Below are 288,358 nucleotides of genomic sequence, written 5' to 3' on the forward strand. Positions count from 1 at the left end.
CTTTTAGAATTTTGAATGCTTGAATTAGGTCGCCACGTAGTCTTCTTTGTTCAAGACTGAACAGATTCAATTCTTTTAGCCTGTCTGCATATGACATGCCTTTTAAGCCCGGAATAATTCTGGTCGCTCTTCTTTGCACTCTTTCTAGAGCAGCAATATCTTTTTTATAGCGAGGTGACCAGAACTGAACACAATATTCAAGATGAGGTCTTACAAGTGCATTGTACAGTTTTAACATTACTTCCCTTGATTTAAATTCAACACTTTTCACAATGTATCCGAGCATCTTGTTAGCCTTTTTTATAGCTTCCCCACATTGCCTAGATGAAGACATTTCTGAGTCAACAAAAACTCCTAGGTCTTTTTCATAGATTCCTTCTCCAATTTCAGTATCTCCCATATGATATTTATAATGTACATTTTTATTTCCTGCGTGCAGTACCTTACACTTTTCTCTATTAAATGTCATTTGCCATGTATCTGCCCAGTTCTGAATCTTGTCTAGATCATTTTGAATGACCTTTGCTGCTGCAACAGTGTTTGCCACTCCTCCTACTTTTGTGTCGTCTGCAAATTTAACAAGTTTGCTTACTATACCAGAATCTAAATCATTAATGTAGATTAGGAATAGCAGAGGACCTAATACTGATCCCTGTGGTACACCGCTGGTTACCACACTCCATTCTGAGGTTTTTCCTCTAATCAGTACTTTCTGTTTTCTACATGTTAACCACTCCCTAATCCATGTACATGTGTTTCCTTGAATCCCAACTGCGTTCAGTTTGAGAATTAATCTTTTGTGCGGGACTTTGTCAAAAGCTTTCTGGAAATCTAAATAAACCATATCATATGCTTTGCAATTATCCATTATCGATGTTGCATCCTCAAAAAAATCAAGCAAGTTAGTTAGGCACGATCTCCCTTTCCTAAAACCATGTTGACTGTCTCCCAGTACCCTGTTACCATATAGGTAATTTTCCATTTTGGATCTTATTATAGTTTCCATAAGTTTGCATATAATAGAAGTCAGGCTTACTGGTCTGTAGTTACCTGGTTCAGTTTTGTTTCCCTTTTTGTGGATCGGTATTACGTTTGCAATTTTCCAGTCTGTCGGTACCACCCCTGTGTCAAGAGACTGCTGCATGATCTTGGTTAGCGGTTTGTAAATTACTTCTTTCATTTCTTTGAGTACTACTGGGAGGATCTCATCCGGCCCAGGGGATTTGTTTATTTTAAGAGCTCCTAGTCCCTTTAACACTTCTGCCTCAGTTATGCTAAAGTTATTTAAAACTGGATAGGAACTGGATGACATGTGGGGCATGTTGTCAGTATCTTCCTTTGTAAAAACTTGTGAAAAGTAATCATTTAACATATTTGCTATTTTTTTTTCTTCCTCTACGATTTTGCCATTTGTATCTCTTAAACATTTAATCTCCTCTTTGAATGTTCTCTTGCTGTTGTAATATTGGAAAAACATTTTGGAATTGGTTTTAGCTCCCTTAGCAATGTTCATTTCTATTTCTCTCTTGGCCTTTCTAACTTCCTTTTTGACTTGCATTTGCAGTTCTGTGTACTCTTTCTGTGTACTTTCTTTTTGGTCCTTTTTTAATGCTCTGTAAAGTGCCTTTTTTCGCTGAATATTTTTTTTAATTGATCTATTAAACCATTTTGGCAATTTAGTTTTACATTTAGATTTGTCTACTTTAGGGATATAATTGTTTTGCGCCTCTAGTACTACGTTTTTGAAGAACAACCATCCTTCTTCTGTGGGTGTTTTCTCTATTTTACTCCAATCTACTTCTGTTAGTCTCTGTTTCATGCCTTCATAGTTTGCTTTTCTAAAATTGTAAACCTTAGCTTTAGTCTTTACTTTTGAGGATTTAAAAAACACTTCAAATGAGACCATGTTGTGGTCTGAGTTTGCCAGTGGTTCTCTGACCTCTGTTTTAGTTATTCTATCTTCGTTATTTGAAAAGACTAAATCAAGGCATGCCTCCCCTCTAGTGGGTGCCTTCACAAATTGTGTTAGGAAGCAGTCATTTGTCATTTCCACCATTTCTATTTCATCCTTCGCGCTACCCACCGGGTTTTCCCATTTTATATGGGGGAAGTTGAAATCCCCCATTAGTATGGCTTCTCCTTTGCTACACACATTTCTAATGTCATTGTATAACAGATTATTGTGCTCACCGTCTGAATCTGGCGGTCTATAGCATGCTCCTATTATTATGCCCTTTGAATTTTTGTCTGTTATTCTGACCCATATTGATTCGGTTTTATTTTCTTTGTCCAGGTTTAACACCTGGGCTTCAAGACTGTTTCTTATGTATAGCGCTACCCCTCCTCCTCTTCTGTCCTGCCTGTCTTTCCTATACAGTGTATACCCACAAATATTATATTCGTCCCCATCACTCTCAGATAACCACGTTTCTGTAACACCTATCACATCATAGTTACCTGTTAGTGCAGTAGCTTCAAGTTCTAGAATTTTGTTTCTGATACTTCTAGCATTTAGATAAACACATTTAATGGTTGTCTTACCTGAGTTGTTGTTCTTGTTTTGATGCGGTCTCCCTTCTGTTTTTTTGTTGATTTCTCCCCCCTTCCTTTCTAGTTTAAATGCTTCCGAACCTGCTCGAGGATCTTTTCTCCAAGTAGACTGGTTCCCTTGTTATTTAAATGCAGTCCATCCCGTCTATACAGATAGTCCTCGTTGTAGAAAGTGGTCCAATGATCAAGATAGGTGAAGCCTTCCCGTGTGCACCACGTCTTCAGCCATTGGTTTTGATTAATTATTTCCAGCTGTCCATATGGTCCTTTGCAAGGTGCGGGTAGTATACCAGAAAATACCACAGTTTTGGTTTTCTCTTTTAATTTCCTTCCTAGCTCTCTGAATTTGTTTTGCAGGGATTTTGGTCTGTCTCTTCCAATGTTGTTTGTACCGATGTGGACGACTACTACCGGGTCGTCTCCTGTTCGTTCTAGGAGCCTGTCCACGTTTTCAGTGATGTGCTTGACCGAGGCTCCCGGAAGGCAGCACACTGTTGTAGTAAGGGGGTCCAAACTGCGAACTGAACTTGCTGTGTTTCTCAATATGGAGTCCCCAACAATCATGACCTCCCTTCTTTTTACTGTCTTGTCACCACTGTCAATAGGGTCCTGGATGTTGTTCCTTTCATTCTCTTGTTGTTGGTTCTGCTCATCACAATTCTGAAGTGACTCAAATCTGTTGGTTGTTTTGATTTCTGTGTTGGAACATGCTGTACACTTAGGGTTAATATCAGTTTTCAAAATTAAATTCAGTTTCAGTGTGTTTAAATGTATTAATAAATCTAATTTACAGTATAAAAAACAAAACAAAACAAAAAAACACATTAAACAAACGCATACATAAATAACGGGATAGATGCACTTGAAGTAAATTTGTATTTCTCACCAGAAGGTGGCCCCTTAGGCTACCCAAGACGAGTGAGATCATGTTTGGCTTTCTATTGCTCAGTTTTGCTTCCTGCATTCAGGTGAAGCTTTGCCATTTTGGTCCCTCCCTCGGTTAGTAACCTGTTTTGCTGAGACAGGAAGCCCACTTTCATCAAGTAGTGTTTAGGTTAGCTGGACCTTGACAGCCATGGAAACAAACTTATGGGAAACCCGGTTAATAAAATACGGAAAACGTGTGCAGGTTAAGTAAATATTAAGAATAAACTACTTGTTGGAATACAAACTTTCAGAATCGTAAATACAACTGCAGCGAAAACTAATAGCTTCCCGGATTATAATTTAGTACTGAACAGGTACAACTATTGGGAAGACTAGAGGATAAAAAAAAAAAAAAAAAAGATATACATTTGTAAAAAAAATACACGTTCTATCTCCGTTGCTGATATTTGAGGTCGGTTTAAATTTCCCTCCTTTTTAGCAAGGCGGTGAAAGAGGGGGACTTGGAGTAGAATTCTGCCCGGCAGCCTGAGCTCAGGCCTCGGGGGGTCACAGTCGAGAATTCTCCCCCTAAAAGGAAGATACGGATAGACGCTGGCTATACACATTTATGTGGTTTAAAGGGGAATAAGGAGTCGCCGAGGTTGGTTGTGTGTATTGTATTCATATTTTAACAAAATGGATCAGCATTGTGCTAGCTCCGCGTCTGCTGGGGTACCTTCTTCCAAAAGCACCAAAGACAAGAAATCAAAGAAAAACCTGGATGACGCAGATGGGAAAAAGAAATTTGTAAGTAATTCAATTATTAATTTCTATTGTTCAGTATCGGAATATGGTGTATGCATTGGAATGTAGCCGTATGTGCCATCTAAATTAAACCGATTCCCTCTTAACGAAAAAACACATTTAGAGTGAACAAAAATAATAATATATGTTTATTTTCCAGAGAGTTTTTTTTTTTTTGTTTGTTTTGTTGTTTAAGTTATGGTGCTTTTCAATATGGGAACGTGTTGTACCAGTGTGCTAGATATACAGGGGAGGGAGTTTCTAAAAGTAAGCATGAGTTTACAATGTCAATTGCATTTTTCATATAGCTGTTTTACTTTGATATCTGATTTTATTTCAGTAAGTGTTGCAGTCGGTTCCTTTAGCGTGTTAAATTTCATTTAATTAAAGAAACATCTTCAGATCCCAACGCAACATTGCAAGAATTGTATTATTATTATTATTATTATTATTATTATTATTATTATTATTATTATTATTATTGTTGTTTTTAAACCGAACATTCAGTATGGGACGTAGCACTGTATGTTGTGTAAGACAAAATGACCGAAACATGCTGTCCAGCTCAGACTTTCTGAACACTCAAGCCAAACATCAACAGCTGTCATTTAATGTCAATGCAAGGTGATTAACATCATTCATCTCATCACACAGCACCTCTAAATGCAGGAGGCTGTTTGGTTTTGATTGTCGAGAATGTTATGTTTTTGAGCTACATCAGTACTGTATTGTAATTTAGTGGGCAGTTGGTCTTGTGTATTACATTCTGGGCTGTTCAAAACAAAACATACAGCACAGACGTTTTTGTAAATGACTGCAACATCTTTCAGCACAGGTAGATCATTGTTATTATTACTTGTTTATTTAGCAGATGCCTTTATCCAAGGCGACTTACAGAGACTAGGGTGTGTGAACTATGCATCAGCTGCAGTCACTTACAACATCTCAACCGAAAGACAGATCACAAAGAGGTTAAGTGACTTGCACAAGGTCACACAGTGAGTCAGTGAGTGAGCTGGGATTTGAACCGGGGACCCTTGGTTAAACCATTTTCTTTAACCACTGGACCACACTGCCTCCTCATCATGGAGTGAGCCATTAGTTGCTATGACACATTTTGTTCAGTATAGTTCTGGATTGACCAGGATTAATGAGAGACAATTTCTGTTGTGTATATTTTAATATGGCATTTACTCTACCTGCCTGGAAAGACACTATATCTGGACAGCTGTACAGTAAATACATACACATTCTTCTGACCACGTGGAGTTTAGGAAGCTATCAACTTTCTTAAACGTTGATATAGAGTGGCCATTTAAAGAAAGCAAGGCAGTTTATTAGTTAGATTTATTGTTTGTTTTAACCTGTTATGTTAAGTATGACTGTGGAGCGATTTTTTTTTTTGTGTACTATTTTCAATCTCAGTGTACACCTGAGTTTATTCTGATAATACACCTTTTCGATTTAGTGTAAAATGAAACAACAATTTTCTGATGAACCAATCAACAGACCATTTTAAAAAATGTAGTCTTGTGATCCCATTCAAGTACAGGATTATATCTATTAAGTATTATCCAGGATCATCAGCAAATATCTCTAAATGGGCTGTTGCTTAGCTAGAGGCACATTATGACAGATTTAATTTGCAAGCCAGCATACAGCACAAGACCATTTGGATAGGACCTGATCACATCCTTCCAAATGGATCATGAAGAAACCAGCAAAATATTAGTTTAGCGGGAGAAAGCTTGCTGAAGCCTGACCTAAAGCAACAGGTCAATATGGAAGGAATGTTGGTAAAATGACAATTCAGAACAGTCAAAAGATGTGTCCAACCTGAAACAAGTTTAAATATAACCTGTCAACCTGTTGCTTTATTGTATGCCACTATGCTGTCTTGAGTTTCTTTCCTTCTTTCTTTGTCATAGCCTTTTTAGTTATTTTTTTTATATTGAAACATTCCCAGGTGTTACAAATGCTCTGTCATTTTTGTGTCCCTAAAGAAATACCAAGATAACCATGAGGGTCTCAATAATTTACATGTCAATAATTAATCCGTTTTACTTTTTTAAGACTTGTTTCCGGGAGGCCATGCCTGAGCAGAAGCGAAGTCCCTGCTTTCTCAGCAGAATTAGGACAGAGACAACACTAGGAAAAGCTTTAGATTTTTACTGATTTATAAACAGCCAGTTCACATAAAGATATGCACAAAATATTAATAGTTGCTAGCCACCATAGAACTGTGTTTGAGTTGCCGTGATGACTGCAAAGATCTACTTCTCTTTTTATCACAGAGTTTGAAAGTCGTTTCCTTTTACTATACAGAGCTGCTTGACTGCTTTTCCGACCCAGAAGTCTGTCAAAGATAACGGCAGACATTAAAAGCAAAATGCATTTTGTGTAACTTTGAAGATAATGCACAGGAAAAGACACATTAACAGCTATGCAGTTGGCTAATCTATGTTGCATGGGCCAAATGATAAAGCATCTTCTAAGACTAAGTAGTTGAGACCTGTAACCACCAGAAACCATTGACAGAAAAGAAATTAAAAAAAAAAAAAAAAAAAATCACAGGCCAGCAATTAATAGGAGGCTGTGTGGTTAAAGAAACGGGCTTGTAACCAGGAGGTCCCCTGCTGAAATCCCAGCTCAGCCACTGACTCATTGTGTTACCCTGAGAAAGTCATAACCTCCTTGTGTTCTGTCTTTTGGGTGAGACGTTGTTATAAGTGACTCTGCAGCTGATGCATAATTTGTGTCTTGTAAAGCACTTTGTGGTGGTGGTCCACTATGAAAGACGCTATATAAAGAGTTATTATTATTATTATTATTACAGTGTGTGACTAGGTACAGTAGTAGCACTGAAACGATCTTGTTCATTATACAGTAGTCTCTCACTTATCCAAACCGGACTGGGTCCTGTGATTTGTTCTTGTCTTTTTTTCGATACTAACTCAGTTTGCATTACATCACAAATCAGTACTTATCCAGTAATAAAACACAGAGACCTCTGTATAGAAATCCATTATAGGACTGTGGATACTGACGTTTGGTCTGTACTGCTGCAGTATGTTGTTATAGTGCGGTTCAGATTATACACTAGGTCAATTCGTAATACTGGGCTCCAGATTAGAGTCTGCTGTAGTGTATTTAAGGTAGACCATCTGCTCATTTAATGCTTGGGTGAATACCATTCCCCTACCACAACAACATTTACAAATCCTTGCAGTTTAGGAAGGAAAATAGGGATGTTTGTGGAGGTGGTAGTATGCTCAGCTGGTCGCTGACATGGCATTCACAGCTGACCATGTTTTGTTTCTAAAAATAAAAGCACAAAGGGGTGCTGCCCAGCTAGCCAGCCAGTTTCCTGCAAAGGTCATTTAAAATGATCTTTTTGGGTATTGTTCATGTGACTTAAAGTAGTTAAGCATGAGTTGTGGACATCTGGTGCTTATTTCAGTATACTATTGTATGAGACTACTTTACCAAAATAAAATTTGTCAAATAAGCTCCAAAATGTGTGCCTAAGTCAACCTATTATTATTATTTATTAAAAATTATCTATATGACTATTATACGTACTAGACATTTTTTTTTGTTGTTCTTTTGTCCATTGCAATTCCCCATAAACCAGGTGGGGTTTTGATCCAGCAATGTGATCGTTCATCTGCAGAAGCGAAACATCCAGTTTCTCCTCAGAATTCTCATCCAGGTGTAAAGGATGTCTTCCAAGTCATGCTTGTATAGAGTATTCGTACTCAGGCTGGGGCTGTGTTATTCTGTGCTTTGACCTGGCTCAGGAATGTTGTGGTTTCCAAACAGCCCCCTAACAATATAAGACTTGCCCAGTAAAACCCCTGTCCAGATACAGCATTAGGCCCAGATGTTAACCCTTTGCAGTCCATTTATTCAGCGCTTGTCAGGCATGTCCGGTCCAATTTATTTTCACATGCACTGTTTATTTTACACGCGCTGTTTAATTTTTTTTTTTTTCAGAGTAAAATGGGTTTAAAAGGCACTGAATCGCAAAAGTACACTCAGTACTGCATCTCCAGCCAAGCCCCACCCCTTGTTGGATATATTTTTCACATACCTCTTTATAGACGTACATACTGATAAATTCAATCCTGATCACTCGTTTTATCATCAAACTCCTCAATAATGCAATCCAAGTCATTATTTTATTACTGTAACATCTCAAAAAGCTCTGCAAATGTCAGTGATATTCTTTGAGTACTGGTTGCAGAAGCAGCTGTCTCCTTTGTTTATGTCAGTGTTATCCCTGTGGAGCATGGGGCTATCAGATATGCCCCCATTTTTATTTATTTATTTATTTATTTATTTTTTTTACTTCATTTGGCCATTGAAAGGTTTTTCCTGAGAAAAAACGACTAGAGACCTGTGCTTTATGTCTTTTTTATGATGTCGGACAGGGTCCGACATAGGACCGCAAAGGGTTAAAGCCGGTATCTGAATTCTGTAAAGTGTTACGAACCTACTGGTGACATCGTTCCCATTCCAGTCTTCAACACCAGCAGTGATTTCCTATATGGTTGTGGGGTCTCTGGTGAACTTCACAGTACAACCAGGATCAGCAGAATCATGCAGCCTGGAAAGTAGCCTTTTTGCAAACTCTGTAAGCAGTTAGTGCAATTAGTATAATCTCTCTGAAGTGACCATGTTGGTTTTTTAAACAGGTAAAGAATCTGATCAGTGTGTATCCTAGAGGTTGTCTTCAGAGTAAATAAATGGTTATTGGATCTTCGTTTACCTCAAGTATCCTAAATGCAAATACCGTACATGAGGATTTCCACAACAACTCAGTTGTATGTTCCAAGGTCTTGCCATCTCAATCATCAATAGGTTTCATTTGCAGTGACATAAATGTCTGCGATTCCAATAGGGATCTAGTTTTACAGTTTCCTTAAACCAGAAAATGCTACTGTTGCTAGAACACAAGTTGTTGACACAGGGTCTTCTCCCTGCCCCCATACCACCCTGCCTCTTTAACAAGCTTCCTGTCTTTATTATTAGACAATAAATGCACAACTGTTATTAGCTTAAAAAAAAGATTAAACTAAGTGGGGCTAAACACGAACATGTGCTGTACCAAGGGACCTGCACGTGTAAACTGGAAGAATGAATGCTGCATATCTGCCTAAAAGAACTTGTACAGTACAGTACAGTCTTGGCCTGATACAACCCCCCCCCCCCCAAGGAAAAAGAAAATAAACAAACATTGAACGATTATGTTTATTTTTGGCGTTGTTTTTGCTGTTCAACTTATTGGTAAGCTTGTGAATCAAGTCTGGCTAAATTTAGTATGGAGCTAATTGGATAAAGAAAGGCGGCCCTAAATAATCACTCATCATGCTGTTGTGAAAATGTTGAAGGTTCTTCCCCAGTCAGTAGTGAATGCCAGTGATAAACCACTGGAACTTTCTTCGAAGAGAAATTTCTTCTGCATGTTAACGTGGTTTTGCTGTGCACTGTTTAACGACCTGTCCTAACCAAGTTGTTTTCTGTTTTAAAAATTGAATGGTTTATTGAATTACAAAATTCAGGCAGGAAATGTGGCATTTCCAGAGACTGAAATTACTGTAGTAGCAATTCCCAAGTGTATTGACGACCTTTAAAATTTCCCTCTGTTGTGCTTCCATGCACTACATACAATGCCGGATCATGATTATTTTTAAAATAAGATTAGATTAAAAAAAAGAAGTTTGTCATCTTGTACTGTACTATTTTGGGTATGTTCATTATTGTACTGTACAATCCAAAGCAGACCGTGCAGGTAATAAACACATAGCCTTTTTAATCCTTCAGTAGCTTACTTTATTCTACTAAACATTTCCCTGAAAAATCAGTATAGTTAAATATCAAGGGGTACATACTCAGAAATGATCAAGTAGGCCAACCTTTTGACTACTGTAGTGTCTCCATAGTAATGGGTGTTATTTAAGCTTATACCTAATTATCATTGGAAAGGGTCAGCCCTTCCTTCAATCCAACACATACAATATGAATCATTACATTTATGAAGTTACTAGCTATTTGGTGTATTTGATTTGCATTTAACTTTTAAATACTTACAGTGCAATTATATGACTGGTGTGAAGTTAAACCAGACAATGGTATGCTGTGCAGTACACAGTAACCTTTGCCATGCACCACAGGAGCACGTCAGCTTAGCGAAGGTCAGACAGCTAGTGGCTCTTAGTGTTAATCATCTATTTCAGAATATTGGTCAATGTTAATACATTCAACAACACTTGTACTGGTATACTGTAGTGCATGGTTTAGAACTTGGCCCAGAAGTTCTATACGTCTTAATGTGGCAGGATGTTGTTTTAACCAGGTCTTTCTCTCTCTGTCTTTTAATTTGTACTGTTTTTTTTTTTTTTTTCTCCTCCACTGTAGCTACACACTGTTTAGGTTGTTTATAGCAATGAATGCTTTAAAACAAACAAAAAAAGGGGTTTGTGGATGAAAGAAAAACCTCGACTGTTGGGAAGACTTTGTACCTTTACACAATCCATCTTTGCACACTCCACTGTAAATGGGTGTTTTTGTATTTAAGAGCTGTTTTTATTTAGTGGGTTCTAGGCATTTTGTTAAGCATAACATGCATTTATTTTACACAGCAACAATGGTAACAGGTGTGCTGCATACTTTTTAGTTCATGTGACCCACAGTAGTTAAGCATGAGTTATGGACAGCTGGTGTTTTATGGTTTGTTATAGTATACTGCTGTATGAGACTACTTTGCCACAAGAACACTAGAGAATATATTATTTTACAATTGGTTGTCAGTAAGCTAAAGCCAGTATAGTCAGCACTGACAGTTTTATGATTGACAACTAATGATAGAGTATACACAGGCTTTAGTGTACAAGTAACACGTAATACAATGGTTTCAGGTCACATGTGAGTAATGGTTTGTTTATTCTTTTTTTTCTGAAACCCTGCAATTGAATTACTGATGTGTGATATGTATTTCAATTGTTAATGTATATTGTCTTCAAATCCAAATAGAAAACACAAATATTTCATTAAATAATGGATTATGCAGGGATAATGATGAACTACAACATTTTGCTGACAACATTCTGTGAGCTAATTCTTATGTTTCCTCTGGTTTGATGCAAATTTCCATTACCAAAATAAAGTTTGCTCTCCCTAAAACTGATACGTTCTGAATGTTGATGCCTTTAATTGGGTGCTGCGATGTGAAATTGGAGGTCTTTCAGTTGGGCTTTCTGTAAACTAGTTTTGCTTCAGTTTATTCCTAATTTGTGATATACAATTTAATTTACTTGGTTTCCATTTATTTAGCACACATTACTTGTTAAAGAGCTTTTTTTGTATGAGAGAATGCACATCGATCAATGGTTTTTCATTACTTTTACTATAGTTTTTCAGTGCATTCAATGTGTAGAACTTATAGTATCTTGGGAACTGGTCACATGAATTTAACACAACTTTGCAAGAACATTAGTTAGAAGAATTTTCAGTATTCAACACTGAAACTCTGTCCAGCAGTGCAGTTCATACACTGTCAGTGTAACAATAAGCAAACAGTATGCCGGCAGTCTCTGCCGTCTAGCAGATGCTATGAAACTAGAACTGTTGCATTAATTACCCAATGCAGTATTTATAGATTTTATGAATATTTATTACATGCACACTTAAGTAAGGATAACGACAAGGTGAGTGAGTTTTGTGAAAATAATCGAGGATCTAATGATCCTTTGGACTGCATTGTTTCAATACTGTATTCCTGGTTACTCTGTCATCTTGACTTGAATGTGTATCTTTTACCGGATGAAAGACATTCTACATCTGGCATGTAGTTTGTCATGAAATCAATAAAGAAATGCTCAGTCCCTCTGTCTCCCTAGCTTGTGCCATAGTTTATTCATTTCCAGTTGGTTTTGATTAGCACAGAGTAACAAAAACAGATGAATTCGATTGTTATTGCATTCTCTGCATGACTGCTTAGGGAGACCTGCAGTAACCCAATTTATAAAATGGTTTCTTTGTGAAACCGTTTGAAACAACAGGATTAAAGTACATGCACATATTAAACCTGCTGTCAGGACTTGGTTAAATTACAAGAAACATTGCATGTGTTTCAGGCACAAGGATTACATTATTAACTCATCACAGAGCAGAATGGTTTGAAATATTAACTGCCTGGTTCTGTAATGAATTGTATTTGATCTTATGTACCTGTACGAATATTGTGCTCCTGAAAGGCGAGGGTCAAAGGCACTCGTTTTGCTTGTGACTGGATCCAAAAGCCAGGCTTCCAGAGTTGAGACTAATGCTTCAGCTTGCTGTGCCACTCAATAAGCAGTTATACCTCATAGGTATTTCACTACTTGCAGTAAGTGCCCTATTGAATAATACAAGTTGTGCTTACAGTTACATGCATCCTAAGACAGTGAATTTGCTTGAGCACAACTGCTCAATATCTATTAGCCAGGCTCCAGGGATACACATGTATTATTTGGTATGTGTATTTACAGTAAACAACTAGGCCTAAGTTGTGTGTTTCATAGATCTCCATCACCTGATGTTTTTTTTGTGAGAGCTCTTTGTTTGAGGAAACTGGCTATTACTGTAGTCTTGCTTGAGCCTATTACAGTAGCTTTGCTTCCCAAGGATTCCCTCTCCTACCCTGTGCCCAGGGTACTGTACTTGACATGTGGATTTAAAAGTCCACTGTCAAACAGGCTTATTTAAGATGAGGCTGAACACACATACATTAACAAGGATAACTGGGTGTTCTAAATGTGTGAATCCAAGTGTAATGTTATTCATTAATCTTTAGAAACAGGGCCAGACACAATCCCTCTCATCAAAGATCTAACTTTAGATTGTAAGTAGTTTAAAAAACGAAATGTAGAAACACAAAAGCCCACTTTTCTCATGACTCTGGTGTTCCTGCAGTGACTCTTGGACGGGGTTGCACAAACTTCCAGCCACGCAAGGTGCTGACAGTGTTCTGCCCTCCCACACATTGCAGATTTACTGTGAAATCCTGGCTGATTGTTTTGTAAATGGGAGTTCTTTTTCTATGTGCTATTGTTTCCAACACAAAACAACTGCAAGCAGCATTCCAGGTCAAGCTTGTAGTACAAGGTGATTAATTAATCTCACAGTAAAACACTATAAAGCAACTGCTACCATCCCAATGCAGGCTTTTATCCTGCTAGTATTTTGAGCGCTCCATACTACAGTAGCTACACTACAGTATAGTGCTAGTTTGTAGTTTCCTCAGTTGATACAGTGTGTGTCAATGCTAATTACGACCCTCAATGCACACCTAAAACATATCTATGTGCATGCTTTTTTGGGTTAAACCCATTTTAATTCACAGTCCAGGTGGAACAAAGCAGGTACCGTAGCAGTAACATGCTTTTAAATTTATTTAATACTGTACATTTAAATTGTTGTAATTGGCTGCCCCATTAAAGAGCAAGTAGCTTTTTACATGCTGCTTAATAATGTATAAAGTTTGCACTTCAGTGTACAATACATGTAAAGCACAGTAGCTGGGGCTGGATTAGTTGAAAGGTCATATGATTAAGATTAAAATGACAAAGACCTGGCATTTAAGATTCTCCGGGCAAGTGCAAAGCTAGGTTTAGGCAGACTGAAGAAAAAAAATAAAAATAATAATAACCTAATATTGGAACAACAGAACCTAGGAATAAACTGGTCGGGGAATATAATAAAGCCATTTGTGCTGATCGAAGTCTGTGATGCCAGCCGTGAAGGTTTAACCCCAATACAGAGCAGCGGGAAAGCAGCAACTGGACCAACAGGGAACAGAAGTCAGGAAGATGTGGGAGGAAATGAGCAATTCAATTAGTGATGAAAGATGGCATTGCTGTTTTATATCGCATCTATTCTCTGCATTTTCCATCCTGGTGGAAAGGGTTGCACTGCCAACCTAAACTGACTTTGCTGGCAGACAATGGCACCAGTTCATGGATAGTGAAGGACAAAAAAAACCCCTAAAAACAAACATTTCCAGTGTTTCAAGGTTGTGATTATGGACCATTGTGTTGAGGGGATTTGAAAATATAGTAGGCCATAACCACTGGTGGGTGTGTGTGTCTGTCTGTCTGTCTGTGTGTCTGTCTGTGTGCAAGGGTTGAACATATTGTAAGCCGTTACCACTGTTGTGTGTGGAAGGTTTCTTTAGAAAAGTTGCTACTGTTTGTTACTTTTAGGTCTCTACGTTCTGAGGCCAGACTTTTGTTGGGAGGGAAACTTACTGTACAGTACTGTCATTATCTGATGTACTGTGGTATTTTAAAAGTACTATTGTTATAGTATAATGACTTGATGAGGCTAGCCACTTGGGATATGAGTTTCTCTCAGCCCATCCATTATTAGAGATAAAGTAGATAACTGAGAAGCTACAATAAGTGCATACAACTTTACCTCTACTTCTATTGGCTTTGGTTAATGTATTAATATATATTTTTTTTAAATTCTGAAATGGTGGCTATTTCAATCTATCGTATACAGTAAAAACTGTAGTAACTGTCACACTGACCATGACCTTGCAGTAAACCTTGTTTGTTTGCTGGTTTTCCCCCATCTTCAAAGGACCTGCATCCCACATTGTAACGTCACTTTGATGTCTGCTATCTCTCCCTGTTTAAGAGGAGATGGGCATCGAAAATAAGGTGATGGTAATACCGACTGGTAATCAGTGGTACACCCTTGATCAAGAACTGTATCAGTCAGTGTTCCATATCTCTCTTTCTTTCTATTTGTCTGTCTATCTAGTTATCTGGTTTTGTATGGATTCATAATTTGACCCACTGTATCTGAAGCTAGTGTTGGTGTCATTGTTTTATGTTATGATTGGCCAGCAAACAACAACAGTTGTGGATTTTGTATTTTTCTGCTTGTGGAAATGAGTTGCTTTAAGCAATGGATAATCTGCTTTGTCCTATAGTGTGCTGTGTATTGAAATCAGGATTTGTGTTTGTCATTTAACAAATTGCATTTTCCTGCAGATTATATTTGACATTATATTCCTACACATTTGTGGTTTCCTTGTTTTAGCTTATCAGTGTATTAGCGTATACTGTAGCATTATAACTGACTGTGAAGCACAAAAGAAAAAAGAAAATGTAGGTCTATAGCAGTCAAGGTAGAGTAGTAAGCTACAGTGATTTTCCACTAATGTTTATCCTGAAGCAGGACAAACATGCTAATTGGTTTAGACTGAAGCTACATCTGTACTGTAACTCACTTGTGTATATAAACCTAACACAAATGATTCAATAACTGTCCTTGAGCACATTGCACACTTTTATATTATACAGGTTCTAAAGGCAGGTCACAGCATGAAAATAGGGCACCACCTAACTGCTGTCACTCTGTCTCGTCATTCAAAACTCAGACCATGGAGGGTCAAAAGAAATAAACAAAGACGTAGCTACAGTACCTCTGTGTCAAGGCAATTCTAGTGATCCCCCTAGACCGCACTGCCCCCAATTAACTTCATGCAGGGAAAACGTATTCTGCAATTAGAACTTTGTGCATTCCACCTCAGCCTCACTTTCATTGTTAAACTGGGAATTCTCTAGAATGCAATGGGAAAAAACCTTACCCTAACTTTAAAGAGAACAAGACCAATCATCTCACTCCCTCTTGGTTATGCACAACTCAGTGAGTGGGTTCTTTCTTAGTGACCTGAGTGGAATTGTCCTTGAGCTCCTGTTTTATAATGAATCATTCTCCACCATAGCAGACATTTGCCATAATTTCCTGTTTGAGTTGAGGTTGCAAAAGTATCTGTTTTGTATGTGCATGCTCGGTTCTAGCTGCTGCCTGATCAGTTACACAGAATTGGCAACAACTGTTGCTTCCTGTCTTCAACCACAAGGAGATGTGGTGTGCCTGCCCTGTTGTGTCTGTGCAGTTTGTGCTGTCTTGTATATCATTTTGTGGTGTTGGCGAAGCTTCATCACAGTATGTCCATTATCACGTGGTTAAGACACCAGCAGCAACAGCTTATTGGGTAGTGCTGTTGCAGTACAGTATATGATAAGCTAGACAGCCACATGAGGGGGAAGCCAGAACATGCTTTGCACTGTAGCCTTACTGTAGTTACAGTAATTATTATGGGTCCTGTGAAAGACTGTAATAAAAATAAATGCTACAAAAACTTTGTTTCTGTCAAGCTTCAATGGTCATTTTAAAGACCTACAGTATGTGTTTATACAGTACACAATACACACAGAGTTCAATTGCTGTTGTGTTATGGTGTGGGTCCAAGGGCTGACAGACAGAGAGAGCCTGCTGTGTACAACTTTGGTAACCCCCAATTCTGTAACCGGTGCCACACTTGTTAATGTTTTGATGGTAATAGGTAGTCCCACTGAGAGTGCTTTTCAGAGTGCCCAGTGTGTTTGCAACTGCCTGTGCAGTTTCCTTTTAATAAGAGGCTACTGCTATCAAATGACAGGAAATGTTAAGACAGGTAGGGCATTCATTTGGAAAGCAGCAGTCTTTAGAAATCAGAGCATCGGCGCTCTAGATCTGGCTCTAAGTTAACCACTCCTGCTGAGTAATGTCTGGTTTTAGTGACTGTGATTTAGATACCGTCTGACGTGTGGTTCCAGTAGCGTCACAGGACTATGTGATATTGGTGATTTATTGGAGTGATTAATCAGTGGTCAGGGTACGGTTTCCTCAGTCTGCTTTCCTCCTGTTGCTTTAAATTGTATGCTTCCTTCACTCTTCCGATGCTATGATCCATTAACTGCATGCTACTCGTGAAAGAGTTACTGTATAAGTTCCTTCAGCATAGTGAATGACAGTGCTGATATCAGTGCATTTCTGTCAGGGCAGATGTTAAACTCTGTGAGAACCTTTACCACTATAGTACTGGTACAGTGAGGGGAAAAAAAAATTCTATATATCTGAACTTAAAGCATAAATCCTCTAGCAGCTTTTTCCAGACATGAAATTGGAAAGCGGAAACGTGGCCGCTTTTTTAAAAAACGAAAAAAAAGAAAAAATTTACATGCCACAGAAGGCTTGATTCACCATGGCAAAATCTTTAAAAAATGTTAATTTATTACAAATAAACACTAAACAAAATATAAATCAGTAACAGTTGATTAGTTTAACTGTGTGTGAGAAATATATAATTTTTGACTTAAGTAACATATTATAAGGTATTGAAAAAATTTATGGGGGAGGTGCATTAACGAGCGAGGGCCCTTATTAAGGATGGGCAGTCGGGACAGGGCTCTATTTGGAGAGTATACGGTAACTAATTTAGGATCTGGATGGGGGACGAATTGATTCAAATAAACAATTTAGAGCAGAGTTGCAACAATGACCAGGACTAGTCTACTTTGGCCACCTCTGATATACTGAGAGTATACGTAAAGTTTATAAGTAAAAAAAAAAAAAAAAAAAAAAAAATCAAGAACACAACACAACCTTTTTTAGTACATGTTAATAAATACCATTTCACATAATTGTGATTACCTTGTTTGAAGGCACCAGCAGCAAGCCAAAGTATAAAGTGAGAGTGAAATAATGTTGAACAACAGTAGCTCTTGGAGATAGAGTAAAAGAAAACAAACATTAAATAAAAGATTGTATCATTGAGTAAAGGAGAGGAAGGAGTCTGCTTTCTCCCTCCTTTCCTGATCTGCAGGGGATTCTAATATAAATAAATCCATGTGTCTTTTTTCCTGTTTTAAGTATTGCAGTAATGACTCCCCCATGTGAGTACATCTCAATGATTTCCTGTTGAAATGCTGCAGCAGGAGGCGTGGTGCTGGTCTTAGGGTGTGTTGTGTGATTTGGAAGAATTAAGTAATGGCTTGCCAACTTGCTGCATACTTCATCAGTATCAAGCATACTAAAGCATTCCGTTTATCTGGCTGTCATGGCAACCAGTCAACAGTGTCATTTCTGAACACTGAATCTTAATCATTTGTTGAATGTATTTCTATATATACCCGAGTGATTTATTTTCTAGGAATGCAGCAGATCATGGGTTACAAGGGCACATAGTACACATCTGAAATATAATTTAGTCATTTTAACCAGATAAGAACATAAGAAAGTTTACAAACGAGAGGAGGCCATTCGGCCCATCTTGCTCCTTTGGTTGTTAGTAGCTTATTGATCCCAAAATCTCATCAAGCAGCTTCTTGAAGGATCCCAGGGTGTCAGCTTCAACAACATTACTGGGGAGTTGATTCCAGACCCTCACAATTCTCTGTGTAAAAAAGTGTCTCCTATTTTCTGTTCTGAATGCCCCTTTTTCTAAACTCCATTTGTGACCCCTGGTCCTTGTTTCTCTTTTCAGGCTGAAAAAGTCCCTTGGGTCGACACTGTCAATACCTTTTAGAATTTTGAATGCTTGAATTAGGTCGCCACGTAGTCTTCTTTGTTCAAGACTGAACAGATTCAATTCTTTTAGCCTGTCTGCATATGACATGCCTTTTAAGCCCGGAATAATTCTGGTCGCTCTTCTTTGCACTCTTTCTAGAGCAGCAATATCTTTTTTATAGCGAGGTGACCAGAACTGCACATTGCATTTACAACTGCAGATACATTTACATTAATTAACTGTGCAGTGTTCCCTCGCTATATGGTAGCTCTTTATAACACAGAACTGGTGATAAGGCAGGCTGGATATGGTTCCCATTTTCGAGTATATAATGAGTGTCCACCAGCACTTGCATTCTCATTATAAAGCAAAACACAAGTAACACTGCCCCTTAACTGACATTTTGTTATTGGACTAATGGGTCATGTAGACAAAGACAAGTGCAGTATTTGGTTTGCACTTTTCTGAAATGATTGAGTACACCTCTGAAGAAGGAGGCCTCCCTGTTTTCTTATGTTTTTTTTTTTATATTAAAGGCTTATTCAAAGGCAGTACTAGGCATGTACAGTACTAGTAATTGTTTAAAATGTTTTTGATTAAGCTGGCATGGCCTAGTGGCTGTACTGTACTGTTGTGCTTGGTAACTTGAGACTGCCTTTGAGCTTACAGTAATTCAATTATTGTCTGTAAAAGGTTTTAGGGGTAACTAGGTTCTTCCGCTGTATCACACTTCTCCCAGCTATAGTATACTGTAACTGTTATTTAAATATCATGTGGTGATAACAATATTTTGACCAATACATTATTCAAAGTCCTTGAATCATTTCAAAGTAATTTCAGTTCTGTTTCCAGGGATCTTTTTTTATGGGGTTAAAGCAGACTCTTGTTCTTGGCAGCAATTTATCTTAATATTAATGTAAACTGTAAGTTTTCCTTCAGCCCCTTGTAAGATGTGAGAATTTCTTGTGAAATTAAATAGTATATCTTGATTTTCCTTTTGTTACTGAAGCAACAATCCCAGTTTCCACTTTCAGTTTATATAAGGCGGTGTCAGGTTAAGATAATTGCACTTTTAAAATGTGATTTATCATATAGCTGTCAGAGGCATGTTTACACATGAGGGATCAAATCACTGAAAAGGAATCCAAATCAGTCTCTCATCTGGTGAAATATCTCAGATGTGCATAGAAATCAAATATTTATAGCTACAAATACTCTATGGTTATGAAATCCAGCATTGCAATATGCACTAAGGGAGTGGCAAAAATGCCTCCAGCACTGTTTGCAAATTTCTGATTGTGTTTTGAGGCTGTGTTTGGTTTGAGAGAGGTCTTTCCTTGTCTTCTCTTTTTTATGACATTTGTAACACGTACCATACTGTAGCTCCTGTTTGTACTATGCATTGTGTTTTTGTACAACCATTTAATCTTAGCGACTAAGGAATTGTGTAGTAGTTTTTGTGTTGGAACTGATTATTCTTTTATAATGTTATTTTCTGTTACAAATTGAACAAAGAAGCTGGAAGTGGTATGTTGGGTTTTTGAGTTCAGGAATGTAAGGAGAGAAGGGTCCTCTGCTCTGTTTGGTTGCATGGGGGATGGGAGAATCTCAGAGATAACAGATGCAAAGGAATGAGGGGGGCCTTGCTTGCCTGTCTGTGGTGTTGGTGGAGTAAAATAATGTTTTTGAGGTTTGGAAACTTGCCACATATACAGAATATAGTGAGGAAGGGTCATAAATGACATAAAGGGTGTGTTTTTGGAATCTACAGAACTGTGAATGCATTGTCTGGTGCTCAGTTCTGTCAATCTCACTGTAGCCCAGAGTGATGCAACTCTGTTCAATACAGTTGTTCTATTCTGCGCTATACCAATAAACATATATATTTGATTCCACTAGTATTGTTTCAGTTTCATTATTTCTTACACTACAATAACTACTGTACCAACAAAATATGCCTGTACTGTACTGATGTTTAATATGGTCTGTCATTTTGTTCTTTTAAGGTGGTTTATATGTTCTGTTTAGAGCAAACAGCGTTGATAGATTGATGTACTGTGTAAATTTGGCACAGCTGAAGAATAAAATCAAAATGCTGTTTTTTTTTTTTTTTTTTTTTTTTTTTTTTCTTTCTTTTTTCTGTCTGTCTGATTTGCATCTTATTTGTTGTAGTATGCAGAACCCCTCCATCAACCCTGAATGCTTGGCATTCCAGTATGTTGAAGTAACTCCCAAAGATCCAACATTGATCATGTACTGGCATCTGGGAAACATACAAAATTAAATGTAGATTATGATAGACTGAAAATTGAGTAATTTTCCAGATGATTGTATTTCTCTTTGTGCCTCCCTTATGAATGACAATGAGTGGGTCTCTTTCACAAGAGAAAAAGATTCAGTAATTGCTGCTGGTATGCCTGTCTTACAAACACACAAACACACTGCTGTAGTTTATTCTTCCCCTTTAAGTGTTGTCTGTTATGGCTCCTTCACTGTTTCAATCCAACATTTATTTATTTTCTGACACACGAAGCCACTTGAAGATGTTTTGAATCTTGGCCATTGAAGAGTTAAGCTTGTAAAAGGCAGTTTTGTTTATTTCCTTTTTCCATTGTAACGGTTAACTCCTAACCCCATGGAAGCACTTGAATTTCTGGGGGCTTTGGGGATGTTTTGAGCTGAAAGAAGACAGTTGTTTATTTTAGGAAACTTATTTTTGGAATTTTGGAATTTTTTGTGTTTTAAAGTCTTCGAGAGACCTTGTACTGTAGTAGCGTTCTTTTAGGTTTACTTCCTCACAGCCACCACTGCAACTGCTAGTAGACCACACTGACTCTGTTAGTTCAAAGCAAAACAGAGCATTGCTTGATTAGAAGTGTTTTTGATTTGCTGTACAGTAGTATGTTTCCTTGAGGTGAACAGCTGTTCCTTTGTACTCTTGCAGAACTATTTAAGGAATGCTGCTCTGTAACATGATTCTAAACCAGAATGGTCTTTTCCACAGGGACAGTATGTTGATACTTTTACATATTTTGTTTGGCACGTGGCTTAGTGTACTCTGTATCTTTACTGTGAAACCTGCCAGGGATTACTGGGTTACATTTCTAAGAGTTATTTGGGAGTCTTTTGAACAACATCCTCCTGCTATTTCATCATCACATGACATCCCTCATCTATCCATAGTGTTGATTCGCAAAGGAAGATTACTGTTTAGGAACTGTTATCATTACTGTACATTGCCTAATTTATTTGACCACCCCTCATCTGTAGCATATACAGTACACGACGGCACCCCTGCTCACAGTCATTTTCCATTATGTTCTACGTTATGATTTCTTTGCAGTTGTACATGCATTCTTCCATTATGTACTTTTCAGTGTACTCTGCATCTTCAGAAACCAGACTGTGTTGACTTCATAGTTTGTTTGCTGTGAATTCCATTCTGCCCTCCTTGAGGTGGTATTGCTGTTCTGTCGCTCTGAACTAAACAGACATGTGCTGTTTATTTGTAAAATAAATAACAAAAAAGGGACCTACCTTTTCATGGGTATGTTTTTGTTACATTGCTTAACATTCTTAAACATCAGTCAACTACTTTCTGAAATGTGTAAACCTTTTTTAAGATGCATTGTCCAGCATACTGTAAAATTAGACCTCTTTTATTCTTGTTTCAATTTAATTTCTTGGAATTGGTTTCTCTGCATTTCAATTCATGGTGAAACAGCCAATCTCAATTGTAGGAATGACTGAAATGCTTTGAGGAAAGGTGAGAAAGGAAGTGTCCTATTGCAACTCTCATTCTGAAGCATGGGGCTTCAAATGGTCTGAGCGTGTCACTTAATTTAAATTAAATACTGTACAGAGATAGGCCGCTAATATAGATTAGCTAATAACACACACATTATGTGAAATGGAATTCATTTCTTACAAAACTGTACTTCCCTGTAACCAGCTATTATTATTTTTTTTTTTTTTTTGGTCTTAATGTTCTAGGGTAGTGTCAGGTAAACTGTATCTTGCCCTAGTAACGGCATGATATAAGGAACCACTGCATGCACCAACAGAACTGTTTAGGTTACACAGTACATAGTACTGTCCCTTTATGCTGGGAGACTATATTATTGTAATAAATCTGCCTTTGATGAAAGAGTTGGGCATGTGAGACAATGTTCATAGCAAATACACAGTACCAGACCTGTGTACTGTAAGTTAGGTCAGCATGTACCTTGATCCACAATCAAACTCTTTTATGATCTCCACAGGGAGTGGTCTCTGCATGTCTTTGTAGTTGTGAATCAATGTTTGTGTTTATATTTACTAGAAAAGATTATAATATTTATTTGAAATATTATTCTGAATGGCAATTTATGACTAACTATTCTTGAATAACTATTTAGCTACTGAGACCTGTCCCTTCCATATTAAAACACACTCTTGGCAGAAAGTACAGTATGATTGACTTTAAGGGAGTTGACATCCTACTAGTTAGACATGAGACAGCCAGCAAATATGCATGCTGTTTGCCTTGTCCTGTACAGGTACAGTAACTTTTAGCTTTTATTCTGTAAAGACCAAAGATATTGAGACTGTGATAAGCACAAATATTAGAAACTACATGTGGTTAATGACTGTGCTTTAAATTTACTATACAGAAGTGCCAGGTGCTAGTGGGATGCATATTTGACTCATGATCATGTGGCATAGAGAAGTGCAAGCATTGAAATGTTATTTTGCCCATGCTTTTATGCATGTAGTAGGTAGTTTGTTTACAGTAGCTGTTGCCTGATCAAAGATTATTTCAATGTGAAATTTCTAATTTCCTGCCCCACTCCCCCTCCTACTGAAACAAACAAATATCTTTTAAGTTATCCGACAGCTGGAAAAGTGATCATTGGCTTTCCTTGCTGCTGTTCAGACAACTTTCGGTGCATGACGTTGGTCCTTGCAAATGCACAGCAGGCATGTTGATTCTACACTTGGCAGTTAAAGAACCATACAGTTTACATAGACACAATAGACACATTGTAAAAGACACATTAGGTTTGGGGTGTGGCTGACATAAGCAATTTGCTAATAAATACTGCATTACTTATTTTTAGAGATGTGCCACACCCGATCTCAGAAATGACTAAATACTAGCTGGAGGGGGTTTTCAGAGTAGTTTTCAAGTATTAACCTACAGTAGCCAATACTATATTCTGTAGGTCGTGCTTGCATTCAGATTATATTACAATTGATGCATATATGAAAAAGGAAAATACAATGTTTAAAATGCTACAGTTCTGCAGACCAGAGAGATACAAAAGCACTGTAGTTAACTTTACAAGATCACCTGTTTACTGCCTGGGAGAAAGCTTTACTGTAAATACAGTTTGTTATGCCAACACTACAATGCTGCTCTCTTACAATTACACAATATCACAATCTTACAAGATCCTCTAATAAAGGCAGATTAAACAGACAGATCTGTCTTTCCACAATTCAAAGTGCGCACAAACAGTATAGAAAAGAAGAAAAGGTTGACTTTAGTAATACCATGATTGCGGTAGTTACGCAGACCTACCAGATATAGGCAGCTTATGAGAGAATAGTAACAGCACGTGGATATTATAGCAGCAACTCTGATCTATTCCCATACTGTAATAATATAGTTAAGGTCTGTTTTGTTTTTAAAACCCTTTTGAGTTTGTCATTTTGAAATAGGATTATGTTTACTATATTTTAAAAGGCCTCATCTTTGATTTATGAAACAGGCTGTCCTTTATATATACAGTAGGTGGTGTACAGTAGAGCTAATGAAATGCTCCAGTTATAATTGCAGACTTCATGGTGTACTTTAGGTGGTGATTATTGTTTTGTTTTTTTCTAGTGTACAGGGTGTCTCAGTGTGTCACGATGTCAGTAACTTAATGTTGTTTTGCATAGAATGTAGCTGCATTTGTGCCTGTACTGTACATGTACAAGACTTTGGGAAAATTTCTGTCTGAGTAACTTTTTTTTCATGAATTGAAAGGTTTGTTCTTTGTGCTAGTTGTACTATACAGCTATATTTTACATTAAACAGCACCCCCTGGCAGTGCCAAAAAAGTACTGAATGTACTTGAGCAGTAGCCTAATAAGTGTAGCTATGATGTCATCTGCTGGTTTCAAAATGAATTTGCAGGCTGAGACTGAAGTTGCTGTCTGTCTTATAAACTTTTTTACAGTACAGTAGTCTTCGTGTATAGGAATACCTCCTAAGAGAACACTTCGGCTTAGGGAACAACTTTGTGGTGGAACAGAATGTTCCCAAATAAATGCTCAGCCTAAAGGAACAGAAACTTTGCTTAAAAGAACACCTTTTTGGCACTGATAGTGATTTGTTGCTAACCAATTGAAAACTGATACAGTACTTTAACATGATAACTCATCATCCTCAAAATCTAAACATTTTCAAAACAGGCTTGTTATTGTGAGAGTAATCTGGAGCTGCTGATACATTTTTAAATGTGTGTCGAGGTGCTGTGTTAATAACCATTGTGTTAAAATTAATTCTCCTATTCATAATTACTGTTAGAACCGCTGCTACATTTTTACCGTATGTTGAGGTACTTTAATTGAATTTGTCAGTTAGTTTTTTATTATAATATATTAGCATATGCTTGCCTATTGCTTTTCTCTTACTTATTTTGTTCATTTCATATGCTGATGGAAATGCGTATCACAGATGTAGTAAATATATTTGATTGGCCTTGGCATATTGTGTATGGTGGTCAACTCTGTCTCGGAGAACACTACGGAGAACATGTCACTTGCTTCCCGAGGGGTGTTCTCTTAGCCAGAGACTACTGTACTTGTTTATGAATTGGGGAAATAAACTACAGTAGGTTGCTGGTATTTTTTTAGCTTTGCAGTTCAGTGGAGTAGCGCTTTTTGTTAGTTCTGTTTAGGTGTGTTTTATTTTGTCTTGTAAAAATGATGTTTGACTAAACATTTTAGATTGCAGGTGATTTGACAATATGGTGATTGTTCTATTCCTTTACCTTTTTTTCTCCTGGGAACCAGATTTCTTTGGTTTCCTCTGGGAGGGTTCTGGGTGCCTCACTGACTGTCTCCTGTTCTCTCTTTCTCTTTCTCTTCCACAATCCACACAGACTCTGAAGCGACTGTTTCCTGATGAGGTAGGAGGGTTTTCTCTTAGCTGCCTATACCTGTCTTGGTACTTGCATGAAGCCCTGGTGCACCACCTTTTCTTTACTAACTTGATTTCCATCAATCGTATAACATGAAGTGAGCCGCCTGTTGTTGCAACCGCGTGACTCTTGTTAACAAATGCTTGCTTAAAAAATGGTTATGTCTGCATCCTTAACTGACGTGCTGAAGGCTGGAAGCATTGTGCTGGACATTATTGTACACTTACCGCCTGCTTGCAGCTTGCAGGCGCAGTCGTCCATTACGATGCGTGTTACTGTGGTTACACCAGTGGCTAACATTGGAAGTAAGACAGCTGACCATCCGAGTGTACTCAGTCATCCGGTATCTACATGAATGAGCACCCAGTCACTGTCTACTTAATGCTCTTTACTGTGTTCTACAGTGTATGTTACTACAGTATCTGTATAGTCTCCAGGGGCCGGTTGTACTAAACGGATCCGATCCTGGATCCAAGCTCCGATCTTGATCCTATGACATACTGGATTGTGCTAAAAGGATCAGAGCTGATCTTGAGCTCAGTGTCAGCTCAAAATCTGATCCTATTTCAATCTTGCTTCAGACCAAGGTCAGAGTGGGATCAGAGCTTATTGGATGTTTTATAAATGGAGAAATTAAATGTGTTTAGTTTTGAATAAAGGAATAAACAAAATAATGTAATTGCTCCATTTAAAACTCAGGTCTGATCCCAATCTGATCCTGCTCTACGGTTGATGGTTGCAAATTATACAAATGTTTTACAAATTCAATTATACAAAAGATGTTTGACATACACCATCGTAATATATAAAGGAGACTCTTTTTACAGTTGCTAAAGTAATCTTTAAGTAAGCATGCTATATTTAGATAATTTATTGACATAACGGTAACTTTAAAAACTTTTCAAATATTTGCAGGGTTTCATAAAAATATTTCCCTCAGATGATTATATGAAATCTGAGATACTTTAACATTGTAGAAAACATTAACGTTATCTAAGTAACAGTGCATTTAAAAATAGCCATGAGTACTGTATTAAGCAAATATCGCTATATAGAAAACACTCAGTCAGGTCTATAATATACCATGGCCTAATACAGTAAACCTGACGGAGTGACGAAGTCTCATAACTAAATATTATTGCACACGTTTTGTGTGTTGATAAACTCATACTGCCGTTATCGTTTTATCGATTACAGTTAAATTATTGGTTTAATCAGATTGAACACTATCGTGTTTTTTACTGTTCTGGGCAATTCCCTTTTTTTTTCTTAATGAGTTTACCTTCTCTGACAGCCTCAATCACCCCCTGTCCGGGACATTTTTCTAATGGCAGGTATCATCAACCCTTGCTTCAATTTGCTCAAAATACGTTGATAATTTGCTCTGAACTGATGCTGCATTTTGCATGTATCCGTCAGAAAATACACACGACCGTGAACGGTAGCATGTATTATAAACTTTAGAAGTAAAAAAAAAAATGTACTGTATTAATATTAATGTACTCAGTCTGTTAATAGAAGCGTAGGATGTTTTAATTGTAAATGTAATAGTTGCTTCTAATAGGTTCCAGTATGGACGAGTTTAAAAAATAAATGAATAAATAAAAAGACAGGATTTATGTTATTTTAAATTAAATGTACTTGATATTCTGACATTGAGAATATTCGCTTCTAATTGGTCAGTTTCCCTAGTTAAAGCATGCACAATGCCAGAATCAGATCAAAAAATCGTTTCAGTGGAGCCTGCTTATGATCCGTTTAGTACAACGCCTTCTCAAGATCCGGCTCTAGTGAGCACGGATCCAGCCTGTTTTTTATCTCGTTAGTACAACCGGCCCATGAACACTAGTGTGCAATAGAACACCATTCCTTTTTTTATATATAAATGTATTCATTTTCAGCAGATATTAACACATCTACTGCAACTGATAGATTTAAAGAGATATGAATAATCAAACCTTACCCACCCTTGCATATTTTTGTGTTATATCATGTACAATTATTATTGAAGCTGCTGTTTAATGTTAGAAAAAAAAAAAAAAAGTGCAGAATAGTACTGGAGAGGTGAAGTGAAGTTAGGCTATTTTGAAGCGTCCAATCTGAAGGTGTACATAGAATCATTTCTTGTTGCATGTCTCTGATTGTTCTTGGCATCTCCATACAGCTGGAACGCTTCACCAGCATGAGAACGAAGAAGGAAAAAGAGAAGCCATATGTCCCTCAGCGGCACCCCTCTGCCTCGCATTATGAGGTCCCAGCTCCGTCTGCTATGCTTAACGACCTGCCTGACGCTTCTGTGCTGGAACTCTTTGAACAGATGCTGGTAGGTTCGGAGCCAATTGTCTTAGAGTCTCCTCCCACTGAAATAGGAGTACAGACATTTCATGCAAATGTAATGTAAGTTATGCTGGTCTTTTTACATATTTCTGTGACAGATGACTGTAAAAATCTTGGGCTAGTCTGGTATGGGTGACTTATCAATGTAACCAGCCCACCATTTTCATGGAACAGCCCTTTTAATGTGTCCAACTGATCTTTTTGTAAAGTAGAAAAGAACAGCATGTGTGCTACTTTCAAGTGTGAATGTTAAGAAAAACAAACTGTTAGGCTTTGACTTTCATGACCTTGTTTTTCACCTGTGAACTCTGAGTATGACTTTCCCTTCAGTGAGTGAGAGAAAAGTAGTACTTGTGTAGTGTCTATAGGCTTAAACATGTTCTTTCTCTTGTCCAGGTGGATATGAATCTGAATGGTGAAAAACAGCAGCCTTTGCGAGCAAAGGACATCTCCATTAAAAGGGAAATGGTCTCCCAGTATCTACATACCTCTAAAGCTGTGAGTGGAGGCACCTGATCTATATGCCCCTCCCCCCCCCCAATCCATTTAATTTTTTACATGTTTTTGTTTTTGCTGAATCAAAGAAAGACGAATTGGTTTCTCCTCACATTAAATCTGTTTTGTTGAGAACAATGAAATAACATTATTCCTGCTCTGTATTTACTATTTTGTGTTTCTTACAGTTCTCCCTGGTTATTTTGTGATGTTTTTTTCTTTTTTTTTTTTTTTTTTTTTAAATCACAATTTCGGTTATTCCTCTATTAGACTTATTTCTCTCATTTTGCTTTGCTAAGGGCCAAAGTCAGAAGGAGAGTTCTAAATCAGCGTTGATGTATATCCACGAGCTGAAGTGTGGGTTAAGAGAGGGTCAGCTGCTAAGCTGCCTGGAGTCCTTGCGAGTTTCGCTCAGTAACAATCCGGTTAGGTAAGAAATGCTGAATATTTAAAGATGACGGGCAGGGTTAAAGGAGAGGTCATTATTAAAATTGCATTTATTTTTCAATTCGGGACTGCCAGTTCTTTCAAGCGGAACACTATATAAAACAATAAATAGCTGCATTCTGGTACCTTTGCTCCAGGTCACATGGTCTGATTGCAGCTATACCATTGGAGCGAACTACAGTACACATGATTAGGCATGTATACTTTTCACGTATAATACTGTCTTTGAAATGCCTAATGAAAGGAAGTGTCCCTAATTGAAAAAGAATAGCATTTAGCTTGCTGGGTTTACTTCTGAAATCGCACGAACAGCAACATTACAAGCTGTCTGGGTATCTCACTGCAAATCTACAGATGGATTTGTTTGAGTCTTCCTCTGTTTTGCCATGTTGTAAGGATTATGGCAAAGTATATAGGTGTCAGGATCTGTCATTTATGTTAATGTACTTGGAATAAATGGCTTTTGTATCTTTTCTTGTAGCTGGGTCCAGAGTTTCGGGGCTGAAGGTATGGCACTGCTGCTGGATATTTTGAAGAAGTTACAGGATGATAAAGACGATCCATACAGGTAAATTGGTCATTTCATTAAATGTTTTTATTTAGTTTATTTTCTTAGTCCAACCCATTGTTAACACAGTAGAATTTTTACCATGTGACGCTTCAGTAGTATACAGCAATTACTCCTGTTCATTGATTAATTTTAGGATATTTAACTAAGTCAAGCAACCTACTTGTATAGCATCACCACTATTAAGAATTAGTTTGTAATATTCTATTAGCCAGGATATTATTGTCTAGCAGTCTTCTTATCTTTTCGAAATTAAAATGTAAACTATTTTATATTTATTAACTTATTCATTTGACCTTTTTATAGTGCATTTGGTGTTAAGTGTCAACATGAGGTCATCAGGTGCCTAAAAGCCTTCATGAACAACATGGTAGGTGATCTTAATAAAAAATATATATATATATACCGATCAGTGATAAACTAGTATATCATGTAATTGTATTTTAGAAACGTGTTCTACCTTCCAACAAGTATTTAAGACACTGCTACAGGTTACAATTTCAGTTTGTCATTATAGATCAGTTTGCAAAACCCATAGAAACACTGGCTCAATTAGATGCAGTCTATCTCTCTCTCTCTCTCTCTGTCTCATATTTTATAAATCTGAATATACACCATACACACATGTACATGCCCATCTCATCTTGTTATTTTATTGTTAAACAGTTACTGCTTTGTGAACTATTTTTCAACATTTGGACACTTGTAGTGAATTACTTATTTTTCATCCTTAAGTATCAATGTATATTTGTTTTCTCTTTGATAGTATGGTTTAACAGCCATGCTGATGTCGGATGATGGGATTCCACTGCTTGTCCGAGCTATTAATCCCAGAGTACCTCACATGATGGTAGATGCTGTGAAACTGGTATCTGCAATCTGCATCTTGGATCACTCTGACAATCTGTAAGTAATCTTGCTCTAGATACCTATTTGATGGCTACACCTCACATTTGCCTTTATGGTCCTAAACGCAGATAATGGCCCCAAATGGATAAACAGTAGGGTCCACACCTTGCTATGAGATCGATTGATCGTGTATAGAAGATCTGTTCAAGTAGAAATTGCGATTTGCTCAGAAGTCTTTATGCGTTTAAAAATTTCAAAACCTCTTCCTTTTTATTCAGTGGGAATTATTGTTAATTCAGTGTTGCACGCAGGTTCTAACATTTGAACACTAGACTATGTGCTTATAGATTAGAATGCAAGTCATGAAATATTTATCCTGTGTACATTCTAACTAAAATGAGAATATGTCTAATCTGTTTGATACATTTGTCTGCTACAACTTCTGTCCATTCCAAGAGGAATTACTAGCACATTTTTTAAAAGCTGTCTATCCTAGTGTATTCAGAGCGAGGTAGCATCAAGTGTTCAGTTTGTTCATTGCAGATCGTTAGAAGGTTCTTCATTCTTGAGAATGTTAATCTTAATTGTGCTAGGACTGCTTGAGCTTGTATTTTAGTGTTAAAACACATTCCACATACAGTTTCAGGGTGCATGAGTTTACTAATTCTGTATTGTTTTAAAATGCATCAAGGCATGTCAGTGAGCGTGTACTGGAAGCCATTACAGAGCATGCTGAGAATGAAGATATTGAGAGGTTTCAGCCACTGCTTTCTGGAATGAGAAAATCAGGAGTAACTTTGAAGGTAAATTGTTTATTTTAAGAACTTCAGAAACATGTCCATTTTGATACGTTTCGGAAGCATTCCTTTCTCTGAAGACTGACCAATCTAATTCATATTCAATTACATGTCCCTGTAAATCTTTACATTTTTTTAGTACAGATGTACATGACTGATCAATTGAGAATTTAATTTAATAATCGTAACCTTTTGGTTCTGGCAATGAAAATCAATATTTTCCACCTAAAACAAGATGATGTTGAATGTACAATACATAGAATCTCTTGAATTAACAGCATGTTTGCATTTAGGCATGTTGCATGCAGCTGATCAACGCCCTCATCACTCAAGGTGATGAACTGGACTTCAGAATTCACATACGGAGCGAGCTGATGAGACAGGGGCTGAAAGATATCCTTACGGTACTTTTTATTAAGCATTTTCCCGTTAACCATACCTATCTTTGGAGCGGGTACCCTTTTTAAAATGTCAGACACTACTGTAAAATAAAATAAGTACATTATGCACTAAGAGTTATAGCATTATAAAGTTAATCTTTGATTTAAGTCTAGCAAGGTTCTTGGTCATTCTACAAAGTTACTTGTCATAGAATAGTATTTGGGATTCCAGAGTCAACTCTCAAACATGGCTGTTGACTTGATAGTGAAAAAATAACCTTTGCTGGTAACAATAAAACTTTCTGAAACATTATTAAGTAGCTACAGTATATTTGACACAGATGAATAGGACATGATCTGACATTAACACACTGGGTTTGTTTTTGGGTAAATGTAGGAACTGCGTCAGGTTGAGAATGAAGAGCTGAAAGTGCAGCTCTCTGTGTTTGATGAGCATTCAGAAGATGACTCTGAAGAGCTGAGAGCCCGGTTGGAAGATGTCCGCATAGAGATGGAATATCCTTTGCACTGGTATCTGATTTGTCAGGGATACACATACTGTGAATTGGAGTAAACGGGTACAGTAAGTGAAGGTGTTTCAATCATTTACCATCAAACCTATTTTCACTGCCCAGCTTATATTCAATTTGCAGGTACAAAACATTGTTGCTTTCAGAGGACAAATATAACTCATTCACTTGTCCCACACTTTCAGTAGAGAGGAATGCTACATGTGTGGTGTGAGCCTTCATGAGCATGTATTGTTTCTTAAAAACAACTTGATCTGGGTACTGAAAGGTAGATAAATGGATTTTGAGTGTCCCTTTAAGTGTTCATGTTACTTTGCATCTTTGCTCTCATTTATCTTATAAGTTAAGCACAATTACTGTGTTTGAAAATACAAGTCACTAAACAAAGCTTGCTCTTACTACTTAGGGTAGACTATGCAGCTAAAAAATCAACAGATGACCTATTTTACTTTCCAGAATATCAATTTGGAGCAACTCCAAACATGTTTCTTTAGTTAGTTTTAAAAGCCTGCCATTATCAGAATTACCACCAGATGGCTCCAAGAACATACAGAATTGAAATACTTCATCGTGTTACACACAATTTAAAAGCAAATTATTAAGATAAGTTGAAATTGAATTGTTAAACCTCACAGTAGAAAATGTTTGTAATTCATAATTGCTTTATTGCGTTATTTTTTTGTGTATATTTTTTATACCCTATTAACAATAACTTGTCGTATTCAATTATGGCATACAATTGAGGAATAAGACACTAAGAAGAATCAGTTCAAGTTTTTATTTTATTATGATTCTGTTGAGCAAGATTACAATGGAGGTACAACCTTTTTAATTTGTTAAATACATGTACGGTCGGTTAATGTCACATTAAAGGGACTGAGCAAAATCGGTGACAATGAGCGGAGTTGACATTATCAGAAGTTAGCCAATAACTTAGTAAAATTAAATACGCTATACTTTCACAATTGGAAGAAAACCCCAAACAGTTTTAATAACACTCTCTTTCACTTTACCATGTGCAAAATACTAGAAACTACCACATGCGCTTTTTTGGCATTAATGCTGTACAGTTATTTTATTTAGTTCCAATCCATGTACTGTTTTAAATCAAAATCACAAAATGCTGTTAATATATAAATGCACCTGACTTGTCAGTATAAACAATATGAACATGTTTGAACAGGAAAGCATGCATAAAAGTTGCAGGTATTTTATCACTGCACTGTTCAATTCATTTAATGCATTTGAAAAAAAAAAAAAAAGGTAAGGACATACTTACAAACAGCATGCACAATCCAGACCAGTCCAACTTTTGATATTGCCGTAGTATTTAAATTAAACAAAGAAAAAAAAGAAAAAAAAAGTTTTTTAACTGTTGTCATCCTTGAAGTTACAGGAACAAACTGGTTCTGGAGAAAGCTCGGAATTGAGACAGCTATTTGTCCAGTAGTCAGACAGAATCATGTGTGTACTTGTCCAGCAAATCCATGGGAAGAACTTTACTCTTTTTAAACAAACTCACTGCTTCTTTCCCAAAGAGTAACAGTTACGCGATGTAGCCGCATCATGTGACCGACGGAAGGCTTTTGAGAATAAGGTAGACTGAATGTGCCAAAATACAGTTGGTCACAGTTGAAAGTGGTATTAAGTGGGGGTGAAATTAATTCTATGCATGTTAAATTTGATTAACATTAACCAGAGTGTGACAATAACAGAAATGATATAATCAGGAGTTTGTTTCCTTTGACTCGCATTATATTTGGGTCAGGACATTTCAATTTGATGATGATAAGCGAAGTGTGACATTAACATAAGTGACATGTAACTTCAAGGATGTAGGATTCGACTGTATATTAAATTATTTAAATTCAACGAGCAAGTAGGATGTATGAACATAGTACACGGTGTTAGAGTCCGCTAGAGGGCACTGTATTGCTAGTTTAATTTAAAGGGGAATTCCTTATTTTTTTTATTCTTTTCCTCATTGATTACGAGTCACTTGATGGGTGTTATCTGGTCACAAGATGTGCAGTTATCCTTCTCGGATTAATGTATGTATAATTTAGTCAAACTCTTTTAATATCACTTCAAGGACACTGAGACTTTATCCAGTAACCTGGCAAAAAGAAACCTAAAAAATACAATGTGTTGCCTGTTTTGCTTTGCAACTTGAAATATACACTAGGCATTGCATTCGTTATTAAAATGTATACGTGTATATTAAAAAAAATGACAACATAACAAAGTGCCCCCACCGTTATATATACACACGCGTGCGCACACACACACATACACACTCAGTTTACTAAAATTACCTGTATAATTAAAAAGATTGTTAAAGGGAAAAAAAAAGTTCTTGTGATGACATAGTTTTACCTTCTTTCTATGGAGATCGTTGCTGCACACTTATTTCATGACAAGCAGGTATTCATCAGCACAAAGGAGCTCTGATTGGGTGATTACTCCTGCGTGGGTCTTTTTCCAGCTGCAGTTAATGTGCTGAATGGCGTCACCTCGGCAGTCTGTCATACAGACAATTATCCGCAGCATTAACACAACAATGGCAGAGAATGCGTAGGGTGATTTGCAATTACCATGTTTAAATATTCATGCAGAAAGTTTGCAGAGAATATTAAAAAAAAAAAAAAAAAAGTAGGAACATTATTAAATATCAGCATGACATTTGCCTAATGCTCTCTGCTGTATCACCTTTGATATCTTGGGTTACTGTGGGAGGTACTATACATGCATATTTCTGCATCTAATTCAGATACACTGCATATGCTGGCTTAACAGATATACAGTGTAGTATGTTACCAATTCAGACAGCCTGTACCTGAAATTATGGATAGTTTTGAAACTTTGGCCAACTCACAAAAGCGCCTCATTTATTCAGGTGGCTTTGGTTTACTCCAGTGTGTTAAGAACATCCACAAGGACAGGATGCCCATCTTTGTACTGTAATTAAAATGAAGAATTGTTTGCTTAATTTTGGCTTACCACCTCAAATAAAATACACACAAGCAAATAAGATTGTCAATATAAAATGCACATATTTTCAATCTCCACACTATTTACTCCAAATTGTCCTTTGCATTTTACTTTGACTTCAGTACATGTGGAATGAAATTTCAGGTGTGGGGTGTGGATGACTGGCTCCTGTAGTTTATACAGATTCACTGTGAACTATGTGTTGTTTTTGTATTGCGTCTGTAACTGTCCTTAACCCATCTGGCCACTGATGTGACTGAAGTTTTCCAGGTCCTTCAAAACACTGTGAAAGACACAAAAGCGGAGCCTCATTTCCTGTCGGTTTTGCAGCACTTCCTTCTCATTCGCAATGACTACTTAGCAAGGTAAGGAATGGGTTACACATTCTGTTTACCAGTTCATTGATAATCCTGTACTTGATCTGTATTGTGATATAGAAATTATGTATAGGGTACGATATACTGACTTGCCTGGCCACCTGAAGTTTTTTGCATAAAATCAGAGAGCCCTCCCCTTACATCAAATTTCAGGTCTGACGCAAAAGTAACTTAACAAACATTGGATAGGCCATCTTAACCAACATACATGACAAAATGCATTATACAGCTATTGGCAGTCTGACAGATGGCTATTTCTTGAATATGATTAAATGTGATTCATGGTTGGTGTGAATCAACCTCCATCTAAATTAATTAACTGATATATTTATTTTTGCTGCAAATCTACATGAGATTCTGTCAGAGGATTTTAATGTCAGCTTGGATTTGTTTACCCCATCCATGCCCGTACCTAAACTTATTCACTGATTTTTATTACAGATTTCTATTTATTTATTTATTTATTTTTATTGAACACCGTAACCCTATATCAATAACAAGCTATGACACTTCTGACAACTTGTAGTTGGAAGTGTCAAACATAAAAACACTGTTTTATTTTGACACCAAATTCATCATGTGGAATTACACAATATATTTTCTTTGTATTTCTATATATGATTGATGTGACATAAAGCTGGCTATTGCCTCAGGCCCCCTGCTAGAAATGAGAACTCAGCCTTGATTAAATATTCTTGTTTAAATTAATTATAATGAATACAAAAAAAAAAAAAAAACAACATAGCTAATTCATCCCTCAGATGCTATAAAATGTAGAAAGGAAAACAGAAGCTAATAGATAGGTTTTCTTATTTGTGGAGTTCTATTCTGTGCATCTGTATTGCATTCAGGTGCTGGACTGTGGGTTAAGTCACCAGCCTGTAGTGCCACCAGTCTCACACAAACACACATTATTAAAACATCAGTTGCCTGGCTACAAGGTAGTTGCAGAGGTCCTGAGACAGCTCTGGGATTAGACCTGTTCATTTTAATTTAGGAAGGAAGATTGCTGTGTAGCACTGAGCGATTAATGGGTTAAAAGTTAGTGCCACATTGTGCACTTTTCATTTAGAGACCTTATTGAAGCTTTCCAGAGAGACTGAATTGCAGGCCTGTTTAATGGGTTTGCTGTGAATGGAGATTGAGAAAAGAGTGAGAGATTTTTACCATAGCAATTCTATTACCCCCAAGGTAATACTCTATCACACAATAGAACCGGCTCTAATAGAGTGCAGAGAAACTAAACATCTAAGAAATTAGGAATAAGGGAAATACAGCAGAGAGGGAGATTGCTTTAACCCTGATATTAACAGTTAATATCTCAAACAACCTGAGGGCACTTTGATTCTGTAAATAGATAGAAAAAGCAAATGATCAAATCCCTCAAAATAAAACTGCAGCATGAAATTCAGCTTGCTTAAGGATACTTGTTTTCTGACAGTTAACTGGATAAGCTTAATACATTTTAGGTTTAAGAAATTATAATAATTTAAAAAGGGTAATCAGTTTCAAAATCCACTGGATGTCACTCTTACTCCCATCATAATAAAAAAAAAAAAAAAAAAAAAAACTAAAAAAAAAAACCCAATTAATAAAAAAAATACCCCTCTTTTAAATTATATATTATATATATAATATTATATATTATTATATATATATATATATATATATATACATACATACACATACATACATACATACATACACACACACACTGAAGGTCTGGTAATGAATAGGCCTTTCATTGCTTTAATAGGGTTACTTAGCAACAGACAACCAGATTTTAAACCACTTGTGTTTCTAATTGTATTTACTGTATCTTCTTGGACCACTAAAAAATCTATTAATTCAGGAAGATGTTATTGCATATTTAAACTAAAGTAAGTGTTTTAACTGCAGACTGCATACTAAACACACTTGCACTACTTTTATATATGTAGACTATTTTTCCCTTTGGTAAATCTAAGAAAAAATATAACAACTAGCTCAAAAGTCAAAAGACTTTCTTCTTTGTTTTATTTGAATGTTTTTCTTTTCCAGACCACAATACTTCAAACTTATAGATGAATGCATTTCCCAGATAGTCTTGCATAAGAATGGTGCAGATCCTGACTTCAGATGTAAAAGGTTTAACCTTGATGTAGAAGGTTTAATTGGTAAGGTCCATTCTTTTTTATTTCTTTTTTACCCATTTTTCAGATTATGTTGTGGAAGGTAATGGGGTTACCGGGGTGCAGCACAAGAAGTCGTAATAATTAACTGTTTATTTAAAAGGTTGTTAGGAGTAAGCTAACATTTGTTAGTTCTGTTTCTGTGTAAATTCAAACATAATCATAAATGCAGTGGCAAAACTATGTGATTTAGACAAATGTTTTGGACTTGGGTCGGAATTAAAACAATGTTGATGCCATCGTTATATGTTATAATGTGGTGGTGCCACAACGTTGATTTAGACCAGGCCTTAGTTTCTTATATATTAAAAAAAAAAAATAATAAGTAATTAATAATAATAATAAATAATAATAATATAATAATATAATAATTTGAGAGGAGAAGAATGAGCAAAGGTGTCTAACATAACAAAGATTCAAGAAGAAGCAGAGTATGTTATTGTAAGAAATTACACCATGGAACATAATTGTAACCAGTATTACTATTGGAACAAAACTGAACATATTAGTCTCCCAGCATCACTGGGAGTAATCAACTGATTGTTAATAATTTAAAATTATATTATGTATTGCAACATTTTTATCTCATGTGGATAAAGGATGCAAATGCATAGCTATAGGGAAGCAAGCATATAGACCTTTTTACACTGGCATGCTCTGCCCTGTTTGGACCCTTCCCGGGTCGGCTATGTGATTTCACACCGCTTTTGAAGAAGCAGGATTGACCTGGGTGACAGAAGCAAATACGCAATGCGTGGATCAATGCCCCAGAAGCAGCTTGTTACGAACGTTTCCACCCAAGTTTATCTGAATTGAACCGTAGGCCCAAATGTTGGTTTAGAGCAAATATTTCTTCATCCCTGCTGCAATCTAGCTAATGGTTTGTCTCAATCAACACAAATATGCCTAAACAGAAATGTTCATTGTGGAAGTGAAACCTTCTCGCAGGCATCAAGGTTTGTTACTATGTCGTCGGCTTCCAAACTGCTGTCATGCATTTTCTCTCGCTCGACCTGGGCTAAAACGTGTCGACCCACATCTTGAGGTGGATCGCCGCAACTCGGGTCAACTCAGGTACGACACAGGTACATGATTTCACACTACGTGGGATTGTGACCCGGGTAGGCAGAACCAGGTCGGGACCTGGGTAGGAGTGCCAGTGTGAAAGGGGCTTCTTGTACTGCTCTGACGGTCATAAATTAAAGCCGACTCGGAGCAAGGTCATTTTTCTGTCTCTGCTGCCTTCAGTTTTCTTCCTTCACTTTGCACTGATTAAACTTGATCACGTCTGACCTTTTAACTTTTAATGTGCATAAAAAGCTGAAGTAATTCATCCACAGTGGGTAAAAAGACCATTATTTCAGCCATTTCTTGCCTACAAAAATTATATTTGATAGTCAATGTTCAAATAAGATTGTCCCTTTTTTCTTTAAGTACTTTTATTTAATCTTTATTTCTACAGATAACATGGTAGACCAGATCAAAGTAGAGAAGAGTGAAGCTAAAGCTGTTGACCTGGAGAAGAAGGTACAATAATCCACATGAATTGAATACACATTGGACTGCTAGGGAATTTACACTCAACAACTATGCCTTTAAAATCCAGTACTTCATATTAGCACGAGCAATTTTGACCCCCTCTACTTTTTGCTCAAAACCTTTGGCGTTTATTTTTTCAGGGTCTAAAGCTTTTTCAAATACAGCATTAAGAAGCAGCAACTTTCAATGTACTCAATGATGTTCTTTTTCTTTCAAAATTATAATTTAGCTGCATTAAAGCAAGATAGAGAAGCATGGAACCTATTCAGAACCACAAACGGGAGGCCAGTGATGATGCTGCTAAGCATCATCTCTGGTATTAGCAACTGACCTAATGTTCATTCTGTTCTGGGGAAGATGCATTAGTACATCAACTCAGCTGATTTAATAGCCTATAGATCCTTTTGCATTATTATTTTAGGAGAGCAGGTGTTTTACACCCACTGTCCGGACCCATTTAACACAAGCTTCAAATTGCTTGCTCCAGAAACTTTTTTTTGTAACTGAGTTTGATGGCTATAAAGTCTAGCCTATCTGATTGTCATGAAAAAAAGACACCCTTTTATATTTGCTGCACTGAAACAATTCATTTCTGCCTTTGAGCGACAGCCCCCGCTCTCTACCCCCTCACTGCGGTGTCAGCAGTTCGTGCCTCCTGGCAGCATCGCGATGGTTTCCTTTATTCTGAAAATCACACACCTGTAATAGCTCCCCAGGAAAGAAAGAAGTCAACCCTTATCTAGAGATTGCAAGACCTTTTTTTTTTTTTTCCTTTTTAATTTAAAAAAAATAATTTGGCTGTCAGCGTTTGCGGAGATGTGCAAGTGCAGTGACGTGCGGGCAGGCCCCCTGAAATTTCATTACCAAGCAGCATTTCTTACACTGATTATAGTGATAATCTGACCTTCTGTCGGTCCTGCCTGATAGGGGATAATTACATTTGTGACTTGGAATACAATTAGATTGCTGTCAGAGTCACTGAAACATCTTGTCTGTCTGTCTATGTATACAAATTATTTGACACAAACATACCTCGTTTATAAGAGGAGTCTTTTATGTTACATTTATCGAGTGAATAAGGGCAGTTAAAATTATTAACAGAAAAGCTTTAATTATAAATAATTGATGGTGGTGTTGGAGAAGCTGTGGTGTAAATGAAGGTCCTGGCATCTCAGCTGACAGTTCCTTCTGTTTCAATGGCTAGATTCCCAACAGCAAATGTCCCCTCTGCCAACACAGCATTGTGAGTCTAGAATATTACACAACAATAGTGCTAACTTAGTAAAGGCTTTGGAAATATGGCCTCATACAAACTAATAATTCTGTAGTGTACAATGCATTGTGTAATTAGCGGCCTTTAAGTTAGCAATTTGCATGACAATTTGCAGTACAGATCTGACCTGTACTGATTTGTACCTTTTCCTAATCTTTTATCCTATTTTCCTCACCAGCTTGATACTGAGCTCACTGCCCGACATGAGCTCCATGCAGAGCTGAAGAAGAAGGAGAGTGATTTTGAACAGCATTTGAAAGACCTGAATTCAGAGAAAGAAGCAGTGGTCTTGGAGAAGCAAAATAAAGAAACTGAGAACAAACAACTGCAGAGCAAGATTGACAGCCTTCAAGAAGAGGTGTATATCTTTCTATATCTATATCTACAGAAAAAAAAAATGGATACATAGACTCAATACCATGATGCCTGAAGGTTTACATAGAAAAGAATAGTACATTGTTACATCATTAACTGTAGAAAATGAATTCACAGACACATTAATAGATTTAAGTAGAAATATGTGAGTGTAGTTCAATGGCATCAGAAGCCTATAAGTACCTCCACTGTTTTTTATCAAACATAATTTCCCTTGATAAAGGTATGTTAAACATACTGAACTCTACTTGATACTCTTGACTGACCTCTGACTGGAAATGGATCGTTCATTCATTCATTTGCAACTACCAAGCGCAGCTGGTTACAGTATCAGTTCACAGTGAGTGAGAAGCGAAAAATTTATTCTTGTTCAATTGGCTTTAAAGCTCAGGTTATTAATACATCTAATAATGTACATTTTGTTAACTTTTGTTATTTAAGTGGTCAAATTATACAGTACAAACCAATAACTAAAAGTATAGTCAACAGTTTGTGGTTGGATTGTTTTCGTAAAAATAACGCTGTAGTTATTAATTATTTCAATCGAACTATGAGTTGTACCAAGTTTGTACAGTACTGTATACTGTAATTGATTTATTCACTGCAGTTCTTTCAACCATTTTCATGAGGACATTTAACAAAATAAACTTGTAAATACTGTAAACATGTGAGTTTTGTTACTTGTATGCATGTTAAAACCATAGTTAGCACACACCTTGGATAAGTCAACTTAAATGGCATCTCCTTGGGATGTCGAGTTAACCGAGGCCGATTGTATGTGTGTGTGTGTGTATGTATATATATATATATATATATATATATATATATATATATATATATATATATATATATATATTTATATTTATGTCAGTATATATATATATATATATATATATATATATTTATTTTAGGGCTGTCAGTTAATCGCAGTTAACTTCTGCAATTTAATACGTTATTGTTTAGGGAGATTTTTTTAATGCATGTTAATCGCACTCCTGTCTTGTCCCTCTTAGCATACCGTAATTCATGTGTAATTTTAATGCATGCCAGGATTGAATGAGTGTAGTCATTGTTTGAATATAAAATGAGTCATGGAACCACATTATGTAGCAAAGCTCTCAAAGTGAAGGACTTGTGAATGGGACGTTTATTTTTTAACTTTCTGATGGTTCATTGGATAGAAAGAGGGTTACTTGTATCTACTGTCAAAGTGAGTTAAATTGTCACAGAAGTGCGTCTAGTCTGCTCAACCACCTGTGTGCTAAACATGCTTTCACTTCTTAAAATACACTCTCTAGTAGTTTTTCTGCTACAGACAACAACAAATGAAGCCAGTCAGTTTGACAGAGTACTGTTTTAGAACCTCAGGATCACTGCAAACCCATGGATCAAGCTAAGTACGATAGTGTAAGTATAACCAGTGCTGTTGGATAGCTACTGATTGCAGCCCCGTTCACATTGTAGCTTTGTTTTATTTCAATAACCACATTTATTTTTAAATTGTTATTTACATGAGGATATAGCCCTTACTCAGTGAATGTTTTGTTTTATTTAGGCAATTTCAAGTTATTAATAAGAGAATTAAAAATTATTATTATTATTATTATTTCAACTGCATTATTTTTTTATTGTATTTTTTCTATGGTATTTATATATTTTATCGGGCCAATACCACTGTTTACAAAGTGGTCCTGACAAGACAACAGAAACAAAACCCTCTAAAGAAAAAAAACAAAACATCTAAGCTCAGACATCACTGCTTCCTTGTAAGATGGCTCTTTTTTTATTGCACAACCCATTAAGAGTGTGGTCACAATTCCAATTTCGCCCAAACTGTTATTTCACTAGCATTATCATTATAAACCGGAACACAAATGGCATCCCTTCTGACTCCAAACGATATAGGGGTAGCATTGTAATTCAGTTAAATTGAACACAATTTACATAATGTCATAAAGGAAGGTTTTGCAGTGCTTTCCAAAATGAACGAATTACAATTGTATGTTGTTTGTAGTGCAGTCCTCTACGTGTTCTCTTTAAATCCCAGTGGAAAACATCATCACAATATTACGCCGTTAGAGAGTACTGTATTCTGAATTAAGTCTGCATTGGAATTAAATATAAATCCTTGATAGACAAAGAGAAGGAGAAGTGATACCTCTTATTGGACTAACTAAATAATAATTATTCACAAGCTTTCAAGACCTCAAAGGTCTCTTCAGGTGAAAGTAGGAAAGAGAGATTGGTGTTTACATTCAAAGGTTGCATCAGAACTTTAACAAAAATAACCCATTTTGAATCACTACAATTCTAATGTAAAGAAAAAAGCTGCATGTCATACACACACAACACACACACACACACACACACTAAAAAATCACAAATATATATATATATATATATATATATATATATATATATATATGCGCACATATACATATACACACACACATGTGCATACAATAATAAAAACAAAAGTATCACAAAAAATATACATATAAACTCGCACACATATGTATATTTGTACACGTGTGTATGCAATGTATATAAACTGTAATATACTAAATACATATATCTATATATATATATATATATATATATATATATATATATATATATATATATATATATATATATATATATATATATATATATATACTATAGATTGTAATGAGGTAGAAAACCAGTATCCTGCTTGAGTCCTTTGTTTTTTGAGTCCAGGAATTTTATAAATTTAAGTTCCCAAGTTCTCCTGTCTTGTGTGTTTTTGAAATTGCCCTTTAAAACAAGAAGCGTCAGATCATGCAGAGAATGGTTAGGCATTGTAAAATGGTTACCAATAGGAGTGCTGGTCATTTTGTTGCTGATTGTGTGCTGAAGATGTTGTTTGGTTTCTCCTATGCAAGTACCATCGGAGCATTTGCTACATTTAATCATGTAGGTTACATTTTTGGATCTGCAGGTAAATGATCCTTTTATCTCCAGTTTCCCTTGTGCTGTGAGGATGGTATTGTGCGTAGAGATATGGGGACAGGTTTTGCATCTGTTGGTATTGCAGGGTTTAGTTCCATTGTGTGCATTATTTAGGTCAGTTGGTAGTTTGCTCCGGATGATAAGCTGGGACAGGTTAGGTGGTTGTCTGTAGGATAGGAGAGGTGTTTCCAAGAAAATATTGGAGAGGGTGAAATCTTCAGCTAAAACTGGGTGTAATTCTCGGATGATTTTGCGCAGGGGTTGTAGGGATGGATTGTATGTAACAGCTAAGGGTACTCCTATTAGACACAGGTTTTACTTTGTATTCCAACAATTCTTCTCTTGGTATTCTGATAGCACATTCCATTTCTATCAGTCTGTTTTGGAGAATATCCTTGTTGGATGAAAGCATCACGAAGATTGCAAAGATGTTTGTTTCTGTTAGTAGTTTCAGAGCAATTTCGGTGGTAATGAATAGCTTGACTGTAAATGATAGATTTATGTGTCTGATGTGGATGAAGACTAGAGATGTGTAAGTATTTTTGGCTGTCGGTGGGTTTTCTGTAGATGGATGAAGTAATATTGCCTTTTTTGATGGTTATTGTAGTGTATTAAGAATTGTATCATTTCTTTTGAATAATTCATTGTCAGTTCAATGGTGGGTGGTAATTATTGAGAAAGCATGGTGGAATTGGTGTAATGAGGCTTCACTTTCTATCCAGATAATAAAGATGTCATCTATGTATCTTAAGTAAAATTGTGGTTTGTAAGGATATTGTTCTAGAAATTTGTTTTCCAGATTGGCCATGAAAAGGTTAGCGTATTAACGATGCCATTTTGGTCCCCATAGCTGTTCCCATGATCTTTGACAATATTTGTTGTTAAAGGTGAAATAGTTGTGCGTAAGAATAAATTCAATTAGTTTTCCAATTATGTGAGGGGGAACTTTAAGATCGTTGGTCTCATTTTCTAAGAATTTTAAACAGACTGATATACCATCATGATGAAAGATGTTGGTATACAGGGCCTTTACATCCATCGGGACTAGTATAGAATTTTGGGGTGGTTGGCCAAATTACTTAAGTTTTTTTTAGGAAGTGTGTAGTGTCCTGGATAAAACTATCTGTTTTTGTCACCAATGGCTTAAGTAAGGATTCTATAAATTCAGAGATTCCTTCTGTGAGTGTTCCTATGCCAGACACAATGGGTCGCCCAGGATTACAGGGTTTGTTGATTTTGGGAAGCAAGTAAAAAGTACCTGCCATAGTTGTTTCAGGTATGACATTTTGCAAAATAGCTTGAATCAGTCTCTGTCAATGATTTTATGATGGTGTTTAGTTTTTGTATGTATTCTTTAGTAGGATCTTCTAAAAGTTTTTCATAATAGAGTACTTCAGAGAGTTGACGGTCTGCTTCAGCAATGTAATCTGTGGTGTTTAGTATGACTACAGCACCTCCTTTATCTGCTTGTTTAATTACTATATCTTGATTATTCTTTAATGATAATGTAGCATTTCTTTCAATATTTGAAACGTTAGGCATATCTAGTTGTTTTTGGATAATCTGAGAATTTACTTTCTGACGGAAGGTGGTGATGTAAGCTTCTAGGCTGGCATTACGTCCACTTGGTGGTGTCCAGTCAGAGGTTTTAGTGTTGTTACTTCGGTTGTATGGAGTTTGTATAGCAATGTTGTTGTCAGGTTGGTGAAAAAACTCCTTTAGTCTGAGGCATCTGAAAAATGCTTCTAAGTCTCCACAGAATTTTATTTTGTCCAGGTTTTGTGACGGGCAAATGTCTTCCCTTTTGATAAAACTGAGGTTTCTGCTTCAGTTGTGTTTAGAAAGGTTTACAATGCTGAGTTGGTTAATAGAAGTGTCTCTTGTTAGTTTTGATTTCTGTAATTTATCCAGTTTAATTTTCAGTTGCATGTCTGCCTGTAGATGTTTCTTGTAATGTTCCATAGTTTTAGTATAGAAGTCTGCTGCTGTGCTGGTTTTTGTTTACAGGTTATATACAGTGTTCAATCTGTTTCTTTTAAAGAGGTTTTCTTTGCATATATTAGGTACAACATTTTTGAAACTTTTAAATTAGCATTTTGTTATAATTATTTGTTTGAGAACTTTATAGAAATTATAAATTTCCATTGGGCCATGAATCTATCTGTAACAATCTCTTATCCAGTCTGAGAATTAAATACTGGTCTGTAATCTGGATAGCTCTTCAGTGTCCACAGGATTCCAGTCTGAAAGTCTAATGACAGTTGAAAAAATACCTCATGCAGTTTCAATTGAGGCAAAGATGTGTGTCTTGCTGTAGTCTTTTTAAAACGATGTATCTGGTTTTAGGATGTGTGAGACATTTTCAAAATCTGGCATGTGTATTTTATCTGACAGGATAGTGTGGTAACAAGTGTACTTTATGTATTGCTTCTGACCTTTCATGAACACTGTAGGTGTGAGCATTAAAATCAGTCATGTCTAAGCTTCTTTAACCAATAGAAGTGCCTTAGATGTTAGGGCAGTTCATACAGAAAAAGAACATTATGGTCTCGTTACCACTGAAGCCATTCTGTTGTACCTCCTGACATTCTGTTGTACCTCCTGACCTCCTCGTGAGGTGTAGAAAACTAAAAATAATTAAATGGTGATTAGAGGCAAGACTGCATAAAATAGTCACTTTAACATGTGGGCTGATTGTTAATAGGTTAGACAGTACCAGTGCAGTTGATTTTATTTTAATACATACGTTTGTACATGTTTGTTGAACGTTGGCATCATCTTTATGGGTTGCATTGTGTTAACTGCTTCTCAGTACTCAGATTGTCAGGAGTAACCACTATGGGAAATTATGTTTGCAAGGCCAACCGACACAGCTGAAACTATAGTTACACCCCGGGGAATTATGCCCCAGTGTAATTTTACACATAAAACGTAGCATCACGCATAGTATTAAATAATATTGCCGTTAACAGAGCAGAATACAGAAAAATGTTGGATCACACTGTGGATAAAGAGAACATTGATCACTTTTGCCAGAAAATGCCATGACAAAGGTCCCACATTGCAACTATATCAGCAAAAGAGAGTAAAACTTGCTTTGTACACTGTGAAGGTGGCACCCGATGCGATCCAGAGCACTGTACCACCAGGGGAAACTAATATCGCCTTGTTTTGGTCATCAACAGCTGATTGCCTTCCTAATTTGATAACATTAGCTTTCAGATACACAAGTGCAGTAACAAATACAGCTGACGCTGAGCGCAGCATCTCGCTGTATAATCTTGTCCTGTCCGATCAGAGGTGTTCTCTTTTGGAAGACAAACTGAAAGAGCTGGTGTTCCTTTATTTCAATCTTGGACTATATTTTACTTACTTACCTCTGCTAGTATTTTGATATTCAGTAGAGAGAAGAACGCAATACAACTGCACAATACTTTTGTTGCTTTGTACATATTGTGCAGAGATACTGCATAATTCTGCTTTTTCTGTGCATAATTCCCTGGGGTTTATGTAGTAGATCGGTTTCAGTAACAATCTGTATTCTTCTTTCTTCAGATTAACAAGCTGTCTCTAGAACTGCAAGATGCAAAAACCAAGATCATCACAGTGCCAGTTTCAGTGGCAGGGCCACCAACAGCTCCCCCACTACCAGGACATGTGGGAATGCCCTTGCCTCCTCCTCCACCTCCCCTTCCTGGGCAAATGGGAATGCCACCGCCACCGCCCCCTTTACCAGGGCAAACAGGCATGATGCTACCCCCTCCACCTCCTCTGTTACCAGGGCAAACAGGAATGCCCCCTCCACCCCCTCCATTACCAGGACAAGTAGGAATGCCGCCTCCACCCCCACCATTGCCAGGGCAAGCAAGAATGCCTCCTCCGCCCCCACCATTGCCAGGGCAAGCAGGAATGCCCCCTCCACCCCCACCATTGCCAGGGCAAGCAGGGATTCCCCCTCCACCCCCACCATTGCCAGGACAAGCAGGGATGCCCCCTCCACCCCCACCATTGCCAGGGCAAGCAGGAATGCCCCCTCCACCCCCACCATTGCCAGGGCAAGCCGGGATGCCCCCTCCACCCCCACCATTGCCAGGTGGACCTGGGATGCCACCCCCTCCTCCCCCTCCCCTAGGCGGGCCAGGGGCACCCCCACCTCCTCCCCCTGGCTGGGGGTTTTCTGTCCCAGTTCTTCCATTTGGGTTGATGCCCAAGAAGGACTACAAACCAGAGGTGCAACTAAAAAGGGCTAACTGGTCAAAGGTAAGCAATGTAATGTATGCAATAAGGGGAATAGAACTGTTTATATAACTCTCCCAAATACATATCTTCTCATATTGGTTTTTTGGTAATTCCAGGATCCAGGATAAATAATAATTGCAAAAATAAATGAAATATGCAGTTTAATACATATTAACTAAAATTATGAAAAGCAAAAACCTTTTTCTAAATTTGTTTTCCCTTCAAGTTCAACCCTCTTAAAATTCATGGATTAAAATACCAAGTCGTTCCTGGGATTTAAACCTGAGAACTGAGATACTGTATGGAGTATGCTTGCTAGCCTGAAATAGTTTAAAAAAAAAAAAAAAAAAAAAAAAAAAAATCAAAACTGACTGTATCCCTTTAGCCTAAAGCTACAGTTTTAATAGCTTCTCTGGAGTTCATGAATGTTATACTTTTCCTTTTTTCATTGAGCTCTTTTCATTTTCTGAGTGGTGAAAGGCCTTTGACGAGGGTGTCACAGAAACTGCTTTTTAATAATCCCATTTCTTTTAACTGGCGAATGAAAGGTAATTAGATTGCAGCTAGAAAGAACAGCATTCTTTTGTAATTTAAATAAAAAAAAAAAAAAAAAAAAAACCTGCTGCACACTTTTTCTCCCCCCTTCCTGTATTTGGGCACAAGATAATGAAAGGCTGGTATCCATGGAAGTCTGTGCCTTTCAGACACACTTTCTGTGTTGAAAAGAAAAAGAAAAAATACAAACCTTAATTGTAATGTAGGACTTATGAAAACTGAACAAGAATATATGTTAATTACCATTCCTTTCTGACAGGGATTTATATAGACCAATTGTGAAAATTGAGCTCTTGATTACAGCAGGATTCTATTGCTAAAAGTGCAGTAGTTAGGATTTAAAAGTGTAAGTCAGTTTCTTAGACAAACTTCCACAAATCATGTATTTTCATGTTTTAATTAAATGATTATGTAAATGTTTTGAGAATTATCTCAGTGTTGTAGATTAAGCCTTGGGATTATTGAACAAGAGCAGTCAGTTATGAGAGCTAACCAGCAGTTTGTTCAGCCACATACCTCCAAAGTTGAAGGCACATTGTAATCAAGGACTGACAACTGCTTTATCAAATTTTAATTACTGAAGTTTATGGGGTGTGGATGAGAAACTACGCACCCACTCTGGAACACTGACATGAATTGTAATGCAAATGCACACACACTTGCAAAGCTTTGTCTGGGGTAAGGTTTTGAAGACAGGATACTAGACTTAAAAATGGTAATGTTTTGGTTCTATAACTGTCAGTTAGGAACCCACCTCAGTGAAAAAGAGTGTCTGCCATGTTTGACTAAGTGATTAATAGAGCTACACAACTTGGCATGTGGAGTCTAATGCTTTTTGGGATTTCAAACCCAGGACACTCAATGAAAGTAAATGACCTATGAAGTAGCTTCACTATGGAGTGGATAATTCACCCTCAGTGAAACAAAACACTGTATAGGCCCCTATGTGTTTTGGTCCCCATCCAATTTGTATTCTTGTCTATAATTTAGATTGCTCCAGAGGAACTGTCTGAGAAGAGTTTCTGGACAAAGGTGAAAGAAGATAAATTTGAAAGCAATGAACTCTTTGCTAAACTCACCCTGGCCTTCTCCGCACAGACCAAGTGTAAGTAGCTTTGATTCACTGAAGAAAGGCAGGGTTGGGATCAATACCTGCCTCACTTTCATCCAATTCCTTCAAAGGAATTGGAATTGGTATTTTTAGAGACATAACTTTTGTGATTGTTCAACTGCTTTAATTTGAAACCAATGTAATTGCCTAACCGTGACTTAAATTTAAATAACTTGTTGCCACTGTGAGAAGCTCATTTGAACAGAATACTGCTAATTGCAATTTTGACCAATGATGTGTTGGAACTGATTAAAAGAGAATTGTAATTGGGAATTGATTTTATAAAGGAATTGGAATTGAAAAACAGGAATTGACCTCAATTGCACTACCTTATCTAAGATAGTAAAGTAGTCCAGTATTAGTGCAATTCTGCATCCGTGAAACCTAAACTAAAATTAGGGTAATATTAATGATAGAATTGCTTTGTTACGTATGACTTTGCTAATTTTTTTTATTTTTTTTTTCCCCCTCCCAACTTTCAGCATCTAAAGGTAAGAGTGATTTTCTTAAATTCTGTTTTATATTAATACACTGAAACACTGCCGAAATAAGTTTTGATTATAAGCACCTGTGGGATTCTGTGACAGAGCATTGGTCATTTGCCCTGAAAGATGTATGGGCTTTACCTGAACTTGCAACCAACGAAAAAAAAAAAAAGACGCTTGCTAATCTAGTGCATTTTTACTGTAAAAGGGCTTTCTGGATGAATGTGTGGGCGACAATGTGCAGAGAAGAATTTGCTAAGAATTGCCTGCAGAACTCAATTCTGCCTTGAGGGGGGACCTGTTGTTTTACACGGCTGCTATAAAACTTTTAATGCAAGTGCACTTTATAGTTTAGGATAACAAAAAGGATATACAGTAGTGGATATCTAGAGAAATGTATGATATCCAATAACAGGAACCTTGTCTAGTTGGCGGTATAAATACTGTAATTCTTTGTGGTGAGCTATTCTTGCACAAGAGATGTCTTGGATGGGATGGTGTTGAATGCTGATCCCTCCAGTAAAGGGCAGGATATAAGTTAATATCAAAACTTTTTAGCTGTCTGTCTTTAAAGTTTATAGAGCTGTAAATGGTGTATAAGTAGCAACATTATATGCAAGTCACAGACCCTTTTTGTGCTTGTAATTTAACTTTAAATATAATTTCAATATCAGTGTAGTTGCACATGATTTGAAGCTGCAATGCTAACTTTAACAGTCCTATAAAGCAGCTTTCGAAGCAAAAGGGATGTCACGTTGCTGTAGAAGGTCTTTATTTCTTAGGGGAAAATCTCTTCTATTTGCAAAGTTTCTAATGGGGAAAATGGTTGATGTTGGCAGATGAGACATTCAGTTAAAAAAAAAAGCTTTGCTAATGGGGTCAGCTCCCTTGGGTAGTAATAGCTATAACTGCGAAATGAGTTGGGCAGAACAGTGTGAAAGGTGCATGTAAACACCAGAGAGGATAGCAAAGGTAGTTCTTCTGTTTCATTATATTCAGTTAAAGGCCACAGCTTGGTACATAAAAAGCAGAAATGTGCTTTAATGGGCTCACTGGCTGTGGTCATTAATTGAATAAAATGCTTTTTTTTTTTTTTTTTTTTTTTTTCCTTCAAGCAGGTACATTTTTTCAGAAGCTACATCTGTTGCATGTCTGTTCCAGAAAAAAAAGGGTTAATTCCATGTGTTTGTTTGTTAATCTGCATCCTAAAATCTCCCAGTTTCAAAACATAGATTATATGTTTTGTAATTTGATTTATTAATGTATATATTTTCATTGACACTTTAGTACAGAAAGCCGGTATTTCAGGTTTCCCAGGATGCTTACAGCACAACAGTCTTTTCTGGCAGCAAATTCAAACCGCTAAAAAGGAGAGGAAGGAACAGCATGTGACATTCCTGGATTTAGCTATTGCAATGCTATTGCATTCTTTGGGCAGCGTTTGATTTTTTTCAGTGTGTCAAGGACATTATCAAACTTAGTGAAAGCCTACTACGGAGATTTGCAATTTTGTTTTTCAACTTCAGAAGTCACCACTACATGGCAATGTCTAGAAATTGGAATAATGGCAGGATGCACCATTTCTCAACTGGCTTTTACCATGGCAATGGAAGTAATTTTTTGGGTGTCAAAATGTGTAGTGGGATGTGAACGCTTGGTTTCTGGACTGCAACTGCCACCAATTAGTGCATACATGGATGACATGAAAATCATGACTACAACAGTAGCCTGCACTAATCGGTTATTGGGCAAATTAACCAGTAACATTGAATGGGCACGAATGCAATTCAAGCCTACTAAATCAAGGAACATCTCGATAATTAAATGTAAAGTAGTGGATAAGAGGTTCTACATTAACGGTAAGGCGATGGGAGAGTGTGGAACAACGCAAGATTGACTGGTGAGATTTGTGGACACTGGAATAGAGCAGGATTGCTTTTTTTTGTTTTTTTTCTCCCATCACCACAGAACCTTAATCTGTGGGTGGGAGAGGATCCGTGGTGTTCTTTTGTGTTCATCGGCAGCTACATTTAAGACACATTTTGACGGGATGTAAGGGGGGTCTTTACTTGGCATCATGATCAGGTTTTGCGATATTTGGCCTTCGCATTGGAAGACAAGCGTAGCATGACCAACAGGTTACCACCAATTCCAGCAATATATAACACACAAACATTCCTCCGTCCAGGGGAGCAACCATCAAAAAAAGGTATTAAAACCAAAACTCGTCTAGGACAACTGGAAGCTGATGGCAGATGTTGGACAACGGCTTATTTTCCCACCAAAGATTGCCACCACTAACCTTCGACCTGATAATGTCTTGACAGCGAGGATGGAGAGTCCAGGTTTACCCAATGGAGATGGGTTGTCGAGTATTTGTGGCACTCTACACAAACTGATTTCTCAAAGACATTGGATTCAGTAGTCAAGAGTTGCGACTTATAGTGAAGAGCTTATCTGAAGCAGATTCTGGTTGGGGTCCTCAAGCATAGTAGAAAGAAAGCAATGTCGATGGAAAGGAAGGTAAGATAGCTGGGCTTAGCTGGGTGGGGAATGGAGGGGGGTGATGCTGGGACACCAAAATCACTGTCAAGCCCTCTTATGGTGTTTTGGACAAGTCGATGAAACACCAAGGATGGAAGGTGCTCACTTGAAGACCCCAGAGAACTACCTTACTCAGCTCAGACCAGACGGTTGTCATGCTGATGTGCTAGGGAGGCTGCACTGTGGTTGATCCCCAGAGTTAGCATTGGAGCTGTTTTGTGTGCTGATGCACCAGGGAGGCAACGCAGGCTGATCCCTGGAGCCAGCATTATGCTCCAGCCATTAGCACCAGGCAGAAGGATATCTACATAATCAGATGGAAGGAAACGCAGATGGATCACATTAGTTTACAGTAAAAGAAGCTATGGCTTAGTTGGTGCTTATCTTGGCAAGAGCCAAGTCAAACACTAAACACTAGCATGAAGTTTTAACACCTACTCTTATGTAATGGAAATCATCATTAACATCACTGTGTGGGAAGATTGTAGAAAATTGCAATTCTGTCGCACCTACAACTGTCAATATCTCTCAAACCATTTCAGCTTGCAACTGTTCGCTGTTTTGGAAACTCTTCTTCACTTTGGAGTCCTTTTCTTGCTAGTTATTTTACAAAAAATCCACAACCGTATTGTCAAAGCGTCATATCTCACAATCCATTCAGGTACAGTAAGGACTTCAGAAATACTGGTGAAAAGATAAGCAAATTTCACTGCCATTGTTTTAACCTCAGGTCATATCAATGATACAGATCTTTTTCGCATATTGTACTTCATATTTACAAACCATTTTTTTATTCTTTAGATTAGGCCCCCTCTTTTTTTTGTATCCATCTAAGTATATTGTTCATGCATTTACTGTAACACAATGCACCATGTTAATATATTTAGTTTGTTCATCCATAACTTGAAATACTCGGCCATTATATTATTTCTGTGTTACCTACTTGTATACTGTATTTATATTTGTCTCTTGCAGCGAATCACTGTCAGACTGTTGCCTTCAGAGGTTAGAGTAGCCATTAGAACCTGCTTTCCCTAAGGGCAGCACTAGGTTTAGCTAGCATCTGTCTGCAAACACTTGTTTCTGTCAACTGTTTAATAACACTCACACTGATATATGCCAAATTGTGTAAAGTATGCTAGCCATGGAAAGGGAATTGCTGCTAACTCAGATAGTTTACATGCTGTTCCCCCATAAAGGGATTTGAGAGCTAAGCCAGGGTTTAAAATTCACCGAAACCATGCCAGCCACTAATTCAGATTCGTTTATAAAGCTGCATTTCAGTGTAAAATAAGTTGGGACATTAGGGCATAAAGTATCACAAAAATACGGCATGCAAAGATGAGATAAACATTGAGTTAATTTCAGTTAATTTTGGAACCACATTTAGCTCTCAATGTATAATGTGTTACTGAATCTGTGAAAATTGCAGATTTTCCATGGGCACAGGCTAATGTGGAAGATATATGGCAGTGTGCATGGTATTAAGTAATTTGTCTTTAATGTTTTAGTCTGCTGTGTATTTATCATGAAAGTCAGTCAAAAATCTGTGTGTTCATGTGGCTATAGACCATTGCACAGAACTGTGGTTGAATCAGAGGTGGGGGAGAGGAGGGGGGAGAGCAGAAAAGAAAAACACACAAACAAAGGACAATCACTGGCTCCAAGAACAATTGCAATGCCAATGGGTTTTATGATTTGTCTGTCACAGATCATCACTAATAAACTGTATCCGTATATCAGGATTGTCATCGGCTACTAATTACTGTCCTTAGGCATTTGAAACCTTTAGGCTTTAATCAATTTTTAACATCAAAGTAGAAAATGTCTGACTTTTTTTTTAAATGATTTTTATTTATTTATTTATTTATTTATTTATTTTACCACAACCTGAACTGATGCAATATAAAATGTTATTACATCTGACACATAAAAACATAGTGCCCTTTTTAGTGTTCTCCATCTCTATTTTTATACCTGTCTGTTTAGCTCTTTTTCCTGTCATAGACATATAAGCATATGGAGAGAGGGAAGGGTTGGAGAAGAATATTTGAAAGATCCATGGATTGTGTAAAAAGTAGATGTGAAATATAGTAGTGGTTCCTCGTTACTAATCCCTACTGGGAGAAGCTGGCCTTTATCTGTAGCTACCTACAGTAACCTTGAAGTTATCAGATATGTGCCATGGATCGGAGTTAAATACTAAATACCCCCAAAGAAACTAGTGGACCATCAATGGCCGCATGGGGGGAAAAAAGGACATTCGAAAGGAAACCAAATGTAAACTTAATTAACCCTGTCATATTTCAGAAATGGCTATAAATATCTACTAAAATAAAAAAATAAAAAAAACTCTATAAAGAGACCAACAAAACGTGGCCTTACTCCTGAAGGTACATTTCTAGTAACAAATGAATATAGGATTTACATATTCTCGCCAATTCAACTGACAATTTATTGAACAGTTTTATATGTTTTATTTTTTTTTTTTTAAACATTATTTATTTACTGTTTTATGTAAATCAAATGGGCAAATGAGTCATGTTGCATCCAAGTTTTCAGTTTAACAACAACAACAAAAAAAGATAACTTGATATGTTTGGGACTTACTGTTTTAGTTTCTTAATGTTGCATTTGTTTTCAGAAAAATAAGTTGGTAGTTTATAGCATGTTGGTCTTAAATAGGTCATTTAATAGAGACTTAATATGTTTGGGACTGCAGATGGCAGTCTTAATATTGAAGGTGAATTTACATTGCCACCAGTAGGAGCAATTCGGGACTCTAAAAACCGGGCATGATTGCATGACATTTTATTGAAGTGGCCTTAAAGGTTTTTCTGTACATTGATTTATAGAAATTATCCTTAAGTGCATGCCATAGTTTAGATTCCAGGAAGGACTTTCTGTTTTACAAAACCTGAGGTGTGTCCATTTGAGCACACAATATTATCCAGAGAGGTTCAAAGTTCTATCAAAGTTAGGATACTTATTTTATCACTTTTATGAATTGTTTTCTGAAAGATCGCAATATTAAAACAAAACCATTTTACTAGGTTTAAACATTCCCTTTGATCTGTAATGGTGGTTGTAATTAGTTTCTTTGAGAGTCCACACTCATTCTACTGGAATTAAAAATCAAAATAGTTGAATATGCTAGCCTCCTGATTGATCCAATTGTGTTTGAAGTGCAGATATGCAAGCTGGGCCAATTAGTTCAAAGACAGTGCAATGGTTCCTCCAATTATTAAAACATATACTTATACATGCTTATTATAATGTGTTCAACCATCCTGCAGGAGTCCTTTTTATATAAAGAATGTGTAAGATTTATTCATCAACCTTGGAGATTTTACCCTTTCAGAACACAACAGTCATCATGCCACCGTGCCATCTGGCAGTGAAACCTGTTTCACCTAGGCTGACTAATACATTCAGTGACCTACCTAATTAACACAGGGTGGATGCTGAAATTTGCAACTTAAGTATTTAATGATCTATTAGATCAAAAGCGTTATTAAAAGCATTGCCAGAATTGACAGGACAACTGACATTTCAGAGCTTTCAGTATGTTTTTATTTATTTATTTATTTTTGTATTTGATTTAAATCAAAGTGACCAATTTGATCTGCTGTGGTTACCTACCACATAGATGTCCATCCAGTGTCTTCCCCCTTTATTAACAGAGTACTAGCCTTTATTTTACTACCCAGATCCACTTGAGGGGTTTTACTTGGTGTGTTTTGGCAACACGCATAAAATTATTTTCCATATTCTGTCATTAGTATCTGCTTATAGTTTACCATTTCCAAAGGAGATGCATGGAGAGAGAGAGACTTGCCATGCTAAAGCAACATGTATATAAAAAATATAAGATCCTAGCTGCTTAAGAATTTCCTTTATGGGTATCCTGCATATAGTATGATCAGATGCAGGGTTTTCATAATTATAATTAACATCTCTTTCTTATAAGGAAAAAAAAAAAAATCCTTTTGTATTTTTTTCTTTGTTTTCTGCCTTTAGTGTAATCTGACATTAATTTGCACTGACTCACTTCACTGCAGTTTTAATAATGTGCTCTGCTTCTGTATGTGTGGGTAGCATTTGTTCTGTTCTCTCTTTGTTCTGAAACCTAATCATATCTGATTTTATAGATGGGCAATCCAACTGCTAATTTTGTGAATACAGTGAGTGTATGCCTTACTTTTTCTCAATACAATATACAAATATGTATTTTATTTGATGTAGTGCTCATCAGATATTTGTTTATCTGCTACCCAGAGTTTATTCAATATTTATTATTATGACCCCTGGGATTTATTAACGCCTTTGTGTGTTTTTTGCATGTGTCGGAACCATGGGTTCACATGAGCCATGGCATTAACATGCATGTAAATAACAGAACTCACACGCATACAGTATTACAGTATTTACAAGTCTATTTTTTAGTTAAATGTCCTTATGAAAATGGTTGAAAGAACCACAGTGAATAAATCAATTACACTATACAGTACTGTATAAACAACTCGTATAGTTCGAATGAAATAAGAATTAATAAAATAACTACTGCGTTATTTTTTTAAAAAAAAACAGATCAACTACAAACTGCACAAATTGTTAACTCTACTTTTAGGTATTGGCTTGTACTGTCTAATTTGACCAATTAAATAGCAAAAGTTTACAAATATACATTATACAGAATTAGCTTGGTGTATAAACAATATACAATGTACAGTTTCACACAGAAATCAAACATTTTCAATTGTTTCGCATGCAAAAAGACCTGCTTTGAAAATTCTGCAGACAAGCTTGTTATCCCGAATAACCTGAGCTTTAAAGCCAATTGAACGAGAACACATTTTTCAATTCTCACTCATTACAAACTGACACTGTAACCAGCTACACTTGGTAGTTGCGAATGAATGAACAATCAGGTTCGAGTCAGAGGTCAGTCGTGTGTTGAGATATCCACTAGTCGTCTTAATAGTTTTTTTCCCTTCGGTACCTGCAATGAGTGTTGAGTTATAAGTAAAGCGTGGTGTCGAATAAAAAAAATTTAAAAAATGAAGAGGCAGGATGCATATATTTTATATGGAGAAATTCAAGACCAAGACTGTCCGTCAAATTAAGCAAAGGTATCGCGTTATCCACTCTGAGTTAACCGAGGTTGACTGTATATATATATATATATATATATATATATATATATATATATATATATATATATATATATATATTTATATTTTTTTATTTACATTGGAATTCCGCTTAACCGTATTAAACCATGAAATTAAAACAGTTTGAATACAGCACTGTAACTTGGCATTCTAAAGCCATAAAGCTCTTGTGGCAACTTGGAAAGTCAGACAAAGCAAGCCTTAACTATGTTTTTCTACTAGTTCAGCATTACCAGAGCAAATATATTCAGCAGAAACATTTTAGATCTATAGTGGTCAACTTCATACAAACTGCCGTTACATATTTATTTATTTATTTTGTTTATTTATGTTTGTTTCTGGGTTCCTTGAGATTTACATTAAAGCTTTCCAGGCTGCTGGTTTCATCATTCTCTTCATTGCCTCCACTGTGCCATACTTCAGCTTCATGGATAGTTGGGGTTGTGCACATTTGGCATCCAACTTGTGGCAATTATGACAAAAGATGCAGTTGAGTGTGTCAAAAAAGCATGCCAGCATAAGAAAGACACTTTATTAATTAAGATGGTCAGTCTCCAGTGGACAATACTTTGAAGTGGAGATTGATGTTTTTAATAGTTGCATGGCGCTATTATAATTGTACTTGTTAATTTGGTACTGTATCCATGGTACAACAGTTTTGTATTTGTGATTGCCCCCCCCCCCCCCCCCCCCCCCAATAAACCCCCCCCCCAATGCGGACCCCCCCCCCCCCCCCCCCCCCCCCCCCTCCCCCCCCCCCCCCCACCCCCCCCCCCCCCCCCCCCCCACCCCCCCCCCCCCCCCCCCCCCCCCCCCCCCCCCCCCAGACCCCCACCCCCCCCCCAGTAAATTCGAAAATTATTAAAAACATACTGCCAGTTATTCAGTATGGCCAATTAAAAACCTTTCTTCTGACATATTTGCATTGCTTAATTATTAGTATTAAATATACGGCATTTGCACATGTCCAATTTTTTCTTTTCATTGCTTTTGTTACAATTAATGAGCACAATTGACCAAATCTAAACTACATTTTCCATGTTATGAAGTTATTACCAGCTATACCATCATTTAATAACAGCCTTAGGAACCTTGTACCGGCTGCCATTTTATGTACTGAACATTACCTACCATTTTCCAGTTTTGCTTTTTATCAGTGGGATCAGGTTCTTGGGATTTGTTTAATAACATTAACATGTATCAGTCTTTTTCTGTCTTAATGATAATATAACATGAAATGGCACCCGTGACTGTTTAAAATCTAGATTCTGGTTAGCTTTGCTATAAAAATTAATGCTTCTAATATGATTTTTTTAATGGTAAATCCGTTTTGCATTGGTGGTAAATACAATGAAAATGTGTGCTGCTGCTTTCAAATGGATTTGGAAATTAATTGTGTGTGTGTGTGTGTGTGTAATTCTGCTGAATTTCTATTTTATTCATCTCTTTGAAAAGAAAATAAGTCCTGTAGAGTGCCCATTGATTATCTCAGCATTGTCATCATGCCTCCTCCTCTCACATTAAGGGTTACATTGCAGCAAGCTTATTTTGTACTTTTGATGCTACTGATCACAAAAAAGTAACTTCAAAGAGCCAGATGACAAGATTGCTACAGTAACACCCTGTGCTTATCATTTAAATATGCAGGGCTTTCAAGAAGATTGATGCACACACAATTAATTCCTGCATAGAAGAAAAAAAAAATAACGTCATTAACATAAATGGGAACAGGATCGTGCATAAGATGACTTCTTTCTGAAGTTGTTATTATGATGCCATGTATAAAATGAAAAATACTACCCTCATAATGACAGCTTTTTTTTTCTTTTTTTTGAGTAGTACTGCTTTCCAAACCCCCCGCTGTGTGTAAATAAGATTTCTGCAGGAAAATGCTCCCACACCCCCCATACACACACACACACACACACACACTCCCTTTCTTGAAAATTTGCATAGTTATAGAAATCAGAATCAGGTGCCTTGAACTGATCTGATAACTGTGGGCCTGCATTTCATTTTTTATGATTATCATTTTTAAATTTAATAAATTACAAGGCTGAGCTGGAGTGTTTTCTAAAATAATTAGAAAGTAGAGTTTTAATTAATATTGTGCCTTTGCAGGATGTTGGTGCAAGCACATTGAAATGGAGAAATAGAAACTAAAAAAACATGGCAGAAATAATTTTATATTTTCCGCTGTGGCAGATAATAGAAGTTGGCAGTTTTGTTGGAAACCATAAGATGGATCAAAGATGAATAAGTGAGATTAAACAAACATTTACCTTAATTTGTACAAGCTTGCTCTGTAATCCCCCCCCCCCCCCTTCTAATCTTGAATAAAAGTACAGTACCTCTCCACCAGCAAGTATGAACTAGGCTACTACTGTATATGCAGTGTTACCCACTTCATAACACATCCCTTACAGTATAAGGTGGTATGGCTATATCTCCCAATATATCCTAAAATACACATTTTTAGCATTGTTTTTATAAGGATGAACTTAAATAACACAGTATCCAGACTACAGCGTTATAAAGGGGGAAGTTCTACAGTATATTTCTGCAGTATATTTTTAACGCAGGTGGTGATGTGTGAATTGGGACTTCTCCGCTTTAGATACTGTTACTGACAAGTTCAAAACATTCTAGTGCTGATATGAGCTACAACATTACACAGGCATCACTAGCTGGTTCACAGGAATCTATGGGGTGCACTATTTTGTCAAGCTTTAGAATAGTGAGTTGTACTGTAACATTTGATCTAATAACAGAATATTTAAGAAGAAACTTTTACACTTTACAAAATGTTACCTCTGAGTAAAAGCATGGCCTGTTTTTACTCCAGATGCTTTTACAAAGCAATAGATATGAATATGTAAACCCCCTTTTCCTCTGCCGTTGTTGCTAATCAAGGTTAGCATCTGTTCAGATGGCGGTGTTAAATTAGTACATTAAAAAGTCCCCGGAGACATTAATTTTGTCCATTTACAGGTACATTCAATTTATATTCCCCAGCCTGCAGGTTTTAATTTTTAACTCAATTTAAGTTAAAATTACAAGACTGCCCCTAGTAAAAGCTAATCTGTGTAAATGTACAGGGGCACTCTTCCTGTGCCCATAGAAGCTCTTAAAATACTCCTACTACAGTTTTGCATTTATTTCTAATGTTTAATTCAGATTCATTTTAAATTATTTATTTTGAAATATTTTAAATATTCAATTTCTATTTTTAGTTTTAGTTTTATTTGGTCTTACTTTTACCTGAAGTACATTTCAAATGTGTTTCTAAAAGGACCAGGCTATCCATTCGTAGAATTATTTTTTTTAAAAGACTGCATATAAGGATCTCCTTTTTCTGACTTGTAATCTGTACTGATTCCACAAGTTTACTTCCCTCCCAGGTAAGAATCAATATCCACCCACAGGAAATGTTACATTTTCGTATGTTTTCCTCAGGAGAGATATATGGTAAAGCTACCACTGTACAATGTGTATGCAGCAAGAGATATGCAACTGTTGGTTCAAGCTGTGAGTAACACCAGTGAAAGTTGAAGTATGTTACAACACTATTGTCATGTATTGATTGTAGAGGTTATCCTGTACAAGCCTCATACCACTGATGTACTGTAGGTTTACTGCATATCTGTAACCATGCACCTATAGATTTACACAAAAATATATCAATATCAATTTACAAGAAGCATACCCTGAACACATTACCCCTTAAGTTCAGAGCATTTTCATTAAGCGATTATACATGCACAGGGAAATGTTCCTATTTTGGAGTTAAATCATTCAACTGGCATACATAAGAAAAGCAAGGTGGTTTGTATTTTAGCACTGAATCCCCATAACACCCTCTGCCGATTCTTATCTCTCCCCCACCCCCCCACAGTGGACACTGGAGGCTGGTTGCTCTCTGCAATTATCGGAAAGGGCAGCTCTTCTCCTTGCAGACAAATTGAAATTGTACCCCTTAGTGCCCGAATGAGCCCATCTTTCAAAAGAGAACACATTAATAATTCATGGCACTTAGAGCAAGAAGATAATGGTAAAAAAGAAAGAAGTAGCAAAATAATAAACTCATTTCTGTGTCCAGTTAGCCCTGAGAGATTGCATCTCCTCTTCTGAAAATTGCAGGAGATGGAGCAGGAGGCTGTCAATGGTTCATTGGGTTTTTATTTGGATTTCTCCATCACATCATATGAGCATGTGCTTTGCAAGTCTATTTTAGAGATTTTTTTTTGTCATTCGAAAGGCCTGATTTGGGTTGAACTAATACATTTTATATATCAGTCTGCAGATTGGTCTTGGGCCTGGGATTGTTCAGTTTCACTGGGTGTTTAACATAAGGAGCTTAGCACCTTCCAATAATTCATAAAACTGTTAAAAATGGCCCATATGGGAATTCCTTTTATGATGATTAGTTGGGTTCCAGAATGAGTGGCGTGGGGTTGTTTTCAGGCTGTGTAATAAATCCTGCTGCCATTTTAGAGCTTTAAATAGGTTATAAAAAAACTACTTTGCAAAAGACCACAGTGGATTTGAAAACTCTCTTTATTCACCAGCTTTCAATTCAAATAAATAGCCTGATTTTTTGAGTACACGAAAAACATGCATCTGAAACTGTATTAATTTACTATACAAGATGTGTTTGTAATCGCACCAATGTAGGAACAAGTTTAATTGTCGGGCAGAATGCAAAGCATGTTAAATGTGCCACAATCTTCTTGTTTATATCTCAGCAGAAATGCTGCTTGACATTTCCATTTTTTTTTACTTGTTGGGGATTTCTCCAAGAAGACCATTTTACTCTTGGTGGTCTAAAAGTGAGGGCTTAACTACTCTGTATAAAAAAGGGTCCATAACTACAATATTTTAAAAATCTATTTTCCCAGAACTATGATGAAACCTCCTCTCTCTATTTCAACAGCATTTAAATTCCCTAGCAGGGAATAGCACCAGGCATTATTTGAAATGTCAGACACCCTGCTGGTAATGATTCGCTTTGCCAGTAAACTCATTTGTTTTGATGAAGGGATGTTTGCATCGCTTCCAGCTTTTACTTTTTTGTATTCAAGACTGGAGTGCAAAAAAAAAAAATTCCATTAAGTTACTTTTGTTGTTTGTTTATTTTAATTTCCTTGAGCATTTCAAGTGGAGTGTGTTCTTGATCAGTTAACTATTTCTGCTTTTGTTAGAATTTAATTACTTGGAGTTGAAAGTGTGAATACCAGGGTGACACACTTACCGATCAGAATGTATAAGTGATTAGCAGTCATGCCGTGTATATTCTCTCTCTTTCTTGCTGTTACTTGCTATGTTGTAGGTTTTGCCAATGAGTAATAGTTCAAAACATCTTCCTACATCTTATATTTCAGTAAAACATTTTTTTAACAAACTTACTTCCTTTTTATCAGCATCTGTTGACAATGTTTTTTTTTTTTTGTTTTTGTTTTTGTTTTTTTTAATATCCTTGCACAGTACCTATTTACACATGAGTGCTCTGTTTCCAGAAATAATTGTTTTCTTGTAGAAAATGTCATTGAATTTCATCAGAGTGAAAATATTAAATACAGTTGCACAGCTGGCTTATTTTCTGTTAGAAGTACACATTTAAGTGGTAAAGATCAGACAAAAAGGAGTGCAGTTTGTTTCCACAGTTATTAAATGTATTCGCCTTTTTGAATAATTCCAATGAGACAGGCTGTAAATACATGTTATTTCCCTTTCCTTTTTAAAATAGTTGTTTTGGAAAATAATTTTAGCCTGGAGAAATCATTGTTACAGTTTTAATATTACCCAGTTATCAATTTAAAAGTTGAATAATGAGGCTTTCTGAAGTGAAGTGCTTTCAAGTTCTTAATTGCCTTTATAAAAAGAAAAAAAGTTACAAATGGTTGTGGGATCACCTAGGGGGCAGTCCCAGTTTTAAACCAGATTCACAGAAAGTGAACTCTGTAATGCCATCCTGTGAATACTCATACTGAAGACTTTCTGCTGTTTTACATTGAAACAGCTCCTTGACACCTATACTTTATTAAACTAAATGAAATTCATTGTGTTCTATTTTAAAATTCAAATGATCACTTCTGCTTTGAAATTATTAATAATTTCACTTCTTGGACAACCTAAAGCCTACCAAAGGTAATGAGGATTATATTGTGATTGGCCTCACGTTGGACAATGAGCAGTATTCTGCAAGCTAACTTTTTTTGTTTGTTTGTTTTTTTGTTTGCTATCTCTTTTATAAAATGTATAATGTGTGGGTGCCAAGTACCCTTCTCTCTAGTATTAAGTACATATAATGCTGTTTAACTGAAAGCGTTGCGTTGAAGACAAGTTGGAAGTCTAGGACAAATGACTGTCTGCAGAAGTAGGACAAACGATAGCATTAAGCACAGAAAGACTGATGGAGGAGGAATGAACCCTCTTTCTCAGAGGAGCCAGCAAGTTGGAGCTGAGACAATGCTACAGATGCCCAATACCCTGACCCACATGCAAACCTTTCATGGGCTTTGTCAGGTATACAGATATTTTTAAACACTAATGAATGACTATTGAATTGGACTTGATGTAGGACAACACTTAATTTTAACTTTTTTTTTTTTTTGTTGTAGTATTTTTCTTTTCCGTTGCAGCAGAGGATGTATTTCTAATTAACATGCATCAACCCAACAAGTAAAAATGTATTGCATTGCTAAGATAAACAAAAGATAAACAAAATGATGACCCTGTCAGGCCTGCTTTATGCAATAATTTCTGTGTTAAAGGCTAATTTTGAGACTCCTCTTTCATGAGATTTCTGTCTAAATCATTGTACTGTAGTACACAGAGTTCTCTTCTGGTGCAACATTGTTCTAACCCTGCATCTGAAATATTGCTTTTGAGCTCTCAACCATGGCTGTGTGTTGTTACTTTATCTGTGTTATAGCCAGACCTTGACTGCAGCTGGTCAGTTCTATTAAAATCGGTTCCCCGTAATGTAAACCTTGGTTTTTATGTTCAAAGTAATTACCATTGGAGGACATTGTATGAATTATGGTTGTTTTATTTTAACAGAACTACCTACTTTCAGAGTGACCATCTACCCTGCACAACCACTTTATTCAGGAAAACTTGTTTGATTACTAAAGAAACTTTTAACATATGGTGCATTATAGTACGTGCCAGGTTTTCATTCAGGGTTCATTGGACAGACATGCATTGATTTGTCTGATCAAAATGAAGAAATATTGCAAAGCGTAAGTTATAGTGTACTGTATACAATGTCACCGTACAAATGCCCCAATACTTGTTGAAGGAATTACACTTGTGAGCTTTATCGAAGGCGACTTACAGAGACTTGAGGTATGTGAACTGTGGAGCACAAAGAGGTTAAGTGACTTGAACTGGGGACCTCCTGGTTACAAGCCCTTTTCTTTAAACACCGGACCACACAACCTTCTATAATTAACCACGGGCTCACACAGCATCCTTTTTTTTAATTATAGCTTTAATAAAGATTAGTAGCTTATTAACATTTTGCAATTTCTTTTATATGTTCTGCTTGTAAGTCAAAAGTTAGGGCTTGGCCAATTCAAAAGCCAATCTAGTTGTTTCATAGAACGAAACCCGTAAATTAAATCAATTTTACTACCAACACACCTCCCAGCTGCGACTGAGACGCACAAATGGCTCAACAGCTCAAGTGGACTCTCAAAGTAGAGTAGAAAAGATGGGGCATAACAGCACCAATCAGAAGTCCTGTAGAAATAATACAGCAACGACCAATTATACACATTGTTTTATTATTCAGACTACTTCAAAAAGGGCAATCACTTTCCTTTTTTCCATAGTAAATGCTTTTTCTGTGGGGTAGCTATATGCAGCATAGAATGTGAGTGCAGAGAATAAGTTCAAGTGGGGGCATATTTCCTGTAACACCAGAAGTGAACTTATGTTGTTGTGAGAGTCTGGGTAAACACCAGGTCAACAACAAAACATAAAGCAGTATGGAAGTTGTTTAGGGGTGAAATGCATGTGGTTAGTTTTATGAAGAGGTGAGGGCTACCTTGTAGAACCAGCTTGCACTTTTAGCTGTGAAGCCGCTTGTTATAAGATTTAGAGTATAAAAGCAGATTTCTTGTAGCATTGTTTAAGGGGGTTACAAGTTATGTGTGGTATTTTGTTTACTTGGGGATTCCCACAAGCAAGCATTCAGCCCTTGTGGTTTAGAAGCAGTTCTGTTGTTGACTGATTTCCCCCCAGAAGAATCTAGCAAGAATCCACTTGTAACAAGCTAAGAGAGCATTTTAGAGACCATCAACAAAGGAGTTGTTGCAATTCTGAATGTTTCAATGCCTGTTATTGCTTTTTTGATGTCGTGACCCATGGATACTAGGTAGATCTTTAGCAGGGTCATTTTACTGGTAGTTTTCCCCATGGAGCAGTATGGGTTATACCTGGTACCTCCAGTCAAATAGGATTTACCTTGGTTTAAAAAAAAAATTGCTGGTAGGTCAGTCCAGTAATAAATCCCGTCATTTGTGCAACAACAGTAAGTGGGTGTCAGCAAGTGGCATCTGAATGTAGAGACAGTCATTACATCTAGAAAAGACACATTTGAAAAAACAAGTGCAGAACATGCAGTTTTTGGTCTCATGTAACATAAGGGGTTAATGCACTTTTTTTCATTTTTTTTTTTTTTCTACAAAGTACAGAAGGAGCTTTGGCCCCCAGAACATTAATATTTAACTGTGCAGCACTCACCATCATTAAAAGCAACCCTCCAGCCTTTCAAACCGGGAACCAAATTGAAAACATGTAGCGTATTCACTGTCAGGAGTTCCCCTACCACAAAATTCATCTCATGGGGTAGGAGAGTTTGTTGTATCGCATCTGTGAATCTAAGTATTATTAAAGAAAAGGAATACAAAAATAATGGAAGGAAGCCAAGTCAGATGGACTGATTTTACGTTGTTAAATATTTACTGTAATCGGTGCACTGGAAATGGCCTTGTATTTCTAGCGATATTTAAAATAAATAAATAAATAACATAAAAAAAAAAAAAACTCTGTATATTGAAGTAGTTGCTATGCAGAAATTAGATTCATATACTCCACTGCCCCTGTAACAGACCTTGCATCCTCGTGAGTGTATTCTATGTGCAAGGAAATTATATAGTCCTATTTTCTTATATATAAATGTCAGGGTTACAATGAGGCTTGTCAGTCTGTCAGTTTCTTACAAATACCTCTCATCTTACTGCCATACTTTGGAGCTGTTAGTTGGAATGACTGGCAGCTTCAGTCCTTTCAGTAACACATAGCAAGCAAAACAAGACAAAGCTCCAGAACATGCAGGCTAGTTTTGTGAGCTCTTTTTTTTTTTTTTTTTTTTTTTTTTTTTTTTTTTTTTAAGTAAAGCCTTTTCAAATTTGAAGTACTTCCAGGTAAATGTGCCTTCCACGATGATGTATAAAAAGTACCTCCAATTTAAATAAACTTTTCTGCTGTGTAGGAAATTAAATTAGTCCAAGACTGGCGTGTTTAAAACGTCACAGAACACAATGTTTGCTGCTTTTAACGTAATGCTGTACTCCAGAAAGAGATATGTTGCTGTAGCATGTACTGTACTGCCAGTTGGCAACTAGCTGGCTTATGTTACATCCTTAATTGGTTAAAATAGTTAATCTTGGTACTTGTCAGATCTGTAGGGTATTAAACTAGTGTATCACTGCAAGACTACTGACTGTAGTAGTCTATGAATTGAATGGCCAACCTAACCTTGAGCATGGTCATCCTGTGGTCTCTTTTAATTAAACTAACGTAACAGTGGAAAATCTTAATACCACCATAGTTTAAATTATTAAAATAAGACCCTCCCTTCCATTTTACATGTCTTTACAAACAGAAGTGTTGCATACGCTGTTTAGTGTTTTGGATTTCCTAATGTGTGATTGGGAACCACTTGAGTTGCTGCCTTTCCATAGCATAAAGGAGTTCTGTGTTAATGTCTTTTACCGGTGTAGTGTGTTTTTTGGGATGCATACTGTAGGCTAGGTTTGAATGGGCTGCTATTGTTTCAGGAACAGCAAGGGGTTTAAAAAAATCTATATGTAAAATACTAAAACAAATGATACATGGCAGGTTGCAAAGTCATAAAAACCAGCAGTTGGTTGTATAAATTGCAGGAAAAGCGACAAATCAAGAAATAAGTACTGTCTTCATCAGGAGAGGTCAACACTTGTGTATTCATAGCTCTACAGGCTTATTCATCATACCACCTAGGAGCAACGATCGATGCATGTTCTGTGGATCATTGCAGCATCACCATCTTGTGCGTACTGAACTATATTATGAAGAGAATAAAATAAAAAATAGCAATTATCTGAATACAGTAATAATTATTATTAATATTATGAATTGTGCGTAAAGGCAGTTCAACAACTAAGATGCTGTGTGCCAAGCGGATTGCTTCAGTGGTCAACCTACACAAATTGCATTTGTCATTTATTTGTTTGAGATTCAGCTGCTGTATAGATAGGAAGATTGAAGTTAACCATTTCTGATGGAGATGTGGGAGGGTGAGGTTTTTCTGGAGACAGTGATTTGTTAAATCACTGTGTGTGTGTGTGTGTGTGTCTTACTGTCAGATTGCTGCTGCTGTAAAAGGTTTTTTTTTTTGGGGGGGGGGGGGGGGGGTCAACTTCGGCATGTCTGAGCGGGAGAAGCGGTAATTGCTGTGGCACATGCCATTATCAAATTGAGTGAGATACAGTGACAGTCATTAGCGACCTTTTTTTTTTTTTTGAAAAGGTATATCAGCAGTATGCTATAATCTTTTAGTCACTGATATATAAATCTGTGTGTGTATATGTGTGTATATATATATATATATATATAGAGAGAGAGAGAGAGAGAGAGAGAGAGAGAGAGAGAGAGAGAGAGAGAGAGAGAGAGAGAGAGAGAGAGAGAGAGAGAGAGAGAGAGAGAGAGAGAGAGTCTACACCCCCTTGAACTTTTTTCACATTTTGTTGTGTCAGTGCCTCAGTTTCATGCATTTAAATGAGGATTTTTTTTCCCCACTTATCTACACATCCTACTCCACACTGTTAAGGGGAAAAAAGTTTTTATTGTTGAAAAAAAAATACATTCAAAATACAAAACTGAAAGATCATAATTGGGTAAGTCTCCACCCCCCTGAGTTAATACTTGGTGGAAGCACCTTTGGCAGCAATTATAGCTGTGAGTCTGTTTGGATAGGTCTCTACCAACTTTGACCACCTAAATTTAGCAATATTTGACTATTCTTCCTTACAAAACTGTTCATGCTCTGTGAAGTTCTTTGGGGAGTGTTGATGGACAGCAATCTTCAAGTCATGCCAGAAATTTAGGTCAGGGCTCTGACTAGGCCACTCAAGGACATTTACCTTTTTGTTCCTTAGCCACTCCAGTGCAGCTTTGGCTGTGTGCTTTTGATCGTAGTAATGTTGAAAGGTGAACTTCCTTCCAAGTTTCAGCTTTCTTGCAAAGTGCAGCAGGTTTTCCTCAAGAACATCTCTGTACTTTGCTCCATTTATTTTCCCATCTATCCTGACAAGTGCCCCAGTCCCTGCCAATGAGAAACATCCCGCTGCCACCACCATGCTTCACAGTAGGGATGGTGTTCTTTGGATGATGCGCTGTGTTGGGTTTGCGCCTAACATAATGCTTTGCATTTAGGCCAAAAAGTTCAATTTTAGTTTTGTCGGACCACAGAACTTTTTTTGCCACATGATTACAGAATTACAGTTTTTTTTTTTTTTTGCATACTTCAAATGGGATTCAAGGTGGGCTTTCTTGAGTAATGGCTTCCTTCTTGTCACCCTACCATACAGGCCAGATTTGTCGAGTGCTTGGGATATTGTTGTCACATGCACACTTTGACCAGTCTTGGCCATAAAAGCCTGTAGATCTTGCAAAGTTGCCATTGGCCTCTTGGTAGCCTCTTCTGATCAGTCTTTTTCTTGCTTGGTCGTCCTGTTTGGAGGGACAGTCTGATCTAGGCAGGGTCTTGGCTCCACTTCTTAATAATCGTCTTGACCGTGCTCCAAGGGATATTCAACGCCTTTGATGTTTTTTTTATACCCAACCCCTGGTCTGTGCCTTTCAACAACTTTGTCCCGGAGTTCTTTTGAAAGCGTCTTGGTGCTCATGGTTGAGTCTTTGCTTGAGACACACAAAAATAACATTGAATTGGATACCAATATTGCCCTAATGCAATGTATTCAGAATAGCTGAAATCATTAAAAAAGCAAATGGACAGAAGTTAATAAAGTGGAACAGGTTATACTTGATTTCACCTTGCTGACTGAGGGATGTGTATGGTCATACAATATGTATTTTACATAAACCAAATTAGGGATGCACTGATTGTGTTTTTTTGTGGGGGCCGATTTCAGATTACCGATATTCAATATCAATAATTATCAGATGCTGATTCCATTATTATTATTATTATTATTATTATTATTATACACTTGAAAAATTATTTAAGCTTTAAATTGAACAGAAATATTTTACTTGTATGTATTCTGATAGGTTATACATTCTGCCAGAAGTTAATGTTGAAACACTGGGAAATGTAATAGCAGGTGACTTGCTCTCTGACATGGAACGTAAAAACATTATATACCTGTGGTAATGGTAGATTTACAAAATCAGTGGTATTTCAAGGTCGCGCTACACTAAAACCTGCATTTTAGAAACACCTACATTTGTAAATCTACATTTTTCATGCTTAGTCTGCTTTTTACAAATTGTATTGCAGTATTCATATTGCACTTTTGTTTTCACATTGTAAATGTGAAATAAAGTGAAAAAATAGTGCACTATTAGAAATAATAAAAATTGTCACACTATATTATGTAGATAAATACACTACAATAACATTGTGATCAAACTGCAGACGATGAAATTGATTAAAATAGGTGGAAAATCAAAGCATGCAAACAGTGGTTATAAATCGTTAACATCACTAAAAGTTTGCCACAATTAAAAATGTTATACGTACTTCTTGCACTTCTTACTGTGAGCCACCACTCCAGTGTGCTCTGACTAATTTCGAGTTGGTGCTTCTGATTCAGTGGTGGGGACAGTCTTATTTGTGGTTGTTTGATGTGAAGACATTGGAGGACAATTTTAATTGTTTTGGGTGATTGGAGAGGAAAACTATAACATTTTGACATGTATTCAGATACAAAAATCTACAAATGACAAAAATACCTTGCACTTATTTACCATCTTACCAGAATTTGCGTGACAGTTTCAAAAGATGGCAAATGAAAAAGAGTTCTGTGTGATGTGTGAGATATATATATATATATATATATATATATATATATATATATATATATATATATATATATATATATATATATATAAAACAGAATCAACACAGTAGCTCTTAAGCCTCTGTTATAGACAGCAAACAGTAAACAAACCAGATTATGCACGCGCAGTCATAGTATGGAAAGCCATCTGGAACAAAAAAAGTGTTGAGCTGCTTTAAGTGAGCCAGAATCTCATGGGACAGAAAAGCACGTCTTTCTGAAATGCCTCGCGTAGTGATTTTTATAAATATATAAAATTTTGTTGCTACTTTGTTATGTGGAATGTAATAAACGATAACCAAAATGGTGAGTTTTTTTCCCCTTCATTTTTCAACACCATTTCCAAGTTTGTTTTATTTGAAGTGTTTAAAGCTAAATTTCAGTTTTAGGTTGCTTGTTCAACTACAAAAGGCATGTAAACATCATGTTACTTTATGAAAATGTGTCAATTTTACTGTGAGTTAACAGCAAGGAAAGAAAAAAAAATGCATTGTCAACTTTATGTACTATTTATTTCGGGAATAAACAAAGCAACTGCTATTAGGCATCCTTTGTTTTGTAGTTAATTCACAGGGGTAAAGTAAGTCCTACACAACTTATTCTTTACTCCTGGGATATTTTTCTATTTTAACGTGTTACATAGTGTAAGGCCTTACTGTAAAATAAAGGCACACACAAGGACCACACCCCATGCCCCTGCTGCTATGCTGTGTCTGCCTGTGTTCAGAGCAATATAATAGCTTGTATTACTTTTTGAAAAACTACTGAATATGTTATATATATATATATATATATATATATATATATATATATATATATATATATATATATATATATATATATATATATATATATATATATATATATGTCTATATATGTTATATATATATATATATATATATATATATATATATATATATATATATATATATATACATATATATAATTATATATATATATATATATGTCTATATATATACACTGTTCTTTTTATCTATTAAAATCTATTAAAGAGCACTGTTACATTTACTCTGCTAATTACAGCAGACCCTCACAAATCTGAACCATTTAAAACCGGACCCTGTTAAGATTATTGATTTGTTGAGATTGGTATCTGTAGCATACTAAAATTACCTTGTTTATTCTATTTTATTTTTCAATACTCAATCTTTTTTAAACATATTTGCAGACAGCTGAAAGCTTTTATACACATGTTATATAATTATAATATTGAATATTAATATCTGGTTTATGCGATTAAAGGTCAGTTCAGACTACAGGACTAGGGTTCAGATTAGCTAGAACCTACTGTGCAAGTTCACTTGAATTTGATATTGCCAGGTTGCGAGTCTGATCACTTTGAATACTGTATAGTACAGCCTCAAAGATAGCTGATTGGCTTTGTAGATTAAAACAGTTCTAAGGGTTAGTTTTTGTATAAAATGTTATAATTAAATATGTATGCTCAGACGTCGAGATTATAGTCTAAGATCAACGTCTCTCCTTACATAATGTCATATATATATATATATATATATATATATATATATATATATATATATATATATATATATATATATATATATATATATATATATATTCAAAGAGCCAGCTGCCTATATATATATATATATATATATTATATATATATATATATATATATATATATATATATATATATATATATATATATATATAAGTCTCCAATCATTAAAATGTGTAACTTGTTGCTGCTCTGATTCTCCTGAACTTTCCAATTAAATGTTTTTAAATTTGAATGTCAGTTTCACAGCCTTTCTCTGCTGACATTTTCTGGCAGGATTTCTCATTATTGTGTCCCTGCAGATAGCTGATTAGGAGTCAGTCTTAGACGTTTTAAGAGAGAAAAAAAGACAAGAGCCCGAAAGGTCAGAAAAGAGAAATTTCTCTTCCTCGCCAAGTCCCGCCAGCTTCTCTTTCTCAAGGACGTTTGGAGTTTTTATTCTTAATTATACACAAAGGACCCTTTTTCCTTTTATTTTCAATTTTTTATTTCTAACTTTAAGTTAATGTCCTACATGTTCACACTGGGTGACTGACACCAATGTTCTCTTTCCTGACTTAAGGGAAGATATCCAGGCATTTTATCCTATTTCTTTGTGAATTCATCAGGGAGACCCAACAGGCGATTACATGCTTGCTGAATAAGAAGGGTGAATATATGCTTTGAGGAACAGACTTAGATTTAGAAATGTAGCGGTATTGCTGTGCGGAATGGGTTTGTTTTCAAGATCTGATTTATAAGTCGCTTTCAGATAAACAGGCATACTAGTGGCACAATAAAACATAAGACTAGGTACTGAGCAAGTACAATATAAATAAATGCATACATACAAATGGTTTTGATGATATTAGTAATGTAGTAATAACAATGGTGATTATAATGGTAATACTTGTAATTAAAAAAAGTCACATCCATGCTGTACAACACATATGTTTTATAGCCATTTACCCATTTTAAATATGCATCTTTTCCAAAGGCAAAGATGTACGTTATGTGCAGGACATTTCTATAATGTGCATAATGTTCAAGTTTACATACAGTATTCTAATATTTTCGGGGTTGCTCAGAGTTTCATTGTTGCAGATCCAGCTGTATGCTTATTTGTAGCTATGCAAAATAATATGCCAGTAGAGTTTCCGTGCTGTAAAAGGTAGGCTGTAGCCTGCCCTTTCAGTTCATTGCTTTAATCGCTTAAACACAGTGTCAGGATCCTGCAAAGGAAGGGTCAGAGAATATACTCTTCAGCTGTGCCAAATAAGTTGTCAAAACCCTGTCAGGGAAAGGTATGTCTTTTTGAGCGGCAGACCTTGCTTTCCAGTTCAGTGCATACATTGTGCTCATTGAGGTAGTGGAGTCTTGTCAGGAAGGGGTGTAACATTCACTGCTACTGTAGGTCTGGCTTCCATTTAAGTGCTTGTCACTGCTGACCAAAGTGACAAGGCCTTTTCAGTAGAAGTCTAATGTTTGCTTGTATATGTAGCTCTCCAGTTTAAATTGTCCTTAAATGATTTAAGTAACCCTGACACAAAAAAAAAAAGGTTATGCATTGATTAGGATCTGTACTTGTCAGCCTTTTCGTTTTTTTCAAAAGCTGTACATTCAGTAATAAAGCACATTTCTTGCGATTTTTTTTAAATTTATTTTTTTATTAATTTTTATATTCATTTAATATTCAGGTTTGTATTACATTACTGTGTTTGGATGTTAAAATGATTCTGGATGAAGAGGTATACCATAACAACTCCTCAAATTGTAATGCAACTTAGTATAGGCATTCCTCTATTACAGTTTACTGATCTGGGGGTCCTGTTTGGATTATTTGTGGACCTTAATGTTTTCCTATCTTCTATGTAATTTCTAGGCCAGTGGGAAGAAACCAACATGCATTAGTCAGTGTTCATTAGTTCAGGGTAGCTCCTAACCTTCTAGAGTGCAGTGCTATGAATGACCTGACACAAAGGGCTGGCAGAGGCTAGTTTCCATTGCCCGCAGTGACTTCAATCTGCTCTCAGCACAAGGGCACCCACTCATGTTGCAATACGGCTGGCACAGCTTGTGCTTTTAAAATGACCTTGAAGTTCAGCATTTTTCAGAGCTCTGTTGTCCATGCACCATAACAGGCAAGAACAATTCACAGCGCCAAACTATTATAAAGAGAACAAACAGAAAAAAAAAAAAAAACACTAAGGGGCAAAAGCACATTTTCTGATGCTTTTTGTAGGGCAAGATATAATGAATGGAGTCTAACTATTCATGCCCACAGGGTGCAGATCATTAGGAGTAGTTCTATGTAAAATGCCTGTTCATTCCGAGTAGATTGAATGCAGTATTAATGCAGGTGGTGCACTTTTTAAAAATCTATCCATTACACTGTATATTAAGTTTGATTCAGTGTTACTTTGTGCTCATTAGCGACCTGTAAAGCTATACGTGGGATTGCATTCAAGGTCAGGCATATGCAAGGACACTAGTTTCTTTTTCTGTATCGGACCCAGTGCAGTTCATTTTGTGGTTGCTGTAGTGGTTGTTGAACTGGAGAATGCTAGAAACCAAAGTAATTAAAACAAAGAAGCATACCGAGCCAGCCAGCCTGTCAGTTTGACAAATGACTTACTTTATCTTTTAATTCAAATTCTGCAAGTGTTAGTTTTAATCGGCGTCCTTTTGACATTTTCAAAACTTTTCTTAAAAAAAAAAAAAAAAAAAAAAAAAAGCTAAGTAAAGACTTTTTGTTGTACCCAAAGTCCAAATCCAGACTGTCAATACATTTTCTACAGAGTCTTTTGTTTTCAGTTGTATTCATGTTCTGTGAAAGCTGTTTTCTTACTTTAAAATTGCATTGCAATAATGGTAAATGTGTATTTTGGAATATGTTATGCCTTTGCTATTAATGTGCTTTGCTTTTACAATAATTTACCATAAGTCTATAGTACTGTGTTATACTTTTACAATGGGATACCACAGTACACAGTTCTAGGTATGTAAGCACAGAACTATGAAATAAAAATCTGTATTTGTCAGGAACCAGATAACAAGTAAGGGAGTCAATAGAGAGACCAATGGAACTATAAGGAAAAACAAAGAAAGCTAAATGTAAGGACTTGAATCAAACCCGCGATAATTACTAAACAGTGTTTTAAAACATTTGTATATCTTGTTGTGTTTGGCTCCACATTTAACTGAAAGCAAGTAGTGGGGACTGTGACATACAATATTTGACTACCTCATGCATTACAGCAGGTAAGTTATGCTTTCTTGTAAGCATAAAGAAATACAAGACTGTTCAGCTCTGTAGACTTCAGTGTAACATTATCAATGAACCACAAGAGGGCATTTCTTACTAGTTTTGCAGTGGATTCAGTAATGTATTTTCTACTGGCCAAGCCTAAGTTGTCTTGTATCGACACACACAAAGCAGAAAGTACATGCACTTTAAATCCCAGTTTCAAAAACAACATTTGGTGTGTGAACAGCTCCCCACCACCTTTTCAGTATTGCCCTCTTTTTCAGTTCACTGTTAGTCACAGTAGGTGATTACATATGTCTACCGCCTGGAGAATTCTCTTATTTTTCACACAGTGACACTTTGTTTGCAATTGTGGAGAATGCATTTTCGTTACCTGTTTGGCTCTGGGTTTCAATGCAGGCTGTGTTTGGACTGTAAATGGCTTCTTTGTATGGTTTTTTTTTTTTTTTTTTTTCCCTCTTTTTTTACAAATTTATAAAGGGGCAGGGAAGTACTGGATACTTTAATCAATAAAATTAAAAAAAGGAAGTTGCATCCTCTGCTGTATTAGAAATATTGTTACTCAGCTAATGCAGTTATTAGGTAGGGCATATAGTAAAACAAAGTCAGCCTTTCTTTCTTTCTTATTACCCCAACTCTATAAATTTCTTTCTTTTACCCCAAAAGAAAATAATTTATATAATATATATATATATATATATATATATATATATATATATATATATATATATATATATATATATATATATATATATATATATATATATATATACAACAGTACTGTGCAAAAGTTTTAGGCAGGTATGAAAAAATGTTGTAAAGTAAGAATGATTTAAAAAATAGACATGTTAATAGTTTATATTTATCAATTAACAAAATGCAAAGTGAGTGAACAGAAGAAAAATCTACATCAAATCAATATTTGGTGTGACCACCCTTTGCCTTCAAAACAGCATCAATTCTTCTAGGTACACTTGCACACAGTTTTTGAAGGAACTTGGCAGGTAGGTTGGCCCAAACATCTTGGAGAACTAACCACAGTTTTTCTGTGGATTTAAGCAGCCTCAGTTGCTTCTCTCTCTTCATGTAATCCCAGACAGACTCGATGATGTTGAGATCAGGGTTCTGTGGGGGCCATACCATCACTTCCAGGACTCCTTGTTCTTCTTTACACTGAAGATAGTTCTTAATGCCTTTCGCTGTATGTTTGGGGTCGTTGTCATGCTGCAGAATAAATTTGGGGCCAATCAGATGCCTCCCTGATGGTATTGCATGATGGATAAGTATCTGTCTGTACTTCTCAGCATTGAGGAGACCATTCGTTCTGACCAAATCCCCAACTCCATTTGCAGAAATGCAGCCCCAAACTTGCAAGGAACCTCCACCATGCTTCACTGTTGCCTGCAGACACTCATTTGTTTACCGCTGTCCGGCCCTTCGGCGAACAAACTGCCTTCTGTTACAGCCAAATATTTCAAGTTTTGACTCATCAGTCCAGAGCACCTGCTGCCATTTTTCTGCACCCCAGTTCCTGTGTTTTCGTGCATAGCTGAGTCGCTTGGCCTTGTTTCCACGTCAGAGTTATGGCTTTTTGGCCGCAAGTCTTCCGAAGGCCACTTCTGACCAGACTTCTCTGGACAGTAGATGGGTGTACCAGGGTCCCACTGTTTTCTGCCAATTCTTAGCTGATGACACTGCTGGACATCTTCCGATTGTGAAGGAAAGTAAGCATGATGTGTCTTTCATTGAAGCAGTAAGTTTCCTTGGCCGACCACTGCGTCTACGGTCCTCAACATTGCCGTTTCTTTGTGCTTCTTCAAAAGAGCTTGATCAGCACATCTGGAACCCCCTCTGCCTTGAAATTTCTACCTGGGAGAAACCTTGCTGATGCGTTATAACTACCTTGTGTCTTGTTGCTGTGCTCAGTCTTGTCATGGTGTATTGCTTTTGACAGTAAACTGTCTTCAGCAACCTCACCTTGTTAGCTGAGTTTGGCTGTTCCTCACCCAGTTTTATTCCTCCTACACAGCCGTTTCTATTTCAGTTAATGATTGTGTTTCAGCCTACATATTGAATTGATGATCATTAGCACCTGTTTGGTATAATTGTTTAATCATACACCTGACTATATGCCATCAATATCCCTGACTTTGTGCAAGTGTACCTAGAAAAGAATTGATGCTGTTTTGAAGGCAAAGGGTGGTCACACCAAATATGGATTTGATTTAGATTTTTCTTCTGTTCACTCACTTTGCATTTAGTTAATTGATTTAGTTAATAAATATAATCTATTAACATGTCTATTTTTGAAAGCATTCTTACTTTACAGCATTTTTTCACACCTGCCTAAAACTTTTGCACAGTACTATATATATATATATATATATATATATATATATATATATATATATATATATATATATATATATATATATATATATATATATATATAGTATATATATATATATATATATATATATATATATATATATATATATATATATATATATATATATATATATATATATATATATATATATATATATATATATATATAATATATATATATATATATATATATATATATATATATATATATATATATATATATATATATATATATATAGGGCAATATATAAATATAGGGCAATTTACAAAAATGCTTATACTAATTTAGTTATACGCTAGTTTCTTTTCCCACTGAGTTAGTCTTTGATGCTATTTCTTTTGAGGGATCTGAAGAAATGACTTCTGGATCTAATTAATAAGAAATCTGAATACCAAAGGCAAGCAGGTGGGGCCATTGCCTATCTTATTAGGAGATGGTTGATATTTTTTTTAAACTTGGCGCAGGACAATCCTCTTCACTTATTTGTAGATAACAGCAGCATCAAAAGCAAGAAACTACAACCAGGGAAAAACACCAAACAAGGAAGAAAACTAACCATGAAAGAGTACAATGCCTTCCATCAGTAAACAAAAAACAGGTTTTGAGGTGTATTATAAATTACACACACACACACACAACTTTAATACATGCTGCAACTTCATATTATATTACAAAAAGTACTACGTTGCCAGTAAAACTGAGCGAATACATATTACTGCTTATATTGCATTCTTTTTCTGTGATTTTTTTTTTTAAACCAAAGGTCAGATGTGGGTCAGACAATGTTGTAATCTAGTGGCTTATGCTAAATACTTAACTGCAGCTAGCCATTCCTCACTTTAATGTACAGAGACATATACAGTAGTCAAGATAAAAGTAAAATGCTCTCAAAATATTGTCCTTGCCAACATTACAATTAAAATGTTTCTACAAAAGAGGTAGAACAATTATAATTCAACAGCTTGAGCCAGAAATATTTCTCTGCTCAATAAAGATACTATCTGCAACAGCACTGCAGAACAATTAGAAACAATTACATTTTTTTATATGGAGACTTGTAAGATGCAGATTTCTCTCCACAGCAAAATTAGTTGACAGTAGAAAATACGATCATTAAATTGATTTTACAATTACATCTGTGTCTGCCAATTAAACATAACTTAGATATTCTCATTTACTTTTCTGTACTCAGTCTGGAAAACGCTGATTACAAGTAACCTTTGACACACCACCACCTTTGCCTGAATATGCCTACTCAGTCTTAAAACAGAGCATTGGGAGCTTGAAGAGAGAAAAAAGAAAAAAAAAAATAGAAATACTTTCCTAAACTACCCCTCTGTGTTTTTAATGGAACGTGTGATTACTATGCTTGCAGGCAGATGATCCAAGTTGAATTCCATCCCCTTAATAACGTAGTTTTAATATAAAATTGTACTCTCCTTGATTTCACCATTTATAGACCGCTTTGCTCTGCCAGTGTCCATTCATTAGTGAGCTCTTACAGGCTTTAAAAGAAAAAGACTTCATTAGCCCTGCAGACAAGCAATCTACACAGAAAGTGAGGCTTGGAATAAAGAGAATCAAGCAAATGCATTAGAATTTCAAATTCCTTTTACAATTAATACATTTCTTTAGAGAAGAAATTGCTGTTCTGAATGTAGACTGAAGAGCACTTGGCAAAACCATGAACACAATACGAGCTTAAATCTGGTGCTACATGTTCTTCATTCAAACATTCTCTCTTTGTATATTATCAGGAATCTCGACTCAAGTCTGCCCAAACTTAACTCTTCTCATCCCAGTTAACCTCCAACTACCATCCTCCACTGCCTACGCTACTGCTACAACACTCAGTACTACAGTTCTATGTTATCTTCAGTTTAACTTATTTGCATCCTATATCTCCAATGTCTATGTTTCCCATTCAAGGAACATACTGTATGCACCTCCATTGTGTAATAAGGGTGGTGGGGGTAAGACATGTCTGAATACAATATGGTATTGTTCGCACTGTGCTACATGTTCTTGCATTTGCACAGGGAAACTTAATATTTACAAACTATTGATATTGTGTCACCTTGAAATTGCTTTTGTAATATATACACTAGTAAATCTACCAGTACCTTTAGTTACTGTATGTTTGAATACAATAGGCAGTACTGTATGTTTAAAACAGTTGGTATAGTGCCTTAACTATTTATTTTATTTTAAGAGGACTGGTGGGAGATACTGCCTTTGAAACTAAGCTTATGAGCTGTGTATTCTGTTAATTACAGTCTGTACTGTGTATAAGTGTTAATACAGCTTCCTCAAAGGCTTTTCTTTGAGAAGTTTCAGATTTATCCACTGAACAGAGGGGCTTGTTGTAATGCCAAGCCCTCCTGAAATCTGCCCTGCTGCTTCACAGCCGGCTGTAACCAAACACACTGCCTGGACAGATGTTGTGCTATTATACAGAGGAGTGGCTCAAGACAATCACCGGGGCCGGGGAACAGGTGAGGAAAGTGTTGAGAAGACAGGAGGAGGAAAGGTTTTAATTTATCCCAATGACTGTTAGGGCAGCAGGCAGACCAACCTTGGGTTGCAACTTAAAACCTTTCTAAGCTCCATCTGCTATTTTTTATGTATTTTTTTTTTTTTTTTAACAAATTACATTTGGGTGAAACGTAATGCAGACTGACATTGACTTAGACAGCTAAAAAATGTCAGTAACAAACAACTGCATTCATTTTTTTTTTTTTTTTTTTTTTTTTTTTGCAATTTTGGAATTTGTAATACAATTCAGTTCAAGGACACTGCAGCAGTGGGCTGATTTTAGCTATGTACTTTTAACATTTTTGACAGGAATGGTCTTCTAAAATTAAACAATGTACTGTATCACAATCTCCACCACATAGAATGTATCCATCTACTGTACCATGTTATTTGGTTCACAATGGGGAACCTTATTACTGTTGATTACATACTATCCTATAACCAACTTATAAATAATAACCAATAGCTACATTGACAGCTTCTGAAACCAACAGAGCTGGTCTAACAGATTGGAACTGTATTATTACACAAGGCAGCAAAGCTGCTTCTGGTTTGTACTGCTGTAGATATGGAATCCCAAACACACAAAGCTATGAATCAGTATGCTTTGCTACACGTCAGTTGAGATTCAGTGTACAAAAACATGGAGTTGAAACGGTCATCTTTATGAAACTTTTAACCCTAATGGAAATTGCTCACAATTTAGGGTTTGTTATGTGTCATCAGTTGAGATAGGAACTGCTAGGAATGCCATCTAGTGTCTGATTCAGTAAGTAAGTAAATGTGTGTGTGTGTGTGTGTGTGTGTGTGTGTGTGTGTGTATATATATATATATATATATATATATATATATATATATATATATAAAAACCTATCGGGGCGATTCCTCAAAAACATATCAGAGAGATGCTACACTTGATGGGTATGTTCCATTAATATGCTCAAGACATTTGACAGATAGTAGTTTAACGTTGTTATTATACTACACTGAACAAAAACATAAATGCAACATGGAACAATTTCAAAGATTTTACTGAGTTACAGTTTATATAAGGAAATCAGTCAATTTAAATAAATTCATTAGGCCTTAATCTATGGATTTCACGTGAATGGGAATACAGATATGCATCTGTTCGTCACAGATACCTTAAAAAAAGGTAGGGGCATGGATCAGAAAACCAGTCAGTATCTGGTGTGACCACCATTTGCCTCATGCAGCGCGACACATCTCCTTCGCATAGAGTTTTTCAGGCTGTTGATTGTGGCCTGTGGAATGGTGTCCCACTCCTCTTCAATGGCTGTGCGAAGTTGCCTGATATTGGCAGGATCTGGAACACGTCGTCGTACACATCGATCCAGAGCATCCCAAACATGCTCAATGGGTGACATGTCTGGTGAGTATGCAGGCCATGGAAGAACTGGGACATTTTTAGCTTCCAGGAATTGTGTACAGATCCTTGCGACATGGGGCTGTGCATTATCATGCTGAAACATGAGGTGATGGTGGCAGATGAATGGCACGACAATGGGCCCAGGATCTCGTCACGGTATCTCTGTGCATTCAAATTGCCATCGATAAAATGCAATTGTGTTCATTGTCCATAGCTTATGCCTGCTCATACCATAACCCCACCGCCACCATAGGGCACTCTGTTCACAACGTTGACATCAGCAAACCGCTCGCCCACATGATGCCATACACGCTGTCTGCCATCTGCCCGGTACAGCTGAAACCGGGATTCATCCTTGAAGAGCACACTTCTCCAGCGTGCCAGTGGCCATCGAAGGTGAGCATTTGCCCACTGAAGTCGGTTATGACGCCAAACTGCAGTCGGGTCAAGACCCTGGTGAGGACGACGAGCATGCAGATGAGCTTCCCTGAGATGGTTTCTGACATTTTTTGTGTAGAAATTTTTCGATTGTGCAAGCCCACAGTTTCATCAGCTGTCCAAGTAGCTGGTCTCAAGACAATCCCGCAGGTGAAGAAGCTGGATGTGGAGGTCCTGGGCTGGCGTGGTTACACGTGGTCTGTGCCTATGAGGCCGGTTGGATGTACTGCCAAATTCTCTAAAATTACGTTTGAAGCGGCTTATGGTAGAGAAATGAACATTCAATTCTCTGGCAACAACTCTGGTGGACATTCCTGCAGTCAGCATGCCAATTGCACACTCCCTGAAAACTTGAGACATTGTGTTGTGTAACAGAACTTCACATTTTAGGGTGGCCTTTTATTGTCCCCAGCACAAGGTGTACCTGTGTAATGATCATGCTGTTTAATCCGCTTCTTGAAATGCCACACCTGTCTTTTGGATGAATTATCTTGGCAAAGGAGACATGCTCACTAACAAGGATGTAAACAAATTTGTGCACACAATTTGAGAGAAATAAGCTTTTTGTGTGTATGGAAAATTTCTGGGATCTTTTATTTCAGCTCATGAAACATAGGACCAACACTTTACATGTTGCGTTTATATTTTTGTTCAGTGTATATATGATATATTCATGTCAATGTATACTTTACTTTTGCTGGTCAGTGTTTCTATTTAAGATTCTGTATACTGTAATATGTACAATTTAAATATTTTGATGAAAAATTCCAAAATCCAGGATAAATGAGTAGACATGGGTCTCAAGCTTTTTTTTTTTTTTTACTTTTTCCTTTGAACTACATTTTCTTTTCCCTATTTTGTATTTCAGTCAATGAGATTTCAACCAAATAAATGAACTCTAATGTTGTTTGATTCAATACAGAGAAGAACATTTATCAACCAAAGTCATTACATTATGAAAGTGACAGCGAACAACACATCATTACCGAGCTAGTGAAAGTGGGGTGCACACCAGACATGGAAAAAGAAAAGATAAAAACACCATTTCACTCCCGATTACTTTAATATTAAAGGGGATATTAACAACTACAGAGCCTTTCCTTCTCTCTTCCTCCTCTCTTTCTTTTCATTGCCAAGTTTAAACTGGGACAGAGTCCCTTGCCCAAAGCGAACCATGCCACTTGCTTAATTAGCAATCAGATAGTAACAAGGAGGGCTACTAATTTCAGCAAAGACTGACTGAGTTTATTTCTCTGATGGCTCTGGACTTGACTGAGCCTGCGGGTCTGAAGGCAGGATTTAATCAGCCAACACAATCAGCATTTCAAGGCGGATGAGCTCCTTTATTCTCTCTCTGCCTTCCCATTTCAAAGCTGAACTCTCACAGCTTTGTGGCTCAGGGATTCTTCTTCTTTTCCCCCAAATGAAATTAGCTTTGGTCATAAACTAAAAAAGTCAATTGGATTTTCAAGGTTTATATTCGGTTCTCTGTTGCTATTTAAAATTACGTTCTTCCAACTATTGTCAGCAGGTGTATAAATGTGATGCTGATTATAAAAAAGGGGAAATTATTGCAGATCAAACTGTATATATTTAGTCTGTTATTGTGTTTGGTGCCTACTGAAATTGCTTACAAAAAAAAAGAAAATATACAGTACTGTGCAAAAGCTTTAGGCAGGTGTGAAAAAAAATGCTGTAAAATAGGAATGCTTTCAAAAATAGACATGTTAATAGATTATATTTATCAATTAGCAAATTGCAAAGTGAATGAACAGAAGAAAAATCTACATCAAATCCATATTTGGTGTGACCACCCTTTGCCTTTAAAACAGCATCAATTCTTCTAGGTATACTTGCACAAAGTCAGGGATATCGATGGCATATAGTCAGGTGTATGATTAAACAATTATACCAAACGGGTGCTAATGATCATCAATTCAATATGTAGGTTGAAACACAATCATTAACTGAAACAGAAACAGCTGCGTAGGAGGAATAAAACTGGGTGAGGAACAGCCAAACTCAGCTAACAAGGTGAGGTTGCTAAAGATTTTACTGTCAAAAGTCATACACCATGGCAAGACTGAGCACAGCAACAAGACACAAGGTAGTTATACTGCATCAGCATGGTCTCTCCCAGGCAGAAATTTCAAGGCAGACAGGGGTTTCCAGATGTGTTGTCCAAGCTCTTTTGAAGAAGCACAAAGAAACGTGCAACGTTGAGAACCGTAGACGCAGTGGTCGGTCAAGGAAACTTACTGCAGCAGATGAAAGACACATCATGCTTACTTCCCTTCGCAATCAGAAGATGTCCAGCAATGCCATCAGCTCAGAATTGGCAGAAAACAGTGGGACCCTGGTACACCCATCTACTGTCCAGAGAAGTCTGTTCAGAAGTGGCCTTCATGGAAGACTTGCGGCCAAAAAGCCATACCTCCGACGTGGAAAAAAGGCCAAGCGACTCAGCTATGCATGAAAACACTGGAACTGGGGTGCAGAAATGGCAGCAGGTGCTCTGGACTGATGAGTCAAAATTTGAAATATTTGGCTGTAGCAGAAGGCAGTTTGTTCGCCGAAGGGCTGGAGAGCAGTACATGAATGAGTGTCTGCAGGCAACAGTGAAGCATGGTGGAGGTTCCTTGCAAGTTTGGGGCTGCATTTCTGCAAATGGAGTTGGGGATTTGGTCAGAATTAATGGTCTCCTCAATGCTGAGAAGTACAGGCAGATACTTATCCATCATGCAATACCATCAGGGAGGCATCTGATTGGCCCCAAATGTATTCTGCAGCATGACAATGACCCCAAACTTACAGTGAAAGTCATTAAGAACTATCTTCAGTGTAAAGAACAACAAGGAGTCCTGGAAGTGATGGTATGGCCCCCACAGAGCCCTGATCTCCACATCATCGAGTCTGTCTGGGATTACATGAAGAGAGAGAAGCAACTGAGGCTGCCTAAATCCACAGAAAAACTGTGGTTAGTTCTCCAAGATGTTTGGGCCAACCTACCTGCCGAGTTCCTTCAAAAACTGTGTTCACTCACTTTGCATTTAGTTAATTGATAAACATAATCTATTAACATGTCAGCATTCTTTACAGCATTTTTTCACACCTGCCTAAAACTTTTGCACAGTACTATATATATATATATATATATATATATATATATATATATATATATATATATATATATATATATATATATATATATGTGTTTGTATTGTTTTAAACTGCATGACAAACCCATAGTGTTCATAACAAGGTTTAACTGTAAAAGATAGTGGCTTAAAAGCATTAGTCTTCTTTTTAGTGGACTATGTCAGGTTGCTATAAAAGCTTCTGTGGTGATGGCATACACATAAAATTGTAATTTCTGTAGTCATTAACAATTCTGATACCACAATCACCTTAGTACCCCTACACAATTGCACCCTGAATGTACTTGTGATGATTTCCCTGCAATACCACAGTGCCATTAGTGTAATTAAAAGGAGAGGACTCGCTTGCTGGACAGCTGTGTGCAGGATTAGAGTAATTATTTGCCAGGGAGGTAGATTTCGGTCTCTTTGATCTCTTTGCACTCAGGATCCTCTTTACTGGTTCTGCAGACGTTCTCTTACACAAGAATGCATTCTCTTTGATTTCAATGCCACACTTGTTTTCTCACTCTTCTGCTGAGTGGGTTTAACTCTCTCACTGCTACAGTGAAAGCTGCAGGCGAGCAGGGGAGTAGCAGGGCTTGGCCAGCCCACTGCTCTATGGCACCAGACCACCAGTTTTCTATAGCCAGACCAGGTGTCTAGTAAGGATTCATGCATACACAATTTGTCAGCTGTTGTGCATTGTTGTTATAGTTAATAACTAGCTATATTCTTGACATTTTGTATAACAAATACTGCTTCATTTGCTATACTGAATCCATCGATTTAGATGATCTTCTATTGTCCTTGACTTCATTCTCAGGGATAGAACACAGATCACAATTCCCATTTGCACTTAATTTCCTGAGCACAAGAGCAGGACAAAGGACATATTTACAGAAAATGTGGCCAGTTTCCAGAAAAAAAACAAAAAAAAAAAATTAAAAGTAGGGGTAAAAAAAAAAAAAAACATGCTCACATTTGTATTTGACTCTTCCAACACACTTAACCCTAACATAACAGAAACTGTCATCTGTTTTAACTAAATGTCCATAATAATGCAAATGACTACTTATAAAACTGAGTATATAATGTCAGTTTTGAAATATGCACTTGGACATAAAAACCGAGTTCTCTGCTTTTCCTGATAAGCGCAGTCATTAAGTTGAATTGTCTGTAGTTTCATTTTTAGTTGTCAGCTATGCATTTTTTGACATTAAAAAAAAAAAAAATTGATTGCAGCGTTGCCCTTATTTCCACCTCCATTGGGATCCCTCCCCTTTCGCTCCAGGCTAGTTGATAATTGAACTTAAAAGCCTGTAGTTAGTCAGCTACAACTAATCGCTGGCTATTGGGTTTGTAATAAGTGCATTTCATGTTTGTTTTTTTTTCCTATTGTAGAGCAGATCAATTTGTTAGAAAAATAATTAAAACTACTTTCCAGAACAGTTAACAAGTCAGCAGTTGTACAACACCATGCCATACATGTGCATAGCAATCTCAAGGCAAGTGCTAATGGATTTCGCATACTCCAAAGAATTCCTATGAATTATTTTAATCCCTGAACTATATTTATTTATTAATTTATTTTAGCTGTTAGAATTACATCTTTGAGAAACGGCAGTGTACTTATTAAGGGTATCAATTATATACATATTTAAATGGGATGTACATGATTTAATTTTTGTACCATATCTTTTGTTTAAATCCAGTAGTTCCATCTGGTTATTGCTAAAAGTCAGCAGCTAATGTACTGTAATGTAAACACTTCAGCTGCTGCCTAAAAGAAGGACTTTTGCTTTGCATAAATCTGAAATCCAGTGTGAAAGCGACCAGTTTTAAACATGCTTCGGCTGATGCTACTTCCAGTGGTTTTAGTTTAACCTGCTGGCTATACTGCTCAGTTACAACCCAGCTCATCTTCTATAAAAATTACTTCCCAGCCATGTGAATGAGAGGTGACTTATAAATGATAGCAAATCGATTGCCATTGTCTCTTCTAGCAGGGCTGTTCTCAAGTAAAGCCCTTTCAGATTCAGATAACGTTTCCAGACAAGCAGAAGGGAAGCTTTGGGGGATACATGTCTTGGGGGACAAATGGCATGTTTCTTTACCTGATCATGCACACAAGTCAGCTAAAGAAAAAAGAAAACTAACACAAATGATAGCCAGAAAATGCCTCATGAAAGGAAAAAACAGGAATCATATTTACTTGGGCTTGTTTTTTTTATAGATTCATAACCTGGTAAACTATGACTTATTTGTTATTTTATTATGGCATAAATATACAGTATATACAAATAATACACAAGTAATGAGTTGTATATACATTACTTGCTGCTCAAATTGCTTCACTTTACTTTCATTACCCACCTAAATCTTATACATTTAGGAGAAGTATAATATTGAAAAAGCTGTGGGATGACACATTGTTTGCAGTTGAGCTAAAAAGAAGATACAAAAGGTAACCGTTTGTGTGGGAGCTGCAGTTCCATTTTTCAAACACCAGACATGTGCAGTTGGGCTTGGTGAAGAGAAATCCAGTTGAATGCTATCAGCATCGAGTTAAGGCTGATTGACCTGAATTCATTAGACCGTGGTTGTGTTAATGCCTTTATATTAGAGAAAGAAAGTGGGTTGGCAGAAAATAGTATTTGGCAATATTAAATGGTTAATATGTAATACTTGATTTCAACAATAGAGACTGATGTTTTTTTTTCAATTAAACTGGTTTGTCTTTCTTCTGCATTTGAGCCTTGATTATCTTTCTGTCTTTTGCGCGGATATGATGTTTTCTAGTAGTATGCATCAGTAAACTTTGTGTAGCATGTTGAAATACTACATTCTGAAAGGAATTGGATCTGTTTTACACAATACAAATAAATACCACCATAAAAATATACTTATCAAGCAAATACATTTGAGGTAGTGTTTATATGCTATTGTGCCACTCTACTTACAGCAGTGCTTTTGTGTGGTCTATGACAAGCTACTGTAGGGCTGCTGTACGTTAAGATATTGCCATTTTTGTTGACGATGCATCTGGACAACATAATGCCAAGGGATAAAAACAGATCCCTTTCTTGTGGAGAAATGATGGTTCTAACAGTAAATGACATTTGACTTGATGTAATTTACATGTATTTTTCCACAAGGTAAATTACATCCTCCCTGACACCATGGAAAAGGAGCTACGAAGCTCTGTTTTTTTTGTTTTGTTTTGTTTTGTTTTCCTGGTTACCACATTAAATAAATACAAATCATAGTTGGGTAAAAACACTTACTGAGCAGGGCTTTGAGATGATTGTGGCAGGACCAGAAGTACAGAGGACGCAGGTGTTAATTAGCAACACAGTTTACTTTGGGATTACTGTGTCCTGCGCTTGATTTGAATTAGCTCTCATTGATCAGTTAATGGGTGCTGGGGGAGTTTTTGACTTTTTTCTTGTTGTCTGTGTTTGGAAAGACTGCCTTGGTTAGTGTGCAGGGGAAGAATATGGAGTCACATTTCATTGATTTTAAGATCGAATTGTTGCAGTCATTTTCATGTATTTTTATCCACAATCTACCAGTTATCAGTGATTCGATTTCACCATTTATCAACCCACCGCCTTTGCACTTGACAACCTACAAATCATCCTCCTGTAATAACTTTAAACTGCCTGGCAACGCAGCCCAGAGAGTGCCCCTGACAGTGTGCTACTGATATGTGAGCAGCTGTTGTTTCTATGTGTGAGGCTCTTTTGTTGCAGCGGCTTCTCTGGGGAAAGTGTTGAAGCAATTTAACAAAAAACACAATTTTGTTTGGCCTTGTCCCTGTAGGTTCAGGAAATTAGATTGATTTCTTGCCATGCAGTCTAATAGGAAAAACAAACAAGCAAACAAATGATTTGAACAGGTTAGACTTATCAGTAAGGACACAGGTGATGGTGCCTTGATGAAGGTTTGGTGTGTTAACAGAGTGTTGTCTGTTGAATGGAAGTACTTTTCTTTTCTTACAGTACGGTATGTGTTTGTGTGTCTCAGATGGGCAGCTGTAGAGTTAATGTATTGTTTTTGTTTAGTTTTTTTTTTTGTTTTTGAGAAAGCCAACTATACCATCCGTAATCAGTCCAATTGAACACGTTTAACGTTTAAAAGAAATAAAATAATGAAACTTGAAGTGGACATAAATGTCTTAAGAGTCATACAGTCGGGGATATTTTTTAATAAACTCATGTTGGTTTACTACTTGCATTGGTGAGGATGTGGATGCCTGGTATTTTAGTTATGGTTTCAGGTTTAATAGATGGATTTCACATTCAGTATAAGCTTAGGAAACTCCTGCGAAACACAAAACTTAACTGTCTAAGTAAGTCACATACTGCCAATGTACCAGAAAACAGAGATACATTAACATTTGCACACAGAAAAAAAAAAGTGTAATACTGTTATTATTATGATGATATAGTTTTTATATAATTATACTATTTTATATAAAATAAAATCCTTTAGCACCAAGCGACAGAAAGACAGCCAGATAACCCATTAATACTGTACTGTAGTTCTAGTCTAGTCTGCTGTCTTGAGTAGAGTCACCTGTACAATGCCAGACCTGTGGTCTGCAGTGTTGAGTCAGAGCAGATTTTAAAAAAATGAACAACATGTAAATGACATCAATAGGCTTTAGGGTAGTCTTGTTATAGTGTATTTCTGTAGAATAAATTACCGTTTTTATCCACTAGATGTGTCTGTTGAGCTGTGTATGATCATTTGAACCTGCTGGGCTCTACGATGCGGTTATGTGTGGTTTATTTTTTGTAACCATCCGTTAAAAACATTGTGCCTTATGTCAAATCAAACTCATGAGAGAGATACACTATGTAACACTGTTTTTGTTAAAGTTTCCATAAAAATATATAACAACAACTTTGTATGATATGTATGCCCAGTGCTGCAATTGTAATTTACTTGAATTTGCTTATACTTAAACTGTGAGATATGGCCCTTCTTAAACAGTTAATACTTAATGACTTCTAAGTTCAGCCACAAGCTGGTATTCACAAGGGCAACCAATTCCCATAGTTGAAACTACATAAAGAAAAAAAAAGTGCTTTGAACACTTAGTTAAGATGCAGCCAATTTACGCTGCTTTGACTGTGAAGAAATGGACAAACTGATAAAATCTTATCAGCTGACTTTCTCTGAAACAATAACACTGATGGAATTAATTAAAACTATATATATATATATATACATATATATACATACACACAAAATTTTGCTTTTTTTTTTTCTTCCTAGATATGTGTTCTGAAATAAAATGGTATCTTCCTGTTGCAAGTCAGTATCATTCACAATAAACAGGACAACATATCTGACTTTGCTGCAGGGTAGATAATAGGCACTCGATGGGAGTTGCTTCAGTACCCAAGACTGCGCAGTTTACTGATGTTTGAAGAGACTTAAACGTGAATATCATGTTTGCTCTTCTGTAGAAAAAATCATTGTACGGGCTTAACGCAATGAATCAATCTTGTTCTCGTTGCCCATAGTGGCTTTCCCTTATTGACAGTGTTATGGCAGGTGTTTATTTTTATATATTTTTGTCCAGGCCTTTTTGCTTGCCCATGGTGCAATGCATTTCACTTACATTTTGCAGAACAAAAGTGCAAATGATTATAGAAGATATGCATGCAGGAGTTATGCTGCTAACACTCAGCCAGCTGGGTGCTTTTACTGTCCGTTCTTGTATTTATTCTATGAAAACTTTAGTTTACTTTAACAGCAGACAGGTCCTTGCCTTTTAAAGATCGTGAGGCTTACATTTTGAGTGCAACAGACATTCCTGATTTTGGAATTTTTTTTTTCTTTTTAAACAGTTAGGCTCACCCAAGAAATAACAGCTGACTGCAGTTCCTTAAGTGCAAAACACACTGGAACCTACTTTTGATATTGCTAATTGGACCTGTCCGTGTCATAAGCCATAGGTCATAGCCCCTTGGGCGAACTGATGTAACATAATATAACTAATCTTTTGGTGATTCTTTCTTTGGGAATTTGTTTATATATTGGATTTTTCCCTGTGTGTGTTTTTTTTTTTCCTGCTCTTGGGAAGTAATATACCATTGCATACAGATAATACAAAGTAATTGTGATTCCTCAGATTATGTTGGTGTGACAATGTGTGTTAGATACAACTAGGGTTTCAGAACGGGGATTATGAAAGATCAAGGTCACCCCAGCAACAGATAGAACAGCATCCCAATCCAATTAGCATCTATTCCAGTTTTATATACAGATTGCATTTTAGCAATTAACTGTGTATTGCAGTCATGTCTTAAATCATTATTGAGCTGATGCATTCTGTATGTGAAAAGAGACATGAACATAAATTGCTTCATATCCCTGTCCATGCTGTTACCCATAATTATAACAAAAACCACTGTAGAAATACTGAAAGAAAAATAGTAAATTTGATAAACGTGAAGACACTGAGGAAGTCTTCTTGTCCAAACATTTGTCAAATAATTTTATTTTCGTATTACTGTAACATATTCATTATAAAGTATTAATAAAAGGTAACAGAGGCGGTATCCCCTTTTTTGTGTAACTCATTTAACCTACAGGCTGGAAACCCATTGTAAACTGAAATGTAGTTCCACAATTAGAGAGTACATCTGTTACATTGCTTTCCCCTTTTCATGTCATTTTCAATTCTGTGTTATATGTAATGTTATATTAAATAAACAATTTCAGCAGACCATGATTTTAGCATTGCAACCTGACCTAGGGTAACCTAATGTAGTCTGGGATAAGTGTTAACCAGAGTTTTATATAAATAATATGACTCCATAAAAATTTTAAAAAACAAACAAAAAAAAAAGTTTGGTTTTTAAAATGACTGTGTACGACACAATGGCTTGACTGTTTGTTTTCTCTGATTGTGGTCTCCCAGGATGTCTGCTATTCTCTATAGGTTCCTTGTCTGTTCGGAATACAGTTGTGCTGTTAGGGCGGTCGTCTCTTTTTTACTGTCAGAAGCACGTGTTTCAGTGCCCTCTGTCCTTGTGGTTGTGATGTGGCTGCAGTTACCTTCCATATAACTACCTGAGCTAGTATCAAACCTCTCAAATGTCCCTTTGTGCATGATTTTATTTACTTTTGAGCATTACATTCTTTAAAATAAAAAGCAGCAAGAAAAGGTAGAAAAAGAAACACAGCATCCACAAGAGGGAGCAATGCTGAGTCACTCACACATTTTCCCCTTGGCATTTACTGCAGTGCAGACACAGGGCATATCTGTACCTACTGTAATCCTGGATTTTCCAGGTACGCGTTTTATATGTTATGCTGCTTTGTTTAGAACATTTTTTTAAAACTAAACCTTAACACAATATCTCCATATATGAACATTTCACAAGGCATAAGTATCTTGCCGTGCATGGTAAATTGATTGCTAGCCTTTGCAATTCACAATCTGAAGGTCATCTAATCCCTTGGAGGATTCCTGAAGGCTTGTTTCTTTTACTCACATGCTGTTTAAACATATTAACTCTTGAATGCATTTTGATAGTTTTTATTTCTCTTAATTGTCACCAAACCCAAATACGGTAATTAAATATTATCCAACCACCTCTTGGTTTAGGTGTTGTTACAGGAAGGATAATGGAAATCTCCTGTCTAACAAGAATTAATGGAGAGATGTTCTATTCATTAATGTAGATATCTCCAGTTAATTATTACATATGTACTGTGGTGATTATGGGACAAAATTATGGGCAAATAATTTTTCAATGTTAAGATATGTACTTAACAAAACCAGTAGAGGGCGCCACCCTCCTACAGATTGTATGCAGTCCAGTAAGGCAATGCTTATTCACTTGTGCTTTTAATGTACATGTCTGGAATATGACTTTGTTCCATGTCATACTTTGAAAGCTATACGTTGTGTGTTCACAAGGTCAGGTGAAGTGCTTGTAGCAGCAGTCATCACTTCAAACTTTTCAGACCTTGTCACTTCACCTAAACCCAGATATTCACCACTTTTCTCTGTGCTGCGTCAGCTTTGTCTACTTATCCTTCACAGTTTCTGTCCCTGAAAGCCTTGGTGTGCTCTGTTTCATAGAGGGGGTGCATTTCTTCTTAGTCTGCAGAAAAATAACTGCTATCTAAATAAAAACAAAGTATTTTTATTTTTTTTGCTGGGTAATGCTGATTTTTAGTAGACAAATTAGAAGCATATTGAACCATTTAGGAACCTGCATTTTTTAAATTATTTTCTCCTATTATAAATTATTCTAACTTGATGTTCAGGGCTAAGGAACTCTTTGATATGCATGTCCTTGAAGTTCTGAGAGGACTATGCACAAAAACCTTCAGAAGTGAAGTGGTATTAGCAACAATTCCAGAATTTTTTTTGTTTCTGGTGCTGTCTAGTAAAGTGGTCTGGGGACCCATGTGTTTAAACCAAAATAATTAAAAGCGGATTTGGACTTGCATGTAGTCATTAACAGAGAATGACAAACACTGTTTTTAACATTTTATAATTCCTTAATTTAAGTTCTCTGGCATTATGTTAAACCACAACTCATGAGGTTTGACCACAAAAATACAAAATCTGACAGTTTTTACATTTGGAGCTATAAGGAAGATTTTAAGCTTAAGTACAGGAAACCATTCTGTATAATGACCAAAAATACAACTTGACAATAGTAACAGTTTTAAATAAATGTATTGCTATGTACTAAACAGGTTGGCTTTAATTAAAGTAAATGTATCTTTAATGCTTAGGAAAGTCAGCTAGTATTTTTTGTGATTAATTACAGTATTTTAAAATATTTTATTTCATTATTCAACTTTTTATATGGCATTTTATTATTAAAAAAAAAACTGCATTGTAGTTTCACTAAACAGACACCAGGTGTGCGCAGTTGAGCAAGGCTGCAAGCCACTCCCCTAAGACCTCCCATTGCCTCCAGCCCTCCCATTTCCTGTCCCCTTATCCACCCTTCAGCACCCCACCCCACCCTCTCACTCCCACCCCCACCATCTGCTGCAACATCGGACATTTTCTGACTCACAGCTGCCTGTGTTTGGGATCCATTTTATGCTTCATTCTGTTCAGCATAATGAAAGGAACAAGGAGTTCACAGACCCTGCATTCAGCAGCGCATTTAGCAATAAAACAAAGCAAATTCACTGCCTTGTGTTATTGTACACTAAGCATCTGTAATGCACACATATTTGAAGCCATGCACAGTGATTTTCATAAAGTAACATTTAAAAAAAGTAAAAGGGTATTGCATCCTTTTTACTGAACTATTACTCCTTTTAGGTCATTTTTAAATAGTTTAATAGTTTATAAACCACTTGTGCAGAGAAATAAGGTACTGATTTTTTTTTTTTTTCTTTTTGATTACCTGTTAATCTGTAGTGACTTAAGTAAAGAAAACAACTGTTCTTTTATCTTGCCTGAATAACAGCTTTATAACTTTGCTTGGACAAAATTTCTGACAATTCTATAGATGGCAGATAATACTCTTCTAAAAAGTGACAGTAAAAGAAAAGCTAAACTGATAAAAACTCATCGATTTTGATTATTAATATGTTCTTTTCACCTGTATTTATTTACCTAATCATGTTGTTTATTTAAAAAGTATGTGCACTGAAAGTTACCCTTTTTTCTGTTTCATAGCTTTAAATTCCTGTTTCCCCTTTACACCTACAGACATACTTTGTACAGACACACATATTAATCAAGCAAAATCTATATAAAATAACCAGTTTAACTTGAATATAAAGCAAATCAAAAACATTTGATACAACTTGTATTGTTAGTAAATGACCACAAGGGGTGCGCAGTTGAGCTGACGGGAACTTTGGAATCAGGCCAGACATTTCAGACGAGTTCTGTTGTCTGCTAGCCTATATTTTAAAAATAGCACTGATCTAACAGATAGAATGTGTATTATCGAAATGGGCTATGCTGGATTTTTGCAGTTCTGCGAGTGTATATCTGCGTGTGTTTCAGGGAGACAGGAATGGAGTTTATGGAGACTATTAACATTCAGAATTCTTACACCGACAGCCACACCCTGCAGCTTCAGATCCTGGCTTTCATGAAAACAGACCTTTTAAGGAGAGAGAGAGAGAGAGAGAACTGGATGTGCGTGTGCGTTGGTGGGAGGGGGGTGTTCCTTTTTTATTATTGTTTTGTTCTTATTTTTTACTTGCAGTACCTAGAATTTTTTTCATTTTTTTTTATGTTGAGTTAATTTCTTACTAGACATGTGCTGTTCATGGCATGTAACAAACATATTGACAAGCCTCAAGTGTAGAGACAGCTGTGAGATGTGGGTCTATTGTATCATATTGTCTAGAGATCCCTAAGGAACAAAAAAAAAAAAAAAAAAAAAAAAAAAAAAAACTGATATAAGAGGGGAAGAAGGTTTTAACCTGCAGGCCAATAAAGTAGGTTGCTAACATTGTGAATGTTAAAAGAAGCATTTGAGAAAAAAATTCACTAGACTTGCTGTTTCTCATTCTAGGAAATAGTGCATACAATATTATACCAATTATATTGGACATTGAGCAACTGTGTGGAGGTGTTTCGTTATGGAGGCACAATTGCAAGTACTGAATAGAAGAGATTGAGGTACCCTGCTGTCTGTCAACCTACTTACATATTCTGAAGGTGTGGGTTCAATCATGTGCCTAAAACTTCCAACATGACAGTGAAAAAGGCAGATAGTGAATCTTATTGAACTGTTTGTTTTAAAAGATTATTGATCTAATATGCTACTGGTTTGGAGATAGTAAGCACCCCTACAGAAATGCCTGGTTTCCTCTTTCATTCACAAGTAACAGGAAGGACAATACATTCCTTTCCTGCACACACATATAGTGCTTAATGTGATCAAAACAATACTGTGTGCTTTTAAACACATCCCTAATATTCTACCCCCCTAGTGTTGATTACAACATCTGAATACATGTAACCTGATATCCTATTTAAACATGAACACATAATTCCTGTGGTTACTAATTAGATCATTTCTGTGCAGTAGTATGACTAACTGCAGATATTCTTTTTTTTAAATTTATTTATTTAAGGGTTTTTCCACTAACAGACAGCAGGGGTGTGCAGTTGAGCTGTAAACATAATTTAATAAAATCCTCCACTGCAGTGTTCAGCAGCCATTTTGTGGTTTAGGATTTCTGTGCTCCTGTCTCCATTTTATGAACAAGATGTATTTTTTCCATTAGCAGAGTGAACATTATAACATCTTCAGAAGAGGTTAGAAGCACAGCAACACTAGATTAGGCTATAAAATGACTTCCTAGTTAATAAACAGCTGGGTTTTGAGAAATCCCTAGCAAGAACCAGTACAGAAAATTTGTCCTAATATTGTGTTAAGATCTTTGAATGTATTAATTTATGTATGGGTGTATGTTGTGCTATAGACTTGTACACATCTGTATACATTTTAATGGTTAAAAAAAAAAAAAAAATGTACACAAATTAAATTGCTTATTTGTGTTTCTCAGTAAGGCAAAGAAAAAAGGGCTAACCTTTCTACTAATTGTTATTCTTCAGAATTCACGTGACATTATATTAATATTAAAGAGCTTTTGAAAAAGTGGATTTGCATTGATTCTTAGCTAAGCAGAGCCACTTGTTTTAATGGATTAAAATGTGATGCCTGTATCAGCATTGATGAAGGTGAGAATTCCTTGGGGTTGAACTAGGTAATGAGCACAGCCTTTCAGCTATTCATCACATAATAGTCCCTCATCATATTCCCTGGCGATGATGGTTGTTACCCACAGGGTTTGAGAGAGGAGGAGAGGGGAGCGAGGAAGTGCTGAAAAAGCTTCTTCTCCCCTATGCTCAAGTTACTGAATACACATGCCTCCTGCTTTTCAAAATCAACATTGTAGACTACATTTCAGACGGTCACATGCAGAATTCAGCCTCAAGGGAATTCTAAAATGTGCATGGTTTATTTTCCAATCATAAGTCTTACTATAAATCCATATACTATATATTTCTGGGGTTTGTGGTTGAGGACATCACCCAAACACACACATTGTAATGTTTTTAGATTGAAATGTACTCTGGAATCCTACTTCCCATTAACACTGATTGCTTGTACTGTAAAAACAGGAAAGCATAAAATCTACCTTCCAGAAAGGGGGCTGTATGCCAAGTCGCTTGTTGCATCTGTACCTTTTCACATATTTTGCAAGTGCTCTTATGAACTGTGCAAGGGGTCATTTAGCAACTGCCCCGAACAATAGGACCCTCTTCCTTCAAAGGCAAACTTGGGTATTTTATTATTTTTTTAAGTTTGAAGTTTTTTTATTTTCTATTAGAAGTGTAAAAGGTTACAAAATATTGATTGATAGGACTTTATCCATGCATTTTTCTCACTTTGTTGTTGTAAATGAATAGTCATACCACTCTCTCTGCTGATGCCATCCCCTATTGTAAGACTTTTCAAGCACCTTTGCTCAGTTGTCCAGTAGTGGCACATGGTAAGGGAGGCAGATCTGCAGTGTTTATGGGTTCATCCTAACACAGCTGCTAGATTAACCCCATCACAGGGTGACCCCACAAGCCATCTGTTCACAGCACAAGAAAACAATGGGCTATCTCCTTATTGAAGTGTATAGAAATGATGACCTGTTCCATAGGCATCTGCGGGATAAACAGCACGTATACTTGTAGACTCTTCCCAGAATGTGATTCAAACTAGCATTGAGCTATCAAGAAGGGATTGTGATTCAGGCTTCATAAACAACACATTTCTGTTAACTTTAGTCATTTGAAAAGCTGCTTTGAAAAAGCTCATGTTCTGATTTAATGTGACTTAAATCCCCACGTACTGTGTGTTATTGCAAATCCAGGCTATGTTCTGCATGGCTGAGTATCTTTCTTTTATTGCCAGCTCCTCTGAACTTAGCTATTCATTTCTTGTTCTATCCTGTCTCCCCCTCTTCCATGACCTTTGGGTGCACCGACGTGAATCTCCAGTATTGAACATATTAAAGTGGGTGAGCTGTATGAGGTTTCAATCTGAAGCTTGCAGACAGTGCCTACTCAAATCTGAGATCATCAGTTGGCATAAATGAAGGAGCAGCTGCATGATGTACTGTTACATTTTCAGCAGTTTTGCATCTGGTTTGGTTATGGAGGAATTAATTTGCCTGTAAAATAAATAAATACTGCATGTGAATAATACTGCTTGTGCTGAAAACCAAGATGACCTGATTCAGAATTTGGGATGAGTGTTTGCCTGTGCACTTGCTTGTTTTGTTTCCTAGCATAGTTAGATGTGTCCATTTGCAGCAGCAACCATAGATTTCCACAGAAACCTGAAGACTAACTCCAGTGAACACAACAGACCAGTTAACAGTGCCTGGTCAAGTTGTATGCCCTAGTATCATGTTATATGAATTATTTCCACATAAAACATTTGAAAATACTGTATGTAATTATAGTCGGGAAAAGCATATTAATGCTAAAACAGTTATAATGCATGCAACTGAACATATGGTAAGCAATCACTTTTTTCTTTTTTTTTTCTCTCGTTGAGATAGTGGGACACAAACACCCTTTTTATGTATGGATAATCATATTACGTTATGTATCTAATAAAGAAAATAGGTTGATTAATTGGTGTACAGTAAGCATATAATGTAATATTCCACACTTCATGGTGTCTGCTTATGAGAGTTCTTTGTTCCTTGTTAGAGCAGATGTTGTATGTTTTTCATTGACTTAAGAATGGGCAGTATACATAACAATAACCGCATTGTCGCTAATTTTCCAGACATTTTATTTCTGTACTCAAGGAAGTCTCATGAACTTATTAATAGTGTGAACTGTGTTTGTTTCACACAACTGCTGAAACATGCTGCTTTGAATGGATTCATTGACTATTTGATCACAGAGCAGTGTATGCCTATGTGTTTGTTCTATTTCAATGTGTAAACTGTCCCTGGCTGAAAAAAGGTAACTAATTCTGAGCGTGTACTCTTCTACAAAGATTGCTCATTTACAAAATGACTAGACTCCATCAATGAAATGCATTTATCCCATAAACATGATTACCAAAGACATGATGTCATACCCAGCCAATCAGGAACCTGGGTTATAAATGCAGTAAGGTAGGCCACCTCCCTGGAGACCCTCAGAGAGCAGGGCTATAGAAGGGAGGCACTCTTCACACAGCTTGTGTTCTTTGTGTGGTGAGGGGGAGGGGGATATACAATGTGGAATATAGACCTCGGCACATTACCTTGATTATGTTTTATAGAGACATAGGGTATACTGCACTAATGTTCACAGCTAGTTAAAGAGCCTCTCGGTAGGGCTTTCAGTTGTGTCTTTTCATGAATTTCAGTAACTTGTCCCCTGCAACGCTTTACAGTGGATTTAAGAAATACTACATTTTTTCTATGTGATATTTCTTGCTGATGTATTTTTTAGATACATGAGGGGTAGGTGTTGCAGGGGGACAGGCTAGTGGTTACATTCTGGTGTACCAGCTGTACTTTGAGATAAGATATCTAGATGCGATGACTAAAACAGGATGCCAAAATATTTAGTTTGTTGTCGACTTTCACCCTGTGTGGAGTTTTATCTGATTGGAGTTAGAAATAGTAAATACAAATATAGTGAGAGTCAATGAGAAATGCAAACGTACACATGTGTGTGAGAGAGTTCCCTTTATCACAGACACATCGGTCGACCTTGTGCCAAAGCCCTCACCAGGGTTGATGTCTTTCATGTCAAAGAAAAGCACGACTCCTGTGATGTCGGTTTGATTGAAATTGACAAGTGTTTGGATGTTTGGGTTCTCATGACATATCCTTGCTAGGACTGTGAAAATATGTGGCACAAGCATGCAAAGGGTCAGGGCTTGAAGAAGTGCCATCTCTGTGTGACCAGAGCTATCACTCAAACCACTGTTAGCTTCTGTGGATGTCTTATAGAGACTGTGCTCCTCCGAAGCTTTATAAATGTTTTAAGTGCACCCATCAGTTTCTGAATGTAACATGTATGGCTGAGCAGCCTTGTATCTTATGCAACCTTTACCTCTTAAATATAATACCTTGGCAAAACAGCATATTAATGCACTGTACACTGTGAGAATGTGGCATGCTGTGTGTGTGTGTGTGTTACACAGTTTGTGTATAGCACTTCCAAATTATCCTAAAATTTTTAAGAGTAGAAGCCTTTTATAGTATGGTATTAAACAGAAATTCAAGCTTTTTAAAATCACTGTATCTTTAATGTTTAGAATATGTATATTTGAGGATACTAGCCTGGGGCATATACATATGATTGAATAATTTTAAAAGATAAAAAATAAGTGTACTTTACACCCACATAATGTTCAGTCTTCCTTGAGGCAGTGTTGTCTGATCAATACAGTTTCTTTAATCCTCTTTTTTTCTTTTTCTATTACAGTGAAAAAAGAACAGGATGGAACAGATGACAAGAAAATGGCTCAGAAGAAGAAGGTGAAAGAATTGAAAGTCCTGGATGGTAAAACTGCACAGAATCTATGTAAGTATATCAGCCCCCTTTTCATGCCTCGCTGTGACCAGCAAGTAGCCCACATGATAACTCCCTTATTACTTCAGATCAGTCTTTTGTAAAAAAAATAATTGAGACAATTGTAAGGTATTCTTCTTTCTATTAAATAGTAAACAAACATCTGATCTGATAAGAAAAAAGTGTAATTTAAACAAACAAACAAACACTATTATTACTAATACATGTATTATAATAATAATAATACTAATAGTAATTGGATCCATTGTTAATGGGTGTCTCTACTCAGTGCCGCTAGAGATCTGATACAGATAGCTACATACTAAACAATTACATGTCCCTGCTTCACAAGTCTCAATTTAAAGACCAGTCAGGGTTAATTGCTCTGTACAGGGACAAACATTGTAGAATAAAAAAGATTGAAATATAAACATGTTAATTTCATTGGCTGTCTTTCTCTTTTATTACAGTAAGTTGTATACAGCATCCAACCAGATGTAAATGTATGATTCTATCTGAGACAGATGCACATAAACAGTTAACTGTAGTGAACCTTAGCAACTGCTCTACAATACAATACAACAGCTTTAATATAACATTAAATGCTGTGGCGTGATTATTTAAATGACATTTTCCATGGACTCATTCCATTCAATAAGGCACACAGAATGACTGCTCATGAATTATTTATTTAGCACTGTTTTACTTTATTACCCTAATTGCAGCTGTGGTACAGGGTGGTAAATTATTCTAGACACTTTTTCTGTAAAATGAAGGCATGAGGGAAGGTTGTTGAATTAACTCTGTCCAACTCTCTGATAGCTAGACATTGAATTTAATTTTATATCTAAGCTATAGGTTTTCTCCTTCTTGTGGTCAGCCTCTAACCTTATAGCCAAGGAAAGCCATCTGTACTCTGAGATCATGCTATTGCAGCACGGTGTTGCATATAACTGCATATTAATACTTTTTACATCTAAGGGTCTTGGGTCCCTCAAAATACTAGCTCATAGAACAAGCTTCGAAAAAAGAGAACTAAAATGTGTTATTGCTTTGTATTGTATTGTATTTTCTCTCGTCAGCTATATTCTTGGGGTCTTTCCGACTTCCATACGAGGAGATAAAGAACGTTATCCTCGAGGTCAACGAGAGCGTCCTCAAAGAGTCCATGGTGCAGGTACTGCTTTACCATTTGTATAACTGTGGCAAGCTTTCACTGTTGTTTTCTATTCTGCACTGCATATACACATCCTTAGAGAAATCCCAGAAGCAGTGTTTTCTTTTTTATTTCCCTCTCCCTAGAGCGCAACTGCCCTCCTGTTTCCCTTGTATTTGTCTGATACTGTTAATACTGTAGAGCTGGAATCCTGCTGCATTCCCATCAACAAGTAAAGAACATGCAGCACTCGACTGCAGAGTGTCGCAGCAGTAAAGCACATTGTTCCACACTGTGGATTTAAATATTTTTAGGCACAAATCTTGCTTACTGCAAAAACATTAATCACACATGACAGTACAGTACAATACGGTTATATCAGAAACAAACACACACACACACACACACAGTAACATGTCTCAGCTAAGGCTCCAATCTTCAGTCCTGACCTTGAGCAAGTTATTTTTTGTACTGATGCTTTAGTCACAGGGCCTTTCTAAAAATGTGATGTTTCTTCTGTAGGGTTATCCTCGGTAGTAAATAAAACACAGCAAGTAATAATTGTTCACTGGATGCTGATGCAGGTGGAGTAGATAAGATGAAATTAAAACCATAACTCAGTATGTTTTGCTCTATGAAGTGTCCTCTGTGGCATTGACAAGGTGACAGCTTTGGCTTGCTTAGTGATGCATGTGGTGTTTACTGTTGTTTTTAATAATATGAAAACTTCCTACAGTGGAGGTTGTCTTTTCGAAGAACAAGTAAGTATGTCAACTGCTTACGAATTTTAATAATGATTAAGAAATCCAAAGCTGCTTCCTGCAGAGTGAATGTTAAACTTAAATTCCTTGAAAGACAAAGGCTGTAATTTTTTTTAATGCATTCTTAGTTTCAAATATAACCATTATCTGCTTCCTGTATACGGTTTAAAGTTGCAAATGAGATGACAATAAGTCTAAATAAGAAGACACTAAAGCACCACTGTCAGTTTTACATTCAGGTGCAAATAACAGGCTGGTTTTGCAGACCCTGATTAGCACTAATTGTGGACTTTATCTAAGATAATGTTAGAAAGTCAGTACTGTTTTTTGGGGGTCTCCGAAACCATCCTTATATATGTCTTTACAGTAGGTATCACTGAAAAAGTAATCCGAACCTCTTGTGAATGAAGTAGACTGGTGTACGAGGCTGCTCCAAAACTCAAACTTGACTTTTTGTCATGCGCAGAACCTGGTTAAGCAGCTTCCAGAAGCAGAGCAGTTAAGTGTGCTGTCAGAAATGAAAGGGGAATATGATGATCTGGCTGAGCCTGAACAGTTTGGTGTTGTGGTGAGTAGAGACACACAAGTCTGTCCAGTATGTGTTTAATAATTTCCATGTCAATGTAAGTCACAGCAATACAAAACAATGCCCACCAAACATTTCAAGCATCATTATAAGTTTGTTTTTGGAACCACAGCTTTTGATCATATTTAGGAATTGGGGTTAAATCAAAAAATATTATAGCAGCCTATACATTAACACTATAGCTATTGTAATGTGACCTCATTTTCTGATGCACTGCAATTTCAGATAGATGTATTGCATCAATCAAGGCCTTTGGAGTTAAACACATTGTTTAATTTACAGTTACATTGTGCACAGTATATCAAGTGAATTACAAAAAGAACTGATGCATTGAGTAGTCCGTTCCCCATACTAATACTGAGCGTGGGGGAGGGTTGTCTTGTTAACTCATTGCACGAGTTGCAAAGCAATTCTGAATCATTCATTGTGTCATTAATTTGTGAGTTTTAACTACATTGTTTGTTAGCTTCGTCACCAGACACAAGTTATTGTGTGTATGTATTTACAGTACCAGTCAAAAGTTTGAGTACACCTGCTTGAAACCAGGTTTTTCATGATTATCTATGCTTTTAACTGTATGAACTTGTCTATAAACACTTAATATTTCATTATATAATATGTGTACTTATATAAGTGGATAATCATAAATTAATTGCATTAAAAAATGTTATTTTTAAATGAAAATGTAAATCTTGTCAATTTCAATGAAATGGTCACCCAAAGCCAGGGGATTTCAGTCTGAAGCCCAAGTCAGTTAAAAGTCTGAAATGTGTATAACACGATGTTAGAACACTGGCCTAAGATAAGTGTCTTTGTTAGATTTTCTCTAGAGTTAACTAGCATGTTACCCTAATTAACCTTTTGTCACCAATTATTGTTAACAGGTGATTACTATAAATGTAGGTAGCATAGGCACAAGTTTGTCATTCCTGAAGCAGAAAATGGCAAAATATGCTTAGTTAAGCAAAGAAAAAAGACAAATCGCAAGAACTTTGCAAGTGTCTGTAACTGCTGTGGCCAAGACCATCAAAAGATTTGAAGAAACTGGCACTTATGAGAACCGAACAAGGTCAGGCAGGCCAAGGGTGACCTCAGAATCAGAGAACAAGTTCATTCGAGTGACAAGTCTGCGAAACCAGCGATTAACTGCCCCTGAAATACAAGCTCAGCTAAATGCTACTAGAGGTACAGATGTTTCAACATCAACTGTTCAGAGGAGATTGCGTGAAGCTGGCCTAACTGGAAGAATTGCTGCAAAGAAACCATTGTTAAGAGTGCAGAATAAGAGGAAGAGACTTGCCTGGGCCAAAAAACACAGAAAGGAGTAGAAGTCGGTCTTATGGACCGATGAGTCAAACTTTGAAATATTTCGGTAGAAACCGCCGAGTATTTGTAAGACGCAGAGAGGGTGAGCGCATGAGTTCTGCATGTGTAGTTCCCACTGTCAAGCATGGAGGAGGCAGTGTCTTGATCTGGGGTTGCTTTGCTGGTGACAGAGTTGGTGATCTTTACCAAGTCTATGGCAAGCTCAACCAGCATGGCTATCATAGCATATTTCAGAGGCATGCCATTCCATCAGGATTACTGCTAGTTGGGCAGTCCTTCATTCTTCAGCAAGATAATGACCCGAATCACAACTCAAAGTTATGCAAGAACTATCTGGCGAAGAAGGAAAGTGAAGGACAACTCAATCTAATGACCTGGCCAGCCCAGTCTCCAGACCTCAATCGCATAGAACTTGTATGGGACGACCTAGACAGAAGAGTCAAACCAAAGCTATCCACAAGTGCCCCACATCTCTGGGAATTGCTGCAGAAGAGATGGGAAAACATGTCAGGTGATTTCCTGCTGAAACTTGTTAATCGAATGCCTCGTGTTTGTGAGGCTGTTATTAAGGCAAAGGGTGGCTATTTTGAGGAATCCAAGATTTAGAGACAATTTTCAATTTTCTTGAACATTGCTTTGATACTCCTTATGTTTTGTTTTGTATATTGTAACATGTGTTTTCATTTGCAAGTATTTACAGAAACTTGTACAACGTAAAACATTTTCAATTATGAAAAAAAAACTAGTTTTCAGCAAGTGTACTCAAACTTTTGACTGGTACTGTATACACACCCAATTTTAGTTGTATATTCTACATTGAGATTTGCTTATGTGTTCTGTATTTGCATTTTATTTTCACCCTGTGGTGATGAATAAACCCTGGCACAGGAATATAGTGGAGGCCATTGTACACCTGTCTGTCAAATGTCCCACATATATCTAAAGAACCACTTATTGTTATGAAACTTTGTGCTGCTTTTCCCTCCCCTCTATCACAGATCAGCACAGTGCCAAAGCTTCATGTTCGTCTGAATGCCATCCTGTTCAAGCTGCAGTTTGAAGAGCAGATCAACAACATCAAGCCAGACATTGTGTCGGTGATTGCCGCCTGCGAGGAGCTGAGCCAGAGTGAGAACTTCTCCAAGTTACTGGAGCTCATCCTGCTTGTCGGGAACTTCATGAACACGGGTTCAAGGAACGCCGGCGCCTTTGGCTTCAGCATCAGCTACCTCTGCAAAGTAAAAAAAATAAATAAATATGAAATGCAATAATAAACAGTTCATTTACAGATTATGGCTGAACTACTGTGGCATTTATAACATGAAATACCAGAATTCAGTACATCCCTATTGGGCTTAAAGTTTTATTATGTAGTTGTTGTTTTGTTTTTTATTTGTTTGATCTCGGTTCTTCCCCAGCTTCGAGACACCAAGTCTTCTGATCAGAAGATGACTCTCCTGCACTTCCTAGCTGAGGTCTGTCAGGAGCAGTATCCAGAAGTGTTGCACTTCATAGATGAACTAACCCATGTGGACAAAGCAAGCCGAGGTATGAGTGACTAAGCTCTAGTGTTACAACTCAGCTTACACCCAGCTGATACCATAGCAACCAGGCTAGTAAACAGGGAAAGAATCTCCATTTTATAGTTCTTCTAGCACCAATAGCTACAAACACAGTATTGTAAGTCAGGAAGGAATAAACTTTTCTAACAGTAATTGTAGCTAGAAATAATTCCATAAATCTACAGATTTTGCACTTCCATTAGCCACCTAAGTCTCAAATGTGCAGCTTTTAAAGAAACACATGTTGACATAGGTGCGGAAAGAGGGGCCGCGCTCTTTACCTGGTGCAGAAAGACGGGCCAATGTAAAAATGTACTACATTCTTTCAAACACATGAAATGTTCTCTTTGAGCCGTTGCTTTTGGGGTTAGGGTTTGGAATTAAGAACTGATTTAAATCCTAAATTCAGTATTCAAATTCTCTCAGCTGGCCTATCACTGAAAAGCCTGGCCCGTCTTTCTTGCATGGCAGAGAAAAATGTATGTACTATTCTGTTAGCTGCAATTACTTTGTCAGCTAGTTGTTTAGTTGAAATGTTATTTTTTAAACAATTCTGAATGCTTGATCTTCATTAATTTGTGTACAATGTATTCCTCCAGTTTCTGCTGAAACGTTACAGAAGAACGTAGACCAGATGGCAAAGCAGATTTCCAACTTGGAGAAAGACATACAGGCGTTCCCTCCACCCACCAACGAGAAAGACAAGTTTGTGGAGAAGATGGAAATATCCTTTTAAAAATGAAGTTTAAAATAACAGCTATGCTAGCTCTGACCGCAGAGTCCTTCATAAAGGAACATGCGAGGGGCATTGCATTCTGTTGTTGTTAAGAGGATGGTATCAGCCCACTTTGCATGCTTCAAACAAGTAGACCATAGTGCTTCACTTCATCTCCATAAAATATCACATGCTGTTTCCTGCTGAACCTGAAGCAAGTTAAAGCCAGCATACAGAGATTCAAACACAAATAACCAGGAAGGTGCTGTTGGCTTTCTTGTAGTTAACAAAAAAAACCCATAAAAATCAAATGGTTGTATATAAGTTAGTGAATTTTAAAGCAGTCGGTTTGTGGCTTATTTTCTCTATCCTTTTTATTTAGTTTTCTAAGGCTGATTAAGTTATGTTCAAGCCTGCTGGGAATAAAAGCAAAAACTGCATTAGATAATTATCCCTGTTATCAGCACAGTCTGAAAAAGCAGTGTTTCATTACAATGTACTTTCTCTGATTAAAGGCTCTGTTATAGTACATTCCTTTAAGTAATTTACAGCACCTTATAAACATCATTCATATTAGTAAGACAGCATGAACACAGGTTTTGGTGATTGCGCCTTCACTGGATTAATTATATATAGATTTATACACATTTCATGTTTTGTTTTGTTTTGTTTTTTAGATACAGTGGTATTATTAGGTAATCGTATATGATGTCCTTGAGCTTGGGTAGCAATATACGTTTTAAATATTAAACCACCATGAAATGTAGTTAAGATAGGAATATAACTATACCCTGCATGAAGGCCAATATATTTGTTTGTTGCATATTAATTAGTGACAGACCATTTAAACAGAGAGGTTATTGATAGTGTCTAGGTGCAGCAGTTAACAAGGATTTCATTTTTGTTGTCGTTCCAATTTTCTCATTAGTTTGAGCTATATTACTATTAATATACCTAGGGCCTGATGTAAGGATAGGAGTAGTGCAAACAATTGCAGCTGCAAAATCCATATTGCCTAGCGGACTATGTAAACTTAAGAGCAATGCAGATTACTCAACTCGCACAAATAATAAGCTGCAATGACGATCATGAGGGTTGCAGCAAGTACGGCCTCTGCATCGGGCTGTTTGACGGCCACACTTACAGCTGAGTTAGGAGTACAGAGAGCAGTAGGCACTGTATATGATTTGTGGAGCATGAAAATCAAACCTAACACAAAAAGATTTCATAGGAAAAGCAGTAAAGTCCCCTTTGCACTTACCCTTACATCGGCTCTTATAAAATATTAAACATAAGGCTCTATTTGACCTGAACTGTGGAAGACCTAAATACCGTCCTATATCACTAAATCAAACCCTTAATGATCTATCTCCTTGGCAGTAATTAGATTCACCACTGTTTTAGATAAATTCAGTAGACTTCTGTATCTTATAACAATGCTACATTCCATTGCTGTGCATGAGAAAGGTTGAAGCCATGAATAAACTGTATTTTTGGATTTTTTTCAGAACTCAAAAACTATGAGTTATGGATATTATTAAACAAGGGGCATGATCATTTTTAAATTAGCTTAAAGAATCTGCCTTTTTTTCTTCATTTCTGTATGAAGAATATACCTTTTGTTGCAGTGAAAATAGGCTGACAAACTAAATTCATAAATATTGTCTGGCTTTCCGTATTAAATAGCATATGAACAGAAAGAAGAAAAAAAAACACTTAAGAATGCCTCATCTATCACCTGGGAGAAGCGCAGCCACGTGGTGCGCAGGATGACTCATACAGAACAGGTTCATGTCTTGGCTGTGCGAAGTAGGCTGGTCTTCGCTGGGGACTCTGAAGGGTGCATCACATTGGCTGAGGCACTCCTGTGAGTTAGGAAAGTAACACCGACAGGGACTGTTTCTCCTCTTTGCTCTACAGCGAACCCTGCTGGCCAGGCGCCCAGTGAGCTCAGAGCGGACACCTGCAGGGTTGGCTTTTGTCCTACAAAGTCTGTAGCTCGCTGACATCTGCTCTCGAGTTCCTGGTTGATAAAGGAAGCTGGGGTGGTTGTGGGATCAGCGTGCCTCATCAATTCATTGAGTGAGATATTAATCTCTGGTAGGAAATGAACTGCACTACTGGCTGAAGATAAAATGTAACTCATTTTTCAACTTCTATTGAAACAGTTGTAAAAGGAGAAGAAACAAGTATTCTAACTCATTTGTACTGCTGCTATCTTATTCATTTGTGATATTCTATATCCTGGAGCATTTCATGTGTCCAGATATAAGTTTCACTATTATAACATTCGAGATAGATTGTAACACCTTGTCTCATTCTGCTTTGTAGACTGTGTGATGTGGCTTTGTGGACATAATGAATCACCTTCTTTTCATGTCCTTCTATTTGCGGATGGTGGGGAGCGAAAATTTGAATATCTAACATTGTAGTCACCAGCCTTTTTAAAGTGAAACATACCCTGATATACGATAACAGAAGGTAGGGGCCGTAGTAAAGATTAGACAAGTGAATTGCAGGATTCTGGGCGTTATTTGTTTGCTTTATTGTTACAAGAAACAAGATTTATGCACTTCTGCCAGAACATTTTGGTTTATAATTGCAGCTTTTAAAGTGTGCGTTGCGTCCAATTGCATTGTGTTTTTGTTTGATGTGTAAGTCTGTGTAAGGTGCGTTACACATAAAACTACTCTTCAGTTCCAGTTGCCTGCCATAATTGTGCCTTTTGGATGCAGTTTGTTTGTTTGTTTGTTTTTTCTGACAATATACTGCTGTGCGCTAGATAGTTCTGGAGTTACTGTACTAATACGAAACACTCTGTCTGACTTGGTCTATTTGATTAATTCCAATACAAAGAAAGACAATTAAGTTTGACGCTACCTGCTCTTTAATTAAGGTTAGTAACACTGTAAGGGGTAAATGTCTTTGCACAGGCCAATCTGTTTCAGATTAAACAAATGTTAATTACCCTATTCACTACAGAATACAAAGGATTTGTTGCTATTGTCATACCAAAGCTCCGTGAGAGACCCAAGTAGTAACTAATGATCTGTTTTAAATTGGTCTTGCTGTAGGGGCAGAATACTAAATCAATTGTAGCATACCTGCATTTCAGCTGTCCCAATTAACATTTTTGAGTACTGGATCCGACACAATAGTTTGCTTTAGATACAGTAATTTGCTTTAGAAAAAGGCTAGTGCCCAGTCTCTAGCGCTGGTAGATCTTGATTGTGCAGAATACAGTTCTTCTTTTTTTTTTTTTTTTTTTTTTTTTATGTCCTCTGTGTTAGACTTAGTAGGTGCCCTCCTGTGGGAAAGTCTTTTAAACAGTGTTGAATCAGCAGTCTAGCAAAACAGGAAGTCTGATGAACATATCTGCCACTCCCACTGTTTACAGTATTGTAACCTTTGGATTTCAGGGGGTAAAATCTGACCTCCTTGCTCACATGTGAGGTAATTGCTGTTTGTTTCCTTGGTAAATGTAGTGAAGTTACCAAAATGTACAGGAATATATTGTTTCAGTTTAACAAAACATCTTTGAAAACCATAAAGTCAACAAACGTGTTTATGAAAAATAATAAGGTCACATAACTTGAGATTCTAGTGCACACCTCTAAGATACATTACACAAGTGTGAAAGTACTGTTTAAAAACTTGTTTAAACACCTCCTTTTCCCCCAAAGTTGTGAAATCTGCCTGGTTGAGTCTGCTCTTTATTCCCTTAACCTTGTGTCTGCACAGTTTTGTCAAGACTGCCCGAGAGCAGTATGAAAAGCTGGCCCTCATGTACAACAACATGGAGAAGCAATATGAGGACCTGGGGACCTACTTTGTCTTTAACCCCAAAAAGATATCTGTGGAGGAGTTCTTCGGGGACCTCAGCAACTTCAGAGGCATGTTCCAGGTGAGTGAAAAAATATAAACATTTAGCGTTCGTTACCTTAGAGTAATAGACAGCAACCTGCATACAGTGATGAAAGCTAGCTTAGCATGCACTTTGGTTCCTCCAAGAAACAGGATGCCATAGATTGTAATAGAAATGATCACATGATTAAAGAATAAACACAAAAAAAAAACCTAAATCAATTGAATCGGCACACACTGCTTTAAAAGAGCAGATGCTCAGGAGTACTGACCAATGAAGCAGGTGAATTTCCGTAGCCTAAAATACTAAAACATTAAATCGGTTAGCTGTGCTCCTTTGATAACGGCCAGCAACTAATTCATAATGTGTAATCAAGTGAAGAAACTGAACAGTTGACGACTGGGCTTAAATACAATGGAATCTTTAACTGTACTGGCTTGACACTTTTTCACCAAGAGAACGGACACTATACACTGTATCTCATAGTTCATCCTCCACTGATCATACCACAGTGGATTGTAGAGTAATATATCTAATCTCAGAGGACAAACAATATTCTATTCTCTAGTACATGAACACAGATAACTGTACCACAACTCTTATCACAGTCCGGAACTGACAGCCCATTAAGATAGGCAGCATTACTGTTGTCTTGTACCATGATTTGTTCTCGTGCATGCTAATCTAAAACTATGACAAAACTGCACCCTTGTGTCCTCCAGATAACGGTAAATGTAATTGTACTGACGGAAGTTTAATGCTAAAATCTGGGCTGCATCTTAGCAAAACATCCTTTGGCTATGTATGCACTGAATTGTGAAATAATTTTCCCAATGGGAGCAGGAAGTCTGTTTGTTTTTTTTTTTTTTTTTTTTTTTACAGTGACCACTTTACCAATCTTCATGTACTTCAATGACCTCTGTTCAAATGTTTATATGTGTAGGTTAAGTATCTATATAAGTGGGCTAATTTACTATAATGGTTTATATTTAAATGTTTGCATGTTATTTTGTGTGCGTCTGTGCATTGTTAGTTTAACACCATTGAAACATTTCAGGAACCAAACTGAGCCAAGCACATTTTTCTCTTTCTTAATAGTAGGTTGGGAAATACAAGTGCACACAATATCAGCAAATGTTTAATTAGAGGTACAAAATAAAAGCGTCATTTGTATTTTTTTCATGTATCTATAAACTGGTATATGCAACCTTATCAGTAATGTTCTAGAGAAGTCATGTGCCCAGGTATCTTTATTTTTATGTAGCGCCTTTCATAGTGGACCACCATCACAAAGCACTTTACAGAGGTAGGCTGTAAACTGTGCATTATATGCAGAGTCACTTACAGTAGGACATTGATTTCCCTGGATATGATGAGCTTGAGCAAGGCAATCTCAACCATTGCCTTCTCCTTTTATAATATAATAAATGCCTTGTTTGCCGTCTTCAGCAAGCGGTGAAGGAGAACCAGAAAAGGAAGGAGGCAGAGGAAAAAATCCGCAAGGCAAAACTGGCGAGGGAGAAAGCAGAGAGGGAGAAAGAAGAGAAACAGAAGAGGAACCAACTCATCGACATTAATGCTGGTAAGAGGGAATCCTTTACCTAGGGAAAGAAACATGTCACCTGTTTTTCTTTGATCTTGAGTACCCTGTAAGAGTACCTGATACACTACTTCAAAACAACAGAACTGCTTTGTGGTCGTCTTACAATTTTACAATTGTCGAAAATACAATAGTAAACAACATACCCCAGAAAAGTTAACATATAGTCGAGGGTACTAACGTGAATAAAACACTTGGCTGAGTATAAATGCTTGCAATCTCAGAAAGTTCCATGATCAAGCTGTTCACAAATTTGATAGAAGAGACACGTTTTAATTCTAAGTTTGTGAATCAAGAATTCCGGAATGATGCAGGAACACTCGTAAATGACTAACAGGTTCACTTGCCCCACGGTAAGCTGTAAGAAACGTGACGGCTAACAGAAGACTCATGGTTGCTTGGCTGACAGCGCAGTGACCTCTCTTTGGGACTGATAGTAGCCTTCCAGGATAATAGTAACCCTGTAGAACAATGAACTGCTGGTGCACAGAAGAAGGTTATAAGGGTCCCAGCTACTGACATTTAAGGTTGTGTTCCTCCTGTTTTTCCTTCATAACTTTGCCACTTGACTCTTTAACAACGTCCATAAGGTTATCGTGGTATAGCAGTTCCTGCCCCTTATCATAAAGTTCAACAGCATAAAGGGTCCTCTCTTTACGTAAGAAGTCCACTTCCAAACAGTTATGTTAATGTTTTAATTGTCAGGATTGTTTATACTATAAAGGTTACTGCTGGCGGTATTTGATATCAGTTAAGTTCCAAATGTGAATAGAAAGGGAAGGATTAAATAATGTTTTTTTTTTTTTTTTTTTTTTTTTTTTTTTTCCCAAAAGTGATACTAAAAAAATATCTTATGAGTACTGAACTACCTTCTTCTCCCAAGTAGAGGGCGCTCAGAGTTCAGATTACAGTATATTGGTCTGCCGGTCCATGCTGTATGGTAGTGTATTCTGTGAAAAAGGGCTTCAAAATAATAATTAAAAACAAGATAAAACTATTTGTCAAAGAGAAACAGTTTATACTATCTTAGGTAGTCCTAAACTTAATTGTCAAAGTTGTGATTAAGATAAAAAATAGAATTAGTCTGTCATTTTTCGGTAATTCGTACATTTTATTCTGTTGTGCGTGCGTGCGTATGTGTGCATACTGTATATACATCTTAAGTTTCACACTAGCTCCTTTGCCCAACATCTGTAACATTCCCCCCAGGAGCAAAGGATAAAAGCATGCCCCTTGCTTGTCTAGCTTCACCTGCCATGCTGAATTACTTCAGTCTCTTTGAGTTAGTGAGCTAGCTTAAAAAGATTACACTTGCGGCTGCTATGAATTGACCATTCCACTTCCGGTGTAATCTTTAATCAGCATAGATGGGATACATTTTACTTTCTTTACCCAGAAGTTTAATATTATGTATCTATTCCTGCGTTGTGCTGTCTAAACCATGTTATATATTTTTGTCCTGTGTTTAGTACTTAATTAAAGTAAAGCCTCAACTTGTTTAAATGTTAACCTGTTATAAATACACATATAACTTGTTTAATCATTTTGTCAAAAGCTGTGAGTAGTCACAGCTAGTAGTCAGATAAGGTTTGTACACTCAGGCTTAATATGGTAAATAGAGTAATGTTTTTTCAAGGGCAAACTGTACATTGTTCAGTTCCCAAGTAGAGTCTCTACATCTCATCCTGTCTGATTGTTTAATCGGCCTTGTGTGTCATAGCCTATGTGTTCTTTTCTGCAAGCATCCTGCCTTCTGCCTTCCTTCCACTCTTTTTACTGCCACACCCCTCCCCCCCCTTCTATTTGAAACATGTTATATGTTCATTAAAAAAAATAGACCTACATCTTAAAACCATGAAAGAAAATAGCAAATGGGTTTATTTGTGTTGGAACTAACCACAGGTAGGTAACACCTTCTAGGTAGCACCTTCAAAAACGTGCAATTGTAATGCTCTAGCATTAGCCAAGCTAAAAGAAAAAACAGCAAGTCTCAATGAAATTTTAAATCCTGACTCTATGTACCAATTTACAGTACAGTACTTAACTTACACTGTACTTTCCCTGCAGGTTAAAACAGCTCCTTAAAAGGAATGCTGCTAATTTAATTCATGTGAACCACTAAGAAAAAAAAAAATACTGTGCCATAACATGACAAACTCTATGTATTTCTTTATTAGGTTTCCTCATTCATCTTTGCCATTCTGATACTCCACGGCCACCTTCCTTCCAATAGTTCCTATTTTTAGATTGTTTCTGCCAGAACCTCTTTACTAGCATAAGAAGGACATTGTACCCTCCACATCTGCTTTAAATCACAAACCACGTGATTGCTTGGTTGCCCTGGCTCTCCTTTGTGAAATGTATCTGTTTTGAATAATTCCCTTTCCTGCAAAGATCTCTGTAGCCAGGCACCAGGGAATAACGGGATGCCAATGTTACTTTTTCTTTTATAAAATACCTAATTTATAAGTTTACTTCAGGCCTGACTCTGTGCCTCCCTTGTAAGGGCTTCAAACTCATTTTATTTGTTACTTTTTGGAGTTTGATGTGCCAGTTGGCATCAGTTTTCCTCATCCACAAATGAAAGCCTGTTTTCTGTCAGCTGCGCAGTCAGGGTTGTTTTTCTTTCTTTCTTTTTTCTTTATTTCTTTCTTTCCTTTTTTACTTTCTGGTACTTTCCAGAATCCCTGCTTACTTCCATTATGCTCTATTTTATGATCTTCCTTTTTCCCCCACAGACCGAGTGACACACTAATCCAAAAGCTTTTGTGACTCGAGTTTGAAATGATTTTTGGTAAATGTTATATGACTGGCCCGGTGTGGAGGTGGTAGTTGTTGGCCTTTTCACAAATTCACTTGTTTTTATGGTAATAAAATAACATTGTGCCTCTCAAGAAGAACTTGGGAGACCCTCATTTTACAGGGTCTGAGATGCCTCGTGATTTATTTTTAAGCAGAAGTGTGATTCGGGGGTAGCTGATTAAATTACAAGCTGAGACGTAAGGCATTCATTTGGCTGCGTTTATTTTATTATACCAGTTCAGTATTTCTTGGAAATAGTATAGTCAAAAAGTTGAAATTACAACTCATTTAGCCCACACCCTCTCTTTGCAGAAGGTAAGCAAATGAGAGAAAAAAAACACAGTTTGTATTTTTTTTTTAATGTAGGTCACAAGTAGTTCTATTTTTTGGCCAGAAGATGTCAGTGTTGTCAACAAGTGAGGCAAAGAGAAACAGTGACAGATGTGCTAATGTGATTACATAGATTGTACTTTCAACATAGGCTGTTACCATGGCATCCAGGATGTGAAGGGCTTTGTACTAAAATACAGTTAACTCGTTCATTCCTGGAGAGAAAAACATCACTAGGTCACTAGACATTTAATAATCTAATCAGATAATCTAGGATTGACACATTGAAAAGATTGAAGAGAGCAACAGATAACACTAAACAATAGTTATTATTTATCTAGTTTGTTTTATTGAATTGCAATGATTTTTTAATCTGTCAATTTATATGCTATAATTTTACAGTAGAATATTACATATATACAATTAAATAATATAAATTAAGTTTGATATGCTTAGAAAAGTTTTTTGTTAGAAAAGGGAAAATGCAGTTGTGCTATGGGTTAAAATGTTTCTTCGTGTTGGTTAGAAGTAGATAAACCAGGCTATATTTAGCTGTCTACTCCCTTAAGACAGCAATTTTAGCTTTCCTGACCTGAATCGTTCTATTGTACTATATATTCCCTTGTGTGTGTGTGTGTGTGTGTGTGTGGTGTGGGGTGGGGGGGTTGCTGCCTTGGTTGCATTATAGTGTTTTATTTATTGAGATAAAATCATGGTGTTGCATCAGCCAAATGTGAATGAAAAGTAGAATGTTTATAAGGGAGCATTAAGGAAATTCTCCTTACTTCAGTTTTCTGCCAGAGTGTGGCATATTTGAGCCATCTTGTGATTTTTGCTCTCTTGGCTTGGTGTTACATGGCCCCAGATGTTACACGTTACCGTGACTGGAATTAGATTGTTTGTGGGGAGGATGGGCAGGGTTCTACACAAGCTAATCTCTTGAGATGCCAGGAAACCTTTAACCTTTTCTAAGTAATTAATGCCATCTGCCAGTCTCTCTCTCTTTTTTTTTTTTTTTTTTTGTTGAGCTGTATACCTTGCAGTACAATTGCACAAATGTAGCACACATGTTATTAATGTTAAATATGTTACCTATATGAACATTTTAGATTCACTCAGAACTGAATATTGATGTTGGTCCTTTGGTGTATTCATATTCACAATTATTCTCACTACTTAGTTGCAAGGTTAATGTTTTGATCATCTGTCCTACTGCATATTTGGCATTTTTTGTAGAAAAGTCTGAGGGTTATTATTTTTATTTAAGAAGATTACGTTCCCTTTATCTCCTTGTGCAGTCTGCCAAAGCTGCACTGAGAATTGACTACAGGGTCAGGGAGCAATTTGGCACAGAAAAGTTAAAGGATTATGTGTTCTAATAGGAGCCATGCATTTTCTGTCACTACAGCTGCCTCCTCGTGTTCCTGTTCTGATTTACAGTGTAACACTGTATTCCTGTGTGTGTAATTCCAGTAATTACACAGTTTGTCTTGTGCATGTCTCCCACTCATACACTACTGTCCTTTATTTTTTGCTTGTTTATATTTTTGCAATGAAAGAAATTTGTTTACGATTCATCCTAGAAGTCTCTCTCAATCGCCCTCAAAGGCTGTGTGTTTACTTCTCGAGAGCCGTGTTTTCAAATCTTAAACTGACTGCATTCAATCTGTTCTATTCTGGGCAGCACAGTCTCTTCACCTCCTCTTCCTCCTCCTCCTCCAATCCCCTCCAGCTTAGAGCTAGTGAGTGATGTGAGTCCCATTTCAAACTGGGTCACTGCTCATCTGGGTTAATGTGAGCTTCCATGCACTGCTGAAAACTGACTTTCTGTCAAAGCAGCGGGACCCCGCACTTGCATGCATGCATATATATATAGTTGCATTTCTTTTTTTGCTTGCAGTGAATCAGAGCATGCATTAAAACAATCCTTCTGCTTTTCAGACCTGTTTTCTTGAGGTCAGGTAGCAATGGATATTGTGTCAAGTTGTATTAGTCCAGATGCAGCATTTGCATACAGGCGGTGTTCAGAGAGAGAAAGAAAAACAAGATGTTGGCTTTGTTGAGACAATTCTTAATTTGTTCTTCATAACCCCCCCCTTTGAAAGCATAAGATTTGGCTACCTTTGTTTGCCTTTGCTGCTTCATAGCTGACGTTGGGTGCTATGGCGCTTAACAAAATATGTTCTAAGAGAGAAGGGTTTAAGTGCTAATAAATGCTTTAGTTGGATCACAGTCCTACAATACCATTTTGGATACCCAACAGTGCTACCGTATGTCACCCTGAGGGCATTTCAGTCTATGAAAAACTATTTTGCCTCTTCATATATATGGAACTCATGCTAAATCTTTTTTAATATTTTTATTTGTCATGCTTTCTTGTGTCCGGTGATAGAATAAAAGGTGCACAAGTCACAAACCAATGCATAATTGGTTTGATTCCTGCTGTTTCCCTTTTTTATTTGCCTGGCTTCAGTGGTACCTCGGTGTTCCTTAGGCTGTTGACAAATGTCATGGCATTGGCCAAATTACTATTATAGCCCCTGCTGAGTGAAATGTTTTACCAATGGAGTGGAACAATCAGTTTAAGCCTTGTGTGTTGAGATCAAACCAAATGATGTTTTTTAAATGACAATACTGTGGGTGCTGTGTTTCTGGCCCCTGGTAAAAAGAAAAAAAAAATTAATAAGTAGGTAATATATTAAATAAACAAGACCATTAATCGTCCCTTGAATTATCCTATGTCACCACTATAGTTCACACTAAACGCCAGGCTCAAGTGTCACCAGCCAGACATAACTATTTACCCAAGAGTGTTAAAACAGGAAATCCAAAGTATCATGTTCAGTTCATGGCAGCTGAGGTACTGTATTCACTGAGCGTGCAGCACATTGCGTTTAGGAAAGACTCAAAAGGGTTTAAACATACAGCAGTCTTACCCTGCCACATTTCATTTTTTTTTAAGTTCATAACCCTCGGGTACAGTATCATTTAATGTACCTTTTGTCTTCTTTACATGTCATTTCCTTGCCATAATCTGCAACGTTCTAAATAGAAATGATGACTTACAATTGTTATAATAATTCCAGCTTCTGGAAAGGTGACTTTGAACTACTTTCAGGAAATTGATACTGTAATACTGCCTTCCTGCAGATGTTCAGAGAGTTTAAACTGCATTTTAAAAAACTGCAGAGCACTATAGAATTGAATATTCTCCTTTGATTTAATTAGCTGTGATTTCAGAGTTCTGTCAATAACCTAATGGCACGGCTAGAATAGAAAAGTGCATCGATTTATTTAAAAAATAGCAGTACAAGCAAAATTTAGCTGCATTGAAAAATCTGGTCTTGCATTTCTTCCCCCTAGAAAATCATAGAAATAACTATTTACTGTGATCTTTCTTTACATTGGTTATTGGACATCAATAGCATTTTGCCATAACGAGTGGTTGTAATGTGTGAAATTATGTATAATTCCAATTTCTTTTCATTTATGTATATTTGAGCTTGAGGGTTTTTTTTTTTGTTTTTTTTAAGCACTCTTTTTGTTGTCATGGAAACTGAATTAAAGGCGCTTTATTGACAACACTATCAGACAGAGTGGAAATGAATTGTAACTATGAATATACTGTAATACAGATTGTCTTTGGCCTCTTAAAGGAGCAGTACGCCTGAACACTTCTTGACATTTATGTTTTTTTTCTCTGCAGAGGGTGACGAAACTGGAATTATGGATGGCTTGATGGAAGCCTTGCAGTCAGGTGCCGCCTTTAGGAGAAAGAGGGGTCCTAGGCAGGCGGGTAAGTGCCTTTCATTCTAACTGCAGAGCCAGCAGTCTGGGGTGCTGTACGCTCAGGGAAGCACTGGTTCTGAGAGAAGCTCACATGGTGCATTGGTGAAAGATCTGTATTTACAAGGACTGCATTCAACCTTCCATAATATTCTGTATGTTTTCTACTATTGTGCTGTAAGAATTTGATCGTACATTACTTGCATATACTTTGTGATGCTATTGTGATTAAACAACATATATGTGTCCCTGAAATTGGTGGCATTGTTACGCCATAAAACTTCTGTAACCTTATTTACAGTCCTGCATACAGCTCTGTAGGGCAGTAATGTTTCTAAATACAAATTTTTTTTTCAACAGTATGTTTGTGGGCCAGGACTAATTTAGAGCAATCATTCAGTTTAAAGTAATTGGGTTGCGTCAGAATCTGAAAAGTCCTGGAAGTACATGTGTCTTGTGTCTTCGATTCCTTTGCCCAGGGGTGGTAAAGTGGAGTGTTTGTTCTAGTTCTGTATTGGAATATGTAGGACTCATCCTACTTTGCTACATTAATAACAGTGATGTCCTATATTTTATCTCGCCATTGCCACTGGTCTATAAACCCCATTCCTGTTGGACCTAATTAGCTTTTTATAAAGATGCAGATAAAAAATTATTTTCTCAGCTCCCTGCCACCGCTCATCAGGGTGCCACTTTGCACTGGATCAGTCATACATTTCAGGATGAGACAGGAACCTTTTGATCTGACAAATGTGCACAATGTTTAGCCATCTGCTCCTTCCAGCCTATAGAGTAGATATTCTGTAGTCTTTGCTAACAGATGCATACAAATTGAATTAAAGCATTTAAACCTGCCTTTTCAGCCTTATTGATCAATCTAACAGAAATATACTAGAAGGGGAAGTTATTAACATTGCACATATATCCCTTAGCAACAGTAATGAAGATGTATTCTCGCTGAAGCGATTGTTTGAGATTAGAAAAAATATATGATAACCACAGCATTTTTCATGTACTTTCTAGATGATGAATATATAGTTCTGAAAGCTTCCGTACATGTTGTGTGTGAATTCTGGAATAATATGTATTGTTGCCAGATGTCTGTATTTGTTCCAGATGTTCACTGTGTAGCATTAACAGCAGTGACTACAAATGATTTAAAGAGTAACCACTACATAACTTCCACTTATCAATAAGCCTGGAACAGGTTGCTGGCCCTATTGCCTTGGTACACAAGTCATGTATTGTATGCAGACCTTGGCTAGGTTAGAGTTGATTGATAGGTGCTGGTCCATGGAAACAGGAAGATGTGTTGTGTTTTACATTCAGTCAGGCAGATAGGCCAAGGAAAACCAAGCATGTCTGCCTTAACAGTCAAAAATATTCATCAACACACATGTAAAAGTACATGGCTTGCCAAAGAAGCATTGACCAAGAAGAAGAAAATGAGGAGGAGGGAAGGAGAATGATGCCAAAAACAGCAGACTACACTTTGATGGGATTGACCTTGTTTACTTTACATGGAGTATGAATTGTGATGCGAACTGTGCAAACAGAAAAAAACCTATTGGTTAAAAAACAAATAAATCAGTCTCTAATTATTGGCAGGCCTAAAGAGTAATTTGAATAATCATTTGTCACATTAGGGTTTTCTGAAGTAGTTTGAGTTCTGCAGATTAGTATTTTAATATGATTTGTTTATTTAGCAGATGCCTTTATCCAAGGCACCCTTACAGAGACTAGGGTGTGTGAACTATGCATCAGCTGCAGTCACTTGCAGCAACGTCTCACCCAAAAGACAGAGCTCAAGGAGGTTAAGTGACTTGCTCAAGGTCACACAGTGAGTCAGTGGCTAAGCTGGGATTTGAACCGGGGACCTCAGATTTGCAAGCCCTTTTCTTTAACAACTGGACTACACATATTTTGTGTGCTGCTGTAACATAATGTTTTACTAATGGTAATCATTATATAATGAGGGACTTTTGAAATGCTGTATTTTTAAAATTATCATTGTTCTTCCATGTACTTTTCTCTGTCCTTTCTTTTCAGGGTATACAGTATATCTTCTTAGGTTGTTAAACCGCACTCTGCAGCTGTTCATTAGCTCATCTTTCTCCGATTGGAAGGGAGTTTTGTTTCATAATTTGCACTGTTTTTAGTCTGCCTTCTTATTCTATCAGCCCTCTTATTCATGGGAACTTTCACAACTTAAATAGGCAGCATCTGCTCTTTAATTCTGTCTGCCTCGGATCTGGAAGCTGGATTGGTTACCCAAACACCTTCTGCTGTCTGGCACATTTGGATGGCATAGAGTTTTGTCCTGCTGCTGTCTGAGGTATAAACACAAAGTCAGAGTTAGACATGAACTTTGTAATGGGATAATCCTGGCAGACTTGGAATTTATACTGATCTGTCTGTCTGATCGTTAAACGCTCTCTGCTGTATTCTGTTAGTCATGGGAGAAGTATTGATTTAGATGTGGGGTGATCAATTGTGAAGATTAAGAGACGATTAGAGTGGCAGACCCCATTTTGAAACCTGGATAAGAAAGTGATATGGAGTGGCTCAGGCTGGATTGTGGTGTGGTATTTCTAAAACAAGTCTTGCCTGATTGCATACAGTAGAAAATGACTGGCATAGACTTGGTGAGGTATGAAAAACATGCAGAATATTTCCTCTTATCATAGTATCCAAGACCTGGAATTTCTGTCTGCAGATGTCTATTTAATTTCACGTGGAATAAATCAGAATGTAAACCAGATTACAATTAATATCCCATTTAATTTTAGATGTCAATCTGCAAGTCATCTTGCATTTCCCACAGCAAGTAGCTGTTGCTTCCTTAAAAAAATTATACGTAAATATCTGTGTAACTTTGAAGTTATCCAGAGTTTATCTTATTTATCAAGCTGAATATTAACTTAATACTATCTGACAACAGCACATTGAATCTTCATGTCAGCACCAGCTAATATTTAAACTGGGGAAAGAAAATAGCTTTTGTGGGCGTTGGATTGACACAGATGATGTCATATTAGAGATTTACCGACATACCTTTCATTAATGGCTTTAAGTCGCAGTCAGGGGATTATTAAACAAAGATAAATTTGATTTGCCTTTGTATGCTGTTCAGCCCACACATAACAAGTTATAACACACGCAGTGCAGCCCAGCTCAGCGCTGCCTCCCTGCTATCTCTCCATGGACTGCTTCCTCTACTTGCTGTTCAGATATTTGCCTAAACTGTGTGCGCTTGTACTTTACTTCCTTGTCATTCTCTGACAACACATTCACTTTATGGCCTGTCATTCTGGTTTTATGTATTAGTCCCCAATATAAGACGGTGAAGTCTACCTTTTTAAATAAATAGTTTGTCAAGCAGTTGTCAAAAAAAGTGAGGGATTAATGTACACAGAGTGAACTTTTGACTGGACATTCAACAGTCAAATGCAAGTCCATCCATAACTTCACAAAAGTCATAGTAAAACTTTAAACAAAGTTAGTGTCCTGCATCGTTGTTTCTTAAAAGGTCATAAGCACATCTTATCCATGTTCTGGTGCTATTTTATCAACATGGTCGGTGTTTGAACTGCAACCTGTCTGTATTCTATCTTATAATAAATGTACTCATTTACTAAAAGTTATATCTACATAAGCTTCACCAGGTCATGGTTTGATTGGTACTGGTAAGATTTTTGAGAGCTTACACTGCTGGAGGTGTCGTTGTCTTTTTCATTAAGTAAAAAAATATGTTACTGATAAATAAATCAATAAAAAAACTAGAATGCTAAACAAATTCACATATTAAGACTGGAAAGGCTTCAAAGAGAACATTAGCAACAATTGTCTATCCCCTTGATATTAGTATTCCTTTAACGACAAGTAGTATTGATCTCTCTCACACCACAACTTTCTCTGGCTGTCTTAGAACTTCCCTTGTCCTTTCTGATGTAGTGCTTAGAAACTGAATATTTAATGCCGCTCAGATGATTAAATATGCAGGTACTGTCAGGTTTGCGTTCTGTGGATAATTAACACCATGTGCTGTACAAAGGGAGCAAGGCATTCATTCACTACTGGATCTAGAATAGGAACTGCACTACATTTGCAGCTATGCTCTGGGTCAAAGTTGAAGCTGAATTTTACTTCGCCAGGATCCTGCAGGGCATAACCCCTAGTGTGTAGCATGAATCTGGTTTTGAGCTAAAAGATTAAAAAAAGCAAAGCCATTATTTGAAATTACTCTAGGTATGTTTATTTTGTAACACAATTAAATTCTATACAGTATTTATTTAAGTAACATTTCCTTTTAAGACTTAGATTTTTGTAGGTAATGAAAACTCTAAAGCATCTTATTAACCTTATATTTGTACATGCTTGAATAAACTGTAAGAATTAGTCCAATTTATGATTTTGTGTGGCAGATTTGTTTTGCCCTTGGCCATTTTATTAGCAGTGGCGCAGAATGTTTTTGGTTGTCAATATGTTGGTGAGTCCAGACAGTCAGTAGTGGTAGTAATGGTTTAGTATTTCTTTCTACTCTAGCTGTGAATTGACCTAAAGGACCGTGCCATTTTCAGTGTACATTCATATGTCCTTTTTTTTTTATTTTTTATAAAAGTTAAAAGTTTTTTAGGTGTAAACAAAATTGTATCTTGATTGTATTAGTTCTGAAGAAGGCATATGACATTTGTATCAGTACTTGGAATAGGATGAAAATTCATAAACATACATTTCTATTAAGCTGTGGTAATTTAAGGTATTAGAAAGGAGAACTTTCAGTATATTGCATGAACAAACAATCACCTCCAGGTAGGCAACTATTATATATCAACCAATTTCTGTTAAACAAGGAACCCGAAAATAAATAAATATTTACGAAAAGCCAGCAGTCATTTTTTCAGAGTCTATCACCGAAACAAAAATTAAATGAAAGGAGGAAAGTCTGGAAATGTAATTGGATCCTGGGAGAAAAGTGAGCAGATGTGTGTGATGTGAGTGATGTGTGCTCCCACACTGGTAGTTCAAATAGTTTGACGCTAGCCCAGAGGCTAGGAAATTGTTTCAAGCTGCACAGTTGCTCGTCAAAAAAACTAATTTCGAAAGTGTACCCTGTTTAAAAATATTATATTCACTTTCACTGGGCAATCTTTAACTTTGCATTGAATAGCAACAGATGATACATTTTTGTATGAATTTATTACACAGCGGTTTACAACTTCACCAAGGGAAGAATACTAACCCATTCAATTGACGCATACAAATGCCAAAAAAATATTGATTTATTTTCGTATTGGGTTATAAGCATCAATACAGTATAGGTTTATTTTCTTAAGAAGTAATTTTCTTGATTACCCATGCAATAGAAAACACAAAACGAAATGTTAGAAATTCTTCTTGGTTTCTGTATATTTTTTGAGTAAACATAGACTGGAGTGGTGGTTCAGTTAGTTCAACCAGACCGCAACACTTTACCATTCATTGGCTTCATCAGGCATAACTTTAACATCATTCCAGTATTTATTTATTTATTTATTTATATATATATATATATATATATATATATATATATATATATATATATATATATATATATATATATATATTAGTTTGAAAGGTATACAGCCAAAGTAGTTTGGCCACCAGATTTCTAGACTTCTAATGAGTCAATAAATAAATTTTAGTTCAGGTTTTTTTTTTCTTTTGATTTTTTAAATGTTCAAATCTCATTGCACAACATGTATATACACAGTAAGTGCCACACAATCTTAGTGTGGCAGTATTAAAAAAGATTGGCCTAATATATATGAATACAGTTTACTCTCCTTTTTTAAATAAAAAAAACAAACATCTATGTGTTGTCATGCTTTGGAGTTTCTCTGATAGTGTTTGTGGCGTCATCGTGGCTAAGTGGACAAGGCTATGTCTTCAATAGTGATGCTGAGAGATGAGTAGGACTTGTGGTACAGTTTCCAAGAAATTCTGCCCTCACTGAATATTTGAACTGTATGAAACTAAAAATAAATCAAATAAAAAGCTACCCTTCCTAACCATGTAGCCACAATGCCCCACAGAACAGGGAGTCGCTCTGAGTCTGTGCGGTGTCTGCATTGTAAGGAGCAGCCTATAACTCTGCGTTATTGACCTTGCATGTTCAACGTAGTTTTTAAAGTACTGGTAGGATAAAAACACTTTATTTAAAATAATCCATCACATTTTAAATGTATTTAACATTGTCATACCATTGTGTTTTATATGCTTATGGGTCCATTATCAGAGCAGTTTGAATAGTTTTATTTTCTTGCTCTTTAAGAGAAGAGTTTAATGTGAGAGCATAAACGCCACAGAGGGTTTAAAGAAGCATGCTTCAACATTCATTGACACCAGTTTATGAATTAGTTTATTTAGTAAAAAAAAATGTTAATTTGAAAGATTAATTGTAGTAATGTGTAAGTAACACTGTCCATCAAAACTGTTTAAATGATGCAGTGTATTTCCATTATATGTGATGTGAAAAGCTTGTATAGAAAAATACCAACAGTAACTAAGATTTCGTATATGTAGTTAATACCGAATCTTAAAAAAATACAATCTAAATATTTGCAGGTCAACAGTACAAAACAACACTAGAAGGATATTCGCCATAAGTACTTTGTTCTTCATTTTATTTTAAAATCGTTTTTCTGGTAATAGACACTAGTACAAATATGTCCTTGAATTCTTTCACAAAGGCAATACTTTCTTTGCCCCAGATTTGAAAGCACTTTCGCTCCCCATCCTCACTTGATGAATAATGCTAACATTCATTCTGACTCTTGTTCAACCTCTGGTAGCAGCAGCTGCTTTTCTGCTCTGCATCTTTTATTGGCTCTTGAAACTACAGTTTCAGCGCCAGCCGTCAGACAATAAGACAGACCTGGGACAATAGGCCCAGCACAAGCCTTTTTCTTCTGCCTAAACTAAATAAAGTTAGCACACCAGACAACCCTAAAGTGAGACCCTGCGGCGCATCTGAAAGAATGGACCCTAGGAGGCAGGCAGAGAGATAGGCAACCATGAAACTCGTGGCTGGTTTGATCTTTGACTTCCATTTGCAATCCCAGCAGATGGTTTCATTCTGAATTACTTTGTGTGTTCTTAAAAAAATAAATAAAAGGGAGAGGAATGACATAGGGGGCAACAGGCTGCCTTCTGCGGGGGCTAATAATCCACAAAAAGACATTGTTCCCTTGTGGCATGTGCTATGTCTTGGTCAAATTGGGACGTCAGGCCTCTGCTCAAGCTTTCTACTATGCACAATGGGTTAGTCTGCGTGTCGCATGCAGCAGAATTATGCCAGCAACTTGTTGGAATAGATAGAGGCAGCAACATGTGTTTGGACAAAGATGGTACCCAAAAAAGTTTCATCTTTTTGTTCTTCTTTTGACCACAAGTAGCACAATAAGCCCATCTGCAGAATTATAAATTACCTGAATTGAGGGGCTGGTGAATTTAAAACCCATCCTGTTTGTGAATATACTGGAATGCCCTTAGATGTCAGTGGCTGTTAAAGTGAAGAGCAGTTACACTGTACAAACTGCTGAGGGCGCTGATGATCAAGAAACACTACCTGTGCAAAGTTGTAAACAATTTGATTTTAGCTTTTATATTGTGTAAGACAGTACTTGTATTAACATCAAAGGAAGTATACAATACAGATATATATATATATATATATATATATATATATATATATATATATATATATATATATTTTAAGATTGACAATAGCCACTCCTATTTTGGTTTCTAAACCACATCACATCATTCACCACATGTTTATCTGCCTGGCGTCTCCTTGCCTTTAGCATGCAATAATATTTGCGTACCATGCCATTAGCTCCAGATTTTATTCATCATATAACTTTTAGTCCCTTTTGCGTTTGAAGTGGGGACAAATTTAAAAAAAAAAAAAAATGGCCCTGGAACTGCTTTATACAATTTTATAATGTCCAGACTGTTTTGTGAGGACAACTTTATTTGTATTGCATGTTTTATTTACCGGAATAATAGTCTGTCTAGACCAGCGATTTCCTGGGCTGTTACTATTTTGGTAAAAATAGACGCTCTTTAGTGTCCTGTTTTTTAAAATGATCATTCATAGCATTCATGGTTACAAGTTTACATTTTGTTTTCTATAATGAAGTTAATAGTTTTTTGTCCTCCATGTAGACACTTGCTGTCCGTTTTGTTAGGGACCACTCACATTTTGCCTTGAACCCTTCGTTTGGTTCTACTGTAAGGCTGAATAAAGTCTTGTTTGTACCTGAAAATTGTTGCTGATCAAGTCAACACAATCTGGACCTTTCAAGATAATTGACCAGCCACAAGAAATCAAGTTATTTCTTGTCCCATGTCCAATAACATTTCTAGTGTTTTAAGTTGAGGTTGTCAAGATGCCTGTCCTTGTTTATACTGTTTCACTGATCCATAGATAAATAATAATCATGTATCATAATATATGCAGTTCTGCAAGAGATTAGCAAGAAAAACATCATCCTTTAATCCTTAGCGGTCGATTTATTCAGCTCTTGTCAGGCGCATCAGGTCCAATTTAGTTTCACACACGCTGTTTATTTTACACGCACTGTTTAAAATATCCCCTCCCCCGAGTAAAACAGGTTTAAAAGGCACTGAATCGCAAAAGGACACTTAGTACTATATCTCCAGCCAAGCCCCACCCCTTGTTCACTGTATTTTTCACATACCTCTTTATAGACGTGCATACCGATAAATCCTCTCCTGATCACTCGATTTATCCCCAAACTCCTCAATAGTGTGATCCAAGTCATTATTTTATTACTATAACTTCTCAAAAAATCTGTGATATTTTCTGAGCGCTGGATGCGGAAGCAGCTATCTCCTTTGTTTGTGTCCATTTTACCTCTGTGGTGCATGGGGCTATCGGATACGCCCTTTTTTTGCGGCTCCTATCGGTCTCACTTGGCCATTGAAAGGTTTTCTTGGCTTTTTCTAGAGAATAAATGACTAGAGACCTGTGCTTTACATCTTTTTGATGATGTCGGACAGGGTCCGACATCGGACTGGAAAAGGAAAATGGTCTGGCCTGGTCTGACATAGGACCGCAAAGGGTTAACATTGTTTTAATCAGGTTAGTTTGAAAGGAATATCACCCTTGTGTATTTTTGAAGGAATTAAAAAGGTGCAAATGAAATGTTAGCAGCAGCTTGCTTATTAATAGCAACAGGATTTTAAAGAAAAACACATTTAAATTAATGTTACCTAACTTGCCTAGTGACAAAGCTCCTGTTTTTAACTAAATGTTACTTTATATTTAAAAAAACAAAAAACTGATGGATCTTTCCATGTTAATCTTTCTCTATATGCTTTGGTTTTCTGCAGCACATATAATCTAACATGTTCTTTTCTTTCTCTATAGACTCCATGCTCTCCTTGTCAGAGTACAGTGAGGAAAACCTGGTAAACGTTTTGGCGTGTGTTTCATTGTGTTTATGTGTGTGACTAATTCCAGTTTTTCCCAGACAACAAGAGTAAAACTCTTAACCCTTCCCTGTACCTCCAAAACAAAACAGTGCAGTGTCTGTAGGTTGATATGGTATAGAAGTACATTGACAAATCCTTGTTATTAAAATGTGCCATTCTCTTCAAGTACCAAGGGCGGAAATAATAATAATAATAATAATAATAATAATAATAATAATAATAATAATAATAATAATAATGATGAAAGGGCAGTGACCTTATGTTGTTGTTTTTAATTGGTATGCATAATTGAATATAGTGGAAATTGTGTAATCAGAATATTTATTTGATATTGTCATTGAATACTTTTGAAAGGGAGGCAGCACTTGAAATTATTCTCTGTTGACTTACTGAATATAATACTTTTTTTTATATATTCCATTTTATTTTTTTTATTTTTTTGCATTATTTTAAATGCATGCATGCTTTTTTTATTTTTATTTTATTTTGGTCCAGTCCCCAAGGTGCTTCTGTCTGAAGACTATATTGTGTGTCTCACATTGTATCAGATATGTAATCTTATGCAGTTTGGACCCAAGAAATTGAGAGGTCCTGGGTGCTCAAGCTGTGAAAAATGACATTTCTCATATAATACATAGCACCCTAGAAGGAATAACTTATTAACATAAAAAGGGGTTGTTTGTTTTAGTGCTTCTATGTACAGGATGCCATCTGCACACACATTCGTAATATAATACCATGTATTCGTTCAGAGACAGATTCATTATTACAGGCCTGCTTGTGTAGCAGTGGTTTTCCCAAGATGTTTTGTTCTCCTCTTTTGAAAATATCAAAGCTGAATCCGACTTGCATGAAACTGACTGTACAGTTTTACCTCTCAGTGATTCTGGGAGAAGTCATAACAGAATAAATTACATAACACAAAAATGTCTTTCCTTCATAAAAATAGGTAATAACTACAGCCTTTTGTGTGCTGCTTTGATGTGGTAAAACATCCACCCCAAATTTAGCTTTTAAAATGTAAACCATTTTCAAAATAATTGCAAAGAAAAACAGGTGTCTTTTCTTTGCAATGCATCAGACTTTTTTGTACAAATAAACAAACTTAGCTCTAGTAAACCAGTCAAGGGTTTTATTATTAGGCTTATATTCTTGATGACTTTCAAAAGTTAGCCTTTATGGTGCCAATAAGGCCTTGATGGATACAGAAATGGGTGGGCTTTAAAAACATGAAGGTTCCTCCTTTGAAATAATGTTCCCCTTAAGGATTAACCTTCTCGAGGGTATGTTTATAATATAATATAATATAATATAATATAACCAACTATAAGAAACAGTACACAGTGGTAATGATCTTGCTTTAATTTAGCCTGGGATGAAATATAGTAATTATGATTTCTTGTAGACTGCTGTGCCCTGGCACAGTTTTTGCATTGAGTAATGCTAATATATCTCATTTATTTTTAACATCACATTTACTTCTCTCTCAAAATAGTTATTATTTTCCTAGGGGTGGCGCACAATTGGCCGAGCGCTGTCTGGGCAGGGAAGACCTAGGTCGGCAGGGTAACCCACGGCTCACCGCGCATCAGCGACCCCTGTGGCCGATATTGCGCCAGTGGTTCTGCAGTGGAGCCTCCAGATCTGTGTTGTTCTCCGGCACTATAGGTCTGGTGTCCTCGCAATGGATCCGCGGTGCGAAAAATGATGGATGGGCAGGAGCACATTTCGGAGGACGCATGCTCCAGCCTCCGTTCCCCTGAGTGGGTGGGAGGGTTGCGAGCGGTGAGCCAAGGATACAGATAATAATTGGGCACACTAAATTGGGGGAGAAAACCAAGGTAAAAAATTGGAGACGACAAAATTAAAAAGAAAAGAAAAAAGTTATTATTCAAGTGCATTAGATGTTGAATGTTGCCAGGGTTTGTAGTAGTAGTGTCATTAAACATATTGAGTAAACCAAGGAAGTTCTGGTAAAACAGCTGATTACTGTATTAGGTGCAAGCCCTATATATATACATATCTAACAAACTGGAGCTTTAAGCCAAAGCCATAATGCTATAGTTTTGTTTGACTGAAATATTTAAAATGTACAAAAACAACTAAATTGGAGTAAAAAGATTAAAGGTGTATTTCTGACAACAGGCTAACCTGACACCCTTTTGAAAACTTCTGTGTGAGCACTTCTAATGATCGATTGCTCTCATTGAGTAGAAGGGTGAGTTCAATGTCTTGTGTAGTAACTCGCTGGAGTGATTTTTAACTCTCTGAAATCAGATGGGAACAGCAAGGTCAGCACCTCCTTTTTGGTCATTATCTCACATGTCTCTCTTCAGAGGAAATGTAGTTTCTCAGGTCAGGGGTTGAAAACTAAAAACTGAATATACACAAGCATATAGAGCTGTATTCTTTTTAATGGCCTGAAATGAGTTTCAAATAACACCAGACATCCTATACACGGGAGTCACCTTTTAACCTTACTCAGGAAGTAACTGTGGAGAGGACAAAAATAATCAGTTCTATCAGTTATATTTCCTTTTCAGTGTCTGTTTCATCAGCTGCTTTCTGTTGCCATGCAGATACAACAGCTTTTACACATAACAACCTTTATTTCCAGATGTACATAATTGCATCTAATAAAGAGTAACATTTATTTGTGGCAACCAAACATTTTCTGTGGTAGCCCGCTGAAATACCAAGCACAATATTTCATTGATCAACACCCACCGCCAAGCCCTTATAAATAATGAAGAACCTGAGAACAAACATTTGTAGTTTGAGAAGTAGTGCAGGTATTAACAGTTTATAAAAATACACAGCACACATTTCAGGGGTGGTTATGAAAACAAAACGGTCCACTAAAGCAATCTAAAAAGCCTTATTGTTATTGCACTTTGTGCTGTGCTTAGTGATTTCTCATTTGTTCACCACCTTCATCTATCTTCCCAGTTAGACTAGATCTGGATTGCTTATTGGAAATCCATCATACTGGCTAGTGGCTACCATTTCAATGGAGCCTGTCTTTAGTGCCAAGTATTAAAAAGCCCCCTCCTTGTCTTGAAAGGCAGATTGCATTGAGATTCCTTAAGCTCTTAACTACGCAGACTTGTATGCAAAATTGTGGTACAACTGGGGTTAAAGTTTAATGGAGAAAGTGTAATGTACTGTAGAATTACAGTAAAGATGTGGTGTAAATTAGATCTAGATCCAGCTAAAGTGAAGTTGTAGGGATGTGATTAAATGTATGCTTAACCAACACACAAAAGCAATTTACCATAATTGGTAATATATAAAGCGCAAATGTTTACACAACTAAATTTTCTTAATTTGTGTAATGACTTGTGAACAGTGTGGACAAGTAGATACAATACTTAATAAATACAATACAATTGCTTGCCATTCCTAACATTAATTGTTTGTTTAACATGCATCAGTGTCTACTGTTCTGAAGACAAAAGCAGGGTGATTGTAAATGGTGTGTTTTATATACTAAAAAACATGGTAATTACAGTTCACCGTTTTAATACCTTTAAATAAACCAAACTAGCATTTGGTAGCAGGCCCTTGCAAATATGAATATCCTCTATAGTAGATTAATTTTTAAAAAAAAAAAAAAATATATATATATATATATATATATATATATATATATATATATATATATATATATATATTTTCATAGGAAAGTCATTGGTAGTTTCTTATAAATTCATTTTGTAAAATTTTACCTTTTTACAAATTATAAAAGAATGATGAAGTTAAGACTTATTATATATATATAATATAATAGTATATATATACATATATATATATATATATATATATATATATATATATATATATATATATATATATATATATATATATAGATAGATATATATATATATATATATATATAAAAAGTTCAAGTCATTTCCGTCCCAGTGACCAGTTAAAGTCATCAAGGTGAAGGGTTAAAATATCAAGCAGTTCCTGCCTGCAATTACCCCTGACTTAAATAAGATGGCTTCATATCCTCAGGGTCTCTTTCTGCACAGCTTTATAGATCTGGTGCTGTTTTTCCACACAGGAAAGAGAGCTGCCTCTGTTTGTAAAAGGGCCTGATTAGACGGAAACTGTAGACAGTGAATTGTTAGGGGTATGTTTATAATTAGACAGGGCTGGTGTGTTGAATGGGGTAACAGGAGAGGATGCATGCACCTACTACAGAAGTGGAAACTGTATCTGCTGAGAATTAACAGGTTTTTGCCCTTCAGTCTTCTACCGCTTTGCATCTGTGTTTGTAAAATAAGGGTTCCCCTCCCCCAAAGAGAGATGTCATAGTCTATAACAAATATTCTGTTTCTGGAGGGGTTGGAGTGGTAGACGAATAGGTTTTGTTTCTGCTTAGAGACAGTATGTCTCGGTTATGTTAGCTTCAAGGGGGCGTTGTATCTGTGTACATTTATACAAATATGTAAGGTGAGAGTACAGATTATCTTCAATACCAGAAATAAAATGAACTCCAGGTCAGCAGTGTTTCAAACCACAATGGAGTAAGTACCAGCATTTGAGATTTTACTGTTGTCTAATGGAAGTCTGGTCTTGTGTACGCACTGTAACATAATGTGTCTGTCACTGTATACATACATATGGGTGCAGTAATTAGAAGCGTTAATAATCAGAGTCACGGAGCTGTTAAAAAATAAATCTTAAAACACTGGTTTAAATAGGCATGGCCCTCTTTTGTGTTACTCCAAGTAGATATTCCATCAAAGGCAGCTGTGCTTTACACCCATTTCACTACATCTCCTTGATAGATTATGTGAGTCGAGTCAACACCTGCAATGCAGTGCTAAATAAGTCACTGCCTGTCACTCCTAAGGACACAGTTCTTTCTATTTTTTTTTTTTTTTTTTTTTTTTTTTTTCAGTGACCTGCCTGCTTAATATTGAAAAATCTAGGCTTTCCCTTTCCCCCTTAATTCAGTACCTGGTGTTAATATTGTCCTCATTTTCATTAATCCTTATGTATGAGGTTGAATGCAGTCAGCATCATCCAATGATAAAAACAACCACATTTTAGTAAAGATGTCTGTGTGCCCGCAGTCTTTGAGAAATTAGAAACTCATTTGTGTTCTAAGGACATTAAAGATGTGGAGCCAGTGTATCAGTGGTTAGTACTAGAAGCATGGCGAGTTGGCCTTGGGTAAGTTTCTTTAGTATGTTGTGTTGTAGTACCACTTTACATGGGGAAGATATTGCATGTTAAATGTAGATGGCATATCTCCTTTCTAAGCAACAGCCAAAACAACATGGGGAGCATGTGAGACCCACAGACAATGGAAATGTTGCATGAATTAGTTTTGCAAAAGAGACAAAATAGTGCAGATTTCTGAGCTCCCCCAAATTTGCTTCTTTTTTCAATATTTTATTATTCTCTCTCCAGTAAAAACACAGCAGTAGAAAGTTAGTCTGAAGTTTCCAGATTTATAGGTCAAAAGTTGTTGTTTTTTTTTTCTCCAAGCCAGAACTGTCAGGCTTTTTTTTTTTTTTTTTTAATGGAGCTTGGCTTTAATGTGCTGCTGTTCTGTGTGGGGTTTGCAAAGCAGTGCTTTCCATTGAACTGTAGGAATTCCAAACCATTTGTGTCATTTCAGAGGTAGGATTGAAAAAGCTTTACACAATGCGATTGCTCCTAGCCTGCTTTTCTTAACCTTACAGTATAGGGCCTGTATTTTCCACAATGGGATATGTACAGGCAAATTGCCCACTCCACAGCAAATGGATGAAGTGGACAATTTGCCCCCAAAGTGTTCATTGAAGGCAAGCTGCTTTTCAACATGCTGCATTCTTGTAGAGAAAATTGCATGCTGGTGCTTGTAAAACTGGTCAACAGTGTAGGTCACTGCTTCTTTTAGAATGCATTTTTTAAGGTTTCATACACTTTTATTGCTTTAGTGCAGACACTCCTTTTGAAATGCATTTGCATTGTGGTCTGGTTTAAATAAATAAATTATCAGTGCCAACACCTTGTTAAAAACAAAGAGACAGAATGTTGCACACAGGAAACAACTTATGGTTCTCATTCATTTCTCTTTCATCCCCAGCACACCCCTCTAACATGATTGCCTCACTTTTTTTTTCATCTTTCACAATTACTTTTCAAAACCGTAACATCTTTTTACTAGTGAATAATGTATTTCTTTCTTTTGAAAAAGTTGGGCCACAGCATGTGTATTTAACTCCCCCACTTCTCCCTGATCTGATATTGCCTCAAAAAAACCACCTCTTTGTAATGCATCTGGCTTTTTTAATAATTACACAGAGCAAGATTTGTGTTTACCAGCAGATTGGGTATTGCATGATTTAATGTTGCTGTTCCAGCAAAGGCTTTGTTGCCTGGTTGTGCAAGTGTGATCAGGACACTGCAGAGACTGTTTCACACTTCTGTACCTTTGGCCCATTCCTCGCATGCTAATTACCCGCAGATTTTCTTTTCAGAAAACAGAAGGCAAAAGCGGCTGGCCTTGGCAAAGAGGGAGTAACAGAAATGTTATCCAGAACATTTCCCCTTGTTCCTTGAAAAGTATTTGAGAACCGGGGTCATAGTAAAACATACATTTGTTTCTCCAGTCTTGACTGTCTTGAGAAACATGTTTTAAGGACCTTTGCCGAGCCCCAGTAGGTGCCTGCTGCCCTCCCATGCAGTGTGACATGTGCATGTTACAAAACTGACCTTGCCAGTTGAGTTTCTTAACAATTTCTGAACCAGTTTCCCTTTGTCATTCTAGCCAACAGAAGAGCTGGCAATGCTGTGACATCCCTTCTGGCCAAAGAGCTGATGCAGGAAGACGTGATTGCTGCTTCACCTCTTAAAAAGAAGAAAGAAGAAAAGATTAAAGAGAAAACAATGGCTGAACCAGAACAGGAAGCACTAGAAGATGTTTTAGAGGCTGTGCCTGCCAGATCCAGTTAATAATGAATCAATTCAGAATGAACACAGATCATGACTGCAGCCTGAGTGAAATGACTAGTGTCACTCAAATATCAGTGTGGGTTGTCTTTATTTGGTACCTGTAGTACAGGGTGTGGGTTCTTCTACAGGAGTTCTTTATGAAGATGGTCCATGGCATTCCACTTGGTGAAGAACCATTTCTTCTCAGCATCCCACAGTTTATTTTTAGCTCCAGTATGGATGCTGAACGTTACTATTTACACTGGAGGGGGTTAACTTCTTAGTAGCGCCTAACATGCTTATACATAAAATTTAAAAAAAATAATAATAATAATTTATCTGTGCATATTCCAGACTTTACTGGATCTACAAACTTTCTGAGACAGCTATTGTCATCCATAAACACATTTTTTTTATTTTTTTTTGTTATCATCAGCATAGAAATTGAATATTTAAAATTAACTTTAACTTTATTGGTCAAATTAGATTAAAAACTGCAAGGGACAGCTTTGAGCAGATTGTGTTGGCTCACTATTTGGCTGAAATTGATTTAAAAAAAAAAAAAATGTTTTTCAGGTTGCTGATTTAAAAGTGATGTAGGGTGCATTATAAAGTAAATATATTTAGTTATAACAAGTGCCAATCTGCCTTACATCTGCACATATTTCAACTAATACAATTATTTTCAAATGAAAAAGTGCTGATAAGAAAGTACGCTTCCTCGTCGATTGTTTTATAATACATTTATACTTGTGTTTACTGTATTCATTTTATTTGAGGCTACCGTAGTCTGGTACCTCGGTACCTTTGGGTACTTTTTCTGTTTTGTATGTAGTCTTATCGTTTTATAAAATAGTTTCTTAAAGATATTTGTACAACATGTTCACCTATTGGATAAATATATATATATATATATATATATATATATATATATATATATATATATATATATATATATATATATATATATATATTTGTACTTCAGTCTTCTCAGTAAATTGCATAATTTCCTGTTGGTTTTTAATCTGCTTCAGCCATAAGTTGACATGTTCACAATGTTGGGTATTTCTTATAAAGCTGTGAACATGTGGTTGGTACCCAAAACTGAGAAACATACTCCCATGAAGTAGGAGGAGCATAAACTGAGGCCTGAAGATGTGGGTTTCATTTTGGGGGTCAGACTTGGAACAAGATTATGAAACAAAAACTTCTGTTTGAAATAGTATCGATTTAAAGAGAAAAAAAAAAAAAAAAAAGATTTTTGTACATATAGTATATAGAATGTTTAAATAAAGTGAAAAACATGTTAATGGGATTCATATCCGGGAGTGTACAAAAAATCCTTTCCATGTAAGGATATATAAAGACACCGAGCTTTGAGATTCATGTATTATATATTCATTTATACAACCTGGTATTCTGCTCAAATACTTAAATATACAAACCTTATCCAACTTGCCTTGAGTATTTTTTTTCAGCAGTGTGTGTTTGTGTGTGTGTTTGCCCCCTCCCCCCACCCCAGTAATTTACATTACTGATATTGTTACCATGGGCTACTTCATTCCTGTATTGCTGTTCTGTATTGTCAGTTAATTTGTGCAAAGGACAGATGACTGTTGTCAGGCATACTACTGTTTTTTTGTTTGTTTGTTTGTTTTTATATTTCAAACTCAATATTAATACTAAAGTGTGTAACTTGGACCATGCATTGCATCCCTTCTGTTGTAAGTTGGTGATAGACAAGAGCCTTGCTGCTTTTATCATTTCCATTATTATTATTTTTTCTAATGGCCAAAAGTGTTGCTGCAAGACTGCCTTTTTATGGTGGTTAGGAATTGGAGCAAGAGAATATCTGTTTGCAATATCTGAGAATGTTTCTCCCTCTGTGCTGTATTTTACTTTTTTTCTTTCTTTCTCTCCATCCAAATTTGCAAACCAGAAGCTCATTGGAGACTATCCAAAGGAAATGCCTTGCAAGATACACATTTTACAAGCTTGCTGAAAGAAATCTGGCTACTGTATCTGGTTACTGTATGTGTGTGTTTGCAGGAGGGCAGGATATCAATTGTTTGTTATTCTGTTAACCTGCATTTGCAGCATGGTTATTTTCTTAAGGTTCTTTTTAATATCAACTTGCAACACCAAATGACAACTTAGTAATAACCCTGCAACTTCAGACCACTCCTGAAACAGAAACACCAGATGCTTTTTCTTCTGAAATCTTTCTATAAATAGCTATCTGTTTATAAGGATATCCTCACTTGCTGCACTTATATTTATGTAACACTGCCACATCAGGGGTTAAGTCCATGCAACGAGAGGAGAAAAGGCAGGAAGTGTTTCCTTTACAGAGAGCTCGAGTTTGTCTGTGATTCATTAAGGAAGCACCTGGGCATGAGGCCCAAAAAAGAAAAAGATTACACTATTTGTTTTTCATGACTGCTGCCGGAATTCTTTAAAAACAAAGTTATTTTGTTTTCTTTAGAGCTTTCAAGACTTGGCAAACGGTGGGTGGTGTTCAGAACAGGAAGTTGATAGATGGCGCTATAAGACCACAAAATGTAACTTGCCTGTAGCTGGTCATTGCAACGCCCTCCAAACTTCCTGTTTTGTAATATCCTGCTGTGACTGTTAGCAGGCCTTGCATTGGGCAGAGTAAACGTGTAGGTTTTGTATTGGTAAGTTTATTTCAGTGGCCAACAAGTAAATGACTAGATTTCTTGATATTCTGGTCTGTCACTCCCTTGGTAGTGATTTTAAAAAGTGACAATAATCCAACACCAGTGAATACATTTGAACTGTAACTGCACGATCATAAAAGGATAGAAAAACATTTCCAAAATGAGCCCCCTGTAACTAGTGTTTATTATGTTCATAATTAAATAAATTAATATTGAACAACTGTTTATTAATATTAATAACAACTGATCATGTTTAATATAGAAAAAATGATTCAATATATCATATAAACCATATCCACCTGCTGTATGAAATATTTAAGATGAGAAATTCTAAGAAAAACAACATTGTCCAGATATACTGTAGTGTTACTGAAGCATTATTTTATTATTGTATTACATTAACATTCAAATGTCCTTTCCTTTGCTGCTGATTTAATAATAATAATAATAATAATAATAATAATAATAATATGCAGCATTTGCCTGTCAACGATGAGGCCTGGGTTAAATAGTGCTTTTGGAGTAGATGTGATCACATACCATACATCATGCACATGCAACAGATGTGTCCATACTATTGCAGTTTAGTGGATTGCTGCTAGTATTTGTAATTTTAATTCTACAATGTTTAATTGATGTGCTGGTAACATCTAAAGTTGCAAGGAGATCTGTTTCTGGAAGCAATCTGTTCTGCTTAAATCTTTTCTGAGACTTTGGCTGGGTGACACAAGCCATAATCTCTGTAATTATGTCATTGGACCTTAGATGTCAGGAAACTATGTCAGAATCCAAATAATGCAGTCAAGAAGATATTTATTCATAGCTTTTAATACACAAATTGAGAGGTTAATAAGCAAGATTTGAATACATTACTGCATAACCTACTTAAAGCAATGTCACCACATCTCAAATAGATATATAATGGATATTTTAAGACATCCTCAACGTTGACAATTTATCATCAACGCAAATATATATATATTATATATATATATATGTATATATTATATAAATACACACACACACACAGTACTGTGCAAAAGTTTTAGGCAGGTGTGAAAAAATGCTGTAAAGTAAGAATGCTTTCAAAAATAGATAGGTTAATAGATTGTATTTATCAATTAACTGAATGCAAAGTGAGTGAACAGAAGAAAAATCTAAATCCATATTAGTGACTACCCTTTGCCTTCAAAACAGCATCAATTCTTCTATGTACACTTACACAAAGTCAGGGATTTTGTAGGCATATAGTCAGGTGTATGATTAAACAATTATACCAAACAGGTGCTAATGATCATCAATGCAATATGTAGGTTGAAACACAATCATTAACTGAACAGAAACAACTGTGTAGGAGGAATAAAACTGGGTGAGGAACAGCCAAACTCAGCTAACAAGGTGAGGTTGCTGAAGACAGTTTACTGTCAAAAGTCATACACCATGGCAAGACTGAGCACAGCAACAAGACATAAGGTAGTTATACTGCATCAGCAAGGTCTCTCCCAGGCAGAAATTTCAAGGCAGACAGGGGTTTCCAGATGTGCTGTCCAAGCTCTTGAAGAAGCACAAAGAAACGGACAACATTGAGGACCGTAGATGCAGTGGTGGGCCAAGGAAACTTACTGCAGCAGATGAAAGACACATCATGCTTACTTCCCTTCTCAATCGGAAGATGTCAGCAATGCCATCAGCTCAGAATTGGCAGAAAACAGTGGGATCCTGGTACACCCATCTACTGTCCAGAGAAGTCTGTTCAGAAGTGGCCTTCATGGAAGACTTGCGGGCAAAAAGCCAAACCTCCGACGTGGAAACAAGGCCAAGCGACTCAACTATGCACGAAAACACAGGAACTGGGGTGCAGAAAAATGGCAGCAGGTGCTCTGGACTGATGAATCAAAATTTGAAATATGTGGCTGCAGCAGAAGGCAGTTTGTTAGCTGAAGGGCTGGAGGCAACAGTGAAGCATGGTGGAGGTTCCTTGCAAGTTTGGGGCTGCATTTCTGCAAATGGAGTTGAGGATTTGGTCAGAATTAATGGTCTCTTCAATGCTGAGAAGTACAGGCAGATACTTATCCTTCATGCAATACCATCAGGGAGGCATCTGATTGGCCCCAAATTTATTCTGCAGCATGACAACAACCCCAAACATACAGTGAAAGTCATTAAGAACTATCTTCAGCGTAAAGAAGAACAAGGGAAGTGATGGTATGGCCCCTACAGAGCCCTGATCTCAACATCATTGAGTCTGTCTGGGATTACATGAAGAGAGAGAAGCAACTGAGGCTGCCTAAATCCACAGAAGAACTGTTTAGTTCTGCAAGATGTTTGGGCCAACCTACCTGCCAGATTCCTTCAAAAACTGTGTGCAAGTGTACCTAGTTGATGCTGTTTTGAAGGCAAAGGGTGGTCACACCAAATATTGATTTGATGTAGATTTTTCTTTTGTTCACTCACTTTGCATTTAGTTAATTGATAAATATAAACTATTAACGTGTCTATTTTTGAAAGCATTCTTACTTTACAGCATTTTTTCACACCTGCCTAAAGCTTTTGTGCAGTACTGTGTGTGTGTGTGTGTGTATATATATAATATATATATATATATATATACACACACACACACACACAAAATAGCTGCTTTATCATTAAGCTCAAACTGTCTGAAAACTGGAACAGGATACATGTGCAAATGTACATAAGAGAAACGTTAAGAGATTTTCATTTTGAAAATTGTTTTAATTGAATGTTAAAACATTAATGCTTGAGGTAAAGGATTTATTTGTGTGGTCTATAAACTCCCACTTGTGATCTCACTTGGGTTACCATACATCTTGACCACTTAGAATGCAGGTGGTCATTACACACAAATAATAAAAGCAAGAAATATATTCTGTCAGCGTTATCCACATACTAAAATATAAATCCTGTACCACTCCACATAACTTGTTTTACAGTACAACCACTGAGTGTGTTTTTTTTTTTTGTAAATATGTTTTAAATAAAGCTTTCGCTATATATAAATAAACAAGTATTGTAGTTTTAGATGGAAGGGCCAGACAATCAGCTGTAAAACTACACTTTCAACACAGCATAGCACTCTGGAAATGCTATTAACTTGCTGCAGACCAGGATGTGAAAAGAATATTTTCAAGAACATCGTCCATTTCATAATAACTTTTGCCTGTCCTGCTACAGAATGTTAATCCACATAGCCATTTTGTACCCTTTTTTTAAATAAATAAATAAAGTTATTTGCTAACATTGTATTGACTGCTACAGTTATATTTTTGGATGTAAATGTAAACAAAAATGTTTTCTACTGCAATGGTTCAACTACTGAATGAACATTGTAGCTATTTTAAAGGGCCTCTTGTCTGCTGTACAAAGGTGATTCCTTGCTGAGTTGCAAAGGGGATGAAGAAACTACTGTAGTATTTTGACTTGCACCTTTTCACCCACAGGTCATTGCTTGAGAAAAATATGTCTCACCACGACTTGGTTTCTTTGACATATACAGCTGTCTTGCATTATACTGCCCACCTTTATAACGCCACCCTCGCATACCACCAACTATTCTCTCTGAGCAAATGTCACCAATATAAAAACAGTGCAATTTTTACCCGTCACATCACCACCCCGCTGCCCACCACCCACCAACCTCCCAAGCCAAGCAAACATAAATAAAAGCATTGTAGTTTCCCTCATTGTAGCAACAGCGAAATAATCATGACCAATTAAATCAACAAAGTTATGCAGTTAATCTTTGACTCATTTTCCTGTTAACTGAGTGTTCATAAGAATGTCATCAACACTCCCGCTCCCAAAGCAAAACAGAAACTACAAAATGATGAATTGACCCCCATTTAACACCAGAGCCAAAGAAACAAACCTGCATGTTATGCATCTGAAAATAAAAATAAATAGCAAGACAGCAAGACGGCAAGACATCACCAATGTTTTTTCGCCTAAGTGATGCATATACTGTTAATCGAAGGACAATTTCAGACATTCTAATGGATAAAAACAAATGGCTTACCTTGATGGAACAGGTTGATTTGTTTAACCTGAAAAAGGCTTGACGCAGCCTAAAATAAGTGGCTTTTATACAGTAAATGTTAAAAAAAAAAAAAAAAAAAAAAGTACGGCAAGAGGTTTCTTTGTTTACGTGCAAGTTTTACACAAATGAAGGCTGACTTAAACTAAAGCGTCAGTTTTGTACAGCAGAATAGTTTTTGTTTTTTTCATTTAAGAAACATTTGCCTGTACATATTCACTGTTTTTTTTTTTTTTAATGCTTTCATTGCTTTGTGAAATAGATGGCATCGTTCAATGGGGGATAGTATTCAGCAGTCTTACTGTTGTGTCACAAACAGCAAAGTTCAAATGACCAGTACTGTTAAAAAAAAAAAAAAAAAAGTACACTTTTTTGTCTTTATGGAATTGTTAGACACTAAATGAGTGTTTTTTTTTTTTTTAAACTATGAACTGTTTCTCAAAAGTAACTGCAATTGTATAACTAAAAAGATTAAAACATTTGTATTTATTGCAAACATAGGCGGTTTTGTGTGTGTGTGTGTGTGTGTTTTGGTTTTTTTGGACCCTCACTATGACGCCACCCTCGCTTAGTGCCCATTTTTGCCAATGGCCTTTACCTGGTGGTATAAAGAGGGCTGACTGAGCTAACCCCAATCGTGCATTTACTGGGATGGTTCTAGTGTGGTAATGTATTCCACGCATGACAACCCAGGCAGTAAAAAAACTTTTCAAACTATATGTGGTGGAAAAAAGATTTGCAATTATAGAAATTAGAATTGCTCTATATGACCACATTTTATTTTCATTGGCATAAGTCCATTTATTTTAGTTTGCCTGTTAGAGGTCAAACAAATAAAGGAAAACATTAGCATATACACAATAAAATCTAGGTAATCCACCTTGAAGAGAATGTGTCTTTATAAAGATATAATAATGGCTCCTGAGATTGTAATTCACAATCATATTGCCTGTTGTGGGTGTCTCTGCTGAACAGTATGTACCCACATACTGTACAGATCAACATGTATAAGCATGTGTGTAGATCTTTAAGACTGGAGCAGCACTGAGCTCTACCTGCTTGAATTGGATTGTCCAGAGACCACTGTCAGATTACATACAAGCCAGTGGCAGTCTGTGGATACAGATTCATAACCTAGGGATTTGTAGAAAAGCAGATTTAATTCACCTTTAAATTAAAATTAAAAAACCTACAGAAGGATGCAACATTACATGTAAATGACAAAGAGAATCAATGTACAATTCTAAATGAAACATGGAAACTCAAGTGAAGGTGTTTTCAAAGAATTTTGCTAATTAGTCAAGTGCATTTTAGTTTTCTAATCCTCTGTAAAAGTAAAATGTATTTACGATTCAACAAAAAAGGTTATAATTTTTTTTTTTTTACCTAATCCAGAAGCAAGTTTACTTCAGTAAAGAATTTCCTCCGCATCTCCATTGTATAATTATTTTGGTTCTATATGTACATGAGGTTTTTTTTTTTGTGCTTTACTAGCATTTTTTTTTTAACCCAAAGGTGGGCAGGCATATACACAAGTGCAACGCGCTGTAAAATGAAAATCAAATTCTCTGTTGGCAGGTTTATTTTAAAGACATGTTATTGAATTCAAATTGTTTCAACACAGGAAAATGAGGCCTCAAAGTAAATGTTTTCTGGCCTCACTGTATATGTTAATTCAGTTCTTTTATTCTTTTTTAAATTTTATGTTGAAATGTTTTGGAGATGGATGAAAAGCTTGAGGTTTGTGGGGGAAAAAGGCAATTCCTGTAAACATTAACACTATTTAACATTTACAGGAAAACTTGTAATAGCACTGAGGGCTATTGAAATTCACGTGCAATGATTTCTAGGCAGGGTGTGATATATGTACTTCATAGAGTAGATAAAGTTCTAAAACTAATTATTCTCCATACACTTTCTCCATCCTACCCATCAGTTTGAGATTGTTCCATCCTTTTTTGTGCTGGCACAATACCATGTACACCCAGGCTGTGTGTTTTGGGGTAGTACTGTATATCTTGAGAAAATATCTATTTTGCTATTACATTTTTCATTTTACATTTGAAATTAATATTTCACTGCAATTTAATTGTTACTATCATTGTGGTTTACTTCACGGTTGGCTTGGGAAGGGTGCACCATCAATCCACTCAAAAAGTGGTAAACCAGCCTCTATTGCTTCTGGAATACATGGAATGGGATCTTTTAGTTTTAGTTTGCGTTTAACATCTCAGAGGTTGTATATCGACTAAGAAATCATTTTTTTGTTCCCTTCTTCTCGTTGTGGCATGATGGGATACTGCCACCTGCTTGCAGTGATGAATTACCGCCCTGTTAACATCGTCTGTAATGATTACAAACTTTGTAGCAAACAAAATTGTTTCATAAATCTCACTTGTGCACTTCAGTTTGTTATATTGGTCTCATATGTGTTGAAAGAAACATGTTCTAGCGAACAGGCATTTTCATTTTAAAACCTGATATGTGGTTTAGGTAACATTGCATTGTTTACCCTTTTCAGACTCGAACTAGACAGAAATCCTACTTGAATCCTTCTATGCAATTTTTGTACGGGACAACAATAACCCTTTGCTTGTGTTCCTTCTTTAAATGCAAGCTTTATTTTAGGGTCAGACAGTGCTAATGGTAGAAAAGGCATCAAAGTCCTGTTGCATTAGTGATCAATCATTAAAACAATCACTGTTTATCTTGTTGTGAACAAGATGAAGATTAAAGACAAATGCCAGGAGATACATTAACTATTCGGTGAGACTGAAATAAAGCAGTCTTCTTTGTTTTCCATATTTGCTTGCTGTACTTTTTTTTTTTGTAAGTGATAAACAGTACAATGTAATAATGTCAAAACCACAAATAAAATCAGCTTTTTAAATCTCGATTCCCAGAAAAGTCTACCAATTCATTCTGCATTAAATAAGCAATATGACACGGAAGACTGTTACAGCTTTGCAGCTGATCTGAAAATGAAAAATTGAATGTTATTGTTGCATGCTTTGTGTCTAATAAATCTTCCAAATAATGTCACGAACTTGGCATGGACACCATTTTTTGTCAACGTCTTCGAACACATGAAAATATATTTGAGTACTGAGCATGTTGAAATGAAACATCTTACATCTGATATTAATCACATGGTTGCAGTTATGAGAAGAAAAAAAAACAACAGATAATTATGATGGAAGTGTTTTTATAGCACACATTTAGATTTTTTGAAATCCAATATTCTGGTCTATCATGGGCTACAAAAGGAACTTATAGCTGGTTTAGACCTGTATTTAATTAGTAACTTGTGTGTGATTGATGTAGAAATTAAATAGATCTATCACCATCATCCATAACATTAAACTCTCAATCCTAAAGTATTCTGAATAAAATCGTCAATAGTTATCTTTTTTTTTTAAATCGGTGTGTGTAGATAAAGTTTTTGGAAATGTGCTGTTTTTGAAACACGAATGCGTACGTGTTTTTTTTTTTTTTTTAATGTTTGTGTTTAAATGAACAGTTCACACAAAGATTTGTTTTCTGGGATCCCATTTATCTCGCCAATTAAAATCACTACTGTCTGGAGTGCAAGGGGAGTCATGCCAGTGTGACTTGAGTTTGTTCACCCCATGGCACGTCAATGACCCATACTAGCCAGATGCTCAACAAGTCCAGGGTTCAACAACTTGGCAACATTCGTTTCTTAGCTTTGGCAGGTAAAAAGTTTCAGTTTTCTTGACAGTGGTAATTCACTGGTTGATCTTCAGGTGATGACAACTAATAAACACCAGTATCCCTGTTTAATGAACATTTGTGTGTGTGTGTAGGTAACCGCACTGATTGCCTTGCTTGTTATTAAGACCTTCGAAACCAGCCCATATCATTGGATGTTCTTCATTAATTCTTTGTGCAGAAACATTGCACAGCTAGCGTTCCTTTGTCTTGTGTTTGTGCTGCTGTTCTGTTAGGAATGTCCTTTGTTAAAAGCTGCCTTCATATTTCAAAGGGGGCTGTAAAGCAAGGCTATTGTTTCAGGACATGTAAAAAGTTCTGTATAAGCAAGGCCATTTAAAATCTGTCACACACTTGGATAAGTGGAGATGTACAGGCGTAGGAGAGACAGGGAAGGGTCTGTCTCCTCCTCCTTTCCTTTGTGCTTTATCCCTTCATGATAAACTAAATAAGCTCTGCATAGTTGCTATCCTAATCATGTACAGAAACACGATGAGTACCAGATCTCCACAGTAATTAACTGAGTAGTTGAAAGGATATATAATTAGAACAGGCCACTTTCTCAGGATAGGTCTTGGTAAGCGTTTGTTTCTATGGTATCTATGTAGCAGCCTCATCTGCAGTCTATATTTAGAACCTGAAATGGCGTGTTTCCTAATTTCATATTGCTTGAGGTGTGTGTGTGTATGTATATATATATATATATATATATATATATATATATATATATATATATATATATATATATATATATATATATATATACAGTAATCATATTAGGAAATCATATTTGAATTAATAGAAACTTTATTATCTTGATCTGAGCATGTATTGCTAGCTTTGTATGGGGAGCTGGAAAACTGAATAACATTAAAGGCACATTTTTAGAATATTTTTTTAATATTCTATGGGATAATGTGTATTCTCTATTCTTTTCTACTGTTTTAATCATTACTTACCATTCTTCCTAAGTAATTCAGTAAAGTAACAAAGGCTGGGTCTGCTTTTAAAATCTGAATGTCTGGTTAAAAAAAAGAATTGTACTTGAAGTGGCCAGCCTGTAAATTCTGTCCTCCTTGAAACTGATTTTGTAATAAGATGTTCCATTTATAAACTCACAGCTGCCATACAACATGCAAAAATTAGTCTCATGTCCCTATTGGATATTTTTGCTTCAGATAAACTAGCTGAGAAATCCAGGTCTTCAGAAGCAACCTCTGCTGTTTAAAAACAGCAATCGGTAAGCCTGGTCAAATAGAATCTCAGATGGAGAATGCAGATAAAACACACAGCATATTATCACAAAATGGATGACACATAATAATTGAAATTACTTGTCAATAAATGCTATAGCTAAGGATATACACTGCATTAGTGACAGCATAACCATGTGTTCCATTTCCTTTAATGTCTGTGGATTTTCTAGTATTTATTAAATCAAATTAAATTGTAATTTGTGCCTAGGCTCTGTCACATATTCCCCCCCCCCCCCCCCCCCCACACACACACATGATCATATTCTTCCCCTCCCTTAAAAACCCAACCATTTCCTCACATGTCCCAAATTGTCCATTCTTTATTTGACTTTCTTGAGGGTGGGTTGGGAGCTGGGTGGGTCCGCAGTCTGGCACCTCCAGGAAAGGACAGAGAACTAGCAATGGAACCTGGGCAAAGCGGATAGGGCGCAAGGAGTGCAGGGCGTTAATGGGGCGGTTGCAGCAACAGGCAGAGCAGAGAGACATGGAGACTGTACAGTGACATCTGGTTTACCAGAGGGTGTGGAATGGGAGACCAGGCAAATGAATGTGCCCAGAGGTGCAATGACCTGGGAACTAGGCCCAGTGAAACTAGGCTCTGGAAACAGTGGTGCTTCTCTCTCTGGCTTCTATTACCTTATTGGTAGCTTCTGGTGAATGGCTAGGGCTTGCTGTTGGACAGCAGTAGCCCTCACCAAAGTTTGTACAATGTCCTTCATTGTATACTTGCTCGCTTTCCCCACAAGTTGTGACGTCAAGTTCAAAAAGGGCTTGTTGTGCTTGTCAGGGGTTTCGTACACAAAAACACATGCACAGTTTGCTTTCAGGAATAAAAGAAAGTCTGGCTTTATTCAAAAACATAACAAAAGACTCGAGGGCCATAAATTATTAACTATAAATGTTCAAAACAATCTTGCCACACAAGTGTGTGTGTCTGTCTGTCTCTCTCTCTCTCTCAAACTTACACCACACATGTTTTCACTCCTCTCCTACACCATGCCCAAACATCTCCTTTTATACCATTATACCATGTGGCCAGGGGTTGATTGACAATTAATCATCCAATCAATCACCACCTGGTCCTGTTCAACACTTTTCTTATTCACTCTCAATCAAACAATGAAACAATCAACCATCACTATGTGACTGTGCAAACAGTGGCCATCTTGGTTACAGGCTGTCCCTGTGCTCTGTTACATTGTATATATAACCCTAACTCTTATCATTACATATTCATTTACCTTTCTATTTTTTACTTTCAGTGTTTGCTTTTTACTTTCAATGTTTGTTATTTCTAGTTAATTGAAATCCTTTGGCTCCATCTTAGGATTTCAATTAACCAGATGTATGTGCAGCTATCTCATCATCCTCTAAATCAGTTGTACTGCAATATAGATCCACACACTTGAAACAAAGTTGAAAAGTAAAGCTCTAGACACTGGAAATGAAATGAAGAGGCTGAAGATAGAATCTCAGTTTATAGAATCTAAAAATAACTAGAGTCCTCAACCTAAATAACATTTCTCCACATCAAAACCTCACTTTCCTTATTCACTTTCCATATAGCTATTTACACAAAGACTGTCAAAGTATAGTGTAATAATAAAAAGTTATGATGCTTTTAAGAGAAGTACCCTTGTGAACTGGATGCACCACAATGATTACTTATAACCCATTTCAGACTGTCAATAAGCATGCATCTCCTTGTATAATGTTATCACAGAGCTACTTTACTGGCATGAAGTTTGAAATTGAATCTATGTTAAGTGCATTTACATTCCTAAAACATGGGATCTATCAATGTAAAACAATCCAAATCAAGTGGACAAAGAAGACATTAAGGGCAACTGGTGTCTGCTTGACTTTGTTCTACCTTATAATGTATGATTGTTTTGAAGCTATGGAAGGACAAGCATAGATACAGGGGCTGGATAAAACATGGGCACCATGGGGAGCAGAAAAACTCTAATTTGGCAATGGCAGTTAATGCAAGTCAATTATCCATCAGAGAATTCCTGCTGTAGTAATATGGTTGCTTTATTTAATTTCCCTTATTTTTGTATGTCTATATTCTATATCTATTCCACAGTTGTAAGCCTTAAAAAATAGACAATTTATTTAGATAGTTAGTACTCACTAAGAGTATTTTTCAGTTAAGAGACCACTGCAAAATGATCAGTTTCTCTGGTTTTACTATTTATAGGTATGTGTTTGGGTAAAATGAACATTTTTGTTTTATTCTATAAACTACTGACAACATTTCTCCCAAATTCCAAATAAAAATATTGTCATTTAGAGCATTTATTTGCAGAAAATGACAACTGGTCAAAATAACAAAAAAGATGCAGTGTTGTCAGACCTCGAATAAAGCAAAGAAAATAAGTTCATATTCATTTTTAAACAACACAATACTAATGTTTTAACTTAGGAAGAGTTCAAAAATCAATATTTGGTGGAATAACTCTGATTTTCAATCACAGCTTTCATGCGTCTCCACCAGTCTTTCATATTGATGTTGGGTAACTTTATGCCACTCCTGGTGCAAAAATTCAAGCAGCTTGGCTTTGTTTGATGGCTTGTGACAATCTGTCTTCCTCTTGATCACATTCCAGAGGTATTCAATGGGGTTCAGGTCTGGAGAATGGGCTGTCCATGACAGGGTCTTGATATATATATGTCAATTATTTTATTGTTTAAAGGACAAATACATATGCAAAATGCCACTACTATTTTGAATGGTTCTGAAGTTTGTTGCTCCAATATTCTATATTTATCCTGTATTTCTCCCTCTGGCTGAATGCCATCTTGCTTGCAGGCCTGTGTTGTTTTTCCATGTGTGTCTTTTAACTTTCAACTCTATTGGCTCCACCTACATTTTGGTATTGCAAAGACAACATTTACATGAAAAGAAAGAAAACACGGTATTGGGCCTCAAAATTCTTGCTTTCATTCAAAGCATAATCGTGCTTTATTAAATCCTTTTCACTTCCATAAGAATTCAATTTGAAAACTCATTTGTTTTCTACCACGTAATTTATATTTATTTAACTGAGCAAAAATCATTCCTGTGATTTTGAGAATGTTGCAAATAATAGAAAATGAATAACACAAACACACACATCAAACAAATTTCAAAATATGCATAGTCCAAAATGTACCTATTTTGCAGAAAAATAGCTGGAGCTCATTTTGCAAATGGAGAAAATGTTGATTAGTTAGCTTTCCAGCAATTGAGTACTAGTGGATCAGCTTACAAAGGCACAACGTGGCTGGAATATTAATGATTCCCCCCTCAGAGCCCCTGCCAGCTTTGTACACTTCTTAATATAAGGAAAGACTGAATCAGTGTTATTTTAAGAAAGTACAACGATGACTCAGAATTGTGTATTGATGTGTGACCTTACCAGAAGATATCCAAGATGATGCATGCTACTATGACAGGAAACTGTGCAGTGTTAGTTTGTTTTGACCAGCACTGACCATTATTGTTACTAAATGCAGAATTAACTGTTTTCACTGTAAATATGTCTGGGTTGTTTCCAGCTATTTCCCTAGCTGTTTCTACAGTGGACCTCAGAAAATGTCATCATCATCCCTGCTATTTATTCAGTTTGTCTTCCATTTTCACTATATGTAAATTCTTAGATCTTACATGTATGTGTTGAAACCAACACCAAAGAAAAATGTTAAATTGCAACAACATAAAAATCCAATTGACTCTCCTTTCTTTGATCTAGTACATATCAGCAGTGACCCTGTCTTGGACCTTGCCTATGATGAGTTTTTTGTTTTTCCATTGCCGAGAGATTTACTGTAGACTGACATTTTTTAATCTTCCATGCGATTGAACTGTATTTCACTCCAACATCAGCACTCTGAAATATCTAAGCATTGGGAATAAAATGGATGGCTAGCTTTAAATATTTATAATTACGAAACATCTGTAATCTTGTGCTTAAAACCTTACTGGGTCCAAAATCTACACAACAAAAAGACAGCTGGAGAACGAATAATGATACAGCACAATGATGTCTGGATATGATCTCTTTAATAATATAAGATGCAGTACCACCATTTTAAATTATACATGTGAAAGCAAGTGTCAGTTGTTAAAAAAACACATAACAAAAGCTGTTACTATTTGTTTTCTGCTCTTTCTCCACCACCTCAGAATATGATTTTTTAGCTGGGATTAGAAGCAGGTCCTATCAAGTGGCTGTTGCTATGACAACTCTAGCTCTTACCTCCTTGTGTCAGTGTTAATCTAGCACTGTCACAAGCTTAATATGTTAAGACGCTGGTGCTTATAACTGTGGTTGAATGAAAACACTGACAGAATATGGAATGGTTTACCGGCACACTATGTTGAATCCCACATTTAAAAATGAGAGGAAAATGTAGTGTCTGGTTTCATATCAAAATCTTAAGAATGAATCAGTGGAATCATATATTTAATTTATCAAAATCGTAAGGGAAAAAAGCTTTTCCGTATTAATGTGAGTGAATTATCATCCACCAAGTTGCTGCATTATGAATCATATATGTGACAGCCAGCACAAACAGTAATTTGCTAAAATATAAACAAGCTTGTTTACCTCAGTGCTCACCATCATCTCCTCCCTACAAGAAAAGAAAGATGTTTTAGGCAATCTCAGGCAAGTAATAAAGTAGGTTGAAGTCTCTGTTGCCACGGTAACGGTAGCCTGGGGTGTCTAGGGACAAGGAAGATCTCCATGGAAAGTGGTTAAGCATTTCAGATTTGAGAGCGTGTGCTAAATATTTAAGTAAGAAGGAACTGCATTGATTTGAGATCATTAAAGGCTAACCTGTTGAGGTAGGCAAGAATTTCTCTTGGGGTCAGATGACACGAAGGTCAGTAGTAGTGCTGGAATCTGTGTTGAGTATCAAAGCATTACACTGTGTACCTTTTTTTTTATAAACTCACTGGAGTCTTTTCAAATGGTCTAAACAGACTGGGGCAGTTTGCTTAAATCATTAAAATAGAAACATGGACTGTTGGATTTTTCAAACCTTCATACACAAAGGGCCCTATAATAATATATTAAACAGTTGCAGTATTTTGATGTGATAAAATGGAATGGGTCCAGTGAGCTACTATTGTATGCCTGTGCAGACTGTTTGGTTGCAGTACTTTAACTGTAAAGGTTTTTATATCAATAGTTTTATTGTTAGGGTTGCTGATGTTTTCAATGGGTTTAAACCTGGTCAGGTAATTAATATGCACCTTTTTCCCACAAACCTGCATGAGGGCAATTAAACATGCTGACTTCCAGACAACTGCTGGTGAGCCCCAGAGAAGTCAACAAAAAATCAATTTCTTTCCTAGCTGTTACCTACCAAAATCACTCAGTCTCATCTCATTGTGAAAGTTCAGCAGTGAAGAACACACAGTAATGAGTGCATTAGTAAAAAGGCCTGGCATGTTGTACTGCTTTAACTTGACATCAGATACTCAATCATTTTATAATATTGGTGGCTTTGGAGAAATTATGCACAACTTCTTAAAGTGCAGGATTAGTGAACCTGTTATTTGTTTATCCAAGGCATGTAAATGTGTAAGCATTTTTTTTCTCAATATAATGAATATTTGTTAGTATATCCATATTAGTAATATCAAGTTTGTATTATTTATCTGAGGGTGTCAAATATATTGTAACATACTCGGACGTGGACTGTTACAATCCTTACTTTGTATTTTTACTTAAAACATTTTTGGATTAGTAGTATACCCCTTAAATTGGCTTTGTTTTGCTTTAAAAAAAGCATGGAGAATAAATAAGAAAGTGTATGCAACATTGGAGGTGTTCCATTTACCTACAGATCATGATAAATGATTCTGGTTTGTACCTTTATGGTTTGTGCCTCTTTGCCTCTCTATATGTGAGCCCTCACTACCACCCATCATTGAGAATCTTTGAATACCTTGACCTTTCCCATATAGGACAACCTTGATTGGAATTTAGCTCCTGTATGACTTTTTTCACAGTCATATAACACTTTCTACATGGAATACAATTGTGAGAGGTTCATGGATTTGAAACATAAGTGGGACTTGTGAATAAGGATATCATTGTTGAACTACCAAGCTTCAACTGTGACTACCTTTACATTTGAGATACATTGAGCCTGGTCATTACAGTGTAAAAGTGTAGTACAGTAAATGCATCACATAAAGATTGGAAAAGCATAGTTCACTTTACAGTGCAAATTGATCCTATTAACAACAGTACAGCAATGGAAGTTCATGCGATCTAAGTATGCATGAGTGAAGCCCCTATCGGTTACATTGGCATATACAAGTAGAAGATAATTATAACTACTTAGTAAGTAAGTCATTTATTGTGACAATGCCCTATCACACATTGTACTACAGGATATTAGGGACTGCGGACACCAGTATGGCAAAATAGATCTTAAATAAAAGCTCTTTTAATTCAAATTTAATAGCAAATGCAGTCTGAAATGTATTCTTTCCATTTCTCTTTACTTATGTCCACAAAAGGAAAAACAATAAGTGTGCCAGGGCATTGGCAGATTGATAGAGTTTTATATTAAGAGTTTAAGGCCCAACGTTGCTCTGGCAACCTGAGCGAAAGTACAAGCAGACCCTGTGGACAATGCTGAGTCCCTGTTTACCACAAGACACAGTCCGTGTCCCCTGGTGCATACATGGATACCAGATGGACATTTTATTCCACAAGAATGCTTGGTTTGGATGCTTTACAGCAATGCTAATTTTAAAGAATGCCTCTGAAGCCGTTTTACAGATATTTTTCATATATACTGCATATGCCTTCCCGTACCAGAAGAACAATATTTTACTGTGTATACCCTTGGTTGAACTAATTAAAGTTACTAGAATTACCCTTTCATATTCAAGAGTTATTTTAAGAATGCACTAAAATTTCTTTTAGCCCAGTTTCTTTGATATATAATAAGGGATTCGTAGCATTTTTCTTTTTCTATTTATTGGGTCCAATACTGCTGGCAGTGTCCACCCAAAGTCAAGCTGGAATGGATACTGTACTTAATTAAATGTAGGTTTAACAGCTTTTAAGGCAAACCCTCCAGGCAAACGCTATGCAAAGAGCTGGCTCATTAAAGTGTTTATTTTTCTTTGTCATTGTGTCTTGTATCTCCACTACAATTTAGCACTCAGAGCAACTGTTGCTTGCCAGCATGTAATTATGAGCCTCAAAAGACATAGCACAAGCTGGTGGTTCAGGCCTTTGCCAATGGCTTTGCATGCAATGTTTATTGCACTTATATACACAGTTCCTAAAGCAAAGGGTTTCATCTATTGGATATTATTACAAGTGGGACATATTCAAAGTTGATGTGGTATGCATTTACCAGTACAGGACTTTACAAAGCTATCTCAGAATCAGAAGTGTAATATATTAATACTGAAGGCTGTTATTTCCTGATGTTTTCCATTGAACAAAGGAAACTTCCCAGTACTCTTTTTTACTTAAAAAATGTGTTTTGAACTTCCATACACTACATAGGTCTCAAATGTGCAGTTTTAAAATGTTATATTAAAACATAATACCTGGTAGTTCACAAAGTTAAAGGCATCTCTATTTGCAAGCCATGCTTTCAGATAAGTGTTGCACTTTCTTAGTCATTTCACCTTAAATTGTCATTAACAAAACAGGCGCTTCCTCTGTTCCCCCTGTTTCTCATACATTTCCCCTCAAAGATACTGCTGTGGTAAAGTTCAAGTTTAACATATCTCCTAAGGTACTGCAGTACTAGATATTTATGTTTAAAAATGAAATTGGTAAACATTTGCTATATTCAAAACTGTGCGTTTGAGACTCACGTAGCTACTGTAATGGAAGTGCAAAACGTGCTAAGATTATTTTTTTGTTTGTTATCGCAAATGTAGATTATTTTTTTTAGGCTGTCAAAGAATGACTCAGACCTTGATGGCTGTAGAGGACAGACATTGATCTTGCTTAGTCTCTTCCCCTGCTCAAGCTGAATGATGCAACCAAACTAATGTATTTGAAATCAATGAAGAGGTCTCAAAGTGTGTGGTGTGTCAGGAATACCAAGTAGTTATGTGATGGCTAGTTCCCATTAGAGAAACATACCTCACTGTGCCCTCCACAAGCCAGATTTACAGAGAACCTGCAGTGTTGAATGAGTTAACATCCCAGGTAACATATGAACTGTTACCAGTTTAAATAACCCATGGTTATTCGAGTCTAAATATCCAGGTGTTATTAAACAGTCTAGGAGTAAATTAAACTGAGCTCAATGTAATTTGATGTTGACCTGAATAATACTCTCCTCCAAAGAATATTTCTAGAGGCCCTCTCTATGTTTTAAACTCTCGTCATTCAATTATGTATTGCACTAATATGTTTGGAGATTTAGAAATTGTGTTGAATGCTTGAAATGTGGAATTCATTTTATAACAAAGTTAATACTACAGTAATGATTTGTGTGTTTTTTTTTTACTCGTTGTATAACAATGATTGACTTTGCTTAAAGTTTTTTCAACTTAAATGTGTTATATTACATTGAAGACTTTAAAAAGCTGATGAAAACTTACATAAGCATTTATGTTAGACTCTGTCATGAGTCTTACAAAGTTTTGTACTGAGCTCTTAAAATGGTTTGTTCCTAACTTGGAAAGACCCTCAAGCAGATATGCTCCTTATGCTGCTCCAAGCAGCTTCTTGAAGGATTCCAGGGTGTCAGCTTCAACAACATTATTGTGGAGTTGGTTCCAGACCCTCACAATTCTCTGTGTAAAAAAGTGCCTCCTATTTTCTATTCTGAATGCCCCTTTGTCTAATCTCCATTTGTGATCCCTGGTTCTTGTTTCTTTATTCAGGTCAATAAAGTCGCTTGGGTGGACAATGTCTCTACCTTTTAGAATTTTGAAAGCTAGAATCAGGTTACAGTGTACTCTTCTTTGTTCAAGACTGAATAGATTCAATTCTTTTAGCCTATCTGCATATGACATGCCTTTTAAACCCGGAATAATTCTGGTCGCTCTTCTTTGCACTCTTTCTAGAGCAGCAATATCCTTTTTGTAGCGAGGTGACCAGAACTGACCACAATATTCAAGATGAGGTCTTACTAATAATAATGCATTGTACAGTTTTAGCATTACTTCCCTTGATTTAAATTGAGCACTTTTCATAATATATTCAAGCATCTTGTTGGCCTTTCCCCACATTGTCTAGAAGAAGACATTTCTGAGTCAAAATAAACTCCTAGGTCTTTTTCATAGATTCCTTCTTCAATTTCAGTATCTCCCATATGATATTGATAATACATTTTTATTTCCTGCATGCAGTACCTTACACTTTTCTCTAATAAATGTCATTTGCCATGTGACTGTCCAGTTCTGGATCTTGTCTAGATCATTTTGAATGACCTCCTGCTACTTTTGTGTCCTCTGCAAATTTAACAAGTTTGCTTACTATACCAGAATCCAAGTCATTAATGTAGATTAGGAATATCAGAGGACTTAATATTGATCCCTGTGGTACTCCATTGGTTACTTCACTCCATTTTGAGGTTTCTACTCTAATCAGTACTTCGTGTTTTCTACATGTTAACCACTCCCTAATCCATGTACATGCATTTCATTGAATCCCTACTGCGTTCAGTTTGAGAATTAATCTTTTATGTGGGACTTTGTCAAAAGCTTTCTGGAAATCTAAATAAACCATGTCATATGCTTTGCAATCACCCATTACCGAAGCCGAAGCCATTATCATTGAAGCCAAATTTAAATCTTAATATATATATATATATATATATATATATATATATATATATATATATATATATATATATATATATATATATATATATATATATTTTTTTTTTTTTTTTTTTTTTTTTTTTTTTAATATATTGTGGGGGGGTAAGTGCACACGAAGAAAACAGACAGTAGTTTGCAAAACAAAGCAAGTCTTTATTCCAGTATTCTATGCAGCTGGGTCTTATATTGCAATGTCCAAAAGAAAATAAACAGTTCAAACAAGGTTTCAAACAAAAACCAAACCACCAAAGCAAAATTGCTGATGTAAACCAACCGGACCAATAACCCCATCCAGTTGGTGAATAGGTAATTCCACCTGGGTTTTGGGTTTCTTCTTTAGGAACCCTTCTCCTACCCTTATTCCGCAGTCCAGTCCCTTTGCGAATCTCAGCAGCGGACAGGCCGTTCCTCATAGCCCCTGCAGAGAACAGGGAATTGCAGATGCAAAGGACCACCACGTTATCCCATTCCAATCTTATTGTAGATAATCCTCAGAAGTTCTCAGGCAGGCAAACAAAACAAACAACCCAACAGACTAGCGGCACATGCTCCCTTTTACCAGCCAGGCATTTGGCCGTTACAGGCTACAGGTGTGGGCCAATTAAGGCCAATGATAGTCTAACAATAGTCAAACCCTAATTGCCTACCTAACCACACCTGCAGCCTGTCGGTCCGTTAACTCCTTGACATCATGGCAGGCATGTATGCTGCCCACAGGTCCATCTGATCATTCCTGGCAACCTCTGTGGGCTCATACCAAGCCTGCCATGAATGACTCCTGGTGGTAAACTTGTGAGCTGGCTCACAATATATATATATATATATATATATATATATATATATATATATATATATATATATATATATATATATATATATATATATTCTTTTGACCACGTGTCGTCCCTGTAAGCCTTTGAGAACTTTAAATTAATCATCTTCCAAAGAGGCTGGTTAGATTCATCTAGTAGACAGGGCAGGACACTTAAAGCCCACAAGTCTTCTGAAATGTGGTTACTTTGAACAATCACAAAGAGCCTTTGAGTGTAAAGGAACACCTGCTGAGTTTGGACCTGTTGATAAAAAAAACAAATAGGTATGTCTCAAATAATGACCATGAATTACTAAGCACACGGAAAAGGAAAGAACACTTCAGTCCCCTTTATAAGTGATTAATGATATTCATGTGTTGAGGTTAGTGTCAGGCAAATTTATTCAACTCATGCATTTGTTCAGAAAAACTGTCAGATTGTATGCCTCTAATTGTTTTCTAAATAGATTTCAGAAGTGAAAATGTTTGATATGATTACAGGTAGCACTCACAGTAATTATTTGGTATTGTAGTGTATTTTAGAATATACAGTATGTGACAGGGAGAACCCGGACACTCGTTCTTGTGCAAATGTGTGCAGCTGGGATGTGGAACAGGAGAAGAGTTGCAAAGAAACCAATTGAGCAAGTGGGCTTACCTAGCGCTGAGCTGATCGGGAGGTCCGGAGTGGCTGGGGGGCATGCCCAGGGAGGCTACCTGCAGCTCAAAAGATGTATAAATAGGGTGATCACAGGTGTTAGTTGAGAGAATTGTGCACTGCCATGTTATACACAGGGGTGCATTGTTTACATTGAGGAGGAGAGTGTCGACTCAGAAGGATAACTACTATGGAACCCTTCAACTGCAAGACGGTGCCTTTGAAGGCTGTGCCCAGCCAGGACCAGCGGGAAGACCCTGAGTTGCTGGGAGGCCAGGACTTCGGGAGCAACAGCAGTAGGCTAGTTTAAGAGATGTTGATCCCAACCAGTATTGAGAGGGTTTGTGTAGTGTGGTAGGTTCCTGGAGCGGGATGTCTCTTTTAGTAAGACTAGCACTAACCTTGGTGTAGCAAACTTTTATATTTAGCTTTGTTTTGTTTTCTTTATTAAATCTGACGCTAGGGGTACCATTGCTGCTACCCCAGTGGCAGTATGTGTGTGTGTGTTAATAGAATCTGCTCACCTGTGTGGCATGTCAACACCCAATGCTCTTTGTCTGACTCATTACTATTACTATCCAGTGATGGCCCACACATATAACAAATCCCCTTTTACAATATATTAAAAGTTTATGGTCTGCTAAGACGGGCCTAAAAAAAAACATCTATGCATTATAAAACATAACATTAAATATGAAAATGGATTTGCGCTTATGTTAAAAATGTGAACACCATTTAATATGAAACATATAATGGTCCATCAAAAAAGCCCTTTTAGTTTCTTTAAATATCACACAGCTGTGTTCACATGATGTCTAACTAACGTCTGCCCGTTCTGCAATTAACCACACAATTACTGCTCATTGTGTTAATTGGGTCAATTTACAGTACTCTATTTTAAAATAATTTCACCCCTTAGTTCCTGCAGTGGTCCCACACCTACTACCACAGGGAACTTGACGAAATTTCACAAAATTACATGTGAGTCATGTGGTCTAACAACTTGTTAATATCTGTCATGGTGTGCAATACAAATGATCCTTTCAACTCCCAGGGATACCCAGCTTTCATTCTACAACTTAAAAAGCTAAAAGACTACAAATATATAATAATGATTTCCTCAAAAGATCTTTTATAATAATTTGAGGCTGCAGTATTAACACCTGTCACAATTTAAATTATTAAAACTCTAATAAGTTTCATATATAGGTTTTTCCTGCGGTTCACCAAGTAAAATGATTTCCATTTGGAGTGCAGGGTGATCCATACGAGCTCCAAGCTGCTTATCTTGGCTGGTAACCCACAGGGAGTTCTGCATTGGTCTTTGCTCTCTTGCAGGGTTAGGGAGGAAAATCAACTAAGGCAACTAGTCCTATTATGTATTTGTTGGTTGCATGCAGTAGAAGGTTAGCTTCACTTCATTGAAAGACATCCAGCAATGGGTAGCTTAAGTAGCTTAGAATACAAACAGATGTCCAGTACAAAAACAAAAAGCAGTACATACAGTACAATACAGTTAACTTTTATATAGCACTCTTTATACAAAGCATCCCAGGGTGCTTTACAATAAAAACTAAAAATAAAAACATTGGCCAATCAATCAATCCAGCTAAAAAAATATGCCAACTTGAAGAAATATGTTTTTTTTTTTTTTTTTTAAATCTGATTTAAGAGATTCAACTGTGACAGCATTCGTGATATGATGGGAGTTCCGAAGGCATGGAACAGAACAACTAAAGGCCCTTGCCCTTCCCAGATGACTTCTAGGAACTACCAAAAGTTCAGCATTCACTGACCTCAAGGGATGTAGTTTTATAAGACAAAAGAGGCCCTTAAATATATTTCATAATGACATTAGTTTAATTTGTAGTTTTAAAACGTTGTGATTTTCAGATTAAATCACACATAATTAAAAGCAGTTTGTAGAAGTATGTAGATGTTCTTTTACCCTCTAATCTGTTGCAGATAAATCACCGGAACTCAGGGTTTAATTGAGGAACTAACATTCATTTGAAAAATACAAGTAAAAAGCTAAGACCAAACTAAATGTTCATGTTTTCACTTTTCTTTCCTGACAGGATGCACTTATTGTTGTTGGCTGAACTCCATCTCAGCAACAGATGTCTGATTAGTGACAGAATAGACTTTGTTGTGTCCCTTGGAAAGGGGCCACTGGAAAATATATAAAAACGTTTGGGACATCTGCCAGACTATCCCTATTGCTATGGAGAGAGTAGGATAAGGCAGACCTGTCAAGAATAACCATAAATATTGGAACAAGAGGCAATTGTTTCAATATTACTTCTTTACATATCTGTACTGTTTTGTTTAAGCAAAATTATTTTAAATGCTGTAGCTGTATGTTTTGAACTTTCTGATGATTTTGTCAGGAATGTAGGATACAGCTAGTCACTCTGATCTCAAAATATTATAAGCTGTTCTGAACAACATGCCCTTCCCCAGACAATTAAGACATATTTGAATATGTTGATATTAGGAGTTATACTGTACATCTCAATACTGGATTAAAACACTGCCTAACACCCATCTGGAGTAAATAGCAGAAGGTGATGTCAGGCGATGGTACTCTGCAAATGTCCAATATGTTCGTTCCTCACCTAAACCTTTATTTCTGTTGAAGTTCTGTTGCAAATTAAAAGATGTATGTATTTGTTTTGTATAGCACTGGTAAACTGGGAATCTATAAACACCTGTATAAAACAGTACTTGTATAAAATACACATTTTGTAAATGCATATCATAAAGCGCTTTTTTTTCAAGGAAAAGATGATGGTTACATTGATATTGAACAGACAGTGGGAGTTATAAATCCAGCACAAAACATTCAGTTGCTCCAACAGCATTAAGATTACCACAAACCCACAAAAAAGCATAGTGAGTCATTGCCAGTCAGACTGACTACACGTGGGTGGGTGGGGGGGGGACTCTGTTTGTGTCTGAATTAGAGACATATTGAGAGCACACAATGCCCCCTCTGAATACATAAAACATTAACCTCTTAATCAACTTGGTGAAATACAGTAGCTTTGTCATCATTATATTCAACAGAGCTTTATCAGTGTGAGATTTGCAAACCATCGAAAGGTGACTCGCAAAGGAAATGTAGTATCTCACCCACTTATTTCATCATATCACATAAGCTATTATCCTTTTTTTATAAATCAGGAGTCTTAATGTAACAGAATATTTCATATATTAACATATGTGTTTATTTATTAATGTATTACATATGCTATAGTAATGATGGTGGTTTGAACAAATTTTCTGGGTGCAGCAGCACAAGTTCCTCATTAAAATAGAAGCAGTATCACACCCTTTTGGCCCAATAAAAAAAGCTAACAACTTGGATATTGGCATATTTTTTGTATATTCAAATCCTTTGTAGTAATTATTGTGATTTATGTTAAATGGACTTTATAGTTTTGTAAGGGAAACCCACATAAGACCTGGAGCCTGTTGTTATCTTGTCTCTGTTTGCTTGTTCGGACATTGCATTTGTCATGATGTTTTTATCAGGGACTGAACATGTCCTGCTGTGGACTGCATTACATGCTGGGTTTTCGTGACATTGATGCCACTCTGGTTTTCCTATTTGTTTCATTAACATGATTTCACCAGCCTGCTCTCGGGTGCCCAGTTTAAACACTTGACCTCCAAATGGTGCTAATATAAAGGTTATTTTATTACTCCATTTACCATAGCAGCCACAGCAGAATACTCCCACTACAGCCTTAGATTGTGGCTTTTGTGAGTCAGTATGGAAAAGAAAACGGCATCTGATCAGATCAATATTCCAGAAAGTGCAGCAAGAAGGATATCAATGTTGATATAAAGCCTACTGAAACATTGAAATAATGGATTAAATGAATGAGGAATGGATGCAATCGCATTCCATTATATAAGGGCATACAGCTTTAAAATCTAAGCTAAACCACAACAGTTTGTCCCCAGCAGATTAACTCTAATGTACACTATAAAATGTAGACTTTGCATACCACTGTGTGAATGTAATAACAGTATACAATTGACATATGCTATCATCCATAATATGATTATTCAGATGCTGATGAATTTTCCTGAAATTCCTTATAGAAAAAGATTTGGCTTCAATAATCATGTTATCATGCATGCAAGAATAAAAGCGTTTTAAATTGCAAACACCCACTTCTGGGTTGATTTCTCAATCTGCAACATTTTTTATTTTATTTTATTTTATTTTTGTTTTACAAAGCTGTTTACATCTTTTAATGGTCTTTAACTAAAAGCAGAGACACACAAGTTTCCATGAACACCAAAGCGAACAATGAGGACTAATGTAAAATAAAATTAAATAAAGGAACCCCCACCCCCTCCACCACCACACTAAACCACAATAAACCACACAAGAAGTACAGGGATTGATTCTGCATCCAGTGAGCTGTGACAGACTGGAGACACAACAGAGGCAATGCTGTTTATTATGGATAACGAACATTTCATTTTCAGATACACATCCACAAGTATTGAAGCAGTGCTGAGACGCAGGTTAGACTTTTTTCTTTTTTCTTTTCTTGCAAGCCAAATGCTTGGCTCTGGTATGTCACACTTCTCATCTAATCCATGTTTAAGACAAACATGAGAACTTTGCTGAGAATTTCCACACAACATGACATGAAGAAATATTCCCACGCTGTGTCTGTTTATGTTGGGGTCTCTGTGTTTTAACTCAGTCCATCTAAAACAACCTCATAAAATGGGAACTAAATTAATTTCTCATGTAGTCTGAAAACTTTGTATAGACATATGATCATACTTTAAGCTTTGGAATTCAATATCCATATTACTGATCACATAAAAGCCTAACCCCACACTATGGGTCACCACTTTCTTTAAATTGAGGTAAAATTTCTGTATTAAATGAAATAGTATTAAAACATGTTTTTAAGATTAATCCCTTACACTGGTGTAATAGGGGTGTTACTGAGTTCTGAGGTGTTAAAAGTATCTTACTGCTGCCTTTTAGAGATCCATTAGATTTGACCCTGGGGGTTGAGATTATAATTTGAGAGAGATTAAAGCATTTCAAATGATGTAGTGATTAGTGTAGGTGCCTTTGGACTAGGACTCCATGGGTCTTTTTGATCCCAGCATGGGACTGGTTTACCCTATAGGCACATATTTATTGAATATCCTGGCCAGCTGTCCAGAGGTTAGGGTTAATTCTTTCTTGGGTAGGAAAACAAATGTACTTCTGGCTATGCGAGTCATAGCTCTGTTTGAGCATAAATGAACTATGTAGTTCAACTGCTGTTAAATCCCCAAGTGCCAGTACTTAAGTGGCAAACACGTTGTCATTTTTTCTTTGCTTGTGCAGTTACGGTGTTTCCCTAGGATTCACCATCGTTTTTCTGAACAATATATCAATATTTATATATGCCCCTAATTTTTACATATTCAGGGGAATTTTAAATTACATGAAGCCGAGATTGAACCCCTTTTGCCTTTTCCAGCATATTATTTGTCTTTGGCTTTTAATATTATATGACACAATGTGTTTTCCTTGATAATGATGCTGAGCAGGCATGAGATTAAAGCACTTTAAAAAATAGGTCACCTCCAATTTAGCATGGTATGGATTTACATGAACTGAATGCTTTTACAGACATGAACTGAATGATCTTTCAGTCAGTAGTGTGTGCCCAGCATTATGATGTGATAAATGCAGCAAACACAGTCAAGGGGCTTTGTTTTGATGAGCTCTTGATGAAAATGGGTTATACGTAACAAATAACTCAACACAACTTAGAAATACACAGCTTGTTTTAATGAAAACTGTTCTAATTGTAATAATTTTAGGCAGACACAGGCTTTATGTTTTTCATAGAATTTCACAATACCTGCTCGTCTTTATAAGGTTTAGCAACCACTCTATACAGCTAGATTAAGTAGTGCTGCAAACATAATGGTTTTTATGGCTTTTTGCTGAAAAAACAGCTAGCTATCTTCTTAAATGAAGTATCCTGTGCCACTCTATGCTCTTAAATGCTTCTGCAGTATGTAAAACTAACCTGGCAATGGTTAAATTTCCATTAGGATTGCCACCACAAACTGAAGGGAACATTCCAGTTAATCTTATCCAGTTTTATTACCACCAATTCAGAGGTCTCAGATTTCTCTATATGAAACATGCACACAATATGGGAAATGCGAATTTCACTTTGTAGTGGTATTTCTTTGCTGCAGTTAATATAGGCACACATTTCAATCTGTGGAGGTCACAAGTGATTGGTTGGAAGGAGTGATCCAACATGGAGGAGTTGTAATGTGTTCTGGGAGTTAAAAGGAAATAACTATATTGTTTTTTTTTTGTTTTTTTTTAGGGGAGACTTCTGGATAGGTAATGACAAAAATGTGTACGCTCAATAATCTTAAAATAAACATTCTAAAAAGCTTTTACTTGTACATAAACTTTACAAGAACCAGTAGCCATTGCAGCATCTTCACACCCTAAAACACCACCGTTTAAATGTGCAAAAGTAGTATTTCATGTCAGAAGTTTAACAAGGAAAGGATCAAAATAAGTACAAATCTGAGACCATGCGATGATTTCAGAAGGTTTGTTTTTTTTATTTGAAATGTCTGTGTTCAAAGAGAAAATAAAACAGCAATATAAATATCTGCATATAAAATATGGGTGTAACACAGAATAGCACTGAACTATGCATTTATAAGAAATAATATATAAGCAAATTTTATCAGCAGACACATGTATATATTTATATATAAGACAGGAGCATTCCAGCAGCACAAACACTTATAAATCACAAACACGTATAAAAAGTTACTGATGTATAGAAACACAAACATAACATTTTTATTTTTTTTTATTTTTTAGTACTTGTTGATAAAATAGAGAAAACACTAAGATTTGCACATCACTTTTCACAAACTACTTTCTACTCTTTTTTTTTTATTATTTAATTTCGTGATTTTAATTAATCAGTTGCTACATGACAACATATTTAAACTTAAATAATAGTAATAATAATAATATGCAAAACATTCCAGTAGCAGCCACAACCATGGGGGGGCTTTTTCTCTGAAGCGGTCCGTACAGGTGTAGTCATATACACACAGAAAAGGACAAAGACTGGGCATGTGTGTTAGGAGAAACACATTATAATACTTTTTTTTTTTTAAAGAAATTAACATCCAATTACCCCAAATCAAACATATTGGGCCTATAAATATCATTAGTAAGTTTATATGCACTGTCCAGGTCAAAATCAACAATCAAAAACAAAGAAACTAGTGTCTCAGTATCAATAAGCATCTTGTCACTATCCAGTTGGTAGTAAATATATATGGCCTCTCAGCTTCTATACAGTTCTGAGAGTCGATTCTGTATTGGCCAGATCTAAATATACAGTCAGTGATCAGTGACTTTATCCAATTTGCTGATTTTGTAAACAGAAGCTAACAGCCCCAAAGCCAGTATGCATGAAGACTGTACTAAGAGATAACACTGATGCTGTACTCAATACCGCAAGAGCTTCACTAGTACATTTTCTGTAGCTGCACTAAATCAAGAATAACCTTTCACCTGTGAAAATAATCTACATTCAGTGTGCAGTGCCTGATTACCAAATCTTTACCTGATTCCTTCATTTTCAAGAATACTTTAAGAACAACCCCCCCCCCCCCCCCCATTATGTATTGAAACCAAGCTGTTTCTACTTGCCTCTCTACTGAAGTGCCTTCACATGCAGTTTATTTTTAACATGCAAAGATTTCGTGAAGCGAAGCAGTATTACAGAATATCACAAAAGTGATGTGAGTTTCATGCAAGCAATATAGTGTGTGGGAAAAGCAAAGCCTTACATTTCTTCATATTCGAGTTCAGCACGGCCATATCCTCAAGGATGCTTGCTGGCAGGTCCTCATTGTTTTAGCAGTGCTGAGCAGGCATCTAAACTCCCAGTGGATTAGTACATTTAACACAAGAACTCACATCTGCACTCTGCCTAGCTTGGGAGCACCTGGAAATGCGGAAGCTAAGTTAGAAGTCACACAGACTTTCAATTCAAAACAGGATTTCTAACTGTATCATTGAAACTGAGATTATTTTGGTTATACATTAATGTTACAATTTATAAAGTAACTTGCACTTTTACTTTTCCTAACAGTGTGTTTAGTTCACTGCATACCAGTCTAACAGTGTAGTATAGATTAAATGCATAGTTTAACTTTGCCTTTGTTTCTTTAGATAAGAAATACATCATGCAAATAAAGTCTACATTATCACTAAGAGCTACTCAAAAATTCACAATTCTGATTCTTGTCTAAAAAAAAAACTACTTTAATTGAAATTAGCCATTTCTACATCCTTCCGCATTAGTCAACTACTTAGCATTGTTAACAGTCCTACACAACTTTAATGTGACACATTATGTAAATGAGTAATAGTCATACTAGTACTATATTAGAGGGCAAAGCCCTGAAGTCCTCATTTGTATTTTACAATTAAACTTCAAAACCCAACAGGATTCAAACCATAAACTTTTTTGTTTTTTGTTTTTCTTTTTAAACCTTATTAATCTTAAGGAACTATACCTCTACATTGAACTTTTGTGTTATATTTCAATAACAACGTGGTCACACGATAGGAACTCCAATACAAACAAAAATTGTGACAAACACATTCATGTTCAACGTCACTAATAAGAACTTAAGCTGCTAACAATCTGGGTTAACAGCAAAAAAAACCCCAAAAAAGCAAAAAAAAAAAAAAAAAAAAAAAAAGGGTGCATCCCTTTGTGAGAGGGTGAACTGGAAGAGCTCATTCACAGCCAGCCAGCTCAACGGTGAACTCCATTATTTCTTCTCTTTTTTCCCAGATTTTTTCTTGTTTCCGGAGGATGGCTGGGGGTTCTTGCCCTCTGGCTGAGAGTTGGTGCCTGTCAGTGTGGAGGTGCTTCCTGGGATGTAGACATTCTGCCTGTAGTCTGGGACGTGCTGCAGGGTGAACTGAGGACTGTACCGGGTGCTCAGGCCCATGGTGCCAGCATCAAGCGTTGCTGTTGCTGCACTCACCTCTGTGACACAAAAAACAAAAAACAAATAGAGAATTAGTCTACAGAAAGCTAATTCATAATATCCATATAACAAGAAGTATAATCCCTTTTTTTTCGGATTCAATAAAGCGCCCTATTCTGAAAGCTTCAGCTATTCTAGACTGTTGTTCAGCCTAGAACAGTTTCATACATATTGTACAGTATTTTATTTATAAAAACAGGCTTGTGCTTTAGGTTGGGCCAACGGTCAGCCTGCCAGATGGAATTTGTTAGCATCACGCTGGCCTACATTATGCTTTGGATATGCTTTCAATCTATATTAGGAAGTCAAAGCTTTGAGTGCTGGTGAGAAACACCAATATACAAGAACATATAGTAAAAAGAGCCTAGAGCAGTAAGACCAAGGAAGCAGAACACTTCAGTGTACTAGAACACTTTGACTCAAGATGAGTCTGGTACATTGATCTTATTGTCTATGCTACTGAATTATTCAAAAAGATAGCATCACAATACTTGCATAGTATGTTTTAATGGTGATATTATTACAGTGTTGCGGTGATCCAGTACAGGCTGCCAATGTTCTTGCAGTACTGTAGTAGTATTCTGGCTTTTTGGAGGATGTACAGTGGTATCACAAGATAGGCTGTGGTAGCATAATTGTAGTGTCATGGTTTTATAGCAGCATAGTGCTGGCAGCATTGCTAAAGCAAAGGTTATAATCAAGCTCTGTTTATGGACCTGCACTCGTAATTCATATAACACAAAGGGCAGAACCAGCAGTAGATTGGAATGACAGAAATTTGTTATTGTAAATGAAATAGCTGCAGTGCATTGCCTGTATTGGATTCTTCCAAGGCTGTGACAGTATTCCACAAATCAAAAAGACAGCTGGAAAATGCAAAGAGGGGGAGGTGGTACAGTACAGTTACTATCATGGCTGCCATGGACTGTCCAGCTACTAGGACTCTACTACAGAAATCTTAAATAGCAGTGCAAATTAAATTGCAAATTTTAAAATTCTAAAACGGTGCAAATTCTACTGTACAGTGTATTTTAAATACATGAAAAGCTGCAAAAAGGGGATCAAATGTTGTAAAGATGTTTTCCTAGTCCCTTGGGTTACAGTGGTTTCTGTTAGTTTTAGTCTTTCTCTCTATGCTAGGCATTAAGAAGATTGTGTTTGTTACAGCACATTGAATGAATTTTCTACATCCCCTGATTATCTTTTTTTCCCTTTTAACTGATTACAAAAGTCTGCTTTTAATCAGCAGTCTAGAAGATCGTTGGAGGTAAATGTTCTTTGAAAAATTCTACTTTCCCCTCCCACAATGTGCTACTTCGTTGAGTCCTTTGAAAAATGTCCCACTGAGCACAATCAAGATCCGGAAACTAAAGGCAGCTCCTGCTTTGATGCCAGACTGACTGCCGCAGGGAACCTCTCTGTACTAAGGCAGAGGACCAGAAACATGGTGCACTGCTATTTTGAGCAAATCAAGTTAAAAATACATGCATGACTTCTTCAAGAGGTGCTGAGTAACTAGCGGTCAATACAGTACATAAACCTCACAGAATCAAATGTGTTCCTGTTATCCTTATAAGAAATGGCTATGGTAAATCTTACAATGTTATTACCATTCAGATTTCTGTATTTTATAATCATTATTTAACACACTCATCTATATTTAAACCATATTTCCACTGTGTTCTTCCATTTTGTACTGTATTTTTACCATGGTATACAACAGGAAACTTGTAGGTGTGGCTCAAAACATTCCCTTACAAAAATTTAAATTTGCAGTGATTGTGCATGCTTCTCCTGTGGTTATACGTTTACTATAGGTTACCATGGTTCGCCATGTTTTTAAACATGATTCCTATTTGTGCTTTACGATACCATGCTTTATTATATACTGAGCATCAAAAGAAACATATCACTTATATTTCAGTATCAAAAGAAACGTATCACTTATATTTCAGTATCAAAAGAAACTTATCAATTATTTTGATTAATTCACTAGGTATGATCAAAAAATGATAAACTGTTTTAGAGCAGGTACAGTGACTTTTTATTATGCTGATTAACAATTGACATCACAGAGATGCTGCAAAATGATCTGACGATCTTGGACAGGTGTTGTGACTCTTGGTCTCCCAGTTCGGGCCCTGTCATTGACAGAGTGTGTCTGGTTATACCGTCTTGCCAGGTTTGAAATTGCTGGCTGTGAGCACCCAAGATGGTGAGCCACAGTACGTTGCCTAATCCAGCTTCCAACATGCAGATCGCACGAAGGCTCTGCTCTCTTGACAGACGTGGCATACTGTTTTTTTTTTTTGTTTTTTTTTTTTTTTTTTTGATTTTCTTTATTGCTTTAATTCAAGCTTGCAATCAACAGCTGAATTCACTCCATATCCAGTGTCCAGTCAACTATCTCACTAATTAGGTGATTCAGTGCATATGCTTCAGTCATAGTCACTCAAGCGTGTCATGGTCAAGGATGAATGATCGAGTGATTAAAAAGAAAACAAAAACATTTTGTCAATGTCCATCATTTATATAACTTTTTTTTTTTTAAATAAATAAATGTGTTATAATAGTGATAAGTTTCTTTTGATGCTTTGTATACTTTACTATGTTTTCACCACGATGCACTTGAATAAGGGGTGTCCTGAATTTGATTCCATCTAAGCTTTTCAAGACTCCATAAAGCAGTAGTAAGTGGTGCTAACCATACCATTAGCTGCAGCCATCAGGGCTTGCAGTTGCTCTGCTTCAGTCGGGGGGTTTGGCCAGGGTCCAGCTTCCTCTGGACGCTGAGAGCTAAAGACAAAGCAAAGGACAACCATTTCAGATTCACATACACACAATCTAGCAATACAACCTAGCAACATCCATTATATAAAAGGCTGATAGCACAATTCAAATCTAATTAGAATCAAAACTCAACAATAACATCTTAAAAGGGAAAGTTGGCCCACAGCTAGGGATACAAATGTTCCAGGACCATTTCCTTGTCAGATTCATCACTGGCATTGAGGGTTGGTCACCTCTTATTTAGTAAAAATTAAAAATCTGCAGGGGTCATTTCTAAATGGATTAACATGTCAGTAACACATGTTGTTTAGCCCTATAAATATTATATCACCAATAAGAAGTGCCTGTTAAAATGCAGAGCGTAAAAAGGGCCAAACTGCTATAGATGTGTTTCTGTTTTACTATCAGCAGTGCTGGACACCCAGTCATGTCAAACATCCCTCACGAGCACGATTCGATTGAAATTATTAATGAGCTGAGATGAGCATCTGTGTTTCTATCACAAAGCCATAATCTGCCCTAGAGAAACTGATTACCCTGCGAAGCATTTCAATTTCATCCTGCAATCAAATATACATCTGCTGCTATATGAAAACACATCAAGACAACAGGAACATCTTTGTTCCGATTATTCTCAACTGCTAGCACAGCAGTTTCTCTGGAAAAAGATTTGAGCACTGTTACAGACGGAGGCACTCCCCAGAGTGTTATCTGATTCCTTCCAACACAGTCATGTGTTTCCACACAAGCAGCAGCTCTTTATCATCTTAACCCGATCCTTGCCAAATGGACTCCCCTCCATTGACAAGGACACATCACAGAGAGGAGTGTGGAAAGGGTAAAGGGGGCACTGGAAGTCTGGGAGGCTTGTTTATTGCCAGATGAGCTGCTGAGAACTTTTTCCTCTGGCTTTATGTTTTTATAGCTCATTAATGTGGGGTTCAAAGACATCTGGAGAACACAGAACATGCTGCTTAAAACATAATGAGAACCACAGGAAAAGCATAATCTTCCAAAGGGTGATTGGAATGTATATATATATAATGTATATATATATATATATAACAGAAGGTTAAGTTTTAAGTCAAATTGTTTTAGAGAAATCAAGAAATAAACAAAAAACAAGAGTAGGCCTCATCAAAACTGTTCTTACTCATTGCTTTTCATTGTTCTTATGCAGGTTCAAACTGAGGTTGGATGATGACAGACCAATCTTATCAATAAAATTACATTGTCACCCGACCCTGTTTTTCACATCTGAATTGCATCAGCTATAAATGCTTACATTAGTTATTTTAGAGATGTAGATCTGTTGAAGGATATCCTTTTCAAACAGTGAATCAAATAAGAATAGTCTCTAGTACTGTAATTTATCCCTCCACCAGGACTCAACTGGCTAGGATTGGTTTGATCTGCTGCCCTTACTGCATACTGATACATCTCTCATTATTATTATTATTATTATTATTATTATTATTATTATTATTATTATTATTATTATTATTATTGGAAAACCAGGGTTATTCATCTCTCAATTTGGAAAATGTTGCATTTGTAAAACACAACAGTATTTTGAAAAGGGTATTTTACCCCCTTAAGCCCCATACACTATTGTGGATAATTAACTCCGTTACTCAACTGAGACCCCTGCTGGACAGAGATGGAATAACCACTGTAATTGCCCTTGCCCTCGCTTATTATTGATGGCTCTTATACACTCACAGATGTAACCAGGTGACCAGTAATGTTTTAATAAGCAAAAAACGGAATAAGGAAAATTGCAAATGCAAATTTAAGGAAAGAGTTTTTTGTTTCATACTTGCTCTTAGAGATATTTTAAAATGTCAAGTGAAATAAATGATAGCCCTAAATCTAAACAGCATGCCATGTGTTGGTGGGGAGCAATGTGCACAGCTAATGATCACTTCTAGAGGATGTGAGCTTCTCAAGAGGAAGAAGCAGATATGTCTATACATCGCTGTATGACTTAGCCTACCATAAGTTAATTCCACACATGTATACCATCATTCATTTTAATAAACAAACTGATCTAAATTCAGAACTGAGCTCATAGTCACACTTTCACCCAACCAAGAGGTTCACTCTACAAACTACTTGGAGGAGTTCAAGATCAGAGGACCACACTTACCAGCACTGTAACTGCTCACAATTATGCATAGCATAACAAATAGCAATATTCTAATATTCTGACAGCAAGTTCTGACTATTCATCAAGGATACATGTATATAAGAACATTTCCGATATATGTATATTTCATTTGAAATGATGACGCTATACAGCATGTAATAATGGCAGCTTACCCGCTTGGTCCTGGTCTCTGTCCTTGGGAGAAACGCCATTCAGTATTTGCTGGTTTTTGCTGGAAAACAAAAAGAAAGATCATTTGAAGTGTATGTAAACCAAATCTACTGGAGCCGGATATTAATGGCATGTGATGTGAATTTCCAGGTGCTGATTCGTCCAAGCTGCTGGCAGGGGGTTCTTTGATGTAGCTTCAGTCTTCAGCTGTAGGCAAACCATCAAAAAACAAACAAACAAAAAAAAAACATTCCTAGATAGTAATCAGAGGTTAGTTAGCATTGAGAGGAGTCAGAACCTTACCTGTTCCCATTAGAACCAGTAAAATAAGTACTTAGTCATGATAACACATATAGCACATATCAAGCACAAGGTTAGGACGTTTCATTGTTGCATAACGTTAAGATAAACATGTACACAATAGCCGCATGGCCAAAATATTGGGAATATTGTATGTACACTGCAGTAAAGACCAGGTTATAAAAATGTAATAAAATGTAACAGCTTGTCAGGCACATTTATAAGAAAAGTTGGTTTGATTGACAGAATATTTATTTATGGATTTATATATATATATATATATATATATATATATATATATATATATATATATATATATATATATATATATATAATATTATTAAAATATATTATATTATTTTCACTGTCTATTATCATAGGAAATGTACTCATCCAAATGCAATCAATATGGGAACTACATATGGAATATGTTAACAAAAATATAAAAATATTATGTTGAAATCATTCAAAATAGATGTGTTCTTTTGTATTTTAGTTGCTCTGAAAGTGAATTAAATGCTGTCCAAATAATCTAAAGTTACCTTAGAAGGTTGAAGAAAACTAGGAATGCAGAATAGAAATGTTAAATAGTAGTTCAAATTGTTCATAAATATTCTCAATTTAAACTAATTTCTGTCTGGGAAACAAAATCATGTTAAATAATACATTATTTCTACACACCAGTATTTTAGTAATCTGTGTTTCTTAAAGATGTATTTCTCAATCATTTGTGTCATAAAGGCTTTCTAACCTAAAGCACAACCTTCCTGAAATGCATGAAGGCTATAAAGCTCTGTCAAATGTTAATCAACTGCCAGGCTTACACATCTGGTTTGCATCTTACACATCTGTGTCTATTCAATAATTATTAAAAAATTTTATTATTTTTATTTTTTATATATTTTTAAAGTGTGTATTTATTATTTTTTTTAATTTTTTTTATAATTATTTATTAATTTTATAAAAAACTATTATTTTATTATTTTTATTGTCTTGTATTAATAAATATAAAGTATTTAATTAAAACTGATGAATTTTTTATTTTTTTTTTTATTATTATTAATTTATTTTTTTTATTTTTTTATTAATTATTTTTTATTGTTATTATTTTTATTAAATTTTTAAATTTTTTATTTTTATCAAATTATAAATTTAATAAAAAATTATATAGATTTATATATTTTTATTTATTAATATTTATTAAAATTTAATAAATTTATTAATTTATTTATTATTTTTATTATTAATTTATTTATTTAATTAAAAAATGAAAAATGTTTCAAAAATTTATTTTTTTTTTTTCATTATTTAATTTTATTTTAAATTATTATTTTTAAATTTTAAAAATTATATCTTTATTTTTATTCATATTTTTATTTAATTTTATATTCATTAAAATTCAAATTTATTATTTTTTTGTTTTTGTATTAATTTATTAAAATAATTATTTACTTTAAGAATTATATTATGATCTGCATCAATGTGGTTTACCCATTCAAAATTCCACCATTTAAACCAGCAGAAAACCCAAAGGGCTGTTTTCTCCCCATTAACCCAGTTTAGCAGTGAAAAACAGATTTGCTGTGCAGAGTATCCTCAGGCAGACATTTGCTTGTTATTCGTTGGGGACGCAGATCAAATCCATACTGTTTTCACACACAGTAAACAGGGACATATTTTGACTCAAAACAAAAAAGTTATGTTATGAAACTGGAACCTAACAACTAAGTATTATAATTATTAGTATTATAATTGCTGTAACTAGATTTTGAGTGTAAAAATGTTCAGGAACTGAAAACAATACAACGTACTCAAAAAGTAATCTAAAGTTAAGTTCTGGCTGTCACAAAGGTTTCAGGTGTTCCAAAAACAGATGCTAAATGGATCACTCCACACAATCGAGAGAGATGCATTAATAGATTAGCAGAGTCAACAGCACTTAACAGTAAAATGCAGAACTATTTGAGAAATATAATGACAGTGTTGATCTGGATTATTGCCATCAACTCCAGATTGCTTGAGCTGAAGCAAGTATAATACAAGCACATGTCTCACTAGGGAAACATGAACCATGTGTATCAGGTACATGAGTAACATTTATGTGGATTTAGATAAATTAATTAGATGTTCTCCTTTTTTTTTTAAACGACAAGGCTTTGATATTGGATACAAAGAAGCAGCTTTGATTTCAGTGCATGTTCTTTCTTTTTTAAGTATTTTTAAATGTCATTAATTAAGCACCAATTTCAAATAACAATAAGTCATTTTCTGGTATGAATTAGAATGTGAAGAAATGAAAGTGTAGTGGTACTGGAATTTAATTTGCAACTGTAGAAACTGCAGTCTGTCAAATTGAATATATTCTATTTAAGATGTTATGGTTTCTTTACACAAACTAAATAAAGTTACAACTGTACAGAAAATTGAAAGCTATTGGGTTATTCAACCATTTTTTGTATTAAGAAGTAGTTATACTATATCGTTTTCTACCTCTATTATCTCCAAAAAAAGGCTATGACCCTTAAATACTTCATATTGTTATAGCACGATTTATGAACAATACATCTAAACTGCATTGAGCTGAAGAGAAAACAATTTAGTCTCTCTGCAATAAACAGCAAGACCACCAATTAGAGAAGTGTCAAACACCTCAGCAGCTAGCTAGAGTGCCACCGCCCCCCCCCCCCCACACACACACATTTCTCACCTTGCACGCTGTAGTAATTAAGTTATTGCTAGACAGAGACATGTCAGTGGTGTTGGTATCACCCATGGGTGTAGACGGGCTACAAGCCTGGATAAACATTAAGTCACTTCTGTCAGATACCGCAGAGAGACACGACCTATAGTATTGATTCTGGGACTCCATCGAACCCCCAACCACTTCCACGTATTTGATTGGCCCGTCAGGGTTGAGTTGCAAATGAAGGCTTTTCTGGGATCTTTGAAAAGCTTCCCTGGAACGCAGGCTCTGTTTGCTACTGAAACAGCCGCCCAAACAACCACCATGGCCCCCACTCTGTCTCAGGCACTTCACAATGAGGATTATGAATGCTAGGAATGAAATAGCAGAGATGGAAGCTAGAGCAATTATTAAATACAGGGTTATATCAGACATGCCTTTTTTCTTTGCAGACGTGTCCCTGAATTCAGAGGAAGTCTCTGAGCCATTTTCTTCTACAGCTATGTCGATAGGCACTGAGGCAGAGAGTGGGGGCACCCCATTGTCTTTCACTATAATGACAAGATTCTGTAAGGCCTCGTCCAGATCCTGTAATTTTCGAGCAGTCCTTATTTCCCCAGTGTAAGTCGCCACACGGAACAGGCCAGTGTCTTTGCTTTGTGGAATGCTGTAGGAAAGCCATGCATTATGGCCACTGTCCGGATCAACAGCGACTATCTTAGTTATAAGGTAGCCTGCTTCAGCAGAGCGAGGGACTGTAAGCTGTAGAGCTGAGCCTTTTGGGAAAGCCGGATACACCACTGCAGGGGCATTGTCATTTAGGTCCAAGACAAATACATGCACTGTCACATTAGAGCTCAGTGACGGTATGCCAGCATCTTTTACCTGCACATGGATTTGGAAAACTTTAATCTGCTCGTAGTCAAAGGATCGCATGGAGTAAATGTTCCCATTCTCCAAGTTAATGTACACATAAGAGGAAACTGATGTTTCTTGGATTGTGCTGTCCAAGACAGAATAAGAAAGCTGGGAGTTTTTGCCCACATCAGCATCAAATGCTGTTACAGAACAAATAGTAGCTCCGGGGGCATTGTTTTCTTGTATGTGGACTGTATATGAAGGTTGAGAAAACACTGGAGCATTGTCATTGACATCTGAAATACTGACAGGCAGGATTATACTAGAGGATAGTGGAGGGGAACCCGAATCAGTGGCTGTGACCGTGATGTTGTATTCGGGAACTGTTTCACGATCCAGGGGACCATCAGTTATCAAGGAGTAGTGGCCGTGAAAGGAAGACTTTAATTTGAATGGCATGCTTTCAAGTATCTGCATAAGCACCTCCCCATTGTGCCCTGAGTCCCGATCCCTTACACTAAGGAGTGCAATTACAGTTCCAGGTAAAGCATTCTCTGCAACAGGACTGGACATGGACGTTATTGTCAGCTGTGGAGCATTATCATTCACATCAATCACTTCCACTTTAATGCTACAAGATCCTTCCAAAGCAGGGCTTCCTTTATCTCTGGCTTGTATATTAATATCATACACATTGCCTTCCTCAAAATCTATGACACCATTTACTGTGATTTCCCCAGATCTGGGGTCCACATTGAACAGCTGACGAACTGTTTCTGACGTGTACTTGCTAAACAAATACAGTATTTCACCATTCAGTCCATAATCCATATCAGATGCATTTAGTTTTGCAACTATTGTACCAGTTGACGAGTTTTCAAGTAGGGTTACCTTTTCAACTGCCTTATCAAAGACTGGTGCATTATCATTTACGTCAAGTATTTTGATTATTACATTGGTAATCCCAGATTTCTGAGGTGTTCCTCCATCAAATGCAGTAAGAAGTAGATTATACACAGACTGTTTTTCCCTGTCAAGAGCTTTCTCTAGTACCAGTTCAGGAAATTTACTACCATCACTTTTTGTCTCCACGTTTAAAATAAAACAGTCATTAGGGCTCAGAACATAGGTGCGTAAAGAATTGGAGCCAACATCTGGATCCTGTGCGCGCTCAAGGTGAAATTGTGTTCCCGGTGTAGCAGCTTCTGAAATCTCCAACGATATATTTTTCGCTGGGAATTGAGGTGCGTTGTCATTGACATCCAGTATCTGCACTTCCACTCGGTACAATTCCAACGGGTTTTGAAGCACTAACTGGAGGTGCAGGGAACACGTTAAGCTTAAGCCACATATCTGTTCTCGGTCTATTTTATCTTTAATAACCAAAGCTCCGTTCTCCGAGCTCACCTCGAAATACTGCATACTGGAATCAGAGACAATTCGCAGGTTGCGTTCAGAAATCTTTGCTACATCCAGTCCTAAATCTTTTGCAATATTTCCAACAAACGCACCCGTGTTTAATTCTTCTGGGACGGAATATTTAAGCTGACAGTAAGCAGAAATCCAATGACAGGAGACATAGAAACACAATACTTGCCAGTGCAAAGAGCGTTTCGTTTTACTGCATTCCATTGTGGAAAAAAAAAGAACTTCGTCAGATCAAATATATAGGTTAACATGTATTTATAAATCCATGGGATCTTGTCAAGCCTCCACTGTCAAACGGTAAGAGCACTAATTCGCACAAAACAGCCATTACTTAAAAAAACACTATAACGCGGAAATTTTGGAAAAATAAAATAAAAAAGGAAACAGAAATCCATCTCGTCTCACATGTATATCCAAGCACTGCGAGGTTGCGCTGCTTTACAAGGGGAGGGATAGTTGATCACTGAACAGAATCCAGCACCTTATTGGTGGACAGCGCCACGCATTTCCTCCAATAGCTGTTAAAGAATCTCTTAAAGGAATAGACTGTCTGAAAGGAGAAAGACTGCACTCCTGAATTACAGGAATTCGATGCTGTTTTACACCATGCATTTTTTGCATGTTGAAAACTTACATAATGTATTTAACTGTCGAAAATGCGATAAAGGAAATGGTTCAGGCACTTCTGACAACTTAAACGACAATAATAGCAACAAATAATACGTATTTGTCTGTATAAAAAATAAGTTTGTTTTAAAATACACGCAATGGATAAAAAAAAAAAAAAAAAAAAAAAAAAAAAAAAACAAAAAACATTTTAAATAATACCAAGACAGGAACATGTTATTAAATTCAAGTTTTACCATTGGAGGGATAAGTGTCTCTAAAACATTTATGATGAATGAAACGGAGTAATTAAACTTCGCCACCAGGTGTCGCAGTGAAGGCATCCTGATGCTCTCCCAGTACAATCAACGGTCTGTCCAAATCGAACTCACAGCGTTGCTCAGCATTTGACGTTAAAAGTAAAAGTAAATCACCACCAAACACATTATTATTATTATTATTATTATTATTATTATTATTATTATTATTATATTATTATATATTACTACTAAACTATTACTACTACTACTACTACTACTTCTAAGTAATACTAATAATAATAATAATAATAATAATAATAATAATAATAATAATAATAATAATAATAATAATAATGTTCCAATTATTGACACTAGGGGAGCTGATATTGCCCATTGGTGAACTCAAAGACTTGACAACCATAAATTCACTCCTGTCAGGAACAGGGGAGAAACAAGGTCTGTAGCACAGTGCTTGGGAAGGTATGCCACCTCCATCAACATTATACTGGGAATGAATATTGTCACTGGCATACTTATATAAACCCTTCTGATTCCTCTGCTTTCTTCATCAACATTTATATGTACCATCATTCCTGGCGCATGTCATGGCTAAGGAAAATAAATTCAGAAAGAAAATAACTGAGATTGCAGCTAAGGATATAATTAACCCTTACCCTAACCCCTAATCCTAAGCCTAACCCTAACCTTATTGTGACTGTAGTTGTCATAGCTGGCTTGCCGTTGTCTTTAGCTGCAACAAGAAGTTAATATGTTGTATATTCATCCTTAATTGAATGTGTAGTTATCATTTTGATCCACAATAAAAATATGAACTATAACTTTGGCACTTAAAGAGGAGGATCTCACGTCCTTTGCCTGTACTTAGATTTGAAAATGTTTAATGTGTTCATAGTCAAAAGAACTCTGGGTATAGACGACTCCAGTGTTGGAATTGATATTGATTTAAGGCATCAAGTTCATGCCCTGGACTGCTGTCCAGAATAGAATATGAGAGTTTGAAATTCTTGTCAAGGTCAGGGTCAAAGGCAGACACACAACAGACAGAAACACTATTCTCCCTAACAAACACTTCACATGAAGGAAGCAGAAATGATGGTTGGTTGTCATTGACATCAGCGATCTTTAGAGTTACTGTGTTTTGGGATCACAAATGAGGGGTCCTGGAATCAACTGCAGTAAAAGAAATATTGTACTTAGAAATCTTCTCTCAATCCAACAGTTCACTGGTGACCAGTGAATATTTTTTTTTTATATATATTCTGAAAGCACATTTGTTAAATGCCTTATCCATAATAACACTGTGTCTGTCCATTTTCATTTTATCTAATACAACTTGATATCCATTTTAGTTGATGTGTTACAAGTGTGTTCATATCACAATATGACATGTGTTTAATATATTATTAGAGTTAACTTATTGTGTTTTAAAAGGTTAAGTGATGTAATAAATAATTGTTTGAGAGCACTGTAAGTTCCCAATACATTATCATGTCCTACACTTATGAATACTAATATATATATATAATTATATATATATATGTATATTATATATATATATCTATATATATATATTATATGTAATATATATTATTATTATTATTATTATTATTATTATTATTATTATTATTATTATTATTATTATTAATTTATGAAAAACCACTTCACCGTCAGGCAATCAGCTAACTTTTAAAGAGTAAATGGCTCCACCTAGCCACACTATAGGACAAAGCCAGACCGTGTACATATTGGTACTTTACACATTTTTAAAATGATATAAATTAATGTAATAACACTTCTTCAAAAAGAATACAGATTGCTGCAACTGCTAGACAATACATTGCATGGATTCCAAACTATTAAAATACCCCATTTGGACAATCCTAGCCTAAAACAGAGTTCCCATTTTGTAATGAACACACACCCTTTGTTTTTTGAAGAGGAGGAAATATGTCCTCAACATTTAGATACAAAAAAAAAAAAAAAAAAAAAAAAAAAAAACAATAATTTTAAAACGAACTTCATTCTAAATACAGAAGCAAATTATTCATTTCACTCAATGCTCACCTGCTGAAATGCATTATTCCCGGTATTGTCAACACAATTTACAGCATCCTTGAAACTAAATTCACTGCTGGGCTTAAGAAACGTGAAATCGCTCGTCTCTGACACAGGTGAGAAGCATGACCTATAGGACTGGCTCTGAGACAGCACGTCACCTCCTAGCACTTCAACGTACTTTATAGGCCCATCAGTGTTTAGCTGTATTTGCAGGTTTCTGTTTGCGTGCTTATATGCATCGTTAGAAGCACGTCTGAAATATCTGCCTCTGCTATTTCTAATGCACTTCACTGTTAATATAACAACAGTCACAAAAGAAATAGCTGAAATGGACGCTAGGGATATTATCAAGTAGCGAGTTATGTTACTGTAATTATAGCCATGTGTTTTAGATGTAGCATGGTAGTCTAATATTGGTTCATGGACACCGTCTTCTAATGATATGGTAACTGTAACTGTAGCTGACTGCACTGGCTCCCCATTATCCTTTATTTCTATGACAAGCCTCTGGGAGGGGTCATCTTGCTCAAGAACACCGCGTTTAGTCTTAATCTCCCCAGTATAAAGAGTCACAATGAACAAGGTGTCATCTGTAGCCTGTATAAGCCGATAGGAAACCCATGCGTTCTGACCAGAGTCTGCATCCACTGCCGTCACCTTAGTGACGAGGTATCCTGCTTTAGCAGACATGGGCATTTTCTGATGAGGAAGAGACCCCATTTCAGCCAACGGATATATAACGGCAGGCGCATTGTCGTTTTGATCCAAAATAAACACACTGACGGTCACGTTGCTGCTTAGGGACGGAGCCCCTCGGTCTTTTACCTGTACTTGGATCTGGAAAACTTTTAACTGTTCATAGTCAAAGGAATGTCCCGCATAAATGCTGCCATTGTCTGAATTAATGTAAACATACGAGGAAATAGAGATATCTTGTACCTGGGTATCTACTATCGAATAGGAGAGCTGAGAGTTTGTATCCAAGTCGGGATCAGAAGCAGACACTGAACATAATAATGTTCCCGGGACGCTGTTTTCCTTCACATACACAGAGTAGGATGGCCGTGAGAAGCGCGGAGGGTTGTCATTCACGTCTAAAATATGAACAGTGATGATTTTCTTTGTTGAGAGCGGAGATGAACCCAAGTCTGTTGCTATTATTCCTATGTTATACTCAGAAACTGTTTCGCGATCTAAGCGTGCATTAGTAATCAGTTCATAGTGGTTTGAAAAAGAAGTTTTTAGTTTAAATGGATAATCTGGAGTTACTTGTAAAGTAACATTTCCATTATCTCCAGCATCTAAATCTTTTGTACTTATTAATGCTATGACAGTTCCAATTGAAGCATTTTCTACAACGGGACTAGACAGTGAAGTGAGAATGACTTCTGGAGCGTTATCGTTCACATCTATAATTGCAATTTTTACATTGCAATGCCCTTCCATTTCTGGGTTTCCCTTGTCCTTTGCACACACATCAATTGTATAAAAACTGACTTCTTCGTGATCTAATTGCCCCTTTACTGTTATCTCACCCGTCTGGGGTCTTATATTAAATAAAGCGCGCACTATATCTGGTGTATGAACACCAAACGAATACACAATGTCTCCATTGGGACCTTCATCCAAGTCAGTGGCTCTGACTTTGACAACGACAGTGTCTTGAGGAGCATTTTCACTCAGAGATACTTTATAAACGGGTTTATCAAACTGTGGCATGTTGTCATTGTTATCCAGAACAACAACAGTGATCTGTGTGGTTCCTGATCTGACTGGATTTCCTCCATCTACTGCCGTCAGCACCAACTCGTGGGTTGGTTGCTTCTCTCTGTCCAGTGCCTTTTCCAAAATTAATTCAGGAACTTTTCTGCCATCGTCGTGGTTTATAATATTCAAAACAAAATATTCATTGAGGTTTATGAGAAAGGTACGTAATGCGTTAATGCCAACATCAGGGTCCTGCGCACTTTCCAATGGAAATCGTGCACCGAGGACTGTGGATTCTGCAATTTTTAAAATATGTTCCTTTGAAAGAAAACTAGGAGCATTGTCATTAATATCTTGGATTTCAATGTCAAGTCGATATAGCTGCAATGGTATTTCAACAATAATTTCCAAGGGTAACAAACAACTGGCGCTTTGTCCACATAGGTATTCCCTGTCGATTCTCTCACTCACAACCAGATCGCCCTTTCCAAAATCCACAGTGAAATATTGCTTACCCGCTTCAGAAGCTATCCTCAGCTTACGGTGGGAAATTTCTACTAAATCAAGTCCCAAATCCTTTGCAATATTCCCGACAAAGGAACCCTTATTTAACTCCTCTGGAATTGTGTATCGAATCTGTCCATATATTGTATTCCACAAGAGAAAGAAATGAAACCACAGCGCCTGCCATTTCAAGATCTCTTTTCTTGTCCCACTTTTCATTTCACAATACGTTTAAAACAGAATTTCAAGAAAATATCTTCTTGAAATTAATATAAAAATTACATATCCAAAGAAATAGTCCCAATATGAAGCAGCATTAATGTATTTAAGATCGGAATATTGTTTGAAATAATTACTGTATCGGTGGATGTGCACACGGCTTTCTCTGTCCCAGCTCTCTGCATTGGAAGGGTTACGGTGCTGTGACTGGGGGAGGGAGTAGATCTCCAAGCCCTGTTTAGCACTTTATTGGCGCACAGCGCCACACAGGCTTATCCAATAGAAACTGTACGACATCTTAAAGTTACATTGCGCGTTTATTGGTGAAACCAGACATCTGTCTATAATGGAATTTACCTACAATATTCATCGTCGATAGCTACAAAATGCCAGCATAAACTATGTGTTTACTTCAAATGTAAATACACTTGCAAGTAAAAGCTAAAGTGTATATCCCTTAAACATTATTTTTGGTAACACTTTAAAATAATGGCAGTAAATTCCTAATGAATTAATGTATAAATATCACAGAATTTCCACCTGAATATGTCATGCAGATTCGATGTTATCACATGTGCAAGCCAAAACCCTAACCTTAACTGTTATACATGTGGTAGCATCAGAACTGATAGAAGTGCATGAGATATGCAGGTGGAATTCCTGTGGAATGCATACATTAATGAGGAATTTTCTGTCATTATTTTAAAGTGTGACCTTATTTTTAAATGTAATAAAAAGAAAATAAATTACTATTTTTTCAAATATACTGCTTGAATGTGTGATTTGTTACAAAAAGTGTGTTTATTACTCTTATTTACCTTATTTAATTCACACACAAAAAAGCATTATTTTATAGGAGCAAAGATGCAGTAATAAGGAGGTATATAAAGGGTTATTTTCTTAGTTTATCCATACTGATGTAATCATGGCCAGTAGACGTGTGCAAATGATACAATGGGGCGAAAAACTATTTTATAGTGTATAAAGGATTTTATTAAAACTGGAGCGGATGTCAGAAAGGATTCCACAGCCATTGTGTAGCACACAAAGGAATAGAATACACGTGTAAGCAGATTCAAAGCTGCCAGGCGGCCAGGTAGAGCAGCGAATTAAAAAAAAAAAAAAAAAAAAAAAAAAAAAAAAGATCTGTGGATGCGACACGCAATGCTGTTACAAAACAACGTCAACAGCATTCGTCTGGAGAGCATGCACAATCTCTGCCCGAGATTTACAGCCTTATAAAGTAAATGGTACAAAATCTCCTTGCAACAGTGGAAGGGGCCCTGAAGGAGGCTGTTGGGATGTGTCTGGGGTTATGAAGACAAGTTAAATTGAAGCCAGGGGAGGGTTAGAAAAGCTGCAGGGCCAATATGAAAAGTGTATTCTTATAGGAGGTGGTTATGTTGAAAAATAAAGGGGTTCCCCTTGGCGTGTGTGCTTATTATGTATGTTAGGCTAAAAAGAAAAAAAAAATGAACGCCTGCTACAATTAATTCAGGTATGAATGGCAGCCTCTTTAGTTTTAGACTGAATCCAATATATCCACCCATACTATTGTATTTATGTTGAAGTCGAATTGGATTGAAGTTGTTTTTATTTATTTATTTTTGTTAATAATGTAGACTAACTACGCTGTAAGATGAATACGTTTCGACCTTTGTTTTTTTTTTCAAAGACTTGAAACCAGTTAATATAATTGCTGGATATGAATTATTCAGTTTCATAAAAAGTTGGCAATACATTTGGGGATTTTTCATTTTTTGCTCGAGTTAGTACGATACCACAGTTCTTTCCTACAATTAGCTGTCCCGGTATTCCTTATCTACCACTTGCAGTATATTAACAATTGACCATTGCAATACAACGAAATACAACAACAACAACAACAATAATAATAATAATAATAATAATAATAATAATAATAATAATAATAATAATAATAAAACAGGTACATGCAATTATATTTTAGTCATTAACAGATACCGTAAAGTTACGTAATGCAATAGACATATATCCATCCCTGAAACACAATAAAGTGCAACACTACTGTATCACCCGATGCTCACCTGATGAAATTCATTATTCCGGGGATTGTCTGAGAGAGCTCTGTCAATGGCGCACACAGCTTCCTTGAAACTAGATTCACTGTTAGGCTTAACAAACGTGAAATCACTCGCCTCTGACACGGGTGAGAAGCATGACCTATAGGACTGGCTCTGAGACAGCACGTCACCTCCTACCACTTCAACGTACTTTTTAGGCCCATCAGTGTTTAGCTGTATTTGCAGGTTTCTGTTTGCGTGCTTATATGCATCGTTAGAAGCACGTCTGAAATATCTGCCGCTGCTATTTCTAATGCACTTCACTGTTAATATAACAACAGTCACAAAAGAAATAGCTGAAATGGACGCTAGAGATATTATCAAGTAGCGAGTTATGTTACTGTAATTATAGCCATGTGTTTTAGATGTAGCATGGTAGTCTAATATTGGTTCATGGACACCGTCTTCTAATGATATGGTAACTGTAACTGTAGCTGACTGCACTGGCTCCCCATTATCTTTTATTTCTATGACAAGCCTCTGGGAGGGGTCATCTTGCTCAAGAACACCGCGTTTAGTCTTAATCTCCCCAGTATAAAGAGTCATAATGAACAAGGTGTCATCTGTAGCCTGTATAAGCCGATAGGAAACCCACGCGTTCTGACCAGAGTCTGCATCCACTGCCGTCACCTTAGTGACGAGGTACCCTGCTTTAGTAGACATGGGCATTTTCTGATGAGGAAGAGACCCCATTTCAGCCAACGGATATATAACGGCAGGCGCATTGTCGTTTTGATCCAAAATAAACACACTGACGGTCACGTTGCTGCTTAGGGACGGAGCCCCTCGGTCTTTTACCTGTACTTGGATCTGGAAAACTTTTAACTGTTCATAGTCAAAAGAATGTCCCGTATAAATGCTGCCATTGTCTGAATTGATGTAAACATACGAGGAAACGGAGATATCCTGTACCTGGGTATCTACTATCGAATAGGAGAGCTGAGAGTTTGTATCCAAGTCGGGATCAGAAGCAGACACTGAACATAATAATGTCCCCGGGACGTTGTTTTCATTCACATACACAGAGTAGGATGGCTGTGAGAAGCGCGGAGGGTTGTCATTCACGTCTAATATATTAACAGTGATTATTTTCTTGGATGAGAGAGGAGGTGACCCCAAGTCAGTTGCAATTATTTCTATATTATACTCAGAAGATGCTTCACGGTCCAATACTGCATCAGTTACCAATGCGTAGTGGTTTGTAAAGGAAGGTTTCAATGTAAATGGATACTCTGGAGGTACTTGTAAATGTATCTTCCCATTGTCTTCAGAATCTAAATCCCTCGCACTTATCAAGGCTATCACTGTTCCAATGGCTGCATCTTCCAGAACAGGACTCGGCAATGAAGTCAAAATGATTTCTGGAGTATTATCGTTCATATCCTCAATTGCAATTTGAACAGTGCAACGACCCTCCATTTCTGGGTTACCATTGTCTTTAGCAAGCACATCAAATTTATACAAATTAGACTCCTCATAATCCAATTGCTCCTTTACGGTTATCTCTCCAGTCTTTTCAATTATACTAAACACCTTGCGTACAGTTTCCGGCGTATGTTCACCAAAACAATACAATATTTCTCCATTAGCTCCTTCATCTAAGTCAATGGCTTTAAGTTGTACAATTACAGTTCCTAGTGGAACATTTTCATTTAGGATTGTTTCATAAAAACCTGTATCAAATTGGGGTGCGTTGTCATTTATATCAAGAACCATAACAGTGATCTGTGTGCTACCAGATTTTGCAGGACGTCCACTGTCTATAGCTGTCAACACCAGCTGGTGAACAGACTTCTTTTCTCTGTCCAGTGTCTTTTCCAATAATAATTCGGGTATTTTGGCGCCATCCTTTTGAGTCTTCACATTCAAAACGAAATAGTCGTTAATGTTTAAATGATAAGTGCTTAATGTGTTTGTACCAACATCGGGATCCTGTGCACTTTCCAAGGGAAATCGGGCGCCTGGAGTTATGGATTCTGCAATCTTGAGAATACGTTCATTTGTAAGAAAACTCGGAGCATTATCATTAATATCTTGAATTTCAATCTCAACTCGATATAGCTGCAATGGTGTTTCAACAATAATTTCCAGGGGTAACAAGCAACTGGCACTTTGGCCACATAGATATTCCCTGTCGATTCTCTCACTCACAACCAGATCGCCATTTCCCAAATCCACAGTGAAATATTGCTTACCCGCTTCAGAAGCTATCCTCAGCTTACGGTGGGAAATTTCATGTACATCGAGTCCCAGATCCTTTGCTATATTCCCGACAAATGAACCCTTATTTAACTCCTCTGGAATTGTGTATCGAATCTGTCCATATATTGTATTCCACAAGAGAAAGAAATGAAACCACAGCGCCTGCCATTTCAAGATCTCTTTTCTTGTCCCACTCCTCATTTCCAAATACGTTTAAAATATCTTTTCAGCAAAGTATTCTCTGGAAATTCAGAGCACAATAAATTAAGAGAAAAAAATAATATTCCGAGTTAATCATTGCATCCGCATAAAAAAATAATCTGTAGCGGTGGATGTGCACACGGCGTTCTCTCTTCCAGCTCTCTGCATTGGAAGGGTTACGGTGCTGTGACTGGGGGAGGGAGTCGATCTCCAAGCCCAGTTCATCACTTTATTGGCGCACAGCGCCACACAGGCTTGCCCAATAGAAGCTCTATAACACTTTAAAGGTACACCAGCCTTTCCTTTTAATGTCTGGCGTTTGCTTAGCTGATTTTCATTTTAAATACATTTTATACTGAATACAATTAATTTGTGCACTGGCTAAATATCCTCTTAATATGTATAATAAAACAAAGGATCATATAAGTTTTTTTTTTCTATCTGCATTTATTATTATTATTATTATTATTATTATTATTATTATTATTATTATTATTATTATTATTATTATTATTATTATTATTATTATTATTCGAAAACTCTCTGAAAAAAAAAACATCTATGCATCATAAAATAGATACACTCTGTAACTAGAAAATCTAACATGATACAATTATACCTGCAGTGACTGAAGGACATATACTGTATTAAGGTGTTCTGAGTTGTTTTGTGCAGTCTGCAAATAATAATACAAATAAATCTTACACTAAATAGTATTACATGTTCTGTTGTTTAAACTATACTAATATGATTTAACTCAACGTTCAGTATGACGTGTTTTTTTTTTTGTTTGTTTATTTTTTTTCCTTCTGATTAAAATCTGAAAATGAAGCACGGTCTGCCTAAGTAACACAGAAGCGCCGTGTGTGATCAAGAACCCCTTGGTCTCTCAGTCGAATACTCCTGTTTATTGTGGCACAGCGCCACACGCGGTTAAAATGCGTTCTTTAAATTTCTGAATCCTATGAAATGAATGTACTTAGTTAACTACATCTGCACCATATCATAGTGCTTAATAAATAACCCTTCACGTTGAAATGAAACATGGAGATCTCTTACAATGAAATAATAGAAGGTCTTTCAAAAGCTTTAACATTTTTTTTTTATTATAAGGCCATATTATATATTACTATGTACATCTGCAATATCGCAGTCAATTAGCTATGACAAAATAATAAAAAATAAATGAATAAAAAATGCCATGCCAGAGAGCATAAACGTCAGCAGCATTATCAAGCTAGCCTCAGTAGATTCTATACTGAGATTTTCATGTTTAGCTGTGGGAGTTGATAGACAAGGAAAGCTAATTAACATTAAAGAACTCCTATCTGACAATCGAGATACGCTTGAATGCTGACATTAAATCCTTTATATCCGGTTCTGCGTGTTTAATAGGTTCATCAGAACTAAACTGCATTTGAAGCATACTGCTAGGTGTGCAATTGTGCTCGGTCCTCTCTGTTGTTTGCAGCAACCATTGTGTCAAAAACGAAATAAGATAAACTACAACTGGTGAAATAATTAAATAAAATGTTAACTGGGATTATTCTCCGAGAGGGGAGGCGCTAATAAACAAGGAACATCACTTTCACTAAGTGAAGGGAGACAGCTGAGTACTTTTCAGCACCTTATTGCTGAACAGCGCCATAGACATACAGGAAAGTGCATGCTGCCGCCACAACTTTAAAGATAAGGCACCAGGACAGCGTTTTTCAATCCTCTTTCTTTCTTTCTTTCTTTCTTTCTTTCTTTCTTTCTTTCTTTCTTTCTTTCTTTCTTTCTTTCTTGTTGTGGTGATATATCAAGGGTATAACTGTTGTCTAACACAATGTTTCTTATACTCTCTGTCCCTTTGGTCCTTTGCCTCAGTCTTGCCTCTGCATTAAGGTTGACACAGAAAAGAATGTTAGACATGTTTACTTGTTTTCAGCTCTTACATGGTTGAAGATTTCAAGGTAGCCATACCATTTTATAAGTAACTTGAACTGCAACTGCTTAAGAGTGGAAACCAAGTAACCATGTCTAATTAAACAAATTATTAGTTCAATTAAGGGTCTAGTTAAGTGATTGAGAGCTTGGTTGGAGTGAAAACCAGCAGCCACAGGGGGTCTCCAGGACCAAGTTTGAGAAGCCCTCATCTATATCTTGATATATCACCACAAAAGGAAATGATTAAACATATTTCCAGGATATAAAGCGATCCTGAATATATGCGATTTAATAAGAAACAACACAACAAGGTAATCTTTGCAGGCATAATTGTGCGAGGAATAAGAAACAATATTAGAAACGTCCGTATTGTTTGCATATATATATATTATATATATATATATATATATATATATATATATAGATATATATATATAGTTTGATATGCTTACTTAACATTTAGTTAAAAAAATTTTTTTGTATCACATAGAACAACATAAAACTATGATTCCAAAGTATAACCCATATACTCAAAAAGTTTATGTGACTCTCGAACTTCCAAAACAGGGGTGCAAAACCGCTGTAGATAATCTGAAGATACTAGAACCACAGAACTAAATCTACAAAAACAAACAGACTTCAGTGCACGTTTTAATTGTAAAAGGATTACTGCTCTTATGCCTTTCTTTAAAAGATCAGTCAGCCATTTGCTGGTGGATCAATAGCTGTGCTGCCATTTAGGAATGAGGCATTATGTCAGTAAGCATCTCAGCTCTACAATATGAACTATATAGCACATATATAATTCTACAGAGCACAGTAGTAGATTATGTAAAGTATCCCTATATTGTAACAAAAGTCGGCTCTTGATTACAGTATCTATATTAAGTTAATATGTTTGTTGTTGTTGCAGATAATGAAGTAGTATTATTATTGCACAAAATAACCAATTTGTGTATAAGCTATGTGTTTATGCATATGTGCATATAATTACACTTATCCCAGGATATATTAAATCAAATTCTACTTCTTGGCAGAAAGAATCCTATCCTCCTGTGCATCACATCCTGTAAGTGATCTGTCCTCTGATAACATTCACTCCAGAGCTGCACCATTAAAGTAGATACTATGCAGAACAAACCATACAACTCTAATCATATCAGGAATGCATTGCATTACAATACAACACAACTTTGTTTTTTTTTTTTTTTTTTTTTAATTTGTGAAATTAAAATAAATAAATAAATAAATAGGGGATTCTGTTGTGACAACACCAGTATATAAAGTACCAAATGTTTTTCACCTGAATTATTCAAATACAAAACTTTGACATGAGAAATGACAACTGAAGTGAGATATAATGCAATATAAAATATGATAAACAAAGAAATTAATAGCAAATATGTAATCATACAAACTATTTATTAAAGTAATAAACTATGTATATACAGATACAGGCCCATATTAGCCACTATGGATAAAATGCAGGCAACCGGTCACTCCATACTGTATATATGACATGGGCAATCACACAGTGAAAAATCCAGCCCGTTAACTCTGTCTATCTAGCATTGTATACAAAAACCATTTCACAACAATCAGGTTGTACCAAATCATACCTGTATTCTATATCTACACTCTATACTGTTTGTTTATGTGTGTATAATAACCTATTTTATGGAAAAGATCTACAGAATGGTTTGTTATTGTAACTGATAAGTGCTTGCAATCTAAAGATTTTTTTTTTTTTTTTTTAATGTAGCAATTATTGCCCAGTACAAAGTCACTGCAATGTCTTTATCAACGAAGACTCACCTGTAAGGAAGGGTCTGTGTCGTCAATTAGATTCTTCTCCTTCTGCACATGCAGCATGGTCTCTGCAGCACTCGGGTCAGCACTTAAAACGCCTTGGCTACAAGGTCTGATGTATTTGAATTCGCTCTTTCCCGAGTCAGTTGTTAAACACACCTCGTAATTGTACACATGTCGAAGTGTTCCTGTCCCCCCAACGTCTGCATACTGGGGTGGGTAATATGGAATAGCAGGGAGGTTTCCGTTTGATTTATAAAACAGTCTGGATTGTCTCCATTTGCAGAACTTTACGGACAACAGCATTATAATGAAGACAATAAAAAGAAAGGAAACTGTAGCCAATGACACCACCAAATAAAATGTCATATTTTCATTGTAATTGGTATCTTGTGTGACATCGCTAAATTCGGAAAGTACTTCAGGGAAGCTGTCTGCAACCGCCACGTTCACATTCACTGTAGCTGAACGAGAGGGCTGACCATTGTCCTCCACTAAAACAACAAGTCTTTGTTTCACAGCATCTTTGTCAACAACCTGACGCAACGTCCGTATCTCCCCATTTTGCAGTCCCACTTCAAAAAGTGTCCTGTCTGTAGCTTTGTGCAGTTTGTATTGGAGCCACGCATTCTGTCCAGAGTCGGCATCAACAGCTACCACTTTAGTTACAAGATAGCCAACATCAGCTGAACGAGGCACCATTTCAGCCACCAGAGAGCCTTCAGTTTGTACTGGATAGAGAATCTGAGGCGCATTGTCGTTCTGGTCTTGCACAAAGATGTTTACAGTCACGTTGCTGCTAAGAGGTGGAGAACCTCCATCCTGCGCTTTAACGTGAATTTGAAAGTCTCTTATTTGCTCATAGTCAAATGACCGCACAGCATAAATTGTACCAGCGTCTGAATTAATTGAAATATAATAAGATACTGGCGTCATGTTAATTTGCTTTTCTTCAAGAAAGTAAGAGATACGCGAATTCTGGCTCCAGTCAGAGTCTTTGGCTTGTAAAGAAAATATAGATAATCCTGGGGAGTTGTTTTCCATCACATAAGCGGTGTATACGTCCTGGTCGAATTTCGGTGCATTGTCGTTAACATCAGATATTGTCAGTTGTATTGTCAGGTTACTTGACAGAGGAGGCTCTCCCTCGTCTATTGCAGTGATGGTTATGTTATATTCGGAGACTGTTTCACGATCTAAAATACTTCCAGTCACTAAACTATAGTAGTTAGTTAAGGACGACTTGATTTTAAAAGGCAAATTTCTGGTAATTGAACAACGAACCTGCCCGTTTTTACCAGAATCTAGATCTTCAACATTAATCATAGCTATCACAGTTCCAGGTAAGGAGTCTTCGGGTATTGGACTCGAGAATGACATCATAGTTACAGATGGAATGTTATCATTTATGTCAATAACTTCAATTATTACTTTACCAGAGTCTGTAAGACCGCCAAGGTCTGTTGCTTGTATGTTAATCTCATATATTTTAGTTTTCTCAAAATCAAGTTGCCCTATTACTTTTATTTCACCAGTATTTGGTTCTATCTCAAATAGGGCTGAAACGCTATGAGTCATGTGAGAAAACGAGTAATGTACTTCTGCATTTGACCCTGTATCTGCATCAAATGCATTTACTGTCGTCACTATTGTGCCTGTTAATGCATTTTCAAGCACAGTAGCTTTGTAAACTGACTGGCTAAACACGGGAGCATTGTCGTTTGCATCAAGGACAACAACATGTATTTTAACTGTGCCAGACCTCTGAGGGTCCCCGCCATCAACTGCAGTTAATATTAAGGAATGGTGTTCCTGCTTTTCTCGATCCAGCGGTATTTGCAGCATCATCTCTACATATTTACTGCCATCAGGACGGGAGTGTGTTTTTAAAATAAAATGATCACTTGGTTCCAGTGAATAGCTTTGGAGAGTGTTAACACCCACATCAGGATCCATGGCGCTTTCTAATAAGAAACGCGCCCCTGGTACAGCTAACTCGCTTATTTGTACTGTAACTTCATTTTTGGGAAATATGGGAGCATTATCGTTAATATCAATAATTTCTACAGTAACACGAAATAACTCCATTGGATTTGCAAGAATAATTTCAAAACTCAAACTGCATGGAGACATTTGCTCACATAACCGTTCCCTGTCTATTCTTTCTTTTACAACCAATTGCCCTTTATCTATATTCAGCTCCATATACTCGGCACTGCTTCGAGTAAAAATACGAGCGCTGCCAGATTTTAATCTGTTAAGATCTAACCCCAAGTCTTGTGCAACATTACCGACAAATGATCCCTTTTTCATTTCTTCTGGGAGAGTATATCGAATCTGTCCATAAACTACGTCTGTAGTATACACACACAAGAGGAAGAATTGTACTTGCCATTTTAGTGTCCAGCCTGTGTTTTTCCAGGCGGTTTCAAGAAGACAAAACCCACGATTTAGCATGATAAATAGTCGATTTTGCACATTACTGGTGACGTGTAATCGTCCATAAAAATTTTTTATCAACAAATATAAATACAAATATGCCTTTCAGTTAATCAGCTCGTCCAGAATGTTCTGCATTTCTGTATCCGCAGTTTCTGTGTTGTTATCCACGCACTCTATAACGAGCTGCTATTTCTGTCTGTCTTATACTGAGCAATAATAGGGGAGGTCCTGCTGGATCTGCACTTGAAGAATATCGCCTCATTGATCAACAGCGGCACTTAGAGTCAAATTCTAAAACTGCACAAGATAGTTAAAGCAAATGAATACTTTAGTATTCTGTAGAAAACTTAGAATTAGTTTTACCAGATGTCGGTGAAGAAACCTATTCAATATGTTAAAGTTTAAACAGAAAGGAAGAACAATAGAAAACTGGAGTGTTCTATAATAAGTACATATGACTGAGTGTACAGTGTATGCAGAGAACAGCCAAAGTGAGGATTGCACTGATAGCACGTGTACGGTTATTACAAAATCACACCAGCCATCTGCTTATTTTAAAAACAACGGTTTACATCGAATTTACACGAGTTTGTGTTTGAATGTAAAATCTATACAAAGGATGCACTCTGATGTTCAGAAAAGAAGTGTAATCCAATAAGAGGGTGTATAGGACCCAGCTTTGCATGCTGTGTTTAGTTATTTACGGTTTTCGTGGCGCCGTATTACACCGCTACCTGACAGCAACATATATTGTTGAAAAATAGACTGGGGATTTCCAGTTACAAGAGATGGTAGAAGGTAGTTTTAAAATTACTATTTAGATTGTCAACACAATATAGTTTATAATTAATTAACATATTCAATACCTGCTTTTTAAAATTATATTTTATTTAAAAACTATTATAAAATGAAAAAAGATGCATTTAAATGTATGACGAAGCTACGAAGTTATTAGAAAGACTCTGATCATGGTATGGTATTTCATAAATCTGATAGTTAGAATTCCCACTGATTTCATTTTGGAACTATGGAAAAAAAAAGCATTAGGAGCATTAGACTGGCTTATAATAGGGTCTTGGAGGACACGGACAAGTATCACAATCACAGTCATATATACAATAACAATACCACATACGAGGTAAACACCTGATTTAATAGAAAACGCACACACGCACAGTACAGCTTGTGTTTTCTATATTGAAACAGAACATGGTAAAATATGATTACACCACAATCACTGTGTTGTGATGTTCCATAAAAACATTGAAGGGAGAACTTTCTTGTCCTGCAAATTATAAACACTTACAAATTTACGCTACGAAAATATATCCTAATATGGGCCTTTATAAACAAAGGCTCACCTGTGTGTAAATATCCGTGTCTTGTGTGACATTCTTCTCTTTTTGCGAGTGCAGCATTGTCTCTGTTCCACTGGGGTCAACACATACAAGGCTTTGACTGCCCGGTCTGATATACCTGAACTCGCTCTTTCCAGAATCAGTAGTTAAACAAACCTCGTAATTGTACACGTGGCGAAGAGTTCCATTCCCACCAACGTCTGCATATTGAGGAGGGTAATATGAACTTGGAATTACAGGGAGGTTCCCATTTGATTTATAAAACAGTCTGGATTGTCTCCAATTGCAGAACTTTAGTGACAAAATAATTATAATGGAGACAATAAAAAGAAAGGAAACTGTAGCCAATGACACCACCAAATAAAATGTCAGATTTTCATTGTAATCCTTATCCTGCGCACTGTCACTGAACTCTGAAAGTACTTCAGGGAAGCTATCTGCAACCGCCACGTTCACATTCACTGTAGCTGAACTAGACGGCTGACCATTGTCCTCCACTAAAACAACAAGTCTTTGTTTCATAGCATCTTTGTCAACAACCTGGCGCAACGTCCGTATCTCCCCATTTTGCAGCCCCACTTCAAAAAGTGTCCAGTCTGTAGCTTTGTGCAGTTTGTATGAGAGCCACGCATTCTGTCCAGAGTCGGCATCAACAGCTACCACTTTAGTCACAAGATAGCCAACATCAGCTGAACGAGGCACCATTTCAGCCACCAGAGAGCCTTCAGTTTGTACTGGATAGAGAATCTGAGGCGCATTGTCGTTCTTATCTTGCACAAAGATGTTTACAGTCACGTTGCTGCTAAGAGGAGGGGAACCTCCATCTTGAGCTTTAACGTGGATTTGGAACTCTCTGATTTGCTCATAATCAAACGAGCGCACTGCGTAAAGTATTCCACTGTCTGAGTTGATAGAAATATATGATGATACAGGCGTTCCATTGAAAGTGTCTTCTTCAAGAAAGTAAACTATAAGAGCGTTCTGGTTCGAATCAGCGTCTCGAGCTTGCACAGAAAAGATAGATACTCCCGGGGAGTTGTTTTCACTCACATGTGCGGTATATAATGCGTGATTGAAAGTAGGCGCATTGTCGTTAACATCAGATATTTTCAGTGTTATATTCTGGCTACTGGAAAGTGGGGGCGATCCTTCGTCTATGGCTATAATGGTAATGTTATATTCTGAGATTTTTTCACTATCCAAAATATTTTCAGTTACTAAACTGTAGTAGTTAGTTAATGAGGATTTTATTTCGAAAGGGATATGTTTGTTAATGACACAGGTAACCTTTCCATTGTTACCAGAGTCTAGGTCTTGGACGTTAACCATAGCTACGGCGGTTCCGGGTTTTGAGTCTTCAGGGATTGGACTCGAGAATGACATGATAGTTATTATAGGGACATTGTCATTTACATCAATTATTGCAATCATTATTTTAGTAGAATCCGTTAGACCACCGTGGTCTTTTGCCTGTACGTTCATTTGATATAACTTCGCTTTTTCATAATCGATATCTCCTGCTACTGTTATTTCACCATTATTTGGATTAAGGTCGAACAATTCACCAACCCTTTCAGCGACGTGAGTAAATGAATAGGTTACATATCCATACGATCCCTTGTCTACATCAGTTGCAGTTACTGTCAAAATTATGTCTCCCTTTAAAGCATTTTCAAATACTTCAGCTTTGTAAACTGCCTGACTAAAAACAGGAGCATTATCGTTTGCATCGAGAACAATGATATTTATAATAACTGTCCCAGACCTCTGAGGACTCCCACCATCAAAAGCAGTTAATATTAAAGAAAGCTCGTCTTGCTTTTCTCTGTCCAGAGATGTTTGTAGAATCATCTCCAAAGATTTACTACCATCAAGGTGGGTGTTTACATTTAATTCGAAAGTATCACTAGGTTTAAGTGTATAGCTCTGGATCGTGTTAATACCCACATCCGGGTCCACTGCGCTCTCTAGCACAGAGTGCCCCAGGAAGAGATGATTCGCTTATTTCTAATGTAATTTCTTTCTTGAGAAATGTGGGCGCATTGTCGTTAACATCTACACTCTCAACATCAACCCGATACAGTTCCATGGGCTTGTCAAGAATAACCTCAAATCTGAAACTGCAAGGAGTTATTTGCCTACATAACCGTTCTCTGTCTAGCCTTTCTTTAACAACCAATATCCCTTTTTTTGTGTTTAGCTCAATGTACTCGGTGGAGCCCCCTGCAAATATACGAGCGTTGCCAGACTCCAGTCTTTCAAGATCGAATCCTAAATCTTGTGCAACGTTACCTACAAATGAACCCTTTGTCATTTCTTCTGGAACTGAATATTGAATCTGTCCATAAACTACCTCTGCAGTATACATACAAACAAAGAACCACTGTACTTGCTATTTGAGAGTCCTGCCTATCCTTCTCCAGACAGGTTCAAGACGAGAAAATCCCATGTTTTACGTGATTATTAATTTAATCTTAATATCACTGTGAGTATAAAGTATCCAAGAATACAATGTTTTTTAAGAAGGTGAATTATAGCTATATGGTTTTAATCCAAAATGTCCTGAGTTTCTGTGTGCGCAGTTTCTGTGTGTAATCCAAGCAGTGTATAGTGCCAGATGCTCTTTCTCTCTGTGTTACACAGAGTAATATTATGGGAGGTTCTGGTGGGTCTCTGCTTGGAACACATCACCTGGTTAGCCAACAGCGGCACTTACAGTCCCAGTCAATAATTGCACAACTGATATTTTAAAGCTTTATCTTCTGATTCTCTCTCTCAAGCTTTTTAAATACAGTATTTTGGTGAAGATCTATATCAGAACATTTTATTTTTTATTTTTGTATGTTAAAAGCAAGTAATAAAAAATCTGCATACTTAATAATCACCTTAAACTATTAAGAGAAAGACAAAATAAATAAATCATATTGACATTACATTGTAATAAGTTAAACGGGCAATTCTTAGAAAGTTTGATACAGTTAAAGGCTAACAAGTTACTTGTAACTGCTTTTATAAGACAGCAGAATCCTTATCCAAATGATAAAACTGATATTCTGCAAAGCATGACACTTCAATATAAAATTCAATCTTTGCTCACAGGGATGAACATATCAATATAAACAGTTTGCATAGGCTATGAAATGAAGCCCATTAATTAGATTGAAATCAAAGTGACAGTTCGAACATCTTGAATCTAGATCCTACTTTCCATGGGGTAAGATGTGTTAAATCCCTTACAGCTCTACCGCGGTCAGCACTGCGAGCAAAGGTTGCTTCGTGTGCTGATTAGACAACTGATACCTACCCCAATACCACAATAAAGAAATCAGCCTTTATAAGGAACATAACTTTATATGACCAAATACACTGAACAGGTGCAATGATATTATTAACCAAGGACTGGTGGTCAAGTCTACATAAATACTTACAATACATACTTACTTATTTAGATACATACATACACACATTCATAGATACATAGATACAAAAAAATATGTTTGAAGGTGGAGCAAGCTATAATGTAAAAGCCACAATAATAATAATAATAATAATAATAAATAATAATAATAATAATAATAATAATAATAATAATAATTTTGAAAACCTACATAACATGCACACAAGTATTCATAATATGTTGTCATAACTATAAATACTATAATTCTGTTACTATAATTCTGCAACAAATATTCTAAGAATTATAATAAAGCTGTTTCTGGCTACCAGTCATACATGTGTTATGACGGCACGTAATGAACTCGTATATGGATGTTATGTCGATATGCAAAGTAATCATGAAGGTCAATGCGTATGGCTAGCATAGTGTGGCTTTGTTAATGGGGTTATGAATGACACATAGTGTGTAATTTAAATAAAGCGTTACCAATAGCTAGTATATGTACATCAAAGGGCTTCTCGTTGAACAGTCTGGTTTTAAAAATGATATACTGCTTCACAAATATAGGCTAACATTGGCTTTTATTAAGAAAGGCTCACCTGTGTGTAAATATCCTTGTCTTGTGTGACATTCTTCTCTTTTTGCGAGTGCAGCATTGTCTCTGTTCCACTGGGTTCAACACATACAAGGCTTTGACTGCAAGGTCTGATATACCTGAACTCGCTCTTTCCGGAATCAGTAGTTAAACAAACCTCGTAATTGTACACGTGGCGAAGAGTTCCATTCCCTCCAACGTCTGTATATTGAGGAGGGTAATATGAACTTGGAATTACAGGGAGGTTCCCATTTGATTTATAAAACAGTCTGGATTGTCTCCATTTACAGAACTTTACTGACAAAATAATTATAATGGAGACAATAAAAAGAAAGGAAACTGTAGCCAATGACACCACTAAATAAAATGTCAGATTTTCATTGTAATCCTTATCCTGCGCACTGTCACTGAACTCTGAAAGTACTTCAGGAAAGCTGTCTGCAACCGCCACGTTCACATTCACTGTAGCTGAACGAGAGGGCTGACCATTGTCCTCCACTAAAACAACAAGTCTTTGTTTCACAGCATCTTTGTCAACAACCTGGCGCAACGTCCGTATCTCCCCATTTTGCAGCCCCACTTCAAAAAGTGTCCTGTCTGTAGCTTTGTGCAGTTTATATGAAAGCCACGCATTCTGCCCAGAGTCGGCATCAACAGCTACCACTTTAGTCACAAGATAGCCAACATCAGCTGAACGAGGCACCATTTCAGCCACCAGAGAGCCTCCAGTTTGTACTGGATAGAGAATCTGAGGCGCATTGTCGTTCTCATCTTGCACAAAGATGTTTACAGTCACGTTGCTGCTAAGAGGAGGGGAACCTCCATCCAGAGCTTTAATGTGGATCTGAAAGTCTCTTATTTTCTCATAATCAAAGGAACTTACCGCATACAGGACACCACTATCCGAGTTAATGGAAATATATGAAGACACAGGTGTTTCATTAATAAACGCGTCTTCAATAAAATAAGAAATGCGTGAATTCTGGTCGCAGTCGGCGTCTTTAGCTTGTAAAGAAAAGACAGACAAACTTGGAGAATTGTTTTCCATCACATATGCCGTGTATGACTCTTGATCAAATGTAGGCGCATTATCGTTAACATCAGATATCTTTAGAGTTATTGTCTGGTTGCTTGACAGAGAAGGCGTACCCCCGTCTGTAGCAGTAATAATAATGTTATATTCAGAAACACTTTCGCGATCCAAAATATTATCGGTCACTAAACTATAGAAATCATCTGAAGACGATTTGAGTTTAAATGGAATATTTCGGTTGATTGAACAAAGCACCTGGCCGTTTTTACCAGAATCTATATCTTTGACATTAATCATTGCAACGACAGTCCCGGGCAATGCGTCTTCAGTAATTGGACTCGAGAATGACATGAGGGTTATGACAGGAGTATTGTCATTTTCATCTACAATTTCAATTATTACTTTACACGCATCTGTAAGACCGCCGTGATCGTTTGCCTGTATATTCATTTGATAATATTTAGTTTTTTCAAAATCAATATCCCCTGCTACTCGAATTTCTCCATTGTATTGGTCTAACTCGAACAGATCATTAATGTTATCTATTGTGTGACCAAACGAGTAAGTCACAAGCCCATGGGATCCTTCGTCTGCATCAGCTGCACTGACTGTTGTCACTAATATACCTTTTAATGCGTTTTCATGCACAGTAGCTTTATAAACTGCCTGGCTAAAAACAGGCGCATTATCGTTTGCATCAAGAACAATGACGTGTATTTTAACTGTGCCAGACTTCTGAGGGTCTCCACCATCAATAGCAGTTAATATTAAAGAAATATCATTTTGCTTTTCTCTATCCAAAGGGGTTTGCAACACCATCTCGACATATTTACTTCCATCAAGTTGTGAGTGTATTTTTAAATTAAAATGATCAGTCGGTTTAAGGGTATAGCTTTGTATCGTGTTTACGCCCACATCAGGGTCCACAGCGGTCTCCAGCACGAATCGCGCTCCTGCCACTGACGACTCACTAATCTTTAATGTAATTTCATTCTTGGGAAATGTAGGCGCATTATCGTTAACATCTAAAATCTCAACATTAATACGACACAACTCCATAGGATTGTCGAGAACAACCTGAAAACTCACACTGCATGGATATATCTGTCCACACAACTGCTCCCTGTCTATTCTTTCTTTAACAAGCAATATCCCTTTATCCACATTTAGCTCAATGTACTCACTGCTGTCTCCAGTAAAGATACGAGCGCGGCCAGACGTCAGCCTTTTAAGATTTAATCCCAGATCTTGTGTGATATTACCAACCAACGACCCTTTCACCATTTCTTCTGGAATAGAATATCGAATCTGTCCATGCACTCCCTGTGCTGCACAGATATAAACAATAGAGAACAGTACTTGCCATTTCATTGCCGAGCCTTTCAAGGCGATTTCAAGTCGACCGAATCCAGGATTTAGCATGATCTTTAATTACACGTATTTATTACCATGTCCTCAAAAACTCCAAATATATTTATTTTATGAGATAATTTCTCATTATATCCAAATTGTGCAAAACGATTCCGTGTTTCTGTTTCCGCAGTTTCTGTGTTGTAATCCATGCACTGTATAGCAAGCTGCTCTTTCTGTCTGTCTTATACTGAGTAATACTATGGGAGGTCCTGTTGGATCTGCGCTTGCAGAACATCACCTCGTTGATCAACAGCGGCACTTAGAGTCCAAGTCAAGAACCGCACAGAAATATTGTTATATGTTATACTGGTAATATTATTTGTACTGAAGAGAAAATAAAACTAGCAAGATTTGAATTATTAAAAAATACATACCTGACTTATTGTTCAATTATTAACAATTTATAGTAGGAACGAAATACAAACTATATTAACACATTCAGCATCATTTTTTTAAGGCACCAAGTGCAAGGTTTAAAAAAGTTCACACAATATCGCTATGCAGTGCTAACTTACTCTGTTAATATCATCTAGTACTCCTAGAAAAAAAGCGTGTTATTCTGTGTTAAAATGATACAACATTATGTAATATATACATATATGCTGTAATATATTACATAAACACAAAAGTTTAAGACATAAACATGTCTTTTATAGACTTGACTTCTCAAAAAACAAGGGCAACAACAAAACTGCATTTCACTCTATAACTGTAAATCTATGTCTTCAATTTGTTCATGCCCGTGGGAATAAATTTAGTTTAAACCACAACTATCTCATTTTGTTAACATTAAAATTCATTAAAAGCCATCGAGAACATTGTACACAGTTAAATAATTGACAGTATACATACATACATACAAAACATACTTACATACATACATAGATATATAGCCTACTATAGCCAAAGGTTTTGCATCACCCTATAAAATATATATTTTTATTATTGCTTCATAAAGAATGAAATCTGCTGAATGACGGTACGTTAATAGATTGAATTACATACCGGTTTGCATTGGTTTGGCAAATGCATTCCACTTCAATAGCAGGTAGCTTGAGGACCAGCTCTCAAAGGAAATGTTAATTCTCAGTTGAGCCTCCTCAGTAATTGTATTTATAAATGTCACTCGATTGTTATCTGAATTAGTATCACAATACTAGAAGCAGCCAAAATGATATGGATACAGTAAATACTTATTTAAAGCAATCTGACCACTCTATAATAAGCCTGAGACACTATGTTATCCAATAATAATAATAATAATAATAATAATAATAATAATAATAATAATAATAATAATAATAATAACAGGCACTGATTGGTATATTACCATGGCCTTTATAAGCAAAGGCTCACCTGTATTGAAGGATCTGTCACATCAAGAAGGTTATTTTCCTTCTGCAAGTGCAGCATTGTCTCTGTTCCACTGGTGTCAACACATACAAGGCTTTGACTGCAAGGTCTGATATACCTGAACTCGTTCTTTCCAGAATCAGTAGTTAAACAAACCTCGTAATTGTACACGTGTCGAAGTGTTCCTGTCCCCCCAACGTCTGTATATTGGGGTGGGTAAACTGGAATAGCAGGAAGGTTTCTGTTTGATTCATGAAGTAGTCTAGAGTGTCTCCATTTACAGAACTTTACTGACGTCAGAACTATGATTGAGACAATAAAAAGAAACGAAACTGTAGCCAATGACACCACCAGATAAAATGTCAGATTTTCATTGTAATCCTTATCCTGCGCATTTTCACTGAACTCTGAAAGTACTTCAGGGAAGCTGTCTGCAACCGCCACGTTCACATTCACTGTAGCTGAACGAGAGGGCTGACCATTGTCCTCCACTAAAACAACAAGTCTTTGTTTCAGAGCATCTTTGTCAGCAACCTGGCGCAACGTCCTTATCTCCCCATTTTGCAGTCCCACTTCAAAAAGTGTCCAGTCTGTAGCTTTGTGTAGTTTGTATGAGAGCCACGCATTCTGTCCAGAGTCAGCATCAACAGCTACCACTTTAGTCACGAGATAGCCAACATCAGCCGAACGAGGCACCATTTCAGCCACCAGAGAGCCTTCAGTTTGTACTGGATAGAGAATCTGAGGCGCATTGTCGTTCTGGTCTTGCACAAAAATGTTTACAGTCACGTTGCTGCTAAGTGGCGGTGAACCTCCATCTTGAGCTTTAAAGTGAATTTGGAACTCTCTTATTTTCTCATAATCAAACGAGCGCACTGCGTAAAGTATTCCACTGTCGGAGTTAATAGAAATGTATGAAGATATAGGTATTCCGTTTATTTGCGTTGCTTCCAGTAAGTAAGTAATACGAGCATTCTGGTTTGCATCCGGGTCTTTGGCTTGTATAGAAAGTATGGATAATCCTGGGGAGTTATTTTCCATCACATAAGCGTTATATGATCCCTGATTAAATTCTGGTGCATTATCATTAACATCCGAAATGTTCAGCATAATTGTCAAGTTACTTGTGAGGGCAGGCTCTCCTTGGTCTATAGCAGTAATAGTAAATTTGTATTCTGATACTTTTTCTCGGTCTAAAACTTGTTCTGTCACCAAGGTATAAAAGTCTGTTGAAGAAGATTCAATTTTAAAAGGAAGATTTTGATCAATTAAACAACGAACCTCGTTGTTTTTTCCAGAGTCCAGATCTTGGATATTGATCATAGCAATTATCGTTCCTGGTAACGAGTTTTCAGGTATTAGACTCGAGAATGACATTATTGTTATAACTGGAACATTATCATTGACATCAATAATTTCAAAGACTACATTACTAGAGTCCGTTAGACCACCGTGGTCTGTTGCTTGTACAGTAACCTCGTGGATCTTAACATTTTCATAATCTAGTTGGCCTACCACTTTTATTTCACCAGTATTAGGTTCTAGCTCAAATAGCGCTGATAGACTCTCTGTGACGTGGGAAAACGAGTAAGTTACAGCTCCATTAGATCCTTTATCTGCATCAGTTGCATTTATTGTCAGTACTACTGTGCCTTTTACACAGTTTTCAAGTACAGCAGCTTTGTAAACTGTCTGGCTAAAAACCGGAGGATTATCGTTAGCATCTAGAACAATACTCAGTATTTTAACTGTGCCGGACCTCTGAGGGTCCCCGCCATCAACGGCAGTTAATATTAAAGTATGGTGTTCCTGCTTTTCTCGATCTAGCTGTGTTTTCAGGATCATCTCTATATATTTACTGCCATCAGGACGGGAGTGTGTTTTTAAAATAAAATGATCACTTGGTTCCAGTGAATAGCTTTGGAGAGTGTTAACACCGACATCTGGGTCCATGGCGCTTTCTAGTAAGAAACGCGCCCCTGGTAGAGCTGACTCGCTTATTTCTACTGTAACTTCATTTTTGGGAAATGTGGGAGCATTATCGTTAATATCAATAATTTCTACAGTAACACGAAATAACTCCATTGGATTTTCAAGAACAATCTGAAAATGTAAACTGCATGCAGATATTTTACCACATAACTGTTCCCTGTCTATTCTTTCTTTAACAAACAATGTACCTTTGTCCACATCTAGCTTAATATAATCGCTGCTATAGCCAGTAAAGACACGGGCTTTGCCCGACGTCAATCTTTTTAGATCAATTCCCAGATCCTGTGCAATATTACCGACAAATGATCCTTTTACCATTTCTTCTGGAATAGAATAGCGAGCCTGCCCAAAAACTACCCCTGCAGCACATATACACAAAATGAAAATCTGTACTTGCCATTTGAGTGCCCAGCCTATCTTTCTGCAACCGATTTTAATGCGACCAAGTCCAATATTTTGCATGATAATAAGTCAAATCTGTACACCAATACGTGCTAACAATATCGAGATAAAAAAAAAAAAAAACAGTATTTTGTAGAAGATGATTTCTCCGTATTTTCAGTTTATCTGAAATGAGCTGGATTCCTGTAGCTGCGGTTTTGTGTTGTAATCCATGCACTGTACAGCAAGCTGCTCTTTCTGTCTGTCTTATACTGAGTAATAATATGGGAGGTCCTGTTGGATCTGCATTTGCAGAACACCACCTCGTTGATCAACAGCGGCACTTAGAGTACAAGTCGAAAACGACTACTCAATTTCATTAAATGTATTATATTGGCTTATTTCTTAATATAATTATCCACAAAGATTAACACGTACCTCTCTAATTTTAGTCTTACAAAACACACACACACACACACACACACACATATATATATATATATATATATATATATATATATATATATATATATATATATATATATATATATATATATATATATATATATATAACTTTTTATATATAAATATGTTCATATATTGAAAATTTCTTATATTCAAAGTATGTACATAGTATCTAAATAAAATCACACCAGAATAAGTCTATTTAGTTTTGTCATATACCAGCGATTTATAACATGCAGTGTGGTCTTATATAGGTATGTTAAATCAGATTCATCTATGATATATTGTCGGTACTGATATTGTACGTTTAACTTGGAAATTAGTAATATACGGATATGCATATGCCTAGTTAAAAAAAAAAAAAAAAAAAATTAACAGCTTCTATTTCTATTAAAAATGAATGTGCATACAAAAAAGAAATCACTTAGGGCCACATTAAAACCAAAAGACCCCCCCCCCCCCCCCCCCCCCCCCCCCCCCCCCCCCCCCCCCCCCCAAAAAAAAAAAAGAGAACTAATCTGTTCCTGTTAGGGTGGTTTAGAACATGAACAAATCCCAAACACAATTTCTTAACTTGTTTTATTTTACATATGTATCCATTTCTAATAGCAGATATCTTTAATACAATGGTTACAACAGTTTTTTTTTGTGATGTTCAATATCGTACTGAATCATACACTGTTCTCCACAAACCTTAAAGCATTTTGTGACTGATAGGGTGTAAAAGGACCTTGCAGTTAATTTCAGCACCATGCTGTTGAACAGCGACACATAGAAAAAAATAAGACTTATTTAATACCAACAACTACCATGACCATTCCAATGTATCAATATGAATTGAAATACCAAGCCACGGACGCTTGCGTTTAAATGCCAGTTGCAGTGTTACAACAGAAAAAGTGTTACAACAGTTACAACAGAAATATGTAACATTGATATTACACATTTCTAAAAGACAAAGAAGAATCTAATTAGACCTAATAAATTGTCCACAAAAAAGAGTTACAGAAGCTATTAAATGAGTAAATGAAACACATGGAAATCTGAGCACAACTCGTTATAAAATAATATCAGTATAGTATTTAAGTGTAATAGAAGCCCTATCCTACAAGTTTATTTATTTTTTACATCTGAACTTATGACTGACTGTTTGAAGTTATGGATGGAATTGTTTTGCTATTTATTATACAGGGATAAAAGACATGTCCCAAAATCTATACCCCTATTTCCTTTTGACATATGAAATAGAACTTATTTCACAGGTATTCACCAACAAAACAAACACACACGCAAAAAAAGAACTTTTCTTGTGGTGAAAGTTACGTTTGATTATTAATATCAAAAACATGTTGAGCATTACATTATATTATTATTATAATTATATTAAATAATAATAATAATAATAATAATAATAATAATAATAATAATAATAATTAAAAAATTCAAATTAAATTACTTATTATTTATAGTTTGTGTTATCAAATATTAAAGTAAAGCATTAATGAGCCACATTCTCAGAGCTTTAACTCATGACTTTTTAAAGCATTGTGAATATGGATCTGTATATAATAACAATACCTTCAATAACTAAGGCTCACCTGTATGGAAGGGTCTGTGTCGTCAATTAGATTCTTCACCTTCTGCACGTGCAGCATGGTCTCTGCAGCACTCGGGTCAGCACTTAAAATACCTTGGCTACAAGGTCTGATATATTTGAATTCGCTCTTTCCCGAGTCAGTTGTTAAACACACCTCGTAATTGTACACATGTCGAAGTGTTCCTGTTCCCCCGGCGTCTGCATACTGGGGTGGGTAATACGGAACAGCAGGGAGGTTTCCGTTTGATTTACAAAACATTCTGGATTGTCTCCATTTGCAGAACTTTACTGACAACAGCATTATAATGGAAACAATAAAAAGAAAGGAAACTGTAGCTAATGACACCACCAAATAAAATGTCAGATTTGCATTGTAATCCTTATCCTGCGCATTTTCACTGAACTCTGAAAGTACTTCAGGGAAGCTGTCTGCAACCGCTACGTTCACACTCACTGTAGCTGAACGAGAGGGCTGACCATTGTCCTCCACTAAAACAACAAGTCTTTGTTTCACAGCATCTTTGTCAGCAACCTGGCGCAACGTCCTTATCTCCCCATTTTGCAGTCCCACTTCAAAAAGTGTCCTGTCTGTAGCTTTGTGCAGTTTGTAGGAGAGCCACGCATTCTGTCCAGAGTCGGCATCAACAGCTACCACTTTAGTCACAAGATAGCCAACATCAGCTGACCGAGGCACCATTTCAGCCACCAGAGAGCCTTCAGTTTCTACTGGATAGAGAATCTGAGGCGCATTGTCGTTCTGGTCTTGCACAAAGATATTTACAGTCACGTTATTGCTAAGAGGTGGATAACCTCCGTCCTGCGCTTTAACGTATATTTCGAATTCTTTTATTTGCTCATAATCAAACGAGCGCACAGCGTAAAGTATTCCACTGTCTGAGTTAATAGAAATGTAAGAAGACACAGGTGTTCCATTAATCTGTTTTTCTTCCAGTGAGTAAGAGATACGAGCGTTCTGGTGCCAGTCCGAGTCTTTTGCTTCAACACAAAATATGGATAATCCTGGGGAATTGTTTTCCAACACATACGCCTTGTAAGACCGCTGATTGAAAATGGGTGCGTTGTCGTTAACATCAGAAACTTCCAGCATTACTGTCTGGTTATTGGAAAGAGGCGGCGACCCCTCATCTGTACAAGTAATAGTAATGTTATATTGTGCTATTTGTTCTCTGTCTAAAACCCCGTCGGTTAGTAATGTGTAATATTTTGATAAAGAAGACATTATTTTAAAAGGCATATTTTGGTTGATTGTACAACTAACATGGCCGTTTTTCCCAGAGTCGATGTCTTTGACATTAATGACAGCTATAGTAGTTCCTGTTAATGCGTCTTCGGGAACTGGACTCGAGAAGGAAGTTAAAGTTATTATTGGTACATTATCATTCACGTCAGTAACTTCAATTATAACTTTACTGGAATCTGCAAGACCCCCGTGATCTTTTGCTTGTAAATATATTTCATAATTGTTATCTTTCTCAAAATCTATTCCCCCGGCTACTGTAATTTTACCAGTATTGGGGTCTACTTCAAACCTTTCATCAACACCATCAGTGGCGTGTGTAAACGAGTACGTGACATCTCCGTTTAATCCTTTATCGGAATCTATTGCACTAACTGTAGTCACTAAAGTACCTTTATGTGAATTTTCAAGCACGGTCGCTTTGTAAACCTTCTGACTAAAAAGAGGAGCGTTATCGTTGGCATCCAGCACAATGATATGTATCTTAACTGTACCCGACCTCTGAGGGTCCCCGCCGTCTACAGCAGTTAAAGTTAACCAGAGCTCTTCTTGCTTTTCTCTATCCAGAGGTGTTTGCAACATCATCTCAACATATTTAGTACTATCTGGGCGGGGGTGTATTTTTAAAGTAAAATGATCAATAGGTTTAAGGATATAGTTTTGTAATGAATTAACACCAACGTCAGGGTCCGTGGCACTGACTAGTAAAAAGCTTGCTCCAGGCACAGCTAACTCGTTAATTTCCAATCTCATTTCATTTTTAGGAAACGCGGGAGCATTATCATTTTCGTCCAAAATGTCAACAGTTACACGATACAACTGAATGGGATTTTCAAGAATAACCTCAAAGCTGAAACTGCATGGTGATATCTGTCCACATAGTTGCTCCCTGTCTATTCTTTCATTAACCACCAATGTTCCTTTGTCTATATTTAGCTCTACGTATTGACTGCTATCTCCATTAACGATACGAGCTTTGCCCGATTTTAATCTTTTAAGATCTAACCCCAAATCGTGTGCAATATTACCTATAAACGATCCTTTTATCATTTCTTCTGGAATAGAATATCGCACTTGACCGTAAACAACCTCTGTAGCAACTATGCAAAAAAGGAAGAACCGTACTTGCCATTTTGCAAATCCTATTTTTTCCCAGGTGATTTCAGCTCGTCCAAACTGCATATTCATCACGATTATCACTCCAATACGAAGATCACAACAGACTTACAATGTCCAGTAACTTTCTTGTGTCTTGTGTTATATCCAGAATGTCCAATATCTACTGGTTTCTGTACCGCAGTTTCTGTGTTGTAATCCACGCACTGTATAGTGAAAGCTGCTCTTCTGTCTGTCTTATACTGAGCAATAATATGGGCGGTCCTGCTGAATCCCTGCTTGCAGAACATGACCTCGTTGATCAACAGCGGCACTTAGAGTACAAGTGAAAAACTGCACACATGTTTAAAGCTATACTGTTACTATTGTGCACTTGTGTTTTATATATATATATATATATATATATATATATATATATATATATATATATATATATATATATATATATATATATATATATATATATATATATATAGTGGCTCTCAAAAGTATTAACCCCCCCCTTGGACTTTTTACATTTTATTGTGTTACAACATGGAATCAAAATGGATTTAATTAGGAGTTTTTGCCACGGATCAACACAAAAAAAGTCCATAATGTCAAAGTGAAAAATAAAATATACAAATTAATTACAAATACAAAACAGAAAATAATTGATTGCATAAGTATTCACCCCGTTGAGTCAATATTTGGTAGAGGCACCTTTGGCAGCAATTACAGCCATGAGTCTATTTGGATAAGTCTTTACCAGCTTTGCACATCTGGACAATACAATTTTTGCCCATTCTTCTTTGCAAAATTGCTCGAGCTTCGTCAAGTTGGATGGGGATCTTTGGTGAACAGCAATTTTCAACTCTTTCCACATATTTTCAATTAGATTAGAGTCCAGGCTTTGACTTGGCCACTCCAGGACATTGATCTTTTTGTTTTTAAGCCACTCCAGTGTGACTTTGGATGTATGTTTGGGGTCGTTGACCTGCTGGAAGATAAATCTTCTCCCAAGCCCCAGGTCTCTTGCAGACTTCAGTAGGTTTTCCTCCAGGATTTTTCTGTACTTTACTGCATCCATTTTGCCCTCTATCTTCACAAGCTTTCCATGCCCTGACGCAGAGAAGCATTCCTATACCATGATGCTGCCACCATTATGCTTCAAGGTAGGGATGGTGTTCCAAACATAACGCTTAGTGTTGAGGCCAAAAACCTCTATTTTGGTCTCATCAGACCATAGCATCTTCTTTCACTTGGTCTTAGAATCTTCCACATGCCTTCTGGCAAACTCCAGCTGAGATTTGATGTGAGTTTTTTTTCAAAAATAGCTTTCTTTTTGCCACTCCCCCATAAAGGCCAGTTTTGTGAAGCACCCAGGTTATTGTTGTCATATACACATTGTCTCCCAGCATAACCGTGGAAGACTGTAACTCCTTTATAGTTGCCATAGGCCTCTTGGTGGCCTCCCTGACTAGTGCCCTTCTCACCCAGATACTCTGTTTTTGAGGACGGCCTGTTTTAGACAGAGTCACAGTTGTGCCATATTCTCTCCATTTCTTAATAATGGACCTTACTATGCTCCAGGGGATATTCAATGCCTTGGAAATGTTCTTATATCCTACCCCTGATTAGTGCTTTTGAAGAACCTTATTCTGGATTTTCTTTGAATGTTCCTTCATCTTCATGATATAGTTTTTGATTAGGAAATGTACTAACCAACTGAGGGACCTCCAAGAGACAAGTTTATTTAACCTGAAATCATGTGAAACACCTTAATTGCGCACAGGTGGACTCCATTCAACTAATTATGTGACTTCTAAAGACAACAGGTTGCACCATAGCTTATTTAGGTGTGCATAGCAAAGGGGGTGAATACTGATGCAATCAATTATTTTCTTTATTATTATAATTAATTTAGAACAATTTATATATTTTATTTTTCACTTTAACATTATGGACTTTTTTGTGTTGATTAGTGAGAAAAACTCCTAATTAATTCCATTTTGATTCCATGTTGTAACACAATAAAATGTGGAAAAGTCCAAGGGAACACGCATCTGTTTACCATATAATAGAATTCCCTCTATAAAATGTTTAAGGAAACACGTCTAACAACAATAAACTCTCACGTGTACACTGTAGACAATCCCTTTAAACCCCTCGAAAGTAAAATACCAATAAGAACAAGTTTTTAAAAAAAGCACATTCTCTGAATTAACTTGTAAATAAACATTTTATTGTAATTCATTTTTTAATTGTATTATTTCGAATGTACATTTTGTACAATATACCAACACTCACACCACTTGTTCGTAAAGCCATTCGTAATTTATCACCACCAAATTTGTCATCATATAGATACAAATGTTCACTCTCATCTAGTTTTCTCGCATTTCTTGCATATGGTTGCTCAACAACTTGCGTATCTGATGCATGCTGTATATCTACGACAGTGAGCAACAGAATTACAAAGACTTAGAACGTCAGCACACATAAATCACAGCTGTGCCGTGTGCCAGTTCACCAATTGTAGATGAACAGCAAGAACACCCTGAAGACAACGAGCTGCCTCGAGGAGAAGAACAACCAATTGACAGTGCTGCAGGATGCCAAGTGCGGGAGTAACTAATTCTAACAAAATGTGCCTGAGTGGTAGCCTACACCCCAAATAAGTTATGATATTTATGTTTCATCTACATTCAGTTTACATTCAGATGAATGCAAATGCCATTAAAAACAACACTTTGTGGTGTGAACACTTTCTTTAGTTCCCTTTCAATTCAAAGATGGCCACCAAATATAATTTATGGGATATACACCTGCCTGTCACTGAGCTCTTACTATCAAAACTGCCGATAGGCCCCCTTTCCTTAGATGACCTCCTCGGTCCCGCCTAAAAATAAAACTGTCATGCAGGGAAGGATCCACCTCTTTTCGCTTCTCAAGTTGGTAAGGTAAGACCATCTGTGTTGCATTGAGCCCTTTTTATTACTTAAATAAAGTAATAAACTTTATGTTTTCATGCTGAAAGCTGGCTTGCCGCTTTCATGGAATCAGTTAGCTCCTAAATCGTAGCCCGTTTTTGTCTTTCTTATACTGCTTTCAGCACCTTCTTGCTTGCGTTGCAGGCTGCTTTGTCTTTTCTGTCTGTGAGTCAACTGCCTGTGCAGTATTGATTTCAAATGAGTGAGTGTGTGTCTTTCACCCTTTTTTTACTTGGGATAGTGCTGTTACTCCACCAAGGCTAGGCCTGCCTTGTCCCCATGGTCGAGTTAGTCCACCAGCCTCCATTGGGCCACCAGGCGGGACCTTGTTGTTTTGATAGTGATGCGTGTCCCGAACCAGCTGTGTACTATCACCGGAGCGAGCCCCATTTTTGAGTTGAGAAATCTCTTGTTGACTGCGTTGGCCCACCACCACCATGTGTCTTGGGTCTTACAATCGAACAGACAGTGAGCTCTCCCACATCTGTACTGTAATGTATTATTGTATTGTGTATTTTGCTGTATTGATGTCAATCACCCGCCGCGGCTTCAGCCCTAGTGCCCCCTTGTTGTACACTAAGCGCTCCCCAGGTTTGTGACCACATTGTTAGGGTAGGCACCATTGCATAGCTGCCCCCGATGTTTTTTAAATACTGCGGTGCAACCAATTTAAATACTTTGGTACCACAGTATACACGGTGCTCATTGACACACAGTACCCGATAATGGCAGTGCGCCGACGCTGCATGGTACTCTATGCACATGGTAAGCATTGGTACCCGGAGCTGCACGACACTCATTGCAATTGTGCACATTGTACTCGGTGCAAGTGATATGCCCGGTGCACGGTGCATGCGGTTCGCATGGTGCTCGGTGCACATGGTAGTATGTGCACATGGTACGCATGGTGCTCAGTGCATGTGATGCACACGGTACCTGTTGCCCCTTGCTTAGTGCACTTGGTGCGCACGGTACTCTGCACTGCACTGTACTCAGTGCACGTGGTGCACACGGTATCCACCGCTGCACGGTACTCGGTGCACGTGGTGCGCTCGGTATACGGTGCACATGGTCTATATGGTACATGGTGCCTGCGATACACACGGTAGTTGGTGCAAGTAGTGCACACCCTCTCCATGTTATGCACTTCTGCTGTGGGCGCCTTTAGCATGCTGTGTGACCCAGCAATTACAGACAGGGCTGGGTTTCATACCTGCGAGGCCTGTAGGACTAACATCCCACAGGAAGACATACAAACCATGTGTGCTTGGTGCTTAGGTGGTGAACATGCCACTTCAGCCCTACAAGGCTCCTGCAACATCTGCGCTGCTTTTCAGCCCCTAGTGCTCACCAGTCACCTGGAGAGAGTTGAATGGGGGCATTAGTTGCAATTGCTGTTGCACACTGGCTGAGCCTGGCTGGCCTAGTGGTCAGCCGGTGCCTGATGTGGGTAAGGCTGCGCTTTTGAACGTGCCTACATCACCAGGCCATATCTTTGTGATAGATCCCTCATTGCCTTCAATGGCCAAAGGGTCCTTGAGGTTGCACGCTCACACCGCAGACTTTTGGTCAGGCAGGTCTAAGGCATCTCTCGTGTGCTGCCATTCTTCCCTCCCTCGTGATGGCTCTGGTAATCGTTTTCCCATAAATTATGTTTGGTTGCCATCTTCGAATTGAAAGGGAATGTTAGTTTACCTACCATAAACCTGGTTCCCTGAAGGAAAAGATGGCCACCAACCACAAGGTCGTGTCGGTCGTCATCAAGGTTCATTGCGAAATTGGTCGATCCTTCCTCGCGTGACAGTTTTATTCCCTCAGTGGGCGGGACCGAGGAGGTCCTCGAAGAAAGGGGAGCCTGTCAGGCAGCTTTGATAGTAAGAGCTCAGTGACACCTACCAATAGGCAGGCGTATATCCAGTAAATTATGTTTGGTGGCCAGCTTCTCTTTCAGGGAACCATGTTTACGGTAGCTAAACTAACGTTTATATTGTTGGTATACATCTCTAGCGATTAAGGGCTGAGTTAAGTTACTGCATGTGAATAATAGTTTAGGGGGTGGAGTGGGGACGGGACTGCCTATGCTCTGTATTTCTGCTTAATTTGAAATTTGAATGTGTCGCCCCTGCTTGCTCGGTGTTACTCAACCAATAGGCAGGGGGAGATGTTGAAAAGAATCGTAGAATATGTGGGATCGAGTCACAAGCATCTGGCGGCACATTCAAATGTCAAACGACGAAGAAATACGGAGCACTTACCGTAAATGTATTTAAGCTACTGGCTGTCTCTGTTGATCTGAAAACTGTTTTTACCAGTATTTTTATTTTCATCAGCAGATGCGCTCTGGATGCAAGTACAGTGTTGACATGTAATTTCCTAAAATTATATGAAACGAGAAACGAGATATATATATATATATATATATATATATATATATATATATATATATATATATATATATATATATATATATATATATATATATATAAATGTTAACGTTTCTCTCATGAGACTGCAACAATTCGAATAAACGTTTTGAAAACATCACAATTTCACCTGCAAAGCATTGGGTTGATGCGCAAAAATGCTGAAATACGTTATGTAGGTAACGTTTCAAAGCCTAGTGAAAACGTTACCATGATAACGTTTTTGCTGTGAGGTCAGGTTGACTCTATTTGCATTTTCCTCCAAATCCTGGCTCTTGCTAGACTGGCCATCTACAAGACCAGGAAGCATAACGGCCCAAGACCATCATCGCTGAGGGTCACTTTAACTGCGGGGCCATGTTCAGGTCCCTGGTCAGGTCTCGGGTTATGTTAAAGCATGCCCACGCAGAGTCCGCTGGCGACATGTCGACCTTTGTCGACCAGTGGGCTTTGCGTGGCATGATATTTTTCCATTGTGATCAATATATAATAACAATACCTTCAATAAAGAAGGCTCACCTGTATGGAAGGTTCTGTGTCATCAATAAGATTCTTCTCCTTCTGCACGTGCAGCATGGTCTCTGCAGCACTCGAGTCAGCACTTAAAACGCCTTGGCTACAAGGTCTGATGTATTTGAATTCGCTCTTTCCCGAGTCAGTTGTTAAACACACCTCGTAATTGTACACATGTCGAAGTGTTCCTGTCCCCCCAACGTCTGCATACTGGGGTGGGTAATATGGAACAGCAGGGAGGTTTCCGTTTGATTTATAAAACATTCTGGATTGTCTCCATTTGCAGAACTTTACTGACAACAGAATTATAATGGAAACAATAAAGAGAAAGGAAACTGTAGCCAATGACACCACTAAATAAAATGTCAGATTTTCGTTGTAATCCTTATCCTGCGCAATGTCACTGAACTCTGAAAGTACTTCAGGGAAGCTGTCTGCAACCGCCACGTTCACATTCACTGTAGCTGAACGAGAGGGCTGACCATTGTCCTCCACTAAAACAACAAGTCTTTGTTTCACAGCATCTTTGTCAACAACCTGGCGCAACGTTCTTATCTCCCCATTTTGCAGTCCCACTTCAAAAAGTGTTCTGTCTGTAGCTTTGTGCAGTTTGTATGAAAGCCATGCATTCTGTCCAGAGTCCGCATCAACAGCTATCACTTTAGTTACAAGATAGCCAACATCAGCTGAACGAGGCACCATTTCAGCCACCAGAGAGCCTTCAGTTGGTACTGGATAGAGAATCAGTGGTACATTGTCGTTCTGGTCTTGCACAAAGATCTTTACAGTCACGTTGCTACTAAGAGGTGGAGAACCTCCATCCTGAGCTTTAACGTATATTTCAAATTCTCTTATTTGCTCATAATCAAACGAGCGCACTGCGTAAAGTATCCCACTGTCTGAGTTAATGGAAATATATGACGATGCAGCTGTTCCATTAATCCGTGTTTCTTCCAGTGAGTAAGAGATACGAGCGTTCTGGAGCCAGTCCGAGTCTTTGGCTTCAACAGAAAATATAGATAATCCTGGGGAATTGTTTTCTAACACATACGCACTGTATGATCTTTGATTGAAAATCGGTGCGTTGTCATTAATATCAGAAACTTTAAGCATTACTGTCTGGTTATTGGAAAGAGGCGGCGACCCCCTATCTGTACAAGTAATAGTAATGTTATATTGTGTTATTTGTTCCCTGTCTAAAATATCGTCAGTTAGCAATGTGTAATATTTTGAAATAGAAGACATTATTTTAAAAGGAATGTTTTGGTTGATTGTACAACTAACTTCTCCGTTTTTCCCAGAGTCGAGGTCTTTGACATTAATAACAGCTATTGTAGTTCCAGTTACAGAGTCTTCTGAGATGGGACTCGAGAAGGAGGTTAGAGTTATTAAAGGGACATTATCATTGACATCAATAACTTCAATTATAACTTTACTGGAATCTGTAAGACCCCAGTGATCTTTTGCTTGCATATTTATTTCATGATGTTTGGCTTTCTCAAAATCGATTTGCCCCACCAGTGTAATTTCCCCAGAATTAGCGTCTACTTCAAAAAGTTTCTCAACATTATCAGTGATATGTGTAAACGAGTAGGTAACAACACCATTTGAACCTTTATCGGTATCTGTTGCACTGACTGTTGTCACTAACGTACCTTTACGCGAATCTTCAAGCACAGTAGCTTTGTAAACTTTCTGACTAAAAACAGGAGCATTATCGTTGGCATCCAGCACAATGATATGTATCTTAACTGTGCCCGACCTCTGAGGGTCCCCGCCGTCTACAGCAGTTAAAGTTAACCAGAGCTCTTCTTGCTTTTCTCTATCCAGAGGTGTTTGCAAAATCATCTCTACATATTTGCTACCATCAGGACGAGAGTGAAGCTTTAATATAAAATGATCAGTTGGTTTGAGGATATAATTCTGGAGTGAATTAACACCCACGTCATGGTCCATTGCGCTGTCTAGTAAGAAGCCTGCTCCAGGCACTGCTGACTCGCTAATTTCCAAATCCATTTCATTTTTAGGAAATTTGGGAGCATTGTCGTTAACATCCAAAATTGCAACAGTTACACGATATAACTGTATGGGATTTTCAACAATAACCTCAAAACTGAAACTGCATGGAGATATCTGTCCACATAGTTGTTCCCTGTCTATTCTTTCATTAACCACCAATGTTCCTTTGTCTATATTTAGCTCTGTGTACTGACTGCTGTCTCCATTAACAATACGGGCATTGCCTGATTTTAGTCTTTTAAGATCTAAACCCAAATCTCGTGCAATATTACCTACAAACGATCCTTTTACCATTTCTTCTGGAATAGAATATCGAACATCTCCATAAACTACCTCTGCAGCAAATATACAAAAAATCAAGAACCGTACTTGCCATTTCATTGCAAATCCTATTTTTTCCAAGGCGATTTCCCCTCGTCCAAACCTTTGATTCATCACGATTGTCACTCCAATACAGTATCACCACAGACTTACAATGCCCAATATGTGATCATTGATAAGAACACGGTTTCCTTGTGTCATATATTATATCCGGTGTCCACGATGTACTAGTTTCTGTACCGCAGTTTCTGTGTTGTAATCCAGGCACTGTATAGTGCAAGCTGCTCTTTCAGTCTGTTTTATACTGAGTAATAATATGGGAGGTCCTGCTGGATCTCTACTTGCACAACACCACCTTGTTGATCAACAGCGGCACTTAGAGTACAAGTGAAAAACTGCACACATGTTTAAAGCCTTACTGTTAGTATTGTGCACTTGTGTTCAAAAAGAATTATACTTGTTTCCAAATCTCTTAAAACACTGCTGAATTTACCGATATATGTGTTCAGTAAATTCCTGAGTAAAATGTAACCCCCCATTGTATAATATACCAGACGTCTCTCTTTAAATATTTTAAAAGAAACAGATGTAACATCAATAACTCTACTTTACTGTGCAAACTTTCCCTTTAAGCTCCTCAAAAGAAAAAACAAATACTAAAAAGCAACTTGTCTAAATTAACTTGAAAATATATACATTTTGTTGTGTTTTTACTTTTAAATTGCATTATCTGTGATGCATATGTTACAGTGGCTATTGACTCTCCCCTGTCGTTCATAAAGAAAAATGCCCTGTTCAGTCTATTATTATTATTATTATTATTATTATTATTATTATTATTATTATTATTATTATTACAAGTTAATGTGAAGTCATATTTATGGATTAAAATAGATAAGTAAATCAAATAGATGTAAATCAAATTAAAATTAAAATGCTTCTTATTTGCTGTGTTGATTTCTTCATTTAGTTGCTGGGGATCCTAAATGCAAGGTTCTATCTGAATTAATGACTCAGCCCACTGAAGAACAGGGATTCGCTTTTTGGATGGTTCTTATGTAACGAAGCAAAGTTCAGCCGAAAAAAAAAACTGAAACCATTCCCCTTTTCAGAATGTAACACTTCCAATAACTGCTTTAAAAGTATGAAAAAAACGAAAAACAGTCCCTCCATTCTTTTAGAGGAGAAAGTTTCGATTTGTCAGTAATATCAAATACTTTTTAACGAGCATTTGGGCTACCTGTTTACAACAACAACAACAACAACAACAACAACAACAACAACAATCCATCTTCATTTCGGGATTGCATATCAACATATATTATGATTTATTAAATTAGTTATTATAGATAGTTTGTCGAGCAGTGGGATCTGGGTGGCAAGATCTTTTTCCATTGTGATCAGTATATATTAACACATTCAATAAAGGAGGCTCACCTGTATGGAAGGTTCTGTGTCATCAATTAGATTCTTCTCCTTCTGCCCCTGCAGCGTGGTCTCTGCAGCACTCGGCTCAGCACTTGAAACACCTTGGCTGCAAGGTCTGATATATTTGAATTCGCTCTTTCCCGAGTCAGTTGTTAAACACACCTCGTAATTGTACACATGTCGAAGTGTTCCTGTCCCCCCAACGTCTGCATACTGGGGTGGGTAATATGGAACAGCAGGGAGGTTTCCGTTTGATTTATAAAACATTCTGGATTGTCTCCATTTGCAGAACTTTACTGACAACAGCATTATAATGGAGACAATAAAAAGAAAGGAAACTGCAGCCAATGACACCACCAAATATAATGTCAGATTGTCGTTGTAATCCCTATCCTGCGCATTTTCACTGAACTCTGAAAGTACTTCAGGGAAGCTATCTGCAACCGCCACGTTCACATTCACTGTAGCTGAACGAGAGGGCTGACCATTGTCCTCCACTAAAACAACAAGTCTTTGTTTCACAGCATCTTTGTCAACAACCTGGCGCAACGTCCTTATCTCCCCATTTTGCAGCCCCACTTCAAAAAGTGTCCTGTCTGTAGCTTTGTGCAGTTTGTATGAGAGCCACGCATTCTGTCCAGAGTCAGCATCAACAGCTACCACTTTAGTTACAAGATAGCCAACATCAGCTGAACGAGGCACCATTTCAGCCACCAGAGAGCCTTCAGTTGGTACTGGATAGAGAATCAGAGGTACATTGTCGTTCTGGTCTTGCACAAAAATCTTTACAGTCACGTTGCTACTAAGAGGTGGAGAACCTCCATCCTGAGCTTTAACGTATATTTCAAATTCTCTTATTTGCTCATAATCAAACGAGCGCACTGCGTAAAGTATTCCACTGTCTGAGTTAATGGAAATATATGACGATGCAGCTGTTCCATTAATCCGTGTTTCTTCCAGTGAGTAAGAGATACGAGCGTTCTGGTGCCAGTCCGAGTCTTTAGCTTCAACAGAAAATATAGATAATCCTGGGGAATTGTTTTCTAACACATACGCACTATATGATCTCTGATTGAAAATCGGTGCGTTGTCATTAATATCAGAAACTTTAAGCATTACTGTCTGGTTATTGGAAAGAGGCGGCGACCCCCTATCTGTACAAGTAATAGTAATGTTATATTGTGCTATTTGTTCCCTGTCTAAAATATCATCAGTTAGCAATGTGTAATATTTTGAAATAGAAGACATTATTTTAAAAGGAATGTTTTGGTTGATTGTACAACTAACTTCTCCGTTTTTCCCAGAGTCGAGGTCTTTGACATTAATAACAGCTATTGTAGTTCCTGTTACTGAGTCTTCTGAGATGGGACTCGAGAAGGAGGTTAGAGTTATTAAAGGGACATTATCATTGACATCAATAACTTCAATTATAACTTTACTGGAATCTGTAAGACCCAAGTGATCTTTTGCTAGTATGTTCATCTCGAAATGTTTAGCTTTCTCAAAATCTATTTGCCCTGCCACAGTAATTTGACCAGTATTGGGGTCTACTCCAAACATTTCTACAACATTATCAGTGGTGTGCGTAAACGAATAGGTGATCTCAGCGTTCAGTCCTTCATCCGAATCTGTTGCACTCACTGTAGTCACTGAAGTACCCTTTAAAGAATTTTCAAACACCGTAGCTTTATAAACTGCCTGGCTAAAAACAGGGGCATTATCATTGGCATCCAGCACAATAATATTTATTTGAACTTTACCAGACCGCTGTGGTTCCCCTCCGTCAACAGCAGTTAAAGTTAACGAGAACACATCTTGTTTTTCTCTATCTAGTGGTGTTTGCAACATCATCTCTACATATTTACTACCATCAGGGCGGGAGTGTTGCTTTAAAATAAAATGATTGGTTGGTTTTAGTGTATAGCTTTGAAGTGCGTTACTGCCCACATCAGGGTCAGCTGCGCTCTCAAGTAAGAAACGAGCCCCAGTAGGAGCCGATTCACTAATTTCCAATCTTATGTCGTTTTGGGGAAATGTGGGAGCATTATCGTTTACATCCAAAATATCAACAGTTACACGATATAACTGAATGGGATTTTCTAGAATTACCTCAAAGCTGAAACTGCAAGGATATATCTGCCCACATAGTCGTTCCCTGTCTATTCTTTCATGAATCACCAATGTCCCTTTGTCTACATGTAGCTCTGTGTACTGACTGCAGTCTCCATTAACGATACGAGCTTTGCCAGATTTTAATCTTTTAAGATCTAAACCCAAATCTCGTGCAAGATTGCCTACAAACGATCCTTTTACCATTTCCTCTGGAATAGAATATCGAACATCTCCATAAACTACCTCTGCAGCAAATATACAAATAATCAAGAACCGTACTTGCCATTTCATTGCAAATCCTATTCTTTCCAAGGAGATTTTACCTCGTCCAATCCTTTGATTCGTCATGCTTATCACTCCAATAAAAATATCACCACGTACTCACGATGTCCAGTATCGGTGTCATTAATAAGATGGTGGTTTCCTTTTGTTATATATTACATCCAGTTTGTCCAAGATCTAGTGTTTCTAGGTCTGCAGTTTATGTGTTGTAATCCGTGCACTGTATAGCAAGCTGCTCTTTCTGTCTGTCTTATACTGAGCAATAATATGGGAGGTCCTGTTGGATCTGCACTTGCAGAACACCACCTCGTTGATCAACAGCGGCACTTAGAGTACAAGTCAAAAACTACGCACAAGTTTAAAGCTCTACAGTTCTATTGTGCACTCGTGTTGAAAAATTAATAATTAAGTCGAAATCCTTCAAATATATATCTGCATTTAACGAAGCAGGTTTAACAATAAGCTTTCCATTTTACAGGGCATGGTTATCATTTTAAGCCCCTCAAAATAAAAAATAAAAATATCAATTCATAATAAATAGGAAATACACAACCTCTCAGTTACTCTGTTATTACACACTGTGTTTTATTTGTGTAATTTATCCAATAAATATACGTTTTCAATTAAGCCAAAGCAGGTATTCAGATAACCGTTTAAAGCAATACCAATAGAGTTCTGCTATGTATGCTTGTGTTTAGCAGCAACCTTAACATTTAATGTGTGAACAATGTCTAGCAATACTTTTAATGTTTAATAGATTAACCACTATTTTTTTTTCAATTAGTATTTTTTTTTTTTTTTTTACAGAAGAGATTGCTAAGTTTTTTATTGTAATAACATAAACCCCTTGTCGTGGGTCCTGCTAGTGGAAATCACTCCAGAGTAGAGATGTTTATTAATTCATTGCATTACATATGCACCCCTTTTTCCTGTTTTGTGCTTGGGGGGAGAGGGTTAAGATGGCGATGCACCTATAAAGCTGGACCGCTGAAAGATACAGTGACTGTAAGAAAAACCAACCTCTTTTTAAACAAAACCTTTCTTGCATCGATAAGCAAGCTGCATTGGTGTCGTTAATAATTCCCCACTCTTACACTAGGTTGCATTCTCGAACATTATGGGACCAGTTCAGACGTTTTGATTGTTTTCTTGTTTATTGACAATTACAAAGCGTCTGCATGTATGAATAGTGAAACAATGTATATTGTTCCATGGATATTAGCTATCTCTCTTCTGACTAAAAAAATACATCTACTATTCACGTAATGTTAATCTTAGTAGAAGTTAGAATCATATTTATAAATATATATCAATATATATATTATATATATATATATATATATATATATATATATATATATATATATATATATATATATATATATATATACACACACACACACACACACAAATAAGATGATTTCTGTTGAAGCTTGTAACTTGAATTATTTTGAATAATAATAATAATAATAATAATAATAATAATAATAATAATAATAATAATAATAATAATAATAATAATAATTCTCAAACGTTGATGCTGGTTATTAAAATAGATTAATGTTATTGATAACTTCTAAGCTTTAGACACTATCACAGATTGAACTCTATTATTTTGTTAATTTAGTTTTTCTTGTTCATTGATAATATTTTTATGTATTATTTACTTTCAGTAGATACTTTCTTTCCTGGTCCATGATAACTTGAGCAGCAAAATTACCCCAATTGTTATTGTTTAGTTAAAAATTGAAATTAAAAAGACAATAACACAGAAAAATACAAAAGTATAAATCCACCAAGTAAACAGTGAATTTGAAGCAGTATTGATATAAATTCAAATAACATACACATATTGCCCTTTTTGTCGAAATGAAATTGCTGCACTAAATGTTAATGACATGTGATCCCTTAATACAGAGATTCTGTTCTACTGAAGGTCATAACTTCCCATCTCCAATAATGATTTTCAGCAAACATATTAAAAACTTTATAATAACAAAACATTCAATAATTAAGGCTCACCTGCACTGGAGTATCTGTGTCGTCTATTAGGTTATTCTCCTTCTGCCCGTGCAGCACTGTATCTGTTCCACTGGGGTCAACACATACAAGGCTTTGACTGCACGGTCGGATATATTTGAATTCGCTTTTACCTGAATCAGTAGTTAAGCAAACCTCGTAATTGTACACGTGGCGAAGAGTTCCATTCCCACCAACGTCTGCATATTGAGGAGGGTAATATGAACTTGGAATTACAGGGAGGTTCCCATTTGATTTATAAAACAGTCTGGATTGTCTCCATTTGCAGAACTTTACTGACAATATTATTATAATGGAGACAATAAAAAGAAAGGAAACTGTAGCCAATGACACCACTAAATAAAATGTCAGATTTTCATTGTAATCCTTATCCTGCGTGAAGTCACTGAACTCTGAAAGTACTTCAGGAAAGCTGTCTGCAACCGCCACGTTAACATTCACTGTAGCTGAACGAGAGGGCTGACCATTGTCCTCCACTAAAACAACGAGTCTTTGTTTCACAGCATCTTTGTCAACAACCTGGCGCAACGTCCGTATCTCCCCATTTTGCAGCCCCACTTCAAAAAGTGTCCTGTCTGTAGCTTTGTGCAGTTTGTATGAAAGCCACGCATTCTGTCCAGAGTCCGCATCAACAGCTACCACTTTAGTCACAAGATAGCCAACATCAGCTGAACGAGGCACCATTTCAGCCACCAGAGATCCTTCAGTTTGTACTGGATAGAGAATCTGAGGCGCATTGTCGTTCTGGTCTTGTACACAAATGTTTACAGTCACGTTGCTGCTAAGAGGTAAAGAACCTCCGTCTCGAGCTTTAACGCGGATTTCGAATTCTTTTATTTGCTCATAATCAAACGAACGTACTGCGTAAAGCGTTCCACTATCTGAGTTCATGGAAATATAAGAAGACACGGGTGTTCCTTTAATCAATGTTTCTTCAAGATAATAAGAAATACGAGCATTCTGTCCCCAATCAGCATCATTGGCTTTCACAGAAAATATAGATAATCCTGGGGAATTGTTTTCCATCACAAATGCATTATATAACATTTGATCGAATACAGGTACATTATCGTTAACATCAGATATTTTCAATATAACTGTCTCATTACTAGAAAGAGAGGGGGATCCTTCATCAGTGACAGTAATGGTTATGTTATATTCTGAGGTTGTTTCCCTGTCCAAAATACTTTCTGTAATCAAGGTGTAGTAGTCAGTTAAAGATGATTGTATTTTAAAAGGGATGTCTTGGTTGATTGAGCAATGTACTTGACCATTTCCCCCTGAATCTAGATCTTGGACACTCAGAATAGCTATTGTGGTTCCAGGTAATGAGTCTTCGGAAACAGGACTCGAGAAAGACATTAAAGTTATTGTAGGGATATTATCATTGACATCAATAATTTCAATTATTACTTTACACGAATCTGTAAGACCACCGTGATCCTTTGCTTGTATGTTCATTTGATAGTGTTTAGCTTTTTCAAAATCAATATTTCCTGTCACTCTAATTTCTCCACTGTTGGTGTCGAGCTCAAACAGATCATTAATGCTGCGTGTTACATGGGCAAAAGAGTACGTTGCAAGCCCATATGATCCTTCATCCGCATCAGCTGCACTCACCGTCGTTACTAATGTACCTTTTACAGCATTTTCAAACAATTCAGTTTTATAAATGCCCTGGCTAAAAACAGGAGCATTGTCGTTGGCATCCAACACGATAATGTGTATTTTAACGGTGCCAGACCTCTGAGGATCTCCACCATCTACAGCCGTTAATATTAATGAAAGCTCGTCTTGTACTTCTCTATCCAGGGGAGTTTGCAGCGTCATCTCCACATATTTACTTCCATCTGTTTGTGTGTGTAACTTTACATTAAAATGATCACTGGGTTTAAGGGTATAGCTTTGCAGGGTGTTGACCCCCACGTCAGCGTCCACTGCGCTTTCTAATAAGAAGTTTGCCCCAGGCACAGATGACTCGCTAATTTCTAATTTAATTTCGTTCCTAGGGAATGTTGGAGCATTGTCGTTAATATCTCGTATTTCCACTATAACACGATATAACTGCATTGGGTTTTCAAGAATAATCTCAAAGCTGAAGCTGCATGGTGAATTCTGTCCACACAACTGCTCTCTGTCTATTCTTTCTTTAACAACCAGTATCCCTTTATCTGTATCAAGCTCGACATACTGACTGCTGCCTTTAGTAACGATGCGAGCTTTCCCAGAGGTAAGTCTTTCAATATTTAACCCCAAGTCTTGCGCAATGTTTCCTACAAATGAACCTTCTGTCATTTCTTCTGGAATAGAATAACGAGCTTGTCCGCAAACCACCTCAATTGCATACACACAAAAAATAAATATCTGTACTTGCCGTTTGAGCGTCCAGCCTATTGTTAGCAGGTCGATTTCAAGTCGAATGAGTCCAAGATCTAACATTTTAAACATCTGATTCTGCACACTACCATGGGCAGGATATAGCCAAAGATAATATATTTTAGTAGAAAAGATTGTTAATACACCCAGTCTGTAAAATATATCCCGTGTTTCTGTCGCCGCAGTTTCTGTCTTGTAATCCAAGCACTGTTTAGTGCAAGCTGCTCTTTCTCTCTGTCTTATACTGAGCAATAACAGGGGCGGTCCTGCTGGATTTTTGCTTCAGAACATCACCTCATTGATCAACAGCGGCACTTAGAGTGCAAGTCAAAAAGTGCACAATTATTTGTTTAAAGCTGTGCAAGTATTATTTGTATACATAGATTAAATTTAGTTATTAACAGGCACTGTATTATTATTATTATTATTATTATTATTATTATTATTATTATTATTATTATTATTATTATTATTATTATTATTATTATTATTGGTTTAGATTTGATACAAACTGTCATTGTTTGCGGAAAACAGGTGAAATGCATCAAAATTAATTTGAGATTGTAAGTATGTATCAAATCTGGTGAGATGAATTCGGGTGTATGCTCTAAAATAAAGAGTTGAACAGCATTATTATCCCTGGCTCTTTTTGTAAAGCCCATGCAATGAATTATTTCTTCTTTTTTTCAATTATATGAAATAAGAGTAGTCGAATGCCCCTAGCTGCTACTCAAACGATTTTTAATGATGCTATACCGCTATTTGTTTGATATTGCAGCAGTTACAGTATGCAACTGTGATATGCTTACTTAACTGTAATATGCTTACATAACTGTGATATCTGCAGCTGGCAGCAGCGCGACATGGTTTACCCACTTTTAAAATTCAAATGTTTCAGTGAAAACGACAACCGTACTGTTACACACTTTATTACTACATAACGACATTTTAGAGTTTGTTATAAACAAGTGTCTTGCTTTAAAAATGTTTGCATTGTACATTGTGTATAATTAATTTTAAGAGTAAGAACGTTGTAGATAAAGCGCAGCGCTATTTCGTTGTAAACTGGTCAAATTTGGGCGTTTTTCCTTCTTCATGATGTTATTTGGGACAGAGTGTTCAATGGTGACACAATTTTGTCTTCTTCGACGTCCCCACACGGAATTATTTTGTGAAATGATGCCCCTGGTGTCAATCAGAAGCATACAATCTGGCACAGGAATTTTAGTTTAAGATTATTTCCCTGAACATTTTAGTTTAGGAAATTCAAGCTATTTTACATTTTCTAAGCTACTTGCTGCCGTTTTTACGCATTCGAAATTCACACTACATTTAAATTTAATGAGTAAAAATGTGAACAGCAATTTTGCTTCACAGCTTGTCTGCCACCCCTCCCCACTCCCCTTAAAATTTACACTACAGCTACACCTCCCAGAATACAATGTCTTCAGTTACTAGGAAATAAGAAAAAACAGCCTAACAACATTATCCAGTCTCAGGCTAGCCTTGTTGTCAATCACAGCAAGAATAAAACACCCCAGTCCAGCTACGAATCCAACTGAAACTATTGTCAGAGGCAACCTCTAAAAAAAGGTGCTTCTAATATTCAACTGTTTTAAAACGTATTAATGCATTTCCTTACTTTATTTACCTTTGTGGCTTTATATTTAAGTGTTAACATGTTCACTGAGTTTAAGAATTTAATGTTAAAATATAAGTTACAATTAATTTGCAGTCACAACTAATTTGCAGAGTCAGTGTGAAAAAAACGTGCTGTGCCGATAGAGAATGTTGCAAAACACATATGTGGTTGTACAACAGTTCAAAGTAACATTGCAGTTAAAACGGAAGGCTCTTTTTTAATGCCTACCACATTGTCATTAAAGAGTGTACAGTATTTATCGAGATTACTCAAAGATTACTTGAGATGACTTAAAAGTAATGTTACATTTTAAAACCCTGAAGCATAGCGCGGATACCGCTGTGCAAAATAGCCGGGCTCCCTTGCAGGAGCAGATATCGGGCTTATAGCTTCACGTTTAGATTGCGTCACCTACCGGTCTTCACCCCTACCCCCTACCCCTGTGCACGCTACACAATCCCCTGCCAGCCTCAAATCCACCCTCTGTCTTGCTCAACAGGCTATAGGCTTCAAAGTGCATGCCGGGGTACCTGCGTCCACTTCTGACACCAATGCGGTGAACTTCGATTACCGCAGCAGGCGTTTCTCACAGGCGGACGTCAGTTGCAAACGAGAGACCTGCGGCTTTGAAGCATAGCGCCGATACCGCTGTACAAAAGAGCCTGGCTCCCTTACAGGAGCAGATATCGGTATAATGTCTTAATGTTTAAATAGTTCTGACCCCTACTTCCTACCCCCGTGCACTGCAGTGTATTTTATAACCGCTAAATTGAGGTATTAACTCGAGTAGCTTAGCTTAGTTACTATGTTCTGAATCCTACTTAAATTCCGTTACGCCCTTTATTTCTAGTTTGGTCAAATGCATGGATTGCGTTTTTCTATTAAATAGCTTTGGGAATCTAGTCCCAAGAGTGTTATGTGATATTTTAAAAAGTATACTATATGAAACTAAATGTGTATAACATCGTATATATAACACAGGACAATACATTCATATATAAACATACGTTTTGGGTGGAAATGGTACATTCCTGACACAATGACATTAAATTCAAGTCTCACCTGTATGGAATGGTCCGTGTTTTCTATCACGCTCTTCTCCTTCAGCAACGTCTCTGCAGCACTGGGATCAACACTTACAAGGCTCTGGCTGCAAGGTCTGATATATTTGAATTCACTCTTCCCCGAATCGGTTGTCAAACAAACTTCGTAATTGTACACGTGTTGAAGTGTCCCTGTACCCTCATCGTCTGCATAGCGGGGTGGGTAATACGAATTTGGATTGGCTGGGAGGTTTCCTTTTGATTGATAAAAAAGTCTAGAATGCCTCCATTTGCAAAACTTCAATGACAATAAAACAGTTATTGAGACAATAAAAAGAAAGGAAACTGTAGCCAATGACACCACTAAATAAAATGTCAGATTTTCGTTGTAATCCTTATCATGTGTAAAGTCACTGAACTCTGAAATTACTTCAGGGAAGCTGTCTGCAACCGCCACGTTCACATTCACTGTAGTTGAACGAGAGGGCTGACCATTGTCCTCCACTAAAACAACAAGTCTTTGTTTCACAGCATCTTTGTCAGCAACCTGGCGCAACGTCCTTATCTCCCCATTTTGCAGTCCCACTTCAAAAAGTGTCTTGTCTGTAGCTTTGTGCAGTTTGTATGAGAGCCACGCATTCTGTCCAGAGTCAGCATCAACAGCTACAACTTTAGTTACAAGATAGCCAACATCAGCTGAACGAGGCACCATTTCAGCCACCAGAGAGCCTTCAGTTTGTACTGGATAGAGAATCTGAGGCGCATTGTCGTTCTGGTCTTGCACAAAAATGTTTACAGTCACGTTGCTTCTAAGAGGAGGAGAACCTCCATCCTGAGCTTTTACGTATATTTCAAATTCTCTTATTTGCTCATAATCAAACGGGCGCACTGCGTAAAGTATCCCACTCTCTGAGTTAATAGAAATATATGATGATATAAGCGTTCCATTAATCCGTGTTTCATCAAGTGCGTAAGAGATACGGGCGTTTTGGTTCCAATCAGAATCACTGGCTTGTACAGTAAAAATAGACAACCCAGGTGAGTTATTTTCAGTCACCTTTGCCTCATATACTTGTTTATCGAATACGGGTGCATTGTCATTAACATCAGATATTTTCAGCATTATTGTTTTATTACTTGAAAGAGGGGGCGACCCTTCATCTGTCGCAGTGATTGTTATATTATATTCTGAAACCTGTTCTCTGTCTAAAACTATATCAGTTGTTAAACTGTAGTAGTTCCTTAATGACGATTTGATTTTAAAAGGCAAATGTTTGTTAATAAAACAACGAACCTGTCCGTTGCTGCCAGAGTCTAGATCTTGAACATTAATAAGAGCTATGACGGTCCCCGGTAAAGAATCCTCGGGTATAGGACTCGAAAACGAAGTTAGGCTTATTATAGGAGCATTATCATTCACATCGATAATTTCAATTAATACTTTACTGGAATCAATAAGACCACCGTGGTCCTTTGCTTGTATGCTAGCCTCATAAAATGTTGCTTTTTCATAATCTATCTGTCCTTCCACTTTAATGGCACCTGTATTTGTGTCTATTTCGAACATTTTGGCAATGCTGTCTGTGATGTGGGTGAAAGAATAAATTATATTGCCATACGACCCTTTGTCAGCATCAGTTGCGGTTACAGTTGTCACTATTGTGCTCTTTAATGCGTTTTCTAAGACAGCAGCTTTGTAAACGCTCTGGCTAAAAACTGGAGCATTATCATTAGCATCCAGAACAATTATGAATATGTTAACGGTGCCAGACCTCTGAGGGTTTCCGCCATCAACAGCAGTTAAAATTAATGAATGCTGTGGTTGCTTCTCTCGATCGAGTGGTGTTTGTAGCACCAGCTCTACATATTTACTGTCGCCAGGGCGGGTTGGTAACTTTAACTCAAAATTATCTTTGGGATCGAGGCTATAGCTCTGTAGAGCGTTTGTGCCCACATCCGGGTCCATTGCTCTTTCTAATAGGAACCGTGCTCCTGTTACTGCGGATTCACTGATCTCCAATGTAATTTCATTGTTTGGAAATATGGGTGCATTGTCATTAACATCCTGGATTTCCACAGTTACAGAATATAACTGAAGCGGCTTTTCCAGAACAACTTCAAAGCCGAAATTACATAGAGATCTTTCCCCACACAACTGCTCCCTGTCTATTCTTTCATTAACAATCAATATACCTTTATCCATATCAAGATAAACATATTGATTGCTGTCTTCTGCAACGATACGTGCGTTGCCAGATATTAGTCTTTTACGATCTAACCCCAAATCCTTTGCTATGTTACCTACAAACGATCCTTTAATCATTTCTTCTGCAACAGAGTAGCGGACTTGACCATATACCACATTTGCAATATATATACAGACAATGAAGAACAGTACTTGCCATTGTATCGTTCTGCTTCTCCTTTCAAATCCGTGTTCAAGTCGGAAGAATCCCAAATGTACCATAATAAACAATAGAATCGATGTCAAAAATGCGACAAATGAAGATTGATTTTTTTGTTGTTTTTTTATTTTTATTGTTGTTTACATATTTCACTAATACCTTGAGTTTCTGTCGCCGCAGTCTCTGTGTTGTAATCCAGGCACTGTAGCGCAAGCTTGTCTTTCTGTCTCTCTTATACTGAGCAATTATATGGGCGGTCCTGCTGGATCTGCTCTTGCAGAACATCACCTCGTTGATCAACAGTGGCACTTAGAGTTGCATTCAAGAACTGCAGACACATGTATTTCAAGCAACGTTTTAGTACAATTACTCTGTATATAGTTAACACTAAGACATTGTATTTTTAAAAGTGAAACTCTTGCCTTTACCTGAAAAACATCCAGCGAAGAAAACAGTTAGAACAGCAGGAAACTGCATAGGTGCATGTTTAAGACCGAGTTTAATTTCCGATTTTCCAGAATTTTTACCAATGAAATATACTGATGATTTATGAATACATGTCATGCATTATTTGTAATACAGGTATTTTGAATGTCCAAAAAAAAAGGTCCTGCAAAAAAGCAACATTATCTTGTATGCATCGGCTCTATTGATAAAAACACAGTATACAGTACCAATGTCTCACAATGCAAAGTTTACTTAAGTTTTGCTCAACACGAATGAACAGTTTTTACATAATACACATAAAAACCAAACAGAATACTCCAATAGATGTATGGGATTATGCAATCACTGAAATATGCCTACAGTGCAACCAGAATTTTTTTTATTTATTTATTTATTTTTAAGTGCAACGTTAACCTATTTAAATTGTAATTAGGCTACTTTGAAACGAAAACGTATTTTACTTTCAATTGAAAAATCAGTGTCAAACTCAACAATGGGAATACAGTATCGGGGAATTGTCAGCAATAACGAAAAAAAGGCCAAAAGGCCAAAACAATTAAAAAAAATAAAATCAAAGGAGGAGAAGGAGGAAGAGGGTGAGTAAAAACGGATGTATTATGAGTCGATCTGAGGATGATGAGATTGTAATTAATCACTTTGTAGGCCTGTAAAGTTTAGGTGTTCTCTTCAGGTGAGCCGGCCGGGTTCACGAAGTGTATAAACAATGTCCAAACGAGATTTCTCTATTAAATATTATTTATTTCCTTTGCACAGGTTTGTTGTCTGTTATTACAGCATTAGAGTACAGAGCTCAAAGACACTGGCTCAGGGTACACCGGGGTAACGATCTCCCTCTAGACCCCAGGCACAACTTAAGTTCACCCAGTTCAGCAGCAACGTCACAGTGCGTAAAGTCTTTAGAAGCTACAGTAGGGTTCGCTGAGCAGTATAAAAACAGAGTACCAACTAATCATTGCTGCTGTATTAATTCTAACAACTATCAACATTAATAACATAATCTGAACAGTGCAAATACTGTCATCTGGACAAAACAATAGAAAAAACATTCCAGCGTTACTGGGACGCGCTAGTCATGGACAAGGCAATAACAACGGTACCAACAAATGTATCCAAGTACGGGCAATTGTACAAGGAACAATTTAGTTTTAAACAAAGCAAAATAATAGCAACCAAGCCAAGGGAATCTGAATGACTGAGCAAGGTGCACGACTGTATTTTTGTTTAAAATAAAGTAAAACAAGCACTTCGTTAACCAAGCTTTTCCTGCATATGTAGCATTTTCCCACATATAGTATGATTTTAAAAAACTGTCAAACCTTAACAACACGAGCATCACGTTACTGTGCTGTATCCTTGTATTACTCGCAAGATTGAGGCTGTAGATAGCATGTGTACACAATTATTAAACAAGTGAACACTGATTGAGTTACGGACATTTCAAACTCACGAACAAGACCCACATTCATGTTTTACTTTTCAAATGCAGTAAATTTGTTGGAAATAACGTTGAAGCTCTGCTGTCAATCAGTGGCATGCCTACAGATGTTGCAGCTACTATACAGTCCCTAGTTACACCTGTCTAACTATACCCCACTCTTCTTTTTAATACTAACAAAATGTCTTCAAGGAAAATAAAATTACGTTGAAAGAAACAAATATAATTAAATCCATAAATACAATTGATACATTGGCATTTTGCAACATGTAATTGTATTTACTATCGCGGCTCACCTGCATGGAAAGGTCACTCTTTTCAATAATGTTATTCTCCTTCTGAATATGTGGCATTGTCTCTGCAGCGCTGGGCTCAAGGCTTAAAACATTTGGGCTGCAAGGTCTGATATATCGGAATTCACTTTTTCCCGAATCGCTTGTTAAAGAAACTTCGTAGTTGTACACATGGCGAAGTGTTCCTGTCTCTCCAACGTCTGCATAGCGGGGAGGGTAATACGAAGTAGGAAAAACAGGGAGGTTTCCATTCGATTTATAAAACAGTTTAGAATGTCTCCAATTGCATAACTTCATCGACAACAAAACTATAATGGAAACAATAAAGAGAAACGAAACTGTAGCCAATGACACCACCAAATAAAATGTCAGATGTTCATTGTAATCCTTATCCTGCGCATTGTCACTGAACTCTGAAAGTACTTCAGGGAAGCTGTCTGCAACCGCCACGTTCACATTCACTGTAGCTGAACGAGAGGGCTGACCATTGTCCTCCACTAAAACAACAAGTCTTTGTTTCACAGCATCTTTGTCAACAACCTGGCGCAAAGTCCTTATCTCCCCATTTTGCAGCCCCACTTCAAAAAGTGTCCTGTCTGTAGCTTTGTGCAGTTTGTAAGAGAGCCACGCATTCTGTCCAGAGTCAGCATCAACAGCTACCACTTTAGTCACAAGATAGCCAACATCAGCTGAACGAGGCACCATTTCAGCCACCGGTGACCCTTCAGTTTGTACTGGATAGAGAATCTGAGGCGCATTGTCGTTCTGGTCTTGCACAAAAATGTTTACAGTCACGTTGCTGCTAAGTGACGGCGACCCTCCGTCTTTAGCTATAACATGGCATTTGAAGCCTCCGATTTGCTCATAATCAAAAGAGCGAACTGCATACATTATTCCATTATCCGAGTTAATAGAAATATATGAAGAAACATGTTTCCCGTGTACCTGTCCGTCTTCAAGAAAGTAAGATATACGAGCGTTATTGCTCCAGTCAGGGTCTTCAGCTTGTAACGAAAAAATCGATACGCCCGGCGAGTTGTTTTCCATCACATATGTCGTGTACAGGTTCTTATTGAAAGTCGGTGCATTGTCGTTAATATCAGATATTTTAAGAGTTATCGTTTGATTACTGCAGAGAGGGGGTGAGCCTTCATCTGTAGCAGTAATGGTAATGTTATATTCTGAGATCATCTCTCTATTCAAAATACTTCTAGTCACCAATGTGTAGTAGTTTGATAAGGAAGATTGTATTTTGAAAGGCAGCTGTTGGTTAATTGAACAACGAATCTGGCCATTTTTTCCAGAGTCTAAATCTTGAGCATTAATAAGAGCTATGACTGTGCCCGGCAGCGAATCTTCGGGTATAGGACTCGAGAATGACGTCAGAGTTATTACAGGGGCATTGTCATTTACATCTACAATTTCTATTATTACGTTAGTGGAATCTGTAAGACCACCATAATCTTTTGCTTGGACATTTATCTCATACACGTTTTGTTTTTCAAAATCCACTTGTCCAGCAATGCTAATTTCGCCTGTATCTGGGTCTAATTCAAACATTTCTGAAATGGTCTCGGTGACGTGAGTAAAATAATAAGTTATTTCTTTATGTGATCCTATATCGGCATCAGTTGCAGTAACGGTCGTTACTAAAGTACCTTTCACCGAGTGTTCAAACACAGAAGCTTTATACACTGCCTGACTAAAAACGGGAGCGTTGTCGTTGGCATCGAGAACAATTACGCTTATTTGCAATGTACCCGACCTCTGAGGGGTCCCACCATCTACGGCAGTTAAAATAAGAACATGCTCACCTTGATTTTCACGGTCTAAAGCAGATTGTAGCACCATCTCTACATATTTACTGCTACCAGAACTAGTCTTTAAGCGAAAATGATCAGTGGGGTTAAGAGTGTAGCTTTGTAGAGCGTTTATGCCTACATCGGGGTCCACTGCGCTTTCCAGAAGGAAGCGAGCTCCTGGTAAAGCTGACTCACTAATTTCCAGTTGAATCTCATTCTTTGGAAATGTAGGAGTATTATCGTTAACATCCTGAATTTCCACTGTAATGCGATGTAATTCAAGAGGATTTTCAAGAACAATCTCAAAACTAAAACTACAAGGAGACACTTGTCCGCATAAATTCTCCCTGTCAATTCTTTCGTTAACAGCTAGTATCCCTTTATTTACATCCAGTCCGACATAATGAGTGCTGCCTTTAGTAACCATACGAGCCCTGCCAGATATCAGTCTTTCAACATCTAATTTCAAATCTTGTGCAATATTACCAACAACTGAACCTTTATTCATTTCTTCTGGAATCGTATAGCGAGCTTGTCCATATGCAAAATCTGCTACGCACAAACAAAGGATGCAGTACTGTACTTGCCATTTCACTGAACAGCCTTTGTTTCTTACAGCGAAGTCAAATCGACGTAATCCGAGGTTCAACATGATAAATATTGAGATATGAACATATATCAATGCCTTATAATTTCCAGGTATCTCGTATATAAATAATATCCAAATCCAGACATGCTGAGTATCCTAGCCGCCTTATCTGTTTGTAATCCACACAGTGTATAGTTCAAGCTGCTCTTTCTGTCTTTTTTATACTGAGCAATAATATGGGAGGTCCTGCTGGATTTTTTTCTTGCAAAAAAAATCACCCGACTGATCAACAGCGGCACTTAGAGTACATTTGAAGGACTACACAAATCCACATTTAAACTATAATATATAGGGAATGCATAACTTACTAATGTTATTAATACGTTTTGCCTAACATTGACATGTTTGTAGGCTACTATCGATTAAAGTGAATATTAAAATGTTTGCAAATCTTCAATGTAATCAAGTGTTTTCAATAAAATGGAAAACTAGGAGGATTATTTATTAACTAAGTATTCATTTGCTAACTTTTTTTTTTTTTTTTACTATATTTACCTTAATATTGTAAAGTAGAAATGTATACAGAATATGCCTGTCGTTTTAAGGTATATACAGTTTAATACATTACATTTTACAATTTTTACTCGAGTAAACGTGGAATTAATTAGCATTTTGGTTTTGATGTGATCAGATGGGATCATTCCAATAATGTAGTACCACAGTGGTGAACAACGACCCATGCACAATAGATAAAACAATACAATTCTGAACGTGATTCGTTTGTAGCATAACACATAATTGCTATAGCTTATGCTGTATTACAAAAATGCTTCTCACCTGTGTCGCTGGATCTACCTCTTGTATTAAGTTCTTCTCCCTCACATGGGGTATTGTCTCTGCTCCACTCGAGTCAACATTTACAAGACTTTGGCTACAAGGTCTGATATATTTGAATTCGCTCTTTCCAGAATCAGTCGTCAGACACACCTCGTAATTGTACACGTGGCGAAGTGTTCCTGTTTCTCCAACGTCTGCATAGCGGGGCGGGTAATATGAACTAGGAATAACCGGGGGGGTTCCATTTGTGGATTTGTAGAACAGTGTAAAATGTCCCCATTTGCAGAACTTTACTGACAAAAGAATTATAATGGAGACAATAAAGAGAAAGGAAACTGTAGCTAATGACACCACTAAATAAAATGTCAGATTCTCGTTGTAATCCTTATCCTGCTTGAAGTCACTGAACTCTGAAAGTACTTCAGGAAAGCTGTCTGCAACCGCCACGTTCACGTTTACTGTAGCTGAACGAGAGGGCTGACCATTGTCCTCCACTAAAACAACAAGTCTTTGTTTCTTAGCATCTTTATCAATAACCTGGCGCAATGTCCTTATCTCCCCATTTTGCAGCCCCACTTCAAAAAGTGTCCTGTCTGTAGCTTTGTGCAGTTTGTATGAGAGCCACGCATTCTGTCCAGAGTCCGCATCAACAGCTACCACTTTAGTCACAAGATAGCCAACATCAGCTGAACGAGGCACCATTTCAGCCACCGGTGACCCTTCAGTTTGTACTGGATAGAGAATCTGAGGCGCATTGTCGTTCTGGTCTTGCACAAAGATGTTTACAGTCACATTGCTGCTAAGAGGAGGGGAACCTCCATCCTGAGCATTAACGTGGATTTGGAACTCTCTGATTTGCTCATAATCAAACGAGCGCGCTGCATAAACGGTGCCACTATCTGAGTTAATGGAAATAAATGAAGACACTGGAGTTTCATTTATTTGCGCTTCTATAAGGAAGTAAGATATTCGAGCGTTTTGTTCCCAGTCAGGATCTTTGGCTATTATAGAAGCGATAGACTTTCCTGGGGAATTGTTTTCTGTTATATACGCGGTGAACACGTCCTGATTAAAAGTAGGAGCATTATCATTAATATCTGAAATCCTCAGTGTTATTGTGTGGTTACTGGATAGAGAGGGATAGCCTTCGTCTGTAGCAGTGATTGTAATATTATATACTGAAACAGTTTCTCTGTCCAAAATATTATCAGTAACCAAAGTGTAATAGTTCGTTAATGATGATTTAATTTTAAAGGGAATGTTTCTGTTAACTGAACAATGAATCTGCCCATTTTTCCCAGAGTCTGTATCTTGGACATTAATAAGAGCTACGACTGTACCGGGTAATGAATCTTCGGGCATAGGACTTGAAAACGACTTTAGCTTTATTACTGGAGCATTATCATTTACATCAATAACGTCAATTATTACACTACTGGAATCTGTAAGACCGCCGTCATCTTTAGCTTGTATGTTTATTTCATAAATTTTGTCTTTTTCGAAATCGATTTGCCCTGCGACCTTGATTTCACCATTATGTGGATCTAGTTCGAACATTTCACCAACGGTGTCTGTGATGTGGATAAACGAATATGTTACATGCCCATATGATCCCTTATCTGCATCAGTTGCGTTAACTGTCACCACTAAAGTACCCCTTAAAGAATTTTCAAGCACAGACGTTTTGTAAACCGGCTGGCTAAAAACGGGAGCATTGTCATTGGCATCTAAAACCACTATGTGTATTTTAACTGTGCCAGACCTCTGAGGGTTCCCCCCATCAACAGCTGTTAATATTAAAACAATATCATCTTGTTTTTCTCTATCTAAAGAAGACTGGAGCACCATTTCAACATGTTTATTAGATGCAGAACGGGCCGTTAATATAAAATGATCTGTTGGGTTAAGAGTGTAGCTTTGGAGAGTGTTAATACCCACATCAGGGTCCACTGCGCTTTCTAGTAGGAACCGAGCTCCTGGCACTGCCGACTCGCTTATTTCTAATCGGATTTCGTTTTGTGAAAAAACTGGCTTGTTGTCATTAACATCTCGAATTTCCACTGTGACACGGTGTAATTCAAAAGGATTTTCAAGAACGATCTCAAAACTTAACGTACACGGAGATATTTGCCCACATAATTGCTCCCTGTCTATTCTCTGTCTCACAACCAATATCCCTTTATCTGCATCAAGGTTAATATAGGGAGTGCTTTCTTCTGTAACGATTCGTGCGCTGCCAGATCTCAGTCTTTTAAGGTCTAAACCTAAGTCTTGTGCAATATTACCTACAAAGGACCCTCTTGTCATTTCTTCTAGAATGGAATATCGAACTTGCCCATGCACCGAATCTAAACGATACAAACAAAGAAGGAATAACTGTACTTGCCATTTCAGTGCCCATCCTCCGTTTGTAAATGCAACATCATACCGACTGAATCCAATGTTTAACATGATGAACATGTAAATATGTACACCAGAAGAGGCTCTAAATGGCAAATTAAACCCGTTTACGAGATGCTTTATCGTGTATTCAAATTATCCAAAACGTACAGAGCTTCCGTGGCCGCAGTTTCTGCGGACCTAGTTTCTGTGTTGTAATCCACGCACTGTATAGTGCAAGCTGCTCTTCCTGTCTGTCTTATACTGAACAATAATATGGGAGGTCCTTCTAGATCTCTGCTTGCGCAACATCACCTCGTTGATCAACAGTGGCACTTAGAGTCCTAGTTAGGAATAGCAGATATATTTGTTTAAAGCCACAGTATACAAACTTAAGAAATGTTGCCAATTGAATGATACGATCAAATTTTTGTGAAATATCTGAACTGTGTGCATGTTTATGCTGTGTGCTGATCGTACCCTCAAAACATAAAGACAGTGTTCTATTATTTTCCAATAAATTATTATTATTATTATTATTATTATTATTATTATTATTATTATTATTATTATTATTATTATTATTATTATATTATTATTTTACCTTACATGCTTCTTTAGTTTGGTTGTTTGCAACACAAATGTTGTATATATATATATATATATATATATATATATATATATATATATATATATATATATATTGTGTGTGTGTGTGTGTGTGTGTGTGTGTGTGTGTGTGTGTGTGTGTGTGTGTGTGTGTGTGTGTGTGTTATGCACCAGTTTAATTTCTTAATAGCGTTTTATTGAAAGAATAGTATCGCTTATTAAAAAAGCAAAACAAAACAAAACAAAAATAACATATCCACACAAGGGACAAAATGATCGTCACCATTATTAAACGATGACCAGTCGTGATGTTTATAATCTTCACTGTGTTAATCAATATATACAGATCTATGTGCAGCCTAATAGGACATGCATTGCTTTTCACCACCATGTTGATAAACAGCGACATACTTATCACTTAATCCCTAATGAAAAACAAGTTGACAGGTTTGAAAAAAAGATGCTCAATTTCTTACATAAACAACACCTGTTATAATGATGATAAACGTTGCTGTATTAAGGAGAAATCAACAGCAACAGCAAAGGTGGTACTTGTATATAATTGGTATTCTAGAAAATTGTACCTAACTTCAGTATCATTCAGTCTTATGTGATCAGTACAACCATAATACACATCTAGTCTTAAAATCCAAAAAACAGAGACTCACCTGTTTGTAAAAATCAGTGTCTTCGCTTACATTCTTCTCCTTCTGCTCGTGTAGCACGGTCTCTGTTCCACTGGGGTCAACACATACAAGGCTTTGACTACAAGGTCTGATATATTTGAATTCGCTTTTACCTGAATCAGTAGTTAAGCAAACCTCGTAATTGTACACGTGTTGAAGTGTTCCAGTTCCGCCAGCGTCTGCATAGCGAGGTGGATAATACGAACTTGGAATGACTGGGAGGTTTCCATTGGATTTGTAAAACATTCTAGAATGTCTCCATTTGCAAAACTTTACTGACAATAGAACTATTATTGAGACAATAAAAAGAAAGGAAACTGTAACTAATGACACCACCAGATAAAATGTCAGATTTTCGTTGTAATCCTTATCCTTCATGAAGTCCCCGAATTCTGAAAGTACTTCAGGGAAGCTGTCTGCAACCGCCACGTTCACATTCACTGTAGCTGAACGAGAGGGCTGACCATTGTCCTCCACTAAAACAACAAGTCTTTGTTTCTTAGCATCTTTGTCAACAACCTGGCGCAACGTCCTTATCTCCCCATTTTGCAGCCCCACTTCAAAAAGTGTCCTGTCTGTAGCTTTGTGCAGTTTGTATGAGAGCCACGCATTCTGTCCAGAGTCCGCATCAACAGCTACCACTTTAGTCACAAGATAGCCAACATCAGCTGAACGAGGCACCATTTCAGCCACCGGTGACCCTTCAGTTTGTACTGGATAGAGAATCTGAGGCGCATTGTCGTTCTGGTCTTGCACAAAGATGTTTACAGTCACGTTACCGCTGAGTGGCGGAGAACCACTGTCTTCAGCTTTGACATGTATTTGGAAATCTTTGATTTTCTCATAATCAAAGGAGCGACCTGCATAAACGATGCCGCTATCTGAGTTAATGGAAATATATGACGACACGGGTGTTCCATTAATCTCGTTTTCTTCAATGAAATAAGAAATACGTGCGTTTTGATTCAAGTCACAGTCCCTTGCTTGTAATGAAAAGATAGATAACCCAGGGGAGTTATTTTCCATCACATACCTCGTGTATACACTCTGATCAAAGGTTGGTGCATTATCGTTCACGTCAGCTATCTCTAGGATAATTGTTTGTTTACTGGAAAGAGGAGGCGACCCTTCATCTGTGGCAGTAATGGTTATGTTATATTGGTCGAGTTTTTCCCTGTCTAACGTTGTCTCAGTCATCAAAGTATAATAATTCCTCAAAGTCGATTTTATTTTAAATGGAAGTTTTTGGTTGATTGATAAACGAACCAACCCGTTTTTTCCAGAGTCAATATCCTGAACACTGATAAGAGCTATATCTGTACCAGGTAACGAGTCTTCAGGTATAGGGCTCGATATTGATTTCAATGTTATTACAGGGGCATTGTCATTTACATCAATTATTTCAATTATTACTTTACTTGAATCTGTAAGACCACCGTGGTCTCTCGCTTGTATATTTACTTCATAAAGTCGTCTCTTTTCAAAATCAATTTCTCCTATCACTTGTATTTCACCAGTAAGTGGATCTAAATTAAACAGTCCACCAACAGTGTCTGTAATCTGGGTAAACGAGTAGGTTATTTCCCCATAAGATCCTTCATCTAAATCAACTGCGTTCACTGTCGTGACTAATGTGCCTTTTAATGCATTCTCAATCACAGTAGTTTTGTAAACTGCCTGGCTAAAAACAGGAGCATTATCGTTGGCATCCAGAACAATTATGTGTATGTTCATTGTGCCCGACCTCTGTGGGTCCCCGCCATCAACAGCAGTTAAAATTAATGAAAGCTCGTCTTGCTTTTCTCTATCTAGTGGTGCTTGCAGCACCATCGCTACCTCTTTACTGCCATCAGGACGAGTATTCGGCTTTAAAATGAAATTATCACTAGGTTTAAGGCTATAGCTTTGAAGTGAATTAATGCCCACATCAGGGTCCACGGCGCTGTCAAGTAAGAATCGTGCGCCTGGTATAGCTGACTCACTTATTTCTAATTTAATTTTGTTTTTGGGAAACACTGGTGCATTGTCGTTAATATCCAGAATTTCAACCGTAACAGCATATAATTTCAGTGGATTTTCAAGAATAACTTCAAAACTGAAACTGCAAGGAGATATCTGTCCACACAACTGCTCTCTGTCTATCCTGTCTTTAACAATGAGTTGTCCTTTCTCCATATTTAACTCAACATACTCGATGCTTCCTTCAATAGCTATACGAGCGTTACCAGTTACCAGTCTTTTTACATCAAGCCCCAAGTCTTGAGCAATATTACCTACAAAAGATCCCTTTTTCATTTCCTCTGGAACAGAATAGCGAACTTGTCCAAAAGCTAAATCTGTAACACATACAAGGATAATAAAGAACTGTACTTGCCGTTTTAGTGTCCAACCTATTGTTTGCAGGGCGATCTCAAATCCACAGATTCCCATATTTACCATGATAAAGAATCGAATGTACACATTAGTTTGAAATAATAAAATCCAAAAATGTATCACTATATTCTTATTATTCCAAATGCACTGAAAGAATCGTAGCCGCAGCTTCTGCGTTGTAATCCATCCACTGTATAGAGCAAGCTGGTCTTTCTGACTGTCTTATACAGAGCAATATTATGGGAGGTCCTGCTGGGTATTGGCTTGCAGAACATCGCCTCATTAGCCAACAGTGGCACTTAGAGTACAAGTCAAGAACTGCACAACACACCGTTTAAAGACACAGACTTATTCATTACAACGTTTTAAAATATAATTTTCAAGTAAACTACAGCCACTTATCATTATATATGTTGGAAAAATAAAGATAACAGAAAAAATATCAAATTCTATGAAGAAAATTCTCTTTGTTTTGTATTTATTTTAATTGTATTTTATTATCTCTCTCTCTCTCTCTCTCTCTCTCTCTCTCTCTCTCTCTCTCTCTCTCTCTCTCTCTCTATATATCTATATATATATATATATATATATATATATATATATATAATATATATATATATATATATATATATATATATTATAATAGATATACATGCATTGAATAGTAATTTTTATGAAATATTATAGTCCTGGTATAAGATTATGATATTTCGAGTGGTAGTTTCTGGTACAGTACTGGTACCATAGTGCTCAATGAAATAACCCATTCAATTAATGGTCAAGTTATTTTACAAGCTTATGAAATATAGATGGCACTATTGTAATTTATAATAAGGTAAAAGGAATGGACAACTTGCACTACATTTTTGATATTAGGCTTTAAAATCTATCTACTGCTTCTACTTCATCACTTCACATTTCCCAACATTTTCTTTCAAAGTGTTACTCTGACATAACTCCCTGTAAGGGTTGCACTACTGAAAATAAATAAATAAATTTAAAAAAAAACTTGCACAGCTTGCTTGTCTTATTTTGAACTCATAGCCTTCAGGATTCAAAACTAGAACTACAACATGTGAGTGAATGAGCAGCTCCATCAACTAATCTGGTCTTAATTCCATCCTTCCATGCCATCAGTATGCTAACCCAGATGGTTATTAAAATAGGATTCTGTATGAATGCTCTCAACTTCAGTGCAGAAATGGAAAAATGCAAGCACAAAGTTTCTAACACATTTGATGCCGTGGTAAAGACAGAGAGTTTCACTGCAGCTGTCGCCAGAAGTTTTGAAACACTCTAGAATTTCAGATTCAGAAGTCATTTTAAACTATAGTACTGTATATGTGAAACTACAAAGCAGTGTGTAATTCAATATGTTTTTCTGCAGGTTTCATTGCACTTTATGAAGCAAAATGTTGGCCACTGTACTTGTATACTTGTGGAACACATCACCTTTTATAACACCTCTTCATAATTCCCCATTTAAGATGATAACTATGTTCCTGATGTATATGCATTTATTTTACACCTTCTGTCAAGTTAGACATCTTACAATGCCTTTATATGAAATGGACAAACACTCTGACCATTCACAGGGGATCCGTGGATTTAAACTAACAAAATGTTAAACACCAGGCATAATGTTGACTTTGTATCTAATAAAGCAGTAGTGATTACAGTTTACCAATGTACATCCTATAAATATGCCAGGTGTTCAATATTTCAGTTTAAAGAAAATAGGGAATATATACAAATATAAATGCAGATCCTCTGAGAATGCCCTACTGGTCTGGTTTATTAGGTTTCTCGTCTGGTCAAGTTAGCAAAGTTAACTAGTCTGACAGTGTACTACAACATTTCAGTGTGGAGGAAAAAACAAACAAACCAAAATATACTTGCAATTACTAATGTAATTATCTACATTTCACTTTGAATATTACACTAATAATAATAATAATAATAATAATAATAATAATAATAATAAATATAATAATAATAATATAGAGGGGCTTCATATTTATTTATAGCATGATAATCTTGCTCTCTGACTCTATTTCCTTTCTCTGTCCTTTCTTTCTTTCTTTCTTTCTTTCTTTCTTTCTTTCTTTCTTTCTTTTTTCTTTCTTTCTTTCTTTCTTTCTTTCTTTCTTTCTTTCTTTCTTTCTTTTTCTTTCTTTCTTTCTTTCTTTCTTTCTTTCTTTCCTGTCCTTTCCTTTCCATTGTCCTTCAATCTGGGAAAAGACATGATATAGTTAAATCAGTACACTCTAACCACTTTAACACAACTAGAACCAATTATCCTTACTTAATGCTCAGTCCATGTGTGTCTTGTCAAAACCTTTCATGTTGATAGTGCAAATTGCATTGATGATTTTGTTGTACACAAATAGAGAGTTTGGTAACTTGTGATACAAATTGCTGATTATTGTCTTTAGGAGAAGTAACTTTCCACTTGACCCCCCCCCCCCCCCCCCAATCAATCACCCCCCATGACCCCCCCCCCCCCCCCCCCCCCCCCCCCCCCCAAACCCCTTTTTTACACATTTCTTTATAAGTTAACTTTCACAATGCACAGATGCAACCATAGATTCAATCACCGTTATGTTGGCAAACTACAGAATTGCAAAGGCACAAACTAATATGTCTACCAGACTATTTTGACATACGTTGTCTCATAGTTGTTACCCTTTACAGTTTTTCTCAAAGCTAAAGTTAAATTCCTGAAACTATATCCCAATTCTCAAAACAGTTAACATAAACACCGAAACTGACTCCTCATTTACAAAACTACCAACATGTTTCTCTATTCAACACACAAAATCCAAAATTCTAAACCATGTGTATGGTTCACTAAATGCAATTCCATCACTTAATACAAGTTAAATAAGTCAGTGTCTTGTTTTCATATGCAAACATCTCTATGCTGTTGCACACAAGACATGCTCATTACTTTAAATCAACATTTCACAAATTGTGCTGACACATGGAGCAGGCAGGAGAAGGTGGGCAAGCTGGTGGACATAGTCGTGGATGTGGATGTGAACAGAGTGGTGATCATGGCCACGGTCATGGTATTCGACATAGGAGACAGCCAGCCTGGGTGAGACCACAGCATATTGCTGTAATAAATGAAATCTGAGCAATAATTGTGGACTACATCGTCAACCACAGTATGAAAATGAGGGAAGCTGGGCTGGCAGTGCAACCAGTTCTGCGGAGATCAACAGTTGCATCTGGAATTTGTATATTTTGAACTGAGAATAGGTATGTGTGAATAGCAGTACTTTATGTAACCTATTGTATTTATAATGTTTGCACCTTGCATGCTGATGCAGTTCCCTTCTTTGTTTTATACAGTAAATATGCATATGTATTGTACATTAGCATATCGATAGTCAAATGTATTTTATTTTTATTTATTTTTTTTAGGATTGAAAGAAGAGCTGCTTATGTCAGACGTAGTCGTCTCTTGACATCAGAACAAGAACTGGCCATTGTTCTGGTCTGTGCTAACAATGGCATTCACCTTTGTGAGTTAGAAAGCTAAATAGATGCACATGAGGATGTTTTTCATGGTGTGACCAGCATAAGTGTGTCAACCATTCACCGCATTCTAAAGAGGCATAATATCAGCATGAAGGCAATCTACAGAGTTCCATTTGAAAGAAATAGTGAACGGGCGAAGGGAGAACATCTGTCGCAATGGAGTTGAAATGATAAGGCTAGACAGAGCCTGGTGCCTTAGTGATGCAGAACGAAAATATAATTGTAACACCAGACATTGATCATGCAAAATTCTTATCTTTTTAATTATAAATTAATAACTAAATATAGTTCCCATGAAATGACACACACACACACAAAAAAAAAACATTAAAAATTGTGTGTATACTGGTTTTCTGTTTGATAATGTGCCTTTACATTGCATGATCTATTTATAATTGAATGTTGTACTTTGTTCTGGTTTAAGAGTTAAATGATATGAATGTAAATGCTTGAAGAATTGATGTAAATATTAGATTTTGCAAGATGTATGAATAAATGTAACATGTTTGCTTCATTTTGCAATTGCATTTGAATTTTTGCAAATCGCGCAATTGTTTGTGTTAACTGTTTTGAGAATTGTGCTAATAGTAACAGTAACTGAGATTTAGCGATTGGCTAACAAAACAAACAAAAAAACATGCCAGCATCTAAAGCATCACAGAACATTTATGTGTACAGTATCTCACCCTCAGAACCTGGGGAGCAGCTGTCTGATTCTCGGTGTGAGATGTAGATATGACAGGTTGCTCTGAGGATGCAATATAACAACACTAATTCCACAAATGGGAATGCAAAAACCTCAACTAATGTTAACATTATAGTTGTGTTTACACATACCTCGAAATAGTGTACTAGGTAAAACGTGTAAGAAACAAAGTTAAGTAAATCCACTTTTTGGTTTGTGTCTTCATCAGTATACAGTTTTGTGACAAATCCCTGTCTGTAATTATTGAGGATATTATGAAAAGTTATATTATTGTCTGAGCAGTGCTGCTAAAATATGTAGCAAATTATTTCTGTCTTGTTCTAACTTCCCACTGCCAATCTGTTGTGTTGTCATTGCTGCCAGAGTGTCTGAGTCAGCAACGCTCATGGTTAACAGATGGCTGTATTTAAAGCAGTCCCTCCTCCTGAAAAACAGAAAAAGCATATCAATGTGGCTTCCCAGACTAGACTTACTGCAATGCTGAACTGTCTGTATAGGACCAGTATATCAATATAAGACGTGTCCTGCCTGATTTTTTAAGGCGTGTCCTGCCTGAAGTGGGAAACCCAGGTACTGGTACTAATGTTATGCCAGTAGATTGTAAAGTAAACCATGTGTGTTCCGGTAACAGCAAATTGATTCTTTAAAACTGGCAGTTTCCCTTCAATTCGAAGACGACAACCAATGACATTATGTATGGGATATGCCTGCCCATTGAGTAGGTATCGCTGACCTCTCTATAACAGAGCTACTGATAGGCCCCTTCCTGGGATACTGGGTCACTCGGTCCAGCCCACTGAGGGGATAAAACTGTCATCCCAAGGAAGCCATTTCAATTTTTCCTTCTCAAGAAGGTACAGTAAGACCTCTGTGTTGAGCTGAGCGTGTTGATAGAAAAGAGCTTCTCGATTCGAATGGAGTCGATTGTATTTCCCTTGCATTTTTGCTGAAGCTGGCTCGCTGCTTTCCCGGAATCAACAACTTTGAAAAGACTGAGCCTTTCTCCTTTCTGTCTTTCAGCAGCCTCCATGAGTGACTGCCTGTGCAGTCACCTATGAGTGGTTGTCTATTTCCTTCTGAGAGTACACAGTTCCTACATGGGGCTAGTCCTTGCTGTATCCCCACTGTCAAGTAGACCTCACTGGCTGCGTAGCCCCACCACCACCCCGGTGAGTTAGGCATGGTAAACAAACAGTGTGCTCTCCCCTATCTTTCTACTGTGTTTTTGCTGTCTGTGTCAATTCGCCCACCACTACTTTGGCCCTTGTGTCCTCCTGGTGCACGCTACGCACTGACCAGGTGTGTATGACTGCACAGTTAGTGTAGGCACATTTGTGTAGTGGCTCTATCCAGTGCTCCGGTACCATGGCGCACGCTTAGCCTTTGGTACTTGGGTAACGGCACACGGTGCCCAGTGCCACAGCGCCAGTGCACAGTCACAGCACTGCATGGTACACGGTACGCATAGTGCACGGTACTCGGTGCGCATGGCAATCTATATGCACAGTGCATGCAGTGCACATGGTGCTCAGCCATTGTCACAGAACTAGTGCAAGAGCTCACGGTGATGCGTGGTACTCTGTGCACTTAGTGCCATGGTACTCAGTGTACATGGGGCTAAGCACGCACCGTGCACACGGTGCATGGTACACACAGTGCTTGATACTACTGCTACACTAGTGCATGGGCATACAGTGCTGCACAGTACGTGATGCACAATTTATTCACGGTGTTCGGTACCCTCTGCTACAGTGCTAGTGGGTAAGCCCACGGCGTTCATACTTTAACCAGTGATTGAGAGCAGTGAAAGCGGTGTTCAGTGCAGGGCCCATACACAACACCAGGCCCATGTCAGCCAATGCACGGCCTGCAATGCAAATATCTCTTAAGAGGATAAACATACTCTCTGTGTGCTGTGCTTGGCATCCAACATGGCACCTTGGCCCTCGAGAGGGACGTGGCCTGCAGCATCTGTGAGGCTTTTCAGCCGCGGGTGAAAGATGCTTGGTTGGAGAGGGCCACGGGGGCAAGCTTGTGTCCTCTATGGCTGGACCATCACCGGTTCTTGGACCCCCAGAGCCCCTCCTCCATGACCTGCCCCTAGACCCCCTGTTGGACATCCTTGATGCGCAGGCCTCCCACAGTCTCTCCTCATCTCTGCAAGCAAGAAGGGTAAAGTGTTCCAAGCAGGTGAGGGACATTATGGACCTCAAAGCCCAGATGGCCCAGGTCCTAGAGCTCTTGACCAAACAGGCACTGGTGGCCCTAGCCTCTGTCCAGGCACCGTTTCAGCCCCAATTGCCATACCCCCCCCCCCCCCCCCCCAGGGGAGTTGAGGGTGGATGGGAAGAGGCACAAGAGGGCACACCTTCCATAGAAGCTTCTGGGGAGGGGGCCTCCTTCTCCTCTGGCATGCAGGTAGACGAGCCCCTTGCTGAGGAAGAACCTGGCTTCGAGGTAGCCTATTTTATGTGACACATGGTTAAGGCCCTGCTGGTGGGTCGGTTGGCTAGAGACCCAGCATGCCCAAACCCTCAATGCAAGGTGACGGAAATGCATTTCAAGCAGACATATGCAGCAGAAGCGCAGGCAACTCGCCTGTCAAACATGGAAAGTGTTCTCAAGGTGTATTTTAACTACGAGATGATCCACTGCCTGAGCTGGTGGCCAGGTCTCCTGTCCAGCATGAGTCCCTCAGATGCGGATTGTCACCAGGACAGTTCAAGTTCCCAAGTCTCTGCTGGGTTACATAAGGCATCGGCTAAAGGACACACCAGCAGCAAACAACTGGGCCCACCCGATAGGCAGAGGGAACGCAGGACGTGGCCAGCCCACAAACCAGCATCACAGGAGACATTTTCAGGGCCAGTGCCCCAAACAGCCACTGCAAACTCCCCCACCAAAGCCTCAGCAGCCCGAGCAGGGCCCCTGAAAACTGGCGGCTTCAGACCCCCTTTTCGCCACAACAGCTGCAATACTGGCGCGTTTGCACCTGAGACTCCTGGGTGCTCACCACTGTGCAAAATGGTTACACGTTTCATGTTTTGTATGGACCTCCTCCCTTTCAAGGTATCATGAATACTTTCTTGACAGACCCTCTCCAGGTCTTGGTAGTTCACAAGAAAGTGGCTGTCTTGTTGTGCAAGTGAGCCATTCATCACGTAGACTCCACCTCCCACGGAGATGGGTACTATTTTCTGACCCAAAAAAGATGATGGTTTTTGCCCCATCTTAGACCTGAGGCTCCTCAACAGGTTCTTACAAGAAAAGAGGTTCCCTACATTGACAAATCATCACATTCTCCAGTCCTTCCAGTTCACCACCGTGGACTTATGGTACGCATACTTTCACATTCCCTTTCGTCCAGACCACAGGAAGTATGTCTGCTTCTCTTTTCAAGGAAGGGTTTATGAGTTTACTGTGCTGCCATTTGACCTCTCCTTAGCTCCTGGTATGTTTTCAAAGTGCATTGACGCACTATACTGGCTCCCCTGTGGCTGAAGGGGATCAGAGTAATAAACTATCTTGACAACTGGTTGATCTGTTCCCAGTAGCGAGAGGGAGCAGTTGCCCACACAGAGGTCATGACAGAGCATCTGGCGAGGCTGGGCCTCACCATCAATGATGCAATCGGCTTACACCAGTGCAGTGCACGTCATATTTGGGGCACCAGCTGGACTCCAGTATGACAGAGTTGCAGCTATCCAGGATTATCTCTCCCTGTTTCAACAGGGATCGCAGGTCATCCTCCTATTGTGCCAGAAACTATTGGGTCTGATGGCTGTAGCTATATCGGCCATTCAGCTGGGTCTGCTTGCAAGCGTGGCTCAATGTGTTCTACCCCAACACCAAACGCGACAGACACCATCTGCTGACTGTGTCTCATGCATGCTCAGCAGCCCTACATTGGTGGAGAATGAACTCTCACCTGCAAAAAGGTGTAAGAGTGGGAGTAGTGTTGAACCACAAAGTGGTAACAACAGATGCCTCCAACTTGGGTTATGGGGTGGGGTGGGGAATGCAGAGGAGTATGCAGATCCTGGCCAGACCACTGGACATCCCTGCACATAAACATGCCAGAGTTGCAACCGGTCTCCTTGCTCTCCACCACTTCCTCCTGGTGATGAGTGGTACACATGTGTTGATCAGGATGGACAACATAACAGTGGTGGTGTATGTCAACCACCAGGGTGGCCTACAGTCACTGAGGTTGCATTGCATGGCCTTCAGGCTATTGACATGGGCTCAGAGGAACTTGCTGTCCCTACATGCCTGGAGTGGTGAACTAAGCAGCAGACCTTTTCGCCTAGGAACGGTCTGCATCTGTCAGAGTGGCGACTACACCCTCACTTAATGGACCACATTTGGGAATGGTTAGGGAAGGTGCAGGTCAATTTCTTCACCTCGGCAGGGATGACGCATTGCCCCCAGTGGTACTCCCTTCAACACTTAGGCAGTCCACTCGGTGTAGATGCTCTAGCGCACGAATGGCCCAAAGTGTTTTTATATGCTTTGTTGCCTTTACTTCTGCTCCCGGACTTTCTCGATAAGATCTGGTTAGAGGAAGCGCCAGTTCTCCTAGTGGCCCCAAGGAGAATCTGGTTTTAGCCCCTGTGCCAACTGTTGCACGGCCAGCCCTGGGAGATCCCTCTGTACCTGGATCTCCTCATTCAGAAGAAAGGTTCTCTTTGGCACCTGGAGCTGGGCAGGTTCCGGCTATGGGTCTGGTCCCTGAAAGGGACCGCTGGTTAGCCCTAAGACTATCAGATGTGGTTGTGGATACGTTGCAGACCGGTAGGGCAGACTCCACTAGGTCCTTGTACACCTATAAGTGGAGATATTTCTAAGCTTAGTGTCTGGCTAGAAGCTATGGCCCCATATCTTACCCTATGCCAATCATCTTACAGTTTCTGCAAGGACTGCTTGATGCTGGTAGGTCACCTTGCACTTTATTTTCACAGTGTATTTAGGGGCCATCTCGATTGCCATGCCTCCCTAGATTTGGTGTCTCTTGGTGCCCATTTTCTTAAAGGCGCTCTGCGATTATGCAGAGCCATCATTCTGCTTTGGGTATAACACCTTTGGAGCGTTATCATTTTGATCAACTATAAAAACTTTTACAGTAGTGTTACTGTAGAGAGGAGTGTTCCCACCATCTTGGGCTTTAACCTGGATCTGGAAATATCCAAATTGTTCATAATCAAACCGATGTGATGCAAATATTTCCCCACTGTCAGAATTAATTGATACGTATGAAGATAAAGCTACTCCTTGAATGCTGTCTTCCATGAAAGAATAAATAACTTTAGCATTTTGCTCCACATCCTTCTCTTTAGCTTTCACTGTGATTATAAGTGTCCCCTGGGGTTGGTTTTCCATCAAGTACGCTGTGTAGAATGGTTGCGTAAAAACCGATGAGTTGTCATTGACATCTGAAACTGATATTGTAACCTTTTTTATGCTGGAGAGAGGCGGTGAGCCCTCGTCGGTTGCTGTGATGGTTATATTAAATTCTGACTCTACTTCCCTGTCCAGTGCCCCATCAGTTACTAGCATGTAGTAGTTTTTTACTTCTGAAATAATTTTAAAAGGGAGGTTCACTGGCACGAAACATCGAACTTTACCACTATCCCCGGAGTCTTCGTCATATGTGTTTATGACAGCTATCACAGTACCAGGCAAAGAATCCTCTGGCAATGAGCTGGTCACAGATTTCAAAGATATTATAGGAACATTGTCTTTAACGTCAATTATTTCCACAAGCAGTTTAAAATGTGACAATGATGACTGTCCTGCTCCATCTCTTGCCTGGACTTCAATTTCATGAAATGTAGTTTCTTCAAAATTAACATTTCCCACAAGTCGAATTTCTCCAGTTCTAGAATCTATCTGAAATCTGTCACGAGCCTCATCAGAAAGATGTTTAAAGGTATATGTTATTGCTCCGTTTACACCCTCATCTATATCAGTTGCATTTACAGTTACCACTAAAGTTCCCATGGGGGAGTTTTCAAAAAGTGTGACCTTCTGGACTGGCTGAGTGAATACTGGAGCATTGTCGTTTATATCCAAAACGATTACATGTATATTCACACTGCCAGATTGTCTCAGATTTCCTCCATCAACGGCATTAAGTATTAAAACTTGTTCAGACTGCGTTTCTCTATCCAACGATTTTTCAACAACTAGTTCTGGATATTTACTTCCACCACCACAGGTATTTACTTCCAAGTATTCATTTGGGCTGAGAGTATAGGATTGAATGGAGTTCATGCCAGCATCAGGATCTTGTGCGATCTCTAGTGAGAAACGTATTCCAGGCGCAGCGGACTCAATTATTTCTAATCCAATTTCATTACCATGGAATTTGGGGGTGTTATCGTTAATATCCTGAATTTCTACCACAATACTATATATTTTAAGAGGATTCTCAACTAATATTTGAAACTGTAGAGTACATTTTGAAACCTGCCTGCACAGTTCCTCCCGGTCTATTCTTTCACTCACAAACAGAAAGCCAGTCTCCAAACTCAGATAACAGTATTGTCTCTTCCCCTCAAAAACAACATTGACCCTACGTGCTGTCAGCTCTTTAACATCTAAATTCAAATCCAACGCAACATTTCCAACAAACGATCCATATTGCATTTCTTCAGAAATAGAATAACGAACCTCTCCAAACACCTCATCCAACAGAGAGAGAAGAAAAATAAAGAAAAATACCTTCCCTGTATATGCCCAGCGTCCCCTCTCCATTGATCTGTTTTCAAGTGCGATTTATTCCCAAAAAGATAATAAAGACCACATTCAAAGTCCCGTTTAGATTACAAATCCTCTCCGATGTACACTAACAAAAGGTTCTAGGTGTATTCTAATAAAAGGGTTCCAAAATGCAACAATTCTACAATTCTACAATTCCAAGCATGCGACTGCTTATCTGAACACTGCAATTGTGTAGCCTGCTTTCAGTCTGCTTATAAAACGCCCTGTAGGCAAGGGGAGGGTTTGATATATTCATTTGTGGAAGTATACACCTTACTGGAGTCAAGTCAAGACTTTGACTGGGCCACTCAAGGACATTCACTTTCTTATGATTAAGCCACTCCAGTGTAGCTGTTCTTTGGATCAATGTCCTGTTGAAATGTGAATTTTTCACCAGTTTTAAGTCTTTACAGACTGAAACAGGTTTTCCTCTAGTATTTTCTGTACTTTGCTCCATCCATTTTTCCTTCAATCCTAACATGCTTTTCAGTCTCTGCTGAGGAGAACCATCCCCATAGAATGATGCTGCCACCAGCAGGCTTGACTGTCGGGATCGTGTTGCCTGATAGGGATGATATGTTGGGTCTGCACCAAATGTAATGCTTGGCATTTAGACCACAAAGTTCCAATTTGGTCTCGTCTGACCACAACAGCTTTTGCAATAATTTTGCAGCATCATTCAGGAGCTTTGTTGCAAACTCCATGCAGACTTTGAGATGGCTTACTTTTTAGTAATGGCTTCCTTCTTGCCACCCTGCCATACAGGCTACTTTTGTGAAGTGTTCTGGATTTTGTTGACTGATGCACACTTTCTCCCATCTCAGCCATACATCTCTGTAGCTCTTTCAAAGTTGTTGTTGGCCTCACAGTGGCATCCCTCATCAGTTTCCTCCTTGCCCGGATGCTCAGTTTGGAGGGAATGCACCTTCCATTTCTTGATGATTGAGTAAACTGTGCTCACAGGGATATTCAGAGACTTTGATATTTTTTGTACCCTTCTCCTGATCTGTGCTTTTCAATGATTTTATCCATGACTTGTTTTGAAAACTCATTGGTCTTCATGGTTGAGTCTTTGCTTGAAATTCACTACCTGAACAATGAACCTCATAGATACAGGTGTTATTATTCTGAAATCATGAGAACCACTAATATTGCACACAGATAGAGGCCATTGAACTGTGTGTGTGTTGCTTGTTAAGGTCATTTTGTGCACTTCGATTAATTTAGGTTTGCCACAGCAAAGGATTTGAATACTAACACAATCATGACTTTCCCATTTTTATTTCATATTATTTATCTATTGACTTATGTCTTTTTGTTTTTGCTTTGAATGAGTGGAGTAGGTTGTGTATATAACACATATTAATTCCTACTTCAAAGTGTCATGACTGCAAGCTTTAAAGCAACAAAATGTGAACACTATGACAATGTAAACAGGATATTTTAGATACTTAAAAAGGTGTGTATGTATATATATATATATATATATATATATATATATATATATATATATATATATATATATATATATATGGCAAATTTTTGCAAGAGCTACAGGCTTTTATGGGCTAGACTGGACAATGTATGCATGTGACAACAATATCCCAAGCACAAATCTGGCCTGTGTGGTAAGGTGGCAAGAAGAAAGCCACTACTCAAGAAAGCCCACTTTGAATCCCGTTTGAAGTATGTAAACAAAAAAAAAAAAAAACACTCAGTAGATTCTGTAGTCATGTGGCAAAAAGTTTTGTGTTCTAATGAAACAAAAATGGAACTTTTTGACATAAATGCAAAGCGTTATGTTTGGCACAAACCCAACACAGCGCATCACCTAAGAGTACAATCCCTACAGTGAAGCATGGTGGTGGCAGAATCATGTTATGGGGTGTTTCTCATCAGCAGGGACTGGGGCACTTGTTAGGACACTACAAACTATATTTATATTAAAAAACCGAGAAGAAGAAGCAGATATTATTATATTATAGCCCTTCCCTGAAACTGTTTAGATAGTATAGTAATTAACCATCTGAAACCATTTCAAAATACATTTACATACTCTCCCCACCGTGATTACATTTATTACATCAAAAGTTATACCTCAAACAGCTATTAATTAGTTCAGTATCACCTTTTGAATTAACATATTGCTGTTAACATTTGCGAATTATGAACCATTTCTTTAAAGTTTAATAATAAAATAATAGTGGTAGAACATGCCCAGTACATTTTTTCAGAGGTATATATGTGCTAATCATGCTCACCTGTTTGTAGACGTCATTCTCACTGCTCACTTTGTGTAATATTGTATCATTATTCCCGGGTTCCATGCGTTGATTGTTTAATGTATTTCCAGTACAAGCGCGCACATACTTGAACTCACTTTTAGTCGAGTCTGTAGTTAAACAAACGTCGTATCTGTATGCTGGTTGGAGAGTTCCAGTCCCCCCAACTTCTGCGTAATTTGGAGGGAAAAAAGAATCGGGGAATACAGGGAGGTTTGCGTTTGAGTCGTCATAGAAGGGTCCACGGTGTCTGCCTTTACAGAATCTTATAGAGGCCACTGCTATAACTAATACAAAGAAAAGCGAGGAAACAGAGACTAAAGAAATCACTAAATAGAGAGTAAGGTTCGTATATGAATTTGTATCTTCTGAGAAGTCGCTGTCCTCTGAAAGGAGAGGAAAGTTATCTCCAATAACTACATTTAACGTGACGGTAGTTGAGTGTGATGGCCGCCCATTATCCTTCACCACAACTACCAATCTTTGTTTAACATTATCATTTTCATATATTTGACGTGATGTTCGTATTTCTCCATTGTGTAGCCCTACAACAAAAAGCTCGGGCTCGGTAGTTTTTAACTGGTGGTATGAGAGCCACGCGTTGTGCCCAGAGTCTGCATCCACTGCAACTACTTTAGTCACGAGAAACCCAATGTGCGCTGACCGAGGAATCATCTCGGCCAATACAGATCCCCCGTTTTGCTTTGGGTATAACACCTTTGGAGAGTTATCATTTTGATCCACTATAAAAACCTTCAGGGTAGTGTTACTACAAAGTGGAGGATTTCCCCCATCTTGGGCTTTAACCTGGATCTGTAAAAAAAATAATTGTTCATAATCAAAGGGTCGCAACGCAAAAATTTCTCCACTTTGTGAGTTAATTGAGACATATGAAGATAAAGCTACTCCTTGAATGTTGTCTTCCATGAAAGAATAAATAACTTTAGCATTTTCCTTCGCATCCTTGTCTTTAGCTTTTACGGTGATTATAAGTGTCCCCTGGGGTTGGTTTTCCATCAAGTACGCTGTGTAGAATGGTTGCGTAAAAACCGGTGGGTTGTCATTGACATCTGAAACTGATATTGTAATCGTTTTTATGCTGGAGAGAGGCGGTGAGCCCTCGTCGGTTGCTGTGATGGTTATATTAAATTCTGACTCTACTTCCCTGTCCAGTGCCCCATCAGTTACTAGCATGTAGTAGTTTTTTACTTCTGAAATAATTTTAAAAGGGAGGTTCACTGGCACGAAACATCGAACTTTACCACTATCCTCGGAGTCTTCATCATATATGTTTATGACAGCTATCACAGTACCAGGCAAAGAATCCTCTGGCAATGAACTGGTCACAGATTTCAAAGATATTACGGGGGCATTGTCGTTAACGTCAATTATTTCCACAAGCAGTTTAAAATGTGAAAATGACGACTGTCCTCCTCCATCTACTGCCTGTACATCGATTTCATGAAATGTAGTTTCTTCAAAATTAACATTTCCCACAAGTCGAATTTCTCCAGTTCTAGAATCTATCTGAAATCTGTCACGAGCCTCATCAGAAAGATGTTTAAAGGTATATGTTATTGCTCCGTTTACACCCTCGTCTATATCAGTTGCATTTACAGTTACCACTAAAGTTCCCATGGGGGAGTTTTCAAAAAGTGTGACCTTCTGGACTGGCTGAGTGAATACTGGAGCATTGTCATTTATATCCAAAACGATTACATGTATATTCACACTGCCAGATTGTCTCGGATTTCCTCCATCAACGGCATTAAGTATTAAAAAATGTTCAGATCGCGTTTCCCTATCCAGAGCTTTTTCTAGAATTAGTTCTGGATATTTGCTTCCACCAGCACGGGTATTTACATCCAAGATAAAGTATTCATTTGTGCTGAGAGTATAAGATTGAATGGAGTTTGTGCCAGCATCAGAATCTTGTGCGCTCTCTAATGAGAAACGCTTTCCTGGCGCAGCAGACTCAAGAATGTTTAATCGAATTTCCTTATCAGGAAAAGTAGGGGTGTTATCGTTAATATCCTGAACATCTACCGATGTGCTATATATTTTAAGAGGATTCTCAACCAGTATTTGAAATTGCAAAGTACAAATTGAAACCTGACTGCACAGTTCCTCCCGGTCTATTTTTTCACTCACAAACAGAAAGCCAGTCTCCAAACTAAGATCACAGTATTGTCTCTTCCCCTCAGAAACAACACGGGCCCTGCGTGCTGTCAGCTCTTTAACATCTAAATTCAAATCCAGCGCAACATTTCCAACAAACGATCCATATTGCATTTCTTCGGGAATAGAATAGCGAACCTCTCCAAATACTACATCCAACAAAGAGAGAAGAATAATAAAGAAAAATACCTTCCCTGTATATGCCCAGCGTCCCCTCTCCATTGATCTGTTTTCAAGTGCGATTTATTCCCAAAAAGATAATAAAGACCACATTCAAAATCTCGTTTAGATTATAAATCCTCTCCGATGTACAATAACAAAAGGTTCAAGGCGTATTGTAATAAAAGGGTTCCAAAATGCAACAATTCTACAATTCTCCAATTCCAAGCATGCGACTGCTTATCTGAACACTGCAATTGTGTAGCCTGCTTTCAGTCTGCTTATAAAACACCCTGTAGGCAAGGGGAGGGTTTGATATATTCATTTATGGAAGTCTACACCTTACTGGACAACGGTGACACCCTGAGTACAAGTGAATAACTACAGTGTTATTCCTAAAATATATCAAACATGCATTCGTTTTGCAGATTTTACATATATTCAAGTTAATAATAATAATAATAATAATAATAATAATAATAATAATAATAATAATAATAATAATAATAATAATAATAATAATATCATGCAATTTTCATGCAGACTACTGCATGATGTAACATTTTGTAAATTTACCAATAATGTGTGCACAGGTTTTTAAACAAACTTTTTTTAATTCAAAGCTGCGGTATTTTAACACTGTTATATGACGAGGAGGTTAAATGATAGCATGTTGTGCCCAGAGTCTGCATCCACTGCAACTACTTTAGTCACGAGAAACCCAGTGTGCGCTGACCGAGGAATCATCTCGGCCAAAACAGATCCTCCGGTTTGCTTTGGGTATAAAACCTTTGGAGCGTTATCATTTTGATCCACTATAAAATCCTTCAGGATAGTGTTGCTATAGAGAGGAGGGTTTCCACCATCTTGGGCTTTAACCTTGATCTGTAAAAAAAAACTAATTGTTCATAATCAAAGGGTCGCAATGCAAAAATGTCTAACTGTCTAGAAAAATGTTAAGACTGGCTGAGTAAACACGGGAGCATTGTCATTTATATCCAACACGATTACATGTATATTCATGCTGCCAGATTTTCTCGGATTCCCTCTATCAATTGCATTAATGGTTAAATAATGTTCAAATTGTGTTTCCAGATCCAGAGCTTTTTTAAAACTAGTTCTGGATATTTGCTTCCACCAGCAAGAGTATTTACATCCAACATAAAGTATTAGCTTATGACGAGAATGGAGCTCGTGCCAACATCAAGATCTTGCGCATTATCTATTAAATAACGCTTCCCAGGTAACTGTTGTATATATTATTTAATTTCATTAGTAGCCAAAGCAGGGGTGTTATCGTTAATATGCTGAATGTCTACTGAAAGGCTATACATTTTCAAAGGATTCTCAACCAATATTTTAAATTTGATTGTACAGATTAAAAAGTGTCTGCACAGTTCCTCCAGGTCTATTCTTTCACTCACAAACAGAAAACCAGTCTCCAAACTTGGATCGTTGTATTGTCTCTTCCCCTCAGAAACAACACGGACCCTGGATGCAGTCATCTCTTTCTCGTCCAAATTAAAATACAGCGCAACATTTCCAATAAACGATCAAATGCTTCTGTCACTATTTACATGTACAGTAGACTGCCTATGATTCAAAAACCAGTGTAAAAGTTGTGCGAATGATTAATTGATGTATATAAATAAGGGTACACAATAAGGAGTTGTGTTATAATAATAATAATAATAATAATAATAATAATAATAATAATAATAATAATAATAATAATAATAATAATTACTCACCTGAACATAGACGTTTTCAGTTTTCATAATGCTTCCTTCGCCATCATATAAAATTGTGTCGAAATTCTGTGGATTGATGAGGTTATTCCCAGAATTGTTTTCTGTGCAGGGTTTCAGATATTTAAACTCGCTCTTCCCAGAGTCTGATGTTAAACACACCTCGTAGCTGTATCTTTGCTGGAGGGTACCAGTCCCGACTTCCGCGTAGTTTGGTGGGAAATAGGAACTGGGGAGGGCAGGGTAATTTCCATTCGAGCTTTCAAATTGGAATTTAGAATTTCTTGTCTTGCAAAATTTATAGAAAATCAGAACAATTATTGACACCAGAAAGAGAGAGGAGACAGAAGCCAATGAAATGACCAGATATAACGTCAAGTTTGAATTTCGGGTAGTGTCTTCAGTGAAGTCTTTCAACTCTGACATATCTGGAAAGCTGTCAGAAATGACAACGTTGAGTGTAACTGTCGATGAGTATGAAGGTTGTCCGTTATCTTTTACTAAGACAACTAATCTTTGTTTAACAATGTCTTTGTCTGTAACACCTCGCAAAGTTTTTATTTCCCCATTGTGAAGCCCTATGCTGAACAAACCTGGCTCTGTAACTTTATTTAGTTCGTATGAAAGCCACGCGTTCTGGCCTGAGTCTGCGTCCACAGCCACCACCTTAGTCACAAGATAGTCTGCTTGGGCTGCTCGAGGCAGCATCTCAAACACCACCGACACGTCGCTTTGTACTGGGAATAAAATCCGAGGAGCATTGTCATTTTGATCTACTACAAAGACTTTCACTGTCACGTTACTGCTTAGTGGCGGAGACCCACCGTCTTGAGCCTTAACATTAAACTGGAAATCTCTCAGCTCCTCATAATCCAAAGAGCGCAAAGGAAAGACATCCCCACTGTCTGAGTTTATGGAAACATATGATGACAATGGTTGTCCCATAATTGTCTCCCCAAAAAGAGAATATGTAACACGTGAGTTTTGGTATTTATCCAAATCTTTCGCTTTTAAAGAGATAATTGGTGTTCCTCCTGCATTGTTTTCCTTTATATAAACCGTATATGACGCTTGCTCAAACATCGGTGCGTTATCATTGACATCTAAAACCATTAAAAGAATGGATTTTGTGCTGAAGAGCGAAGGGATTCCATTATCGTTTGCTGTAATTGTTATATTGTACTCTGGATCTGTTTCTCGATCTAATGAGTTATCTGTTATCAAATTGAAATAGTTTTTACCAGAGGAAATCAGTTTAAAAGGCAGCACCGCTGGAATGGAACACTGAACTTTTCCATTTTCTGCAGAATCTTTATCAGAAATGCTTATAAGAGCTACAACTGTGCCAAGTATTGCATCCTCGGGCACTGACTTAGACAAAGATGTGAACGATATTAAAGGAGCATTATCATTTAAATCCACTATTTCAACCAGAACTTTGCAATGGGTTGCCAGACCCCCACCGTCTTTCGCTTGTATATCCATTTCAAAAGCCTTTTCAGATTCAAAATCAATTTCTCCTGCTACTCTGATTTCCCCAGTGCTGCTTTCTATAAAAAACAATGTACGTGCTTTATCAGATACATGCCTGAAAGAATACGTTATCTCTCCAAATGAACCCTCATCTATATCAGTCGCGTTTACCCTGATTACCAAAGTGCCTTTGGGAGAATTTTCCATCAAATACGCTTTGTAGACAGTTTGGCTGAACACAGGGGCGTTGTCATTGGCATCCATAGCAATGATATTAATGTTAATAGTACCAGATCTCTGAGGGGTTCCTCCATCTATAGCAGTCAGTATTAAACTGAACCGAGCCTGCTGCTCTCTATCCAGTGCTTTCTTTAATACCAGATCTCCATAGTTTGTTCCATGAGCTCGTGTCCCTATATCTAATAGAAAGTGATCATTCTTGCTTAGTTTATATGAATGAATGGAATTGGAACCAACATCGGGATCATGCGCGCTCTCTAGTGGAAATCTCGCTCCTGGCAATGTTGACTCTGGTATTTCGAATGTTATTTCAGTTTCTTGGAAACTAGGGGGGTTATCATTTATATCTTGAACCTCCAATGCAACGCTATAAAACTTGATCGGATTGTCAAGTATAATCTGAAATTCTAATGTACATGCAGAGATCTGTCCACACAATTCTTCTCTGTCAATTCTTTCAACCACAAACAATATCCCGGTGTTCACATTCAGTTGACAGTATTGCCCCTTCCCTTCTGAAACTACACGGGCATTTCTATCAGTAAGCTGTTTAACATCTAATCTCAAATCAAGTGCTATATTTCCGATAAATGACCCTTGTTCTCTTTCCTCAGCAATAGAATATCGCAGTTCTCCCCAAATTGTATTTATTAGAGACATTATAAAAAGGAACGATAGTACCTGCCGCATGTTTGTCCATTGTCCTTTTTCCATAGAAATTTCCATTGAACTTGATAAAAAAAGAAGCATCTTTATCGTTTATTTTCTGCTGAAATACTGCTCGTTATATCCAAAAAAAAAAAAAAAATGTTGAAAATAATAGTCGATAAACAGATCTCCAGGCACTTTAATCCAAGCGAAACCGCACGGTACTGCTTAGGCTATGTCAAGTAAGCCTGTTCTGACACAGGGGCTGTGGCAAGCTGCTCTTGAATGACATCTCACTGGAAAAGCAAGACAGGGTCTGGATAATTTTATTTAGAATCACTTTATTAGACAACAGCGGCACTCAGAGGCTATCCAAGAACTAAACACAAAAGAAATAATAACTTAAAATATAAATCATACCATTTTGCTAAATGTTGTTCTCCAGTTTAAACAACGTTTATTCACATTGTTTAACTGTTTTGTTAAAAATTGTACTTAAAAAATTGCTCTGAAACAAATCAGTTTTTGAAAAGAACAAAAACATTTAAAGACAGAGATGTGTTATGCTACTTATAACACTATGTAACACAATTTTTGTTCCTGGGCAGTAAGTATTATTTCCTAATTGCGTATGCCTCAAAAGTATAGAAAATGGCTATTATTCCACACAAACTTTGCTTTTGAGACCAGGACAGTGATATTTCAAAATATCACTATTTCCAATGGGAAAATGGGCAAATGTGTGTCTTTTCGTTCACATAAAGTCAGAAAAAAACAACATATGAATCCAAATTAACATGTATTTATACTAAAGTAATACAAAGATGACTACAAAAGATTTAGAAGTGAGTAGTTTTTCGAGATTTACAATTATACTGTATTTACAGTATAATTGTAAATCTCGAAAAACTACTCACAAAATTTTGTTACACAGTGTAATGCAATCAAGCAATGTCTCGTGTTTTTAAATACATTTATTTTTCAATATGGCAAACTATATAGCCTATAATGCATAGAGTGTTGAATAAACTATTAGTGGCTATGCATTGTGAAGAAGAACCGACTTGTATTAAACTGAAACATAGCAAGATAGTACCTCTATTACTACTACTACTAGTAATAATAATAATAATAATAATAATAATAATAATAATAATAATAATAATAATAATAAAATGTGAAATACCACATATTGTAATAATATATGTTTAAACCCTATTAAAGTGCCGAAGTACCACAGTGGTAGTTCCATGTGTCACAGATTCAGAAAAAGAAATCTAGCATAGGTTTTAAAGTCAAATTAAAAAGGGGATATCCTGCCAGTTGGCTTTCTATAAATACCCTTGATTTCGCTGTTTTCTGTTAATATCACCTCAACAAATACTAAACAGGCTCAACTTAAGTCAAACGTAAATAACAGTATCAAATATGCATTAGATAGACAACTTGTATGCACTATCATATAATCGTATAATTAGCAGAAACTAATTATACAAAACTATTATTTAACGTATTGGAAATGTATAGCATGCATTTATTACTTCATCTATATTTTAAATATGTTATTCCTGTATAAAGGTACGGTGGTAAAACAAAAAGTATATTGTGATTCAAGGCTTACCTGAACATAGACGTTTTCTGTTTTCATATTGCTTCCTTCGCCATCATATAAAATTGTGTCGAAATTCTGTGGATTGATGAGGTTATTCCCAGAATTGTTTTCTGTGCAGGGTTTCAGATATTTAAACTCGCTCTTCCCAGAGTCTGATGTTAAACACACCTCGTAGCTGTATCTTTGCTGGAGGGTACCAGTCCCGACTTCCGCGTAGTTTGGTGGGAAATAGGAACTGGGGAGGGCAGGGTAATTTCCATTCGAGCTTTCAAATTGGAATTTAGAATTTCTTGTCTTGCAAAATTTATAGAAAATCAGAACAATTATTGACACCAGAAAGAGAGAGGAGACAGAAGCCAATGAAATGACCAGATATAACGTCAAGTTTGAATTTCGGGTAGTGTCTTCAGTGAAGTCTTTCAACTCTGACATATCTGGAAAGCTGTCAGAAATGACAACGTTGAGTGTAACTGTCGATGAGTATGAAGGTTGTCCGTTATCTTTTACTAAGACAACTAATCTTTGTTTAACAATGTCTTTGTCTGTAACACCTCGCAAAGTTTTTATTTCCCCATTGTGAAGCCCTATGCTGAACAAACCTGGCTCTGTAACTTTATTTAGTTCGTATGAAAGCCACGCGTTCTGGCCTGAGTCTGCGTCCACAGCCACCACCTTAGTCACAAGATAGTCTGCTTGGGCTGCTCGAGGCAGCATTTCAAACACCACCGACACGTCGCTTTGTACTGGGAATAAAATCCGAGGAGCATTGTCATTTTGATCTACTACAAAGACTTTCACTGTCACGTTACTGCTTAGTGGCGGAGACCCGCTGTCTTGTGCTTTGACGTGTATTACAAATTCTCTGAATTCCTCATAATCAAATGAGCGCAGTGCAAATATGTCACCATTGTCAGTATTAACTGAAACATAGGACAATAATGTCTGTCCTTGGATACCATCTCCATAGACAGAATAAGTAATCTGTGCGTTTTTGTCTGTATCCAAATCTTTTGCTTGCAATGATAATATTGAAGTTCCTTGAATATTGTTTTCCATTACATACACTGAATAAGACGTTTGATCAAATGTTGGTGGGTTATCGTTGACGTCTGATACTTTTACATGTATGATTTGTGTAGCGGATAGAGGAGGTAATCCCTTATCGGTTGCTGTTACGGTTATATTGTACTCGGAATCATTTTCCCTGTCTAATGCACTATCCGTTATCAATCTGTAATAGTTTCTACCCGATAACACTAGTTTAAAAGGAAGATTGTCTTGAATAAAACATTGAACTTGACTATTGTCTCCAGAATCTTGATCAGAAACACCAATTAACGCTACCATTGTCCCGGGCAAAGAATCTTCAGTTATTGAACTATATAATGATTTCAATGATATTATAGGAGCATTATCATTTAAATCTAAGATTTCAACCAATAACTTACAATGCGATGCGAGACTTCCACTGTCTTTTGCTTGTATATCCAGTTCAAAAGCTTTTTCACTTTCAAAATCTATTATTCCTGCTACTCGTATCTCCCCACTATTGGCATCTATTTTAAATAACTTACGTGCTTTGTCAGATAAATGCCTAAACGAATATGTTACCTCACCAAACTGACCTTCATCTATATCAGTGGCGTTTATTTTGATTATCAACGTGTTCATCGGAGAATTTTCATCGAGAGTGGCTTTGTAGACAGATTTACTAAAGACAGGGGCGTTATCATTGGCATCCATAACTATAATATTAATGTTAATAGTACCCGTTCTCTGAGGGATTCCTCCGTCAATAGCACTCAAGATTAGACTGAAACTAGCCTTCTGTTCTCGGTCCAATGATTTCTCTAGAATCAGCTCCCCATAACTTGTGCCATGGGCCCGAGTGCCTACATCCAAAGTAAAGTGATCATTTTTGCTCAGTACATATGATTGAATTGAGTTGGAGCCGACATCGGGGTCATGCGCGCTCTCTAGTGGGAATCTCGCTCCTGGCATTATTGACTCTGGTATTTCGAATGTTATTTCGTTTTCGCTGAAACTCGGAGAATTGTCATTTATATCTTGGATTTCTAATATAACGCTGTGAAACATAAATGGATTGTCCAGTATAATCTGAAATTCTAATGTACATACACTGGTCTGCCCACACAGTTCTTCTCTGTCAATTCTTTCATTCACAAATAATATCCCAGTTTTCACATTCAGCTGACAGTATTGCTCTTTCCCTTCCGAAACAACACGGACATTTCTAGCAGTAAGCTGTTTAACATCTAATCTCAAATCAAGCGCTATATTTCTGATAAACGACCCCTGTTCCATTTCCTCTGAAATAGTGTATCGAAGCTCTCCCCAAACCATATTTATAAGAGACATGATAACAAGGAGTGCGTGTACTTGCCACATTTCCGTCCTTTGTTCCTTTTCCACAGAACGTTTCTTTAGATGTGATAATAAGAGGAGCATCATTATCTGTTATTTTCTTCTTAAATACCCCTCCTTATATCCAAAGACAACAATGTTAAGAATAATAGTCCATAAACAGATCTCCAGGCACATTTAATCCAAGTGAAACTGCACGGTACTGCTTAGGCTATGCTTAGCAAGCCTGTACTGGCAGAGGGACTGTGGCAAGCTTCTCTTATAATCAGCCTCACTGAAAAAGCAAGACAGGGTCTGAATATTTATATCTAGTCACATTATTGGACAACAGCGGCACTTAGAGGCCTTTCCAAGAACCAAATAGATTTAAAAATAATGAAAGAAACAATACATTCAGTGACAGACGGTTGGAAATTCCAGCATTTTTTTTTTCTAGATAGACACTTTTTTCCTTACTTTATGAAATACAATATTTTAAAAACTAGGTGAAACCATGAAAATATAGTTCAGATCCACGGAAAGTGAAAATAAGTTACATAAAACACTGTGGACACTGCACTATATAGAGGTCACATTACAGGCACTGCTCCAGTTCACCATGCTAGCTTGGCCTTAAATCCAAAAAAATAAAAAAAATAAAAAAAACACCTCAGAGTAAAGGAAACCGAAAAGCAACAAGCAATCCCTTCAGAGCAGCAAACGCATGGTTTAATCTGGTGCAGTATAAAAAACAAAGGTAAACAGTTTCCCTCTGTGAGCAGAATGGACAGGAGTCTGTCACCCCCGGGTTTATAACGCTCATAAATGAGTTAAAGGCAATGATAGTATGCAAGATTCTCCACTGCAGATCCCCTAATCTTTTTGACACTGTTGGCGCATACAGGGTTCTCCAAGCTGGCGCTATCTGCCGACCACGACCAAAATAGACTTTTATGACTATATAATAACATCATATGTTGTTATTTTTCTTCAGCTTTTTCCAACTATTACTTGCATTACTAAACTAAACTAAATTGGATGATTTACACATTTCCTCCAGCAGCAGTCTAACCAATTTCTATGATCAAACTGTGCTCTATGAATACAAATACACTTTGAAAACTTGTCTTTCACACACACACACACACACACACACACACACACACACACACACACACACACACACACACACACACACACACACACACACACTCACACACACACACACACACACACACACACACACACACACACACACACACACACGCACTCACACACACACACACATACATCGTTATGAATAGGACTTTTTTAATTAACTCAATTAGCATTAGCCTACTCTACCAATTGAATATTCCCACGTTGTAATTCAAGTGCTTCTGCATTCCGGGTAGTTCTTCTAATCCCCTCTTCAGCACCTGGACAGCTCCTTCTGCCTTGATGTTACTGTTAAACCGAGGCAAGTTCGTACAATGAAAATCCAGACAAAATGGTGGTCCAGAGTAAAGAGAAAACATGTTTTTAATTTAATACCAAGCAGACAGTGGTGTTTGCCTCGCTGTTTATCTCTCCATGTGCTTTCTTTGGTCCAGAACCAGTCTGGTGTCGGATGAGAAAGAGGTTGAATTTTTTTTTTTTTGCCAGTGTACCAACATAGGAAAATGTGTATTATAATAACAACAACAATAACAACAACAACAATTATTATTATTATTATTATTATTATTATTATTATTATTATTATTATTATTATTATTATTATTATTATTATATTTGTTCTATTGCTTTTGTTTTCAATGCTTACTTAAAGTAATACAATATATAATAATGCCAAAAGTACTCATTTCCCCAAATTTCTTTAAAACAGGTTGTATCATTACGTTCTAACGAAAGTTGCAGAATAAAAACGTATACAGACTGGAACACGTTGCCCGTGTGTCCCCTATTAACTGGAAATCAGCCAAGAGGAATGTATGTATGATCTAGCATGAGCACCAAGCGAATCCACTGCATATAGTCATACTTCACCACACCACATTGAATACATTGTACTAACAATTTGCTTAAATGTGTGTATGCTTACCTGTAGATAAACTTGTCCGCTATTAGAATTGTGACCATAGAAGGTTGTAATAAAGTCCTCTGGATTGTTGAGATTATCCCTTGCATCTTTTTCATTGCAAGGTCTGATATAATTATATTCGCTATTCTCTGAATCTTTAGTCAGACAGACATCATAACTGCATCTTTGTTGTAGGGTGCCTGTCCCAACGTCAGCATAGTTCGGTGGAAGATATGAAGTGGAAAGAGCAGGGTAATTTCCATGTGACGTTTCAAACAAGAATCTAGAATGCCTCGCTTTGCAAAATTTGAAGGAAATTAGAACAATTATTGAAACCAAGAATATTGAAGAAACAGCAGACAAAGCAATAATTAAACATAAAGTCAGGTTTTTATTGGGGTTGGTGTGGACGGGATCTTTGAACTCTGAAATGTCTGTTAAACTGTCTGAAATGATTACATCCAGCGTAACAGTAGCTGAATAAGAAGAATGCCCGTTGTCCTTTACTAATACAACCAATCTTTGTTTCAGAATATCTTTTTCTAAAACGTCACGTGTAGCACTCAATTCCCCATTGTGAACACCTATGCTGAACAATCCTTGTTCTGTTGCTTTTGTCAGGTGATAGGAAAGCCATGCATTCTGTCCAGAGTCAGCGTCAACAGCTACAACCTTTGTCACCAGGTATCCAGCTTTAGCTGACTGTGGCAACATTTCAAAAATCACCAAGCCGTCACTTTGTACTGGATACAGAATCTGAGGTGCATTGTCGTTCTGGTCTACAATAAACACTTTCACCGTTACGTTGCTGCTAAGTGGCGGGGACCCACCGTCTTGTGATTTAACATGCATTTCAAAATCTCTAAACTCCTCATAATCAAATGAGCGCAATGCAAATATATCGCCACTGTCAGAGTTGATGGAGACGTATGATAACAAAAGTTTTCCTTGGATATCGTCCCCATAGAGGGAATACGTAAGTCGAGCGTTTTGACCTGAGTCCAAATCTTGTGCTGTCAGGGTCATGATTCGTGTTCCGTGTGCACTGTTTTCCGTTAAGTATGCAGAGTATGATGCCCGCTCAAAAGTAGACTGGTTGTCATTAACATCTGAAACTGACACGCGTATGACTTGTGTGCTAGACAGAGGAGGGGATCCCTCATCGGTTGCAGTGATGGTTATATTGTACTCTGAATCTCTTTCTCTGTCTAATGCATTATTCGTCATCACATTGTAATAGTTCATATCTGATAAAGTAAGTGTATATATATATATATATATATATATATATATATATATATATATATATATATATATATATATATATATATATATAACGTATTTGAACAAGTAATACAAGGCAAAAAAAAACATTCACAGGTCTTTAAACATAAAAGGAAACAGAATAGTGCTTACCTGAATTATATCGTTTTCTTTATTCAAATCGTGTCCATCGGTATCATAGAGCATTGTGTCAAAATTGTGTGGGTCATTAATATTATTCCTTGAAGCGTTCTCAATGTAGGGTGTGATATACTTAAACTCGTTTTTCCCCGAGTCTGTTGTTAGACAAACCTCATATCGTTGTTGAAGGGTGGCAGTGCCCCCAACATCTGCATAGTTTGGTGGGAAATAGGAGCCGGGGAGTGCTGGGTAACTTACACCCGTAGTTTCAAGCAAAAATCTTGAATGTTTGGTTTTGCAGAATTTGAGGGACACTAAAGCAATTATTGACACCAGGAAGAGGGATGAAACGGCAGATAATGAAATTACCAAATACAAAGTCAAGTTTGTGTTTTGATCGACTTCATCAGAAAAGTCGTTAAACTCCGACACATCAGGCATGCTGTCTGAAATGACCACATTCAGAGTAACAGTTGCTGTGTTAGAGGGCTGCCCATTGTCTTTTACTAAGACGACTAATTTATGTTTCGGGGGTTCTTTGTCTGTAACGTCTCGTAAAGTCTTGATTTCCCCATTGTGAAGCCCTATGCTGAACAGCCCTGGTTCCATTGTTTTACTTGGCTGGTATGAAAGCCACGCGTTCTGGCCCGAGTCAGCGTCCACAGCCACCACCTTGGTCACAAGATAACCTGCTTTTGCTGATTGAGGCAGCATTTCAAACACCACGGAGCCGTCACTTTTTGGATATAGAATACGAGGGAAGTTGTCGTTCTGGTCTACAATAAAGACTTTCACAGTGGCATTGCTCGTAAGAGGCGGGGATCCTCCATCCTGAGCTTTGACGTGTATTTCAAACTCTCTAAACTCCTCGTAATCAAATGGTCGCAATGCAAATATTGCGCCGTTTTCTGCATTTATAGAGACATAAGATGACAAGGGTTTGTCTTGAACATTATCACCGTAGAGGGAATACGAAACCTGCGCATTTTTCCCTTTATCAAAATCTGTTGCTTTTACAGAAATAATTTGTTTTCCTTGGACATTATTTTCCATCACATACGTGGTATATAATGTTTTCTCAAAAGTGGGTGGGCAATCATTAACATCAGAAATTATGACATTTATATATTTTTTGCTGGATAGGGGCGGGGTCCCTTCGTCTGATGCCGTTATGGTTATATTATACTCTGAATGTTTTTCTCGATCTAATGCACTATTCGTTATCAGTTTGTAGTTTTTGCCAGCTGTGATAAGTTTAAATGGTACATTTCCTGAGATAGAGCAGCGGACTCTCCCATTATCCGCTGAATCGTCGTCATGAATATGTATTAGTGCTACCACAGTACCGGGCAGGGAATCTTCAGGTACAGAATCGGACAACGTTCTTAGGGATATTACAGGTGGGTTGTCGTTTACGTCTTGAATTTCAATATGCAATTTGCAATATGCAGCTTGGCCTCCACTGTCTTTTGCTTGTATGCCAATATCATAACCCTTTGCCTTTTCAAAATCAATTTGTCCAATTGTTGTTATCTCAGCAGTAATGGAATCAATAGCAAATAATCGACGATCTTCATCAGAAATGTGATTAAAGAAATACGTTACTTTTCCGAATGAACGTTCATCAATGTCAGTTGCATTTACTGTAAGTATTAAAGTACCAATTGGGGCATTTTCAACTAGTGTGGTTTTGTATGTAGCTTGACCAAATACAGGGGAGTTATCATTGGCATCTATGACGATCACATGTATATTTATAGTTCCAGATCTATGTGGAATTCCCCCATCAACAGCACTCAGTATTAATACAAGTTCAGTCTGTTGCTCTCGGTCCAGAGGCTTTTGCAACACTAGTTCACAAAAGCTAATTTCATGAGCACGTGTCTGTATATCTAAAATAAAATGCTCATTCTGGCTGAGTTCATATGTTTGCAGGGAATTCGAGCCTATATCTGAATCATGGGCGCTCTCTAGTGGGAATCGTGCTCCGGGCATAGTTGACTCGATTATTTCCAATTCAGTTTCATGTTTTCGGAAAGAAGGCGTGTTATCGTTTATATCCTGAATTTCCACTAAAACATCGTAAAACATAAAAGGATCGTCTAGCACAACCTGAAACTCTAGCGTACATTTAGAGATCTGACCACATAGTTCTTCTCTATCAATAATTTCATTCACAAACAAAACGCCAGTATTTATATTCAATTTACAATATTCTACTTTCCTTTCTGAAACAATGCGAGCATTTCGAGCTGCAAGTTTCTGTGTGTCTAATGTCAAATCAAGAGCAATATTTCCAACAAATGATCCGTGTTTCATTTCTTCTGGAATAGAATATCGTAGCATTCCACAAACTGTATCTATGAGAGACAGAATAAAGATGAAGAATTGTACCTGCCTTTTTAGTGTCCATTGTCCCCTTTTCGCAGTTATATCCATCCCTATGCATCGTAAGAAGTGCATTATTGCTGTATTATCCTGTCCACGAAATAGTATGTATATCCAGTTACTGTATATTACAGATAAATAATCCAAAATCAGGTTTCAGAAGACGATTAATCCAAACCAGTGTGTGCAACACAAAATCAGTCTACAGTGCTATGTGCACTGTGCTAAACTGCTGTATCAGTCTGCCTCAAAATGCGCAATAGAAGCTGATGATCTGAAGGATGTTTGCAAGCTCTTTATTACCTTGTTGGACAACAGCGGCACTCACAGTCTATTCCAATAACTACACGATTGCTTTTATTGCAAGTATCACTAGCCTATATTACATTGATGTACACCTTTTCTACATATGTAATTTTGCTGTGTAATTGTTCAGTTACATTTAATAATTGAATACCATTGTTACCCATGTAAGAATTCCTGGACCAGATAGAGCCATCTCAATGTATAGCAAAGCAAAGTAAAAGCAGAATCAAGTTTAAGCCAGCATGGTAAATCACACGGTAAAACAATGAAAAAACCTTGATAAACCCCGATAAAACATCATGGAATCATTGTGCAAACGCGGCAAAAACATAGTAAACCGATACATGATCTCACAAATTTCGGTTTGGGCGTCAATAATAAAACAATCCCTGCATTTTTCATGAACAGCTAATAAAATATTGCATTGCAGTAGCAAAACTTGACACACACACACAGAAAGAAAACTGTTTTATGCATGAATATAGACTACTAGGTATAAATGTGTTAATGCCTAAAAAGGAAAAGTTAGTAATGTATGGTTTATTTTATTGTATTATAACATGTATTATATTGCATAGGTTAACATACATAATGAGATACTTGAAAGGACTGTACAGACATTTATAAATGTTGACTGGAGACCGCACCTGACTGGAGATCTCAAGCCCCTTCTCTATGATGCCATTGTGTTGTTCGTGCAGCAATGTCCCAGAGCTCTCTTTACTGCTGGAGTTTTGATTTAAAGCTCAAGGACGTTTGACTTTTCTTTTCTAGAGTCGCTTGATAAACAGAACTCGTAGTGGTGTATTTGGCGACCCTCTAAACCGGCATAATTGAGTGATACCTGTGAACCGGGGATTGCAGGAATCGTCGCACTTGCCAGGTCAAACAGTTCAAAGTCCCATACCATCGTGACACGGAAGCCAGTGCTAAAATTAAATAGAATGTCAAGTCCGTTCTGTGTTCTGATTCCTCGGAAAAAAAAACAAACAAAAAAAAACATGAATTTCTGACAAAGCACCTGACAAGTTGTTTGAAACCGCAACATCACAGATTACCGAGGCAGACAGAGGCGGTTGTCCGTTGTCCATTACTAGGACAACTAGCCTTTGTTTTTTGACGTCTTTGCCAAGAATGTGACGTAATGTCTTAACTTCTCCGTTGTAAACTCCAAGCCCCGGTTCTGTGGCCTTCAACAACTGATATGTAAGCCACGAATTCTGCCCCGAATAGGCATCGATAACTACAACCTTGCTGACGAGATACCCTGCAGCTGCGGAACGAGGCACTATTTCTGTCACTGAAGAGACATCCTCTTGCTTTGGGTATAACACCTTTGGGGCATTGTCGTTCTGGTCTTGTATAACAATGTTCGTCTCATTATTACTTAGATGCGGAGAACCACGGTTTTTTATTTATTTTTTATTTTAACGTGAATTTGTAATTATTTTAGCTTCTCGTAATCAAGACTGCACTGAGTGTATGACACCACTGTCAAAGTTAATGTATACATAGGATGATACAGGCATTCCATGATACTGTGTATAAGAACATAAGAACATAAGAAAGTTTACAAACGAGAGGAGGCCATTTGGCCCATCTTGCTCGTTTGGTTGTTAGTAACTTATTGATCCTAAAATCTCATCAAGCAGCTTCTTGAAGGATCCCAGGGTATCAGCTTCAACAACATTACTGGGGAGTTGATTCCAGACCCTCACAATTCTCAGTGTAAAAAAGTGCCTCCTATTTTCTGTTCTGAATGCCCCTTTGTCTAATCTCCATTTGTGACCCCTGGTCCTTGTTTCTTTTTTCAGGCTGAAAAAGTCCCTTGGGTCGACACTGTCAATACCTTTTAGAATTTTGAATGCTTGAATTAGGTTGCCATGTAGTCTTCTTTGTTCAAGACTGAACAGATTCAATTATTTTAGCCTGTCTGCATATGACATGCCTTTTAAACCCGGAATAATTCTGGTCACTCTTCTTTGCACTCTTTCTAGAGCAGCAGTATCTTTATTTTAGCGAGGTGACCAGAACTGCACACAATATTCAAGATGAGGTCTTACTAGTGCATTGTACAGTTTTAACATTACTTCCCTTGATTTAAATTCAACACTTTTCACAATGTATCCGAGCATCTTGTTAGCCTTTTTTTATAGCTTCCCCACATTGTCTAGATGAAGGCATTTCTGAGTCAACAAAAACTCCTAGGTCTTTTTCATAGATTCCTTCTCCAATTTCAGTATATCCCATATGATATTTATAACGTACATTTGTATTTCCTGTATGCAGTACCTTACACTTTTCTCTATTAAATGTCATTTGCCATGTGTCTGCCCAGTTCTGAATCTTGTCTAGATCATTTTGAATGACCTTTGCTGCTGCAACAGTGTTTGCCACTCCTCCTACTTTTGTGTCCTCTCCAAATTTAACAAGTTTGCTTACTATACCAGAATCTAAATCATTAATGTAGATTAGCAATAGCAGAGGACCTAATACTGATCCCTGTGGTACACCACTGGTTACCACACTCCATTCTGAGGTTTCCTCTAATCAGTACTTTCTGTTTTCTACATGTTAACCACTCCCTAATCCATGTACATGTGTTTCCTTGAATCCCAACTGCGTTCAGTTTGAGAATTAATCTTTTGTTTCCCTTTTTGTGGATCGGTATTACATGATGTAACCGTTAATCTAGGGGGGTTATCATTGACATCAATTATATACACAAGTACTTTGCAATTGGTGACAAGGCCCCATCGTATTTTGCCTGGACGGCAATTTTATTAAATCGTGCTTCTTCATAATCTAATTGCCTGATTGGACTAAAATCGCCACTCTTCGTGCCTACTTTAAAAAGCTGTGGTGGTAGGTCTAAAGTATGGCTGAATGAATATGCTATATCTGCATTACAGAATATCTGTATCATTACAGAATAGCTATATCTGTTAGTAATACAGAATACTGCTTTTCTGTTTCTCTGTCTACAGCATTTTCCAAAACAATTTCTCCATACTTTTCACCGTCAAATCCAGTTTTAACATCCAAACTAAAATAATTGTTATTAGTTAACGAATAGGTATCGAGGGAGTTAATGCCCACGTCTGGATCATGTGCACCTTGTAGCAGGAAACGCGCGCCTGGCAAAGCTGACTCGTTAATTTCCAACGTCACTGATTATGCTGGGAAGCTTGGAGCATTGTCATTTATATCCAGAATCTCTATAGATATACTATGGATTTCAGGCGGGGTTTCTAAAACAAAATCAAACGGCAGGATGCAGGAAGGCATTTGCTTGCACATCTATTCTCTGTCTATTTTATAAGCAAAACACCAGTGTCCATATTTATGCAAAAATAGCGATCAACATTTTTTTTTGAAGATCTAATTCAAGATCTATAGCAATATTACCCACAAATGATTTTGGTTTCATTTCTTCGGCAACAGAGTAACGTACATGACCAAACACATTAGTTACTGTCAAATAAATCGTAATGAAAAAAATAACTTGCCGTATAATACTCCAGTGTCCATTTTCTAAGACAGCTTGTATTCGAACAAATTCCAAAAATTTCATATTCGCTCTTCCTAATGATCGCTTAAATATCCAAAACAGGCGATGTGATCCAGATCATTTTACAAGAAAACGCTCAATTCAATCTTTAAATAGATCTTTAAAGAAACGAATCTCAAACATAAATGCAACTATTTTCTTGCATATACACTATATTGGAAGTAATCTCTATCTCTCTCTCTCTCTCTGTCTCTCTCTCTGACTGCTTTTAATATCATACTAGAGGAAGGCACTGATAACTCTCTGTTTGCTTTTACCAATACCATCGGGCAACAGCGGCACATAGAGAATACATCAATAACTGCTGCTTCATAGTCATCCACATCATGTCATTTATTTTAAAATATGTCTCATATCAAACTTTTTTTATTTTTAACTATAAACTACAAATGACACAAACGACATCAAAAATAGTATTCGGTTATTTAATGTACAATTCTACGCATTGCTTTTCTGTTATTATCTCACTCCAGTGATTAAATTATTACATACCATACTACTTTTAATGTTTATAGCCAGCATCAACCCTTTATAACCGATAGGAAACACATCCAATAACCAACAAAACAATACACAAACTACAAACATATATTTGCATTATTGTTATTGACTTTTTGTTTACCTATTTATGTATTTATTTATTAAACGTGCAATGTAATACTCCACCAAATGAAAACAGCAATAACTACGTTAAAGTTAAACAAGCCTCACCTGACCGGTCACATCTGTTGCTTTAACCATATTTTCAGCCGGGCAGCTGGGAACGTTTCCAAGTAATTTTATTTTGTGGTCAATTGGTAATGTTTGTTCACTATAAGGCCTAACAAACTTGAAGTCGCTGGTGCTGGAACATGGTGTTAAGCAAAGGAATGAACTGTGGTACAGGTGCCCTCAACCTCCACGTAGTTCGGCGGGAAGTATGAGCTGGGAATACCATTTGGACCATTCTGTTATGATATTCAAGGCCACATTGCTACTGAATGGAGGTGAACCAATGTCTTTGGCAATAACACAAAACTGGAAATGTCGTAAATGTTCGTAATCAAAAGAGGGCATCGCTTAATGCAATTCTGCACTGTAAAAAAATATATAGCGAACCAGAATTTATATTTACTAGTTGTTTTACTAGCTTGTTGCCTGTACCAAATTCCACATTTCAGCACTAAAGCTGTGGACAGCGACAAAGGGCGTTGCTGTGGTCAGGGCCTTATGTGAAATGGAGAACCTCAAAAGGCACGTTTGCAGGGGAAGAAGAAGAAGAAGAAGAAGAAGAAGAAGAAGAAGAAGAAGAAGAAGAAGAAGAAGAAGAAGAAGAAGAATTATTAACAGTATAAAGTAACAATAAGCCAATCAAAACAATAATTGAGTTACCCCTTACTTCGACTTCAATTGTTCCTTGGAAGTCTACTCAGAAAATCTCACTTTGCAACAAAATAAGCTATTTTAAAACACAATTAACACCACCTATTCTATATGTGTATCTGTATAAACGAAAATTTCAATATATCATCATTGACCCTACCAATATGGCAACTAAAATGAAAACGGTATGATGTGTCGTGTGTATTCGCTATCCACTTTCGTCTGTACTCGTCAACTTGTTTTCTTAATATCATAAATTTGCATGGACATGTAGGTTATTTCATTGTTTACACAATAATAAACACGTTGTGGGCTAATTATAATAAAAAAAAACATGAAATCTAACCAAACACTATAAATCAACATATCTTTGAAAAAATATAACGTCCCACAAAGATACGCATTCACATGAACAACAACAAAATACACAGGATCAAGTACTGTCTGTTTTTACCAACAATAGCACATGCACTTGTATAATAATTAACATATACATAATAATTAACATTTATAACAAATAATCCATTTTTGTTTAACTGAGTAAATACATAACACTAAGACAAAGTAAAAAAAAAAAAGTAAGTGTACTTCTTAATAGTCTCTTATCATTAACAGTGACACAGAAAGTTATCAAAAACTCACCTGACATGCCACTTCTGTTCCTTTGTCTGTGTTTTCATCTGAGAAGTTTGTAAGGATTTTTGCATTGTGGTCAAGTGGTAATGTTTGTTCACAGTAAGGCCTAACAAACTTGAAGTCGCTGGTGCTGGAACCTGCTGTTAAACACACGTCATAGTTGTATGATTGACGGAGAGTACCAGAGCTCTCAACCTCTGCGTAGTTCGGTGGGAAATACGAACGAGGAGTAGCATTTGGACCATCAAACAACAACCTGTTTTTTCTTTCTTGACAAAACCTGGCAGCCAAAATAATAATTATAAAGACCAAAAATAGGAAGGACACCACAGCTAAAGAGATTACCAAGTACCCTGTCAAGTTTGTAGTAGTTCCTGTTTGCTTGGAGAGATCTTTGAATTTAGATACATCTTCTGACACGTTGTCTGAAACTAATAAATTAACAGTACATGTTGCTGAGTAAGAGGGTTTCCCGTTGTCCTTGACCAAGATAATCAGTCTTTGTTGAATCGCATCTACCTCAGATATATCACGCAATGTTCTTATTTCTCCACTGTGGAGACCGATGGTGAAAAGTCCTAGATCAGTAGTTTTTAGCATCTGATATGACAGCCATGCGTTCTGTCCAGAGTCTGCATCGACAGCTACTACCTTTGAAACCAGATTACCTTTATGTACAGATTTGGGCATCACCTCGGTCATGAAAGAGCTCTCTGATTGACCTGGGTACAGTATTTGTGGAAAGTTGTCATTTTGATCTGTTATGAATATATTCACAGTCACGTTGCTACTAAGCGGAGGTGAACCTTTGTCTTTGGCAAGGACATAAAACTGGAAATGTCTAAACTGTTCGTAATCAAAAGTACGCACTGCGTGAATCACCCCACTGTCTGGGTTAATGGATATGCACGAGGACAAGGGCATCCCGTGGACATCGCTGGGCAGTAAGGAATATGAAACAGTGCCGTTTTGTTTCCAGTCTGGGTCTCTTGCCTGAACAGAGCAAATGGACAACCCAGGTTTGTTATTTTCCACGACATATGCACTGTAAGATGACTGATTAAATATTGGCGAATTGTCATTTATATCCGAAATTGTAAATAGTATGGTTGTACTGGAGGAGAGAGGTGGGAACCCTTTATCTGTGGCAGTAATGGTTATATTGAATTCAGACACTTCTTCGCGGTCTAGAACAGTCTTTGTTTCCAGAGAGTAATAGTTTCTGACTGAAGATCGTAATTTGAAAGGGACGTTTACTAAAATGAAACAAACAACCTTACTGTTCTCTCCCGAATCTTGATCCTGGACATTTATAATAGCTACTTCAGTTCCCGGTGGAGAGTTTTCTGGGATTGGGTTAAAGAGAGATTTTACAGTTATCACTGGGGCATTATCGTTTATATCAGTAATCTCAACAAACACTTTGCAATGCCCAGCCAGGCCAGCTCCATCTTTTGCTTGAACTTCGATTTCGTGATATGTAGCTTCTTCAAAGTCAATTTTCCCTACAACTTTGATGTTTCCTGTTCGGGGGTCTATGCTAAATAATGGCCTGGCTTTCTCAGAAATATGACTGAATTCAAACGTTACTTCTCCGTTTGCTCCCTCGTCTTTATCAATCGCGCTCACTGTAACTACTAATGTGTCTAGTGGAGAATTTTCTGTAAGATTCACTTTGTAAAGTGTTTCAGAAAATAAAGGAACGTTATCGTTGGCATCCAGAACAATAATATCAATTAAGACCGTTCCAGATTTCTGTTGTGCTCCCCCATCAATTGCTGTCAGTAATAAAGAATGTTGTTGCTGCATTTCTCGATCCAAATCATGTTCTAGAACAATCTCCCCATATTTACCTCGTTCGCTACTAGTGTAAACATGTAAAACAAAATGTTCATTCGAAGCAAGCATGTAGTCTTGCACTGAATTAATTCCAATATCTGGGTCGTGTGCCCGGTCTAGTGGGAAGCGAGCTCCTGTAACTGCTGACTCGCTTATTTCCAATTTTATAACATCCTTTGGAAAACTGGGGGGATTGTCGTTTATATCTTCAATATTTAATGCAACGTTGTGTAACTCCAATGGATTCTCAAGAACAAACTCAAAATGTAAAACACAGGAAGACGTTGTCCCGCAAAGCTCTTCTCTGTCTATCCTTTCCTGAACAATGAAATCACCAGTATCTAGATTAATGTCGCAGTAGCGTCTTCTTCCTTGGAAATCTATACGTGCTCTGCGTGCTGCCAGTTTTTTAACATCTAATCCCAAATCATTTGCTAAACTCCCAACTACAGATCCTCGTTTCATTTCTTCCACAATAGAATAACTCATTTCTCCAATAACCACTGGTATCACTGATAGGAATAAAACACAACAAAGTACTTGCCATTCAGCAGCGCAGCGTTTGTATCCCAGAGCCATTTTCTCCACTTGGTAATAGGTTATGCACGGTAATCCGATATAAATGTAAATCCAATAGATATTCGCTAATCACGGTTTTTACAAGGATTATCACAATACGTTGAAGTCTCTTGATGTGTGCAGAGGGTTTTTGAATATGTGACCCTGTTGAAGCATGTCTTTGTACACTGTGCTAGTGGGAGGGTTAGTGATCGCTCAGCTCCTTGTTGGTGAATAGCGACACACTGAGTATTTACAGAGAACTACACTAGTTATATAGCTAAAACCAAAATACCTGTCAGTCCCACAATATGTCGAAATTCAGTTTTTGTTCTTTTATGTACCTAAATACGCTCAATTCCCACGAGAATGGCTGTCATATACAATATATCTTTCCTGAAACAGTTATATGCCTTACCGTAATAGATGTCTTACCTATATCATGTTCTTAAAAAAAAAAAAAAAAACATAAAATCGCAAAAATATTATATCCGTGTAACCAAACACCTAATCAAAAATAATTATGAAGCCTACAGAGATTACACACACAAATAAGTGTGTGTGTGTGTGTGTGTGTGTGTGTGTGTGTGTGTGTGTGTGTGTGTGTGTGTAACATAAAATACAAAGTGATTAAGGGGCTAGCTATTGATGTACAGGTTATAAACGTGCTTAGTTATAGTTTTAGATCATTCAGTCAGTTGGCTTTTCAGGTGAAGGATCAACTTTCAACAGCGTGGAGGGATCGTGCATTGAAGCAATTAAACATCATAAATGTGTAGTCCAGTGACACGTTTAAGAAATGTGTAACCACTTTCCCACTCGTGTAACCCAAAACATTACATGCTACATCATAACAACTGGATGCATTATTTGTGTAACGTTTTAGTAAATAAAAAGGAAACGTTTGGCTGGCACATATTCTTGTTACCAGTAGCGGTAGACTTACCCGAAAGCAATCATCAGCTTGATTGTTGGCATTTTTTTAATTTCTTCTATTAGAAGCAGAAGAACTGTAGTTATTTGTTAGCGTATCCAGGCCATATGGTTTGATGTATTTAAAATACTGTTGCCTGAGTCTGTTGTTAAGCACATTTGATGATAATGAGCTTGCGGGAGGTGAACACAGAATAGTTTGGTGGAAAATATTCATTAGGCATTTCTGTAGATTTGCTCTGGACTGTGGCGACATTAAATGTGGCTACATTCCTAGATTTGCCACACTTTACAACAAATACTAGTAATACAGTTAAAATAAAATGACACAGAGCTACAACCAACGAGATGACTAAATATAGGGTGAAGTTCGTTTGTTGTTCATTTTTAATTGGATTATTTCTGAAGTCCGAAATGTCTTCTGCGAAACTATCTGAAACTTTCTATATAGAAAGAGGTTGCTGCCCGTTGTCTTTCACTAAGTCTAGTCTTTGTCTTTTTTCTGTAAAGCGTCGCAGAGTTCTTATCTCTCCTGTCTGAACACCAATTCTAAAATCTCTTCATAAATTGTCTTGAGAATCTCATATCATGCGCTCTGTCCAGAATTCGCATCAGCTGTAACTATTTTGGTGAGTAGGTTATTCTTGTCCGCAGAATGAGGGGACATCTCAATTCCAGTCACGCCGCTCACCCCGACAGGATACAGAATTTGAGGGCTGTTCTCGTTTTGATCCGGAATACACATACAGTTGCAATACTAGTGAGTATTGCCACTCTCTTGATCTTTAGCTTGGAACCGACGCTCTCTAAACTGCTCATGTTTAAACTGTTTTCGATAATATATGACACCTCAAAGTTTATCGATGCATGAAGGCAAGAGTTTTAAATTGGCATTATTATCAACTAAAAAGTATGAAACCTTGGCATTGTTTTCGCTGTTCAAATCTTTAGCTTTCACAATACATATGCTCCTGGGATATAGTTCCCCATCAAATATTCAATGTTACAAGTGTGTAGTAGTGATTTGACGACAATATTAATTTAAATAGAACGTTCTCTGATACTGAACATTGAACCTGCCCATTTCCCCCCAGAGTCGCGGTCGTCCCAGCACATTATATCACCTTATGAACCACTGTCCAAGTCTGTACCATTCCGTATAGTAACTACAGTGTGTTTAGTCGCATTTTCCAATAACTTAATTTTATATTCTGATTGGTTAAACACTGGAGGATTGTCTTTTGCATCAAGGACGATAATGGAAACCTTTTGGAAACCCCGCCATCAACAGCTGTTAGTATTAAACTACATGATTAGTACCTTTCCAGATCCAGTTCCTTATGAAGTACAATGTCTACATTCGTAGTACAATTGCTGCTTTTCTGAACATACAGAATAAAGTATTCATTTGTATTCAGATAATAATTTTGAAGAAAGTTGTTACCCTGGTCTGGGTCTTGAGCATTTTCTAAAAAAATAAATAAATAAAAATAAAAAAATAAAATATAAATAACGGGTTCAGTCATTTGATTCATTTCATTTTAGCAATAGTTCTCAAGATGAGAAACTCAGTAAATTATCATTAATATCCATATCCTCGACCTTGGCCTGATGCATTTCCAATGGATTAATAAGTAATATCTGGCAATTCAAAATACAAGTTGATACCGGTTCACACAATAGTTCTCTGTCAATTCTCTTATTGACATAAATTGTTCCATTTCCTTCAGTTAGTTTTAAATACGGTTTCCTGTTGCCAAAGGCAAGGTGTACATTTTGATTTGAGAGCTTATAGATAAACCTAAATCCTTGGCAATATTTCTAACAATAGACTCGTTTTCGAGTTCCTTTGGAATTGAATACTGTATCCGTGCCCCAACTGCCCCAGAAGAAATCATAAAACAAAAAGAAACAATACTTGCCGGTTGGATAAAAAACATCCTGTGTGTGCGTTTCCCATTCTTCACAATCATAAACTGTTAGGGTTTCAAGAACGCGTATATTAATACCAACACCAGAGCGAACTGCGAGTAATACTCTTCAACAATTGCAGTATTCCTTTCGGAAACGCTCCAGCCACTTTCATTTGTGGTTCCGGTCACCACAAGTACACTGTTCTGAATGCATCCTTCATACTGTTTAGCACAATGGCTGATCAAAGTATGGTATGGTCAAAATCAGCACCTCAGTGATGAACAGCGACATCAACAGATGCGATTTATTCAAAAGCCTAAACAGGACTTATTCTTAAGTTAACGTGCCCCTAATTTAGGTCAGGCTTTCTTAGTACACATTATGGGAAAACAAAAGGGAGTTGTGGCTATCACCGCATCTAAAAAGAGGCCATGGTTGTAAGCCAAATCTCTGTTGGTTGAATAATAACAATTAAAAAAAAAACTCATTAGAACATTTTAAATATAATCTTTATTGCTAATTTGGACATATCTCAGTGAATGTATGTGGTGTGTAGAAATGGAACTTACAAATGCGAATATAAATGCATACATTTAAAATGTGCAAATACCATTCAATCTTGATCACCTGTTACAATATGAACTGCCCCAGGTCAAATGTACACCATTGCCGATAAAATCTGAATTTAGTGCAGTTTAGCGCAGGAGACGTGATTTCTTCCACCTTCTGATGACAGTCACTATTACCATTATCAGGAGAAAATTTAAAAAAAATAACAATTCCTCTAAGCCAAAAAATAAAATAATAAAACCTTTAGTTATTGGTTTTGTATTGCAATATTTAAAGTAATCAGTGCTGTCTTGAATATGTAAGTCATAGATATCCCCATTGAGCGGTGACTTAGTCTACTGTTTACGATCCAAAGGCTTTTCAAGGATCTCCCATTCAGAACAAGCTGATCATTTCATGTGAGTTCATAATCTTTAACAGTATTGATGGATGTTATTTCATAGAATCTACAATATATTGCATTTGGTGTCCTGGAAAATGAGAGAATTTCCCATAAAAAAGCGTTTCGACCTCCGGTTTAAGAGGTTTCCAGGACAGTTCCCAAAAAAAGACCAAAAAAATAAATAAACACTTACCTCTTTTTTAGTCATTTATTGCTATTTTGCAATTGATCTGTAGGCATGCTTCCCAGTGTCCCGGGATGATAGTATTCTCAAGACTCGTGTGCTTAACAATATTCCAAATTAAAGCACGAGTTCTCGTTCTTCAAGGATGAAATGACAGGCGCGTCCATTGGTATTTTCATAATTACAGAAAAATAATTAAATTTCTGACTATATAAAAATCTATTCCTGCGTCCCTCGATATTTCAGTCATTTCCAGTATCGCTGAAACGTTGTTGTAGACAGGTGCCATGCAGTAAGTAATACGAAATATTTTCTTTGAATTCAAATGTTTTCTGCAAAAACTGCTTTCCTCTTTGTAAAGACCTGCCACTGGGTGTATTTTCCTCTAGCTCTTTGCTGCGATGCTGTGAGAGTGGTTTATCATTCATTTCAAGTGATCATTTGTACACAGCGGCACACAGAGTTTGACACATGAATTGCACAGGAATAATACTAAAGCTACACATACATTTGTGTTTGTCTTTAACAATGGAGCTGTAATGCATACTATCCATACAGAGAAAACTCAGCAGAAATAATGACGTAAGTGCGTGCATTTTCTCAATAAATCCTGATTTCTATTTGAACAATTGTGTTTAGAAAGCTGTTTAAATCAAATTAGAGTAGTTAATAAAAAGTGAATTCAATACACGTTTATCAGTGATTGTATGCATACTCACCCAAACCTATATGCAGACCCACTGATTAGAGACATGATATGATATTCACAAAGAATTACCCCACTGCTAGGTTTACAACCATTTTTTAAATTGGTTTCTATTTAAAACCAAAAATTAATGTTAAATCTTCAACACAGATTTGCTGTTGTTTTTCACTTACCAAAAAAAAAAAAAAAAAATATTCAGAGCTGGCTTGTCTTAAGCACATGAATTAAGGTCAATATTGAAGCAAATGTTTGTATTTTATTATTGAAATAGTCTTGTTCTGACGGGAAGGAGACACCAGTCGAGGACAGGTGAAAAGTCAGTTCCCTTGTCTTCGTTAATGCTTTAATTACCACAGCTCACACCCTCTAGCCAAAGAGTGCTGTGACATCCATTGCTTTCCCAGACCCTCGTTAATTCCAGAGATCTCCTCTGTCTGTGTCCTCTCTAGCTGAAACTATTGTGTATTCCTAAAGCTAGTCAGTACCTGCAGTCAGAATATTATACTCTGGCACTCCCATCACTGCCAACTGACCTTATAGGAAGACAATCTTTGATTACCCATAGACTATTTATCTTCAGTATCCATGCACCAAAATATTTGACATACATAGTTAGCTATGGTAATATTAGGTTGTCCAAGATAAGTGCTGAATAAGGTCTGTGAAACCTAGATGCATTTTTTATGACATCATGTATTGTTATTTAGAGGAGATAACTAGTGTGCACTATGTTGATTTTACTTCTCTAGATATTAATTGTCTGTTGTATTTGCTGTAGTTTGAGATAGTTCTTGGTATAATGGTAACCACTGTAAATGTGAACTTGTGCACATTTGGTTTTCTGGTTAAATTAAGGAATTGATGGGCCGATTGATTGATCCAGCACCAGGTTTGCAAGATTCACATATTTTTCATCAAATCATGTTTGTGAGGATGTACACAGCAAACTATTATCAATGTTAAAAGCATTTCCACATCTCAAATTTTATGATAAAAGATAATGTAACTGTGGTTACAAAAATTCAGAATTTAAAATAGTTGGAACAATTTAATTTAAGGTTATTTCTTTTTTACAGCGTCAATATATCAGATGTGAGGCCTCATAAGGAAAAATAAATCATCCTGTTTGCTATAGGGTCATGGAATGTGTTTATGTATTAATGTCTTTATTTATTTATTTATTTTTAAAATTCATTGACACACTGTGGGTCACTGGGCTTGTGTTTTTCAACCATTGTGGGGGTACAGTATCTACCTCACTTTTCAGTGTTTGGGTCCCCCCTGCTCTTCTGTAAGTAGGGAAGTCACTGGACACAGAGGTCTAGACCCACCCAGGAAGTAAAATAAACATTTCTGTTTCCCCAAACCTGAAATACAAGGAGTGTAGAAGCCAAACCCTGTACCTAAACCTAACCTTAACATCTGTTTGGTAAGTAGTAGTAATTCATTTATGACACTTGGAAGTATATGTTAACAAAGTTAAACTGAAGCAAACTGGGCACTGTGTACTTTTAACTTTTAACTCGGTTGTTTGTAAAAACTGTCACTCTAGAACAGTTTTTTGCCTGCAAAGCCTTGATTAATTAAGCAATCATTCAAATCTTTCAAATCAATGATTAATCATTAACTTACTGACCTACCCTTGAAAAAGTTGGTATTTAAAGTAATTAGTAGGTTGAGAAGATAACATCATATTAAATAATCCAATGTGGTCAAAACACAGAATGAACGGTATGGAGATTTTCTATATGATAGTATTAGTGGACACAGATGTTT

General features: G+C 37.0%; 2 protein-coding genes and 3 pseudogenes across 23 annotated transcripts; 1 reads left to right on the forward strand and 4 right to left on the reverse strand.

The window, feature by feature from the left end:
• Window positions 1-3,500: 3,500 nt before the first annotated feature.
• LOC121297469 (protein diaphanous homolog 1-like) lies at window positions 3,501-137,378 on the forward strand. 3 transcript variants are annotated; one of them, XM_041223815.1, is made up of 29 exons: window positions 3,501-4,224; window positions 25,744-25,770; window positions 27,947-28,105; window positions 28,516-28,617; window positions 28,914-29,044; window positions 29,543-29,629; window positions 29,936-29,999; window positions 30,396-30,535; window positions 31,170-31,281; window positions 31,569-31,679; window positions 32,053-32,171; window positions 35,425-35,541; window positions 37,594-37,709; window positions 39,187-39,251; window positions 40,715-40,894; window positions 47,440-48,144; window positions 49,669-49,783; window positions 50,272-50,280; window positions 101,491-101,589; window positions 102,660-102,754; window positions 103,961-104,062; window positions 106,405-106,644; window positions 106,825-106,954; window positions 107,568-107,692; window positions 111,423-111,587; window positions 112,998-113,130; window positions 119,987-120,076; window positions 129,506-129,546; window positions 136,343-136,469. In XM_041223815.1, exons 1-29 carry the CDS (start codon window positions 4,114-4,116, stop codon window positions 136,367-136,369), a joined length of 3,717 nt encoding a protein of 1,238 aa, XP_041079749.1. In that variant the 5' UTR covers window positions 3,501-4,113; the 3' UTR covers window positions 136,370-136,469. The 3 variants fall into 3 exon arrangements, with proteins under 3 accessions (XP_041079749.1, XP_041079747.1, XP_041079748.1); XM_041223813.1 differs by lacking the exon at window positions 129,506-129,546 and having other exon boundaries at window positions 136,343-137,378; XM_041223814.1 differs by lacking the exons at window positions 25,744-25,770; window positions 129,506-129,546 and having other exon boundaries at window positions 136,343-137,378.
• A 28,742-nt stretch (window positions 137,379-166,120) lies between these two features.
• Window positions 166,121-281,999, reverse strand: LOC121296790 (protocadherin gamma-A4-like). 20 transcript variants are annotated; one of them, XM_041222590.1, is made up of 4 exons: window positions 279,503-281,999; window positions 173,718-173,776; window positions 171,316-171,401; window positions 166,121-168,604 (listed from the first exon to the last, which is right to left on the reverse strand). In XM_041222590.1, the coding sequence occupies exons 1-4, from the start codon at window positions 281,912-281,914 to the stop codon at window positions 168,384-168,386; spliced, it is 2,778 nt and encodes a 925-aa protein (XP_041078524.1). In that variant the 5' UTR covers window positions 281,915-281,999; the 3' UTR covers window positions 166,121-168,383. The 20 variants fall into 20 exon arrangements, with proteins under 20 accessions (XP_041078524.1, XP_041078517.1, XP_041078513.1 ...); XM_041222583.1 differs by lacking the exon at window positions 279,503-281,999 and adding an exon at window positions 271,246-273,835; XM_041222579.1 differs by lacking the exon at window positions 279,503-281,999 and adding an exon at window positions 265,413-268,003.
• LOC121296792 lies at window positions 192,609-195,906 on the reverse strand (annotated as a pseudogene).
• Window positions 208,681-211,005, reverse strand: LOC121297156 (annotated as a pseudogene).
• LOC121296791 lies at window positions 241,705-244,419 on the reverse strand (annotated as a pseudogene).
• Window positions 282,000-288,358: the final 6,359 nt, after the last annotated feature.

The sequence above is a fragment of the Polyodon spathula genome, chromosome 22, assembly GCF_017654505.1.
Source record: "Polyodon spathula isolate WHYD16114869_AA chromosome 22, ASM1765450v1, whole genome shotgun sequence".
NCBI lineage: Eukaryota > Metazoa > Chordata > Actinopteri > Acipenseriformes > Polyodontidae > Polyodon > Polyodon spathula.

Excerpts from the sequence above, each read along its gene's own strand:
- LOC121296790 (XM_041222578.1), bottom strand. The coding sequence starts at position 227,560 with ATGTTTAAAATGTTAGATCTTGGACTCATTCGACTTGAAATCGACCTG. Across the intron at positions 173,777-225,094 it reads ACACAGATACTCCAGTGCAG|CAAAAACCAGCAAATACTGA; the intron begins GTGAGCCTTAAT and ends TTTGTTTTCCAG. Across the intron at positions 171,402-173,717 it reads CAGAGACCAGGACCAAGCGG|CTCTCAGCGTCCAGAGGAAG; the intron begins GTAAGCTGCCAT and ends CTTTGTCTTTAG.
- LOC121297469 (XM_041223813.1), top strand. The coding sequence starts at position 4,114 with ATGGATCAGCATTGTGCTAGCTCCGCGTCTGCTGGGGTACCTTCTTCC. Across the intron at positions 113,131-119,986 it reads ACTCATCGACATTAATGCTG|AGGGTGACGAAACTGGAATT; the intron begins GTAAGAGGGAAT and ends TTTTCTCTGCAG. Across the intron at positions 120,077-136,342 it reads GAGGGGTCCTAGGCAGGCGG|CCAACAGAAGAGCTGGCAAT; the intron begins GTAAGTGCCTTT and ends TTGTCATTCTAG.